The sequence below is a fragment of the Microcaecilia unicolor genome, chromosome 2, assembly GCF_901765095.1.
Source record: "Microcaecilia unicolor chromosome 2, aMicUni1.1, whole genome shotgun sequence".
In the NCBI taxonomy this organism is placed as follows: Eukaryota; Metazoa; Chordata; class Amphibia; order Gymnophiona; family Siphonopidae; genus Microcaecilia; species Microcaecilia unicolor.
Genome location: NC_044032.1, coordinates 584558604 through 584846961, shown reverse-complemented (window position 1 = coordinate 584846961; position 288358 = coordinate 584558604). Strand labels below are relative to the sequence as shown.

Here is a 288358-nt window from a genome sequence, read left to right as displayed (position 1 = left end):
GTTGTCAAGTTATCCAGTTCAAAAGGGAGATTTTAGGCCAGTCCTAGCTTTCAGACAACCCTATCATGAAACATTATGGGGCCTGAAGCATAGATTTTAATGGGTAGAATCATACCGGCCAATTTTTTAAACCATTTAACTGGCCTGAAACAGTTCCTGGCTGGTTAAATGGTACTTAACTGCTATCCGTCAATATTCAGTGGGAGATAGCCAGCTATCTCCCACTCAATATTGCCAGTTAGTGCTTAGTGGATAACTGGTTATATTGTGCGGTATAACCAGCTCTCCACCGATACTCAGAGCATCACTGGCTAAGTTTGGTGGCCAAAATAGCTGGAATATCTTTGGCCGGTTTAAACTTAACTGGCTGGTGCTGAATATTGGCTTGGCTGGTTAAATTTAAACCTGCCAATAAATACCCAGATATTCAATACCCCTCACCGGAAATGACCCAGCATTGAATATCTGGGCTCAGCACAGAGCCCAATTAGACTATAATATCTCTTTCTCAAAAGAAAAACCTTATGCTGGGTATTCCCCTGTTGGATAAGAATAGACCAACTTTGTGCAAGCTGAAAAACTTTGTAACTGCCATGATTCTGAAAAATGGGGTACCCTCACATGTTTCACTGGGGCTGGGAGCCAAGGGGATCATTCCTGCCTTGACACTATACTACCAGCAATACCCCAGCAAATACCAGAGGTATCAACTCTCTTTTTTGTGTGTGTGTGTGTATGTGTGTGTGTGTGTGTGTGTGCATGTGTCAGGGGCATAGCTGCTATAGGGCCACGGGGGCCTGGGCTCCTGTAGATTTGGCCCTGGACCCCCCCTGCCGGTGACCCTCTCAACCCCCCCTCCCACCGCCAACCCGCCGCCTGCTACCTTTGCTGGTGGGGGACCCCAACCCCCGCCAGCCAAAGTTTTCTTCCTTCGTTTGGTTTCTCAGGGCTTCGTTCTGTTTCTGTGAGTCTGATGTCTTGCACGTTGTACGTGCAGGACATCAGACTGAGAAACCAAACGAAGGAAGAAGACTTCGGCTGACTGAGGTTGGGTCCCCCACCAGCAAAGGTAGGCGATGGCGATGGCGGGCGGAGGGTCGAGAGGGTCGTCGGCAGGAAGGGGTCAAAGTTGTTGTAGGTGTTGGCAATGGCGGGGGGAGGTGTCGGCAATGGCAGCGGGGGGGGGGGGGTGGCGGCGGGGGGGCTACAATGTGCCCCCTCACCTCAGTTCTGGACCCCCCTACCGCTGAAGTCTGGCTACACCCCTGGCGTTCCGGTGTGTATGTGTGTGTGTGCATGCATGTGTGTGTGTGTGTGTGTTGACACTGGTGCCAGGGGGATTGGAAGGGGTCAGAGGTAGGTTAGGTGATACTCTTACAGGCATGCAGGTTTTCATTGGGGATTCCCACATGATGGGGTGGGTATTGGAATTATTTGTCACAAGCAGGGTTTTTTTCTGTTTTTTTGTGTGGGCAGCAGCCATAGCCACTCTTAATTCACAAAATTGCCCCGAAACTAAAAATTATAAAAATAAAACCAATTAAAATGAAAATTTATAAAAACGAAACAAAAACTGCAAATGAAAAAAAAAACTAAATTATTTTGCCTGCACATCCTACTTCCTATCAAAAATGAGCCAGTGAACCTCAAAGCTAAGCTCCAATGGAACCTATTCCATAACTTTGGGCAAAGCAGAAAAAAATCACTGTCATGGCCTTATCAATCATACTTCTTGGAAATTAAGCACAGCCTGCAGTGCCTGCTGTGAAGATTTTAATACTCTGGAGAAAGAAGAGCTGACAAATAAATGAGACTAAACTGGAGAAGACACACGGTTTAAGAAAACTCAGCATTGAAACTTTATTGTTACTATTCTTACATCAGTCTAATTTTGTTTTCCAAGACCGATAATTATACTGGTGCTCTGCACTATACAGGCACCCAAATGAAGGTTGTAAGAACTCATGTCTTTTGAGATATGAGTAATTGGATAAATATTATGTCAAATTCATGCAAGAGTGTTCACAAATATACAGTAGTGCTATACAGTAGTGTTAAGTATTCAGGTACAATATGTCTCTGCCTTATCTAAAGGGGCAATTTGATAACTGGGAATCTCCAATTAGACACAGTAGGAACCTATTCTGTAATGGAACTTAGGCATTTAATTATAGTATACTAGTGTAATCATCAATGTGTCGTAAATTTAGGTGCATGCATTTATGCCAGTTATAGAGCTGGTGTAAGTGCATGTGCCTAAGTGCAACGGGAATACACATAACTTGCAGTTTTCAGTAGTCTGCCCATGCTGCACCCATGCTTTGCCCCTTTTGCAAATACATGCTATGTATGTTAAGCAGAATAGGACTTAGGTCCCATGCTAGCATTTATCAATTCTATAAAAGTCACCAAAAATTCCACTTGCAAATTTGGGTGTATGCCCAATTTGCACATGCAATTCAATTAAATAATGAGATAATTGGAAGGAGTCCTATCTTCTGGGGCAAGTGCATCTGGAGCCCTCCTGTTGTGTCATCTGTACAGGAGGAGAGGTGTAACCTCTCATCTTGATTATTGTAACCTGCTTCTAACCGGCCTCCCTCTTAGCCATCTCTCTCCTCTTCAATCAGTCCAAAACTCTGCTGCACGACTCATTTTCCGCCAAAGTCGCTATGCTCACATTAGCCCTCTCCTTAAATCACTTCACTGGCTCCCTATCCATTTCCACATTGAATTCAAACTTCTCTTATTGACCTATAAGTGCATTCACTCTGCCGCTCCCCAGTACCTCTCCACTGTTGTCTCTCCCTACGCCCCCCCTCGGGTACTCCGTTCTGTTGATAAATCTCTCTTATCTGTCCCCTTCTCCTCTACTGCTAATTCCAGACTCCGTTCCTTTTATCTTGCTGCACCTCACGCCTGGAATAAACTTCCTGAGTCTGTACGTCTAGCCCCCTCTTTGGCCATTTTCAAGTCCAAACTTAAAGCCCACCTCTTTATCACTGCTTTTGATCATTGTCACCAGGGTTGCGGTCTTCCCGCAACACTGGGCGGGTTTTCTGCGAGCAGCTGCGGAAAATTTTCGGCGGCTGCGGGGTGCGGGTTTGGGCTTATTTCCTGTGGCCGCTGTGCGCTTTTTTCCGGGGCTTCTATTGGTCCAATTTGGTCCAATAAAAGCTTTTCCAGGGCTTCTATTGGTCCAATTTGGTCCAATAGAAGCTTTTCAGGGGCGTGGTTGACATCCGGGGTGGGGTTAACGACGTCAGGGGTGACGTCAGGGGGGGGGTTAATGACATGGAAGGCGGGGCTGGTGATGTGAGGGGCAGGGTTGGTGATGTGAGGGGCAGGGTTGGTGATGTGGGAGGCGGGGTTGGTGACGTGGGAGGCGGGGTTTGACTTTGGGCGTTTTTTGGGCGGGTTTAGGGCTGATTTTGGGCTGGGAAAATTTTTCCCATCTGGCAACCCTGCTTTTGATTCCTAACCACTGCTCACTTGCCCTGTCCTTTTATCCTCACCTCTTTATTCCCTTACCCTTAATTGTTCTGTCTGTCTGTCTGCCTGCCTTATCTAGATTGTAAGCTCTTTGAGCAGGGACTGTCTTTTTTTGTGTATGATGTACAGCACTGCGTATGCCTTGTAACGCTATAGAAATGATAAGTAGTAGTAGTAGGTTCTGGTGCCACTCCTCTATATGGCACTGAGGCAGCCTACTCTCATGACATCATCAGGGATCCTTCTCTGCGCTACAAGGACAGACGCCCTTGCTGCATCTGACTGCAGTGTGTGGCCAAAGAGGCATGGCCTGCCCCTTGGAGAACCTAGGAGCTATGAAGTTTAGTCATTTTAAAATATTAATATGGGGAAGTGTAAAGAGTCTGTGAGGATGAAGGTATCAAAGGACGCTGCTGGATCTCAGGTACTGTCCCCAACTGAGGTTTCACTCAGTCTTCCAGAAAGAACTCCATCCCTTCCATCTTTTGCATTGGCTGGGGTTTCCCATAAGGTTCCCTGATCTTCTGTGAAGCCTAATGAGGGAGCCACTTTTGATTTACTGACTCTGTTATTTGGTAAGATACCTGATAAGATTACAGTGGCTATCCCTCATGTGGAGGCTTCTTCACAGGAGTTCTGCCATGGAAGTGACATTAAAGGATTTATGGACTTTATAGTCCCATATGGAAAAAATGTCAGTCAGTTATATCTCAGACTGTTCTCTTCCATGAGCAAGTGGTGGATAAGTTAGAAAATGTTGATTCTAATTTAGAAGTCTTGGATAAGCAAGTCTATGGTTTTCAACGTCTGGTTTCCACATTGCAGGTCATTTCAGCATCTTTCTTAAAAGATTTTCATAGGATACATTCAAAGTTAGAAAGGGTGGAAAATTCTCAAAGGGCCTGCAATTTGCGATTTCTAAACTTTCCTTCAATTTATTTGTTATCTCCAGAGATATTATTTCAGAAATATCTCAAGATTGGGATTTACTAATTCAGAAATTTTTCAAGTAAGCAATTGTTATTATTTACATTTGAAGAAAAGACTCAGCTTGATCAACAAGAAGCAGATCAATTAGAAGCTTCAAGTGTAAATCTCATGGCTTTTTTGTAAGATACTCAGGACCTTATCTCTTCAAGGGCAACACTTTTGGTTACATTTGTTAATGGAAATGATACGTTTCTTGTGTTGAAGAGTTATTTTCCTAAGAAATATGAAAAGTTTTGTGATGAAAAGATACATATTTTTCTGGACGTCTCCAGAGCTATGCAGCTGAGACATAGGGTTTTTTTTTTAAGCCTGAAGCCTCAGGTGGTTGGATTTCCCTAAAACACCCTTGTAGATGTTTAATCACTTACCAAGGGCTGTGTTTACTAAGCCACGCTGTAGGTGTGCTAACGTTTTAGCACACACTAATGCTAGAGACACCCATGATGTCTCTAGCGTTAGCACACTACAACATGACTTAGGAAACAAAGGCCCAAGTGAAGAAGTTCATTGTTTGGGAATCTATGAAATTAGAGAGTTTCCTTAAAGGTCATGAGAAATGATTGTATGGAGTTATTAGGATAAAGCCATTGTTTGATTTTGTTCCTTGAATTTGATAAGATATATTTTTTGTAGTTTCTCCTTTCTTGATATGGGCTAGAGGGTAATACTTTGGATAATGAACATCATGGAATCCTGGGCAACGACATTCAAGTTAAAACTCAATAGAGATAAAACCCAATGTCTCATTCTCTTGTCCCAATACAATAATGTTCCCCCTCGGTAATTAACGCACAGGGTTCATCCCTCCCAATCTCAGACCACTTGAAAATCTTAGGCATAACAATTGACCGCAACCTAATGCTAGAAAGCCAAGCTAAGAACACGACCAAGAAAATGTTCCACACTATGTGGAAGCTCAGATGCATAAAACCTTACTTTCCCAGGGATTCATTCCGCAACATGATCCAAACCATGGTGCTAACCCATGTAGACTACTGCAATAGTATTTACGTAGGCTGCAAAGCTTAAATAATAAGAAAACTACAGACAGCACAAAACACGGCTCCCAGACTCATCTTCGGAAAAACACGCTTCAAAAGTGCGAAACCCCTCCTAAGAAGCTTACATTGGCTTCCTTATTTTATGTGTATTGAAATGTAATTTGAAAATTCTTAATTCAAAAAATAGATAACAAGCTAATTAGCACCAATAATTGGCTTTTTAGCAAGCAATTATTGGCAATAATTAGATTTAATTGGAATATGCGTGTGTAAATTTAGGAAGGCATCCATGCCTACATTTTACACATGAGTAAAAATGAGATCACTGAAATGGGAGAGTCATGGGTGGAATGGGGCGTTCCTAGCATCTACGTGTGTTGTTATAGTATAACGGGGGACATACGCCTAATTTAGGTGCATGTGTTTGCACTACGTTTCAGTTGATGCAAATAGCCACCTCTAATGTTAGATGCAATTCCTGGGCGTAAATGCTAACCTATAAACCACACCTAACTTTAAGAATCACTTATATAATAGTGCTTTTTTTTTGGCGCTGGTTTTTTCAGTGTTATATATAGAATTCACCCCTATGTGTGTAAATGCTAATATTCTAAACATTTGTACTTGTAGGATGCATAAATGTGAGCACTGAAGTTATAGAATTGTCCTTCATTTAGGGTTGCTGAACTATTTCTTGTCTGGATGAAATTTTCAGAAGAGACAAATCAGATAAATATGTTGAATATTAGAAGTTTTACCCTTCTAGCAATTCAGCCCTATGAACTTTCTTCCCAAGAAACCAAGTATGTGTTTTGTCAACTGAGGCAGAAATTTATCTCTCTATTATGATTTCTTTGATGCAGGACTAAGAAAGTAGCCATGATGACATAACCTTCCCCCTCCCTGAAAAAGAAATAGCCTCCTGAATTTTCAGACAGGAAATGTGGGACATTTAGGCAAGCTGCATCTGGTACTTTTTTCTAGCTCTGTTACAGCATCTGACTTAGAATACCAGACCAATTAATGCTTCTAATCACCCCCAGATGCATGGGAGGAAAAAAGCATTCAAGGCAGAAGCTACTTCTCTGCCTGTCTCATTTGTTATATATCTACAGATGCAGAAAAGCCACAGGAATTAAATCTTATCCTAATTTTGTTTTACAAAATAAACTTTATTCATAAACATTATGCATTTTACAAAGCTATTAGTTACCATGTTATAAACACTTAAAACAGTTCAAACTACATTGCCATTCTTGAACTTGCATTGATACTTTGCAATTTAAATAAAGGGAATCATTATATAACTCTTTTATTTGGCTTTTTATGTAAGGTGTTTGCATGCTAAAGAGTTTAATGAAACGTGTGCAACCCCATTTTAGGTAGGTTCATGTATGGGTGAACAGTGACATGGAACTGAAAGCGTGCAGAAAATGTAAACATATTTTATAAGAGCAGGTCTGCAGATTCAGCTCTCATTTAAAATCAACAGAACTCCACCCCCAGAAAAACCTATGTAGGTGAGTTGGGAAATGTGCAGTTGTTGGAGGAGCTATTCTAGCACCTTAAACATCTAAGAAATAGATGAGGACATCACTAGGGTTTATTTTATTTATTTATTTATTTATTTATTGCATTTGTATCCCACATTTTCCCACCGTATGGCAGGTTCAATGAGGCTAAAAAGGTGGTTACAAAATTTAGATTTATAGAAGTCTAGTACATAATACAGAAGTACAATAAATGCTTAAGTTGATATATTAGCATATTGTGAGAGAGGTTAATATTATTGTTTTCGATTTCTGAACTTTTTGTGATGTAAGGTGGTGTGGGATTAGGCAGATCCGGGGGGGGGGGGGGGGGAGACTTCTTGAAAAGATGTGTTTACAGGTTTTTTTCTGAATTGTAGGTAGTTTTCTGTGAGTTTCAGGTCTTTGGGTAGTGAGTTCCAAAGTTGTGTGCCTATAAACGAGAGGCTGGCAGGATGTGAAGATTTGTATTTTATACCTTTGCAATTGGGGTAGTGAAGGGTTAGGTAGGTTCTTGCTGTTCTCGTCATGTTTCTTAATGGTAGATTGATAAATTCTGTCATGTAATCTGGTGTGAGTCCGTGGATGATTCTGTGGACTATTGTGCATATTTTGAATGTTATGTGAGTGTTAATAGGAAGCCAATGTAAGCTTCTAAGGATGGGTTTCACGCTTTTGAAGCGTGTTTTCCGAAGATGAGTCTGGCAGCCGTGTTTTGTGCTGTCTGTAGTTTTCTTATGATTTGATCTTTGCAGCCTACGTAAAAACTATTGCAGTAGTCTACATGGGTTAGCACATGGTTTGGATCATGTTGCGGAATGAATCCCTAGGAAAGTAAGGTTTTATACATTTGAGCTTCCACATAGTATGGAACATTTTCTTGGTCGTGTACTTATCTTGGCTTTCTAGTGTTAGGTTGCAGTCAATTGTTATGCCTAAGATTTTCAAGTGGTCTGAGATTGGGAGGGATGAACCCTGTGCATTAATTGCTGAGGGGGGAACATTATTGTATTGGGACGAGAGAATGAGACATTGGGTTTTATCTCTGCTGAGTTTTAACTTGAATGCCGTTGCCCAGGATTCCATGATGGTCATGCTGTTTATTATTTCCTTGGTGATTTTTGTGGGGTTCTGTTTGAAAGGAATATAGATGGTGATGTCATCTGCATAGAGAAGTGGATTGAAGCCTTGTTTGGATAGAGATTTAGCCAGTGGTGTCATAATTAGGTTGAATAATATAGGTGAGAGCGGTGATTCTTGTGGTACTCCACATTCCGCTTTCCAAGGTGGAGATATATCTGAGTTTGATTTGACTTGGTATGTTCTGGATGTCAGAAATCCCTTGATCCAGGAGAGTACTTTTCCTGTAATTCCTATCTTGTTGAGGATTCTTAGTAGTATGTGGTGGTCGGCCATATCGAATGCGCTTGATAGGTCAAATTGGAGTAGGAAGATGTTTTAACCCCTTACTATTTCCTGCTTGAATCTGGTCAGGAGTGTGGTTAGTATTGTTTCTGTACTGTGCTGAGGTCTGATGCCAGATTGAGATATCTACCCAGTTACAAAGTTAAATGAGGCCATCCAGCATCATGAGGAGATCTTATCTGGCCAGTGCATATTTAATCTGGGGTGCAAGCTCCTGCCAAAAAACTGTGACAAGACTTTCATTATTCCACTTCAGTTCAGAGGCCAAGGTGTGAAACTGAATGGCATAGTAGCCCATTGTTTGCAACCCTTGTTGTATTTTGAGAAGCTTGGAAGCTGCAGAAAAGACTCTCCCAGGTTCTTCAAAGACCCTCCAGAATTGCTCAAGGAATCAATTAAGATTGATAAATACTGGGTCACTCCGCTCCCAGAGTGGAGACACCCAAGCAAGAATAGAAGGGAAAGGGAAATGGGACTTGATATACTGCCTTTCTGAGGTTTTTACAACTACATTCAAAGTGGTCTACATATATTCAGGTACTTATTTTGTACCAGGGGCAATGGAGGGTTAAGTGACTTGCCCACAGTTACAGGGAGCTGCAGTGGGAATCGAACTCAGTTCCCCAGGATCAAAGTCCACTGCACTAACCACTAGGCTACTCCTCCAGATGATATAGGCCACTTGGGCCCTATCAGAAACAAAATTCCTAACCTGCAGTTCAAAAATTATCTGACTTTGGTTGAGAAACCCCCTACAGGTCTTAGGATTCCCGTCATACTGGTGAGGGGGCACAAGCTGAATTCCAGATATGGTAGACATAGCTACTGGGATAGTGCTGTCATCTGAAGGGGGAGGCACAGTGTCCTGGGATGCTGCAGGCATCTGAAGATGATCCATGCACAGCGTCAGATCCTGGACTGAGCCAGAGATTTGCTGGAGCTGGAGGGCCCGCTGCTGAAGCAACTGCTTGACTGGTAACTCACCCAAGCTCATATCCTTCACAATCTGTCACAAGTCTGGAAGGGTAAACCCTTGGACCTCCACTGGGCTCCCAACTCGGAGGACATTAAGGTCCCCATGGACCACAGGTGAGTCACTCCACAAGGAATAGAGACCAATGGGTGGCTCTGGAAAGAGCCCTTGGGGACAGGCTCAGCAGAACCGGAACCTGGGATGGCTGTGAAAAGAATCCTTGGGGGCAGGCCCAATGGAACCGGGACCTAGGATAGCTCTGAAAAAAAGCCTTTGGAGAACAGAACAAGAACAGAAAAAGGTAAGGCAAAAACTAGGGCAAGACAAGCTGGAGTTAAGGCAGGCAGATAGGAGTCATGGCAAGGTGGACTGGGGAGAGGGCAAGGTGAGCTGGAGATGAGGCAGGCAGGCTGGAGGCTAGGCTAGGTGGCCTGGAGATAAGGTAGGCAGGCTGGTAGGCAGGTTGGAGGCTATGCAAGGCAGGCTAGAGATAAGGCAGGCAGGCTGGAAATAAGGCAGGAAGGCTGAGGGCTAGGGAAGCAAGGCAGAACAGAGGCAAACAGAGGGCTAGGCTGAGCCAACACTGCAAAGACAGAGAAAGAAAAGGAAAAGGAACAGCTGTCTTAAATGGGACCGCGTGCTTGATGTCATCCATGTACACCCGTCCTGCCCCTGCACAGCGGATCATTTAACAGGATCTTCTGTCATGTGCATGCCTAGGAACACCAGCAGGGAAGAGCAGTGCACCAAAGATGAGGGCTGCAACACTGATGGCCCACGGTGCCGGACTGCGAACCTGACCCCGCTTCCTGCAGGTAAGTCAGGCGTGGGTGTGGGGCAGAGCCCGATGCCGTGACTTACAAGTAGAGGTGTTTTGTCCACAGTCTGTACTGGGGTTTCTGACTCCAATCACCATTCAAAGAATATCCCTATTGAGGCAACTGATGAACGGTATGTCCTACTTCCACCAGAAATGCAACAATCCTAACAAGTAAGTAAATTAATTAAAATAATACTTGATCATCTTGACTATTGTAATTTTATGTATGTCTACCTAAGAAAATAAAAGGGAAATTTCTGATTGCTAAAAATATTTAGGCAAGTCTGATAATTTGTAAGTCAATTTAATTTAATATAATACAAAGGTTTTATAACCAGACACTTTCAGCCACAAGCAGTGCAGTGTGGGGTACAATTACATTACAAAATAAAAAATAAATCCCTCCCACTCTTCTCTCCAAAATAGTCCACTCTACTACTTCCTACCCCTCCAAATTCCCACAACCCCACCCAAATATCTTTCTCCTCCATAAAACTATGAAATACTTTCCCTAATCACAAAGAAAATAATTCTGCACAGAACCAGATCTCAAGTTTGTTTGTTTATTTATTTATTTATTTATGGTTCATTTCTACCCCATATTTTCCCACAAATGCAGGCACAATGTGGCTTACATGAGTTACAAAAGGAGAGAAGTACAACACATTAATTTTACAAAAGAATAAGGGTAAAACGCTAGCAACAAGTAGGATGACTAAACAGCAGAATAACTAATGGAGTATGTTTTTTTCAAAAAGGAATGTTTTCAGCAACTTCTTGAAAAGATGGTGATCAGTTTGTGATTTTAGCTGCAAAGGCAGAGCACTCCAAATCTTCAGGCTGGAGTAGTGGAAGGTAGAGGCAAAAAGAAGCTTATATTTGACACCCCTACAAGATGGATAATGAAGTTGGAGATAGGAGCGAGCTGTGTTGATGGCGTTTCTTGGTGGGAGATCTATTAAATGAAGCATGTATTCCGGAGCTAATCCGTTAATTATTGTATGTGTTAGTGTGCAGATCTTGAAAGTGAATCGTTCTCTTACTGGTAGCCAGTGTAGATTGAGACGTAGAGGCTGCGCAGGAACCATGCGCGATTTTCCCAAGATGAGTCTCGCAGCAGTATTCTGGGCAGTCTGGAACTTTCTCAGTAGTTGCTATTGGCAGCCTGCATAAATCCCACTAAATCCCAAGCAATCCTAAACACTTTTCAAATCCTCAGGCAGTTTATTCCAAAATCCTGGCATTATCCCTGAAAAATATGACGGATGCTTCATGACCAGTCTAAACTACTTAACCGAAGGCAATGTTAAATTCCCTGATCCACTAGCCCAAAGCTGCTGCTGTGTTGTGTGATGTCTACAATAGGCGCTCAAATAACAAATCCCTATCCCCCAAATCACCTTAAAAGCCAGTCAATACACTTTAAATTGAATACAAACCTCCAACCATCACCCATGCAAAGCATAAAGCAAAGCTGTGACTTATCCCAAAGTTTTAATGGGCCACCATACACACAGTCACATTTTGAATCCACTGCAATTTCTTCAAATAGTCTTACAGTAGTCCAGGCAACTTAACACCATTGCCTGCACCACTGTATAGAAATACTGAGGTTTCAGAAAAGATCACAACTGCCGAGTAGCCTTCAGCTTCTGCTAAACTGCCTGTACCATCTGATGCCTAAAAGTCTAGTGTTAGAGACAAAGAAAGCAAAATTCCCAATGTCTTAACTTCCAAAACAAAAAACTGTAGAGATCTCATGCAGATGGACTCTCTTACCCACCCATAAAATTTCTGTTTTGGTGAGATAAGATGCAAATAAGTCACTTATTTACTGATTGCCTTGCACTGCCTTCCTATTGTTAAATTCAGTTTAAATTATTTTCCCTGACATTTAGACCCCCTCCTCCCCCCGAAGGATTTGGGTCCTTTTCATCTAATGGATAAGGTGGGGTGGTATGTCACTTTGTAATTGTTTTGTTGTAGCCAAGGAAACTAATTAGTGGTACTAGGAGTTAAGGAGTTTTGGGGGCCCTTTTTCTAAGCCGCATAGGTGTCTACGCATGCCCAACGTGCATCAATTTTGAGTTACCATGTGGCCCTTGCAGTAATTTCTTTTTTGTCCGATACGCGCACTGGAAAATATTTTTATTTTCTGGTGCACGGGCAGTAATCAGGCGGAAATCGGCATTTTACACATATAGACCATTACCGCCCGGTTACCGCATGAGACCTTACCACTAGGTCAATGGCTTACGGTAAGGTCTCAGACCCAAAATGGATGCGCAGCATTTTTCATTTTGCCACACGTCCATTTTTGGCAAAAATTTTAAAAAGGCATTTTTTACAGGTGCATTGAAAAATGATTCTGTGTGCGCCCAAAGCACGCATCTACACTACTGCAGGCCATTTTTCAGCATGCTTTTGTAAAAGGGCCCCTCTGAGAACTGAGACTTGCCTAAGAATTGGTACATGCATAGCTCCTCAACTGCTGAATTTACATCATTTGAGCCCCAAGGTGATGAATGATTATATGTTGTTTGATAAACATTGAGGGGGGGGGGGGTTAATTCTATAAAGTACTTTTTGCTCATAAAAGATGCAATAGCTAGCTTTTACCAGTATCTCTTGGTACTATGTGGCCTCCCTGGTGGTGTCTTCTCTACTACCTTTGCTGCCTCTTCAGTGCAGGTCAACATATTCTGTCAAAAGGCATATTTCTGGGTTTTTGTAACGCATGGTGTGCATCAGAGCAGGTTTTCAAATGAAGGCATTTGTTTTCCAGTTTTGCATGGTGGTAAATATTTATTAGCTGACTACATAAATTCCTGTAACTGAACATAGGCTTCTATTGCCATGTTCCAAAATAAAGAGCTCGGAATAAGATCATCAAGGGTATTCCATCTTCAAGGAGGTTAGTAGTAACTGAAACTATCTATTAATTTCAAGTTCACATCATTCAAATGCAAGAGAGGAAGGACTCAAAATAGATCTTATTTCTCCAGGCAGTTTATCCTTCATTTTCATGATCACCAAGTCTGCCTCTCATTTCCTCACTACATAATCTTGATTTCAAACCTGACTTTTTCATTTCCAATTTAGGCAGACTAGTTTACAGATAACATACTTCAACCGGGCACTTCATCAAGTACAGGAAGCATTTACATGAATGTCGTGCCTTCAGGGCTTGTGGTATTCCACTTTGTAGAGAACATCATTCATCATTAACATTTGTGCTGTCTGTTAATTATTCAAAAGAATCCTTCATGGAAATGGAGAGAGGAATTGTGAACACTGATAGCTGCCAGTCAGTTTTCAAAAAATGTTGTTGGCGAGCTGCATTTTCTTGAGTAGCATAGACTTGATAAACCATAATTTGTATGATTCCAGTGTTTATCACAAAAAGAGCTGGTCACTTCAAAACTGTTTTAGTTCTTATATCCATCAACAAATTTGCATATTAGGTTCTCATATTATTATTTTTATTTTTAAGGCAACTGCAAAACTACCAAAATTCACATCAACAGAGTTGATGGAGTCATGAAACAAAAAAATGTCCATGATCCAGTCATATTAGTAATTAGAAATACCATGTTATATAGTAATTGCATACCATGTTGGAGTAAATTTAGACAGCAGTTTTTGCATGTAAATTTTGTTTTATCTATAGAAAAAGGAATTTTGTAAAATTGTGTGACCACACATGCATGTAAAAAATAATTACACAGAAAGGGCTAGGTTCTATATATGTCGCCTAAAAATTCCATGCAGAAAAAATATGCCTAGGTGATTTTTTAAAGTACTCTTAAATTTTATAGAATAGGTTTACATTTCCACATGGTATATAGAATAACACCGTGTGCCAGTGGCGTACCAAGGGGGGGGGCGGTGGGGGCAGTCCATCCCAGGTGCACGCCGCAGGGGGGGGGGGGGTGCCGTGCGCCTGTCGGCTCTTCGTTTTCATGCTCCCTTTGCCCCGGAACAGATTACTTCCTGTTCTGGGGCAGAGGGAGCATGAAAACGAAGAGCCGGCAGGCGCGCGGCACCCCCCCCTAGCGGTGTGCACCCAGGGGGGTTCTTTCGCCGGGGGATCAGGGGTTCTTTCGCCGGGGGGTGTCGCGCTGTTCCGGGGGGGGGGGGGTGCTGCACCCAGGGGGCGGGGCGAATCTGCGATCCACCCCGGGTGTCAGCCCCCCTAGGAACGCCACTGCCATGTGCCTCTTCACGTGACCAAGTGTAGTCATGGCCATTTATGCAATGTTTTACTTGGAGTAAATCCCAATGCCTATATTAGGTGCAGAGCGGGTGTATTCTATAACAACACTCTAAGTTGCTGTAGCATTTTTAGCACATACTTATGATTAGGATGCGCTAAATGATAGAAATGCCTATAGGAATATATGGGTGTCTCTAGCGTTTAGCATGTCCTAATTATTAGCATGCACTAAAAACGCTAGCATGCCTTAGTAAAATAGCCCTATAGATTTTAGAAACGCCCACACCCCACTCATGGTCACACCCCTTTTTCAATTATGTCGGTTAGAATTTAGGTGCTTGTAAATCTTAATTAATGCTAATTAGTGCTGATAATTGCTTAACATCCAATTAACAGCGCTGATTAGCTTGTTAACCAAATAACTTACATGCATTGTTATAGAATACGCTTAAATTTCCATGTGAAAATTAAGGTGCCATATATAGAATCCTGGGGAAAATGTGCATCTACTTTTATGCAAACTGTACACAAACAATCCTAGGTGGCATAGTTTGGGTGGAGCGCAGTTGAAGTTCCGATGTGCACAAATATTTTATTTTTAAAAATGGATATATATGCTTGGGTGGGGAGTAATTCTAAAAGAAGCCATCTAGATTTAGTTGGCAAGAACGAGCATAAATGCCAGTATTCTAGACATTTAGGGCCCCTTTTATCAAGCATCACTAAAAGGGGCCCTGCGGTGGCATGAACATGTGGGTTTACTGCACGCTGAAGTCCCCTTTAACTGCCACCAGGTAAAAGTTATTTAAAAAAAAAAAAAGTAAATGGGCATGTGGTAAGTTAAACACTTGCTGGTGGCCATTTCCTGGGAGAGTCCTTACCACCTCCTACTAAATAAAAGTATTTTTTGAGTGCCAGAAATGGCACACAGCACTACCGCCAGGCTCCTGCGGTAGCCCAGTGGTAGGGCCATTTTGCTGCACACCAAGTAAAAGGTGCTGAAATACCAACTGAGTGTATTCTATAATCGGTGCCTAAATCTAGATCTGGCAGGAACTGAGACAAAGCTGGACTGGAGCTGAAGACTTGGCAGCACCTGAGGTAAGGTTGCACTGGAGCTGAAAACTTGGCAGGAGATGAGACAATGCTGGACTAGCGATCAGGCAGGCTGGGCTAGAGGGGAGGAAGGAAAACTGGGCAGGAGGCAAAGCAAGGCAAGGCTGGCTGGAGGCAAGGCGTAGAAGGCAAGGTAAGAGGCAAGGTGGGCAAGGCAAATCTTGAGGCATGGCAGGCTGGAAGTCAGGCAAGACAAAACAGGACTGGCAACAAGGCAAGGCTGGCTTGAGGCAAGGCAGGCTCAAGTCATGGAGACCCATCATAAAGGCAGTGCTGGAGAGACCAGAGCTGACTTAAGTAGGCTTAAGCCCATGTCATCCCTGGGCATCTTGGTGGGTTTCTCATCACAGACCCTTGAAAACTGGGGTTGTGGCGCATGCCTAAGAAAGGTGGTGCTGTCAGCCCATCACCATGATGAAGGAGCCAACGCCCCTGGGAAGACCATGGGGTCCGCTCCCTGTGCCCCCGGAAGCAGGAGGTAAGTCACATGGTGGTAGCTATGATAGTTGCTCATTTCATACTCGTCTCTTAATACTTAATATAATTGATCCATCAATACTGGCATGTTCTTCAGATACATAAGATTTTTCAAGAGACACCTATTAATAGTTTATACTAATGGAAAAAATTTAAGAACTATTGCTTAAATCTGATTTTTCTTCTAGTGATGCTTATACTGTTCAAACTGGTTTTGGTGTTACTTATTCTTAATTGGACAAACATGGATATATCTTTTATAAAGCTCATTATAACACAAACTGTGTTTATTTTATTACATATTTTATTTTGTTTCCTATGAAGCATATGTAGGAAGAATGTTGCACTCAATAGAACTCCAGCTGAATGAACTCTGTAGATAGCTTAATACAAAAACATCAGTACCACTGATGTCTCATTTTTTAGATTACAATCATAGCTTTTTGGACTGCGTTTATCAAGTTACAGATCACATTATATCCACTCTTTTGGGAGAAGACTGGGATAAACTTTTAAATTTTAAGGAACAATTATGGATTTTTAAATTAGACCCAGTACCCCAAAAGGTCTTAATATGAAGATTGATTGGTCTTAACTTACATAACTTGGGAGAGGTTTAAGACAATTGGATAGTCTAAACAAAGCTTGAACATTGGTTCTGTTCTGTTCCAGCTGCTGGTAAAAAGGACAATACCACAATTTTGTGAATGAACTGAAGAGTTTAAAGCTGAAGTAGAGTGGACCTTTTCTGAGTGGATTCTGAGAGAAGAGGACATTTCTCTGGGTAAGTGAACATTATTCTTCTCTATGCTTTGGTGACCTAAAGAATTGGATAGAAGAACTGTAGCTTTATTGATAAAAATGGTTTGAATTTCATAAAAAAAAAAGCAAATCTTATTTATGAACTTGTTTAAATAGTCTCAAAAATCTGTTCCCCGTAGATTTAAACTTAATTGTTACAGCTTAAAGTATTAAAAGATAGCCAGCAGATAACTGAGCAGGGTTTAAACTTTCTGCTATTGTTTTAAACTTAACTGTTACAACCTAGAGCAATAAGAGATAACCAGCAGAAGATAGCTGAGCAGGACCCTCCCAGTGTTGAAACTGATTTGCAGCTCTGGGAAAAGGTTTGAATGAAAGCAACAGCATAGGGAAGGGATGGGGGACACTATGCTTGCTGCTGCTGCTGGCAAGGCCAGGGAGACCTCATGGGAGGATAGGGAGGGAAAGGGAAGAGAAGGAAGAGAAGGGATAAGTGTGAGTCATCACATGGATATAGAAATTAAAGGGGAAAGTAAGGGACAACCTATAGGCAAATTTATATGGGACATGTGAAAGTGGTGCTTTTTCAAAAAAATTTTTGTTACATTTGTACCCTGTGCTTTCCCACTCATGGCAGGGTCAATATAGCTTACATGGGGCAATGGAAGGCTGTGACTTGCCCAGAGTCACAAGGAGCTGCCTGTGCCTTAAGTGGGAATTGAACTCAGTTCCTCAGGACCAAAGTCCACCACCCTAACCACTAAGCCACTCCTCCACACACAACAATTCCAGTTGTGTGTAAGGAGCTGCCTATGCCTGAAGTGGGAATTGAACTCAATTCCTCAGGACCAAAGTCCACCACCCTAACCACTAAGCCACTCCTCCACTTGGCCACGCCTCCACTCCTCCACACACAATTCCAGTTGTGTGTGGTATTATTTCTACATGTTGAAGTGCCTCCGATTATGCAGTGAAACCACAATTTTAACATAGTTCCAGGCCGAAATGAGCACTTTTTAAAAACTTATGCCTGCCAATGAGTGCTATAAAATTCTACATGTAATTTTTCCCCATAAATGTGTATTCCTCTTTGTAAATGAGGAATATACATGTAGATTTTTACCATTGCCCAACCTTTGAAATCTCTGCATGATATGAATCTCCATGAGTAAATTGTGGCTTCCTGGAATCAGTATTACTGTATGGGATATACATGTATAAATTCCAGAATTTTTATATGGATATGTTTCTAAAATAATTGTCAATATTTGTACAGGTGATAAAATTAATGGCAAAATTATGTTCACATTTAGAATTTCATTAGACAAATAATTTAAGCATGTAGTTGGATATCTACAAATCCTTATTGCCATATAGCATGATATCCATGGATTTTGTTTTCAAAATTAGACCAAAGAGAGAGAGAGAGAAGATTGTCTTCTCAATAACGACAAATGATGTTGAAAGAGCGAAGGAAGTAACTAATCTTTATTGCCTAGCAAACTAAAAATATTATAACAAAGGCTATTTCCAGGGTATAATTTTCTGTCATGGGCTTAGTATGGAAAGCTAATAAAATTGTTATTCATTTAAGTGACATGGTAGACTGCTGGTATCTGGAGTCTTTGTTTTAACTTGATTTTCCTTGTTATTGTTGCTTCTAAGATGGCACCAAAGAGGACGGGGAGAGTTCAGGCACTTCACTCCTCAACTTCCAAAGCAGGTTCTACTCAGCGCACTCTCAACACATATACGGTGCAACAGGCAGAGAGTGGTGGGAGCTGATTTCTCGTCATTCTCCCAGCCAGGGGATGGTCAGGCATCTTGGGAGATAAACTTAGTCTCAGTCTCCACCTGCAGATTCCCCCAGTTTGTGACCAGCCAAGCCCATGAGTCCTGAATCAGGAGAGGTGCCATTGGATGATGTGATTGTTCAGAACCTGGCTACAGTGGTAAATGCCCTGAGCAAGAAAAAAGGAGCCGGGAAAGCTACCTAGATTGAAGAGGGAGTCCTGACTCAGTCAAAGGGATCATCACAGCAGTAACTGACCTGTTTGGAGGTGTCTGCACCATCTGGTACTCTTCCTCTCCCTTGTCCCAGCCACTGGTGGTCATGCTTGACTCCTTGTGCGTGGTGTTGGTAAGATTGGATGCTTCTTTATTATTGTGTTTCACTGATCTTAAAACCTTATCTTTAGAACTTGGAGGTAAAGTACAAGTTACAGAGTCCAACTTTGAAGTCCAGAGGAGCAAGATGGAGGCCATATAGAAAGAGGTTAATGTTAATGCCACTTTAATTAAGATTAAACTGTATGTAATGGAAGGTTGGAACATTTTAAGAACTTGTCTAAATGGCTGAACCTTAGAGTATTAAATTTTCCTAAGCTGCAGCAGAATTAAAGTACTGCTGTCTTGTTCTGTGGGATTCTGCTGCCCAGGCCAGCCCTATTTTTGTCTCCACCGAGAAGCTATCCCATGCATCCACCACCATTAATTAATATGTTCTCAGGGCTGCTCAAGAGAACTTCAAGTAGTATATGACTGAAGTGTTAAAAATACCATCAGATTCCCTTTCCTCTATTGCAAAGCCTTACTATAATCCCAGCGGAGAACTTGCTGGGTAGCAAGGTAGAAGGATAGGAACATCTATATTCTCGAATACCAATCTGACAGCTTTTTTGGAATCCTTGGATCTCATTATGTTTGGGAAATCCACCTTGTTGATATTGTTGGTCTTTCAACAAGATCTGAATGTGCTAATATGTCTTTGCTTTCAAAATTCCCAGACTTTATTTTTGAGACATAGAATTTTGGTTTATCCAGACTTGGCAAAAGTGACAGAAGAATGTCATAAATTATTTTTAGCTAATCAAGAAAAGACATATAGCTTGAGAACAACTTTTTAACTCTGTTATCCTTGTAAATATTTGGTGAACTGTATGGGTGCAAATTATGGGCCCTGTTTATTAAGGTGTACTAGTGTTTTTAGCGCATGCTAAATGCTATTCCTATGGGTGTCTCTAGCGTTAGTGTGTGCTAATTTTTGTTTGTGAGTTTGGTTGCTGATTGATATCTTTGTATAACTCACTTTTCTGCAGCAATTATTTTGTGTGGGGAGCTTATGACTATTTGAAAATTGCAATAAAAATATTGCTATACATTGGAAAAATATGAAGTTCACACATATTTCAGAACTCCAACAGTCCAAGGATAGCACCACCATTATTCATTGATATGACAACAGTTATAAATTAAAGTTATGAAATAAAGAACAAAAATAGCTGAACCCTTTCTAAGAGCAGCCCATGTACAACAAACAGACAGAATAATCTTTTTCACCTTTACCCTTTCCCACAGATTATGCTTTGAACTCCATTAACTAGGCCTTCTGTTCTTCATCTTGCTAAAAACCTACATTGAATTTCAATAGACATCTATATATTTAATTTTGAGCATAAAAGTCTGTCCAAATTTAATTCAAAAATGATAAAGATGGACGATATTTCCCAGGAAAGTGCATCCTGGGCAATGTTACTTTTCCAGCTGCTGTTCAATGTGCAGTTGACTTAGGTCAAATCCCACAAGCAAGTTATGCTGGGTATAATTTAGTTTTGGTTTCCATTCTTAATAATAAGACAAGCTGCAGAATATCCCAGGGCAAAGATATGTTTTGCAATGTCTGCCATGTCTTATAGTTATGGGAAACATCATTTAATAATAGAGACATAAACGTATGATATAACAGACAAAGACCTTAAATTTCCTTGTTGGTACAATGTCATAGACCCCACTTGATTGTTGGCTTTCCCCTCACCTCTTTGCAATCAGAAATATCAATATGCTAATTAGACATTTCTGTTTACATATATGACTAGGTGTTGCAGATTTGCAGTTTAATGAAGGCTCTTGAATAAACTTGACAGGCTGAAGATAGGACCCGACGTGGTGAACTGGATTAGGAACTGGTTGATGAACAGACGCCAGAGGGTGGTGGTTAATGGAATTCGCTCGGATGAGGGAAAAGTGATTAGCGGAGTGCCTCAGGAATCGGTGCTGGGAATGATTCTGTTCAATATATTTGTGAGTGACATTGCCGAAGGATTAGAAGGTAAAGCAGTGGCGTAAGAAGGGGAGGCGGGAGGGGTGGTCCGCCCCGGGTGCACGCGCTCAGGGGGTGCCAGCCCCACTGGTTCCCTGCTCTCTCTGCCCCGGAACAGGTTACTTCCTGTTCCGGGGCAGAGAGAGCAGGGAACCAGCGGGGCCAACGCAGCTCCGAGTGACGTGCACTCGGGGCGGATCGGCCCTCCCGCAGGTAAGAATGCGGTCCGGGGGGATTGCGCTCTGGGGAGGAGTGCGCCGCAGAAGGGGGGGGCGTGCCGTGCTGCACCCGGGGGGGGGGGGGTGCGCAGCGGCGACCCCCCCCCCCGGGTGCCATTAGCCCTCGCTACGGCACTGAGGTAAAGTTAGCCTTTTTGCAGATGAAACTAAGATTTGTAACAGAGTGGATACCCCGAAGGGAGTGGGAAACATGAAAAAGGATCTGCAGAAGCTAGAAGAATGGTATAAGGTTTGGCAATTAAAATTCAATGCGAAGAAATGCAAAGTGATGCACTTAGGGAGTAGAAATCCATGGGAGATGTATGTGTTAGGCGGTGAGAGTCTGATATGTACAGACGGGAGAGGGATCTTGGGGTGATAGTATCTGAGGATCTGAAGGCGACGAAACAGTGTGACAAGGCGGTGACCGTAGCTAGAAGGTTGGTAGGCTGTATAGAGAGAGATGTGACCAGCAGAAGAAAAGAGGTTTTAATGCCCCTGTATAAGTCGTTGGTGAGGCCCCACCTGGCGTATTGTGTTTAGTTTTGGAGGCCGTATCTTGATAAGGATGTAAAAAGAATTGAAGCAGTGCAAAAAAAAAAGCTACAAGAATGGTATGGGGTTTTCGTTACAAGACGTATGAGGAGAGACTTGCTGAACTAAACATGTATACTCTGGAGGAAAGGAGAAACAGGGGTGATATGATACAGACGTTCAAATATTTGAAAGGTATTAATTCGCAAACGAACCTTTTCCAGAGATATTCTTTCTATCATTCATACATATATATTTCTTACCATTGTCTAAAAGGCATTCCTTTACTTCCAATGTTACAATTCACATCATTGCCCATAAAATATAGATTGCATTTGAAGAAGCTCTTTTTTTGTCATTCAGCTGCCTCACCATATGTTCTGTGCTTCATCTGGAATTCTCCCTTTTTCTTTAGAAATCTCTGTAGCACACACAAACAGTAACTTAATGGTAAAGCAGCTTTGCCAACTTATATAGGGCCTCTTTTACAAAGCTGCATTACTGATTCTCTGTGCGACAAATGAGAGAAAGACAATTCAGTTTCTATAGGAGTGGCCTAGTGTTCAGAGCACTGGTCTTGCAATCCAGAGGTGGCCAGTTCAAATCCCACTGCTGCTCCTTGTGGTCTTGGGCAAGTCACCTAACCCTCCATTGCCTCAGATAGAAACTTAGATTGTGAGCCCTCCTGGGACAGAGAAATATCCAGTGCATCTGAATATAACTCACCTTGAGCTACTACTGAAAAAATTGTGAGCAAAATCTAAATAAATATGGGTTTCCTCTCATTTGCTGTGCAGAAATCACTAGTGTGGCTTTGTAAAAGAAGCCCATAATCAGTTCTGGGATTTTCTTTTGCAACCCAGTAGCAGGTATTCATGGTACATTATAAATGCAGAGAGCTTCCTCTGACCCTTCGGCTCTTGAGAAAGCATGACATAGCTCTATACTTTTATTTTATATAATTTATAATTTCAAACCATTCATTGTTTCTTTCACCAGTTTGCAGGTAGCTATCACCAATATCTTGAACATCTCATTTGAGGTTCCAGTCAAATGAATTTGAAAAGCATTCAATTTTATTCTTAAAAACACCTTAAAGCAAGTATATTTGAAACTCAGACGTAGTGCCTTTCAACATCTTTTCAGGAAAGTTAAACGATGATTCTACTGTGTGGTACTTGAATAAAGTACCCCCTTTGTCAATAGCTAAGCCCGTTTAGCGCTTGATTTGCTAACTCTTTTTCCCATAGTTACAGAATGGGTGAAAAAAGCTTATTAGGTTAGGCCCTTTGAAAATTAACTTTTCTTTCCAAGAATTTCATGGCTCATATTCTCAGCAGGAATGTCCAAAGGAGGTGGATAATAGGTGTAGTTGCATAGTGATCAAAGTAATGAACTTGAGCCAAGAGACCAAATGTTCAGGCCCTGCTGCTGCAATACCAAACAGTGCAGGTTTTGTGGAAAAATAAGAATTTCTACTGGGGCTCCATGTGAATGACCCTGGTAGGAAATCTGAGTATAATTTGTCTACGTACTGCTTCACAAAAAAAAGCAGCCCATGAAGTCATTTTTACACACAGTCTTCCACAAAAGTCATTATGCTGTGCTGCTTTGTGTGGTTTTGCATTGCAACAGCTCATTTATGATGAATTTAAGTAAATTTTCATGCATAGAAGACAAATATTGATTGTATCTGTATATTGTTTATTTATTTAAACATTTTATATTCTGCACTATCCTACAACTCTAAGCAGATAATTTTATGTATGGCCACTGTTGCTTCTAAGCTGAGCAGGAGTCCTTGAATTGCATTGCTGCCAGTGGAGTGGGGTGCTTCAATATTGTGTTTAATTGCTAGGGAGACGTGGAGGGGCATAATCGAACAGGGCGCTCAAGTTTTCCTGGGGCTGTCCTCGCAGGATGTCCCCTGCGAAGGGGCGGGGTAACCTGTATTATGGAAAAAAGCTGAGCGGCCATCTTTCATTTCGATAATACGGTCGGGGACGCCCAAATCTCCACATTTAGGTCGACCTTAGAGATGGTTGTCCCTAGAGATGGTCATCCCCGATTTTTAGCGATAATGGAAACCGAGGACGCCCATCTCAGAAATGACCAAATCCAAGCCATTTGGTCATGGGAGGAGCCAGCATTCGTAGTGCACTGTCCCCCCTCACATGCCAGGACACCAGCCGGGCACCCTAGGGGGCACTGCAGTGGACTTCACAAATTGCTCCCAGGTGCATAGCTCCCTTACCTTGGGTGCTGAGTCCCTCAAACCACCCAAAAAACCCACTCCCCACTGTACACCACTACCATAGCCCTAAGGGGTGAAGGGGGGCACCTACATATGGGTACAGTGGGTTTGTGGTGGGTTTTGAAGGGCTCACATTTACCACCACAAGTGTAACACGTAGGGGGGGGGGGAATGGGCCTGGGTCCACCTGCCTGAAGTGCACTGCACCCACTAATACTGCTCCAGGGACCTGCATACTGCTGTCATGGAGCTGGGTATGATATTCGAGGTTGGCATAGTTTGAAAATCTGACTGGCTAGGCGTGTCCCGTGGCCTGGGTTGAGAACCCCTGGCTTAGAAGGAACAGTGTGTATGGTGCCTTGTTATAAGACACATTACAGCTTTCTAATTAAATATAAATATGTATTCTTATTCTCAAGAAATGCTGCTGTCCTAGCATTAAGGACACAATTATATAAAGAAGATGCCAACATTTAGGTACCAAGAACCCATGCAAATAACCAGAATATTGGCATATGTCAGTGGTTCCCAAACCTGTTCCTGAGGCCATCTCAGCCAGCCAGGGTTTCAGAATATCCACAATGAATATTCATGAGAGAGATTTGCATGCACTGCCTCCACATGTCTCTCATGAATATTCATTGTGGACATCCTGAAACCTTGACTTTCTGGGGTGGCTCCAGGACTAGGTTTGGGAACCACTGACCTGTGTGTACACATTTATATGTAAATGCCCATATACTGACTACGTGCTAGTGTATGAAATGACATCTAAATAAAATGTCATGTAGTTTAAAGGTAGGTATCTACAAGAGTGGAATCTGAGTGGACCATTGGTGGGGTGTACAGTTACATGTGTAAATTATAGAGAATACTGTGCCCGATATTTAAAAAAAAAATAAAATAGGCGGCTGTCCAGCGATATTCAGTGCCGGACAGCTGGCTTTCTGGCACTGAATATCACTGGTTAGTGACTTAAAGATAGCTGGTTATATCATGCGATATAACCAGCTATTCACTGATTTTTAAAGGCAGACCAGTCAAGTATGGCGGCCATATTTGGCCTTCACAATAGGTAGATTATCTTTGGCCGGTCTGACTTTAACTGGCCAGTGAGGAATATCAGCTTGGCCAGTTGAAGTTGGATCGGCCAAAGTTAAACTGGATATTCAATGCTGGTCACCGGAAATGACCAGGCATTAAATATCCATTTAGTGAGGACCACAGGAGACAGCCCAGCTATCTCCTGCTGTCTGAATATTAGGTGGATTATATTTACACATATTTATTATCAATCTAGGTTTGGACATTTAAACTAATCCTATAGCTGGTGTAAGCACTCATGTCTATATTACGTGTGTGTATTTGCTCTGCTCCACTAGAATTAAATAAAGGAAAGTAGGTGCTTACTTTTATAGAATAAGCTCCACATAAGCACCTTGTTGGTGCCTAAGTATACGCACACCCTTATAAAGTCGCCCTGAGGAGACAATTCCATAACAGGGCACCTCCAGTTACGTGCCCTGATAATACGCAATAGGAATACATTCTATAATATTACTACTACTACTACTGACTGAGATCAAAATGGAAGCGGTGCAAAGAAAAGCTACGAGGATGGTATGGGAGTTGCGTTCCAAGACGTATGAAGAGAGACTTGCTGACCTGAACATGTATACTCTGGAGGAAAGGAGGAACAGGGGTGATATGATACAGACGTTCAAATATATGAAAGGTATTAATCCGCAAACGAATATTTTCCGGAGATGGGAAGGCGGTAGAACGAGAGGACATGAAATGAGATTGAAGGGGGGCAGACTCAAGAAAGATGTCAGGAAGTATTTCTTCACGGAGAGGGTGGTGAATGCTTGGAATGCCCTCCCGCGGGAGGTGGTGGACATGAAAACGGTAACAGAATGCAAACATGCTTGGGATAGGCATAAAGGAATCCTGTGCAGAAGGAATGGATCCACAGAAGCTTAGCTGAAATTGGGTGGCGGGGGGAAGAGGGGTTGGTGGTTGAGAGGCTATGATAGGGGAGGGCAGACTTATACGGGGTCTGTGCCAGAGCCGGTGATGGGAGGCGGGACTGGTGGTTGGGAGGCGGGAAATACTGCTGGACAGACTTATACGGTCTGTGCCCTGAAAAAGACAGGTACAAATCAAGGTAAGGTATACACATATGAGTTTATCGTGGGCAGACTAGGTGGACTGTGCAGGTCTTTTTCTGCCGTCATCTACTATGTTACTATGTTACTATGAGTGGTTTCCTTCCAAAGCTGCTGCACTTTTAGTTCCCCTGAAGACGCCACTATGTTGGCGAAACATGGTCCATGTAGGGAACTTGGGAATTTGTTTTGTTTTGTTCATGGTTTTGATTGAAGATTTTTTGCACTATAAAAGTAATACATTGACCAGGAAGTTATATTAAGTGAATGATACACGCCAAGCAACAGCAACTACATCACATCTACTGCCTAAGCTAAGTAACAGCTTTATTTATATAAACAATTTGTTTTGAAGAAAGTTTTGAGCTACAATTTTATTAGGAGGAGGCAGGGCGTGCTATGATGTCTGCAAAGGTGTTATAACATCTCAATCCCTGAGTCTGTGTATACACACCAAAAAAACTGAGCACATATCATTTAATTTAATTTATTATTTTGGGTGTTTGGTTTGTTTTATTTTTGAGTCAATATAGTTTCTGGTTTACATATATTTGATACAAGAGAAACTGAACTTAAAGAATACTTAGTGTTTGAATTTTTATTACATAGTCATATTGTGTTAATAGCAGTAGGAGAGAGACATTAGAGTGCTTGGCTCCGTGAAGTCCTTGGTGCGGTTGTTGATGGTCACTCTCAGTCATGCAAGGTAGAAAAATCCAAAATAAGCGTTTAATTCCTTAAGCTTCGGGCGATATTCAAGGAGCTGTTCGCAAAGTTTTGCAGTAGCATTGTGAAGGTCTGATAGAAATTGAATTGTTAAGCCATCTTTTTGTAATTGGGACAGGGAGACGAACACGCTGCATAATGGCTACCATGTAATTATAGCAAAATACTCATTACTATGGGCCGTAGAGATTTTTTCTGAGGAGCATAGTGTGAGGGGACTCGATGAGCTTGCTCAGTTTCAAAGCAGTGATCAAACTGAAGATTTAATAGTGACGGTACGAATTCTTCCTTCGGCTGCTTCTGGTATACCTAATATTCTGATATTGTTTCTCCTCACACAATTGATGCTTGCTGTCTATGTTAAGGCCACGAGGTGCTTACTTTGTAGTTGCAGAAGCTTGATATTTGCTTCTGTTGCTTGTTGTTTATTCTCTAAAGTCTCTATGTGAGTTTTAAATTGAGATAGCTCCTATTTGATAGAGGAAATATCTTTTTAAATTTCAGTTAAGTCTTCTTTGTTGTGAATGAACATGTCTTTAAGAGCATTTACAGTATCTCTTCTAACAGTCATGGAGGCCGCATCCTCTGATTTATTGGAAGAATCCTATTTAGGTGAAGCAGCCTCCGTTCTGTGTTTTTTCTTGGCCTTGTTAGAAGCCATGATTTTGGATACGTTGACAGGATAGAAACTGTAATATTTAGATGATCTGATGATGGATGCCTTAAATTAATATCAGGTCAGTGGGAACACGATGGTTATGCTGCAATCACTCTCTGCACTCAGCAGCGCCACCCCACCCCCGTGAATGAGTTCTTTTGGTAGCAAGACCTGTTTTTTCCTTCTTATAACCCAGTTTTCTGGGCCACAGTTTAGGATACAGTTTTTTAGTACTGAGGAAAATCTTCTTAATAACATTGCCTTTTTAGACAGTCTCATTTCAACCGCAAATAAGAAACAAACATTAGTGCTTGAAAAACTCTCAGCATTCAAAGAAAAACAAAATATCTCTTGAACAACCAAGGCTTGACCCCTCACACAAGCCAAGGGTTCAAACCGCTAGCAGATTCTCCCCCCCCCCCCCCCCCCCCCCCCCCCCGCCCCACACACTTATAATGAAGTAGGCTGGAACTCCATTATGCACCCTTCCCAATTCTACTAGCATAGAAGCATTAAATAAATAAGAACAAAAACTCTTACTCAGAAGGTTAAGTGTTCATTGATACTTCCTTCTCCTCATCTGCCTCATGGTTAATAGGAATCAATTTCTCACATTCCATGAGCTCTCCACTTGCTTCCTCTGCCACAAGGAACTCCTCCACTTCCATGGGCTGGGCAAACTCATCCACCCCCAGGTGTTAGGAGTTATATTGCCTTCCCTCTTCTGAAAAAGCCTTCCCCTCATTGGGTAGTAGAACCAAGATCTTTTCTGAACTTTCCTTCCCTTTCTTTGACTGCCAGTCAACTTTTCCTTATCAGACCCAGTGTGCCCTCTGCTGGCTGCAAGTTTATTTCTACTTGATGTGCTGGGGCTATCATCATTCCATTGAGAAATAAAAGGGTAACGCGCCTGAGGAAGTAGTGCCCCTACCAAACATTTCCTTTTCCCCCTCACGCTGGATACATCCTCAGGAAGATATAAGAAGTTAACATGATGGCTAGGGATTGAAGGTTGGGATATAAAAGGGACCCATTGTTCTGAGTGATGAGGGTCAGAAATAATTCCAGTCTCTATGATTTCTGGTAAGCTGGTGTCAGAAGCAGGGGGAACCATATTTGCCTTAGCCAGTTCTGGGTGATGAGGATCATGGTTTCCTTGTCTTGCTTGAGTTTCTGGATAGTTTTTGCCATGAGAACCTTTCCTACAATCTAGGAGAAAGGTTAGCCTGCTATGTGATCCCAGTCTAGAGCAGTATTGTGGGACTTTGTGGAGCAGGTGAGTGGTAAAGAGGTCCACCAAGGGAGTGCTTCATTCTTGGAAGATCTCCTAGGCTACACCCACATTCAGTGATCACTCATAGGGTTGTATGACCTGACTTAATCGGTCTTCCAGACAATTGTTCTTCCTAACCAGTTAAGTGGCTCTAAGCACCATCCCATGGGCAGCAACCCCACACCACATTTTGACTGCTTCCTGACATAGGTGTGACCCATGCCTCCCTGCTTGTTGACATATTACATTACAAATGCTATTATGTTCCACAAATGTCATAAAGTTCTATGTGGATTCAAATTGAGAAAACCAAATAGTTAGACACTTTTCTCCATCTTGCTGTCTGTCCTCTGCTCCTACTAATTCCACACTCAGTGCGTCAGCCTTTAAGCTTTCTTATTTTATCCTCAAAGAAGTTGAAATAGATGAATTGATGCTTACATCTTGATCACTTGTTAATCCTATCTCTGCTCCAGACCAGGTGTAGATGCCTGAAAATGCTCTTACACTAGATGCCACATTATAAAATTACTCTCATGAAGGGCAATTCTATAAAAGGACATCTATTTGGTGCCTATTCTATAAAACAGTGATTCCCAAATCTGTCTTGGGGTAACCCCAGTTAGTCAGGTTTTCAGGATATCCACAATGAAAATGCATGAGACAGATTTGCATACCAAGGAGGCAGTGTATGCAAATCAATCTCATGAATATTCATTGTGGATATTCTGAAAACCTGACTGGCTGGAATCCTCCCAGGACAGGTTCGAGAATCACTGCTATATAAAAAAAAAGCAGGTACTTACTTTCCTTTATAAATACATAACTGGGTATACACTTGCAAATGTGTATAGGCATAAGCACCTACACTAGCATTAGAGCTCACTCCTAGGTTTGGGAAATTCATCCGTAACTTATTGTATTCAATAAATTTCATGTAGGTGAGTCCTGTTTACAGTCCGCTTAGACTCCATCCATATACACACTATCAAATATATGCATACTCTTACAGAATAGAGTGTAGCCAAAATATTGGCATGTATGCACACACATATTTAACTCATACAGTACCTCTATATCACACATATCAAAACCACTTACAGATAATCACTCACATATTTTCTGTCATACATGGATCAGATAACAGAGGTACCGTATAATCGAAATATTAACAAATTCAAATTTTATTTACAAAAAAATTCATCTTAAAATAAATTAAACTTGAAGCCTTGTGTGCAGGCATAAAGGATTTCAAGAGGTGTGATTCTTATGCAGTGTCTATTGTTGTTTCCTTAACATTAGGAACTGTTGAAAGCTGAGAATATCTGTGTTGTGAAAGGCAGGGAAACCTCCTTAGGTATCATTCTTCTTTCCTTCCTGTGCAATGATTCCCTATATATAATGCCTTAAATTGTCTAGGAAGAGTGGAGTGGTGACAACCTCCAGAGTGGTAAAAAGTAAGTATGTATTGCTGGATGGAATTTTTCTTCCTTGATATGCAGAGCTAATGATCAGGAAGTCAAGGTAAGGCAAAGTATTGTAAAGACAACAGACATTTTGATATTATTACATTTCTGAATACATGTGTTTATTTTTAGGTATGTGCTAGCAAACATTTTCATTTTGTTTGTTCCTGAGTAATTTATGTTTTGTTTTGTTTTATTTTTCATTTTGGAGCAATAGTATGCATTATTTCACAATAGTGAGCATTATTGCAAAACATTGTGCCCTTTTGCTCAAATAGTGTGAACTATTGATGACTGGAAAACTCCATAATTTCAGTGTTCTTTTCCTGTCAATTTTGGTTTTATACACAGAGAGATAAAGCGGGGTTCACACTCTCCACAGCAATCGAACACAACAGAAATGGGGTGGAGAGGGCCCAATGTCAAGAGATCAGTCACCACTTACAAGGGTAAGATGCTCAAAAAAACATTTATTAGGACCCAACACGGTCCATGTTTCGGCTATATCAGCCTTCCTCAGGGGTCAATCGATTGGGATTCAGCAATACATCGACTGAAGGAGCATTTAATAGTCAATTAGTAATGATCACAAAAACCTTAAAATCACAGCAGCAGCGGTACTCATAGGCTGCGGCCAGCACCGGGACTTTCTCTTTGAACCAAGGAGGCTAGATTGAGAACAGGAGATGGCATGACATCAAAAAGCTGAAGTGTAAATACAGAGAGTAGTAGAAAGGTGCTTTTATTGTAACCCCCTAATCTGAGCAGATGTTGAGATGTACTGGAACTTTTATGGTCTATACATAGCTTTGAAAAATAGTATATATGTAATGTAATGCAATGCAGAAGCAAGAAGTAGGAAGGGTAGGCTCTTCTCAAAGACCGGAGGAGACGTCTGGTGAAAATCAATTCTTTATTGCAAGAAAACAGAAATGACTCAACTCAATACAGCTGTGTTTTGGCGCTGCCACATGCCTTCCTCAGGAGTCTATACAACAAGGTATTTAAAACATATACAAAAAATCACAACCACCAAAGCCGTAAAAGAACATATCTCTGAAAGGAAAATATAAAAGAATTCAATACATACTGTATATAAAAAGGTGTTACATATAAATAAATAAACTAATCCATCTATTTCATACATATATAATAAGTTGTTACATATAAATAAATAAACAAACTAATCCATCTATTTCTGAGTTATATATGTATTGAAATCTTATATATTTTCCTTTCAGAGATATGTTCTTTTATGGCTTTGGTGATTGTGATTTTTTGTATATGTTTTAAATACCTTGTTGTATAGATTCCTGAGGAAGGTGCGTGGCAGTGCCGAAACACAGCTGTGTTGAGTTGAGTCATTTCTGTTTTCTTGCAATAAAGAATTGATTTTCACCAGACATCTCCTCCGGTCTTTGAGAAGAGCCTACCCTTCCTACTTCTTGCTTCTGCATCTTTTCACTTAGGAAACTAGTGTACCTCCACCCTCCTGGTGGTATCTTCTGTTTTGTAATGTAATGCAATGCAATGAGCAGACAGCAGTGGGTCTAAGGCTAGCCGACTGACAAGACTGAATCTTGGTTTTAATGGGGAAACAAAATGCAAGTGTTATTGTTATGTTATGTAGATATTTAAAGTATTAAGATTATCTTCCAAGTGATGCAGCAATAATAAAATCCATTTCTTCATCCATAGGCATGAAATCTCACTATTTATTCTGAAAGGGAGGGCTTGATTTCAAATGGAAAAGACTGGAGAAGAAGGGAAAAAGAAGCACGGGGGGGGGGGGGGGGGGGGGGGGGGGGGAGGGAAGGGTGGTGAAGGTTGGTGTCTGGTGCCACCTGTCCTGGAAGTGTTCATATTTACACAATTCTTAGTGGGTCTGTCCTTGAACAGCCACATAAAAAAAGTTTCCCGAAGGAGTCGAGCCATGGTTTTTATATATCTATTTGTCAAAATTAATAGATATATTTATGCCAATTCTTTCCTTTAAAAAACAGCTCTATATTTTGGGTGACTTGACCAGTAGGGAAGTTAGGAGTGTTTAATGGAGAGGGGGAAATAAAGAAATAGTACACATTAAAATTGTTTATAAATTATTGAAGATCAGTATATGGATAATATTGGGTAGGATGTGTTGCACATAATCTGTTTTATGCATGTACAAGGTATCTTATAAAATTATTCCATGGGTTATGCATGTAAAGACACACTCTTTTACCTAAGTGTAGGCATATTCAGGGACATAGACTTGGCAGAATGAAGGGAGGGTTGTTAAACTGAGGCATAGTTTATAAATTAAGAATAACAAATGTGTGAGAAAAAATTGTATCCCCAAACAGTAAAAGAATAAGTAATAAACCACTCACATACATATGTGCACACACAGATATTTTTTAATATCATATAAAAATATTTAAAATGTGTGCGTAACTTGGACGAGTACTACAGCAGTCTAGACATGACATTATGTTTCACTAGAATTAGAATTTTCAAAGTCATTTCTTGATTTTTTTCACTAGACAGTGATTTTGAATTTTTTGCTCTTCTTGAAATAACTAGTGAAAAATGACAATAGTGTCTGGACTATTGTAGTACTAATTTAAGTACACATTTGAAAAGTGTACTTAAATTATTATAAAAAGTTATAATATTGGATACTGGTATCTCTAAAGATATTGCTATAGAAATCTATATTTATTTTTTGTTACATTTGTACCCCATGCTTTCCCACTCATGGCAGGCTCAATGTGGCTTACATATTGTATACAGGTACTTATTTGTACCTGGGGCAATGGAGGGTTAAGTGACTTGCCCAGAGTCACAAGTTGCTGCCTGTGCCTGAAGTGGGAATTGAACTCAGTTCCTCAGGACCAGAGTCCACCACCCTAACCACTAAGCCACTCCTTCACTATATTGACTAATGATCTGATAATCTATATTTATATGATAGGGTGAGAAGATTACTTTGTGCATCAATTTTGAATAAAGTGGTATCTAGCCGTATTAGTACACCTTTAAAGGTAGTAAGTAGAGATAAAACAAAAAAATAAGATGATACCTTTTTTATTGGACTAACAATCCATGTTTCATTATCTTTCGAAGGCAAAACCTTCTTCAGAAATGAACAAATGATAGCAAAAATCAGAATAGACGTGAAACACAACAGCATTCCAATGACAGTATCACAGGGAAAGGTAGGGTGGAATTGGGGAGTGCGAAACAGGGAGAGATAGAATGTTGTCCTTCCAATAACACTAGATGAAATTCAACTATATTCAGATCTAGAAGAGTTCTTTAAGGAACTCCACTTGAAAGTATATTTCTACAAAAGAGAGATTCTCAACAGACCGGAATACAATTTTAAACAAAAGAATATGATGGACAAAACAATAAACTGGACAGCTGCATAGAAAGTTCTGGTCATTGGGTAAAATCACAACTCTCCATTAAACAAAAGAAAATTCTATACAACCTGCATTGCCTGAAAAGCTCAGCTTAACACAAGACTACCTCTGCTTCAGGAAGCAGTTGAAAACTTGACTCTTCAACCAAGCCTTTAATGGAAGAAGTAACTAACTTGTTAGTCTCATTCACACACACTCGGGCTGCACATACGGCAGTGGGACATGTTTATCCACTCCTATCCTAGCTGAGATAATATTTAACCATCTCTGTGACCTCACGTGCAACTTTCTTCAAATCAATCACCTTACTTTCTAATTCTTCCTACTTTCTTACTCATCTATATGTTACAACTTTGCCTTACCTCTCACTACCAATTAAAATGTTCTAGTACATATTGTGTTGTCATTGCAAGTAGTATACCATGCCATACACTTTGTATTGTTGTTCGAATATTTTTACTGCTCTAATTGTCTACTGATCATGTTTGATCTATTCTTACTGTACACCGCCTTGAGTGAATTCCTTCAAAAAGGCAGTAAATAAATCCTAATAAATGAATAAACCTCTCTCCACTAGAATGAACTGTCATAAAAAGCCTACAAAATAACCAAAACATTGTTATCAAACCTGCAGAAAAAGGAATATCTGCAGTGATTATGGACACATAAAAATTTATATAAGGCACAGGCAGCTCTCAGTCAATACATACTAGAGGAATCCACATAGGATTAATCTTATCACGACACTTGCAAAGCAAGTACAGCCACATCTAAAGAAACTTATACCAAACTATACTTCTGTGGGTACATTATATATGCTGCCTAAAATCTGTAAACCTGGAAACCCTCACAGATCAATCACAGAGAGGCCCTTTTACTAAAGATTTGCTATGTGGCAACCTGGAACTACCACTGGCTTAATGCAGCCTCTGGCGGTAGTTCTGCCTCAAGCACGTGCCATTTCCGGCACAATGACACTTTTTTACCGCAGCGCTATCCCAGCAGTAATTGGGCAGTGCTGACCACTACCTGGTTACTGTTGGGTTACCACAGGAGCCTTTACTGCCACCTCAATGGATGGTGGTAAGTGCTCCCAGCCGCATGGTCATGCGGTAAGAGTAGTCTTACTGCATGGCCATTTTTAAAGGAGTTTTTTACCTGTTGCAGGAAAAAGGGCCATGATGCAAGGGAAAAACAGCCCCCACTGCTACCGCAGGGCCCTTTTCCTCACAGCTTGGTAAAAGGACCCCAGAGGAAATATCTGGACTTACAGAGAGGATTCTTAAACCCTTAATGCACAAGACAAACAGCTTCATATGAAGACTTTCTGAACAAATTAAAAAACATGAAGCAGCTACCATCTGGTGCTCTTCTGGTCACAATGGATGTAGAATCACTATACAGCAACATTCTCCATGCAGATGCTATAGCTGATAAATTTCTAAAAACATCAGACACATTAGTAAAGTTTACACCTTTGCGAGCCTTGTGCTCTCAAAAATACCTGATACAGCTTTGTATTCTGTTAGTTTCACAACCACCAGAAATAGGGTGTTTTGTTATGCAGGCTCCTTTCTTTTGGAATTTGTTACCCATGGAATTTCATATTATTCCTAGATACACTGCATTTTGAACTGCTTTGAAGTCTTGTTATTCAAAGATAATTACGGCCTCTCGAAGGGTTGAATTTCTTTTAGTAAATAATTTTATGCTTTATCTTCTTGTTTAAGAAAATATTGTGATTATGTGATTTTTTTTGTTTGGATTTAGAGACTGTATCTATCTATCTATCTATCTATCTATCTATCTATCTATCTATCTATTTTTTTTAACTGTGAACTGCTTGAACACTTTATTGTACTAAGTGGTATATCAAATCAAAATCAAATCACCCTGGACTACCAATATAACTGGAAGGTATGACAAAATTAATCTAATTCATTCTAACTCACAATGACTTACAGTTCACTAACTCACTATCTTTAAATTGTGGGCACTGCAATAAGGGCACTGGCATGACAATCTAAAAACCTTTTCAATGCAGAACCTGAAAAGGCCAGAATACATATCAGGCTAAACCCCTAAAATACTACTGGTATACTGATGACATTTTTATGATTTGGACTGAGGGAGAAGTAACTATAAAACAATTTTACAATTCTTTCAATGCATACCATCCTTCAATTGAAATAAAAATTGACCACTCCACAGAAAAATCAACTTTCTAGACAAAACAATGGCTACATACAAACATGATTGGAGTGGAGGAGTGGCCTAGTGGTTAGGGTGGTGGACTTTGGTCCTGGGGAACTGGGTTCAATTCCCACTTCAGGCACAGGCAGCTCCTTGTGACTCTGGGCAAGTCACTTAACCCTCCATTGCCCCATGTAAGCCTGCATTGAGCCTGCCATGAGTGGGAAAGCGCGGGGTACAAATGTAATAAAAAAAAAATCTATTTACAGGAAACCAACTGACAGATGCAGCTACCTCCACAATTCTAGCTTCCACCCTTCACACTCAAAAAGGTCCGTTACACACAGCCAAGCTACACAATACCATTTTATATGCTCTAACCCAAAAGAGAGAATTAAACACCTCAAAATCCTGAATCATTCAAATAAAACAACCCCAAAATAATCTGCAAGAAGATTGCCTCTTCCAGTAAAACACCCAGGTAAGACCTATTGCAGTACAAAAAAAGGAAAACCACACAGAGAGTGCCCCTTATAGTGACATACAATCCAGAGCTGGGAAAACTGAGAAGAATCATAAAAGATCTACAGCCACTACTCTAGTGTGATGAATTACTGAAAAAGTCAGCCAGCCAGCACCACCTAATCGGAAGCAAAAACTAGTGAAAAGCAAATTTGCAATAGAAACTGAAACAGAAGAGAATGGTACACACCCTTGCAATATACCAAGCTGCAAACTGTGCCAGCTCATATTACAGGACCCCCACACCCTTCAAGTCACGCACATGGGAAAAACATTCACCATATCTTACACATGCTCATCTTCAAATGTAGTATATATCATTCAATGCAAACAATGTGAAGAAGGATGCTATGTTGGAGAGACAGGCCAGATGCTTAAGACAAGAATCATCTTGCACAGGCATTGCTAACCAGGTTGACACTCCTGTATGGCAGCACAGAGCACTGCATTGATGACTTAATTGGGAGAAAACTAAAAGGACATTTTAAAACAATTCAGGAATGTAAAACCTTTGAAATTAAAATGATGAAATATTTTGAAACCCATCAGACAGGACTTTAAGATATGGGTGTCCTATCACATTATATACCATATGATTATATTGCTTTGCCAACCTCTGATCACCAGTGCTTTTTTTGTAGAAAAAAAGGTGCCGGTATTCATTGTGGGCGGGGTCACCACATATGGCTCCACTCCTGTTATAGCCACACCCACATTAGCCACACCCCTTATACCTGCCATGGCACATATAAACAGAGATTGAAAATATTATAGTAGTATAGGAGAAAAAAATAATGTGATTTTTATTATAAATAATTTCTGTAAGCTGTTACAGGTCCAGTATCCCCAGTGGGATACTAGACCTGTAACGGCAGATGTAAATTCTCAAATTGGACATATTCCAGACACTAAAATGAAAATAAAATGATTTTTTTCTACCTTTGTTGTCTGGTGACTGTTTTTCTGATCATGCTAGCCCAGTATCTGATTCTGCTGCTATCTGTCCTCTTAACTCCGTTTCCATTTATTTCTTTACTTTCCACTTTTCTTCTTCATTTCTTGCCCTACATCCGTAAGTAAAAGCTGGGTCCTACTCCGCAGACTTGACTGTCCAGTGGATCCAGCTTCTGCCTATTTTCTTCATCCATGTGCAGTTTTTCTCCTCTCTTCCTTTTCCCTGATCTCATCTCCTTCCCCACTCTTCCCTCCCCTCCATCCATGTCCAGCAACCCTCCTCTCCCCCTGCCCCCCCTCCAGCCACCCAAGCCCAGTGATTCTCCTCTCTCCCCTGCCCTCCCCTGCCCATGTCCAGCATGCCTCCTCTCCCCCTGCCCTCCCCTCCATGTCCAGCGATTCTCTCTCCCCTCCATGCCCAGCATGTCGCCTCCCTCCCCTGCCCTGCCCTCATCCATGCCCAGCACTTCTCCTCTCTCCCCTGCCCTCCCCTGCCCATGTCCAGCATGTCTACTCTCCCCCTGCCCTCTCCTCCATACCCAGCATGTCGCCTCCCTCCCCTCATCCATGCCCAGCACTTCTCATCACTCCTCTGCCCTCCCCTCCTTGTCCAGTGATTCTCTCTCCCCTCCACTCCATGCCCAGCATGTCGCCTCCCTCCCCTCATCCATGCCCAGCACTTCTCCTCCATCCCCTACCCTCCCCTCAGCCATGCCCAGCACCTCATCGCTCCTCTGCCCTCCCCTCCTTGTCCAGCGATTCTCTCTCCCCTCCTCTCCATGCCCAGCATGTCGCCTCCCTCCCCTCATCCATGCCCAGCACTTCTCCTCTCTCTCCTGCCCTCCCCATGTCCAGCATGTTTCCTCTCCCCCTGCCCTCTCCTCCATGCCCAGCATGTCGCCTCCCTCCCCTCATCCATGCCCAGCACTTCTCATCGCTCCTCTGCCCAGCAATTCTCTCTCCCCTCCCCTCCATGCCCAGCATGTTGCCTCCCTCCCTCATCCATGCCCAGCACTTCTCCTCCATCCCCTGCCCTCCCCTCAGCCATGCCCAGCACTTTTCATCACTCCTCTGCCCTCCCCTCCTTGTCCAGTAATTCTCTATCCCCTCCTCTCCATGCCCAGCATGTCGCTTCCCTCCCCTCATCCATGCCCAGCACTTCTCCTCCATCCCCTGCCCTCGCCTCAGCCATGCCCAGCACTTCTCCTCTCTCCCCTGCCCTCTCCTCTGCAAGTCTGGCAATTCTCTCTCCCCTCCCCTCACCTACCCTCCATGTCCAGCACGTCGCCTCTCTCCACTGCCCTGCCCTCCCCTCTGCAAGTCGCGTGAACCGGTCCGGAAGTGAAGGCAGCAAGGCAGGCACGCAGCAGACAGCTTCCTCTCTTCTCGCGTTGCTTCCCTCTCAGCGCGTCCCACCCACAAAGGCGGGGCGCGCTAAAGGGAAGCGATGCAAGAGGAGAGGAACCTGTCTGCTGCATGCCTGCCTTGCTGCCTTCACTTCCGGACCAGTTCGCGTGACTTGCAGTGGAGAGAGGCGACGTGCTGATGGAGGGTAGGTGAGGGGAGGGGACGGAGAATCGCGACAGGTAATGTTATTAACGGAGCGCGGGGCAGGAACGGATGGTAGCGGGGCCTCACGAAAAAGGTGCCGGTACGCCGTACCGGCGCAAAAAAAGCACTGCTGATCACCCATCCATTTCATCCTGTTTCTCATCACCCATCCTTATCCCATCCCTATACCTTTGCTTGTGAGACTGTCATTTGAAAGCTTTTATGTTTCACTTATACATTCTGATATTTGCCATCATTTGCTCATTTCTGATCTGAAGAAGGTATTGCATTTGAAAGCTAAACAAAAAAGGCATTGTTAGTCCAATAAAAAAGTTACCATCTTATTTCCTTTTTTTTTCCCTTTACATTTATTACCTGGATTAATTTATAAATTATGCATCTATGCATGTACTTAATCCAGGTAAATCAATTCTTGAAAAATCCAATTCATTTTGTGGTCCATTTACTAAGGTCCGCTGAAAAATGGCCTGCGGTAGTATAGGTGTATGTTTTGGCATGTGCAGAATCATTTTTCAGTGCACCTGCAAAAAATGCCTTTTTAAAATTTTTGCCGAAAATGGACGTGTGGCAAAATGAAAATTGCCATGCGCCCCTTTTGGGTCTGAGACCATACTGCCAGCCATTAACCTAGTGGTAAAGTCTCACATGGTAACCGGATGGTAATGACCTACACTTATTCGAAAATAAAAAATATTTTTCATACGTGCATACAGCGCTGCGTAACCCTAGTAGCGCTTTAGAAATGTTAAGTAGTAGTAGTAGTATCGGACATGCGACAAAAATGAAATTACCGCAAGAGCCATACGGTAGCCATGCGGTAACTCCATTTTGGCATGTGTTGGGCGTATGTAGACACTTATGCTGCTTAGTATAAAGGTCCCTTAATTAGCAGGGGCACTCAATAACACAAACTCAAAACCCAGTGCTAATTCCCACTTATAATGCTAGCTGTGGAATAATGTGAACTCATGGAACCGATAGCTAGGATCTTGGTAGCAACTTTTTTTATATAGAGATCACAGCCTTTTGCCTTGCATAGCTCATCATTGGTCCATAATTCCTGCCAGAATCCAATTATTCCTACTGGCGCTTTAATTGTTTAATCACTATTTTCTTTAATCTCTGTTTTTTCATTGTATATAAAAACTAGATAAACTTCATAATTTGTTTCTCAAATGCTCACATGTTCAAATATTTAAAGTTAATTTATTTCAGTCATGTTGTATCATCGTCAGGACCCTAGCTGACATGGGCCATGTTTCACATTGCTGGTTCAGGTTATGGCCCTGAAAAAAAAACAATATAATTATCTTATATCCTATTAAAAATGGTATGTATTGTATAACAATAATGCACCTATACAAAAGGAACCTTTACCTGACTTGAGTGCAGTGGGAATTAGCACTGCGTTTTGAGTTTGTGTAACTGAGTACCCCGCTAATAAAATTAATTGAACTTTTCAAGAATTGTTTTATTAGATGGTATGGTCACAAATCTGAGGTATTCAGCTACACGGCAGGTCAGTTGGCAGCTATATTCCAGCGACCATCTCTACAGGAAGGGGCTTCTAGTACATTCAAGGCATCTTGGTATGAGTTGGAAGAGTTGCACAAATGTTTAGTTATGGCAGAACTCCATGGTAATATTCTAATTCCGGGGGATACTGCTTTTATGATTAAGTGTCATGCAAGGACTTATTGCTGCTTATAATTGAAACATCTAAAGTTGAAACTGAGTTAAAACTGGAGACTGAATCAGTCCTGAACTCTTTAAAGCAAATGGAGGTCATTGAATGGTTTGATATGCAACATAAAGAATTATTGTCCAAAGTACAATCTATTAAGGAGTCTGTATATCAAGTCAAAATTAAGAAATATAAATGGGATGAAAGGGACTACCAAACTAATTCTGTATACTATTGGATGAATAAAGAAAGCAGAAGACTGACACACAGTATTTAATAAGTTATAGGGAGAATCTGATTCAAATGATGATGACGTTGAAAGACCATCTACGAGACAAGCCCAGACTAGACGTATTCCACGTATTAACAAAGGTGGAAAGAAGAGCAAATCACAGCCAGCATGATTAATAGGTGAAGTTAAAGAGGCTATTAGATACAAAAGAACATCCTTCAAAGAATGGAAAAAGGATTTGAATGAAGTCAATAAGAAGCAACATAAGCAGTGTCAAACTAGATGCAAAGCATTGATGAAGAAAGCTAAAAGAGAATATAAAAAAAAACTTGACGTGGAAACAAAAACTCATAGTAACACCTTTTTCAGGTACAATAGAAGCAGAAAGCCTGTAAGGGAATATGTAGGACCATTAGATCATGAAGGAGCAAAAGCAGCATTCAGGGAGGACAAGGCCATAGCGGAGAAACTGAATGAATTCTTTGCTTCAGTCTTTACAGAAGAAGTAAGAGATTTTCTTGTACTGGAAATGGTTTTCAAGGGTGATGATGCAGAGGAACTGAAAGAAATCTCAGTGAACCTGGAAGATGTACTGAGCCAAACTGACAAATTAAAGAGTAGTAAATCACCTGGACTGGATGGCATACATCCATGGGTACTCAAAGAACTGAAGCATGAAATTGCTGAGCTGCTGTTAGTAATATGTAACCTGTCTTTAAAATTGTCTGTAGTACCTGAAGATTGGAGGGTGGCCAATGTGACATCGCTTTTATAAAGGGTTCCAGGGGTGATCTGGGAAATTACAGACTGGTAAGACTGATGTCAGTACCGTGTAAAATATTGGAAACTATTATAAAGAATAAAATTACAAAACACATAGACAAACGTGGTTTAATGGGACAGAGTCAGCGTGGGTTCAGCCAAGGGAAGTCTTGTCTCACCAATTTGCCTCATTTCTTTGAAGGTGTGAATAAGCATATGGATAAAGGTGAACCGGTTGATGTAGTGTATCTAGATTTTCAGAAAGCTTTTGATAAATTTTCTCATGAGAGACTCCTGAGAAAATTAAAGAGTCATGGGATAGGAAGCAATGTTCTGGTGTGGATTAGGAATTGGTTATTGGATAGAAAACAGAGGGTAAGGTTAAATTATTTCTCTCAATGGAGGAGGGTGAACAGTGGAGTGCCGCAGGGATCAATCAGTACTAGTACCGGTGCTATTTAACATACTTATAAATGATATGGAAATCGGAATGACTAGTGAGGTGATTAAATTTGCAGATGACACAAAACTATTCAAGGTTGTTAAAACACGCGAGGACTGTGAAATATTGCAGGGAGACCTTAGGAAATTGGAAGACTGAGCATCGAAATGGCAGATGAAATTTAATGTGCACAAATGCAAGGTGATGCACATTGGAAATAATAATCCAAATCATAGTTACCTGATGTTAGGGTCCAACTTGGGAGTCAGCAACCAAGAAAAAGATCTAGGTGTTGTTTTATTTATTATTTAGATTTTGCTCACACCTTTTTCAGTAGTAGCTCAAGGTGAGTTACATTCAGGCATACTGGATATTTCTCTGTCCCAGGAGGGCTCACAATCTAAGTTTGTACCTGAGACAATGGAGAGTTAAGTGACTTGCCCAAGATCACAAGGAGCAGCAGTGGGATTTGAACTGGACACATCTGGGTTTCAAGACCGGTGCTCTAACCACTAGGCCACTCCTACACTCCACACGGAAATCTTCTGCTCAATATGTGGTGGTGGCCAAAAAAGCAAACAGGATGCTAGAAATTATTAGAAAAGGGATGGTGAATAAAAACAAAAATACTATGCTTCTGTATCGCTCCTGGTGCAACCTCACCTTGAGTACTGCATTCAGGTCTGGTCACCATATCTCAAAAAGATATAATGGAATTAGAAAAGATTCAGAGAAGAGTAACCAAAATGATAAAGGGGATGGAACCTTTGTTCCAAAAGTACAGAGACTGGGGGACACTCAAGGAAGTTACATAGAAATACTTTTAAAACAAATAGGAGGAAGTATTTATTCACTCAACGAATAGTTACGCTCTGGAACTCTTTGCCGGAGGATATAGTAACAACAGTTAGCATATCTGGGTTTAAAAAAAGGTTTGGACAAGTTCCTGGAGGAAAAGTCCATAGTCTGTTATTGAGACAGACATGGGGAAGCAACTGCTTGCTCTGGGATTGGTAGCATGAAGTGTTGCCACAATTTGGGTTTCTGCCAGTACTTGTGACCTGGATTGGCCATTGTTGGAAACAGGATACTGGGCTAGATGGACCACTGGTCTGACCCAGTATGGCTACTCTTATGTTCTTATATTCTTTTTAACCATTTTCCTAATTTTATCATAGTCACCCTTTCGAAAATTAAATGCTGCTACAATAGATTTCTTTAGTGACTTAACTCTAGATATAAGCTCAGATTTGATCATATTTTGATCGTTGTTTCCCAGCGGATCTAACACCATTACCTCTCGTACCTTGCCTTGCATTCCACTAAGGACTAGATCTAAAATAGCTCCCCCTGTTGTTAATTATTACATCTAAGAATTTTACCTCCCTAGTGCTCCTTAATATAGCATTTATGCAGTCAATAATGGGGTAATTGAAATCACCAAAAGAAATGGCCAATTCTACAAAGATACTCTGTATCAGAAGGATTGCAAATATTTTACAAGTAGAGAAGAAAGACCTCAGTAAATGACAGGAGACACATCCATTTGTAAGGCAAGCCTTCGATATATAGGTGGCTCACTATAATCATCAGTCATAAAAAAAACCTCCACTATTATGTGTAGACAAAACAGTCCTTATAAAGCAAAAACACTCACTGATACAGAATATAACTTGAAAATTATGCTTATTAGCATGACCATCAGTTGCAAGCATACATAATATTCCACAGTACTTATCTTGGTGAAATCCAAAAGAATGTCACTTCAGTCCCAACAAGGGTTCCCTGTTTCGATACTCCAAGCTGCTTCAGGGGAAAATTCATTTAACAATCCAAGACAGTAAAAGGCTGCAACTATATAAACATATGTTCAATCCTCCAGCATAGGCACCGGCCACCCCTCCACTCAGGCTGCTGCTGCCAACCCGCACCCTTACTTTTCTGTGTCTGCTCCTCCCTCAGTCTGTTATTCTCCTGCTCCTGTGTGCTGGGACCTGGTTTATCACGTTAACTCAATCACCTGGGTCCAAGAAACAGACCAAGGGAGCAGAACCTTCTTTCTGCCTCCAGAAATCTTGCCAGCACCGGGTCCAGGGAATCTTGCCCCTCCGCCCTCCCCTCTTGGTGGCCCTGGTGCAACCACCCCTCTAATCTGATCCACTCTATCATTGTGATATAATTTGTACCCTAACAGTGTGTCCCATTGCTTGTCCTCCTTACAACAGGTCTCTGAGATGTCTATTATATCTACCTCTTCATTTAGTGCTATATAAGCCAACTCTCCCATCTTAGTTTTAGGCTTATAGCATTTGTATATAAACATTTCAAATTGTGTTTTTTTTTCTTAGCATTTACAAGCTGCTTTGAAGTTAACATGGATAATTTGCATCCTTTACTTTGTTCTCTCATTTCTTTAGTTTTTTTTTCCACCATTATTGAAACCTCTCTATTGGGATTCCCTAAATGTCCGGTTTCAATAGTATCCTTCAAGTATACTCCACATCGAACCATGCACTCCTGGGCAGCTGTAAGCAGCTGTGGGCTCCCCCCCCCCAATTTTAGTTTAAAATCTGTTCTAACTAAAAGCAGCTTTATTGGATCACCAAAATGGAAAGACCCGACATGGGCTGTGTTTCGGTGGATACAGCCGCTTGCCTCAGGGGTCACTATACACAACTGTATGCTCATCTCCTCTACCATTATGTTGTTTATCTCTGCTAGCAAGTCATTGTCACAAACATTTATATCCTCCTTCTAAATATATCTTTTAATGTTTTTACTATATTGTGATAGTGTTGCAGTTCACTTTTATTTACATATTTTATTTATGCCTTTTAAGATATTAAATGTCCAAACAAAAACCAGAGAGTGATACAGTGGATAAATATATATTATATATAGATAGAAGGTTGACCATGCATTATAGAACAAAAACCAACCAATAATTGAGTAGATTAGGAGATTCCTCAGAGTATTAACTCACCCAAGCGAGATTACATACAAATGATTTATATCGCTAAGGATGGTTGAACTTTTCAATCATAGGACATCTCCGTGGTTTTTTTATTTATATTTTTTGAAACCTCTATAACAAAACCACTCAATAGTGCTCCAAACTCAAAAATGATCTATAAATATGAGTGTGAAGGTCAATCACTTCTATCTATAGTTCCACTGAACCTCAATCTCAATTCTTTCCAAACAATAGTTGACCTAAAAAGGCCTAACAAAATATTAATTCAAAATGAGGCACTTATCTTCTTATATCCAGGAACTCTCCATCAAAATGAACAGGTAATTGTTATTATTTCATTATTAATGCATCTGTTACACTTGATCATAGATGTTGATTTATATTTTCCTTTTGCATACAGTTGTGTATAGTAACCCCTGAGGTAGATGGCTGCATTCACTGAAACATGGTCCATATGGTCTTTCCATTTTGGTGCTCCAATCAAACTGCTTTGAATTTCATCTCCCTGGTGGATTGTTATTGTGTCATCCTATACTCCTGCTTTGGTTTCTTTAATTGCTTACACCAGGGGCCAGACTCTGGTGGAGATATTAACATACAAGAAGATTGATTACTATACTCCAATAGATCTGTTGATGGAGGATGTTATAATGCCTTTGTATTGCTCCATGGTGCGACTGCATCTCAAATATTGTGTGCAATTCTGGTCACCAAATCGCAAAAAAGATACAATGGAATTAAAAAAAGGTACAGAGAAGGGTGAGGAAAATGATAAAGGGGATAGGATGACTTCCTTATGAGGAAAGGCTAAAATGGCTAGGGTTCTTCAGTTTGGAGAAAAGATGGCTGAGGGGAGATATGATAGAGGTCTATAAAATAATGAGTGGAGTGGAATGGGTAGATGTTAATCGCTTCTTTACTCTTTCTAAAAATACTAGGACTAGGGGGCACGCAATGAAGCTACAGTGTAGTACATTTAAAACAAATCGTAGAAAATATTTCTTCACTCAACATGTAATTAAATTCTGGAATTCTTTGCAGAGAATGTAGTAAAAACAGTTAGCTTAATGGGGTTTAAAAAAGGTTTGCATAGCTTCCTAAAAGTCCATAGGCTATTATTAAAATCGGCTTGGGGAAAATCCGGTGCTTATTTCTAGGATAAGCAGCATAAAATGTATTGTACTGTTTTGGGATTTTACCAGGTAATTGTAACCTGGATTGGCCACTGTTGGAAACAAGATGCTGGGCTTGACGGACCTTCAATCTGTCCCAATATGGTAATAGTTATCTGCGCTGTAATAATTGCCAGTGGTGCTAGAACACTATTGAGGGGGTCAGTTCATATACAGTGAAACCTCGGTTTTCGTTGACTTCGGATTTCGTCGTTTTCGGTTATCATCGATTTCTTTGGCAAAATTTTTGTCTCGGTTTTCGTCGGTCACCTCAGATTTCGTCGGCGTGCCCATGCTGCTAATCTTGCGTTCTCACATGTCGTTCTTCTGGGGCATTGTTTCTGGTTGTGGGATCACACTGCTTGTTGCCTCGGTTTTCGTCGATAATTTTTGGACGAATTATCGACGAAAACTGAGGTTTCACTGTATATCTAATTATCAAAGGACAATAATGGCTAGAACTAATTCCACTTGTGATACTTCTCATGCAGTTTATGCTATTAAATGTCCATGCAATGTTTTATACATAGGTCGATCATCAAGACCAATTAAGCTAAGGCTAATGGAATATAAATCATGTATTCACTATGGGGTCAAGATTGCCCCCTTGGTGTACACTGGTTAGAAAAGAAACATCTATTAATTGATATAGTTTGGAGAGTGATTGATAAAATAGACAAGTTGGGAGGGAGGGGATATTGAAGCCTTATTAAATTAGAAAGAGCAGAGGTGGATTTATTCATTAAATATTGTGTTTCCACGAGGGCTGAACTTGATGTTCTTAGATGACTTGTGCCCACTGCATTTTTATTTTGTGACCACTTTCAGGAAAAAAATGTCCAAGTGAAAAACTTAGAATATCAAGCCATTGGGATGTAGGAGGAGCCAGTATTCTTAGTAGACTGGCCACACAGAAATCCCAGCAGAGCAGTGGGCACCCTAGGGGGCACTGCATAGGACATCAGGTACACATCTCTCCGTTACTCCCTTATAATGTATGAGGAGCCCCCCCCCCCCCAAAAAAAAAACTTACTGTATCTAACTATACACCACTACAATAGCCCTTATGGCTGCAGCTGTCACCTATATCTGGGTATAGTAAGTTTTTGGTGGGTTTGGGGGGGGGGGGTTGATACTTTTCAGCACAAGCGTAACAGTTAAGAGTGGATTATGGGCCTGAGTCCCCTTGTCCACAGTGCACTGCACTGACCACTAGGCTATTTCAGGGACCTGTTGCTGTTCTAATAGGACTGGTCATAACATCTGAGGCTGTCATAGAGGCTGATATGTACTGTTTCTTTCAAATCTTTGGGGGGGGGGTGAAAGGGGGTCAGTGACCACTGGGGGAGTAAGGGAGGGTTACTCCTTTATTCCTTCAGTTGACAGCGCTGCGTAACCCTAGTAGTGCTCTAGAAATGTTAAGTAGTAGTAGTAGTTGTCATCTGGTTATTTATGGCACTTTTCTGTGGTTTAGTCATTATTAAAACAGGTCTAGACTAAACCATACAACTTTTAGCCCTGGACAATTTTGTTTTGTTTAATTATCGCAGAAAAATGACCAAATGTTAGAAATGCTCACATCCCACCCTTAACACATCCCTGACATGCCCCCTTGTGATTTGGATGCAGTGCCAATGGACTGGATAGAAAACAGTCTAAAATGGGTTACAAAAATAGTGATTTGGACGTTTTGGGAAGAAAAACATTCAAATGGTACTTTATGCCACTTTTTTAGACCTTTTTCTCTTTTGAAAATAAGCTCCATAGTGTTTTTAATAGGATATAAAAGAATAATATTGTATTTTCAAGAATGTGCCCTGAAGAAGCAACATGAAACATGACCCATGTCGGCTAGGGTCCAGATGATCATACAACATGACTGAAAAGTGAACTTTGGATATTTGAACATTTGAGAAACAAACTATGAAGGTTATCCAGTTTTTATATATAATGAAAAAACAAAGATGGACGATAAGTAGTGATTAAACAATGAAAATACCAGTAGGAATACTTAGATTCTAGCAGCAGTTATGGACCAATGATGAGCTATGTGAGTTGCAAGGCTATGGATCCCTGCATGAAAAAGTCACTGCCGAGGTCCTAGCTAATGGTTCCGTGATTGCACATTAATCAGAGCCTAGCATTATAAGTGGGTTTTGAATTTGTGTATTTCACCCAGGTATATTTACAACTGATCCCATGCAGGCATAAATATAAATGAGTCTATTTTAGCCATGAACGTGCCTGGCTTGTGAGGCTTTTATACAAAGACATACAGGCAACAATTCTATAAATTGGTGTCTCAGTTTAGGCACCCCAATGCCATGCAATTAGTGCCAACTCTATAACGGCATCTTGGCTCCAAGATTCCATTATAGAATACAGTTGGCATTGGCGTGCCCATATTTAGGTGTGTCCTCATGCCATGTCAAGGCAGGCATAGATAGGTGCATCAAGTGACGCATGTAATTTATATCATTCTGTGAACTACACACATAACTGGAAGACATGCTCATGGCCCTTCCATATGTACACCCCCTTAGGTAATATGGCACTTAGGCACTACCTTATAGAATAGTGCTTAGTCCAGGCACCTTTAAATGCATGTAAGTGGTGTGCACCTCTAGGCACCAGTTTACAGAATTGCCTTCATAGTACCTAGGCAACCTGTTATAAAATTACTTTCTACAAGCTCAATGTTAAGTAGCCCAGCCACTGTTTCTTTCCATTTATACCTTGGATTTTTGTCAGTTTTGAAATACCTTGGAGAAGTGCCAACTTTGAAAATGCACATATAATTCTAAATGGCCAATTATAAATGAAAAATTAAACCTATTTACCCATCAGCACATGGACATACAGTGGGGGAAATAAGTATTTGATCCCTTGCTGATTTTGTAAGTTTGCCCACTGACAAAGACATGAGCAGCCCATAATTGAAGGGTAGGTTATTGGTAACAGTGAGAGATAGCACATCACAAATTAAATCCGGAAAATCACATTGTGGAAAGTATATGAATTTATTTGCATTCTGCAGAGGGAAATAAGTATTTAATCCCTCTGGCAAACAAGACCTAATACTTGGTGGCAAAACCCTTGTTGGCAAGCACAGCGGTCAGACGTCTTCTGTAGTTGATGATGAGGTTTGCACACATGTCAGGAGGAATTTTGGTCCACTCCTCTTTGCAGATCATCTCTAAATCATTAAGAGTTCTGGGCTGTCGCTTGGCAACTCGCAGCTTCAGCTCCCTCCATAAGTTTTCAATGGGATTAAGGTCTGGTGACTGGCTAGGCCACTCCATGACCCTAATGTGCTTCTTCCTGAGCCACTCCTTTGTTGCCTTGGCTGTATGTTTTGGGTCATTGTCGTGCTGGAAGACCCAGCCACGACCCATTTTTAAGGCCCTGGCGGAGGGAAGGAGGTTGTCACTCAGAATTGTACGGTACATGGCCCCATCCATTCTCCCATTGATGCGGTGAAGTAGTCCTGTGCCCTTAGCAGAGAAACACCCCCAAAACATAACATTTCCACCTCCATGCTTGACAGTGGGGACGGTGTTCTTTGGGTCATAGGCAGCATTTCTCTTCCTCCAAACACGGCGAGTTGAGTTCATGCCAAAGAGCTCAATTTTTGTCTCATCTGACCACAGCACCTTCTCCCAATCACTCTCGGCATCATCCAGGTGTTCACTGGCAAACTTCAGACGGGCCGTCACATGTGCCTTCCAGAGCAGGGGGACCTTGCGGGCACTGCAGGATTGCAATCCGTTATGTCGTAATGTGTTACCAATGGTTTTCGTGGTGACAGTGGTCCCAGCTGCCTTGAGATCATTGACAAGTTCCCCCCTTGTAGTTGTAGGCTGATTTCTAACCTTCCTCATGATCAAGGATACCCCACGAGGTGAGATTTTGCGTGGAGCCCCAGATCTTTGTCGATTGACAGTCATTTTGTACTTCTTCCATTTTCTTACTATGGCACCAACAGTTGTCTCCTTCTCGCCCAGCGTCTTACTGATGGTTTTGTAGCCCATTCCAGCCTTGTGCAGGTGTATGATCTTGTCCCTGACATCCTTAGACAGCTCCTTGCTCTTGGCCATTTTGTAGAGGTTAGAGTCTGACTGATTCACTGAGTCTGTGGACAGGTGTCTTTCATACAGGTGACCATTGCCGACAGCTGTCTGTCATGCAGGTAACGAGTTGATTTGGAGCATCTACCTGGTCTGTAGGGGCCAGATCTCTTACTGGTTGGTGGGGGATCAAATACTTATTTCCCTCTGCAGAATGCAAATAAATTCATATACTTTCCACAATGTGATTTTCCGGATTTAATTTGTGATGTGCTACCTCTCACTGTTACCAATAACCTACCCTTCAATTATGGGCTGCTCATGTCTTTGTCAGTGGGCAAACTTACAAAATCAGCAAGGGATCAAATACTTATTTCCCCCACTGTATATCTTACATGTTCAGTGGCTGAATTTATTTCCCTTTTTGCATGCCCCATTTCTTTCGGATATATAATGTTGATCAGTTTGGGGTCTTTATACAAAGCCATGGTAAAACGTGGCCTGCGGTAGTGTGGGCACGTCTTTTTGGTGCACGTTGGGCCACTTTTTACCCTGGTTGGTAAAAGGCCATTTTTTAATGGGCTGGGAAATAGGCATGCTAGCACGCACATATTTACGGCTTGAGACCTTACCGCCAGCCATTGATCTAGCGGTAAGGGCTCACAAGCTACCTATGTGCCAACATGGCCGTAATGCTGATTACCTCCGGGAAAAATATTTTCTACCACAGGATTTGGCACATGCCAAACTTGGAATTACTGCCGGGCACACATGCTACCCCGGCGATAGTGCCGATTTGGCGAACATTAGCACTCCTGCAGCTTTCTAAAAGGGCCCCTTTGTGAATATAACAGTTATATGTAGAAAAACCACAAAGGATTATTTAAATAAAACCATTTATGCGGTCAACACCTCCGCTGACTGAATAAATGTTTTAAAATATCAATCTATATGTTTATAATAATCTACATACAAGACAAGAGGATTTATATCTAAAGCTACATAAGGAGATATTTAAATTGATTTTTGGGAAGAAATATCTTATTGTTAAGATGAGGAAGTTATAAATAGGTTCATGAGTATATAGGGTATACAGGTATGTTGGTGCAATTTCAGCTGGAATAGCTAATAAAAGTTGAACCCAATTAAAGGAAGTCTGTAAAATATATACCATAACACAGTCAGGACTCATATAGTTTTGAATAGGGCATTGTTGGACAAACAGAGAACTATAAATACCTTCCTTCCCTCCTTGATACAACAGGCATCTTTAATCCAGTGCAACTGACATCTCTCTGTTGATGTCTATGAAATGTCTTCTCCCCATACTTGTTATTACAGGCCTTATTTGATGTTTCTGCAATTCAGATATTTCTAAGTATCACGTACAAGTTTACCTAAAATTATATCCAATTTTTAAAAAATCAAATATTTCTTATGGATAAATAAATAAGTGAAACCATAGTGCATAGGGCCCACAGCCTACATTAGGATTCTTCAGTCATATTTTTGAGAATCACTGTTTGAACTGTTCTAAGTTCTCATCATTAACAGAAATACAGCAAGCTGTGGGCTGAAAGTTATTTACAAGATATAATACAATTTTCTTTTTATTTAAACATACTTTGCATTATATAAAAATAATGATCATGGTGAGCTTTACATTTGTTATTGCTATAAACAGGAATGCTGCACAATATTTTTAGTGGAAATAAATTATATAGTCATTAATAAAAAAAATCACGAAGAAAAACCTAGGCTGTTGGCAGAAAAGTCTTTAGAGAGTTTCTTTTGAAGATGAGCCGCAGGTAATTCTATACTTTTCTTCTGTATTTCTCAGGAAATACGCAAGACGCCTTTGTCTTTATCATCTATTTGAGTCTCTGGTGTACAAATAAATCCTGATGCTAGTAACAGTACTTTTTTTCCTTTCTGTTTTGGAAAAAATGCACATAAAGAGTCAATGGTGATTTCTTCTGATCACTAATTCAGTAGTGGTCTTTTCCAATATGTGGGTACACAACGGCAAACTTCTTCACTATAATACAATCCAGAGTCACAGCGTTTCGGTCGAACTGAGCAGGGTGGTCTGTAGCAGCTGAAAAGGAAAAAAAAAAGGACTCAGAACTGATAAAAAGTACAGATGTCTAGTAACAAATTAAAGAAACATACCTGAAGTCTAGAGTTTGGTACACAAACAACAAAGTCCTTAATCTATGATGAAGAAAAATTCTTGACTCATTGTGTTCATATGGGAGTAACCTTGCTGAAGTAGAATGAAATCACAAAACCTGAAACCCTTACTGGTGAATTAAAATATTGCTGTGCTTAAGGGGATGAGGGGTCCTTTTACTAAGGTTCACTGAAAAATGACTTGCGGTAGTGCAGGCGCGGGTTTTGGGCGCATGCCAATCCATTTTTCAGAGGGTGTGTAAAAAAGACTTTTTTAAACTTTTTGCTGAAATCGGACGTACAGCAAAATCAAAAGTGCTGAGACCTTACCGCCAGCCATTGACCTAGCGGTAAAGTCTCACACGGTAACTGGGTGGTAATGACCTACGCACGCCAAATGCCACTTGGCGCACGTAGCTGACGCGCGCCAGAAAAAGAAATGTTTTGGGACGCACGCCAAAAATGAAATCACCACATGGGCCACGCAGTAACTCCATTTTGGCGCATGTTGGGTGCACATAAACGCTTACACGGCTTAGTAAAAGTTCCCCTGAATGTAGTTATTTACTTAACTGCAGTAATCTGTCAATTTGAAGATTGTATAATAATTCCCTTATATTTAACTATTACAAATATTTATAGTTTATCAATCCAAAAAAGAACTCTTCCTCTTAGTATATTACATCTATTATAATTTTAAGAAATCAATAAAGTTATTAAGCTGAAAATAGATTACAGAATATTGAACACAAAGTTCACTACTACATTTTTAATATTTTGCATTTAAAAGAAAGATGATGATTTACCGTTAATGGCGCTTAACGCTTCCCATTCATAACCAAAAAGGGGGTGTGGTCATGGGCATTCCCAAATGTTAGGCACCATGTTACATACATAAGTACATACATAAGTACATAAGTAGTGCCATACTGGGAAAGACCAAAGGTCCATCTAGCCCAGCATCCTGTCACCGACAGTGGCCAATCCAGGTCAAGGGCACCTGGCACGCTCCCCAAACGTAAAAACATTCCAGACAAGTTATACCTAAAAATGCGGAATTTTTCCAAGTCCATTTAATAGCGGTCTATGGACTTGTCCTTTAGGAATCTATCTAACCCCTTTTTAAACTCCGTCAAGCTAACCGCCCGTACCACGTTCTCCGGCAATGAATTCCAGAGTCTAATTACACGTTGGGTGAAGAAAAATTTTCTCCGATTCGTTTTAAATTTACCACACTGTAGCTTCAACTCATGCCCTCTAGTCCTAGTATTTTTGGATAGCGTGAACAGTCGCTTCACATCCACCCGATCCATTCCACTCATTATTTTATACACTTCTATCATATCTCCCCTCAGCCGTCTCTTCTCCAAGCTGAAAAGCCCTAGCCTTCTCAGCCTCTCTTCATAGGAAAGTCGTCCCATCCCCACTATCATTTTCGTCGCCCTTCGCTGTACCTTTTCCAATTCTACTATATCTTTTTTGAGATACGGAGACCAGTACTGAACACAATACTCCAGGTGTACCTATCCATGTCTAACTTTGGATCATGCATGTTTCTATCAGGGGTAAGTCCGGCGCCTAGTTAGGAATGACCTGTGTGCTATGCTAGTATTCTATAAAGGTTTGGTGCCCTTCATGCAGATCTTCCTGGTGCCTAACTTTCGGCACCATGTACAGAATCCGGCCCTATATGTTTCTGCCTCTACCAAATGAGAGGTTCCTATGTTCTACATTCTCTAATTACTTTGGTGTTGCCATGTCACTTTTATTACCAGCAAGTAATGAGAATTTAGCAATGAGGTTTTTTTCAGTTAGAGTAGTATCAGTTAATACAATTGTATAAAAATATTAAGGAAAGGAGAAGGAAGAAAGCCAAGTTACTGTTTATGTGGACTCATCTAGCTTTGTGTTTTCAAAATAATGTTTGACACAATCAATTTCTATTACTAGGACACCGTTGTAGAAGTCATATTGACCCTGAAGAAAACAGAATATTTTACAGGTTCTGATACCTTTTAGTACCATCATAAGAACTGCCTAAATATGACACATGAAAATGGTTCTTAGAAGCATGTATATAAGAACACCTCTGGGTAGCTCTGTATCATAACCTGCATAAAATCTAGTTTTCCAATCATTTTTATATGATTTGGCTTTATAGTATGGCTATGTATGTAAATAAAATTAAGTCAAAATTAGAAGCAACAGAAAAAAACTCAACAGTCCAGCATTAAATAATTATAAACAATATTCTTTCTGTACCATCCCTAATTTGGAATTCCCTGTCACTAAGTACAGAGGAATCTTTTCCAAAATTCAAAGTTGATTTAAAAACATATCTCTTCCAGCAGGCTTTCACTGGTTACAGGACAGCCTAATGCTACTTGATCCAGAGGGAGGTGAACATTACCTGCAACTTTTCTTTTATGTTCTGCCACTCTTTATTCTCTTTTCCTATTAAAATATAATGGTGTCCCTTTCCTTATAGAATGTGTATTTTTGTAAACCACTCTGTTATGAAGTCAGGAAGGGTAGTATATCAAATCATAAGTGTGCGGAATGAGTTGTCATAGTCTATGTCAGCAGCTATTCATGTGGAATGGTATTTTAGAAAGGATGTCTAATTCAGAGTAAAGGTGTCCAGGTCAGTATGTTGCTGGTGGAGGATATACTGACATACAAACTGTTCTAAAAATACATGAGAAATGAACATCTATATTCTGATCATGTTCAGCATGAATATCCATTTTACAAACTGAAATATCCAAATCATGAACGGAAAAAAAACAAGGGACAGGGATGCATTGTGGCAGCATAGGAATGTTCATGTAGAATAGCCTGATTGTTAAAGCAGTGGGCTGCGAGCCAATGGACCTTGGTTCAAATCCCACTGCAGTTTTGAGGGATTTTTTTTTAAAATTGTAAGCGCTCCATGAATAGAAAAATACCTACTGTACCTGAATGTACACTGCTTCAACAGCCTTCGAGCTTAAATGGAAGTAATGTGCATTCAGTTACAGTAGGTATTTTTCTATCTTTGGAGGGTTCCAATTTAAAAAGAAAAAAAAAAACACAAAGAGATGTAGTGGGATTTAAACCAAGGACCCCTGGGCTCTTAGCTCACGGCTCTAACTATTAGGCTATTCACTCCACATGGATGCCTATGAAGCCATTTCATAATATGAACATTCCTGTAATCCTTGCCAGTTTCACATTCAGGGTATGCACCAACCACTGGAGGATTAAGGGGGTGACTTTCCTTAATCACTCCAATTGAGAGCTGCTGAATCTGAGCACCTTTCTGTAACCTGGACATGCCGGGTACTAGGTCTAAGTACCAATGTTTATCTTTTTGGACAGACATCCCTTCCCCATATGAAATCAGATTTGCATGTCCATATTTTGACCCCTCCTCAGCCACACCCAAATACCCAGACCACACCCCCTCGACATAAGGACCCAGTGAAAGCCATTTTTTACCCTTGGGAGTAAATAGCATGGAATCTTGCTACTTTTTGGGATTCTGCCATGTAACTTGGTAAATAAATCATTAAGGGGGTCTTTTATGTAGGCGCGTTGGTGTTTTTAGTGCATGTTAAAAATAGGTGCATGCTAATCGCTAAAGACGCTAATGTATTTCTATGTGCATCTTTAGCATTTAGCATGCCTATTTTTAACACACACTAAAAACGCCAGCGTGTCTACGTAAAAGATACCCTAAATGATGGTAAATTTCCTGATCAGTTAAAAATTGCAACTGTTAAATCTCTTTTGAAAAAAGAATGTTTAAATCCTTTGTGTATTGTAAATTATCCATCCATTTCAACTTTCCCTGCATTGGCAAAGATTATGGTGTTGAACCAGCTGATGCCTTTTGTTGATAGAGTTTTTATGTTGGACACCAATCAATCTGGTTTTTCAGAGCGGACATAATACTGAAACATTGTTACTATCAATGATCAATGTGTTTAGAAAGGGATTGATAGCAATATTCATTTGGTTTTGTGAATCTTGACATATTGTCAGCCATTGAAATGGTAAATTGTAATACTCATTTAAACCGGTTTAGGAATTTTGGTATGAGGGGTAAAGTGTTTGGTTTGTCTTTTATCTTCAAAATCATAAGATGGTGGTGAGGTGGAATGAGAATACATCAGAGGTTCATCAGTTAAAAATAGGAGCTCCTCATGGATCATGCTTTTTAACTTGTATATCAAACCACTGTGTGAGGTACTGAGACAGCTGGATGTAGAGTTTAAGATCTATGCTGATGTTCAATTTTTTTCTCAATATTGATTTTGTGATTAGATGTTTACAATTACAATACTGAATGAATGCTAATTACTACTACTACTACTACTAATAACATTTATATAGCACTACCAGACGCATGCAGCGCTGAACATTTGACATAGAGAGACAGTCTAATTAGATCAATTTCAAAAGGAAGTCTTGCGAGGCCACCACTTAAAGTCTTAGCATCTATTTTGAAGACGTGGAAGCAGCGGTAGACGGCAGGAAAGAGTGGGGTTCTTTCTTGCCCCACGGAGGCCACTAGATCACCAGGACTATAAGGTAGGCCCAGGAAGGGGAGGGGGTTGATACACGTGCTACACATGGATGGAAGGGAGAAGAGAGGAAGGCATGCTCCTTGTGGATGGGAGGGAGAGAAGGGGACAAGCTGCTCATGAATGGGAGGGAGAGAAGGGGACAAGGTGCTCATGGATGGGAGGGAGAGAAGGGGACAAGCTGCACATGGATGGGAGGGAGAGAAGGGGACAAGTTGCACATGGATGGGAGGGAGAGAAGGGGACAAGTTGCACATGGATGGGAGGGAGAGAAGGGGACAAGTTGCACATGGATGGGAAGGAGAGAAGGGGACAAGATGCTCATGGGCGACGAAGATGATTAAGGGGATGGGACGACTTTCCTATGAGGAAAGGCTAAAGCAGCTGGGGCTCTTCAGCTTGGAGAAAAGGCGGCTGAGGGGTGATATGATAGAGGTATATAAAAGAATGAGTGGAGTGGAGCGTCTGTTTACGCTTTCCAAACATACTAGGACAAGGGGGCATACGATGAAGCTGGAGTGCATTAAGTTTAAAACAAATTAAGAGGAAATTTTTCTTTACTCAGCGCGTAATTCGACTCTGGAATTCGTTGCCGGAGAATGTGGTTAAAGCGGTTAGCTTAGCAGAGTTTAAGAAAGGTTTGGATAGCTTCCTGAGGGAAAAGGCCATAAATGTTATAAATGGACGTAGGGAAAAATCCACTATTCCTGGGACAAGCAGTACAAAATGCTTTGCTCCGTGGATCTTGTTGGGTGATTGTGACCTGGATGGGCCACTATCGGAGACAGGGTGCTGGGCTAGATGGACCTTTGGTCTGTCCCAGTGTGGCGATGCTTATGTCTTATGGATGGGAGGGAGAAAAGGGAACAAGCTGCACGTGGATGGAAGGGAAGGTAGAGGAGCTACACATGGGGGGGGGGGGGGGAGGAAAGGGAAGGGAGAAGGGAAAAGGGGGAAATACAGCACATGGAGAGGAGAGGGGGACATGCTGTTCGTGGATGTACATGTTTTCTAATTTTGTATTTAGAAGACTACGGAAGAAAATGCATTTCTGTTACTTTTACCAGTATTTTCGCTACTTAAAGAATATAGCTTTCTTGTGTGTGTATGTGGGGGGGGGGGGGGGGGGGTCTCCAGATTTTGCCTGCATCTTTTTGTGCCTCCTATTTTGTATCAGTTGAAGTCTATCCATGTTCTGCATGTGTGACTGAGGTGAAGGATTCTGCTAGCACGTAGTGTTTGTGTTTCCAGCTTGTTCCAGTTTCCCAGTAGAGGATATATTGGTATATAGGGTGAGTAGCCTGATAGTAAATCATATGTCAGATTTAATGTCAATAAATTTATTGGGAAAGAGTTAGCAGATTGGGATGCAACTCCATTTGTTAAATCTTGGAGGTAATAAATACAAATAAATCAAAATGTAGAAAAGAAAATAAGATGATACCTTTTTTGTTGGACTAACAATATAGTTTTTGATTAGCTGTCGAAGGTAACCCTTCTTCATCAGACTGAAATAAGAAAATGTTGACAACTAACTAACTCACCTTGAGCTACTACTGAAAATGGTGTGAGCAAAATCTAAATAAATAAAATAAAATAACTAAATAAATAATGGGTATCATCTTATCTTCTTTTCTATTTTTTCATTTATTTCTATTTATTTACCTTTAAAAGTAAACAAACACAGCTACCACTCCACTTAATCTTGGATGAATAGCAAACAGAGACTGCCTACAAATACAAGATTGCAGCAAAAATCAACCAAAGCATTAAATGAAAATCAATTGGCTATATGGAATTTACAGTAAATATTGTATGTTTTAATATTATTTGTAAATTGGTTGCTGCCTAGACATATCCTTTATACTAATAAAATGTATAATACAGTTATGTACATATATACAGTTGTTTTTGTTTTTGAGAATGAGCCCTTTGTTAAGCATTTATCAACACACCACTACTTATGCTTAATGTTATGCTGGAATGAGATTAGATATAAATTGTTGATAGATGTAATATGTTTGTGTATGTTTACTTGTAACCTATGTAGGTGACAGGTGGGCTATAAATGTACTAAATAAATAATGTTATAACCAGGATATTGGGCTAGGTGGACCTTTGGTCTGACCCACTATGGCATTCTTTAATTCACAAACAAATCAATGTGAAAATACAGCTTACTCATGTTATTTTCTGATACCATCCAAGCATGCCCTAAGGGCAGTGGTTCCCAAACCTGGTCCTGGAGGCACCCCGGCCAGTCAGGTTTTCAGTATATCCACAATGAATATTCATGAGAGAAATCTGCACTGAGGTTCATAAATTATGCTAATAAATCTAGGCAAATGAAAGGCAGACCTAATTTTATAAGCATAACTTTTAAGCTCCTAAATTAAGAAAAATTTTCAGCTAAAAGCTTAGGGACTCTTTTACTAGGCTGCAGTAGGGCTAGCCTACCGCCGGAGTAGCTCAGGCGCCTAGCAGTAGTTCTGAAGTTGGCACACACATTTTCCCGCGGTAGAAAATAATTGAAAAATGCAATTTTAGAAAGCCAGGATTTACATTAGCTTTCGAAGGTAATAATTCTTCCTCTCTACGATTCTCTGTGTCTGTACACATGAACCTTGTTCTACCCTACAACATTACTGTATTTGTTCATACCGGAATTGGCGAATGCCTTTACGGTACTATGTAAGCCACATTGAGCCTGCAAATAGGTGGGAAAATGTGGGATACAAATGTAACAAATAAATAAATAAAATACATCTGAACTATGTGCATATAGCAAAGGCACATGGTTTGTGTAGGACTAGGGAGAGACTAAAAAATATTCATGTATTCTCCATTTTGGCAAGGGAATGTATATTTATGATCACAGAGATTCTCACTAGGATTTACAACTGCTTCTGGGCAATTTTTAAATTTATTTTTCAATTGGTTTTGTAAAAGTGATAGTTTTGGACAATGCTCTACAGGATTGATGAAGGGAGGTCAGTCTCCCTTATTCCCCATTGTATTTTTCCCCCCAAATCAATAATGCCAAATAATTGCAGCCTCTGCATTTAATTGGGAGCATTTAGTTATGAAGGCTTCCAAATTGGCAGTCGTGGAGGGGCATAATCGAATGGGGCGCCCAAGTGTTCCTGAGGACATCATCGCGAAGGGGCGGGGAAACACGTATTATCGAAACAAGATGGGCGTCCATCTTTCGTTTTGATAATACGGTCAGGGACGCCCAAATCTCAACATTTAGGTCGACCTTAGAGATGGTCGTCCCCGATTTTCGGCGATATTGGAAACCAAGGATGCCCATCTCAGAAACGACCAAATCCAAGCCAGGGACGCCCTTCTTTTTTCCATTATCGGCCGACGACGCCCATGTGGTAAGCACGCCCCAGTCCCGCCTTCGCTATGCTTCCAATATGCCCCCGGGAACTTTCTTTTCTTACATTTGTACCCCACGCTTTCCCACTCATAGCAGGTTTAATGCGGCTTACATATTATATACAGGTACTTATTTGTACCTGGGGCAATGGAGGGCTAAGTGACTTGCCCAGAGTCACAAGGAGCTGCCTGTGCCTGCAGTGGGAATCAAACCCAGTTCCCCAGGACCAAAGTCCACCACTCTAACCACTAGGCCACTCCTCCACTTTGGTCGTCCTCGCAATGGAAAGCAGTTGAGGACGCCCAAAATCGGCTTTCGATTATGCCGATTTGAGCGACCCTGTGAGAAGGACGCCCATCTTGCGATTTGTGTCGAAAGATGGGCGCCCTTCTCTTTCGAAAATAAGCCTGCTAGTATCAGTACTTACTTGTCTAGGTCTGAAATAGCAACTTACAAGTTTAAGCGCCGACACTTGGATGTGCATGCTATGGTGTTGTCTCCATTGATGTTTTAGACATTGATATATACTCCTGCTGCATATGGCCAGTACATAAACATGTATTCCTGCATATATTTTAGAAAAGGCTCTACGTTGGCAGATCCTTTTTTTTAAAATACCAGTGAAACTGCATAAAGCAGTAGGTACAACCCCAAAGAAGGGCATAGAGGGATGTAACCTGCACAGAGCAGGTACAACTACTGGGCAGACTATATGGGTATATCCTATTTATTTTTGAATTTCATTACTGAAATATGATTAATTTAATGGCAAAAATATGTTTTTCTCACCTGCATGTCTGGTGGTGAAACCTCTTTCCTTTTAAGAAGCATTTGTTTGTAGATTCTATACATTCACAGATACATTTTGCAGGATTCAATGGCTGGTGCTTGGGACAAGTTTTTTTGCACACACACTGACATTTGTCCTCATCAAATTCCTTATTTGGTCCACAGGAGCTGAGAAGTTTATTTCTGCACATACATTGGCATGACATTCTGTCCAGTTCCTTGTGAGGTCCACAACTTGAGGGCCTTAGTCCTCCTTTACAGACACACTGACAGGTTTCCTCATCTAGATCTTTGTTAGGTCCGCAAATATCATGGAATCCTTCTTCACTGTCTAGAGAACCAAACAAAACTAATCAGCAGACAGTACGTTTTCTTTCATTCCGTGTCATGTATATACTACGTCTCTTCGAAAGTTGCAAAGCAGTTTACAACACAGTCCTTATATAGACTTACAACACATTAATTAAAGATAATAACAAATTCAAACAAATACATTACTACAATTCATACTCTAAATATATGCATGCATATCATAATCAATTTAATTATAGGAAAAGCAATTTCAAATAACTAAGCTTTACAACATTTGCAAAAAGTAGGAATATCAACCAAACACCTTCAACTCGATGGATAACTTATTCCATAGAGATGGCACCTTATAACAGAATGCTTTTTAGTTAGTCATTTTTATGCAAACATCCCCTGATTTAACTAAGCAAACTTTTTTATTTTTTGCTAATAGCTTGTCATTGACAATTTTCTTAACAGCACAGTTACAACAGCCTTTTGTAAGCAAGGTTAAGAGAGCATATTAGAACATTCACTTTAGAGTTGGTAATTGTATACTTCAACATACTTCTAATAACACTTGGCAGAAAATACCAAGGAGTGCTTAAAAAGAAGTTAACTCATATTAAAAGAAAAAAAGAAAAAACCCAGTTATGACTGTGTAGGTTTTAAAATGGCTCTTTTTGTATTCAGTGAAATACAAGAAACTGCTTCTAATCCTATTAAATATAACTGTTCACCTGGATTTCCGGGATTAGAAGAAAAGCCAAAGTCTTGTTGTGTTAAGCATTTGCAAATGTGGCTGTTCCAGACATAGTTCCTTGGACAAGTCTTGTTTGCTACATGGCACCTAGGAATCAAATAATCAGTGGATTTGAATGACAATAGAACTTATTTGCAAGCTCTGAAAAACATATCTGCCTGGAAAGCACAACATTATATAGCATGAGGATCTTTTTGTACTTAGATGCACATGAGTTACTGAAGCACCAAAGCATGCAAATGATTAGCAGTTATCATAGGCTTGTCACGATGAATTTATTTTTGGCCCCATCCATATATTTCTGTGTATTGGGTAAAAAAAAAAAAAGGATGAGAGTTATAGAACTCAGACTATTACATTATTGCTGTACACCGCCTTGGGTGAATCTCTTCATAAATGTGGTTAATAAATTCCAATAAATAAATAAAGTGTGAAGATTCTGAAAATCTAAGAATACATAGGCAAGAAAAAGACTGTCTATATAAACCATAAATGATTCTGTGCAAAACTATGACATTTCTTGAAGACATCCTCAATACTGGTTGGGATTGGATTTAATTACTTGCTTTTATCAGACAAATTACAATCAGGTATGCACATTGGGGCTAATTTTATAAATTAATTTTCACACATGTAAGTCTTGGTCCCTTTGTTTGCCCTGTAACAAGTGGATTTTTTTGTTTTTTTTTACCAGGAAAAGGGCTCCAAAATCTCCTTTGGGTCTGAGGGAGTAAGCTGCGAGTTAGTAATTTTCCCTCTGCCTGGAAATCAGAGTGTTGAGGACTTGTGTGGACTTTCTGGTATACTGTCAGGCTTATTTTCGAAAGAGAAGGGCGCCCATCTTTTAGCACAAATCGGGAGATGGGCGTCCTTCTATCAGGGTTGCCCAAATCGGCATAATCAAAAGTCAATTTTGGGCGTCCCCAACTGCTTTCCGTCGCGGGGACGACCAAAGTTCCCGGGGACGTGTCGGAGACGTAGCAAAGGCAGGACTGGTAAGGGAAGGACTTCTTCCGTTCAGTTAGTGCATCAGTTAGTCCACTTCAGTGCCCCCTAGGGTGCCAGGTTGGTGTCCTGGCATGTCAGGGGGACCAGTGTACTACGAATGCTGGCTCCTCCCATGACCAAATGAGTTGGATTTGGTCGTTTCTGGGATGGGCGTCCTCGGTTTCCATTATGGCCGAAAACCGGGGACGACCATCTCAACATTTACCTCGACCATCTCTAAGGTCGACCTAAATGTTGAGATTTGGGCGTCCCCGACCGTATTATCGAAACAAAAGATGGACGCCCATAAGTACATAAGTACATAAGTAGTGCCATACTGGGAAAGACCAAAGGTCCATCTAGCCCAGCATCCTGTCACCGACAGTGGCCAATCCAGGTCAAGGGCACCTGGCACGCTCCCCAAACGTAAAAACATTCCAGACAAGTTATACCTAAAAATGCGGAATTTTTCCAAGTCCATTTAATAGCGGTCTATGGACTTGTCCTTTAGGAATCTATCTAACCCCTTTTTAAACTCCGTCAAGCTAACCGCCCGTACCATGTTCTCCGGCAACGAATTCCAGAGTCTAATTACACGTTGGGTGAAGAAAAATTTTCTCCGATTCGTTTTAAATTTACCACACTGTAGCTTCAACTCATGCCCTCTAGTCCTAGTATTTTTGGATGGCGTGAACAGTCGCTTCACATCCACCCGATCCATTCCACTCATTATTTTATACACTTCTATCATATCTCCCCTCAGCCGTCTCTTCTCCAAGCTAAAAAGCCCTAGCCTTCTCAGCCTCTCTTCATAGGAAAGTCGTCCCATCCCCACTATCATTTTCGTCGCCCTTCGCTGTACCTTTTCCAATTCTACTATATCTTTTTTGAGATACGGAGACCAGTACTGAACACAATACTCCAGGTGCGGTCGCACCATGGAGCGATACAACGGCATTATAACATCCGCACACCTGGACTCCATACCCTTCCTAATAACACCCAACATTCTATTCGCTTTCCTAGCCGCAGCAGCACACTGAGCAGAAGGTTTCAGCGTATCATCGACGACGACACCCAGATCCCTTTCTTGATCCGTAACTCCTAACGCGGAACCTTGCAAGACGTAGCTATAATTCGGGTTCCTCTTACCCACATGCATCACTTTGCACTTGTCAACATTGAACTTCATCTGCCACTTGCACGCCCAATCTCCCAGTCTCGCAAGGTCCTCCTGTAATCGTTCACATTCCTCCTGCGACTTGACGACCCTGAATAATTTTGTGTCATCGGCGAATTTAATTACCTCACTAGTTATTCCCATCTCTAGGTCATTTATAAATACATTAAAAAGCAACGGACCCAGCACAGACCCCTGCGGGACCCCACTAACTACCCTCCTCCACTGATAATACGGGTTTCCCTGCCCCTTCGCGGGGACGTCCTGCGAGGACGCCCTCAGGAAAACTTGGGCGCCCCGTTCGATTATGCCCCTCCATGTGATATATATTCAACAGCCTCAGCAACAGTGAATAAGATCTCATACACTTTAAATTATCTTAGACATAATATAAATCAAACATAGAATCTTTAATTTGGTGTACTTTCTTTCAAAACTGAACTGCAGATATAACAGAACCTATAGACTGTACAACTGATATTATTAAGGCACAGGATATATGTATAAATACCAGTGTATTTAGAAATGGTCTTGAAAGTTTTAACCCAGGCAGCAAATAGCTGACACTTTAGAGTTTTATCAGTGCTCCCTTGTACTTTGCACCTTTTCCTCCAGGTTTTTCCGTTCCTTTCCCCTGGGTAGTCTTGCTGTGCTGCCTGTTCTGGAACTGATCTGCTGATCATGTTTCCCCTCCCTATTTTCTGCCTGCTCCTGGCCTAGTCTGCTGACCATGTTTCCTCTTCCCATTTGCTTCCCGCACTGTCTCCGTTTTTCTTGTTTTGTAGTTCCTTTCCATTCTTCTGATTTTTAATTTTCTACAATGCCCAGATCTTGTGCCTAATAAAATTAAACAATCACTGCCAGGTAAGTGAAAGAACTGAAGAAGTCTGTTGGGGCTGATCTGGAGGGATGAGAGGACAGCATTATGCAGTTCAGGATACATACAAGTTATCTCAATAGTGAATACATTCAGCTCCTCAAAGAGAGGAAGGCATGGTCTCCTCAAGGCAGGAAAATGGGGGTGCACTGAGAGAGGCTCTTGAAAGACCCAAACTGTTGAGGCTGTTAAGGTAATGAGAAGTTCCTGGGTACGGTGAACTCCAACCCAGTCACTTGTGGGATGCTGGAGAAAAGAAGATGATCAGATCTCCTCTCTTTTGGAATGGACACCTATTCTACCCCATATAATAATGTCTCAACCTAAAGCTGTTACTAGTGACAGTTACATTAAAGTCTTGTATGTTACATCTTAGCTCTTAGTTTAAAGAGAATCCACAAAAAGTGGAGAACTCAATAAGTCCCACGAGGCGTAAAATGAAAATGTGTGATTGTTACAATATTATTTGTTTGGAAATTATTAAACTTTGTTTTTTTAAAAGATAATTTGGTTCCATTCTTTGGATAGCCTGGCTTATATTCCCACCTTTTTTTTTTCACATCTTAGCTCTTATCCACATTCCACTCTTCTCCTGCCTGCTTAAATTGCTTTGAATATTGATCCTTAATTTTTGTTCCAGGTTAAAGACAAAGAAAACACATAATTTTAAGTTCTTTGGAACTATTTCTTTCTGTTCCATGATTTTCAGGTTATTTACTTATATTACTGGTTAAAGAAACACACATTTTTAAAATGTCTATAGACCATTCTGATTAATATGTTCAGCTCAGCCTGATCTGATCATGTGATTATATTAACATAGATAACACAACTTTTACTTCACAGACTATTTTTACAAGTGGCAATTCATATAGCAGGAAAATAAATGAGTCCATTCATCCTTGGTGGTTTTAATATCCAGGTGGAAAATATCATCGGAAAATAAATTAGGTTTCTTGAATACCTAGCCACTATTGTGTATGTTTTTCAAAAACTTCAAAATGAATTCAGAACAACCTAAAAGGTGTGAGGTCAATATTCTAAAAAACGTATGTGATTTAATTTGGAATTCATCACTTCAATTGTCAGAATTGAAAATCCTGGGCTGTTTTCACTTATTTGATTGGTGGTGATGGTTCTTTTTTTTCGATGTTGTCATAAAAGATTTACATATTTAAAATATAATAAAAACATTTCTGGCCAAAAGTTATATGGATAAAAATGGGTTAGCTTCAATAGTTCCTGAAGTGGGGTGGGAAGAATGGGTTAAACTTGATTGCAAAGTATTGATATTTAGCTGCTATTAATTTCAGTTTACTGTAAGTAGGACTGCATAAAAGCTGTTTTAATTTAAACAGATCACTTATCTTTTACGTTTAGGACTTCATATTCTGTGGATTTCTTTAAATGAAAACAGTGACTGAAAATCCACTTTTTTTTTTAATGTGGAGACAGCCTTGCTGAGTACCAATCACTATATTCCCAGTATTTCAGAGGCATTGATCCAATGAGCTAAACTATACCTCTTTGAATAGTGACCTAACAGTTGTTATTTTATGGCACTAAGCAGTTCAATTTCAATAAGCAGATCTTTTATAGATTCACTTTTATCAGTGCAGAATCTTCCTGACTAGCAATTTAAATTGAGATTTTGTGAACTCTACCCAGAAGCAAAGTACAGCATGCACATTAATAAATGTAGCTCCCTACCAATAGGGGTGTATGTGTGTGTTTTGGGGGTGGGGGAGGAGTTGGTTTACCATTTCCTGCCAGTGAAGATAAGGCTAGATCTTCCTACCATTGTAGGGCAACACAGAAGTCTATTCTGGTTGATTTGTGGGGAAATGGAAAAAAAAATGTTTTCCTTGTTTTTTATGCAATGCACTTACTGACTTTGACATATTGGGGATCCTGAAGGGGCTATGCATAAGTTCAATATATATTATAATGCATAGGAGCAGACTCTGTGGGTGCTGTGGGTGCTTGAGCACCCCCAATATTGAGAAAATTCCTTGTATGTGTCCAGGGAGGGGTTATTTCCACTGGGCTTAGCACCCCCAATAATTTTGAAAAGTTGGCCTATTCTATAATGCAATGCAGGCAACCTAGATTTCATTATAATACTAGTAAAAAAAGGCCCGTTTCTGGAACGAATGAAACGGGCGCTAGCAAGGTTTTCATGGGAGTGTGTATGTTTGAGAGAGAGAGCCAGAGTGAATGTGCGGGTGTGTGACAGAGTGAGACTGTCTGTGTGACAGTGTGTGTGTGAGAATGAGAGTGTGTGGCAGGGCCCCCCTCCCCTGTTCCTAATGCCCCTCACCCCGTTCCCTCCCCTCCTTTTTCTCCTCCTTCCCACACTTTGGGTTCCTTAAGGCTTTCAAAAGTCTATGTACCCCAGTGGCCCTAACGCCCAGTATCCGGATACCCCACCGCTTTCCTCCTCACCCCTCCCCCAAGATGTAACAGTTTCACGTCCTTCATTTTTTTTTAAAGTGTCCTATCTACCCTGAGTTCAAATGCCCGGCATTCAGATTGTGTTCCTCTCGTAAATTTTCATTTCTTTCATTCATTCAGAACTTGCCCCCCCCCCCCCCCCCCCGAACACTTTCGGTTCCTTCAGTCTTTTAAAACTATCTACCCTGTGTCCTAATGGCCAGCATTCAGATTGTTTTCCTTTCCCAAATGTTCATGTCTTTCAGTGGTTCAGAACTCCCCCTCCCCCCATTTAACACTTTCAGTTCCTTCAGTCTTTTAAAACTCTCCTATCAACCCTGTGTCCTAATGGCCAGCACTCAGATTGTTTTGCTTTGCCAAATTGTCTGTCACTGATGTCACTGAGGTCAGTGCGTGCCTGCCTAGCAGACCACTTCCGGCAGGCACGGTCCCAAGCACATCCTGTTGGAGGTGAGAATTATTATATAGGATACTAACATAACACGATATTGCACGATAGTGCTTAGGCAGAATATTGGCATTTACACATGTATGTGCACATATAAGTACATATTTGCCATTATTCTAAATATTTATACACATCACACACATGTAAATGTGATTACCTGGTTTATAGAATTGCCTTCATTATCATAAGAATATAAGCGTTGTCATACCGGGACAGGTCCATCAAGCCCAGTATCCTGTTTCCAACAGTGGCCAATCCAGGTGACAACTACCTGGCAAGATCCCAAACAGTAAAACAGATTTTATGCTGCTTATCCTAGAAATATACACAACAAAAATTGAACAAAACTTGATATGTGATAATGTGTATCTAATTGGCTATAGAGGTTATCTCATATCTTTCTTGACGACTATGTGCATTGACAAATCATGTCGCTCACATGTCTGTGTATAGTTATAATCACAGAATACCTCCAGCCAACCAGTAGTAACACGTTGTGTTTGAATATTTAATTTAAATCGTACTACTGATTCAAAAAATAAACATTATTGCACATATGAAAGCAAATAATGCACAAAAGTAACTTAGCTTAGCTACAGGGATCCAAACTTTGTCTGTTGTCTTCTGTGACTGAAGCTCAACAACTAGCGTCTTAGACTAATGGAACCCTCATTGGCAACTCCAGTGTTGTGGTAAGCCCGACAGGACCCTGTTTCGCGGTGTCATGCTTTGTCGAGGGCAAAAACCTGTATAAAGTGGAGAATGCATTAAAATTACAATTAAAATTAAAATTAAAACCAAGGTTTTGCACAAGGTTGGTTTTAATTTTAATTTTAATTGTAATTTTAATGCATTCTCCACTTTATACAGGTTTTTGCCCTCGACAAAGCATGACACCGCGAAACAGGGTCCTGTCGGGCTTACCACAACACTGGAGTTGCCAATGAGGGTTCCATTAGTCTAAGACGCTAGTTGTTGAGCTTCAGTCACAGAAGACAACAGACAAAGTTTGGATCCCTGTAGCTAAGCTAAGTTACTTTTGTGCATTATTTGCTTTCATATGTGCAATAATGTTTATTTTTTGAATCAGTAGTACGATTTAAATTAAATATTCAAACACAACGTGTTACTACTGGTTGGCTGGAGGTATTCTGTGATTATAACTATACACAGACATGTGAGCGACATGATTTGTCAATGCACATAGTCGTCAAGAAAGATATGAGATAACCTCTATAGCCAATTAGATACACATTATCACATATCAAGTTTTGTTCAATTTTTGTTGTGTATATTTACAAGGTTTATCCAGGGAACAAAACAGAGCCATTTATTTTTGTATTTGTATCCTAGAAATAAGCAGTGGATTTTCCCAAGTCCATCTTAATAAAGGCTTATGGACTTTTCTTTTAGGAAATTATCCAAACCTTTTTTAAACCCTTTTTTGACCACATTCTCTGGTAATGAATTCCAGAGTTTAATTACACATTGAGTGAAGAAATATTTTCTATGGTTTGTTTTAAATTTACTACTGAAAATTATTCTGTGCACGCCCAAAACTCACGCCTACACTACCGGCCATTTTTCATCACACCTTAGTAAAAGGACCCCTCAGAATGTAAGCTCTCTGGGGCCAAGGATATACCCACTATAACAGAATAAAATTTGCCTTGAACTGCTATTGGAAAAAGTGTGATCTAAATTATCATGATCAAGGAGGTGGTTTTTATTTACTGAGCAATTTTCCCTCTATTTGGGTATTTTACTTATCTTTCCAGTTTCCTTTTATTCCTTCTGATAATTTTCTTTAATTCTTTTTGGATTATTGTGTTCTTGGAACGCCATACTGATTTATTGGCCTCAGGTTCTTTCCACTCTTTAAAACACCACTACCTGATATAGATTCACCATTCCATTTACTATATCGATCGGTCCCTGTGGCAAACTGTCCGAAATCATTTGCTGCGCTTCCTTGAGTTCAATGATTGTTTGCAGCTTTGGATGGAGCTTGAGATAAGCCTCCAACAATTGCTCCCCAGATAAAAGTCTACGTCACCGTGACGTCATTAACAGTAAGCTGGTACACTGCTTTTTTTCCCCAAATAATGGTAGTTTTATACAGTGCAAACATTTTTGAACACACAAAAATTGCTGTGTAGTCACGCTTAAAGGTCTGTAACTTCACTGTGTCTAAAGATAATCTCATTCCATTCTGCACATAAACATAGCAACAAACAAAGCTGTAAAATTTTACATTGAAATTCCAAGCAGTTGCTGGGAAAACAGCAAAAAACTCTAGGGGGTTACTTTTTTTTTTTTTTTTTACCTCACCCTATATTTCATAAAGATTGTTCAAACCTTTCAGTTCCTCCTTACGGTGTTCCTCCATTTTAATAAAGTTGATACCCTTGAAGTTCAGGGCTCTATCTTTTGTGTGTCCTCTCTCTGACTTTGCACTTACACTACGTAAACTATAAAAATTATTATTATTAAAAAGAGGGGTAGCTTTAGGTTATGATAATATGAACAAGATAGTTTTCAATTATCTTATATGTACAGTATATGCATTAGATAATCTTCTAAATTCTGAAACTTTGAAATATTTTTCAAAGTAAAGAACTATATCAGCTAACTTCTCTGTTACACTTCTTGTTTATCTTTTTATTAGCTGTGCCTGCTTCCTATGGTTTGATGTATTATTAATACTAACTTTTAAGTCCCATTGCTAGTTGCCACAAAGGAATGGCACTAGAGAAGGTGACTGCTTGATATGTTTAAGCCAGTGTCAGAGATGAAAAACAAGCCTATCAGTGTTTTTGGTACACAAACTGAATTAGGAAAAGTAAATCCTAATATTTGAGATGGGTATCAGTGTATGTAGTTTTGTTTCCATGGTCTCAAATAGCAACTTCACATATACAGTGTGGGCGTCTAGAAGCCTGAGAGAGATTATATTTATCCAACTCTCGTTTCAGTACTTCAGAACATTGGCAAATTTAACATCTATTTAAATTCTTACTCTGAGGTGCTTATAGAGTATTCAACATAAAAAGATTAACTGTCTACAAATATCTTCATTCTATAATATTTTGATTGCATGTTACTTAATTATAATACTCTTTAATAACAACTGTGTTTTACATATATAGGTTGTGGTTAGTTACAAGTAAATATTATACTGATATATAAGATAATATACAATGCCTTTTACTTACTACATAAAAATCTCAGGTGTCGGATCAAAGAAAAGTAAAAAAATGATAATGATAACCTCAATAGCTGCAGAAATATAATACAATTTTTACATCACATAACACTCAAAACCTACTAACTGCAGTTGCTGAAAATATCCCCCTTTTCTTATGCCATGTACATTTCTCCCTCCTAATGGGATACATATATATGAGTATAGTGAATCATTTGCCAGAAGAACAGATAGGTAATCTCTTCTACGGGCTCTTGGTGGTAATTTCAAATTTGGCATGCGCCCATAACGCCTGGATGAATGAATAATTTATTTCCTCCCATATGTGCCGTTTCCAGCGGTAATCGGTAGTCGGTGCGTGCCGACCGGTCACTGTGCGTGTAGTGAATAAGCCCTTACGCTAGATCAATGGGTGGCATTTAGGGCTCAGGCCAGTTATAGACGCGCGCTGGTTTCAGATTTACCGCAAGCCCTTTTCCCGTCACATTAAAAAAACAAACAAACCTTTTTTGTGGATGTGGTAAAAACTGGCCCAGTGTACACCTAATACACACACCTACACTACTGAAGTCCTCTTTTTTACTGTGGCTTAGTAAGAGGGCCCCTTAGCTAGCAAGAACAGTTGATTCTACAGTTTATTCAATGAATTAAAACAAGATTAAAGCTGCAATATAAAGTTTACATTCTCTGAGATCTTGAGAATCTAAATTGAATCTAAATTATATCTTGGTCTAATATATCTGATCACCTTCAATCTGAACTTGAGCAATCATGCCCACTTCTATCTGTTGAGCACAAATGTTATGCAAGTGGGTTGACTACTGACTTTGAAAAGTTTGAAAATACTGTGTAATATATGCGCTTTTATAACTGAAGACTCATTAAAAGAATGCATGAAAATGAAAATTTGAAAAAGTCATCTACTGGCAGTGAAGCATTCTTCATTCAGCCTTATAGAAAAATGGACTTATCCGTCACCCAGTGCCTGTTCCATTCTACTATTTAGAACAACCAATGGTACTGATAGTGACCATTCCAGGATCTTGCTACCCTACAATGGAAAAGGATTCTTGTTGTCATAAAAAAGCAAATCAACGTGTTTTCTTTATACTGTGTTAATTTTGAAAGCTTTCACAGATTCATTGTACCTGTTGATGAAAACAGGAAGAGAAATAGAACTTCTGACCATGTCTGACGAAAAGGATGAAATTAATGAGATTGCAATTACTGCTCATGTTCATGGAACTATTGTTGATGTTATGGTATCCTGACTCCTTGGCTGTTGATTCTATCTTAGTATTAAGTTTCCTCAAAAAATGGACATAGATTGATACTTCATCTTCAGTTTTTTTTTAATTTTTAAAAATAATCTCTTTAGGTCTGGCTCTAGGTCTCTTTTGTGAAGCATTTAACATAAACAAAATGGTAAGTCAGATAATTATGTGGATGAAATTTGGGGTACTCCAGTGTTGGGAAACATTCATGGGCACCTTTTCTGTATTCATTCAAAGGAAGCTCTAATTTTTTTTGGGGGAGGGGGGGAGAACTTCTTGTAAACATATTTTGTTGCATTTGCTTGTTAAACTATTAACCTTTATTTATTACAAAAAAACATGCAGTATTTTACTGAAATGTATAGCACAATGTTTTCAAGTGAAGTTCACAGAATCAGAATCAAAGAATGAACAAAAAGGTATTGTCTACTTACTGGGACTCAGTTGTTGGCAAGGAGCGTCTTATGATTGAATGAACTTGTCTGTAAACATCAAGCTTAGACATGCATCGGCAAGATGTATGATTGGCAACACTGATTGTAACTGTCTTATGTCCTTGAGACAGTGGCACTGTAATTTCAAACAACTATGAAAAGGATAGGGAAAGAATTAGATACAAATACAGTGAACAGCATAAATAACATCAAGAAAAAAGCACAGTAACACTGTACTTTTATTTCATTAACCTGTATTGGATGAAATACTAATATTTTATAACATAAATCTTAGTTTATAAATTATAGAAATTTAGGGGTCCATTTACTAAGTTGTGGTAAAAAGTGGCCTTAGCACACGCTCTTATGCATGTCATTCCAGTGTGCTAAGGCCATTTTTACTTGAACTGTAAAAATGTCTTTTTCCATTAATGGCCACTCACTAATGTTACATGGTCAATTTTCAAAATTACTGCAGGAGCACTTATAGCAACCAGTTCTGTAGGTGGTGTTATGTAGATGTGCTAACTAGTTAGTGCAGGAATGCCCATGATCTGCCTAATATGCCCCCTAATAGAAATGGAAAATTTTTTTAGCACATGGTTAGCACGTGCAGACTGCAAAGTTACCATAGGATGACTGAGCGCTTCCCGTGGTACTCCATTTTTTGCTACACTAGGCACGTGTTAGCGCCTAATGCAGCTTAGTAAAAGGTACAAGAAATGTGAAAATATACTTTACATGTATATGCATAGGTTATTAGGATGTAAGTCCTACTTAAGCAATAACCAGTTGGAAATTTAATGTTAGAATATTTCTGTACTGAAAATGTTATATATGGAATATGGGAAGTATATTCAGAGAACAAGTCTTCTAAACTACATTGCCATTCAAATTTTCCCCTCTGCCACTAGCACAATGCAGTCAAAGATAAGGAAAATTTCTTTGAAAATTTCAAATTTAAGGGCAATGTAATCTCCCTTCAAGCAACTGGTGCTGAATGGAAAGAAGAATCAAACATAAAAATAGGGAACAGCTTTTCTACCTCACATAACTATTCAGCCTGCAGTCCAGGAAGTAGGAACACATTGAAGGGGGTGGAAAAGGAAGGAAAAAGAGAATGGACGGGGGAGGGGGGGAGGTTTGAGGAAAGGAAGAATGAATCCTGTGGAAAAAAGAGAGAGAAAGACAAAGGGAAACAAACACAAGAGAGAGGGGGAAAAAGAGGAAGATCTGTGGAGTTGGAAAAATTGAGGTTACGGAGAGATGATAGAAAACAGTACTCTAAGGGAAGACAATATAAAGAAAAAAGGAATAAAAAAAAAAATAAGATGTAGAAGAAGAGGGAAACAGCTAAAGACTTAAGGGTCCTCTTACTAAGGAGCGTTAACCCCCGGATTCTATATAGCGCGCCTAGAGATCTGTGCCAAAATCGGTGGGGATTCTATAACAATGCGCATAACTTAACAAGCTGATGACTGCTGATAACAGCACTCAACAAGCAATAATGAGCAATAATTGGCACTGATTAGAATTTAGGTGCGCAAGTCGCTAAGCATATTCTATAACGATGTACGCCAAACTTCTAATGAGCGCAGGCAAAAAGGGGTGTGATTATGGGCGGGGAAGTGTGCATTTTGTGGGCATTCTGAAATGTATGTGCCTAGTTACAGAATACAGCCCAGTGTGGCTAAATCTACGTGCTGGAATTTATGAATTTTCATGGATGCGCATAGATTTAGGCGCTGAAATATCAACTAAGCGTATTTTATAAATCGGTGCCTAGATTATAGAATACGCTTAGTTGGCACCGATTTCAGCACCGATTTTTTAGGCACCATATATAGAATCTCCCCCTAAGCCCTTAACATGGGGTTAATGCGCAGAAACAGGCTACCCCACAATCACACTAAGGGACTTTGGGGTGGTTTGACTGCTTCCACATGTTACTGAATTTTTCAAAAATTTTCATTCAGGGGGCATGGCACGAGTAGAGAGTGTGCTATATTTACCACATGCCAACTGGCTAATTAACTTATCGCAGGCGAACTTAGCACCTCCTAAATAGGAGGTGATAAGTGCTCCCATGTTAACTCAGAGCAGCTACTGCATATTAATCCAAATGTTAATGCACAACTTCCAATAATAAATAGTGAGAACGTCCCCTTTTTGATGCAGCATTAGTTTTGAGTTTGACACATGCTAAAATCACGCATTATAGCATGTCAAGCCGAAACCATAATGTACTTTATTAAATGGGCCCCTTAGGTTAGAAAATTAGTTACTTAATATCTTTCTGTCAGTTTTTAACCCCTGTGCCGGGGCTGGTGGTTGGGAGGCGGGGAAAATGCTGGGCAGACTTATACGGTCTGTGCCAGAGCTGGTGGTGGGAGGCGGGGCTGGTGGTTGGGAGGTGGGGATAGTGCTGGGCAGACTTGTACGGTCTGTGCCCTGAAGAGGACAGGTACAAATCAAGGTAGGGTATACACAAAAAGTAGCACATATGAGTTTATCTTGTTGGGCAGACTGGATGGACCGTGCAGGTCTTTTTCTGCTGCCATCTACTATGTTACTATCCAGCTTATAATCGAAAGAGAAAAACGCCTATATTGCGACCCAAATCGGGAGATGGGCGTCTTTCTCCCGTGGGCGCCCATATCGCTATAATCGAAAGCCGATTTTGGGCGTTTCCAACTGTAATCCGTCACGGAAACGGGTAAAGTTGACGGGGGCGTGGTGGAGGCGTGGTGGAGGCGGAACTGGGGTGTGGTTATCATTCAAGGAGAGATGGGCATCTTTAGCTGATAATCGAAAAAAAAGGCGTTTTTACCACGATTTTGGGTCACTTTTTTGGACCCTTTTTTTTCATGAACAGGTCCCAAAAAAGTGCCCCAACTGACCAGATGACCACTGGAGGGAATCGGGGATGACCTCCCCGGACTCCCCCAGTGGTCACTAACCCCCTCCCACCAAAAAAAACCCACTTTAAAAATGTTTTTTCCACCCTCTATGCCAGCCTCAAATGCCGTACCCACCTCCATGACAGCAGAATGTGTTCTATCCTGTGACAGCCTTTCCCTGGCTCTGATGTGGCTCTCGGGTGAGTGTGACACCTTTTCTGTTATGCGCACTGCACAGTCACATCAGCAATGCATTGTGGTGGGTGTAGGGTATTGGGCTCCGTGATTCCACTAGCTTGTGGCAAATGCTCACGATGTTGGTAGTTGGTAGGCTCTACTCCCATGGTGCTTTTCCCCCTGCTTACTGGGTCAGAGTGTGCCCTGTTTTGTTTCCGGTAGTCCATGAGGTAGTGGCCATTTTTGTAAGCCAGTTTTAGATCCCTTTCACGTGTTAGCCACGTTATAGAACTTAGTTCTTACCTTGAATGTGGCTGAAAGAGGGCATTGTACAGCATTCTGCCAGCTCTGACCTACTGCTAATCTCAGTACCAGGGAGACTCGTTGCCAGTGGGGCACAACCTCTGATCTGCAGTTAACTGTGAGTAAACGTGCTTATTCCAATAAAGGACGTTTTCGGAGAGATTAGTCTTCAGGTGTTAACTAGTATGCCAATGTTATATAGCAGCAACAAGTCCTAGAGGCCTGCGTGTATGCAAGTCCCTGGAGCACTTTTAGTGGGTACCGCAGTGCACTTCAGCCAGGTGGACCCAGGCCCATCCCCCCCCCCCTACCTGTAACACTTGTGCTGGTAAATGGGAGGTCTGCAAAACCCACTGTACCCACATGTAGGTGCCCCCTTCACCCCTAAGAGCTATGGTAGTGTTGTACATTTGTGGGTAGTGGGTTTTGGGGGAGGGGGGTTGGGTGCTCAGCACCCGTGGTAAGGGCCCTATGCATGTGGAAGAGTTGTCTGAAGTTTACCGCACTGACCTCTAGGGTGCCCAGTTGGTGTCCTGGCATGTCAGGGGGGCAAATGTACTACGAATCGTGGTCCCTCCCATGACCAAATGGCTCGGATTAGGACGTTTTTGAGCTGGGCATTTTTAGTTTCCATTATCGCTAAAAAAAACAAACGCCCAGCTGAAAAACGTCCATTTTTTCGAAAATACGGTCTGTCCCGCCTCTTCACGTACCCGTTTTCGGACATAGACGCCCATGGAGATAGGCGTTTGCATTCGATTATGTCCCTCTATGTTACTATGTCTCAGGGAAGGGAGTAGGGGAGGACCAATTAAATTCCAACAAACTACAGAGTTGAATAAACATACATAAAGTAATGTTTAGTAAAAGACCAAAAAAAACAATGATGATAAAATGTTCTAAAACCAATAAAATAAACAGATTGCCCGGTTAAATTACATACAGAAAAAAGTTCGCAATACTCATGAAAATGTTGCCAGACGTGAGACAGATTTGTGTTTCAGTGATAAATGCCTGCCTCAGGAGTCAGAAGACCTAGCCAAAACTGTGCCTGACTTGTGTATAGGCAAATATTGTCAATGAATCAGAATGTGTTGAGCAAAAAGGCAGAACAATTTGCAAGCGCTTCAAGGGTTAACCAATACTGTCCTCTACCCTCCAACAGGAAAGAATAACCATATTGTAGATCAGACATGACCCTGTATTTTCATACCTGTCTTCACTGGAAAAGGTTATTTAGAGATTTAATATTTAAAGCCAGTAGTTGGCAAGTTTATTAAAAATGCCACCACAGCATTTTTAAAAATACAAATATTCAGTGCCTTTATATCTATCTATACACACTCAGCACTGCTGAATATACACATCCGCAAGTGAACAACAGTCACTAACCATAAAATGGCAATATTCATCCACTATGCGGAAAATTCTACAATTGAGAGCTTCCATGTAGGCACCTTGAGAATGCAGCTTGGCAGCCTATTCTATGATGATACCTAGCTGGCCAGGTTCCATTACAGAATATTAGCGTAACCAGGTATTGGTGTGCTTAACATTTATGGGTCCTCAGTTACACCAGCCATAGACCTGGCTATGTTTTACTTTATAACTACTATTCAGCAGGCCTAAACACATAGGTTATCAGTGTAGTAGATAAATATGACTGCTAAATGCTCCCAAGGGTCAAGGCATGCCTCTTTGGCCATGCCCTTTAGCTGCATGCTGCAAGGGTGCTGGCCTCTTGTAGAAACTCTAAGCCCTCTGTTGTCTGAAAGGTTTCTTCACTGTGTTTGATGGTATTGGCAGCCTCTGCTCCACAACCACAAAAGATGTCAACATAGGAGCTGGACTTCCACTTTCTCCTTAATGCCAACATGTAGTACAGGCACTGAACTGTGGGGTACCACAGGGATCCATACTGTCTCTCATTTTATTTAATATCTGCCTCAAGCCTCTGGCTGAGCTGCTTCGGTCGATTGACACACAATTCTATATCTATACTGATGTGCAACTACTCATGCCCACTGAACCAGATCTACTCACAACTTTGAATAAACGGACTGCCTGTCTAACTGGAACTCAGGAATGGGCTGAAAGCAGCAAACTGTGCATGAACCGAAGTAAAACAGAGATTCCTTGGGTACCTAACGCAAATGGACAAATACCTGGCTTCAGAGTACCTATTGGGAAGTATGAACTCACTCTAAAATCACAGGCCAGGAATCTTGGGATACTGCTGGACTCATCACTCTGACTGTGCAAATTCAAACAACTTTTAAAAATAAATTAAAACAACTTTAAAAAATTGTCACTATTACCTGAGGCAACTACAAAATCTTTCTTCATATATTGAAAAGACAAGTCTGACCACAATAGTCTGTGCAATGATAACATCACGACTAGACTACTGTATTTTTTCACGCAGAGAGTGGTGGATACTTGGAATGCCCTCCTGCGGGAAGTGGTGGAGATGAAAACGGTAATGGAATTCAAACATGCGTGGGAAAAACATAAAGGAATCCTGTTCAGAAGGAATGGATCCTCAGATTAGCCAAGATTGGGTGGCAGAGCCGGTGGTGGGAGGTGGGGCTGGTGGTTGGGAGGCAGGGCTAGTGCTGGGCAGACCTCTACGGTCTGTGCCCTGAAAATGGCAGATACAAATCAAGGTAAGGTATACACAAAAAGTAGCAAATATGAGTTTATCTTGTTGGGCAGACTGGATGGACCGTGCAGGTCTTTTTCTGCCGTCATCTACTATGTTACTATGTAAATCACAATGATGCCAGCTTCTTGTAGAAATGCTAAGGCCCCTGATGTCAGAAGGGTGTCCTCACTATGCCTGATGGTATTGGCAGCCTCTGCTCCACAATAAGGGCTCAATATACTCCACGTAAGATGTCAATATGGAAGTGGGACTCCCACCACCTCCTTAATACCCACAGGCAGCACCAGGTCCTGACAGATCATTTTCTAATCAAATTTTCTATTGAGGACTACTGAAAACAGATGGGTACAACCAAAGTTTGGAAGGAAATTTGAGACATGAGAAATCTGGCTGCTAAGAACTTCCCAGAGTCCTCTCCTACCCCCATGTGGATGAAAGATGATGACAATATCAGAACAGGTTGATATCAGGAGTGCATACTTAGTGATGGCATTAGAAAAAAAAAAAAGCCCCTCCAAAAAAAGCTCCTATGCCCTAAAGCATCAAGGACAAACTTGAAAGAAAATAGCAAAAATCTTACCTAGATGAAGAAAGGCTTATTTGTAAAAAAACACATTGCAAGGTACCACCAGACCTTATCTGTAGCCAAAAAGCAATGTTTTTCTCAACACATTTAACAAGCTGCTAATTCAACCAAGCAGCTATTTAAAAAATTACACAGCCTACCGTAAACCTCACAACAGAACCAGCCTTCCCAGTCACAACTAACCAGCAATGATTTTGCCACATATTTTGCCAACAAAATTGGTAAGTGATCCCGAGGCAATTTTTTAAAATGGCCACACACTAATACTAACATTAGTGCACAGCCATAAATGAAGAAAAAAACCCTCTTTGACGGCTGTGATAGTATAATGCAGGCAATTCAGTGACTTTTCTTAATAGGGACCCTAATGGCAGTTTTCAATGCTTTCTCTGTGCAGCATTCACAGTGCTATGATGGAAGGGTTTGTGAAGTTGATTAGTCCATGTAGTTTGCAGTACCTTGCAGAATCTTCAGTTTTTAGAGCAGGAGTGAAGTATTTACTGTATATTGATATCAGCAACCAAGTACATAGATTTAGTATGAAATGCCAATGAGGTCTCAGTCCTTCATGAGGACTGTACTTTTGAACAGCGTTGTAAGTGCTGTGAATGGTTCTCTTAGTGTGTAGGTGAGATTTCCAGTGCTATATAGGTGAAAGGACATAGACTTGGAAGGGTGGTCAATTCATAAAATGGCTTCCCAGTGGAATTGGTGAAAATGAAAACTGTATCTGAATTCAAGAAAGCTTGGGACAAGTACACAGGATCTCTAAGGGAGAGGAAGAAACAGTTGATGGCATGGATGGGCAGATTGGATAAGCCATATGGTCTTTGCCTTCATTTTTCTATGTTTCTATGTTACATAGTGATGTCATCAGGTAGCACCTGCATTGGGGGCTCAGAGGTCTTGTCATCTTTCTTGATGCTGGCCAAGGAAGGAGGTTCATACCATGCTTTTTCACATACCAATGTCAGTGCCCTCTACTGCTTTGTGCCATCTTTGCTGCCAGAGATGTCCTTCCACAAAAGCAGCATGCATACCCCTCTGTTTGGCAACATACATGCATCACAAACTGATCACAGAGGCCTCCAGGTCCATCCAGTCTACCCTCTTTATTAACCTTGTAAATGCCTCAGATGGTACTTCATCTTTGCTTTACTCTCTTCCATTCTAAACACACAAGATCCTCTGTGCTTCTCCCGTAACATTTGTTTTACAGGACCCTCACTAGTCCTGTATGTTCCTGCCCCCCAGGGCCATACCAAGTCAGAGTAGAGAAGTATATATCATCTTGTTACAGCATTCCTCTCCTGGGATGGCTGCAATGGTATGCCTGCCCCTATATACTGTAAGTCCGAGATCTTAGTGTGATTAGAAACTGTATGAAGTCAGATTCCTCACTGGAACCTGAGTGTGTGTTACAGCCCAGCCCTTGGACCTTATTTATGTTTTGTCTCTGGGAAATTTCTCCAAATGGGTTAGTTTTGCATATATCATGACAGGAATGAATCTCACATCTAAGCCAGGATATGTGGAGTATGATCTCAATCTCTCAGATTTAGTGGTAATGCTCACTGTAGAACTTGTACTGTGTCAAACAGAGCTTCTTCCTGGAATTTATAAGATGTAACATGTATAAGCAACTTATCCAGGTGTGTTTGGAAGTTCTTTTTGATCAAGCCTATGGCACCCAAAATGATGGAAAATATTTCTGTATCTTTCTGCCACATTTTCTTGGTCTCGGACTGCATTTCTTGGTACGTGAGGATCTTCCCTCTCACCATGCGATTTACCGAGTAATTGCTTGGAACCAATACTTCTAATCAATACCATTCTGTTGTTTTTTTCCTTTACCAATATGTCCAATTTTCAGGCATCCAGCTTTTTATCAGACGGGAAAGAGATACTCCAGATAATTATAACCTTTTTGTTTTCCACAGTTCTCTTAGAGGCATGATACCAATGCTTTTCCGGTACTCTGATGTAATGATTACAGAGTGAAGACTCCCTTGATTTTTATCCAGTGTGAAGTGAGTCTAACAGGACAGAGGTCTTACCTACCCCTCTGTCTGCTATTTATTAGGGGAGTGACGCTGAAGCTTGGCTCTCAATACTGACAGCTCCAAGGAGAGAGAAGCCCCAGTTAGCAACTGCACTACAAAGGAGGTACAATGGACATGATTATACCTGTTAGGATGAGGATCCCAGGGAAGAAGACTGTATGTATTGGACTTCAAAGAGGACAGGTTGACCAGAATCCAGGAGGTCTGTTACAAAAAGGGGATTACAGACACAGAGGAAGTAATTGGAGCTTTACAATGTTTGCTTCATGCTGAACAACCTCAAACTACAAACATTACCTCAGAGCTGTAATGTTTCAATAAAATCATTCACGCAGACGCCCCAACTTACACGCTAAACCTCGTGGACCTACCTCCCAGAAATGCCACAAGATCATCTCGCAAATTTCTCAACCTGCACTTCCCCAGCTGTAAAGGTCTAAAATACAAGCTGATGCACGCCACCTCCTTCTCTTACACAAGCACGCAGTTATGGAATGCATTACCCATAGACCTGAAAACAACTGACGAAATAACTATCTTTCGCAAATCACTAAAAACATATTTCTTCAACAAGGCCTAGAACGAGAACCCACAGCCACACTAATCCATTTCACCAACCCATTCAGCTATGAAAGCACACCTTCTATAAATACCCTTTTAAATCCCTTCCTCTCCTTTCTTCCCTTAATTAATCTCTACACAATACTAATTATACCTGATATACTGGATTAACTATGTTAACAATACTATGTAAGCCACATTGAGACTGTGCAAATAGGTGGGAAAATGTGGGCTACAAATGCAATAAATAAATAAATAAAAGAGTTGTATCACCCCATATCTGCCTCTGAGTTATCTTGGTGGAACTTCTACACCAGGGTCTTGAAAGGAAATCCCTTCTTTGCGAAGAGAACCTGCTCATTTGTATAAGAATAAGCATTCTGAGGGCATAGTAGGGAAAGGACTGTGAAGAAATAAGCATTTTGTAGGCGCCATAGGATATGACTCCAGCCATAGACCACCCCATCACTGGGATACCCCCTAACACAGAGATATATATCCACATTTTGAATAATTAAGGAATATTAAACCTGATATAGTAACATATTTCTCCAATTTATATATCTATGTAAAAATGATTAATACATCTAGCTCTGGTCACTAATAGAAAACAGAGTAAAACTTCTTATGACTTCTTGATAGCCAACCTCCAGCACGATGAAATTTCTATTTATAAATAGACAGATTAATCTTTTATTGAATTAGATTTTTTTAAAATACCAGTATAGTTAAAACTAAATTGGCACATCCATGATTTACAGTGCCAACTGCAGTTTCACTCAAGAAGGCTGAAATAATAATTAGTATTTTCCTGATTCTTTGCATCTTTAATCTGTTTCCTTTTAGTCCTTAGCATAAATCTAATTCAGTGAAGTCAACATCTGCAGCCAGGCACAGGGCATGTTGGCAGCTGCAGTTTCCAGATGTCAAACTCAAATTTATATTTTTAAAGAAGGAACATCTGTGGCTATGACTGCTTGCTAGTTTTGCTAATGGCTGTGGATCAGCATTTGAAGCTACCATTGATCAAACAGCTGATATGCTTTCTGGTATGCTGTGCTCACTTGACAGTATTTTTTTTTTCTTGTATCCATTCTTAAATTTGAGATATTGAGATCCCAGTTGCATATTAACATAGAAATCCAAGCATAAAAGAAGAGGATAAACTCTATGTAAGTCCAACAGGCAACACGGTGAAGTAGGGTAACACAACCAGCGTTCCAAATAAAATCCAAAAGAAGACAACGAGGATTGGAACAGAGGTCAATTTTTATTGAAGAATCAAACTACATCAGGACTTGACATGGAGCTGTGTTTTGGCATAAAAATGACTGCCTCAGCAGTCAAAAAAGCTACATAAAAACATGGAGCAATAAACATTCATTATTAATAATAGAAAAAGCAATATAAAATGTCAAAAAATACTCAAGTAAGAATACTAATGATTGACTTGTAAATAAAGTTCTTCCGTATACAGCAGTGTCAATTCTATAAAATATAAGAACTTGTGCTTTGTGATTATGTCACATACCCAACACCAACAAAATAAATGTCAAAATGTGAAACAAAATTTTCATTTTTATTATTTAAAAAATAGGAAAAAGGGACCTCAGAACCCGCTGCATGATCACATTGTCATATCAAAGTATGGTCATATTCTGTGTGTTATGAACCACATCAATCGGTCCAAAAACCTATTGCTTTTAATTTGAATCTTTATCACATACAGTATTTTCTTCTTTTTTATTATTGTAGTAAAACTTAGTCCATCTTCATTGTCAATAGTTTCTATAGACGATCCTTAAAACGCCAACATTTCATTAACATTAATATTTTTGGCAAAAAATTAAATCTTGTTTATGCTTTAAGCTGTACTTATCTCAATAAGATCAAGATCCTTTAAATCTTGAATTAACCCATTAGTGCCCAATGTTTCCATAATAAGCCATATGGGAACAAATTGATTTGTTCCAATATGGGAACATTGGGCACTAATGGGTTAAGCTGTACTTATTTTAGTCAGATGAATTCATCTGCCAGGAAACAAGGCAATCCCATAGAGCAGCCTAATTAAAAGAACATGAAATGGCTGCATGATTCAAAATAGAGATACTATGTAGCAGTGAAGCAAAGTCATTGGACCCTATAAAGTAATCAATCCATGAACAGGTTTGGTGAGTAGGAGAGTAGAAAGTAAAATCTTTTCTCTGAGGACATGAAGGCCTACAATTCTCACAGATGGGTAAGCACTGCCAGTCCAGAGATTGTAACAAGCATAAAAAATAGGTCTCTGAGTGTGAGACTGCTCCACCGAGCATGCGTGAGTGCCTTCCACCCACCGCGAGAGCACGGGACCAGCAGTTCTCTTTTTTTCCATGGTGAGGCGAGGACATGTTTGTTATCCACTCCTCACAGCTGGTTCAGATTTGGTCTTTTTGTGCCTTCCTTTTCTAATACCTCTTTCAGGGTTTATCTTATTTATTACTTCCCCATATTTTTTTTAGACTATTTTGACTTTTTGTTTTACTGCGCTCACTAGGCCACACATAAGGCCTGAGCTCCGGTCGGGTTTTTCTTTTTTCTCTTTTTTGGTGCTCATCCCTTTACTTTAGCACCATTGAGTCATTTCATTTGGCTGTGGCTGCTTTTCCTTTCATGTCATCGAAGGTTCCCAGTGGCTTCAAGCGATGCACTCGGTGCAACAGGCCCTCTCTGGCAAGGACATCCATTCTTGGTGTCTACAAATTCCTGGTCAAAGATAACTTCAGGATACTTTCCCTGGGCTCTCTGCTTTCCATGCTTCAGGAAAAGGATTGGCTATACTTTATGGACTTAAAGGATTCTTATACTTATGTCCTGATACTTCCAGCTCACAGGAAGTATCTTCAATTTCGGATGGGGACATGTCCACTTCCAGTATCTAGTGTTGCCTTTTGGCCTCTTGTGAGCTCTCAGGGTTTTCACCAAGTGTCTTGCAATAATCGCAGTGTCGCTATGCAGACTAGGAGTCCATGTCTGGCTGGTGGGAAAATTCAAACAGCCTGGCTGACAGACTGAGCAGGTCATGCAACCCGCACAGTGGTCCCCCCAGCATGTGCGTTGCCTGTGAGATTTCTGAGTGTGGGGCACCCCCTTGGTGGATCTTTTTGCCACTCAGTCCATCACAAAGTCCCTCAGTTCTGTTCCAGGCTTCAGGCCCATGACATAGTAAATGACAAAGGGGCTCATTTTCAAACCTATGGAACTTTGTAAGGCTAAGTGCTTTGAAAATACGCCTCATAGTAACATAGTAAATGACGGCAGATAAAGACCTGTACTGTCCATCCAGTCTGCCCAACAAGATAAAACTCATCATATATGGTATGTGATACTTTATAACCGAGTCTGATTTGTCCTTGCCATTCTCAGGGCACAGACTCTAAAGTCTGCCCAGCACTGTTCTTGTACTAAGTTCTGAAGCTAATGTTGAAACCCTTAAAATTTACACTCCAGAGCAGATTGGGGTGCGTCACCATGATGGCGGCGTAACTGGACGGATTGTGAGACGCTCCTACATGGCTCGGTGAATAACTTTTCTTTCTTGCAACTATGCCTGAGCAAAAGGGGATAATGAAGATACTGCTCCTCCTACCTCAACTTCATCTCCGATTCAGCCGAGTCTGGAACGTTTCTTCGCCAGCACCTCCCAAGTATCGAGGGGAGCGAGTCCCATAGTAGGGGCCATCCGGAGAAAGCGGAGCCCCTACGGGGAGATGAAACATCCCTCTCCCTCCGTCATCATCGTTGGTCCCTCCGTGTCCCAGCGCCGGCAGCCACCTAGAGGGAACTCAGAACGCCACCGGAAGAGTGATGGTGGAGATACCTAATGGGGGACAAGAGTTGCTGCAGAAGACGCTGAGAACCGAGGCCCAAGAAATTCCTGTGACCAATAGGGGAAAACCCGGAGGTTAATCTTGAGAAGATCTGGCTGATGTAAATTAAAATGGGCTCAACCTTGCAGAAATCTTCAGGTGAAGTAAATGCTCTTTATGTTAAATTTGAAGATTTAAAAAAATACAGTTGATTTAGTTAAACAAGAACTGGCCACACGAGTTACAAAATTATAAAATGATGTTGAACAATTACAAGAGTTTAAAGCTGTTGTAGCTAAACAAAATATGGATATTCGTAGAAAAATTGAGCAGGATAGAAAATTTCAATAGAAGACTGAATTTGCGCATTCTGAATTTCCCTAAACTCCCAGGGACTAGTCCACTTGAACTATTTAAAAGATACTTAATAGAAAATTTAAAAATACCACTTGAAGCTATTCCTCCAATAAATAAGATTTTCTATCTACCTATTAGCCCCAAAGGGGAAGAAGGAGAAATAAGAAATGCAGAAAATGTGAACTTTGACGTTAATAACATATCAGCTATACTGGAACAATCTCTAGACAATGTAACAGAGCAGGCAACAATTTAAGTCTCCTTTGTTTTGAACAAAATCTTAATTCTGTTTGAGACTCTACTTCAAAAATGCCAACTCTCACTTGGAGGTGAGAAAATATGGATATAACCCTGATGTGACAAAGATGACTCAATAGAAAAGAAAAGCTTCCCAATTACCGGTGTCGCCACCTAATCTCCGCTAAGATTCTGTGGATCCATTCCTTCTAAACAGGATTCCTTTGTGTTTATCCCATGCATGTTTGAATTCCATTACCGTTTTCATCTCCACCACCTCCCGAGGGAGGGCATTCCACATATCCACCACCCTCTCTGTGAAAAAATATTTCCTGATATAACTCCTGAGTCTGCCCCCCTTCAACCTCAATTCAAGTTCTCTAGTTCTACCCGCCTTACCATCTCTGAAAAAGGTTTGTTTGCGGATTAGCACCTTTCAAATATTTGAACGTCTGTATCATGTCACTACTGCCTCTCCTTTCCTCCAAGGTATACATGTTCAGGTCAGCAAGTCTACCATGGAGGAAAAGAGTAATGACAGACTAGCGTTGGATGCCATCCTTCATCATTGTAGGACAGGACTTCTGTATGTGTATCCTCCCATTCCTCTTGTGGGGAAGACTTTGCTGAAACTCAAGCAAGACCATAGGACCATGATTTTGACTGCTTCCTACTGGCCCTGGTGGATCTGGTTCCCTCTTCTTCTGAAGTTATACCTCTGAAGACCATTGAGATTGGAGTGTTTTCTGACCCTCCATCATGCAGATCAATGGATCTCTTCTGCATCCCAACCTCCGGTCTCTGGCCCTCATGGCCTGGATGTTGGGAGCTTAGAGTTTGCTTCCTTGCATCATTCCTGAGAGTGACTCCAGGGTCTTGCTGGATTCCCGAAAAGATTCCACTAAGAGACATTACTCTATCAATGGAGGAAGTTTTGCCGCCTAGTGTGAAGTCAAGGCCCTAGATCCTATTTTCTGCCTTATACAGACCTTGATTGAATACCTTCTGCTCCTCTCCAAGTCTGGTCTCAAGACCAACTCCATAAGGGTTCACCTCAGTGCAATTAGTGTTTATCATCAACGTGTAGAGGGTAAGCCCATCTCTGGACAGCCTTTAGTTAAGCGTTTCTCAACCGGTGTTTCATGGGAATCCCATGGGGATCTCCTCTAAGAGATATGAAGTTGCATCTTCCACTCATGCCCTGCACCCCCACCTGAACTGCCATATTCCACCTACGGCTCCCTGAGGTCCGCCAACTGTTTTTATTTCTTTCTTCCTCCTCCCGATGTTCTTCTAACCTTCACATTCAGTGCCAGCACTGCAGTGATCATGGAAGGATCACTCCTGGACGCTTTCTTTCGGCACTGCTCACTTCCTCTGATGCAACTTCCTGTCCCCGCGTAGGTGGGAGTTGAAGAAAAAAGCTTCAGAGACCGGCCTGCCCTGATCGCCGACACCGATGGGCTGGCAGTGAAGGAGAAAGTTGGAAGAGTGTTGGGGGGGGGGGGGAGGAAAGGCATAAAACAGTTGCTGGACCTCAGGGGGGGGAGCAGATAGAAGATGAATTTTCTCGGGGGGGGGGGGGGGGGTAGGCGTAGGTGGAAGATGATGGTTCTCAGGGGGTGGGCATGAGTGGAAGATGCTGGTTCAGTGAGGGGAGGGGGCGTGCGTAGAAGATGCCAGTTTGGGGGTGGGGCATGGGTGGAAGGTGCTGGCTCTGAGGGGGGCATACACGGGTTGAAGATGCCTGAACTTATGAGGGGGGGGGGGAGAGAGGAGAAAAAAGATGTTGCCATCAGCTAAGCAGAGCAGGGTGAGCAGGGAAACAAAGATGCCTTACCATGGAGCAGGCAAGGATGGAAAGAGAGGGAGGGGGAGGTGACCTGGAGAGAAAAGAAATTGGATAAGGTAGTGAGAGAGAGTGATAGAGGGAGGCTGGAGTAATGGAGGGAAGGAGACAGAGAGAGAGGAGAGAGAGAGAGAGAGAGAGAGAGAGATGCTGAGGGGGAGGGCAGGTGAGCAGAGGGTAGAGTAGGAAAGACACTGGACCCAAAAATGGAAACAGAAAAATTGAGAAAGTGCCTGGTCCTGGATCAGACGGAGAAAGCTGGACACTAGAAGGGGAAGGGACACAGGGGGAGGGTTGTGGACACAGTGGGAAGGTGCTGGAAAGACACAGAGGGATGGTGGTGGACATGGAGAGAGAAGACATGAACAAATGGAGAGCCTTGGAAGAGCAGAAGATGGGACTCAGGCTAGGAGAACAGAGCAGAAGATGACTGGGAATTGGGGATTAAGTTGGGGAGTGTTTGGAGGGCTATGGATGGGAGACATGGAGAGAGACTTTTTAGGTGATAGTGAGGATCTAGCAATTAGTAGGTAAGAGTGAGAGTGTGTTGATGGGTTTGGAGAATGAGTGAGGGTGTGAAATTGGGGGGGGGGGGGTAAGAAAGAGGGGATGAACTGCAAGGGAAGACTGAGACAGAATGTGAGTAACCTGATTGCGAGAGGATCAGAGGCATTGAAAAAAGATGACGGCCTTGAGGAGGGGTATCAGAGGAGGGGATGAGTCTCTGAAGGGGTTCAGTGTGGGTGGAAATTGGGTTAAAATGGTGAAAGGAGGCAATACAAGTGGGGGTAGAGAGTAAGAGATTAAAAGTATAGCATGGAGGCAAGAGAAGAACGGAGAGACAGAGTTGGTGCTGGGACTGGTGAGGGAATGATAACTAGTGCAGGGAAGTGAGGGCTGAGAGGGAATGTGTAGAGGATATACAGCAGACTGGATGGACTGTTCATGTCCTTATCTGCCATCATCCACTATGTTACTATGAAAATGAAGGACTAGGTAGAGAGACAAAGGGAGCAAGGGGAGTGATGGAGAGGGGTTTGAGAGGGAGATGGAAAAAGCCAGATGAGAGGCGAAAAGGAGGAGTCTAACAAGAGAGTGAGAGAAATAGAGAATTAGGGTAAAATCAAATAGGTAAGTAAAGGCAGAGAAGAGAAAAGTGAAAAATATATAGATCAGCAGCAAACAGATATAGAGAAGGAAAAAGAAGAAGACATGAGAGAAGAAATGTGAAATAATTTTGAAGAATGACACAAGGGGTCAAGGAAGGAGAGAGGTTCTGCATGAGGGAAAAGGAGGGAGAGGTGTGCCAGACAGGGAGGTCAGGGAAGAAAGAGATCCAATGAGGTAGGTGAAGAGGGGGTGCGGAAAGGGAAAGAGGCGCTGGACTTTGGGGGGGGGGGGGGGGGGGGAGAGGTTCCAGGACCTGCAGGGAAAGGAGGAGGAGGACAGACAGACAATACCACAGAGGAAAAATGAGTGAAATATTGCACATATAAAGAAAGGAAAAGGGGAGACCAGGCTGCACAGAAGGTAAGGGAAGAGGTGAGATATGCTGCACATAAGGGAAGAGGTAAGATATGCTGCACATAAAGGGAAAGGAAGAGGGGAGACATGCTGAACACAAAGTGAAGGAAAAACAAAATAGATTTGAGAAGGAGGCAGAGAAATTGATGAAAGCTGAATGCGAAAGATCAATGCTAAACCAGCATAGGGCAGGAGGTGAGAAAAGAAATTGCAAATGGAAAGGAGGCCCTGGAAACAAGAAAATGTAGATAGCCGGGTGGCTGGTGGACAGGAGGATCGCCTGATCAATTGTCTGCCTGGTGCGAAGGTGTCGACCTCATGCGTCACCTAGATAGGATTTTGATAGTGATGGGGAGGAGCCGGTTGTCATGGTACATATAGGTACCAATGACACAGGAAAATGTGGGAGAGAGGTTCTGGAAGCCAAATTTAGGCTCTTAGGTAGAAACCTCAATTACAGAATCTCTAGGGTAGCATTTTCTGAAGAGCTACCCGTTCCACGTGCAGGACCCAAAAGACTGGCAGAGCTCTGGAGTCTCAATGCATGATGAGGCTATGGTGCAGGGAGGAGGGTTTTAGATTTGTGAGGAACTGGGCAACGTTCTGGGGAAGGGTGGATCCTATTCCAGAAGGGTGGGCTCCACCTTGACTAGGGTGGGACTAGGCTGATGGCATCAGCATTTAAAAAGGAGATAGAGAAGCTTTTCAACTAGAAATTGGGGGAAGGCAGACAGTCGTTCAAAAGCGCATGGTTCGGGAAAAAAGGTGTCTTTCAAAGATATCACCAAAACAGGGAAGATAGGGTATCCCAATAGCAATTTGCAAAACAGACCATAGTAGATCAGGTGTCCTTAATAAAATCAGACAAAAGATTGCAAATTAACACTGTCAACGACTGAGCAAGATGTAAATAGGAACAACAAACATAGTTTGAAATGTCTATATGCAAATGCCAGAAGCCTAAGAAATAAGATGGGAGAGTTAGAATATATTGAACTAAATGAAAAATTAGATATAATAGGCATCTATGAGACCTTGTGGAAGGAGGATAACCAGTGGGACACTGTTATAACAGGGTACAAATTATATCGCAGTAATAGGGTGGATCGATTGGTGGAGGGGTAGCATTGTATGTTAAAGAGTGTCTTGAATCAAATATTGAAAATTCTGCAGGAAACAAAACACATCTTGGAATCCCTATGGACTGAAATTTCATGTGTAAGGGGAAAAGGATAATGATAGGAGTGCACTATCGCCCACCTGGCCAGGATGAACAGACGGATGTAGAAATGTTATCAGAAATTACGGAGGCTAACAAACTGGGCAACACAATAATAGTGGGTGATTTCAATTACCTGATATTGACTGGGTAATGTAACATCGGGGACACGCTAGGGAGGTAAAATTCCTTGACAAAATCAAGGGCTGCTTTATGGAGCAGCTGGTAAAGGAGCCAACAAGAGAAGGAAAAAATTCTAAACCTAGTCCTTAGTGGAGTGCGTGATCTGGAGGTAATGGTGCTGGGGCCAATTGATAACAGTGATCATAATGTGATCAGATTTAATATTGGTTCTGAGAGAAGAGGACATTTCTCTGCTAAGTGAACACTATTTTGCTTTGCGGTTTGGGAACTTAAAGATTGGGGTTTAAAGGAGGAATTGTAGGTTAGTGATAGGCAGAATAAAAATAAAAAACAGCAAACTGTATCAACTATCTCCATACTCTTTTCCCTTAGTTTAAAACTTGAACTTTATACCACAGCATTAACAGACAGCCTCTAGCAGGCACTGCAGGACCTAGTTTAGTCTTCATCCAGCCCACCCTCCCCAACACCCGCCCACCCCTAGCACAACACTTAGTTTACAGTCAGTTATTGTAATTAGGATAATTAGGATAACAAGCAAGGATGCTCTTACAGAGCCAGATTGAAGTGGAACAAACTATTCTTGATCCACTCAATCTGGCTTTCACCCCCTTCATTCACTGAACAGTGCTTGCTAAAGTCTCCAATGGTCTGTTTCTGGCCAGATCCAAAGGTCTCTATTCTATCCTCATCCTTCTCGATCTATCTGCTGCTTTTGACACTGTTACATAGTAACATAGTAGATGATGGCAGAAAAAAGACCTGCACGGTCCATCCAGTCTGCCCAACAAGATAAACTCATACGTGTATACCTTACCTTGATTTGTACCTGCCTTTTTCAGGGCACAGACCGTGCAAGTCTGCCCAGCAGTATTTCCCGCCTCCCAACCACCAGTCCCGCCTCCCATCTCCGGCTCTGGCACAGACCGTATAAGTCTGCCCTCCACTATCCTCGCCTCCCAACTACCAACCTCTCTTCCCCCACCTGCTCCGCCACCCCAATTTTGGCTAAGCTTCTGAGGATCCAGTCCTACTGCACAGGATTCCTTTATGCACATCCCACGCATGTTTGAATTCCGTTACCGTTTTCATCTCCACCACCTCCCGCGGGAGGGCATTCCAAGCATCCACCACCCTCTCCGTGAAAAAAATACTTCCTGACATCTTTTTTTGAGTCTGCCCCCCTTCAATCTCATTTCATGTCCTCTCGTCTAACCGCCTTCCCATCTCTGGAAAAGATTTTTTTGCGGATTAATACCTTTCAAGTATTTGAACGTCTGTATCATATCACCCCTGTTCCTTCTTTCCTCCAGGGTATACATGTTTCAGGTCAGCAAGTCTCTGCTCATACGTCTTGGAACGCAAATCCCATACCATTCTCGTAGCTTTTCTTGGCACCGCTTCCATGTTTTTATACATCCTTCGCGAGGTACGCCTCCAAAACTGAACACACTACTCCAGGTGGGGCCTCACCAACGACTTGTACAGCCTACTCCTTGATATGCTGTCCTCACTTGGATTTCAGGGCTCTGTTCTTTCCTGGTTTTCCTGGTTAGTGTATACTCTAGTGGATCCTCCTCTGCTTCTATCCCACTGTCAGTTGGTGTACCTCAGGGATCTGTCCTGGGACCTCTTCTTTTCTCCATCTATACTTCTTCCCTTGGTACTCTGATCTCATCCCATGGTTTTCATGGAGGAGTGGCCTAGTGGTTAGGGTGGTGGACTTTGGTCCTGAGGAACTGAGTTCGGATTCCCGGCACAGGCAGCTCCTTGTGACTCTGGGCAAATCACTTAACCCTCCCTTGCCCGCCACATGAGCCTGCCATGAGTGGGAAAGTGTGGGGTACAAATGTAACAAAAATTTAAAAAATCTTTACGCTGATGACTCCCAGATCGACCTCTCCACAGCTGAAATCCAGGCCAAAGTATCAGCCTGCCTGTCTGACATTGCGTGCATGGATGTCTCAGCGCCATCTGAAACTAAACATGACCAAGACTGAGCTTCTTATCTTCCCCCTAAACCACCTCTCCTCCACCCCCATTTCTGTGGATAACACTCTCATCCTTCCTGTCTCAATCAGCCCGTAACCTTGGGGTCATCTTTGACTCCTCCCTCTCCTTCTCTGCACATATTCAGCAGACTGCTAAAACTTTTCATTTCTTTCTCTATAATATCACCAAAATTCGCCCCGTCCCTTTCTGAGCACACTACCAGAACCCTCATCCACACTCTTATCACCTCTTGCTTAGACTATTGCAACTTGCTTCTGTGAGAGGGTAGGTGAAAGGGGATCTGTGAAGGCACGCAGAAGGGGGGGGGTGCAGGCAGCCGGGGAACCCCAACGGGGCAGACTTCATGTGCACAACACCCACATTCAGAAAGCTGCGCTACCGGAGGCAAGAGAGGTTGGCCGGGTTAAGGAAGAAGAGGAGGAACTACCAGTCCCAGAATCCCTCTCTTCCCCCACCCGGCTGTGCAAGAGTTAGGTGAGGAGATAGAAGATTGGGAATGGTGTCTGAGGAAGGGGATGAGGGCCAGCTGCAGAGGTTGGGGGCGGGGGAAGTTGAAGAGGAGGATAAAATGGAGGTTACTGAAGGACTAGGGGGGGAAACAGATGGAGATTGGAGCTCTGGCTCAAACCCGAAAAGCTGCTGTAAGATGGTGGCTAGCTGTGCCTTGGAGAGACTGGTGGAAGACCAGAGGAGAGAGACTGAGGCGCTGGGGGAGATCTCTACTAAAGAGGAAACAGGTGCAGTCCCTGGGAGAGAAAGAGGGCTGGGCACAATTGAAACCCCAGTCTGAACCAGGTGGGACTAAAGCTGTGTAGCTGTGCTGTAAGAAAGGCTGTGTAAACTGTTTCATACTGGAAAGGTCTGGGCCTGCAACCTACCAAGCTATTGTGTTTTCTTTCTGATAATGTACTGTTCCCTAAAAGAAGTAATATGGACTGTTTAAACCCTGAATGAGACTTTGGCAGCAAACCTTAACAACCTGGGAGTAAGGTGTTTTCCTTTTGTGTCTATGCTGAATGGAAGCAAGAAATAAAGTTTTTTTTTTCTATAAACGTTTTGCCTTGATTGAGCCTCTGTGGAAACAATAGAGAGAGGAGGAAGTCCTGCAAGCTCTCAGGGGGTCTGACGCTGAGTTCCCAGAACAGGCCAAGGTGGTGTGGAGCGAGGCAACAGTCGGGTGAAGAAGGAAGCTAAACAGGGTCGAGCCCAGCTGGGTCCTGGAAGGGGGACCCAGCTACACTTCTCACAGGTCTCCCACTTAGCCATCTCTCTCCTCTTCAATCTGTTCAAAATTCTGCTGCACGACTAATATTCCGGCCATTTTTCAGCGTACCTTAGTAAAAGGACACCTGAGAGAAAAGTTTGTAGTTTATTAAAAATTTACTATACCGCTCGAAACTGCCTTGTAGAGCTACGCAGTGTACAGGCTAAAAAGGAATATTACAGGAAATTACATTTGATATTAAAGAATGCATTAACATCACCAAATAAGCCATTAATTAGCTGGCTATTCTCATCCTCTCAAATAGATTTGAATTGTAGATTATGAAAACCTGAATGTACTTACAAGAAAACTCCTCTATGCCTAAAGGATTGTTTATAAGATTCAGTGTATGCAAAGATTGTACATTCTTCAAGCCAAAATAAGAATTTGCCTAAGAGAAATAGGTTATACCTATAGAGCTACTTTCATACACCACCAGGTTTACTTAAAAGCATCATCAGATCATCAGAGTGGAGGAGTGGCCTAGTGGTTAGGGTGGTGGACTTTGGTCCTGGGGAACTGAGGAACTGAGTTCGATTCCCACTTCAGGCACAGGCAGCTCCTTGTGACTCTGGGCAAGTCACTTAAAACCCTCCATTGCCCCATGTAAGCCGCTTTGAGCCTACATGAGTGGAAAGCGCGGGGTACAATGTAACAAAAAATAAATATGCAGAAGATATTGAAATACGAAAGTAAACATCCAGAATTTTCTTCATCGTTAATTTTGGACAAGCATTCTGACAATTAGAAGAAATGAGTGAGAATCCACTGGTAAAAAGAGGGAAGGGAGCAAAATAATTTGTAAACGAAGAGAAAAAACTCAATGAATTTAATCAGCAAACAAGGAAATACAAGTGGCAAATGCATAAATACAGTGAGATATGCATGAACCATTCACTGATCAAAACCAGCTATATAAATGGCTAAGAAGAGGTGAATTGAAACCTAAGGATGAATGATTAATAATTACTGCCCAGGACAGCAGATTATGGATGAGATGGTTCACAGCAAGCATAGAAAAAATCCTGGTACAAAAGCCATCTGTAGATTCTGCAAGAAAAAACTGGAAACAGCTACTCATCTTGTAGCTGGCTGTAAAGTTCTGATGATGGACAAAATCTATACAGAAAGGCACAATAAGGTGGCACATCTCATCCACTGTAAACATTGTATATATTACAATATTGTTGTACTAGAAAACCATAATCCTAAGAGAATTATGGAAAATGAGGAGAGTATGTTTATTTGAGGCACTCCAATTCCAACTGATAGAGTTTGATGCAAGAAAACCAGACATCACGGTAAAAGAGAACCCCCCCCCCCCCCCAGAATGGCATCAATCATAGAGGTGTTACTCCCAAGCATTTACTTTGTGAATCGGGTGAAGAGAGAGAAGACTCCTAGAAAAGCATCAAAAACCAAGAAAATGTAGCAGAGAGAGACAGAAATATTTCTCATTGCATTGGGAGTTACAGGCTTGATTAAGAAGAATTTGCAAGCTCCCCTGGATAGGTTGCCTATACAGGATACATTTTATGAACTCCAGAAACAAGCTCTTTGGCACAATACAAATACTATGATGAGTGTTAACAGCAAATTTGAGAAACTAAGTTCATACTTTGGCTTAGAAGTGAGATTCATTACTGTTGTGGTATGAATAAAACTAAGAAAACCCTCAAATTGGGAAGCAAAAGTAATATCCAAATTAAAAAAAAAAAAAATATATATATATATCTATATATTGCTGTGCTTCAGTGTACTGAGCACTATTCTGTATTATGAACTAAACAAATACTGGTTATTTGGCACATTGTTTTTTGTCTCTGAGTTGGAGTTTTTCCATTGCTCTTTTTCCAGTAGTTTTGGATTAGACCTATGATAGTATGGGCCTCCATAGAGGGATTTATTGAATTTATAAGGCCCTGTATCCTGTCCCTGGAGCTTTGAGGCCTCATTTGTTAGTTTTTTAACTTTACAGCATAGCGTTCACTACACTGAAGCAGAGCAAAATAGTTTTATACAACAAAATCAAAAAAATTAACACTTTTGGAGACATTGTTTTCAGGATATTAAACAAAGCTGAAAATGTGGAATCCTATGAAACCCCTGAAAATAAGAGCCTTCACTTGGAATCTTCCCCTTTACTAAACACCTTTTGGCTGTGACTACTCTTGATAGTAAAACTAATGGAAAGTTTAGTAACCAAACAACTCACCAATTACCTAAACAAATTCACAATACTACATGAATCACAGTCAGGATTTCGATCCAACCATAGTACTGAAACAGTGCTAACCACCCTCATAACCAAATTTAAACAACTAATTGCAACTGGAAACAATGTGCTACTCCTACAATTTGATATGTCAAGCGCGTTCGACATGGTCAGCCACCAAATACTCCCGAACATCCTAGACTACTTCGGGATTGGAGGAAACGTACTAAGATGGTTTAATGGCTTCTTAACAGCAAGAACCTATAAAGTGATTTCAAATTCAAAAATGTCAACAACATGGAAACCTGAATGTGGAGTACCACCACCAACCCTTTTTAACTTAATTTTTTTTGTTTTGTTACATTTGTACCCTGCGCTTTCCCACTCATGGCAGGCTCAATGCGGCTTACATGGGGCAATGGAGGGTTAAGTGACTTGCCCAGAGTCACAAGGAGCTGCCTGTGCCTGAAGTGGGAATCAAATTCAGTTCCTCAGTTCCCCAGGACCAAAGTCCACCACCCTAACCACTAGGCCACTCCTCCACTTGATGACACCTTTAGCCAAATCGCTATCCAGCCAAGGACTTAACCTGTACATCTATGCTGACGATGCCACGATATACATCCCGTTCAAACAAAACATAACCGAAATCACAACTGAAATCACACACAGCCTCCAAATAATGAACTCATGGGCGGACGCATTCCAACTAAAGCTAAACGCAGAAAAAACACAATGTCTCATCCTGTCCTCACAATACAACACAAACAAACAAACCCAATACCATAAACACCCCAGACTACACACTTCCGGTCTCAGATAGCCTGAAAATCCTGGGAGTCACAATTGACCGAAATCTCACACTTGAAGACCATGCGAAAAATACAGCAAAGAAAATGTTCTACTCAATGTGGAAACTTAAAAGAATCAAACCTTTCTTCCCAAGGGAAGTATTCCGCAGCCTAGTACAATCAATGGTGCTATGTCATCTAGACTACTGCAACGCCATTTATGCCGGATGTAAAGAACAAATCATTAAGAAGCTTCAAACCGCTCAAAACACAGCAGCCAGACTCATATTTGGGAAAGCGAAATACAAAAGCGCCAAACCCCTAAGAGAAAAACTACACTGGCTCCACTGAAAGAACGAAAGAATGAATTGAGTTCAAAGTTTGCACCCTGGTCCACAAAATCGTCTACGGGGAAGCCCCGACCTACACGTCAGACCTTATAGACTTGCCTATTAGGAACGCAAAAAGATCATCACGCACATTCCTCAATCTCCACTATCCTAACTGTAAGGGCTAAAATATAAATCCACATACGCGACCAGTTTTCATACATCTGCATGCAGCTATGGAGCGTACTTCCGAAGGCCATAAAAGCAACGCAAGAACTAACCATCTTCTGAAAGCTACTGAAAACAGATCTTTTCAAGAAGGCATACCATAAACATCCTTCATGCAATACCATAATGTAACTCTTCCTTACCATGTATGTATGCACATGGTATATATATATTCCATGATTTGTTCCATATATATCATGTTCCATGTATGTTACCATGTATGTATGCACCTAAACGCAATACCATTTGTAATTCTGTTAACCGGAAATGGCAACCGCCATTATGGCAAATGTAAGCCACATTGAGCCTGCAAATTGGTGGGAAAATGTGGGATACAAATAAATAAATAAATACTTAAAATAAAACTTAAGGGCCCTTTTACTAAGGAACGCTGAAAAATGGTCTGTGGTAGTGTAGACGTGTGTTTTGGGCGTGAGCAGAATCATTTTTCAGTTCACCTGTAAAAAATGCCTTTTAAAATTTTTGCCGACAATGGATGTGCGGCAAAATGAAAATTGCCGCGTGTCTATTTTAGGTCTGAGACCTTACTGCCAGCCATTGACCTAGTGGTAAGGTCTCACACAGTAATGGTTTATGTGCGTAAAATGTCGATTACCGCCTGCACGCCAGAAATCAAAAATATTTTCTAACACATAGTGGGCGTGCGTAAAAAATGAAATTACCGCTGGGTGGTAACTCAGAATTGCCATGCGTAGGGCAGGCAAAGGCGCTCATGCAGCTTAGTAGAAGGGCCCCTTAAACTGATTCCATATTGTTCCGGCCATGCCCCAAATTTTCAAACACTGCAATAACACATAATAATAATAATAATAATATTTGTAACCTGCTTTATCCCACAATTCAAGGTTCAGAGCGGGACAATAACCTTAAGAAATTGATTAACAATAAATTGGGATGATACAATGAGTGGAGGAGTAGCCTGTTAGTGCAGTGGCCTGAGAACCTGGAGAACTGGGTTCAATTCCCACTGCAGCTCCTTGTGACTCTGGGTAAGTCACTTACCCAGAGTAAACCGCTTTGATTGTAACCACAGAAAGGCGGTTTATCAAGTCCCATCCCCTAAATAAAATTATCACAACAAAAGTTTCCTGAACAAATATGATTTCATACGTATGATTTCATACGTTTCCTGAACTGAAGATAAGAACAAACGGATTTCCTGCGGTAATGAGTTCCAGACTGCCCATGAAAATTTCTTTATATATCAATTGGTCAAAGTCTCAAACTCTTTGACCAAATGATATATGTAAAGGAATTTTCATGGACAGTCTTATAATTTAAACTTGTCACAGATGGAAAACATAATAAAAGACAATCAGCATTATGATGATAGTTAGTAAAACTTAATAATGTGAATAAAAAAGATAAGCTCTCTGGAGCATGAACTTCTAGAGTTTTAAAGAAAAGCAGCAGCCATAATGACACTGGTATGTTTATCTAAATGACCATATAACAATTGAAATGGCAAGTAACACCATCTCAGTGCTACAATGCTGCCGGAAACCAATCTGTGTTCTATGTAAACTGTCTTGGTTGATCACAAAATCAATTAACTGATGCAATACACACTTCAACAACTTATCCTCCCTAGGCAAGTTGGAGATCAGACAATAGCTACAAACTTTAGTCACATCCAAAATTCTCTCTTCTAGACTGTAATAACCACAGTATGATTCAAACTTGCTAAGACGGCCCCTGCTATCAAGGAGTTGTGTTTGATAGCAAACCTTTCCTTGGCAATTCTTAAGCTCTAAGGGGCAGATGCTCAAAGCTCTGGTGCTGTACTGAACATGTCGAAACAGCGTAGAACAACTCCCTAATACTCAATGTTAATGAGATGCAAATATAGGCGTGCTCATAACGTTGAGCATCAGGGTGTTCGGTGGGAGGACTGTGCCTGGCGCATGTGCTCGAGTTGTATTTCAAGTACAGCTCTTGAGTATATGCCCAGTCAAACTGGGGAGGAGGCGCTTGCTCTCACCAGAAACACCATCCGTCTCGTTATGCCAATCTACGGAGAGGGAGGAAGAGGTTTCTCTCTCTCTTTTTTTGGGGGGGGGGTCTCTTGCTGCATTGTTGTTGTTGCTGTTCTACTCTGCTTCGAGCAGTGATTTCCCAGATTCCAGGTCACTGTATTATTTTAGTTTGTGGGTCAATATTTGGCAGAAGATTTTTGATGTGTTTGAAACGAAAGAAACAGACAGGTATATAACTATGACATTGTGCACATGGAAAACGAACTTCTCCTGCCTCTCACACACCCTAACACCAGATCCAAGCTGGCATAGGGTTTATAGCGGGAAGAGTGCCCTTGTTTGGCAAACTGCCAGCTGCGCATTGGGGAGGAATATGGAAAGACCTCAACAGTATATTTGTATGCTCATTGTACTGTGAACTGGCAAGCTTGTTCGTTCATGTGCTCATCGGTTCTGAGCATGTCATGCTAGCAAATGCGGGTGCTAGTCTGGCACTAATGGATTCTAGCGCCCACAGTTGCTTCTGAGAATCGGGGCCCAAGAATGGTATAGATCTGAATTCATCCCTCTGGTTTCAGCTGCCCCAGATACTGTATAATCTTATCAACAGCAATCATTGGAAACAATTCCCACTGACACTCTCACTGAACACAGAGAAGCACTAACGACTCATGCGAGCGGACCTACTACTTTCTGTTCAAAGAATTCAGCTTGAGCAGAAGCCATGGATCTAGGCCCAAAATCAATCACTACCCACAAACTAAACCTCTCATCATAGAAAATAATTCCTGTGGGCAACTGAATGTCTTGGTCAGATAGGAAGCTACAAATGCCTTCTGTTCCCTAAGAAACAAAGCATGACACTGAATCCTCACACATCTATAAAAGTGTATACAGTCATCCAAATAACCCTTAATTTACCTCCACTCAGCACTTCCCTATGCTCAGCTAAGACTTCAGATTTGACTTTCTTTCACTTTCCCTGTTCAAAACACACCATTTAATTATTTTTACACGTGTTTTCAAAGCCCTAGTGTAAATGCAACAGTTAATAATAGCAGTAAAAGCTTTGGAAGCAGTCTATCAGAAAATTGCCCTGCTGGTATGTTAAGTACTTATGGTTTTATTTTAGAAAGAATGCATTGCTGGCTGGCATACAACCTAGATATACATTGACAGAGATTTTTGAAAGGCACGTCAGTTAGTCTTTGGTATTCATTATAACATGACTTGCATTATAGAAAACAGAAAACTAATATATCAGTCTGGATGCATTTAAGAATTCTAATAAATATAGGGGAGGGGGACAAGGGGGAGGGACAGGGGAATCACGTTTGATGGGGACTTGGAATGTAAACGGGCTCAGTAATCAGGGGAAACGCAGTATGGTATTTAAGAACTTGAACAGACTGAAGTGGGATGTGACATTTTTGCAAGAAACGCATTTGAGACCGCGAGATGCCCATATGTTGTGCCGTAGGCCTTTTCGGGAAGTAATGGTTCATCAGGGAGTAGGAGCTAAACGGACTGGGGAAGTGGCTATTCTAATTAGGCAAAGTTGCAGGTTTGTTATACAACAGGAGTTTAGGGACTCAAGTGGAAGATGTGTGGCCCTAAGAGGAGCATTGCAAGCAAGGAACTTACACTGATTAATTTATATGCCCCAAATTCGGGTCAGAGGAGATTTTTTCAAACACTGTTAGGGGAGATCCAAGGATTTGTCAGGGGATATTTGGTGGTAGGTGGCGATTTTAGTGTTGCCCCCGATGCACGCCTAGACCATTCCACCTGGGGGGGGGGCAGCATAGTGGCCTTTGACGTACAGCACTATTACACTTTTTACGGGCCCTGGAGGTGGTAGATTGCAGCGTAATTATACCTTTTACTCCCATGCGGCACAGTCATATTTATTTATTTATTTAATTTATTTATTTATTGCATTTGTATCCCACATTTTCCCACCTATTTTCAGGCTCAATGTGGCTTACAGAGGTCTGTTATGGCATTGCCATTTCAGGGTGTCTGATACAATTGTTGATGCAAAGAGATTAAGGATGGAAAGAAGTACTAAGAAAGTAGATATAGAAAGATGACTTTCAGATTGGGGTGGTTTGGTGAGGTGGTATAGTTAAGCTATGGGTCCTCTTTGTAGGCTTTATTGAAGAGATATGTCTTCAGTGATTTACAAAAGTTGGATATTTCGTTGATTGTTTTCAGATCAGCTGGTAGTGCGTTCCACAACTGCGTACTCATGTAGGAGAAGGAGGTCGCGTATATAAGCTTGTATTTTAGTCCTTTACAGCTGGGGAAGCGTAGGTTAAGAAATTTTCGGGATGATCTTTTGGCATTTCTGGGAGGCAGGCCCACGAGGTTTAGCATGTAGGTCGGGGCGTCTCCGTGGATGATTTTGTGTACGATCATACAGATCTTAAACGTGGTCCGTTCCTTAAGTGGGAGCCAGTGGAGTTTCTCTCTTAAGGGTTTTGCACTTTCATATTTTGGTTTTCCAAATATGAGTCATATACTCGTAGAGATGGATTAAGGGTCCACTGAAATAGCTGGCATATGGCTGAGATTGGGACCATTCAAATTTCGGATCATGCTCCAATGTGGGTTAGGTTTACCGGGTTGGGCCACATCAAGCAGCAGGGCTATTGGAGACTCAATGACTCACTACTGGGGGATGAGAAAGTGCGGGAAGAGATTAAGCTCAACATACAAGAATTTCGCCAATTTAATGATAATGGGGAGGTAACGGATGGGGTATTATTGGATGCATTGAAGGTAGTGGTGAGGGGGTCCTGATCAAATGGGGGGCGTGAAAGAAAAGGGAAAAAGGGCAACAATCACTCGCCCTTCTCACTCGATTATTGCGCTTGGAAAACCAGCATAAAAGAAACCCTACGCAACAGATATGGGAGGATCTTAAAAAAGTGAGAGGGGAAATAGCGCAATTGCAGATGGTGGAAGTTGATTTTATGAGAACTAAGCTTAGGAAGCAATATTTTGAATTTGCTAATAAATCAAGTGCAATGCTGGCCCGCTATCTACGGGCTAGGAGAGTGAGGTCTCTTATTCAAAAGATGAGGGACAGCAGGGGGAGGTTGGTAATATGCTGACTCCAAAATTGCAAAATGTTTTCTGAACTATTATCAAGATTTATACAGCGCCCCTGATGATGAATCAGATGTGGAAATAGCCCACTATTTAGATTATATTCCATTAAAATGCCTGAATGAGTCAGAAAGAGCACAGCTAGGGGAGCCCATTAGATTAGAGGTGCAAAGGGTGATAAAAAGGTTCTCAAATGGTAAGGCTCCCGGGTTGGATGGATACTCAGCACGGTTTTACAAGTGCTTTGTGGAGGAGCTGGGGGACCTGTTGGTACGGGTGGGTAATGGAGCGCTGGTGGGCAATGGGTTACCATCGTCCATGTCTGAGGCTGGGGTGACAGTCCTGACTAAACCTGGGAAAGATCCCACTGTATGTGGATCATATAGACCTATCTCACTTTTGAATGTTGACACAAAGATTTTGGCTAACAACTTGGCTAACAGATTGGCTAGGGTATTGCCGGAGTTGATTCATATAGACCAATCCTGGTTTATCCCAAATAGACAGGTAGTGGATAACATTAGATATGGGAAGAGCAAAGATCTGTGCCCGGTACAGCCTTGTTGGCCTTTGACGCAGAAATGGCTTTTGATCGAGTTTGTTGGAAGTTCTTGCGAGAGGTGGTGCACCACATGGGCCTCGGAGATAACTTTGGTACTTGGTTGGCGGCCCCAAAAGCTTGCCTCAACATCAATGGGGGATACACACCTTTCTTTCCAATCGGTAGAGAGTAGGCAGGGATGCCCCTTGTCGCCCTTTTTATTTCCACTGTATATAGAGCTTTTAGCAGAACTGATACGTCACCATCCAGATATTCGGGGTATCACGGTTGGGGGGAGGGAACATCGCATTGCTCTTTTCATGGACGATGTGCTGCTCTATGTTGCAGACCCCGAACGGACGCTACCTACGGTGTTGAGGACTCTTCGGGAATTTGAGAGGTATGCCAGCTAAAGGGTCAATCTGGATGAAAGTGAATTGTTGGGGATCTCTTTAACTCACATGGAAGAAAGTAGATTGAGAGCAGCATTTGCTTTCAAATGGGCTTCGAATAGCATTCGGTACTTGGGAATCCAGATTCCCAGGGACCTGCGTACAGTTTATAGTTTAAACTATGGTAAGATAGTGGATCAAATTCAGGTGGAGCTATCCCGATGGAAGGGATTATGGCTTTCCTGTTGGGGGCGCATGGCTGTTGTGAAGATGAATGTGTTGCCTAGATTGTTATTTCTATTTCAATCACTGCCGGTGGCAGTCCTGAGATGGACACTTAAACAATTGAAGGGTTCCCTATCACAATTTATTTGGGGAGGCAGACACCCCCGCTTGGCAGGATGGGTTCTGTGGGGGGCTCCTGAACGGTGTGGGAGAGCAGTGCCCAATACTGAATGGTACTATTTTGCTGCTCAAATTCAGATGATTATGGATTGGGAGAGGGGGAAAAAAAGCCAGCTAGTCAGGTGGAGCAATCGTATTACCACCACTGACCACCGAGTTCTTGCTTATGGACTACTGAAGGAGTGGGATTGGTACTGGCTGGGATACAGAATCCACTTATAAGGCATCTGATGGGGTTGTGGGGAGAAGTGCGGAGGAGATGGGGACAGATCGACAAGATGTCCTTACTTGTATCATTGCGGTGGGAGCCAAAATTTGGAGCTGGGAGGGAGAATGCCACATTTGCGCGGTGGGAACAAATAGGTATATTGAGCTTTCGGGATGTTATGCAGGGGGGAAGGGTGAAGAGCTTTGAAACACTATGCTCCATGTATGGTCTCCCTGAGGGAGACACTTTTTCACATTTACAAATTCAGCACTTTGTAGGAACACTGGGTTGGAAGTGGGAGGACCCTCAAGAGATGGAAAGCCTGGAAAACTTGTGAATCTTGTTGAGGAGGGTGCCTAGACCAATTTCTATGATATATAAATATATTAGGGGATGGGATCCCAAGCCATTTAGCTTCTAGGGGGCGTGGGAAACAGATTTAAATTGTAAATTTACTGACCAAGACTGGGAAACAATTTGTGGAGAGGTTCAAAAAGCCTCAGTGTATGTATTAGTGCAGGAAAATGCCTGTAAGGTCCTTACCCAATGGTATCACACACCTGAGTGACTGAAGCGAATGTACCCTGGTACATTTGATATATGTTGGAGGTGCAGGTCTCAAACAGGTACATTCCTACACATATGGAGGACCTGCCCCCAGATAGTTCCTTTCTGGCAGAATGTTATGAAAGCATTAGTAGTTATGTTGGAAACATCTTTAGTGTGTAGTCCCTCAGTATGCCTCTTGGGTTTACACAATGAGAGGGATTCTTGGGATAAGGGTAAACTGAAGCATTGCGGGCTGGCAGCGGGCCAAGTGCCTTGTAGCACAACATTGGAAGAATGTGGACCCCCCAACTCTGGGAGATTGGAAATGGAAGTTGGGTCAGTTAATACAAATGGAACACCATACGGCATACCGCAGGGAAGGACATCTACGACACAAAAGGGGGTGGGTTTGATTTCAACAGTGTTTAGCGCACATCTGATAAGGTGGAGATACAGAGGAGAGATATGGGCTCTGAGGGAAAGGGAGGGGAGGGTGGGTGGGGAGGAGGGGGAGAGGGAGATTGTCCTAAAGAACCAAGGGGCATTCCCAAGATATAATGGAACAGGGTGTTGATTGGGGGATGGGAAAGGGGGAAATGCATAATGATAACACAAAGTTTATTTGGGCGGTATATGAAAATGCCAAATGGAACTTTGATAACAAGATTAATGTTGAGGAGCATGTACAAATGATATGTACTACATGATGTGATAACCCAGAAGCCATTTGCCCCTGCATGGGCAACGGTGAGAAAGTTGTTTTACTTTGTGTATGTTGGAAGTTGAAAATAGAATAAAACTTTAAAGTGGAAAAAAAAGAAAAGAAATCATAATAGGGAAAACAGAATTGGAATACTTCAAGGAGGGCAAATCTGAGTATAGTAAAATGCATAATGAGATAAAATCAACCTCTTCAGCTACCTGAGCAAAACTGCAACAGGAACCAGATTTTATTATGTTTTATAAGACATTTAGTACGAGAGGCCAAAACTGACTCATACTTATATACTGAGCTTTCAGAATTCCACTAGAATGATGAACTCAATTTACTGTTGTTTTCCATATAGGTACCACTGTAGATAGCACAATTGCCAAAAGGATATCCAAGACGTTTGCTTGCTCAGCAGAGAAAAAATGTGGGTAACCAAGAGGGGCATAATCGAATGGGGTGCCCAAGTTTTCCTGAGGACGTCCTTGCAGGATGTCCTGCGAAGGGGCGGGGAAACACGTATTATTGAAACAAGATGGGTGGCCATCTTTCGTTTCAATAATACGGTCGGGGACGCCCAAATCATAACATTTAGGTCTTCCTTAGAGATGGTCGTCCCCGATTTTAAGCGATAATGGAAACCGAGGACACCTATCTCAGAAACAACCAAATCCAAGACATTTGGTCGTGGGAGGAGCCAGCATTCATAGTGCACTGGTCCCCCTGACATGCCAAGACACCAACCAGGCACCCTAGGGGGCACTGCAGTGGACTTCAGAAAAAGCTCCCAGGTGCATAGCTCCCTTACCTTGTGTGCTGAGCCCCCCCACAACCCCCTCCCCACAACTGTACACCACTACCATAGCTCTTAGGGATGAAGGGGGGCACTTAGATGTGGGTACAGTAGGTTTGTGGTGGGTTTTGGAGGGCTCACATTTACCACCACAAGTATAACAGGTAGGGGGCAGATGGGCCTGGGTCCGCCTGCCTGAAGTGCACCGCAGTACCCACTAAAACTGCTCCAGGGACCTGCATACTGCTGTCATGGAGCTGGGTATGATATTTGAGGCTGGCATAGAGGCTGGAAAAAATATTTAAAAATTTCTTTTAGTGTGGGAGGGGGTTAGTGACCACTGGGGGAGTAAGGGAGGTCATCCCCGATACCCTCCGGTTGCCATCTGGTCATTTAGGGCACATTTTTGTGGCTTAGTCGTAAAAAAAAAAAAGGACCAAGTTGGCCAAGTGTTCCAGGGATGCCCTTCTTTTTTCCATTATTGGCCGAGGACGCCCATGTGTTAAGCACTCCCCAGTCCCGCCTTTGCTATGCTTCCGACATGCCCCCGTGAACTTTGGTCATCCCCGCGACGGAAAGCAGTTGAGGATGCCCAAAATTGGCTTTCAATTATGCCGATTTTGGCGACCCTGGGAGAAGGACACCCATCTCCCGATTTGTGTCAAAAGATGGGCACCCTTCTCTTTCGAAAATAAGCCTGATAGTGATCTAAAAATTACAATTGTGTAAGAGAGGGGTTTATGAATATGCAAAAATCAGACCAGTACTGTTTAAGATTAGGACAAGAGTACAAGAGATGGTCCCAAATCCCCTGGACAAGACCAACATCTATTAGATGAAAAGGAACTAATTCTGTGTTGGCATACAGGGGTCCACAAATCTCTATGCACAATAAAATACAATAGGCCCTGTTTACTAAGCCGTGCTGTAGGTGTGCTATCATTTTTAGCGCGCTCTAATGCTAGAGACACCAATAGGAATTTATGGGTGTCTCTAACGTTAGTGCACATTAAACACTAAAAATGCTAGTGCGCCTTAGTAAAACAGGGCCCAATGATTGTAATGTAGCAGCTGAAGCTAGGGGGTCAGTTAACAACCGACCAAAAAGTAACTATTGTTGATTTGTAAGTGTCATTGTGTACGTAAGTATTGCCATACTGGGAAAGACCAAAGGCCCATCGAGCCCAGCATCCTGTTTCCAACAGTGGCCAATCCAGGTCACAGATACCCGGTGTCAGACCTCCAAGGGGATTGTAATGGGGACAGAGACACTGAACTCTGGGGCACTAAAAATCTTATAAATTTTTAAAGCGACTTTGCCTAAATTCAGGGCCTCCAACAACACATATTGTATGTCTGGATTAACCTATAAAGAAGAACCAAGAGTATTAGTGGATATAATGTAAGTAATTTAACTGCAAATAATGAAAAAATTGTGATGTTCCAAGTGAAATTTAGAATGCAAGAGTGAAAAGGAGGCCACCTTGTTATTTCATAATACATCTTTCAACACAAAAATACCATATTTGATCCATGTGGTCCAATAAATAGGCTTATGATTTATGCAGAACAACAGATTATTCCAAAGAGGGGTCTCAAAAGACATATTAATGGAACAATTAAGCAGACCATCTACCATACAAATGCAGACAATGTCACAGTATTTTTGAAAATAAATGAAAAAGAACATTTTATAGATTAAAAGTGTATTTGAAAATTGATCTACATATTGCAGAGTGATAACATGGTTATGCATGGATTATAGAATTTTATAGATAATAAAAGGGACCAATGAGGATTTTTGGTGTTGGTAAAGAAAGGATTATTCCAAGTTGACCACCTTCTGATGGTCCATAAAAATAACTTTAGCAGTTGAGAGAACTTTGAATGATTTAAGTAATAGTGACATAAATCTCTCCACTACCAGAACATTGTAAAATACAAAATCTGAAAAAAAATCCTAACTTAAAAATACAACTGTACTACCATACAACTGTAGCACTAATGATTCAAACAACATAAAAACCCTACCTAAGAACAGGCAGCACTACAAATATTACACGGGGCCCTGGAACATTAATACACTTAGGGGCTCATTTTCAAACCATTTAGACTTACAAAGTTCCATAGATTACTATGAGGCATATTTTCAAAGCAATTAGACTTACAAAATTCCACAGTAACCTATGGAACTTTGTACGTCTAAGTGATTTGAAAATGAGCCTCCAAGTAACTTTGTGTCGCGTGCCCGCCCATGCGGGACGCGCTCTCGAGGTCCTTTGCATACCTTCAGGCTTCTTCCCCGGGAGCGCGGGGTTTGTGAGTCCTTTAAGGCAAAATCACCCTCCAGGTAGAGAGGAGACAAAACTGGACCGGAACTCCGGACTGGAGTTCTACACCGGAACACTCGGAACTGGAACGCACCGGACAGGTGCGCACTGGAGTGGGGCCCGCTGGACTGGACACACTGGAGTGGCCCCACTGGACAGGAACATACAGGAGTGAAACCCGCTGGACTGGAACACACTGGAACGGAACTGGAACATCCTGGACCTAGACTTCACCTACACTTGACTGCCTCCCCCTCGGGTTGAGCCCTCAGGTTCTGGCAGCCGGTAGGACTTACAGGAACAACAGGAAGGAAGGTCCAGGGGTGCCCCCTGGCACCTAGGCGAAGGCAAGGCAGAGAAAGTCCGTGTTCCGGCAGCAGGCAGAACAAGCAATGGTCAGGACAAGGAACAAGACTACGGCTGGAGCCTCAGTATCAAGGAGAACTGGCAACAGGTAGAACAAGGGCAGAAGCTCCAGAAGCAAAAGAAACACACACGGAAACCCAGCAGGTTAAACACAAGAAGACATAGTCAACTGTACAAGCTAGTAGGAAAGCTATACCCAGGCAACCAGACATACACAGGAACATACACAGAGCAAAAACTCAGGAGACTTAGAAAAGCTATACACCAGCTAACAATAAAGCTGTGCCCAAGCTAACAAGTCAAACACTGGAAACAGACACAGAGCAAACTCAGAAGACTTCGTAAAGCTACACACCAGCTAACAACAAAGCTGTGCCCAAGCTAACAAGTCATGCCCTGGAAACATACACAGAACAAACTCAGGAGACTTAGTAAAGCTATACACCAGCTAACAACAAAGCTGTGCCCAAGCTAACAAGTCATACACTGGAGACATACACAGAGCAAACTCAGAAGACTTAGTAAAGCTATACACCAGCTAACAACAAAGCTGTGCCCAAGCTAACAAGTCATACACAGGAAACAAACACAGAGAACTAGCAGAGCTAGACACAGAAGGGTAGGAAACCCAAAGAGCAATAAACACAGAAGGGCAGAAACCCTGCAGAGCTATAAACACAGAAGGGCTGGAAACCCACAAGCGATAAACACAGAAGGGCAGAAAACCCACAGAAGGGTAGGAGACCCACAGAGCAAATAACACAGAAGGGCTGGAAGCCCACAGAACAATAGACAAGGAAAGCAAACGGTGCTAACAGCACACTAACCTCGGGACCTAAGGCACTGCAGAGGAAATGGCAATGCAAAGGCCAGGACTGTAGTCTTCAGGTGACTAATAAAGCCCATCAACACCAGAGCCACAGGTGCAGCAATCACCTTGCAACCAAACAGAGGCTTGACACTCAGAGCAGGCATCCCATAGAAAGTAACAGCGGGAGCCATCTTGGATACTGGCAGAGACGAAGAGGCGGCAGCCATCTTGGAAGAGGCATAGCCCACACAGGTGAGGTTCAGTAGGGCAATCAGCACACAGAGCCAGAGAGAAACTAAGACAGAGACAGAGACAGAGACAAGCAGAAGCCAGCACAGCCACTGACTCCCTGAAACAGGGTAAGTATGAGGGTAGTCACGGCCATAGTCGTGACAGTACCTCCCCCTCAAGACCCCCCTCCCGGTCCCCACAGGGGATTCAGGTGTCCAAGGGTAAGTGTGGTGAAACCTCCTGATGGGCTTCAACACACCAACATGAATCACTGGACTGGCAGTAGCAAGCACAACTGGAACTTGAAAAGAGGAGTGGCCCTTGAAACCAGGAAGTCTTTTTGGGCAACCACTATGCTGGCTTAGAGTCTGAGATGCAGCATCTTGGCTGGAACTGGAACTCGGAGCAGGCTCAGCATCTTGGCTGGAACTGGAACTTGGAGCAGGTGTAGCATCTTGGCTGGAACTGGAACTCGGAGCAGGCTCAGCATCTTGGCTGGAACTGGAACTTGGAACAGGCTCAGCATCTTGGCTGGAACTGGAACTTGGAGCAGGTGCAGCATCTTGGCTGGAACCGGAACTCGGAGCAGGCTCAGCATCTTGGCTGGAACTGGAACTCGGAGCAGGCTCAGCATCTTGGCTGGAACTGGAACTTGGAGCAGGTGCAGCATCTTGGCTGGAACTGGAACTCGGAGCAGGCTCAGCATCTTGGCTGGAACTGGAACTCGGAGGAGATTCAGCTGCAAGGCTGGGCGCCCCCCTCTGGCCGGACTGGGACGTCTCTCTAACCTTAGCTGCAGGCAGCGTCTGCCGAGCAGGGTTCAAGAGGAGACGGCCCTGGGATCCCCAGAGCATGCTAGCAGGCTGAAATGCAGAAAATGGGTTTCTCCGGGCCCCAAGCCGTTGAACACATCTTCTCTCAGCTATTGCTTCGGACTGAACAGGAGCTGAACCGGGACTGGGACCCGGACTACAATCAGAGTCTTGACTGGAGCGGGAACTCTGGACAGGAGCTGAACCGGGACCGGGACCCGGACTGGTATCAGAAGCTTGACTGGCAGGGCCCCTCAAACTGGACTCAGGAGCTTGGCTGGGAGCGCCCCGCGAACTGGACTTTAACTGAGGCTTGACAGAACACACCCCTTGGACAGGGATTGGAGGCTCGATCTGAAGCGCCACTCGAACTGGCCTTCGGAGCGTGATAGGAGGTGCCCTCTGGACTGGAAGCGGAGGTGCCACCTGAACCACCCTGTGGACTGGCACCGGAGGCTTGATTAGAAGCCCCCCTCGCACTGGACTCAGTGGCTGGACTGGACCGGTCACTTGGACAAGAACTGGAGACTTGACCCGGAATGCCACTTGCATAGGCCTTGGAGACTCCATCGAAGGCTTCCCTCGGACTGGACTCGGAGACTTCAAAGGGCGTGCCACTTGAACGAGGACGGGAGGCTCGACCTGGAGCGCCACTTGCATAGGAATCTGAGGCTCCGTCAGAAGCATCCCTCGGACTGGACTCAGGGGTTTCAAAGGGCTTGCCACTTGAAGGAGGACAGGCGGCTCGGTCAGCTGTGCCACTCGAACAGGAATCGGAGGTTCAATTTGCAGCGTCCCTCGGACTGGACTCAGAGGCTTGACTGGGAGCGCTACCTGAACTGGAATCGGAGGCTCAGTATGAAGCACCCCCTGGACTGGATTCAGGGACCTAGGTGTCGGCCCTTCTTGGACTGGAATCAGAGACTTGGTACGCCGTCTCACTTGGCCGGACCTCATGGACCTGCATAGAACCGTCCCTCGGGCTGAACTCAGAAACTTAGCTGGCGGCTTCACTCGAACAGGATTCGAAGGCTCTGCTTGAAACCCTCCTCGGACTGGACTCAGCGCTGGTGGACTGTAATCCTGAATAGGAACTAACCCGCTATGGTACCGCAGGCTGCTCTGCTGAGGGGGCCTGAGCGGAGGAATTCCCCGGCGTCTTCTTTCGGCCTCAGCCTCCGGAGTATCCCGCAGAGCTGGCTCCTCCAGAAGTCTGAGGCGGTAATCCCAGAGCGAGATAGCAGGATTCATGTCAGAAACTGGGCTATGGCGGACCAGACGCCACCAGAGACGCTTTCTTTCAGCTGCTGCTTCAGGAGTATCCTTCAGGGCAGGATCAGACAAAAGTATTTCCCGGTAATCATGGAGCGTCAAAACAGGGTTCAGAGAAAAAATTGGGTTGTAGAAATCCACACCATAATCAGGAACTGCACTGGTGCTGGACCCTGGATTGTCCATAGGAAACGAAGCTGTGGACAGGTAGCCAACCTGGACGGCTGATCTTGCCGGACTCATGGCCTTTGCATTCTGTCGCGTGCCCGCCCATGCGGGACGCGCTCTCGAGGTCCTTTGCATACCTTCAGGCTTCTTCCCCGGGAGCGCGGGGTTTGTGAGTCCTTTAAGGCAAAATCACCCTCCAGGTAGAGAGGAGACAAAACTGGACCGGAACTCCGGACTGGAGTTCTACACCGGAACACTCGGAACTGGAACGCACCGGACAGGTGCGCACTGGAGTGGGGCCCGCTGGACTGGACACACTGGAGTGGCCCCACTGGACAGGAACATACAGGAGTGAAACCCGCTGGACTGGAACACACTGGAACGGAACTGGAACATCCTGGACCTAGACTTCACCTACACTTGACTGCCTCCCCCTCGGGTTGAGCCCTCAGGTTCTGGCAGCCGGTAGGACTTACAGGAACAACAGGAAGGAAGGTCCAGGGGTGCCCCCTGGCACCTAGGCGAAGGCAAGGCAGAGAAAGTCCGTGTTCCGGCAGCAGGCAGAACAAGCAATGGTCAGGACAAGGAACAAGACTACGGCTGGAGCCTCAGTATCAAGGAGAACTGGCAACAGGTAGAACAAGGGCAGAAGCTCCAGAAGCAAAAGAAACACACACGGAAACCCAGCAGGTTAAACACAAGAAGACATAGTCAACTGTACAAGCTAGTAGGAAAGCTATACCCAGGCAACCAGACATACACAGGAACATACACAGAGCAAAAACTCAGGAGACTTAGAAAAGCTATACACCAGCTAACAATAAAGCTGTGCCCAAGCTAACAAGTCAAACACTGGAAACAGACACAGAGCAAACTCAGAAGACTTCGTAAAGCTACACACCAGCTAACAACAAAGCTGTGCCCAAGCTAACAAGTCATGCCCTGGAAACATACACAGAACAAACTCAGGAGACTTAGTAAAGCTATACACCAGCTAACAACAAAGCTGTGCCCAAGCTAACAAGTCATACACTGGAGACATACACAGAGCAAACTCAGAAGACTTAGTAAAGCTATACACCAGCTAACAACAAAGCTGTGCCCAAGCTAACAAGTCATACACAGGAAACAAACACAGAGAACTAGCAGAGCTAGACACAGAAGGGTAGGAAACCCAAAGAGCAATAAACACAGAAGGGCAGAAACCCTGCAGAGCTATAAACACAGAAGGGCTGGAAACCCACAAGCGATAAACACAGAAGGGCAGAAAACCCACAGAAGGGTAGGAGACCCACAGAGCAAATAACACAGAAGGGCTGGAAGCCCACAGAACAATAGACAAGGAAAGCAAACGGTGCTAACAGCACACTAACCTCGGGACCTAAGGCACTGCAGAGGAAATGGCAATGCAAAGGCCAGGACTGTAGTCTTCAGGTGACTAATAAAGCCCATCAACACCAGAGCCACAGGTGCAGCAATCACCTTGCAACCAAACAGAGGCTTGACACTCAGAGCAGGCATCCCATAGAAAGTAACAGCGGGAGCCATCTTGGATACTGGCAGAGACGAAGAGGCGGCAGCCATCTTGGAAGAGGCATAGCCCACACAGGTGAGGTTCAGTAGGGCAATCAGCACACAGAGCCAGAGAGAAACTAAGACAGAGACAGAGACAGAGACAAGCAGAAGCCAGCACAGCCACTGACTCCCTGAAACAGGGTAAGTATGAGGGTAGTCACGGCCATAGTCGTGACACTTTGCAAGTCTAAGTGCTTTGAAAATACACCTCTATGTCAATTTGCAAGTCTAATTGCTTTGAAAATACGCCTTCTACTACTGGTGAAATGAAACAAGTGAGACTGCTACAGAGTTCAACAAAGAAATTACGTGCAAACAGAATACCACAACTCAGTCACACGCAAAACAAACTTTCACCAAATACAGAACAACGGATCACAAATTAGAAATAGAAAGATAAAAATTGAGCTAGGAACCCCAAGACGTTTAACTAGGAATGAGCTACAACATAGGAGAAATAAAAACAAAATGTATTTCCTCTTATACTGAACAAAATACAAAGATATCTATTTCTCAAAGCTAACATATTCAACCTAATAAGTTCAAAACAAAATACTTCTTTTATACCTTGTTGTCTGGGCATTTATGTTTCCAAGCATGCTGGTACCAGTTTCTCTTCTGCTTTCCTGTCTGTCTTAGGCTCTGTTTCCAGTAGGTGTTGTCCATTTGTTCTTTCTCTATTTTCCTCCTTTCTTCTTCCATTTCCTCACTTCTTCTACCTCTGAAATATTTTCTCTTTCTCTCTTTTCTGTCTGCCCACTCAAATTTCACCCTCTCAGTCTTCCACCTATATTTCATTTACCTATCAACTTTCCATCTCCTTCTCTCACCTCATACTTTTCCTGCCTCACTCCTTCCCTGGCCTCCTATTCTGTTTCAACTACTTTCCATTACTACACTTCTACCCTCTGTACTCACCATCCCCCTTCTCACTCATCTCCTTAACAACCCCAATAGATTCTCCCACGTGGTTCCACCATGCCAAGCATCTCCCCCTTCCTCCCCTCATACCCTTGTAGCCCTGCATCTCCTCTCTCTTTTTCCACCATCATCTCCCTGTCCTCTCTCTTCCCCTCCACACCTATGATCTAGCAATTCCCTGTCCCCTCCTGCTTCTCCTCTGCTACTACTATTTAACATTTCTATAGCACTTCAAGGCATACCCTATGGTGAAGCAACTCCATGTACTCTTCCCCCTCAAAAAAGTGCAACTTCAGTGTTCAGCAGGGCAATGCTCATAGGGGATAGTGATGGCAGGAAACTCAGCCTGGTAGCAGGAGATGCAGCTACATAAATCCCAATGAAAGCGTGCTACATGTAGTTTACTGCCAACACTGGATGTGGATGTCTGTACATGCTTTCCAAAAATACTAGGACTAGGGGTCATGCGATGAAACTACAGCGTAGTACATTTAAAACAAATAGGAGAAACATTTTCTTCACCCAACACATAATTAAACTCTGGAATTCGTTGCCGGAGAACGTGGTGAAGGCAGTTAGCTTAGCAGGGTTTAAAAAGGGGCTAGACGGTTTCCTAAAGGACAAGTCCATAAACCACTACTAAATGGACTTGGGAAAAATCCACAATTCCAGGAATAACATGTATAGAATGTTTGTATGTTTGGGAAGCTCACCAGGTGCCCTTGGCCTGGATTGGCTGCTGTCGTGGACAGGATGCTGGGCTAGATGGACCCTTGGTCTTTTCCCAGTGTGGCATTACTTATGTACTTATGTACACAACCTGAGAAGCATGGCATTGGGGTTTGTGTAGCCACATTGTCCTTGGGTCCAACATCTCTCTCCCTTTCTTCCCTCCATCCCCCACAGTCCAAGATCTCTATTCATATTCTTTCTCCCTCCCTCTCTAACTCTTTCCACAGTCTGACATCTTCACATCTTCCCTACTTTCCCTTCATAGTCTGGCATCTCCCGCCACTCTCCTCAACAGGTCCAGCATCTCTACTCTCCCCCACCTTATTCCCTTTAAGTTCAGCACCTCTCCCTCTCAGCCTCCCCCCATGAGTCCAGTACCTTCCAGCTTCTTCCCTCAACCTCCCCACAAGTCCAGCATCTTCCCTTTTCTTCCCTCAGACCTCTTGCTCTTCTCCCCTCAGCCACCCCCCTCTGTGAGTTCAGCATTTCTTCCTCTTCTTCCCTCAGCCCTCCAGACCTTTTGCTCTTCTTCCCACAGACCTCTCCCTCCCACCAGCATGTGCAGGGCTTCTCTCTTCATCCTCCCCCACCCTGGTCCGAAGTGTCAGCAGCAGCAGCCAGCACATGCTGCCCGAGCCAAGCCACAGCTTTCCTTCTGACACAATATCCTTTTTATGGAGGGCGGGGCGAGGCAGAGGAAAAGCTCCAGATTGTCTCAGGCAGCATATGCTGGCTGCCACTGCAAGCAAAGAAATGAGGTTTGTTGGACTGGAGCAGGATAGGATGAGGGAGAAGTGCTGCTTATGCAGATGGGAGGGAGGGAGCTGAGGGAAGAGCAAGATGTCTGAGAGAGAAGTTGGACCACAGCAGGAGGGAAGGGAAAGGAAGAGAGAGACTGTGTTACAAATGAAAAAAAAAAAAGAAAGTCTGTATGTGTGCCGGCCCTGTGATACAGCAGTTGAGAATCGCTGCTGTAGTGTAATGCTCAGTCTAGTCCTAGATGCTAACACGAAGCAACAATTTTGATTTAAACTCAATTAATCTCTTAACTTAGCAAGGCAAAGCAACAAAAACAGCATTGTTTTGTTTAGAAATGACTCACATTTTAGGTTGAGAAATAGCTTTGGAATACTTAAGAATTTTAGCAGTAATGAACTGACCTTTAAATTAGAATGTATACAGAAACATTCCTCCCCGAGCACATGGTTTCCATTTAAACCAGCTAATGATCCCAGCTTAAATCCATGCCCAATTTTTGAGAAGTACTCTGATGTATACTGAAAGAAGCAATACATTGTCCTACATATTTGCAATTTCTTGTCAACCTTTAAAGATTTTAAATTGTTCTTCATTTATTTACTGGTCAATATTCAACAGGCAGAGAGGTCTGACCACTGACAGCTGAATTATGTCCAAATATTCAGTGTCAGCGCCTCTCTGGGTATCAGCACTGAATATTCAGGTACTCAGGGCCTCCCAGAAGTTACCTGGGTATCACCAATATTAAGAGAGAATACGCAAATAGCTACCTAGTTAACTCTGGATAGCCTTTACACTGTCGTTAACTGGATAGTTATCCGGGTACCACTGCTGAATAATGATAGAACCTGGGTAACTTCTGCTTCACCTCAGTACTAAGCAGATAGTGCTTTGATGGTCTGCCAAGATATTGAGCATCAGTATCTCGTTATATGCCACTGGGTCAGCACTAGTTAACTGAATGGAAATCCTCTTCTACCCAGTTAAGAAGCTCAGAACATTGACCCCTTAATTTTTTTTGGCATGTTTCACTGGAGCTATGGCACTGTTGAGGGTGAGTGAGTCTATCAGTCTGTTCGTCCATCTGGTCTCATGAAGTTTTGATTGCAGAAGCACGTATGCTTCATTTGCTAACATACAGTTAATGTGTTTTTTAAAAAAAATGATTTATCACACATTTATTATGATTTAACACACAATTGTCCTTTTTTTCACTATCATGGCAATTCTATAACTTGGTGCCAGAAGTTAGGTGCCTAAATGAAGCACATTGGGTGCTAATTCTATAAAGACTTTTAGACGCTCAGATTCCATTATAGAATACTAGTGTACGTCAGCGTCTATGTTTCTACATTTAGGTGCGCACACTTATGTCATGTCAACAGCTGGCATAAATATATGCACCTAAATGTGACATTTACATACCTAAGAGCCAGATTCAGTAAATGGCACTCAAAATTAGACTCAGGAAACTCAAGCACCCTTTATAGGACAGAGCTTAGTGCCAAATTCCGTACCCAACTTTGGGCACAAGGACTTACACCTGGGGAAACCTGGTGTAAATCCTGGCATACAAGTTGGGCAAGCAACCCAGGAATTCTAGAACATTGCGCCTACATTTTTGGAACACCCTTGTGCATGGCCACACCACCTTTGGGGGGCACACAGCGTTGTAGACTAGTGCATAGGCAGATCTGTATGTAAGTCCAAATTAGTGCCAATTAACACCAATAATTGTTAAATGGCTCGTTAACTGATTAGTTTGCATGTGGATCTCAGGATTACATCCAAATTTGGACAACCTTTACAAAATCCAAGGTTAAGTGAGTTACATGTGTCATTTATAGAATGTTCAAAAACAAAACAGTAGAAGATATCCAAAGTTCAAAATAAAAAGTCTTTTTATTCTTAAAACACAATGAAGATATCCTCTCAATGCAATCTTCACATACAGGATACACCTTTTCACGGACGCTGTTGGTTACGATTTATATATTTATGTGTTTCTGAGAGAATAAGCTTACAATATTGTGATGTGCATCACTCTGACAGGTCCCCTGACAAAGGCATACATGCCGAAGCACGGCCTGTGTTGGGATTTCTTGTCAAGTGTGTCCTGTATACTGCATATGAAGATTGCATTGAGAGAATATCTTCATTGTGTTTTAAGAATAAAAAGACTTTTTATATTGGTCTCTGGGTATCTTCCACTCTCTCTTTTTTTTTTTTAATGGCTGCTTGCCTGTGGTAGGTTTTTTTCATTTATAGAATGTGTAGAAATGCTAGTATTCTATAAATTTAAGAGTGCAAATGACACTTACATTTAAGCACCATTATAGAATAATGGGGCATGTATTTAATTTGAATTAATGCATCTTAAGCAATTAATGCATCTTAAACAATTAATGCAGTTTAGACCTGGTTGTACTTTTAAGAAGTTTAATAATGGCTAGAGAAGGTAGGTAATCTGGGCAAAAACCATTCACAACCTTAAACACCAAAGAACCTTATTCATTTGAGCAGGGAGTGTCCTTCTTTGTTAAACTGTACAGCGCTGCGTAACCCTAGTAGCGCTCTAGAAATGTTAAGTAGTAGTAGTATTTAAGGTGTTGTTTTCTGAAAGAAATAGGTCATGTTCAACAAGAGGGGTGTAAAACGTACAATATATATAGGAGGGATAAGTAGTGACTATCCTCCTGACAACCAGAGCACACATTAAGATAAAACAACAGTGCGTCCAATATGGTCAACCATACTGTAATACGACCCCTTCCCATGATCTTAATTCTCCAAATCATAACCTTTCCAGCCTACTAAAATCCCCCCACCCCAGCCCCCAAAATAACAACTGCATGGATAAAACAAATCAAGCTACTATTATATAATTACACAGCCAACCTATTAAGAATGCCACTTCTCACTCTATAGGCAGTGATTGAATGTCACCCTCCAAATGGTCAAAAACAATTTTTGTCTTTTAAGGGATAAGTGGGCATCTCTACCTCACAATATCATAAGTTGGAACAGCTTATTTCTCCAATGCCAATAAGACAGCAAGTCTTTTCTCACCCAGCATTGCACAATAGAGTGTTTGACAAGAATACAGATTTTAGCCAGTAACAATTGCTCACCTTTAAGTAAGGTACCACACTCTGAACGTTTCTCAAACAACAACCCAAGTGGTGAAATGATAAGACTTTTCCCCAGCAAATACAACAAATATCTGATTATTTGAGACCAAAAGTGTTGTACCCTAGGACAACTCCAGAGTGCATGAGCCAAGGTGTCCTCCTTTGTGCCACATTTGAGATAGGTCGGGGTCTAGGGAAGAAATATGTCCCATTCAAAATGCTTGTTTGTTAAGCTCGGGTCAATGTGTGAAAGTGGCATTCTCCTACACTAGCCCAACAAGTGAAAGAGGAAGTCCTGCTGAAAAAATTCTGCATTAGTTATGCTTATGCCCAGGTCATGATTCCAATGCCTAAGTGTCTCTAAATAGTTCTTTGGGGGTAAGAGGACAGAAATTTGCCTGTGTAGCATAAAGATGGATTGGTGTTCCATAGTCTCCACCTGGAAAAACTCCCTAAGCTTCCCAAATATCCTGCTAGTAAAATTGTCTACTCTCAGGGAGGCCATATAATGTTCCAATTGTTTGTATGCAAACTGTATGTTCCATGCTCCCTCCACCCCCTGTACGTACCATTTAAGATCATGAAGACCCGGCCCCCCACTCCTCCAGGGACCATATAATTTATCCGCTTCCCTCAGCTAAATTTAACTAACAATCTATTAAGCACCTTAAGATCTTTACGGAGAAAAAGAATAGGCCATGTCTGAGGAACATAAAGCCACTTTGGAAAGATAGTCATCTTAAATAAATTAATTTGTCCACTAATCAAAAGGGGCAGGGCTTTCCAGCTCTCCAACCTATGCCTCGTAAAGTTTTGAAGCTCTGGAACATTGGTATTATAAAATTGTCAGGGTCTGCTGAAAGTTGAACTCCGAGATAATGAAAGCGGGCTTCCACCAAACTGCAAAGAAACTAGTCCTCCAAGGCAGCAATCAGAGAAGCGTCTGTAAGCAGAGCCTCCGATTTGTGTTTGTTTAATTTAAAGCCCGAGAAATCACCAAATTCCTCCATTGATTCAAAAAAGGGTCGGGAGGGAGCATATCGGATCCACCAAACGCACCAAGAGATCGTCTGCAAATGCAGAGACCTTAAATTCAAGAGGACCCAAACGTACCCCCCCCCCCCGAATTTCTGGGTTGACCCTAATCTCCCTAATAAGTGGGGCAATGGATAGCAAATGGCAGGTCCCTTGCCCAATCGGGAAGGACCCGCTGTAAACCCAGTTCACCATCACAAAAGCCCTTGGAGAGTGGCAAAGGGTCTGAACTGCATCAAGAACTTCCCAAAAAACCGTAGCCCTCAAGAACACCATACTTTTGCTAAGAGTCTGGCCTCACAGCAAAGGGGAGAGATGGGTCTATAACAGTGTTTCCCAACTTCTTCAAGCCAAGTACCCCCTAAGTCTAACAAGTATCAATCGAGTACCCCCGACCATTGATCGGTCCGATCAGCAGAGATTTTGAAATTGACATTTTACTATTTTTACTTGCAGTGGTCAGGTCTTGCCGCATCTGAGTAAGTTCCACTTACTCAGACATGGCAAGACACGAACAACTGCAACAATCCTGACACCAACAGTGGAAGTGTAAAAGAACTAACATATCTCCTTCCAACCCCAGAGAAAGATCAAGAGGGGCTTGGCAGCCAGGGCTGTGGAGTCACCAACAGTAGTACAAATTTGTAACATTATCAATAAAATCTTGGCCTAATTGGTGTTTTTCTCAATATTTACACATTTGATACCATAGTGTTCTCCTCAGAAATTTTTGGCAGCCAGGGGGCATGAAGGAGTACTGCCCTACAATGGCAAAAAGAAGGAAGTGTATTTTTACCGAAACACTTGCTTCCTTTTGCCACTACAGGGCAGAGTAGCTGGGTTGGAGCAGAGGAATGCTTACATATCCAAAGACCATTGGTCTGACACAGTATAGTAGTTCTTACAAATTAAATGTAAACATTCACTGTATCCACAAAAATCCAACCTCCCCCCCAAAAACAGGTAGGACATTTCTCCTTGGAAGTCACCATACTAAAAGGATCAACTGCAAAGGTAAGGACACTAAATCAGGCATGGATGTTATTCAAAAATACCATCTTGGAAGCCCAGTCCAGATGCATTCCACATATTTGCAAAGGTGGAAAGAAGAGAAAACGTCAGTCAACATGGTTAAAAGATGAAGTACAAGACGCCATTACAGCCAAAAGACTGTCCTTCAAAGAATGGAAAAAGGACCCAAATGAGGAAAATAAGCAACATAAGTAATGGCAAGTCAGATGCAAAGGATTAATAAAGAAGGCTAAAAGAGAATATAAAGAGAAACTTGCTGCAGAGGGTAAAACTCCCAGTAACAATTTTTTCAGGTACATCAGAAGCAGGAAGACTGCGAGGGAATCCATGGGACCATTAGATCACATGGAGAAAAAGGGGCGCTCAGGGAGGACACGGTCATAGCGGAGATACTGAATGAATTCTTTGCTTCTGTCTTTATGGAAGAAGATATAAGAGATCTACCTGTACCGGAAATGGTTTTCAAGGGTGATGATGCGGAGGATTTGAAAGAAATCTCAGTGAACCTGGAAGATGGAAATTGACAAATTAAAGAGTAGTAAATCACCTGGACCAGATGGCATACATTCAAGGGTACTCAAAGAACTCAAGCATGAAATTGCTGATCTGTTGTTAGTAATATGTAACCTGTCATTAAAATCGTACATAGTACCTGAAGATTGGAAGGTGGCCAATATGACGCCGATTTTTAAAAAGGGTTCAAGGGGTAATCCAGGAAATTATAGACCGGTAAGCTGGATAAAATAGTGGAAACTATTATAAAGAATAAAATTATAGAACACGTAGACAAACAAGGTTTAATGGGAGAGAGTCAGCATAGGTTCAGCCGAGGGATGCCTTGCCTCACCAATTTGATTCATTTATTTGAAGGTATGAATAAACATGTGGATAAAGGTGAGCCGGTTGATGTAGTGTATGTAGATTTTCAAAATGCTTTTATAAAGTTCCTCATGAGAGACTCCTAAGAAAATTAGAGTCATGGGATAGGAGGCAAGGTTCTGGTGTGGATTAAGAATTGGTTATTGGACAGAAAACCGAGGGTAGGGTTAAATGGTCATGTCTCTCAATGGAGGAGAGTGAACAGTGGAGTCTAGATGGGGTGTCATCTTGAACCGAGGAAGGGAACCCTCCAGCCTCCCCTACTGCTGAAAGAGGGGGATGACCCCTCCATCATCCAATTGGCCTCCGGCAGTTCATGAGGGAGAGCCTGGAGTCTCTCCCAAACGAGGCACCCACCAGATGCAATGACCACCAGGAAAGATCTTGAAGGAAAGCCTGGCCTCCCTAGGGGAAGACAAGAATTTTTGTCTGCTGTCAACTGTAATCACTAATTTGGCAGGAAACTATATACCCTCTCTGTACCCTTTGTCTTGGAGTTCTTTCTTAAAGGACAAGAGCTCTTTGTATCTCCTTAGGGTCTCTATGCTGAGGTCCAGGAAGATTCAGATATCCAGGCCTTCAAATTTGCAGGATCTGATCTGCCGCACCTTTCTAAGCACCAGTTCAGTTTCTTGGCACTGCAACAATTTAACTACCAGCACTCTAGGTGACATATTTATATCTGTCTTAGGTCTCAATTCCCTGTGCACTCTATCAATCTCATAGAGTGGCTGGACAGCCGCATCTGGGAAGCACTGGCTAAGAATGGATTATACAAATCCAATAGTGTCACTGCCCTCGTGGCCCTCTGGTATTCCCACTGTCCTCAAATTTGCTCTCCGGCTACGGTTTTCTTGGTCTTCTAGCTTGTCAGAGAATTACTAGAAATAAGTAGTAATAGTAATAGAGAACTCATTACTACCACGGAGTGTCGCATACTGACAGGTAGTTAAGTGGATATCGAGAAAAACACAATGTTTCAGATTTGATGCTACTTTTAAGTTAATTTATTCTCAAACAGGAAAGCAGTTTAGAAGCCCAGAGGGACATGTAGCACACAAAACGAAGCATGAGGAAACTTTAGCTCTATATAAACATTAACTATTTACACATTAGATACACTCTAGATAGAGATATATGCATCCATACATAAAGGACAGGAAAGACAGAGGGAGAAAATGACAGAGAAGGATATGACAGATGTGACATTATTGGTAACACACATTTGAACACCTTTCTTTCTGCAGAGCCCTCTATGCTTCTACTAAGGGAAAATGTTTGTCAATTTTATAAGTAAAGGTTTCCTAAATGTGATGTAATGTGAAGTACCAGCACTTTCTCAAAGGGGGGGGGGGGGGGGGGGGGCAGGGAACACAGATCATAAAGATGAATCCAGGAGTCATGAAAAACTCAGAACTGGAGAGCAACAGGGAAGGCGGTAAGGTGCTCTACAGCCCATGGACTAGGGAGGAATCTATGTTTATTCAAGGTTACCTAAGAAGGTTGGAGGGTTTCCAAGAGGGACTCATGAGTCTGATGTGGTCTGGTGGTTAGGTATTCAATGACAATGTAAACACAGAAGAACACATTCTTCGCAAGCTCAAAGCTTGAGACCAAACCAATGTTGTAACTCAAGGAGACTTGACACGGCCACGTTTCGGCCAACTGGCTTGCCTCAGGATTCTTTATGTTAATTGATGAGTCCAAACAAATGTTGTAACGTGAGTTCGGCCAACCGAGTTACAACAATGATTTGGAATCAATTAAAGTGGACTTTTTACACATTATCTAAGACCTTATTCTTGTGTCATCTTCGCTGTGCTCCTTGTGGTCAGGTATTCCAAACACCCTAGACTTGTCTGTCTGGAGATGAAGGACACCAGCCAGGTATTTTCTGATTTTCTGTCTGTTGAAAAAGAGGATTCAAGTTGTTTCCAAGAAGGGCTCTACTGAGAAAGTTGTCTAAGAGAAGCCCAAGAAATCTTAGAATTTCTGCACCTTACTCTGGAGGCTTGAGAAGTTATACTGTCCATAGTTTAACCTTTTCTATCCTTGACATTATATTTTGGTGGAGATTGGGTTGTGTAAAGGTTCATATGGTTTCATCTATAGTATGGACCTTTTCTTGTACCATTTGTACTGATTTTGCCTCAGTAAAGTTTGTGTTTCTCTTTTAAAACAATATACAGCATGTGGTGTTTTTCTTTGTGAGATCTCCTTGGGCCTCATAACATGGCTGCTCCACATCCAAGAATCCATATTCTGGACATTCCAGCAAGTGTCTCTAATCTTCAGTCTTCAAAGATGTTCCCTTGGGTTTGTAGGGAACAGCTGCAACAGAGTTACATTCCAGGAAACAGACTCCTTGGGAACAAAGATCTTTGCTGTAATTTGCTTTCCTAGTTTAGCCAAATATCACTGTAGACCATTGGAGGCTTGAGGCTGAAAAACAGAGTCCTCAAAACTTTTTTTTTTCAGTTGATCAATTGTTTTGGCTTGCGTATAGAGCTGATGGCTGTCACCCTTGAGATCTGACCTCTTCACCTGGCATGTATTGTTTCTCCAACTTCTTCCATTTGCACTGACAAGTAACCTCCATATGCCAGGTTTAGTGGTATGTATATCTCTTGAAAGTCAGTAGGAGGAGTCAGAGGAAAAGAAAATTATGCATGCCCAGGTTATTATGCTTATGTTAATTTAATGTATCTTTGTTAAATAGCATGCTCATGTTATTCAGTCAGTGCATTTTTGGGTTTCCATGCATGACCATGCTATTTCTGACATTTCTACTTTGCGTATTACTTAAGCAACTTTTTAATGTACCTGTTATATTTTACTTTGTGATCTCATTCTAAAGGTCAAAGATTTATTGCCCAGGTTCTTATACAACCAATCTTAATACTCTTCTGTAAATATTATACATGGCTATTTTTAAAAAATAGGTGTTGAAATTGTCAAATTTGTACAAAGCAGATTAAGATATTTCTGTGAATAAAAACAGAATAAAAATGAAAACAGAAACTTACCGTTTTGCTGAGGTAAGCAGAGCTGGTGTTAACACACTGCAGTCCCTCACTATTGCAGCAGCCCCCACATCTGTAGACGGATACACATGGGGGTTTAAAGAAGGTGTTTGTTGCTGCTCCAAACTCTTTTCCAACATCTATACACACCTCACGTGGCACGCATTGAGTTTTTCTCCACTCAATCTCAATACCTGCCGAGTTATAGGGAATTTCACATGTTACAATGGAAGTCCAAAAACAGGATAGGAGGATCTCAATTATTTTTAGAAACAGATCAGATGCATTTATGTGTTTTAAGATGCTTCCACTAATGACACAGAACAAATATTCAAAACAAATGGGAAATAATTTATCAAGAACTCTGTTTCCATTCAGTGTCACTGGGGAACAGCTTTGCTAAAGCTGGACTATGATATGAAAATTAATTGCCAATGCTCTATAAAGCCTGTTTATGACTCCAGATATACAACAATCAGTGTTTGATCTGAAATAGATGGTAACAAAAAGCTGTTAAGTTCATGTTTTATGAAAGAAAAATAAATAAAACGGAAAGAAGGTTTTTAAATAAATACCAGACTATTCGGCTCCTCCTAAGTAATAGTTTGCTAACCTAAGGGGTCTTTCACAAAAGATTAGCTCGAGTTATCTGCAGCAGAGTCCCATTTTATTCCTATGGGCCCTGCTGCAGATAACTCAAGCTAATCTTTAGTAAAAGATCTCCCTATTGTTTTTTAAGTAGTAAGTTTATAGATATTATTGTTATGGGCATTATTCTCAGTTAATTGATTTTTGCAGGAATTGTAGGTATACTTTCTAGCAGAATTAGTATGCTAGAATACAGTTTAAGTTTAAGATATTAAAATCAATATCATTTAAATTATAATTATTCCTATTTTACATTTTTTTAACTTTAAAAACATATTGCTTTGGAGAATTGAAAATATTACAAAGTTTTAAAGGAAACTAGGGCTGTATTTCTGAAGTAGGCATGTTGTTTTAAATTCTTTAATTTGTAATTTATCAATTTCTATTTCTTAACTTTTAATTACTTTTAATTCTTTAATTTATTTAGGGCTACATTTTGATTAAAATTTGTAATCGTGATTAAAGGTTTGTTATTTATTTATTTATTTTCCCCACTGCTGCTCCTTGTGACTCTGGGCAATGGAGGGTTAAGTGACTTGCCCAGTCACAAGGAACTGCAGTGGGGTGGGGGTGATACCTTTAATTATGCTATTAATTGTGATCAAAATTTTAATCAAAATGCTGCCCTATAATGTGTTTCTTCTTTGTTTAATATATTTTACTCAGAGCTATATTTTTGGGAAGTATTTTATGCAAAATAATTAAAAAAAAAAAAAATATATATATATATATACACACACACACACACAGAAATAAGGGGACATGTTTAAGATTGTCTGCTGTAGGGGTGAAGTCTGCCGGTACATTATACCTGTGGACTTGCCACCAAGTTTCATACAGAAATCAAACCCTATGGGATGAATTGGCAAAACTTATTTCAGACTAGTACAGGCTAGCTGAAACTGTGTGGGTGCGTGTAGGGGGGGAGCAGTCTGTGGGGAAGGTGTATGCATGGAGATGGTGTGTTTGTAGGGAGGTTGAGAGCACGTGGACAGTCAGGGGTGTATATATTGTAGATATGGAGGCAAGATTGTGTGGGGGCAGAGTATGTACAAGTTGTGTGTGTGAGGGGTGAGGCCAAGGGGGGGGGGGGGGGTATGTCAGGAGATAATATATGTAGGGTGGGTGCAATATATGTGTCTGGGGATGGAACATATGTGTTTCTATGAGAATCTGGGTTGCGTGAGGGAGTGTGTGGGGAGGGGGCTTGGGTATGTGTGTCTGTATAGGTTGTGGATGTATATGTGTAAGGTGGATGGTTTGTATTTGGGGGTGGGATGTATGATGGGAGACTGTGTGTGTGTGTGTGTGTGGGGGGGGTGTATATGTACATGTAGAGATGGGGTGGATTTTGTGTGTGAATAAAAAATTATATCTTACGTGATGATTTTCTTTCTTTTAGTCACAGCAGATGAATCCAGAGACGTGTGGGTTGTGTCCATCTTCCAGCAGGTGGAGATAGAGAGCACTGATTTGAACTGTGCCTTATGGGATGGAATACTTCCTGGTCATTCAAAATATGTCATATCAAAGCAGTAGGAAACAAAGAACAACACTCCTTCCTCAGAGAATGTCAAAATCCAATTCCAAATTCGTGCAAACTGCACCTATCTATAGAGAAATAGACAAATCAAACACCAAGAACGCAGCAAAAATTTCTTCAAGACAAGGCTTCCGAGAGCCATCATAACAGAGATCAAGGTGGGACTCTGGATTCATCTGCTGTGTCTAAAGGAAATAAAATAATCAGGTAAGATATTTTTCGTTCCTTAGCATCAGCCGCAGATGAATCCAGAGACAAGTAGGATGTAGCAAAGCAGTACCTAAACAGGATGGGAAGCTGAAGCATCTGCTTGCGCAGCAACATTCAACCAATAGTGCCCGACAAACGTATGAACCTAAGACCAAGTTGCTGCCTGACAGATCTCCTCCACTGCAACCACGCGTGCTTCTTCCCAAGAGGTTGCTGTAGCCCAAGTAGAATGAGCCCGAAGGTGCACTGGAGGAGAATGACCAGCTAGAAGATATGCCGAAGAAATGGCCTCCTTCACCCAGCACACAATGGTCGCCTTGGATGCTGTCTCCCCTTTGCAAGGGCCTGAAAAAAGGACAAACAGATGATCCAAACGACGAAAGTCATTGGTTGCAGCTAAATATTGCAACAGAACCCACTTAACGTCCAAGAGGCGTAGAAGCTGGAAATCCAAGGGAAACTGATTCTCAGCAAAAGTAGGTAGAAACAATGGCTGGTTAAGGTGAAATGAAGAAACCACCTTTGGCAGAAATGAAGGAACTGTCCGCATGGTCACTCCCGCATCTGTAAAGCAGAGGAACAGATCTCTGCAAAAGAATGCTTGTAATTCTGAGTCTACAAGCACCCAACTCATAGCCCCAACCAGTTAATAGGCCACAGCGCCTCGGCTGCTGACCAGAGTCCCTATGCATACTGAGAGTGGCAGTGCACCCCCCCAACCAAGAAGATTGGCATCTGTCATGACCACCATCCATTCCGGGGTCACCAATCTCGGTCAGCCCATCTCGACACACTGGACTCCTTCAACCACCAGGCTAGACTGTGACAGCATTCAGCTGCCACGGAAGATGGTGCTGATAGTCTTCGGAGACCGATGACCACCAACTCAACAGAGACTACTGTAGAGGTCTCATGTGAGCCCGTGACAAAAGTACGACCTCCAGTATGGCCGCCATTGACCCCATCACCTGGACATAATCCCAGACTCGGGGGGGGGGGGGCAGGCTGCATCAAGAGTCAGATTTGTTACTGCAATTTAAGTTGTCTGCGGTCCGTCAAGAACACCCTGCCGCATGCAGTGTCAAAAAGAACTCTGAGATACTCCAGCGTCTGAGAGGGAACATGGTGACACTTGTAAAAACTGATGATCCATCCCAGCGACTGGAGAAGAAATACCACCCTGGTGGTGACCTGAAACCTCTCTTCTGGTGACGAAGCCCGGATGAGCCAAACGTCGAGGAAGGGATGGATTTTGATCCCCTCCTTCCACAGGGCCACCACCACTACTAGCATCACCTTGGAAAAGGTGAGTGGCGCTGTGGCTAATCCGAACGACAGTGCTTGGAACTGGAAATCCTGTCCCAGAATGGCAAAGCGTAGGAAACAATGATGTGGAGACCAAATTGGAATAAGCAAATAAGCCTCCTTGAGATCCAGGGCCATGAGAAACCCCCCCAGCTTCACTGCCGCTATGACCAACCTCAGAGTCTCCATGCAGAAATGTCTGATCTGCAGAAATCTGTTAACCCCTCTCAAATCTAGTACTCAAGTACTTGACGAAAGGAATCTTTCTTGGGGACGACAAAGTAGATGGAGTAGCAACCATGTCCTTGTTCTTCAACAGGAACAGGAATTATAGCCCCTATCCGCTCTTATGTTTATCAAGTGGACCGTACAGTTACCTGTTCGGGTCCTGCTGAACATGGGTACACTACAAAAAAATCTGCAACGGGAGAGGAGAATTCTAATTTGTAATCATCTTGAACAAGTTCTAAGACCCACTGGTCTGTAGTAAGCGTTGCCCACTCCTGAAAAAATTGAGACAGCCGTTCCCCCATCTGCCACAAACCATGGTGGAAGCAGCGCTTAACGAGATCCACCGCCAAGAAAACATCCCTACAGCAATGTCAAGATGCAAATCACCACTTCCTCTGAAAATGACTGAGGTACTTGCTCTCCAAATTAATGCTGCAGTGTCCCAGACTAGATTTCACTCTCCTGCAATAGCCTACCAGAGCCCTAGAGGGATGGTAACCCACAACAGACACAACGTCTTTTTTTTTGTTTGTTTCTGTGATGAAGAAGAAATAGTGGGAAATGGGCTAGAGAGGAAATAAGGGTGGAAGAGAGACCTGGAGCAACCAGGTGTGCTCCCTAAAACCTGGTCACCCCTAAGTTCTACTCAACTAACAGGAGCTGCAAGCAGAAGCCAGAAGCTTCTGGAAAGCTGTCTGTCTGCCTGCTGGAGATAGAGAATACTGAATAGCCAGGAAGCATTCCATCCCATAAGGTACAGTTCAAATCAGTGCTCTCTATCTCCACCTACTGGTAGACAGACACAACCCACACGTTTCTGGATTCATCTGCTGATGATGCTAAGGAATGGAGGTAAGGTGTGTCTTTATGAGGGATGAGGTGTATGTCTGGGGGGGGGGGGGAGTGTATATATATATATATATATATATATATATATATATATATACATACACACGTGTGTCTAAAAATGAAGTCTGTATGTGTTGGGTGTGCATTTGTATGTGAGATAGTGCGTGTATATGTCTAGGGTTGGAGTATGTGCCTTTGGGGAGAAAGGGTGTGTGTGGGGATGGGTTATGTGTGGTAAGGAACATGTATCTTGGAATATGGTGGTGCATAGGAAGGGCCTATGATGTGGGAGTGGGGTTTGTGTCCATGTGCCCATATGTATCTAGGGCAGGGGTCTCAACCAAGTCTGTGGGGAAACACCCAGCCAGTTAGGTTTTCAGGATACGCACAATGAAAATACATGAGAAATCACTACCTCCAGAGTATGCAGATCTATCTCATGGATATTCATTGTGGATATCATGAATATCTTGACTGGCTGGGTGTGTCACGAGGACTGAGATTTGAGATTGGAGGTGATAAACGTGTTGGGGCCAATTGCATGTGTATCTGTGTGTATTCTGAAGTTATGAGTATTTTTGCGATCCGGTATGTATGTGGGGGGTACATGGATGGTATGTATATGGGTGTATATGGGGTGTTTCTATGGGAGGTGAGGTGTATGTCTAGGGTTTCTGTGTGTTTCTAAGGGCGAAGGATATGTATGTGTTAAGAGTTGAAGGGTGTGTATGTATGTGTGGTATGGGGGAGGAATATAAAGTACAGATGGGGATGAGGTGCATGTTTGTGTATATGGGTGATTGAATCTAATGTCCAAGGTGGGGTGTATGGGAGTAGGGTGCATGCATAAATGCAGAGGTGTCTATGGGGGCTGTGTGTGCATTTATCTGAAGGTGAAGGCTTGTATGTATATGTCTAGGGGCAAAAACTGCATTTAAGGGGATGGAGAGTAAATGTGAAAACGTGTCTGGGGGCATGGCATAAGATTTGGATAGGACAGGAAGATAATGGGTTTCTCTCTCTCTCTCTTTGGTGGTGCAGTGCACAGGTGGAGTGTGGGTTTGTGTGTGAGGGTGCATGTAGGGGACTGGTGCTGTTTGCCAGTGGTGTGTGACTGGGAGTGGGGCATGTGTTGTGGGGGTGAGGCATGTGTCTAAGGTGTGTGTGTATCTAGAGGCAAAGCAGGTTGTGTGCCTGGGGTGAAGGGGTGTGTGGAGAAGTATAGGGCTGTGCATTTGTGTGGGCTGGGGGCAAGGTGTGTGGTGAGTCTGTGTGTATATTTGGGGGGGGGGGGAGTATATGTATGGAGGGCTGTGTGCATTTGGGGGCAAGTGAGTGGTTGTGTGTAGGGTGTGTGTGACTGGTCCACAGGAAGTGTGTGAGTGAATGTGTCAAGGGGTGGGGTATAAATTGAGGAAATAAGAGTGTGTGCATGTGTCTTGGAGTGGACAGTATATATATCTTGCCATCAAGAGTATATGTGTGTATTTGAATGGTGTGCATCTTAGGGAGCATGAGCTGATAGTAGGGCTATGCACTGATATAATGTGTATTAACTAATGTACATATAATCAACTTATATGCATTAAACAGTTCTAAAATCAATAAAACATATGTGAAATGGATTGAAAAACACACATAGAAATGGGCAAAAAAAATGCCAAATGATGTTTGGTTAGCCTTGAGACTTGTAGGCCTGGATACAGCATTAGTAGTTTGGGATAAGGGGGTAGGGTTCTATCTGTGGAGAGATGATTCTTATTTATGGCATTTTATCCCACATTAAACATGAATTAGATTGGAACCTAGGATAATTTAATTTTTTTTTTCGTGGAGTAATGCATTGCCCCCACCCAGGCTCTCTCCCTGGCTATAGCTAGCTCTACAATTTTATTTTATTTTTATTTATTGTATTTGTATCCCACATTTTCCCACCTCTTTGCAGGCTCAATGTAGCTTACAATGTATCGTTCTTGGTGGTAATAGATTAGAAAGTAATCACTTATTGTTACATAGAGATGTGGAATAACATATTAGAAGTTTAAAGCAAGCAGATATTATAAAAGTATTTGCTTATTGTTAAAATAGGGATTTTGAGTTATATAGTAGAAGTTTAAAGCAAGCAGATATTATAAAAATAGTTCTGAGTAAAGGCGTGGGAGATGTATACATTTCTATTTGTTATTCTGTGTGGTATGCCTTTTTAAAAAGATGGGTATTCAGTGATGTTCGAAAGTTTGTTAGTTCGTACATCCTTCTCAGGTTATGCGGCAGTGCATTCCATAGCTTGGCACTCAAGTAGGTGAAGTTTGCTGCATGCGTAAGTTTGTATTTTAGACCTTTGCAGCTTGGGAGATGAAGATTGAGGAATGTGCGGGCTGATCTTTTGGCGTTCCTTGTCAGTAAGTCTATCAAGTCTGACATATAGGCTGGGGCGTCTCCATGGATGATTTTATGAACTAGTGTACAAATCTTGAACGTGATGCGTTCTTTGAGTGGGAGCCAGTGTAGCTTTGCTCGTAGTGGTTTAGCACTTTCATATTTTGCTTTTACGAATATAAGTCTGGCTGCGGTGTTCTGGGCTGTCTGAAGTTTCTTGATGGTTTGCTCTTTACAGCCAGTGTATATTGCATTACAGTAGTCTAGGTGACTGAGCACCATTGATTGTACCAAGTTACGGAAGACTGTCATTGGGAAGAACTGTTTTACTCTTTTTAATTTCCACATTGAGTGGAACATCTTCTTGGTTGTGTTATTCGTATGATTCTCAAGTGTTAAGTGACGATCAATAGTCACTCCAAGGATTTTTAGGGTGTCCGAGATAGGGAGAGTCAGATTTGGTGTGTTTATGGTGGTGAATTTGCTCGTATTGTGTTGAGAGGTGAGTACTAAGCATTGGGTTTTTTTCTGCATTAAGTTTGAGCTTGTATGCATCGGCCCATGAGTGCATGATGTACAGACTTTGGTTAATATCGCTGGAGATTTCCTGCAAATCTTGTTTGAATGGGATGTAAATCGTTACGTCGTCTGCGTATATGTATGGGTTGAGGTGTTGTTTGGATAGTAGTTTAGCCAAGGGTATCATCATTAAGTTGAATAGAGTCGGCGAGAGGGGGGATTCCCTGTGGAACTCCGCATTCAGGTGTCCATGTGGCAGATGTAGTCGAGTTGGATGTCACTTGGTACGATCTTGTGGTTAGGAATCCTTTGAACCAATTAAGAACATTGCCTCTGATTCCGAAGTATTCAAGGAGATGTATTAGAATACTGTGATCAACCATATCGAAAGCACTGGACATGTCGAATTGTAGAAGTAGTATGCTTTGCCAGTAGCGATCGGTTGTCTAAATTTGGACACGAGAGTAACTAGTACTGTTTCAGTGCTGTGGTTAGCACGAAAACCTGACTGGGAATCATGGAGTATTGAGAACTTATTTAAGTAGTCAGTAAGTTGTTTGGTTACCATCCCCTCCGTTAGTTTGGTTATTAGGGGGATGGATGCTACTGGTCTGTAGTTAATTATTTCATTAGCATTTTTCTTTGTGTCTTTGGGTATGGGGGTGAGTAGAATATTTCCTTTCTCCTTTGGGAAGAGACCATTTTGTAGTATGTAGTTCAGATGTTCCGTGAGGTCTGTTATGAATAGTTGAGGAGCGAATGTTATGAGGTTGTTGGGGCATATGTCTAATTTACAGTGAGATTTAGCAAATCTCTTGAGCATTTGGGAGATGCTGCCTTCTGATAGTGTCTCGAAGTTTGTCCAGGTTCTGTCCGCAGGGTATACTCCAGGGTCTGGGTCTAGGCAGTCGAGGATTGTAGTGTAGTCGGTGGTGCTACTAGGTATCTGAAGTCGTAGTTTTACAATTTTCTCGTTGAAGTATTTCACGAGGCTGTCTGCTGTTGGAGCCTCTGTACTGTTAGGTGTGACTGGTGTGGTGTCTAGTAATTTATTCACTAGTTGGAAGAGTTTATGTGTGTCTTTGTAGTTTGGTCCGATTATGGTTTTGTAGTATGTTCTTTTAGTTTGTCCAGTCCTCGTATGTGGAGTTGTTTTTTTGTTTGTTCCATGCTCGTTCTAGCCTTCTAACTTGTGTTTTAAGTTTTTTCAGGTCTTCGTTGAAACATGGTAGTGAGTTCTTTCCGTGTGAGGTTCTGGTTTGGATCTGAGCTATGTCGTCTAGCATGTGTTTGCATCTTTTGTCCCATTCTTGGAGGAATTGGTGTGTATCAGTCTTTATAGTCCATTCATTATCGTAGATCTGTTGCCAAAATGTTGCTGGGTCTATTCTTCCTCTTGTGGTGTAGGTTTTTCATATTTGTTTATTGGGTGAATCTTTCTTTCGCCATTGGAGGCGGAGTTTTGCTTTGTAGTGGTCAGACCACGGTGTAGGTGTCCATTTTGTATCAGTTAGTACAAGGTTTAAATCGGGGTCGAATTTGAGGGGGGGCGTGAGGGCGGGACACAGGGAGGGAGGCCCGAAGGGAGGCAATCTGCAGACTGCCGCTGCTGCGCTTCTTTCACATGGAACGAGGTTGAGGTGAGGCGCTATGATTTGAATTCAGGGGGGCCTGGCCCGGTGGTGGACGGAGGGCGGTGGGTGGAGGGGCCGTGGCAACGATGACGACGATTTCAGGAGGGCCCCGGGCGTGGCCTTGCCCGGGGCCTGGCCCAGTCTCTCTGCGGCCCTGTATGTAGTCAGTTCTTTATGCTGACCTTCAAAATAGTGTTTTCTAAGGGAAAACAACTGTGGCCAAATCATCCATACACACCCAGTTTTACTGCTGCTAAGCCCAAATTTTCCTGAGGACATCCTCGCTGGACGCCCCTGCGAAGGGGCGGGGAAACCTGTATTATTGAAACAAGATGGGTGTCCATCTTTTGTTAACATAATACGGTCGGGGACGCCATAATCGCGAAATTTAGGTCATCCTTAGAGATGGTTGTCCCCGATTTTCGGCGATAATGGAAACTGAGGACGCCCATCTCAGAAACGACCAAATCCAAGCCCTTTGGCCGTGGGAGGAGCCAGCATTCGTAGTGCACTAGCCCCCCTGATATGCCAAGACACCAACCGGGTACCCTAAGGGGCACTGCAGTGGACTTCATAAATTGCTCCCAGGTGTACAGCTTCCTTACCTTGTGTACTCAGCCCCCCCAAAACCCACTCCCCACAACTGTACACCACTACACCACTACCATAGCCCTTACGGGTGAAGGGGGGCACCTATATGTGGGTACAGTGGGTTTGTGATGGGTTTTGAAGGGCTCACATTTACCACCACAAGTGTAACAGGTGGGGGGGATGGGCCTGGGTCCGCCTGCCTGAAGTGCACTGCACCCACTAAAACTGCTCCAGGGACCTGCATACTGCTGTCATGGAGCTAGGTATAATATTTGAGGCTGGCATAGAGGCTGTAAAAATATATATTTTTAATTTTTTTGGAGTGTGGGAGGGGGTTAGTGACTACTGGGGGAGTAAGGGGAGGTCATCCCCGAATTCCTCCAGTGGTCATTTAGGGCACATTTTTGTGGCTTGGTCGCAAGAAAAAAATAAACAGGTAAAGTCGCCCAAGTGTTTGTCATGGACGCCCTTCTTTTTTCCATTATCGGTCGAAGATGCCCATGTGTTAGGCACGCCCCAGTTCCGTCTTCGCTACGCCTTCAACACACCCCGGGGAACTTTGGTCGTCCCCGCGACTGAAAGCAGTTGAGGATGCCCAAAATCGGCTTTTGATTATGCCGATTTGGGCGACCCTGTGAGAAGGACGCCCATCTTCGGATTTGTGTTGAAAGATGGGAACCCTTTTCTTTTGAAAATAAGCCTGATAGTAACATAGTAGATGACTGCAGATAAAGATCTGTACAGTCCAGCCAATCTGTCCAGTAAGATAAATTCATAGCATAAGATATGATGCGATACTACATATGCATATTTGATCTTGATTTGTACTTGCCATTTTCAGGGCACAGACCGTAGAAGTCTGCCTGGCACTGGCATTGTTCTCCAACTACTGAAGCTGTCATTGAAGCCTCACTCCAATGCTTCCAAATCTGTCCTGCCACGTTCAGGGCACAGACTGTAGAAGTCTGCCTGGCACTGATTTTGCTTCCCAATTACTGGAGTTGACATTTAATCACCACTAAGTTTGTTTGGTTCCATTCTTTCCATACAGGATTCCGTTGTGGTTATCCCACACATTTTTGAATTCCATCTTTTTTCAGCACATGACAGTGATGAGTGCTAGCTGCTACTTGTCTGAGGTCTTTTTTCCTCCGTCTTTTATAATTCATAATTTATGCTTATGATACATGCTAACAGGCACTTACAAATTTTAAAGAAGTGCCCAATGGCCAGGGCTTTAGACGAGGAGTTAAGGGAGTTCTTTCATAATAAGGTTCACAAGATTAAACTTGAATTCTCAACCAGGTCACCTTCATCTCTCCTTCCCTTAGTCCATTCTCTCAACACTCCAACCCCTGCCTCCTTTTCTTCCTTTTCTGAAATCACTGAAGAGGAAACTACACATCTTCTTTCCTCCTTAAAACTAACTACCTGTTCCTCTGATCCTATTCCCACCCATCTACTTAACACTATCTCTCCTACTGTCATCCCGTTTATCTGTCATATCCTGAATCTTTCACTGTCCACTGCGACTGTTCCTGATGCCTTCAAACATGTCGTAGTCACACCACTCCTTAAAAAACCTTAATTGGACCCTACCTGTCCTTCCAACTATCACCCCATCTCCCTCCTTCCTTACCTATCCAAGATACTTGAACGTGCTGTTCACCGCCGTTGCCTTGACTTTCTCTCATCTCAAGCTATTCCTGATCCACTTCAATCTGGCTTTCGCCCCCCTTCATTCAACTGAAACAACGCTTGCTAAAGTCTCCAATGCTCTGTTCCTAGCCAGATCCAAAGGTCTCTATTCTATCCTCATCCTTCTCAATCTATCTGCTGCTTTTGAAACTGTTGATCACAGCCTGCTCCTTGATACGCTGTCCTCACTTGGATTTCAGGGCTCTGTTCTTTCCTGGTTCTCTTCTTATCTCTCCCAGCATACCTTTAGTGTATACTCTAGTGGATCCTCTTCTACTTCTATCCCACTGTCAGTTGGTGTAACCTCAGGGATCTGTGCTGGGACCTCTTCTCTTCTCCATCTATACTTCTTCCCTTGGTACTCTGATCTCATCCCATGGTTTTCAGTATCATCTTTACGCTGATGACTCCCAGATCTACCTCTATTAGATTGTAAGCTCTTTGAGCAGGGACTGTCTTTCTTCTATGTTTGTGCAGTGCTGCGTATGCCTTGTAGCGCTATAGAAATGCTAAATAGTAGTAGTAGTAGCCGAAATCCAGGCCAAAGTATCAGCCTGCCTGTCTGACATTGCTGCCTGGATGTCTCAGCGCCATCTGAAACTAAACATGACCAAGACTGAGCTTCTTATCTTTCCCCCTAAACCAACCTCTCCTCCTCCCCCATTCTCTATTTCTGTGGATAACACTCTCATCCTTCCTGTCTCATCAGCTCGTAACCTTGGGGTCATCTTCGACTCCTCCCTCTCCTTCTCTGCACATATTCAACATACTGTTAAAACCTGTCGTTTCTTTCTCTATAATATCAGCAAAATTCGCCCTTTCCTTTCTGAGCACACTACCAGAACCCTCATTCACGCTCTTATCACCTCTCGCTTAGACTATTGCAACTTGCTTCTCACAGGTCTCCCACTTAGCCATCTCTCTCCTCTTCAATCTGTTCAAAATTCTGCTGCACGACTAATATTCCGCCAGGGTCATTATGCTCATATTAGCCCTCTCCTCAAGTCACTTCACTGGCTTCCTATCCGTTTCGGCAATACAGTTCAAACTCCTCTTATTGACCTATAAGTGCATTCACTCTGCAGCTCCTCAGTACCTCTCCACTCTCATCTCTCCCTACATTCCTCCCCGGGAACTCCATTCACTAGGTAAATCTCTCTTATCTGCACCCTTCTCCTCCACCGCTAACTCAAGACTCTGTTCCTTTTATCTTGCTGCACCATATGCCTGGAATAGACTTACTGAGCTGGTACGTCAAGCTCCATTTCTGGCCGTCTTCAAATCTAAGCTAAAAGCCCACCTTTTTGATGCTGCTTTTAACTCCTAACCCTTATTCACTTGTTCAGAACCCTTATTTTATCATCCTCACCTTAATATTCCCTTATCTCTTGTTTATTCTGTTTATCTGTCCTAATTAGATTGTAAGCTCTGTCGAGCAGGGACTGTTTCTTCATGTTCAAGTGTACAGCGCTGTGTACGTTTAGTAGCGCTATAGAAATGATAAGTAACATAGTAGATGACGGCAGAAAAAGACCTGCACGGTCCATCCAGTCTGCCCAACAAGATAACTCATATGTGCTACTCCTTGTGTATACCCTACTTTGATTTGTACCTGTGCTCTTCAGGGCACAGACCGTATAAGTCTGCCCAGCACTATCCCCGCCTCCCAACCACCAGCCCTGCCTCCCAACCACCGGCTCTGGCACAGACCGTACAAGTCTGCCCAGCACTATCCCCGCCTCCCAACCACCAGTCCCGCTTCCCACCAACGGCTCTGGCACAGACCGTATAAGTCTTCCCAGCACTATCCCTGCCTCCCTACCACCAGCCCCGCCTCCCGATCTTGACTAAGCTCCTGAGGATCCCTTCCTTCGGCACAGGATTCCTTTATGCTTATCCCACGCATGTTTGAATTCCGTTACTGTTTTCATTTCCATCACCTCCCGCAGGAGGGCATTCCAAACATCCACCACTCTCTCCATGAAAAAATACTTCCTGACATTTTTCTTGAGTCTGCCCCCCTTCAATCTCATTTCATGTCCTCTCGTTCTACCATCTTCCCATCTCCGGAAAAGATTTGTTTGCGGATTAATACCTTTCAAATATTTTAATGTCTGTATCATATCACCCCTGTTTCTCCTTTCCTCCAGAGTATACATGTTTAGCTCAGCAAGTCTCTCCTCATACATCTTGTAACGCAAATCCCATACCATTCTCGTAGCATTTCTTTGCACCGCTTCAATTCTTTTTACATCCTTAACAAGATATGGCCTCCAAAACTGAACACAATACTCCAGGTGGAGCCTCACCAACGACTTATACAGGGGCATCAACACCCCCTTCCTTCTGTTGGTCACACCTCTCTCTATACAGCCTAACAACCTTCTAGCTACGGCCACCGCCTTGTCACACTGTTTTGTCGCCTTCAAATCCTCAGATACTATCACCCCAAGATCCCTCTCTCCGCCCGTACCTATCAGACTCTCCCCGCCTAACACATACGTCTCCCGTGGATTTCTATTCCCTAAGTGCATCACTTTGCATTTCTTCGCATTGAATTTTAATTGCCAAACCTTAGACCATTCTTCTAGCTTCCTCAAAGTAGTAGTAGTAGTAGTAGTAGTTAATTCTCTGTTGTTTATTTCTGCCTCCAAAATGAAAACAAATTAAAATGTCAACCTCACTAAATCAGTGGCACGTACAGATAAAAATTTGTAAAATGAGGCTACACATAAAATTGGTCTTATAATAAAATATGCCACTATGTAAAAAATATACTGCTATCAAAAAGCAGTGAACCTCAGCAGTTCCTATTCCCACAAACATTTACAAAAAAAATAAAATGTACTGTAAATTGTGAATTATAAAATATGGACAAAAAAAGTCCTCAGACTTAAGTAGCTGCTAGCACATCAAATGCTGCCAAAAGCATGATTATATGTCGCGTTCTCGAGGGCCTTGGCATTCTGTCAGGTCCTCGAGGCAGGACTGGAGTTCGTGAGCCCTTGGGCCATTGCTGAGGAGTGGCAGCGGCAGGCAAGACCACCTCGGGACTGGAAACATAGAAGAGCAGTACTGAAACTCTGGACTGGAGTAGTACAAGGCAGGCAGCTAGAACAGATGAGACAGGAACAGCTTCACCTGCACCTAGCCACCGTTCCTTCGGAGTTGAGCTCCGAAGTGCAGGCGGCCGGCAGGACTTGCAGGATAAGGCAGGAACTGAAGATCCAGAGGACCCACCCTGGGTCTGGGATACACGAGGGCAACAGGGCATGGAACTAGACTCAGACAGTGTGCTGATGCAAAGCCACTAGCAAGACCCAGAAGACAGACCAAGGAACACAAGGCGTACAGAAGCTAGCAGGAGCAAGGACTAGGGCAGCAACACACTAGGCAGAACGGGGATCCGGGAACCCCACAGGGTAAACCCTCTAGCTAGGTGGAGACAGGAAACAGGAATAATCACCCAGGAAAACACACTAGCCAGACAGATACAGGATTCAGGATATACCTCAGGATATACAAGCAGGGTAGGCACACAGGCTAGGCAAGGCAGGGTTCAGGGTAAAGAGAGCAAACCAGGAATAACAGGCCAAGGGTCTTGGGCAGGCAGCACAGCAAACAGAGTAACCAGGAAGAACAGGCCAAGGGTCTGAAGCCACAGCCGTTCCACACACTGACTGGGGAACCCACAAAGGCTGAGGCTTCACATACAGAGAACAAACCCGGACAAAGGCTTCACCCCAACACAGGGTAAGCCTGGAGCAGAGGCTTCACCCCAAACACAGGGTAAGCCAGGAACAGAGGCTCCACCCCAAACACAGGGTAAGCCAGGAAGGACCCGCAGTCCACAGACAGACAGTGGCAGGGAAGACCCCCCACGGAAGGACAACAGAGACACAGACACAGAAAGAAACTGGGCTGGAACCCAGAGAGAGGCTAAGCAGTAGTGCAGCAGACACTTACTAACCTGACCTAAGAGCATAACACTTATGCAAAAGGCCCTGACTGCCAGCACAGCACTTCCTTATGAAGGCTCTCACTGATGAGTCACCAGCAGTAGGACAGAAGCAGGAAGTACACTGACCCCAAAGAGAGGCTTGACACACATAGGAAGTGAGCCCACAGGAAAGACAAGCAGGAGCCATCTTGGAAGCTGGCACAGAGCCGGTGGCAGCCATCTTAGATGCTGGCTTCCTAGAGAGGCATAGCCCACACAGGTGAGGTCTAGTGAAGCAATCAGCACAGAGACTAGAGACAAGACAAACACAGACAGAAGCCAGCAGAGCTGCTGACCCCCAGAAAGAAGGTAAGGCTGAGGGTGGTCACGGCCACAGACGTGACATTATAGGTAAAAAAAACAACAACCAAAACTGCATCTTATTATCAGTGAAAGCCACAAAGGGTTAACAGATATAATAAATATAATATATGTACACACATATCATACACCATCTACAACCTAAATTTTGGGCTATACAAGAAAAAACAACACATTTTCTTTCCTTGATCCACAGATAGCTCAAAGCTCTCCTGCAAGTACTGTACAAGTCCACAAATCCAGATTGCTTGGGGACTGGGTCGGTCTGGATTTTCAGATTGTCTGGATTCTCAGGCAGTACTTTTAAAATTCAAATTTAAGAAAGAATAAAGAAGAGATGAACAGGCAAATTTTGTTGATTTATTCATTAACAAATACAGAATGCTTCATCTGCATGTCTCTCTCCCCCATCCAGAATCACCCCATCTCTATCTCTCTCCCCCCCCAACCAGCATCTACTACTACTACTAAGCATTTCTATAGCACTGCCAGGGTTACGCAGCGCTGTACAAGTTTAACATGGGGAAGGACCGTCCCTGCTCAAAAGAGCTTACAATCTAAATGTTACAAACTATGTAGTCAGTGTAGGTATCATGAGTGGGGCAGGTGGTTATGCGCCAAAAGCAAGGGAGAAGAGATGGGCTTTGAGTAAGGACTTGAAGATGGGCAGGGAGGGCGCATGACGTATGGGCTCGGGAAGGCTGTTCCAGGCATATGGTTATGCGAGGCAGAAGGGGCGGAGTCTGGAGTTAGCGGTGGTGGAGAAGGGTACAGATAGGAGTGATTTGTCCTGACAGCGGAGGTTACGGGCGGGAACATACGGGGAGAGGAGGGTAGAGAGGTACTGGGGGGCTGCAGATCGAGTGCATTTGAAGGTTAAAAGGAGAAGCTTGAACTGTATACGGTAGTGGATCGGGAGCCAGTGAAGTGACTTGAGGAGAGGGGTGATATGAGAGTATCGGTTCACGCGGTAGATAAGACGTGCGGCAGAATTTTGGACAGATTGAAGGGGGGATAGATGGTTAAGCGGGAGGTCAGTGAGAAGAAGGTTGCAATAGTCAAGACGAGAGGTGACGAGCGAGTGGACGAGGGTTCGGGTGGTCTGTTCAGAGAGGAATGGGCGAGTTTTGCTAATATTATAGAGGAAGAAGCGACAGGTCTTAGCTGTCTGCTGGATATGGGCAGAGGAGAGGGAGGAGTCGAAGATGACTCCGAGATTGCGGGCTGAAGCGACGGGGAGGATGAGGGCGTTGTCAACAGAGACGGAAAGTGGGGGAAGAGGCGAAGAGGGTTTGGGTGGAAAGACAAGGAGCTCAGTCTTTGCCATGTTCAGTTTCAGATGCCGGTTGGACATCCCAGCGATGTCGGGAGCATCTCTCTCCCTCTATGCCTCTCTTCCCCATCCAGCATCTCTTTCTCATCCAGCATTTCTCTCTCTCTCCATGTCTCTCTTCCCCATCAAGTATCACCTCATCTCTGTCTCTTCAGGTAAGAAAATGCCAGAGCTCAAAGGAGGGGGCCCAGTCCCCCCAAGACCTGTTAGGGTGACTACGCCCTCCCTCCTCACCTTGCATGGTCTGGCATCTCTCCCTCCCCTCCCAGCCCTGCCCGCAGCTCTCTCTCACTCCCACTTCCCAGTGTACCTTTTCAGACATAAGCAAATCTTCCATGCTGCAGCACCAGTGGCAGACTTAATCACAGGCTGCCTCTGGTCTGCACCAGGCCTTTCCCCTATGACTTGTTCCACCCCTTTTGAAGCAACTTCCTGTTTTCGAAAGTACAGGACAAAAAGTGGTGTGCAGCATTTGTAGTCTAGATTATTTGGTGGTCTGAATTTCTGGCATTGGGGTTTTTGGACCTGTACTGTAAGTCACTCTAGTCCAGGATTCAACAACTAACACTTAAACACAAGGCACAAGTATGTCCTAGCTTACATTTGTAGGATTACATAAAAAGTCATTGATCCCTTCACCTCAGAAAAGGTGGATAATTTAAAAAGGTAAAAGTAAAGGGAATGGGGTTTGATATACCATCTTTCTGTGATTACAATCAGTTTGCATATTATATACAGGTATATTATTTTGTTCCTGGGGCAAGGGAGGGTTGCCCAGATTCACAAGGAGTGGCAGAGGGAATCGAACCCGGCCACTCTACTAACCACTAGGCTATTCCTCAATGTAGCTCACACCTAACCCAGTCTTCAGGACTGGGCTCTCAGCCCTCTAGTTACTATGAATGCCAATTAAGGCCAATTCTAGACAGTTAAATACTATAAAAATAAAAGCAACAACAGAAGAATGACATGGAAAAGAAAGGAGAGGAGAACTGAAAAAGTGTAAACAAGAAAAAACAGAGATAAGCCTAACATTCACGACGCTGAAAATCAGGGCCCCTTAATAAGCTGCAAGGCCTTAGGAAAAAAAAAATCTTTTTTAAATTTAGGAAGGTATGTTTCCAATCCTTGATGGGTAGGTAAAGCATTCTATAGAATTGAGGTGAGGTAAGGAAAAGTCAAATGATGCATGATTTCCAAGTAAATCTTGGTAGGTGATGTTATTCCAGCGACCCCAAAGTGGAAGGTTTGTGTTTCTCTGCTGCACTCCGCCCCGTTTTGTAATGTCATTCCATTGACTCCAAAGGGGAAGGTTTCTGTTTCTAGTGATCTGTTAGTTTTCTATATAATCAACTTGGCTGCAGAGTTTGTGCCGCCACAGGGCATACCAAAGCAGCACATACAAGGAACATGCTTTTGTTTCTTGGACAAGTTCCTTGGGGCAACTCTTGGGACTAATCCTCGCTATTCATCTACCCCCAACTACCGTCTTTTTCTGGGAATAGTTTTGGGTCTTTTTCTTCTCTTGACTTCCCACATGGGACCCTCTTCTATCCCTATTTTTTGGGGTCACAGTCTCCAACGTGCTAGTGATCTTGTTACTTGTGACTATCCCCCTTTCAAATTCCTTTTCTCAAGTTTCACCATACCCTTCTCTGTTCTGACGCTGTCTGTGGTTCCTCCTTTGAAGCCTCCCTTTTTAATTCACATTCCTTAAATAGTGAGGCCACTGCTCTTTCTGATCTTTCATTCATCCACTGCTAAGATTTTTTGCCTGACAGAAACCTGGCTGAGATCTGGAGAGGTCTCCTTGTTATTTCCCCCACCTAATTTTTCAATGCTTTACCGGTGCAGAACTCTATACAGATGACCTACCTTATCTGGAGCTCATTCTGTTGCAACTGGGCCTTCAGACACTGTTGCACATTCTTCTGCTTTATTTTCTGCCTGTTTTTTCTTCTACACAATGGGACAGTCTTCTTCAGACACTCTCCAAAGTGTCTGTGGACTACCCCGACCTTATTATTATGGGGGATTTCAATTTCCATGTTAATGCTCCCACTAGATACTACGATAAATTATGTCTCTCACTTCTTGAGGACCTTAGCCTTACTCAGTGTGTACCATTCCTGACTTATACAGCTGACAACACTCTAGATCATGTTCTCAACAGACTGTTGCATGATTCTATTGCATTCTTTCATTGTAATAGTTTTACATTCCTGTGGGCTGATCATTTTCAGATTACTTTTTTCTGTCCAATTTAACAACTTTGTCTCTACTCCCCAACCCCCTGTCAACTTTACACTACCCTCCGGGAGGTTTTCTTGTCTGGGTCCTCTTCAATTTCCTTCTTTTCTTTCACTGTTCTCTCTGGATTTTGGTGATTTGTCTTTAGAGGATCAGGCTGCCCTGTGGAACTCTACTCTCTCAAATTGCCTAGGCAACCTCCAGCTGCCCTACAGTTTATAGTTCCTGTTTCACTGGCAAGCACTGGTTTCGTGCAGGTTTCTGTCTTTTAAAGTGACAAACATGTGCCGAGAGACTATGGCAGAAATCCAAATCGGTAACAGCTTAGCCCAGTAAACATTGTTATAATTTTTATCATGCTTTTATTAAATTAGTAAAAAAGGAACTAATTCTCCTCCATAATTCTTTCTTCGGTGAATAGGCTTCAGAAACTTTACTCCATTATAATAGACCTTACTGTTCCCCATTTGATTTCATGTGACCCCCGCTGCCCTGGTACACTTTTTCATAGCAAAAGTCTAACCCTTCAATCTCACTTATCTGACATGCAGAACCTACCTACTTTAGCTACCACTACTCCCCCTCCTAACTTATCTCACTCATCTCAGTTAGATGACCCTTTGCATCTCCATCAAACTCAGGTATACATATAAAGTATCACATATCAAGTATAATGAGTTTATCTTGTTGGGAAGACTGGATGGACCATACAGGTCTTTATCTGCTTTCACTTACTATGTGCACCACTGGGATTCATGCAACCTGCCTACATTAACTAATGTTGTTCGCCTCACATATGATTTGAATCCAATCCCCTCTCGCTGGCTTATTTGACTCATCACAGTCTTCTCTCTGTGCTGTTACTCATCACTAGGAATAGCCTTTAAATGAGTTCCTTCTAATCTCTGTGGAAGCATGCAATTATTTGTCCTCTCATTAAAAAGTCCTCCTTGGTTATCTCTGGCACTTCCAGCTATCACCTTATTTCCAATTTATCTTTCATCTCTAAGATCACAGAGCTACTTGTGTTTCAACAGTTCACGGATTTTGTAGAGAAACATTATCTTTTGCACCCTTGTCAATCAGGGTTTCACAATGGTCATAGCTGTGAGACCATTCTCCCTGCACTCCTAAATACTTTCCGTTCTGCTATTGATCAAGGTGGTATCTCTGTCTTAGTCTCTCTGGATCTCATAGCGACTTTTGATACAGTTGACCTATCTTGTCTTCTCTCTAGGCTGTCTAATTTGGGAATAACGGGCTGTTTTTCACTGGTTCTCTTCTTTTCTGTGCTCATGTAAATTCTCTGACTCTTAACAAAAGAACATAAGAATAGCCATACTGGGTCAGACCAATGGTCCATCTAGCCCATTATCCTGTTTCCAACAATGGCCGAGCCAGGTCACAAATACTTTGAAGAAACCCAAATAGTGGCAACATTCCATGTTACCAATCTCAGGGGAAGCAGTAGCTTCCCCATGTCTGTCTCAACAGCAGACTATGGAGTTTACCTCCAGGAACCTGTCCTAACCTTTTTTAAACCTAGATACGCTAAGGGAAAATTAGGTTCTTACCTTGATAATTTTCTTTCCTTTAGTCACAGCAGATGAATCCATTAACTGATGGGTTGTATCTGCCTACCAGCAGGTGGAGATAGAGAACACTGAAAGCACATGGTGTTCCTGGACGCCCCACTCCTGCCTTCAGTATATGAAACTTCCAAAGCAGAGTGAATAAAAAAGGCAATATAACATAACTTTCCTCACAGAGAACAAACGCCCCAGAACCGGGGCAATAACCAAACAAAGCAGGGACGTTATCAACCTCCTGCAATAAAAACAGCATGTAGAAACTCTGATAGCTTGTCTTCAAGTACTCTTGATGAGGCACAATGTCTGTACGCAACATCTGTACAAAAACTAAAGTCAGTCAGGGAGGGATCATGGATTCATCTGCTGTGACTAAAGGAAAGAAAATTATCAAGGTAAGAACCTAATTTTCCCTTCCTTGTCATCAGCAGCAGATGAATCCATTAACTGATGTAATGTTTACTCCCTAAGTAGGGTGGGAATAGGCAACTCCGTGAGCAAGCACTTATGCTCCAAAATGCGCATCCTGCCGCGCTGCCACATCCAGCCTGTAATGCCACATGAAAGAGAGATGAGAAGCCCAGGTAGCCGCACAACAGATCTCCTGAAGAGAAAAAAAACACCTGTTTCAGCACACGAAGAGGACATTGCCCTCATAGAGTGCGCTGTAAACGCTTCAGGCGGCGACCACCCTGAAAGCAGATAAGCTGAAAAAATGAGTTCCTTAAGCCAAGTGACCTTAGACGCTGGAAACCCCCGTCAGGGACCTGCCAACAGAACAAATAAATGATCAGAATTCCTAAACTGATTTGACATCTGCAGATACTGCCACAGAACCCTGCGGACATCAAAAAGGCACGCAATTGCCCAAAGGAGTCCGGAAACTCCTCCTTAGAGAAGGAAGGAAGGAAGATGGGCTGGCTGAGGTGAAAAGCTGAAACCACCTTAGGCAGAAAAAAAAGGCACCGTACGAACAGTTACCCCAGATTCCGGGAACTGCAGAAAAGGATCCCGACAGGAAAGAGCCTGAAGCTCAGACACTCTTCTAGCCGACGTCATTGCCACTAAAAAAAAAACTGTCTTGAGAGTCACATCCTTCTCAGAAGCCCGTTTAAGAGGCTCAAATGGAGATCGCTGGAGTGCCTTCAACACGAGCCCCAGGTTCCAAGCAGGACAAGGCGACTGCAAAGGAGGACGGAGACGAAGCGCCCCTCTGAAAGGACGGAGACGAAGCGCCCCTCTGAGAAAACGGAGAATATCCGGATGAGCTGCAAGGGACAATCCGGAGACTTTCCCCCCGGAAGCAGGCCAATGCTGCCACTTGAACTCGAAGGGAATTGTAGGCCAGGCCCTTTTGTAGCCCGTCCTGCAAAAAGTCCAGCAAGAGCGAGACTGTTGCCAGAGTCGGCGAGATAGACTTTGGCGTAACCCATCAGTTAATGGATTCATCTGCTGTTGATGACAAGGAACTGCTGTTACTACATCCTCTGGCAAAAAAATATTTCATCCTATTTGTTTTACAAGTTTTTCCATGTAACTTACTTGAGTTTCCCTTAATCGTTGTACTTTTGGAATGAGTAAAAAAAATGATTCACTTCTACTCATTTTTCACTACTCAGGATTTTGTAGACCTCAATCATATTTCCCTTCATCTGTCTCTTTTCCAAGCTGAAGAGCCCTAAGCTCTTTAGCTTTTCCTCAATGAAGAGTTCCATTCCCTTAATCATTTTGGTCACCCTTCACTGAACCTTTTCTAATTCGCCTATATCTTTTTTGAAATATGGCAACCAGAACTGAATGCAATACTCAAGGTGAGGTTGAACCATGGAACGTTACAGAGGAATTACAGTATTTTCAGTCTTATTTCCCATCCCCTTCCTAATAATTCCTAGCATCCTGTTTGCTTTTTTCATGCCACCGCACACTGGGTAGAAGATTTCAGCTTATTATCTACAATGACAACTAGATCTTTTTCTTGGGTATTAACCCCCACTAGCATCAGGTAACAATGAATCAGATTAGTCTTTGCAAAGTGCATCATTTTGCATTTGTGCACATTAAATTTCATTTGCTAGGATTCTATTTCTGAACAATTTCCTATCCTCTGTGGGGTTCCCCAGGGCTTGGTTTTGGCTCCCCTGTTATTTAATTTATTTCTCAGTCCTCTTGCAATGCTAGTCCAGGATCTTGGCTTGCACACTTTTTATTACGCTGATGGTATTATGATTGTTTTCCCCACCAATTCTGTTTCTCCTGACCTTACCAAACTTCATGCATTATCTTTAGTTTCCCAATAGCTGGACAACAATCATCTTATTTTTAACTGCTCTAAAACTCTAATCACCTGGGTCATGAGTGAGACGATCACTTCTTTACTCACTCCTCAGATCAATGGTATTTTCTTCCAAAAATACCTTATAGACCAAGAATTGTCTTTCAAGGAGCAAATTGTGTCTTTGACTAAGACTGCCTTTTATCATCTTCGTCAATTGTGCATTATTCAATCACTGTTAGATGAAGCCTCTCAGGAAGCTTTTCTTTACAGATTCATTACTTCCAGGTTTAATTACTGCAACATTATTTAATCTGGTCTTCCCTTAGCATCTCTGCACCGCTTAGAAACAGTTCAAAACACTGCACTCCGAATTCTTATTCATTCCATGCACCTATGATCATATAACTTCACACCTTATTCAATATCACTGGCTCCCTATAGTTTGTTAAATAAATTTTTAAACTCAAGCATTTGGGGGCTTAGGGGTTTGGATGAGCTGGTTGAACCTCTATCTGCAATAAGCTTAGCATTAGGTCTTTGTCTTCTCTTTGTATTTGCTTGGAATGTATATATAGCACTTTCCCATTTTAATTGGAGTTCTTTTATTGTAAACCTCTGTGACCTGTGAAAGCCAAATGGAATAGTAAGTTGTAATAAACAAACGTCTGAAAATACCTAAGAATGTAGAATTACAATATACTTTGTTCATCTGAGAGAAAAGAGGTGAACCAATTTAGGACACATACATTAATACCTAATTCAGACAACCTAAAGATAAGAATAGATTGGTCAATGGGATCAAAAGCTGAACTCTAGTCCAACAGGATTACCACTGCAATTTGCCAGAATGCAACTGTAGTCTAAAATTATTTGTGAGGCCTACTAGAGTTGTGTCTGTGCTATTCAGTTCCTTAAAACCCTACTATCTTGGCTGCAAAACATCATTTTTTTTTGTCACAAAAGGCAAAGGTTGGTCTAGGACTACTTTTTCCAAGGTCTTTGAGATAAAGGTCAACTTTGATACTTGCCAATAGTGAGCAGGGATAAAAAGGTCAACCTTAGGCTTCTTGATTATGGGTGAATAATGGCCCCCTTACAAGGATTAGGGAAATGGTCAGATGACAAACTTTTACAGACCATTCCCAAAATAACCAGAATTAGACATGGCAGTGAGTTCTTATTAAGGTGGTGTAGGAGAAAATAAGAAGAGGATGTTGACAATTTTATAGATAAAATGAGTTCTGCTTTGAATATAAGAACAGACATACTGGGTCAGACCAAAGGTCCATTTAGCCCAGTATCCTGCTTCCAGCAATGGTCACTTCAGGTCACAAGTACCTGACAGAATCCAAATAGTAGCAAGATTCATCCTATTGATCCCAGTGGCTTTTCCATGTCTATCTCAACAGCAAACTATGGACTTTTCCTCCAGGAACTTGTCCAAACCTTTTTTAAACCCAGATACACTAACCTCTGATATCACATCATCTGGCAACGAGTTCCAGAGCTTAACTATTCATTGAGTGAAAAAATATTTCCTCCTGTTCGTTCTAAAAGCAGTACCATGTAACTTCCTTGAGTGTCCCCTAGCCTTTGTACTTTTCCAAAAAGTGAAAACAATCGATTTACGTGTACCTGTTCTACACCACTAGTATTTTGTAGACTTCACTAACATCCTCCCTCAGATGTCTATTTTCCAAGCTAAAGAGTCCTAACCTCTTCAGCTTTTCTTCATATAAGAGGAGTTCCATTCCCTTAATCATTTTGGTCACCCTTCTTTGAACATTTTCTAATTCTGCTTTATCTTTTTGTAAGATATGGTGACCAGAATTGCACACAATACTGAAGGTGTGGAGTGAATAAAGAGTGGGAAGTTAAACCCTCCCAGGTACTGAAGCCTCCTGGCGCAAAACTGGTGTTGAAATTTTTTATTGTCATTTGTTCAGTAGAACCTGAGTGTGACTGTTTCCTTGCAACTGTTTAAATGCTCCATGGCTCAAAGGTAGATTTTCCAGGTTCCTGCATAAGCAATCTGCCAGTTAAAAAATTAGTCAGAGACTTCTGCCTTATCAGCCCCTTGCTAGAGTCCAGGGGGTCATTTGGGCTTTGGCTGGTGATTGGTGGTTAATTAAGGAACTGTAGGATGACCCACATCTTTCTGCTGGGGAGCAGAAACCTAGAAATTATGGTACCTTCAAATAATCTGCTAATCACTAGCAGGCCCAGGGGTTTTTTTTTTGAGGGGGTACTTGTCTGCTAAAATTGGCCCATGGTCCCCACGTTTTAATGAAAGAGCTCTGCCTCTACACAACAATTCTGCCTTGTCATAGATTCTGTGACTGTTTGCAAGGGGCCTGGCTATTGTGGAATGGATCCCTCAGTGATCACCCCACCCCTGAAGAGTGGCCTGGCATTTGAGTACCGGCACCTTTTTCGGTAGAAAAAAATGCACTGAACAGGCCAATCCTCCTAGTAGTGCTTCACCAGCAAGAAGATTCATGGGTCTCCCTCTCTACTGTCTCCTTATAAATGCAGGGGTTGGTGAGTTTCTGTCAGTTTCCTTCTTCCTCTTTTGAAATAATGAGTGGAGTGAAAAGGGTAGATGTGAAGCATCTGTTTACTCTTTCCAAAAATACTAGGACTAGGGGGCATTCAATGAAGCTACAAAGTATTAAATGTAAAACAAATTGGAGAAACGTTTTCTTCACTCAACGTGTAATTAAACTCTGGAATTCGTTGCCAGAGAATATGGTAAAGGCGGTTAGCTTAGCAGGGTTTAAAAAAGGTTTGGACGGCTTCATAAAGGGAAAGTCCATAGACCATTATTAAAATGGACTTAGGGAAAATCCACTGCTTATTTCTCACTGCTTATTTCTGGATAATCAACATAAAATGTTTTGTACTTTTTTGGGATCTTGCCAGGTATTTGTGACCTGGATTGGGCACTGTTGGAAACAGGATGCTGGGCTTGATGGACCTTTGGTCTGTCCCAGTATGGCAATACTTATATACTTATGAGAGGATATGACTTTGTCCCAATGTGTCACCCATATTTGTGAGTAGGTGGCCTGCTGTCCTCGGAGAACACCAGCTACAGGTAAGTGTGTATGTATTTATTGGATTTTGCTCACACCTTTTTCAGTGGTGGCTCAAACTGAGTTACATTCAGGTACACTAGGTATTTAGTTTCTTTGTTTTATGTTTTTGTTCCAGATCTAAAGTATTGGTAAATATAATTTTATATCCAGGACAAACAAATTATATATATCCTATAGAACCACAACTCAAAATATTAGGAATTATTCTTGATAAACATCTATCTCTTGAAAACCAGATTTCAGCAGTCACAGCAAATAGTTTCAAAACTTTATGGAAACTGAGAGGACTGGAGACTATTTTCCAGACATTCTGTCTAATAGTACAATCTTTAATATTACCCCAACTAGATTATTGCAACGCAGCATATGTAGTATGTAAAGAAAGCATGCTGAAATCACTGCAGACTGTTCAAAACACAGCAGCAAGTCGAAATACGACAGAGTAACCCCACTGCTTATCATGCTACACTGGCTCCCAATAAAGGCCAGACTATTCTTTAAAACTGGAATGTTAATTTTCAAAATACTGTTTGGTATGTCTCTTGATTACATGTTAGACTTTATCGAACTGTCCCCAAGAAATTGTGTCCAGGAACCAGAGGTTACTTATTGCTCCATCTACCCAAATGCAGAAACATAACCTACAAATCCATGTATACAGCTAGTTTTAGCTATCTGGGCTCCAAATGGTGGAATTCAATTCCCCAGGTCATAAAGAAGCACCACCAACTATCTCCATTTCAGGAAAGAATGAGATTATGGTGTCAGAATTAGAGGATACTGCCCCTCTTTGGATAAAAAAAATGAAGTCAAGAATAGAAAGTCATGGTCTGATGAGGAGATTGGAGTCTGGAGATGAGAACTGAAGAAAATAGAGCAAAGGTAGAGAAAACATGAGTTTGGGGAGATGAGAGAGCTTGACTGAAGACAAATTTATACTGTCTGACAGTTGAAAGAGAGATGTTTTGGCAAGAAAATCAATTTGGATATTCAGATGAAGAAACTTCAAAATTGTGAATATCTTAAAACTAGTATATATATAGTGAAACTGAGAAGAGTGCTGAGTGTTTTGAAGGCTACTAGCTGTCCATTTGTGGTGAAAACTGTCTTAGTTTAAGTTCTGGGCTGACTGTAGAAAATTCTTTGACTATTTTGTGATTCAGGAGTTTTTCCTCTGCTCAAGAAGAGAGGTTTAGACCCTACCTTGGAAGCAACCTATCACCCTGTGTCCAAGATAACGTTTTGGGCACAAGTGGTGGAAAGAGTGGTGTTGAATCCAGTGCAGGATTTCTTAGAAAGTACTGGGTGATTTGATCGGTCTCAGGCTGGATTTAGGATAGGCCACAGCAAGATGGTGCTGGTAGCAATGGTGGATCCAGCGTTTAAAATATTTGGATAGGGGTGGAGCTGGGACTCCTACCAAAATGGACCTAGGATCACCTCATATATCTTAAGATAGCATCCAGTAGTTATAGCAAGAGATTTTACTAGGTGATCAATCCAGGAATACTTTAGGTATTTCCGTCCAAATATCACCAGTGATGATAGAATCCTATTAAATGGGGGCCTTTGTGGACCCAAGATGAATTTTTAGTTTCACAGGAAAAGATTTATCTTTACTCTCATGTATATAATACCTTTTTCCACATTGATTCATCTTGATTTCAATAACCTCCTTCCTTAGATGCAAGAAACCAGAATAAATACATACAGTGGGGGAAATAAGTATTTGATCCCTTGCTGATTTTGTAAGTTTGCCCACTGACAAGGACATGAGCAGCCCATAATTGAAGGGTAGGTTATTGGTAACAGTGAGAGATAGCACATCACAAATTAAATCCGGAAAATCACATTGTGGAAAGTATATGAATTTATTTGCATTCTGCAGAGGGAAATAAGTATTTAATCCCTCTGGCAAACAAGACCTAATACTTGGTGGCAAAACCCTTGTTGGCAAGCACAGCGGTCAGACGTCTTCTGTAGTTGATGATGAGGTTTGCACACATGTCAGGAGGAATTTTGGTCCACTCCTCTTTGCAGATCATCTCTAAATCTTAAGAGTTCTGGGCTGTCGCTTGGCAACTCGCAGCTTCAGCTCCCTCCATAAGTTTCAATGGATTAAGGTCTGGTGACTGGCTAGGCCACTCCATGACCCTAATGTGCTTCTTCCTGAGCCACTCCTTTGTTGCCTTGGCTGTATGTTTTGGGTCATTGTCGTGCTGGAAGACCCAGCCACGACCCATTTTTAAGGCCCTGGCGGAGGGAAGGAGGTTGTCACTCAGAATTGTACGGTACATGGCCCCATCCATTCTCCCATTGATGCGGTGAAGTAGTCCTGTGCCCTTAGCAGAGAAACACCCCCAAAACATAACATTTCCACCTCCATGCTTGACAGTGGGGACGGTGTTCTTTGGGTCATAGGCTGCATTTCTCTTCCTCCAAACACGGCGAGTTGAGTTCATGCCAAAGAGCTCAATTTTTGTCTCATCTGACCACAGCACCTTCTCCCAATCACTCTCGGCATCATCCAGGTGTTCAATGGCAAACTTCAGACGGGCCGTCACATGTGCCTTCCGGAGCAGGGGGACCTTGCGGGCACTGCAGGATTGCAATCCGTTATGTCGTAATGTGTTACCAATGGTTTTCGTGGTGACAGTGGTCCCAGCTGCCTTGAGATCATTGACAAGTTCCCCCCTTGTAGTTGTAGGCTGATTTCTAACCTTCCTCATGATCAAGGATACCCCACGAGGTGAGATTTTGCGTGGAGCCCCAGATCTTTGTCGATTGACAGTCATTTTGTACTTCTTCCATTTTCTTACTATGGCACCAACAGTTGTCTCCTTCTCGCCCAGCGTCTTACTGATGGTTTTGTAGCCCATTCCAGCCTTGTGCAGGTGTATGATCTTGTCCCTGACATCCTTAGACAGCTCCTTGCTCTTGGCCATTTTGTAGAGGTTAGAGTCTGACTGATTCACTGAGTCTGTGGACAGGTGTCTTTCATACAGGTGACCATTGCCGACAGCTGTCTGTCATGCAGGTAACGAGTTGATTTGGAGCATCTACCTGGTCTGTAGGGGCTAGATCTCTTACTGGTTGGTGGGGGATCAAATACTTATTCCCTCTGCAGAATGCAAATAAATTCATATACTTTCCACAATGTGATTTTCCGGATTTAATTTGTGATGTGCTATCTCTCACTGTTACCAATAACCTACCCTTCAATTATGGGCTGCTCATGTCTTTGTCAGTGGGCAAACTTACAAAATCAGCAAGGGATCAAATACTTATTTCCCCCACTGTACTGGTCTTGGACCACGCAGGACTCTCCCTAATGTTAACCATGATAGATAAGAATAGTCACACAATTATGTGATGTAACAATATTTATTACAAAAAGAAGTTTCCAGGAGATACATAACCAAGGTCATTCAGGAATACAATACATTCAATGATCCGATGCCACTGACATTACACATTAAGGAGGCAATTTTATAACCTAGGTGCTAACATTTACATGCACGTTACATGCATAAATGTAACATGTACAATATATGCTATAAATCAAATAGATAGGACAAAGACTTGATGTGCAAGGACCTTAAGGCATATCCAAAACTGCTCCCAGCACCTTACGCAATTCAATATCACTACTTTGCAAACATATCATTTAAATAATATGGATCTTCAGATATAACAATACAGGTACTGCTGAATCAACTTATCTTAAGCAGTTGAGTGTGAATCGTCTTTGATCCAAAATGATTTTCCAATAATTTTTGTTTGAATACATTGCAGTAAAAATAGAGCTACTTAGCTTCAAAAACAGTCAGAACCTCTGCTGACATGGCCAGGCTTTGTTTTTCTTCTTCATGGAAGAAGTTCAAATATCCCCTTACTGTAACTTCCATAGTATGTATTTGCAAGGGTGGTGTACAAATGAGCAGAGCATGGATGGGACACAGACAGGGCTCCCACTTATATGCATGACTTACAGATCACAGTAAGTTACACACATCCTTGACTTGTAAATGTCTAAATGTTAGGTGCATTGATATTGGATTATGCTATTATTCTATAAAGAAACCTAGGCACCTAGGTTCCTTTATAGAATAGACTCCTACTGCATGCACTTGGGGCGCATGATGGAGGCCCTTAGTTATAAAATTGCCCTCCAGATGGAATGCCCTTTAGGCCACTTTATGGAGGACAATTATTAGCTATGCCATACCTCAGAACAAACAATGTATCTCATTCAGGTAGAAAGGGATATAATGCAGCTGAAGAAGGCATTGTATAGAGAGTACAACATTAATGCAAATTGGTTACAGGCTGAAAAATTCAAATCAACTTTATTCTGAGTCAGAGAGCCCAACATCATCTTTATAGGCATAAGCATACTATTATCCAACTAATAATAACATGCAATGGATTCTTGCCTCTTTTCTGAGGCAAGAGGAACAGAAAGGAAGTGCACTTTATCTAAGTGTCTAGTGGTCAGATTCTAACCTGTATAAAGAAATTGTGGAGCAGTTTTATCATTTTTACTTACAGCTGCATAGGTCCAAAGGGGGTGGAATGAAGGATAAATGCAAAGTCCTTCTGTGATTTTTGTGGGATTCTGTCCTCTCTTTGGAAGACAGCTCTGCACTAGAAGCCCCCGCAACAGTGGAGGAGATCAATGCTGCTATAAAGTTATTAAAAGGCCATAACATATCTTGGATAGACAGTCTTACAGCAGAGTTTTGTTTTAAATCTTTTGTCACACAGTTGACTCCCAAATAATGGAAGTGTATACTGAATTCCACTAAAGGAGAAAATAGTGGGAACCTTTGATTATCATTCCAAAGCTGGGTAAATATCACAAGAGGTAGAAAAATACCATAACATCTCACTCATAAATACAGACAGTAAGAGCTAAGCTAAAATCTTGGCGAAACCACCTTGATACCATACTACATAAGCTAATACACCCTGATCAGGCTGGATTTGTCTTGGGGAGATATTCATCTGACCACATCAGGCTCTGCTTTCATCTTATATAAGATGCCAATAGATGAGAACCTCAGCCTACTCTGTGTCATTAGATACAGAAAAGGCCTTTGATTATGTAGCATGGCCATACTATTTCATGCACCAGCATAGTTTGGCTATGTAGAGAAATTTCTTATGACCCTATAAGGTGGACAAGAATGAACAGTTGGTCCCATAGCCCTATATAAGAGGTGCTAGGGATTTAGCAAAAGAACAAGTTAAAGAATTCCAAGCCAGATCACTCAATAGGAGAGGAGCTGATACTCATACCTGGAAACAAAGAAACAACCCATTGGGTGGGGGGGGGGGGGGAACTCTAGAATAATTCAGCCTGGGGGTGTTAACCAGGAGTTACTCAGGGGGTGAAGGATAGGCACTCAAGGATCTTGAAGGAGGCTACAGGTGGGGCTAAAGAGGCCAGATATAGAGAAGGAAGTCTCTGAGCCCATGGAGTCGAAAGCTTCTAGACCCGATCAGAAGAATCCTGGCAAGCCCTGGGAAGTGGAAGAGGTGGAGAGCAATATTCCCTCTCAGCTGTGCAGGAGTTTTCCAACCTCATTTCTGCCAGCGTATGTATGTGTGTGTGTGTGTGTGGTGGGTGGGGGGGGGGGGGGGGGTACTGCTTCAATATTGTGTTTTCAATCAGTAGGAGAAGGTAGGTCCACTGGAATCATGTAGAACTTGTCTGTCACTTGCTATTGAAAAGGTGATATTGAAATAGAACTGCTACTGGCAGGAATATAGGTAGAGAATTCCCACACAAATTAGAGGGAACATTGCGGAAGAGTCATTTGCCGGAAGGAAACACCTTATAAACACTGCAAAGGAAGCCTCAGATGAAGTTAAGTCCTTACTAAAGTTTTTTTGTCTTTTTTCAATAAGCACAGAAAGTCAAGTGAGCTACATGTTTTTCTTTTGGGCAGAGTGGTCAAACCAGTGTGCAAACTAATACTGCAGGGGAGGAGAATGCCCCAGTCCTTGGAATGCAATAAGAAACCATGGCTGTTGTCAATTTGTGTTGAACAGACTTATGAGTTAATGGGAGCAAGAGATTATTGGATTATTTTATGCTGTTCTTTTTCAGATGGACTGATTTCCAGGACTACATATATTAATGACTATTTCATCTACTCCATACTGGTGGGAAAAGAATATGATCTATGTGGTTTTATAGTTTGTTTGCTTGAACTTAACAGAACATTATACGGGCAACTTTCCACTTAAGCATAGGCCATGTTCCTAGACAGTGCTATTTGATGACAGCCTATATAAAGTAATTTAAAACAATTGTCATGATAATTAATTTCCTATAGGCAAGATTTAAGCAATTCTTATCTAACATAGAAAGTTCAAGCCTTGACTTAAAGGAGGTCCTGCACAAGAGAAGCATTCAAGCCATGATCTAAGAGAGTTCGATATCAAAGGGAGCATCCTAATCATGACAATATCGTTGCTATAGAGTCACTAACAGCTTGATTATAAGTAGATAATATTTGATCTCCAAGCATATGTTTAAACAGTAGCAACTGGCAGGGATTTTCTCTGTCTCCTCTGCTTTTCATCATTGAACTTGAACCTCTGGCAACTGCCTATGACAAGTTGTTGATATTCAAGAATTCTTTGCAAGTACTGTATGCACACAGATGATATGCCCTTATGTATACTAAATCCAGAAAATGTGCTACCCAAACTGTTGTCCCTTATTCAGCAGGCTTGGGGTCTATTAGGATGCAAAATCAACTGGATAAAATATGAGATCTTAACATTAAACGTCTACTGTAATAAAGGGACTCTTCACTTAATTGACCTTTAAATGGGCTACAACATCTAATTACTAACAGAGTTTGAGCAGATAGTCATGGCTAATAAACATCAAGTGTTAGTGCATGTTCATGAGGTAGAGTTAACTATATCGCTGTAAGGGATGTATGGAAACTGTTAAGATGACTATTACTGCGGTAAGGTGCTACTGGATGAGAATGGCACTGATCTCCCCTAATCTGTATAAAGAATTGGACCAAATAATAATGAGACTCGCTGGATTTTGGTACATAGACAAGACTCTCAAAAGCACAGGATGGAGTTAAATCTCTCCAATTTATTTTTATATCATTATGCTTTCATACTATGACAAATGATGTACTGGATCACTCAGAGCACATGCAACACATACTCGGTTAGTACTAGAGCAAATATAGATATTGTTAGATGTTATTGGTATGCAGCTGCTGCCAGTGTTAAAGGTGAACCAGATCCACTTTCGACTCATTGGCATTCTTAGATAGTTTGATGGGCACTAAGAGTTAGGGATTTTAATTCATTCTTTATGGTTGATAGGATTTATGTATGCTGATAATGTGATTCCAAGTAGAGAGGATATACAGAGGAGGAAGTGAACAGGAATCTGGACAAGATAGTATGGTGATTTAGTGCTGCATAGGTCAAAGACTGAGGCGCTGAGGTTTTACAGGGTCCAACAACCTGCTGCCTCTTCTGAGACAGAAATTGAAGGGAGAAGAATTGCAGGGAGAAGGTGTGCGACTTGGATATTAATTTGGAAGAATTGGGGGATTTGGAATCTCAGGTTTCGAGTGTGGTTTGAGGCTGCTTCTGCAAATTGTAAGAGGTTTGAAAATTAAGATTTCTGGTACAAGAACATTTTAAGGTGTTGGTACAGGTCTCTGTACTTCCATTGTTGGGTTATTGTTATGTTTAGTATGTGGAGCTACCAGGTAGAGTGGCTGGGTGCCTACAGATGGTGCAGAATATGGCAGAAACACTAATCTAAACATACAAGAGAAGACAGACTGCCAGACAACTGCTGACTAGGCTGAATTGGCTACTGATTAAGCAATGTCCTTGGAGAACTGATATTACATAATGTTGTGACCTACTAGGATGGTAAAACATTCATGCGGCTCTCTGTGTATAATTATTGCCCACACCCTGCTGTACTCCATCCTAAAGTGGATAATGGGGAGTACAAAGTCACATGAGAGATTCCTGTAATTCTATGGCTGAAAGCAGGGGCTGCATTAACCTCTGTGACATTATTGTGCAGGATATCTATCTGTCTATCTATATTCTGGTACCTCTGAAGCAACTGAAGCAATATGTTTCAAATGGATTATCTTCCATATACTTCTTAATTTCATACACTGAAGTCTTTAATTTAAAGCATGCTTTTTTTTTTTTTCCTGTACTTACTTTTAAGATATCTGATTATAATGCACTGCTGCAAATCTGACAGTGCTCTCTGTTCTTGGTTCAAAGCTGGGCCACTCTCTGTTATTTTGCAATCCCCCTTTCCTCAACTGACATTTGAACATTTTCCAGTATTCAGGGTAAAGTACTGTCATGAGTTCATCCACACTGGATACAGACCGCAATTGTTCCTCTAGCTCCTTGTTTGCCTGATCCTGTAAAAGAAATATAAATACAAAAAACAAACGTGTAACTAATTATCTTTGGCAGGCACACATTTTGCTGTGTGAAAGGTGAGTCAGTCAGATTAAAGACTACTATGTACATACACAAAAAAAAATGCCTTCACAACTTTTCATGTTAAGACAAATGGGTCTTCACTGTGTATGCATTCACATTAATATACCGTATAATACCCAGAATATGATGGTAGCTTCTAGATTGCTACTGGCCATCTGAGTCCCACCTATCCTGGGTTTTACCCAGGGATACAAAGAGCCCATGTTCAAAAACCTGACAAATGTATCTGAATCATGAGGTCTGAATGTCCTGCTTTATGCAGTTATACCTTCTTATACAACTTCACTAAAGTGGATTTTATTTATTTTATTTATTGCATTTGTATCCCACATTTTCCCACCTATTTGCAGGCTCAATGTGGCTTACATGATTATGTTAACATTGTCATATCAGGATATCAGATACAGTAGAATTGTGCATAGTATAAGTAAGGGAGGATAGAAGAAGGAAGGGAGTGATTAGGGTAGTTGTAGAGGGTGGGCTTTCATAACTGATTGGGTTGGTGAGGTATATTAGTGAGGCTTCCGGTTATTGGATCTCATTGTAGGCTTTGTTAAAGAGGTATGTCTTCAGAGATTTGCGAAAGATAGTTATTTCGTTGATTGTTTTCAAGTTTGTAGGTAGTACATTCCATAACTGCGTGCTCATGTAGGAGAAGGTTGTGGCATGCATCAGCTTGCATTTTAGTCCTTTACAGCTTGGGAAGTGCAGGTTGAGGAATTTGCGGGATGATCTTGTGGTGTTTCTGGTAGGTAGGTCTACAAGGTTGAGCATATAGGTTGGGGCGTCTGCGTGAATGATTTTGTGTACCATCATGCATTACTGGATTATTACTGGATGTATTACTGGATTGGACTTTTGATTGGACTAGCATCCTAATATACTAATTGTCTCCAGTAAGTTCAGTACGCAGTTGCTTGCACTGTTGTTGGGATTGTCTCCAAGAAATTCAGTACGCAATTGCTTGAACTGTTGTTGGCTGTGGTTGCAGAGAAACAAGGGCCCCAGTTCTTGCCAAACTTCATATGACACCCGTGCAATATTGTCTAAGCTGTAGGGTCACCTTTCTGACACCCAAAGTTTTTTTAAATACACAGTACCCCCCTTCCTAAAAACTGGCTAGCACTTTACTTTCCTACAATAAAAGATCAGATGAATGTCACTCTCTTCTGGGATATTTCCCCAATTCATTGAAGCAGGCTCAAGTGCCCCAATTATAAAAATGGGAAGATCTGGATTTGGAGAATGTGACTAACTATGGGACAGTGTCTAAATTGACCATAATGGCTAAGATTCTGTAATGAGAACATAAGAATTGCCATACTGAGTCAAACTAAAGGTCATTCCGTCCAATATCCTGTTTGTAACAGTGGCCAATCTACTGTAGGTCACAATATATAGCAGAATTCCAAAACGTAGCAAGATTCTTGCAATATATGTTCCTAGATGTTTGGTCTTGTTCCTCTTATTGTTATCCACTTTGAACTACATTTGGTAATAGCGGACTATAAGCTCTGTAACTTTTAAAAACTGGTTAAAAGATAGAAAAGAGAGTAGGTTTAAATGGCCAGTATTCTCAATGGAGAAGAGTAGCTATTGGGGTTCCCCAGGGGGTCTGTGCTGAGACCGCTAGTTTTTTATATATATATATATATATATATATATATATATATATAGATAGATAGATAGATAGATAGATAGATAGATAGATAGATAGATAGATAGATAGATAGATAGATAGGAATAACTAGTGAGGTAATTACATTTGCTGACGACACAAAGTTATTCAAAGTTGTTAAATCGCAAGAGGATTGTGAAAAATTACACAAGGACTTTATGTGACAGGGAGACTGGGCATCTAAATGGCAGATGACGGATAATGAGCAAGTGCAAAGTGATGCATGTGGGAAAGAGGAACCCGAACTATAGCTATGTAATGCAAGGCTCCACATTAGGAGTAACCTACCAGGAAAGGGATGTAGGTGTCATGGCTGATGATAGGTTGAAACCCTCTGCTCAGTGTGCGGCGGTGGCTAAGAAAGCAAACAGAATGTTAGGTATTATTAGGAAAGGAATGGAAAACAAAATGCGGATGTTATAATGCCTTTGTATCGCTCTATGGTGGCAACCGCACCTCGAATATTGTGTGCAATTCTGGTCACCGTATCTCAAAAAAGATATAGTGGAATTAGAAAAGGTACAGAGAAGGGCGACAAAAATTATAAAGGGGATGGGGATGTCTTCCCTATGAGGAAAGGCTAAAGTGGCTAAGGCTCTTCACTTGGAGAAAAGATGGCTGAGGGGAAATAAGATAGAGGTCTATAAATAATGAGCGGAGGGGAATGGGTAGACGTGAATCGCTTTGTTTACTCTTTCCAAAAATACTAGGACTAGGTGGCATGCAATGAAGCTACAAGGTAGTAAAATTTAAAATGAATTGGAGAAATATTTCTTCACTCACATGTAATTAAATTCTGGAATTCTTTGTCAGAGAATGTAGAAAAAGCATTTAGTTAGCAGGATTCAGAAAAATGTTTGGACAAGTTCCTAAAAGAGAAGACCATAGTCCATTATTAAGATGGACTTAAAAAAACCCCACTGCTTATTTCTAGGATATAACAAAATATTTAAACACACATGAATACAAGTGTATTGCTTCTTCAGCTTATTGAGAGTGGAGTAGTCTCATATAGTTATAGTCTGTATATTTTGCAATGCCAAACATTTTCACAATGAAACACCTTCTAACAACCTATTTACACAATGTTGTAGTAAGGGCAAAGTACAACTTCCAGAAATTAGGTACAATGAATTAATACAACAACTTCTCTCCAGGAACATGAGGTCCATTAATAGTGCCTTAGCTTTTGCCTCCACGGGAGCTAACATTGCATCACCACCCGGATATGGACCTTATTGTTTTCAAATTAATGGTACTGTTTACCATAGAACAGCACTACATCCTCAAAATGACAATCAAAGACAATTTGCTCAATTATATATTCTTGACCTGATGAAACAGCCATTCAGAGACTACGAATCTCAACAAATGCACACATCAACCATATATTAATGAGACAATTAAGCGATTTTATGGCACGGGAAAATCCATTTGCAGACACATGCAAGATGCTGTATGAAGTAGAAAATGAATGCATATGTGAAGCACAACGAAGAAGAATAGAACCTCCAACAGTTTCAATGGCCATTGTTCAAGATCGCAAAAACGATTCAAGACGATACAGTGCTCCTAGAGCCAATGAGGTGGCTTTCATTTTTCAAAATACAGATTGGGAACCTCCCTTACATAGAGATCTGATAATACATTGCCAAACAAGGCCAAATGAACAAAACTGAGATAATCAGTGTGTTGGACCCCAATCTAGAACCAATGGTATATCCATTACTCTTTCTATATGGAGGGATACATATTCCTTTGTCTAAACAACCAAAATGTATAATGCACCTCCGTCGCAAACCAAACAACCCAAGACTAAGAGTTACACAAATGCAGTACTATGGGTACCGTTTGGCAATAAGAGACGCAACAATATTTTGTGGATGCATATATTAAAACAGAGGCAAACAGACTTAATTATATTGGACAAAATCAAAAACTGTTGAAAAATACTCTGGGTTAACGGACCACCTTGCAAGTGAACCTGCAAATGGAGGATTTACACCTGGCCAGGCATTTATTTTAGCATCATCATTTGCTGGCAGCCCAAGAAATATGCATCAAAATTTTCAGGATGCAATGGCAATAGTTTGCAAATATGGCAAGCCAGATCTGGTCATTACTATGACCTGCAACCCAAGATGGGGAAGAAATTACTCAATCTAAAAAAAAGGTCAGGCACCAGAGTTTCAACCTGACTTAATGGCAAAGGTGTTTCATTTAAAACTAAAGAGTTACTACACGAATATGAAAAAAAACATATACTTGGTGTCCCGCTTGCAAAAATTCATGTCATTGAATTCAAAAGCGTGGTTTACCTCACGCTCATATATTAATTATCATGAAAGAAGAACACAAGCCGAAAAGAAAGGAAATAATTGACAAAATCGTATGTGTTGAAATTTCTGAAATAATCAACTTTCCACGTCTCCATGCAACAGTTGCAACATATGATACATGGCCCATGCAGTGACCATAACTTAAATGATCTCTGCATGCTTTATGGGAAGTGTTCTAAACATTCCAAAATGAAACCACTGAGAACTGTGACGGATATCCTAAATACCGCAGGAAGGGATAACGGCGTCGGTACACTCATAAATGGAAAATTCATTAATAACAGTTGGGTAGTCCCTTATAACCCTTACTTACTTTTAAAAGTACAATTCCCATATAAATGTGGAAGTATGTGCATCTATTAAAAGTGTCAGGTACCTCTTTAAATATGTCTATAAAGGACATGATTGTGCCAATGTGGTTATTACAGAGCACCAAACTTTACAACATGATGAAATTAAAACGTTTACTGACTCTAGATATGTTAGTGCTCCTGAAGCTGCACGGTTTTGAAATGCATCACCAATCACTACTATCCAGAGATTGGAAGTACACTTACTAGATCAACAAAGCATTGTTTTTCACCCAATGAAGTTGAGGCTGCAGTACAAAGAGCCCAGAACCAGGGACACCACTTTAACAGCGTGGTTTAAACTTAATATAGAAGACAATCCTCCAAAGACCATTTTGTATGTAGATATTCCTATGTACTATACTTTCGACAAAAGAGAACAAAAGTGGAAACGTAGAAAAGCAGGACATGACAAAAACAATGGGGAGAATGTATGCAGTTCATTTTTCAGCGGACCCTGAGCGTTACTGTTTAAGGCTAATTCTACTAAACAAACAGGGGCTAAGTCCTTTGAAGATTTAAAAACAGTTGCATGTGTTCTTTATAATGCATTTCAAAATGCAGCCCAGAAAATGGGGCTCATTGATGATGAAGCTCTGTGGGAGAACACCGTAGACGATGCACTCACATGCAGCATGCCACAATAAAATCAGACACCTTTTTGTATACATTGTGTTTTGCCGTACCATTAAATGCTTTACAAATTTTCCAAAAATACAAACTTAATATGACACAAGATTTTCAACACAACCATGGTTGCAAAGGTGATTGCTCGATTTGTGAACAACTGTGCCGTCAGAAAATCCAAGCTGTTCTGACTACACATGGCAAAAAACCTGAACACTTTGGTTTACCAACAGTCATCCACAGAATAGAGAAGATCCTAAACTTGCATTCAATGATGGAGATGAAAGGCAGAAAGCTGAACAAATGGTAGAAAAACTAAATAATGAGCAAAGGGAAGCATTTCATACTATACTTTCTGCCTGCAATACAAAAAACATAACCCACACGTGCTTCTTCCTAGACGGTCCTGCAGGAAGTGGAAAAACTTATACGTATAATACTACCCTGAGCTCCATCCAGGGAGATGGAGGAATTGCACTACCTATTGCTTCTACAAGAATTGCTGCAAATCTTCTTCCAGGAGGATGAATTTATCATTCACAGTTTAAGTTACCTGTTCCTCTACTGGAAACGTCAAATCAAGTATCAGATTAACATGAAATGATGCTTCCATCATTAGAGATGCTAAAATCCTTATTTGGGATGAGTCAGAAACCATTTGGCGGGAAAGTTCTTCTCCTTGGTGGAAATTTCTGACAAACTCTACCAGTGGTACCACACGGTGATCATGCTCACATTATTGAAGCCAGCATTAAGTTAAATAAACTACGGAAAAAAACTGAAATACTAAAATTAAACAACAATGTCCACTCTGTAGACTCAGATTACAACAACTGGCTTATTACTTTAGCAGACGGAAATCTTCCATGTCCAGACGGTTTCAAAGATATTATCAAAATCCCACAGAAACAAATTTGTGGCGGCGTTAATGCCGTTTTTGGAGAAAAAATACCGCAGATACAGTTTACAACTTTGCTAAAAAGGCTATTCTTTGCCCAAAAAATGCACATGTTGACAAGATGACTGAGGCTGTTCTAAATATTTTAGAAGGTGAGACAATCACTTATTTAAGTTTGGACTCCATTCATGACTCCAATGATGAGGAACATCAGTTATATCCTGTAGAATTCCTTCATGAACAAACTCCAACTGGCATGCCTTGCCATAAACTGCAGTTAAAAATTGAAGCCATAATTATCCTACTCAGGAATTTAAATACCAAGCGAGGTTTATGTAACGGAACTCGCTTAATAGTGAAAGACTTGAAAACTAACCTCATTATTAGTCAAGTAATCACTGGGTCAACTGCAGGGAGTACTGTTTTTATCCCACATATTGAACTAACACCATCTAACACTGACCTGCCATTTACATTACATCGAAAACAATTTCCTGTGAAATTGGCTTTTGTAATGACAATTAACAAGTTACAAGGACAAACATTTGAAAAAGTTGGCATTTTCCTTCCAGAACCAGTGTTTACACATGGGCAACTGTATGTAGCATTTTCAAGAGTTTGAAACTCTTCTGATGCAATTGTAAAAGTCATAGATGGTCCTGAACAAGGAAAGCTTTTCCCTCCATGTAAAAAAGTTTTCACTAAAAATATTGTTTATAAAGACATTTTGCAAATGTAAACAAGGATTATATTTCTAATAAAATTTTTTAAATTTCTGCGTACTCTTTAGCTTTTTGGAAATATACTATAAATAAAAATTAAAGCAAAACACAAAGATTTAAAAAAAAAAAAAAAGAAAACAATCCACATGTCATACTCCTGGACCATATTACTCATTATACACCCTTCCCAATTATTCTTTATCATCACAGCACATTCTTCCAAACAGTTCCCATAAAAGATAATCGCCATTAGATGATAACCTTGCTGGCACCCATTTCATTGGTTTGAGAAACGGGCCTTTTATATATATATATATATATATATATATATATATATATACTTAAGGAAATGTCAGATTCTTTATATTGCTGAATTGCTGTTATCAATCTTTGGGAGGAAGTAGTTTCCCCAAGATAATGGGACAAATGGTTTGGAATCCATTATTGAGAAGAAAGAGCATCATTTTTCAATCTACTCTATCAAACTGGGCTATGACTCAGGGACTGCCACAGGAATCCCACCTTTCCCCCATTTTATTCAATCTATACTTTGTCCCTTCAGAAGAATGTTAAATTCTTTTGGGCTGATACACTACTCTGATGTGGATGATTTTTTTGATACCCCCCATGTGAAATACAGGAAATATAACTATATGAGTAACATCTTTAATTGTATCTAAGCATGGATGCAAAATAATGGATTAAAAATTAACTCCATGAAAATTAACATCCTTTTCAAAGGCAGCTGAAATATCAAATTACCTCAGGTTAATTCAATTTTGGCAGACTAAAATCTTAGGAGTGATAGCCAATCTAAACTAACAATGGAAATTTATGTTGGTATGATAGTAAGGAAGGTGTTTTAAGGATTATTTGGAGGATCAGAGCATTCTTAGAACCTAAATATCTAGCACGGATTATACAGACTATGGTTTTGTCCTACCTAGATTAGTGTAACACTGTTCTCTTGATTATGTTGGATAAACAACTTCATAGGCTACAGGTTTTACAAAATATAGTAGCCAAATTGGTATTAGGGGGAATGAGGTAAATTGTTATACCTCATATTTGGCAGAATTGCATTAACTTCCAGGGAGGGCAAAGGTCACTTTTTAATTATTGCTGTTTATTTTTTTTTTTTTTGGGGGGGGGGGGGGGGGGAACAAACAGCAGAGGTGACCAAAACAAAAGAAGTCCACACCAAAGGTGCTGCAAATTTTTTTTATTGATCTTCAACAGACTCAAATTGTGTTCCGGCCACAATGGGCCTGAGGTCAGAAGACCTAACAGTGATCTGTATATCAACCCACTATGCCTTATATCATTAAACCGATAAGAACTGTCAGTGAACACAAAACTACTCAAAGAATCCACAGGAAACCTCAAAGTCTCTGGATCTAGAATTAATGTAAACAGGTTCCGCCTCTTTTGCAGCACCTTTGGTGTGGACCTTCTTTTGTTTTAGTCATCTCTGCTGTTTGCTTTTTCCAGTGTGTTACCTGTGGAGGGTAGTAGTTCTTTTTTTTTTCTATTTATTTTTATGATCACATATGGTTTGGCACCTAAATATTCAAATCATTTGGGGGTATTTTTACTAAGGTACACTAAAAAATTACTGTGCCCTAAGTGCCATGCAGCCCACAGATATATAATGGGTGGCACAGCATTTAGTGCATGCTAATCGTTAGCACGTTATAAGGGGGTCTTTTACAAAGGTGTGCTAGCATTTTTAGCGCATGCTAATGATTAGCACATGCTAAATGCTCGAGATGCCAATAGGTTATTAGAATGGCAAAATTAGTGCACGGCCATTAGTTCAAAAATGAAGGAATCGGCCATTTTCTGGCTGTGGTAAAATGACCTTAGTGCACGTGAAAGACCCGCATAAGGGCATGCTACTTAAGGCCACTTTTTTAACATAGCTCAGTAAAAGGACCCATTAGTTTGGGTGAGAAATTATTCTGAGAGCTTCATTCACTATAGAATTATATTAAACTAATAAAAAAGGCCCGTTTCTGTTAGAAATGAAACGGACGCTAGCAAGGTTATATTGATTAGTTGATTTTTGTTAACCAAATAGTTCATATTAAAGTATTGTAATGAGATGGAGTAATAGTGAAGGGTGTTTGTGTGAGTGACAGTGTGTGTAAGACAGAGAGACAGACTGTGTGAGTCCGATAGTGAGTGTGTGTGAGAGTGAGACAGAGGGATTGAAAGAGTGTGTCTGTGTGGTGTGTGATAGAGACTGTGTGTTTGTGTGACAGAGAGATACAGAGAGTGTGTGTGTGGAACTGATTTCATGCCCCCCTTCCTTCCCTTGCTCTAATTCCGTCTGTTGTGAGAGAGTGTGTGTGCTGGACCACAGGGGCGGTCATAGAGACAGTGTTTGTGTGTGTGTGTGTGTGTGTGTGTGTGTAAGACAGAGAGACAGACTGTGTGAGTCCGAGAGTGTGTGTGAGAGTGAGACAGAGGGATTGAAAGTGTGTGTGTGATGGAGACTGTGTGTTTGTGTGTCTGAGAGATACAGAGAGTGTGTGTGGTGAAGTGATTTCCATGACCCTCTCCTTCCCTTGCTCTCCTTATGACTGTGTTGCAGGCCCCGCCCCGCCCCCTCCCTCTTAGGTCCTACTTGAAGACAGGAATTATTGTATTAGCGATGGTGCCCTCCCTGCTTACCTTTGTTCTGTGTTTGTGTGCGTTGGCCAGCACAGGGTTAACTGTGGAGGGAGGGTGTTCCATCGCGTGCGTTTTTTTTCGCGAACGGCAGCTGAATTGTAAAGGAGGGAGTCTGTTCAGCGCTTCACTGATGGCGCCGGTTTTTCTCTTTTCTTCTCGTCCGTGCCAGCTGAGCGGTTTCTTTGCAGGGAGGCTTTTTGTTCCGCTGTTCAGCGCGTCTGTGCCGGTAGTCTCGAGCGTGTTCAGTTTGGGTTTTGGCGGGCAACTATTTTCGTGAGCTAGTTGTTGTGTGTGTGTGTGTGGGGGGGGGGGGGGGGGAAACAGGATCAGCTGAGAGTTTTTTTCCCCCTGGTTTGACGGCATAATGGGTGCAGTGACGTCAGCTGAGGCTTCGGAGACCCAGAAAGTTACGGACACAGGCAGCCAGGTTTTAGAACGTTGGAGGTGAGAATTATTATATAGGACTAGTAAAAAAGGCCCGTTTCTCAAAGAAATGAAACGGGCGCTAGCAAGGTTTTCCTCGGAGTGTGTATGTTTTACAAAGCTGCAGTAAGACTTGGCCTTAGCGCACTCCTACACACATCTTCCCATGTACTAAGGCCACTTTTACCATGCCCATAAACCTCCCCCCACCTTATTTTCTATTAATTTCATTTATGACCATGCACTAATCTTATACTGGCCATTTTTTTTTTTAATAATGGACATTTTTGAAAGTTACCTTGTGAGCACTTACCACCACCTATTTAGGAGGCGGTAAGGGCTCCTGTGTTAACCATGCACTAACCAATTAGTGCATGGTAAGTACTCGAATTAACCGGTTAATGTAGAATGCCATTTTCCACCCATGACATGCTCCCTAAAAAAAAATTATTAATGCACGGTTAGCACATGAACATGCCAAAACTACAGCAGGATGCTTTAGTGCATCCTGTGGAAAGCATTTTGCTGCGTTAAATGTATGTTAGCAAAAGGACCCCTAAGTGTACCTGAATGTAACTCACCTTGAGCTACTACTGAAAAAGGTATGAGCAAAATCCCAATACATAAATAAGCAAGCAAGCAAGCAGTGTAAGTTTAAAAGCTCAGTTTTTTTTTTTAATATCAGGTCCTGAGTTTTTAGATAACTACTACTGAGTCAAATTTTAAAGTCTAATACTCAAATGCTTTACAGTAGGGTTTCCCAAACAGCACCCTGGATAGATTCAGCCTTATAAAGTTCATTTTTTAATGGCCCATCATACCTTTCCTCCCACCAAAAACCTGAAGGTGGACTGTGCAGATAATTTTCATTTTTTTCAAGTGTACCTGCAGTAGTTATGGTGTCAGAAAGACTGATAAAGACTACTAGGCCCCACCAGCAGTAGCAAAATGGCAGCAATGACAGAAAGATTGATGAGATTACCCAGGCTCTGCCAGAAAGGATGAGGGAGGCACATAGCAGTGGTGACAGAAAGACTGGCAGGTTTTCCCAGACCCTGTTATCAGAAGAAGAATAACAGCTGCTAGTAGTGAGGCCAGTCTCTGCCACCAGAAGATTCAGATGAGGCACTAAAATGAGGGAGAAGGGTGAGTGAGTGAAGAGGGAAGGAGAGTTAAGTGGAGATAAGGGAAGGTAAGGAGTGAAAGTATGTAAAAGGACATGTAAGGGAAAGGAAGGATGAAAAGACAAAGGGAATGGAAAGGATGAAAGGGTATCAGAGCAACAGAGAAGAGAGGAGAGTGAAAGGAAATGAGGGGAGAGAAGGAAAAGAGTGAATTTACTGTGCACATAACCCCTCCTGCACCTCAACTGGGAAATACAGGAAAAGGGGAAGACAGGGGCAGGATTCATGCTCATGTAGTTGGGTTGCCAACTTCCTAGACATGTAGAAATATTAATTTGTATATGCTATCAACTACAGCACAGGGAATCCCACATTCTGCCTTCTCAGTTGTCACTATCTCAGATTATCAAAATAAACAGATATATCCCTTCTCCTCTTGGTGAACTCAGAGAGAAAACCCCCTCCCCACCTTCTTGGTGATCTGAAATGTCCTATGTGGCCCTTTATTAGAACATTTAAGGAACCTTGCTACAGACCATACAACAGCAGATATATGTGTTTATATTAGTGACCTATCCAGACTTTTTTTTTTGAGGGGGTGGGGGGGGGGGTTATTTTTATAAAAGGATACCTATGCTGAAAGTCCAAGAAGGAGCCTGCTTATCCCTATTTCAGAAAGGCAGCATAGGTGCTTATGTGCCTTTATAGAAACACGCATCCAGAACCGTCCCCAATAGCACACATTCACACACATCAGATTATATCTGTTCCAAAGATAGCATAAATTTATTTGTATATTTGTTGTTTAAAACATGCACTTACGTTGCCTGGGAACGCCTAGCTGCAGATTGCATAAAAGTACTGTAGGTGCACCCGTGCTTACCTTTATGCATGTGTATTCCTGCACTGTTTTATGAGACCTGTTAAATAGTGAAACTATGGAACATTAGTTGTTTTAAAAGAAAGCAATAAAGTAATTCCAAATACATAACTATGTTTCTCCAGTGACCACACAAAATCTCAGTAATCCCCAGTATTCAGACTTCTGAAATTCAAAAAGAAATGCGTTCTACGTGCCAGGTGTATTCTCTCATTTGACCTGGCTTTCCTCCAAACATCTGTAATGCTTACTTTCTAAAACTAATGTTCACAGAAAATTAACATCCCAAAGGTTCAAACCTTTGACTTAAATGAGGATTATAGACTATTCTTTACCTGTTCTTTTCCAAATTCTAAAGGTCAAAATATTTAGTGCTTGATAGAACTAATGACAAATAATTGATGGTGTAGCACCCAAAAATATCAGTTAATACATGCACAGTGTTTGGAATGATTACAGTTTTCATTACATCTTAGTTAAAATAATATTGTTAAAATAAGGATCAACAAAATGTTATAGGTGATGCCTTTTTATTGAATTACCTTAGGGGTCATTTGCTAGCAGCTAATGCATGCTAAAGTTGTCAACATACAACATACATTGCACAGCCCATTGCATAAAATAGGCCAATGGAAAATTACCATGCATTACTAGTGTTAATGTGCGATAAGCTCTGCCCCTATAGAGACGACCACTAGGGGAGGGGGAGGTGCCATTTTATAGTCAAAGTAGTGAGGGACAGGAGCAAGTGGGCTTTGCTGCTATCCTGATAATTCATTGGACCACCAGGAATGGTCATATAGGCTCAGGGGGGCCTAATGGGAACTTGGAAAGGGGGTGTGAGTAGGAGGTTAAGTACAGGGAGTGGGGCTTGTTATATTGGGTGGGGTCTAGGTGGGGATCAGAACTTTTTGGAGGGGTTATGAGGGAGGGGTGCTGGCTACTTCCTAGAAGCTACGTGGGTGACAGCTGATATTCAGTGCCAGCACCCACATAGCTAAGTGACTAAAATTAGATCAGCCTTACATAAGAACATAAGAATAGCTAGTCCACTATCCTGATTCCAACAGTGGCCAATCCAGGTCACAAGTACCTGAGAGAATCCCAAAGAGTAGCAAGATTCTATGCTACTGTTCCCAGGGATAAGTAGTGGCTTCCCCAAAGTCTATCTTAATAGCAGATTATGGACAATTTCCTCCAGGAACTTGCCCAAAACCTTTTTTAACCAACATACGCTAACTGCTGCTACCAACTCTGCTGGTAATAAGTTCCAGGGTTTTATGAAGTGATAAAATATTTTTCAATTCATTTTAAGGGCCCTGTTTACTAAGGCACATTCTCATTTTTAACGCACCTACAATTAGTGCGCGCACTAACCGTGTAGGCACCTATAGGGATACTGTAGGCGTGCACAGGGTTAACACTTGTGCATGGTTAACGTGCATTAAAGACGCCAATGCGCCTATAGCGTGGCTTAGTAAACAGTGCCCTAAAAGTCTACAAGATTTAACTCGCTGGAATATGAAACATTTTCAATAAAAATAAAGTAAAAAAAATATTGCCATGTAACTTAATGGAGTGTCCACTAGTCTTTGTACTTTTTGAAAGAGTAAACAATTCATGTTTACCTATTCTCCTCCGCTCAGGATTTTGTAAATCTTTATCATATCTCCCCCACCCAGCCATCTCGTTACCAAGCAAAACAGCCCTAACCTCTTAAGTATTTCGTCATTTAAGAGCTCCATCCCCTTAATCATTTAGAATGCCTTTCTTTCTATCTTTTCTAATTCCGTTATACCTTTTTCGAGATACACTGACCTGAACTGCACACAATATTCAAGGTGAGGTCACTTCCTCCAAGTGCACCACCTGTTCCTCGGATCCCATTCCCACCAATCTGCTTACCAACATCTCTCCTACAGTTATCCCCTCAATCTGTCACATCCTCAACCTCTCTCTCTCCACTGCTACTGTCCCTGACACCTTCAAGCACGCAGTAGTCACACCACTTCTCAAAAAACCATCACTTGACCCCACCTGTCCCTCCAACTACCGCCCCATCTCTCTTCTACCCTTCCTCTCCAAATTACTTGAACGTGCTGTCCACAGCCGTTGCTTTGACTTCCTCTCCTCTCAGGCTGTCCTCGACCCGCTTCAATCTGGCTTTCGCCCACTACACTCGACAGAAACAGCACTCTCTAAAGTCTGCAATGACCTGTTCCTCGCCAAATCCAAAGGCCATTACTCCATCCTCATCCTCCTCGACCTATCCGCCGCCTTTGACACCGTCAATCATAATTTACTTCTTGACATACTGTCCTCATTTGGGTTCCAGGGCTCCGTCCTCTCCTGGTTCTCCTCGTATCTTTCCCAACGCACCTTCAGAGTATCTTCTAATGGCTCCTCTTCCACCCCCATCCCGCTCTCTGTTGGGGTTCCCCAAGGATCTGTCCTTGGACCGCTTCTCTTCTCGATATACACCTCTTCCCTTGGCTCGTTGATCTCATGTCATGGTTTCCAGTACCATCTCTATGCCGATGACACCCAGCTTTACCTCTCCACTCCCGACATCACAGTTGAAACCCAGGCCAAAGTTTCAGCCTGCCTTTCCGACATCGCTGCCTGGATGTCCAACCGGCATCTGAAACTGAACATGGCAAAGACTGAGCTCCTTATCTTTCCACCCAAACCCTCTTCTCCTCTTCCCCCACTTTCCGTCTCTGTTGACAACACCCTCATCCTCCCCGTCTCTTCAGCACGCAATCTCGGAGTCAGCTTCGATTCCTCCCTCTCCTTCTCTGCCCATATCCAACAGACAGCTAAGACCTGTCGCTTCTTCCTCTATAATATTAGCAAAATTCGCCCTTTCCTCTCTGAACAGACCACCCGCACCCTCGTCCACTCGCTCGTTACCTCTCGTCTTGACTATTGCAACCTTCTCCTCGCTGGCCTCCCGCTTAGCCACCTATCCCCCCTTCAATCTGTCCAAAATTCCGCCGCACGTCTTATCTACCGCGTGAACCGATACTCTCATATCACCCCCCTCCTCAAGTCGCTTCACTGGCTCCCATCCACTACCGTATACAGTTCAAGCTTCTTCTATTGACCTTCAAGTGCACTCAATCTGCTGCCCCCCATTACCTCTCTACCCTCCTCTCCCCGTATGTTCCCACCCGTAACCTCCGCTCTCAGGACAAATCACTCCTATCTGTACCCTTCTCCACCACCGCTAACTCCAGACTCCGCCCCTTCTGCCTCGCAGCACCTTATGCCTGGAACAGACTTCCTGAGCCCATACGCCATGCGCCCTCCCTGCCCATCTTCAAGTCCTTACTCAAGGCCCATCTCTTCTCCCTTGCTTTTGGCGCCTAACCACCTTCCCCATTCCTGTTACCTACACTGACTACGTAGTCTGTTACCGTTAGATTGTAAGATCTCTTGAGCAGGGACTGTCCCTCCCCGTGTTTAAACTTGTACAGCGCTGCGTAACCCTGGCAGCGCTATAGAAATGCTAAGTAGTAGTAGTAGTAGTGTGGAGAGATACAGAGGCATTGTAATATTCTTTTACTTATTTTCTAGCCCTTTCCTAACAATTCTTAGCATTTTGTTTAACTTTTTGGCTGCCACCGCCTCACACTGAGCAGATGATTTCAACCTATTGTCCATGATGACACTTGGATTTGATGCCCAATCTTCCAAATTTAATCTTTCTAAGCTTCTCCTGCAATTTTTGCAATTTTACAACGTTGAATAGTCATCTGCAAATTTAGTCACCTAACTCATTCCATTTCTAGATAATTTATACATATGTTAAATAGTATCAGTTCCAGTACATATCCCTGGGGAACTCCACTACTCATCTTCCTTCATTGAGCAAAATTACCACTTAACCCTACCCTCTGTTTTCATCTACTACATACTTCCCAAGGAGAAATTAGGCATTCATTGAATTTTTTTCCATAGTCTTTCTCACTATTCCAGAACCTGTGGAACAGTTGTGTCTATCAACCAGCAGGTGGAGGCAGAGAAATGAAAACTGAGCTGAAGTATATCTCTCTTGCTATCCAGTCCAGCTCAGTAGTATTTAAGTAGACAAGCAGTAAGGAGAAACTCAGAATAAACACAACAACCTTAAACAACTCACTAACATAAGACTAACTAGATAAGCAAACATGTGTGGACCTCTATCATCTCTGGACAATTTGTAGAAAACAAGAGATATGCAGGAAACACCATGCAAGGTGACAGTCGTTATTTGACCTACTATTCTTCACTGACTAAACATCTCAGAAACCTCAGGCAAGCCTTTAGAATAGTGGGAATGACTAATGGAAAGAAAATTATCAGGTCAGAAATAATTTCTCCTTCCATTACATACCTTTCCACTATTCGAGAACCTGTGGGAAGTTCAAAAGCAATCCCTAGAATGGTTGGGATCCTGGCGCTACCTCCCTGACCAAAACCCTCAAACTGGCTTTCGAGCATGCCGCAGAATCCACCCTGTAGTGCTTGGCAAAGGAATGCAGCATTGACCATGTTGTTGCCTTGAAAATATCCACCGGGAAGAGTAAGGTAGTTTCCACCTACGATGTCGTAAGCCTTGCAGAATGAACCCGCTGATAGTCTACTTCAGCCATCTAGCAACTGTGGCTTGGAAGCCTTGACGCCAAGCCTCTGTTTACTAAAAAGCAAAAACAGTCCATCCAATTTCAGAAATTCATTTGTGTCTTTCAGATATCTAATGAGGACTCTATGCACATTGAGAAGCTTCAAGGAAGAATATTAGCTCTCTGCGAAAAGACGGAAGCTCCAAGGATTGGTTGAGAAAAAATGCTGATACCACTTTCGGAAGAAAGGAATGAACCATGCACAGGTAGACCCCTGCCTCCAAACAGCATAGAAAGGGATCCAGAAAAGAGAAAGCCTGAACCTCTGAAACTCTACATGACGAGATGCAACAGCCACCAAGAATGCTGTCTTTAGCATAAAATATTTCAAGGAGGCCATCTGGAGGGGCTCAAAATGAGGTTTCTGAAGAGCTTGAAGGACATGGCATATGAAAGAGAGGCCACAAGGGGCCAGCTCCCTGCAAGAATTGAATGATATCTGTGTGACCCACAAGAGATGTCTCCTGTAGTCGGCTCCTGGAACAGGCAAAAACCATAACCTGAACTTTTCGAAAACCCAATGCTAATCCCTTTTGAAGACCTATCTGGAGAAATGACAATCTGAGCAAAGAAGGAGAAAGTCCAGGCTCAAAACACCAGCCCTTGAACGTCCTCCACACCCTCGAATACACTATGAATGTAGAGCATTTCTGAGCCTGAAGCAATGACCAAGTCAAAATAACTTTTCCGTTTCTACCGAATTCTTTCAATGGCTAAACCATAAGACTAAAAGGGCACAGATCCTTCATGAGCACTAGACCTTCAGTAGGTCGTGTACCTGCATTAGACAGCGAGGACCCCTGTCCAGAAGTCAAATCAGGTCCACATACCACATGCCTCTGTGGCCAATCCAGGATGAGAATTATTCGACCCAGGTGAAATTTGATTCATTTCAACTCTTCCCCATCAAGCCTGGTTCTTTCCAATGGCTGAAGAACATGGGCACTTTAGCATTCCTTTTCATAACAATCAATTCCAGAACCCATCAGTTCACTATCAGCTGAAAACCATGGCTGGATAGTTCCCATTCTCCCGGGTCCAAGGAGTGCCTGCTGAGAAAGTCTGCTTCCACATTCAAGAACCCAGATATGTGAGCTGCTGACAAGAGGAGAAAATTTTTCTCCATCCAACTCATGAGGGAGGCTGCCTCCATCACCACTGGATGGCTATGGGTTCCACCTTGCCTACTGATATAAGCCACTGCCATCGCATTGGAGAGAAACTCGGACAGGGGCCCCCACCAGAAAGAGAGTGAAATTACTTAAGGCATTCCACACTGCCCTGATCTCCAAGTGATTTATTGATCACTGTGTCTTCTGTTCCATCCACATACCCTGGGAAATATGGAACTTGTAATGAGCTCCCCAAACCAACTTGCTGGTGTCCATTGTCATCACCTCTCATTGTGTTATCAGAAAGGGGGTTCCGACGGTCAAATTCTTGGGTGATAACCACCACTGAATATCTGGCAACCAGTGTCGAAGGAAGATGAAGGTTGTACTTCTGTGACACCGGAGACCAAAGGCTGAGAACAGATTCCTGTAACAGCCACATATGAGCCCTTGTCCATGGCGCCATTTCCATCATTGTCGTCACTGATCCCAGAACCTGGATGTAGTTCCATAATTTGGGTCAGCTTTGATCTCCTATGCTCTGTGAGGAAGATTTCTCCCATGCTGTGTCAAGTAGAACACCCAGATAATCCAACATCTGCAATAGAGTTAGTGTGCTCTTCTGAAAATTGATCACCCAACCCAACTGCAGAAAAGGAACAACACCCATCACCGCTACATTATATGAATAGGATGACAGACAATGAGTCAGTCATCAAGATATGAGTGAACTCTGATTCCCTGGTGCTGAAGGAAAGCAGCCACCACCACCATAATTTTCATAAACATTCTTGGAGCAGTGGCAAGACTAAAGGGCAAAGCACTGAACTGGAAGTGACAACCCAGCACTACAAAACGTAGTAATCTCTGATGCAAGTACTCCTCTTTGAGATCAAGGGTGGTGGGAAATTCTTCCACTTGAACCAAGGCTACGATGGCTCTTAGTGTCTTCATGTGAAAGTGGGACACTTGGAGGCAGCAGTTTAGACCTTTGAGATTTAAGACTGGACGAAAGGTGCATTCCTTCTTTGGGACAATGAAGTAGATGAAGTTATCTGCCTTGTCCCTGTTAGGCCTGCGGAATAGAAACAATGTCATGGAGCACCAGCAAGCAATCTATGGTGGCCTGAACCTCAACCTTTCTTTTTGACAAGAAGACTGCAAGAAGAGACAAGTGACCGGGTGGGAAAACTCCAAATTGTAACTACAAATATCAAGAACTCACTGGTTTGACATGATTTTGGTCCAGTCCGTCCAAAATTCCTGAAGACGTTGTCCTACCAGAGTTACAGAGTGGACCAGTCTTGCATCATTACGAAACTCTGGAGGCATTGGGCACTCTAATTGACTGAAAGGAGAACTTTCTGTCTGCATGAAAGGAAGACTGGCATACCTAAAAGCGGGATGACCAAAGGCTTTTGGATTTTCATCCAGCAACCACTGTAGCTTAGTTTCCCTCAGTTATTTCATCAAGTTACTGAGATCTTCCCCAAATGGCCAGTGCCCCAAAAGGGCAGCATAACTAGATGTAACTGATGTTGCACCTGCTGCCCTATACCACACCCAGAGCTGGCCGATGTGCTACAACAGCGAATGACATACAGCGAGCCATAACCTGTAGAGTGTCATAAATAGCATCCTCCAAGTAGGCCAACCCCGTTCCAAAAGGGTGTTATGGCACCCGCATTGTGTTGCTGACTGCTGATTCTAATTCTGGCATGCTTTTGCAATGAATGAACTGCAAACTGCTGCAGGAAGACCCAAAGAAGCCACTTCAAAGACTAGCTTTAGGAAGGTCTTTTAAGGCGATCTCCCTTCCATCAGCAAGGTGGTCTTCTTAATCACTGCCGTAACCATAGAGTCCACTCTGGAAAGCTGCAATTTATCTATTTCCTCTGGCACTAACAGCTAGAGGTAAGACATGGCTCTGCCCACTCTCAGCTCCGCATCTGGTGAGACCCATTCTGCTGTAATCAGGTCCTGAATGTCTGAATGCATCGAGAAGGCCTTAGAAGGACCTCTAAGCCCCTTCATGACCTACAAAGATGGAACTATTGACGCCAAAGCAGGTGGTTTCTCAATGGAAATTACCACCAGTGCCTCAGAAATAAGAGTACAAAGCTCCTCTTTATGAAACAACCTCAGTTATGAGGAAATGAGGCAATGTTCTTTTGTGGATTAGGAATTGGTTATTGGACAGAAAACAGAGGAAAGGGTAAAATGGCCATTTCTCTCAATGGAGAAGGGTGACTAGTGGAGCACCACAAGGATCATTACTGGGACTAGTGCTACTTAACATATTTATAAATGATATAGAAATCGGAATGACGGTGAGGTGATTAAATTTGCAGATGACACAACACTATTTGAGGTTGTTAAAACAAATGTGGACTGTGAAAAGTTGCAGGAAGACCTCAGAAAATTGGAAAACTGGGCATCCAAATGCAGATGAAATTTAATGTGGACAAATGCAAAGTGATGTACATTGGGAAGAATAATCCAAATCATAGTTACCTGATGCCAAAGTCCATCCACTTTGAGGATCAGCACCCAAGAAAAAGATCTAGGTGTTGTTGTGGACAATACACTGCTCAGTGTGCAGAGGTGTCAAAACAGTAAACAGGATGCTAGGAATTATTAGGAAAGGGATGGTAAATAAGACCGAGAATACTATAATGCCTCTGTATCACTCCACGTGCGACCTCACCTTGAGTATTGCATTCAGCTCTGGTTGCCTTATCTCAAAAAAGATATAGCCGAACACAAAATGATAAAGGGGATGGAACTCCTCTCACATGAGGAAAGGCTAAAGAGGTCCTAGGGCTCTTCAGCTTGGAAAAGAGACAGCTGAGGTGAGATACGATTGAAATCTACAGAATCCTGAGTGGTAGAATGTGTAGAAGTGAATCGATTTTTTACTCTTTCAAAAAGTGCAAAGACTAGGGGACATACAATGAAATTATACGGAAATACTTTTAAAACAAATAGAAGGATACTGGGCTAGATGGACCATTGGTCTGACCCAATATGGCTATTCTTATGTGCTTTCAGATCATCTTCCTCCTCTAACAACTCCTTCAGTGATGACTCCTCTAAATAGACTGAGGCCACATCAGACAAGGAGGGAGAAGCAGGGAGCCTCATCTGCCCATTTCTGGAGGTCTAAATGAGATCTCCTAGGAACTGGAGGGGCAATGGGGTGAGAAACTGAAGCACCTTGCAGCAGATCTGACTGTCCTTGCTTCAGTAAATAGACATGGTGTAAGAGCAATATAAACTCCGGAGAAAACAAAGATCCTGATGCAGCTGAATGCCCCGAGTCTGTAAAATGGCAACTGTGCTCCTCGTATGATCATTTAGCAAGTTAAATGGCCTAACTTTATTTTGACTAAAAATACATGCAAAAAACTATGCTGGCAAATCCACAACTCATTCTGAATAGTTTATATAATTTTATAAAGAATGTTTTGCACATATATGTGCTTAAAATGCTGTTTATAAAATTACCCTCCATGTAAAAGTATGGGTGGTGACAAGATCACATGCACATTCAGGTAACTTGACTGAAGGTGTGTTTGGGGGCAGATTATAGTAGGGCATGAGCAGAACTGCAAGAGGCGGATCAGCGGGGGAATGCAGAAAAACCCTTAAGTTGTACTACAGAGCAGTACTATAGAGTCATGCTGTATGAACATCTGGAAATTGTATTAGGTGGCAAGAGCTTTTAAAGAAGGAAAAACTACCAGGGTCAATCATGGAATGAGGTGGTTGGCACCTCTTATGGCACTAAGAGGCCAACCGGATTGAAAATTCAGAACGCAAAATGTAGTTCACAAAGAGCTGACTGGTCCAGTTCCAAAAACAGAGGTAGGGATATAGACATGCATTCCTGCTGTAAGGATAGAAATTCCCTAGATCCAAAAAGGATAAATTCCCATGGGCAGAGAAATCGGATACCTCCTGAGAGTAAAACAACTAAGTAGTTGTTGTTGGGTTTGTTTGTTTGTTTTTTTTTTCTTTACAACAATGCAGGGAAACTCTGTATGACAGACATCAGACAGCTGGAGGCTGAAACCTTGCAGCGCATAACTGAAAACTGAGCCAAAAAGCCAGCTTCCAGTGTTTGGTAAGGATCCTTCGAAGTACAAGAGGGCTCAAAGGGTGCTGACACCAGCACTGACAAAAGCAAGTTTAGATCCCATTGAGGGACTATGGACTGGGGAGGGGGCCTGAGAAACTTAACGTCCCTAAGGAAACGCAGGGCAGCAGGAGATGATGACAAGGCTGCACCCTTAACCAGACCCTGAAAACAGGCTAGTGCCACAAAGGAAGCCAGTCTGACCCTTTGTTGAAACCATCTTGAAGAAAGTCTAATATCTGCAGCATGAATGCACCCAATGAAGAATAACGTCATACTTAAATATACACTAACGATGTTGAAAAGTCAGAGTTCTCTGAAAAAAAAAATTAACAACCCCCCCCCCCCTCAGCCCCATAGAGCTCCTCCAATTTCGCCTGGACAAAAACAGCAGGCATCCCGGAACCCTTCCCTGTTAGAAGGCTCTCTGTAGAGACCTCTAGGCTTATCTTCTGGCATTAACATCAAACTTTTCTCCAAAAAGCATAGAATCACAAAAAGGCAAGGAACAGAGTTTAGATTTAGAGGCCACATCAGCAGCCCAACCCTGCAACCAGAGGATCTATGGGCTGCTATGACCAGGGACATGTTCTTCACCAAGGCCCTCAACAGATCACACATAGCATCCACCAGAAAAGATGAACCCATTTACGACCTCCACAGTCATTTCCTGTTGACTGGAACCCGGTTCATCAAGCACGCATTCAATCCACTAAAAACAAGCTCTGGCCATCAGACCTCCACATACAGACACCTGCAATGCCAGAGCCAAGAGGTCAAAACTACGTTGGAGCAGGGTCTCCATCTTATGATTCTGCAGATCTCTAAGGGCAGCACACCCCATCTACTGGAATGGTTGTCTTCTTTGTCACCGCAGTGACCAAAGCACCAACTGTAGGGGTTCAGAAAATGTCTCTATCTCCCTAGACCTTGAAATTAGACAGGACTAACTCCAAAGCGTGAGCTAAACAGCTCATTAAAAGAGGACTACACCTGAAGCCAGCAAAGCTGCTGCAGCTTAGCAAAATCAAAGCTAGAAAAAGTTTCCCATGCAAATGCAGAAAACAGAGCACTGAAAATAGAGCACTGAAGAGCAAATAATAATAATAATAATAATAAAAGCTGAGACAAAATGCACTACGGAAAAAGAGAAACTGAGGGGCATTGAAGCAACCTGGAACTAACGCTGACCCCACATGGCTGTCGGTGGTAGTTCCAGCTTGAGCGTGCACCATTTCCAGCATGCCAGAAAATATTCCCAAATTTCTAGTACGGCGCTAAACCCAGCTGCTGAGAGAGCATCTATCGCACCTCAGTGGGTAGCGGTAAAGGCTTCCCCCTGCATGGCAACAAGGTAAGAATAATCTTACTGCATGACCATTTTTTTTTGCGGGGGGGTTATCCTCTGAAGTAAAAAGGGCCCAGGAGTGTGGGAAAAATGGCCCCCACTGCTACCGCAGGGCCCTTTTTACCACAGCTTGGTAAAAGGACCCCTGAGACAGCTCTAGGAGAAAATTGTGCCACAAGGAAAAGGCCTCTTTTTTCCGAATGAGGGAAGAACAGGCATAGAGCAAGAAAGCTGTCCACCATAATGCAATCATCCAAATAAACTACAAATCAGGTACAGGATTGAAGAAAGAATGGATAATCTAGCTCCAAGTGAAGAAAAATAAAACAATACTTATTTGAACAGACTTGATAGCACATCTATTCACCCAAATGACATAATAAAGGTTATTTTCCTCCTCAGCAGTGCTGTACCAAGCAGATATGACGTGTGAGATGATGGTGGTGGTGGTGGTGGTGGTGGGGGGGGGGGGGGGGGTAGAGACTCAGCGCCACCAAGTGTCACACCAGCTCCAGCATAATTTTTGTCATCGATCCCCTGCTCAACTCACACCCATTTACTTACTGGGACAGGAGCTGGCTGAAAGGCACTAAGTGGAGCTGACAGACCACCAACCATCCGCTTAGAAACAGAGAACACAATGAACATTCCTTATGGAATGAAGTACTTGGAACTAATTTTATTTTCTGTCTGCACCCCACTGGTAGATGGACATAACCCACTTGTCTGGACTGGTCTTGTATGGATGAAAAGGAAATTGGCTTTCTTTCAACTACACCAGCTACATTACCTTTGCTTTTTCTTTTAATTGCTCTACTTCTGCTACAGTTATCCAGACTTGTATTACTTCCTCCCTGGCTTATTGCAACTCGTTTTACACTTAGATTCCAAATAGACTAAACAAATGCCTGCAGCTCCATCTAAAATGCTACTGCTGCAGCTTGAATGCTAGAGAATGCAAACAAATTTTGGCAGGATCATTCCTATTTCACCAAGTCAAATTCAAGCCTTTTACTTCTGGCAAATCTACCTCAACTGTCATCTAAACTTGTATATACTCTGTCCGCTTTCACTGACATCTGCCTAGCCTTCCTGATACTAAAGGAAAAGCACTTCACAAGCACAAGAAACAGAACGTTCTTGGATTCAGCCACTTATCAGGCTTGCATCGAATGTGTAGGGAAATTACTAAATTGCCCTCAGACTAGATATGGGAATATGGCTTACCTTTCAAAAACTGCACTCCTCTGCATCTAATAAATCAGTTTGATATGCAACAGTCAACCTGATTATTCTGTACTTGTCATTCTTTCCTTTTCTTCCTCAACCCGTTATATATTGCACCTGATGCAGGTGCTACTACCTCACAAATTACTTTATCACTGTTAGCCAAATTCACACAGAGCAATTTCCCTTCAGTCATCTACAGAATCTCACCCTGTGATTTCTCCCAGCTTCTTACTTACTGAGATGCAACCCATTTCACAACATAGACATTGATGTGCTAAGAAAGGGCCATCTATGTGCCTGATTTCTTTTTCATCCATATTTTGGATTTTTTTTTTTTCTAAAATGGATATTTCTACTGCACATACCAGGCCATGAATGTCTATTCCACCATGTATTTTAAAACAGGCTTCATGTTGGCAGATCCTATTCTAAAATATTAGTACAACATCCTGAATTGGACATCTAATTTCCAATTTAAACATCCTAACATGTCATTCAATATTTTCAGTGACGTCTCACCAACATCCTATACAGAGGAATTACTATTTTCATTTATTGGTTGTCCAAAGCCTATTTTTATCAGTATTGGACTATACTAATGCTATTTATGCTGTCCAAAAGGTCTTCTGAGGAAGATGCACACTATCCAGAATATAGCTGCATGCTTAATTTGTTCTGCACACAAATATGATAGAGTAACTCCATTATTGCAAGCCCTCCACTAGTTACTGGTAGAGGCTCAAATTCAGTTTAAAGGTTTGCACAACCGTATATAGGATTCTTTATGGATTTACCCCAGTCTATCTGTTTAGTTCTGTCCAAAAGACTAATAAAGATAGAGGTCTTCGAGATAACTCACTTCTTCATCTTCTTCATTACCCTAATCCAATTAGATTAAAAATAGGACTATTTTTTATGCTAGTTTTATGTATCAGGCTTCACTACTATGGAATTTGCTTCCTTTATAATTGAGAAAAATTCAGAATGTCTTTGACTAAGAAAGCTTGAAAAGCACTTTCAAGAAATTGAAAGTGCTGTTAAACATTTTATTATTCTAGCTTAGTTTTAGCTGATTAGATGTTAACTCACAGGAATTGCCTGTCTGTTGCTTGGTGTGATCTGCACTAAACTCCATGATGCAGAATATAAGAAATAGTAAAAAAAAAATGTATATATATATATATATATACACATACACACACACATATTTATTATATCTCTCCATATGCACACTAGTATCCCTCTGGTTCTGGCTACCACCTTATCATAATTGTTTGGTTACCTTTAGATCATTAGATATGATGCTAAGGCTCTTCTCTTTGGTAGTGCACATTAGTATCTCTCCTTCCCCCATCATGTAACAGAACAAGGGCCCTGTTTACTAAGGTGCACTAGCGTTTTTAGCGCATGCTAACGCTAGAGAGACACCTATAGGAATATATGGGTGTCTCTAGTTTTATTTTTTCTAAGGTGCGCTGAAAAATGGCCTGCGTAATGTAGCTGTGTATTTTGGGCACCCACAGATGTTTCAGAACACCTAGAAAAAATGCCTTTAAAAATATTTTGCCAAAAATGGATGTGCGGCAAAATGAAAATTGCCAAGCGTCCACTTTGGGTCTGAGACCTTACTGCCAGCCATTGACCTAGCGGTAAAGTCTCATTTGGTAATCTGGCGGTAATGACCTGTGCGCGTCCAATACGCATGTCCGAAAATAAAATTTTTTCATACAAGCGTATTGGACATGTGCAAAAAATAAAATTACCACAAAAGCCACGCGGTAGTCGGGTGGTAACTCCATTTTGGCGCAAGTTGGGCATGTGTAAACACGCGGCTTAGTAAAAGGGCCCCTAAGCGCACTTAATTTTAACATGCGTTAAAAATGCTAGTACACCTATTGCGTGGCTTAGTAAACAGGGGCCCAACTGTTTTTCTGCTTTTTATTATTATTATTTTGCATAAAATGTTAATGGCCGGTCATTTAGCCACTCCTCAGGTATTTAATCTGTTTACTCCTACAGAGGTGTTCACTCTGATGCAGGTCTTGCCATAAGCAAAAAAGGTGAAATTTTCTGCTAATTCCTCCATACTATTACTCACAAAGACACTGAACAGAACTGGCCCTAGGACTGAACCCTAACACCCTAATCAGCTTTCTCTCCTCACAATCAATTTTATTTACAACTATTCACTATTGTCTACCCCTCAAACTCTAGGTTTACAAATAAAATAGGCTATGCACTACTTCCTTATATCTTCATACAAAAGTGCTTGGCACTGGGGAACAACATCATCAAAATACAGAACTAACAGGGGCCACAGATCTGGACATTAACACTTACATGCTCTTCCTCTCCTTTCCACAGGTCCAAGTAATGAGGCCAGCCAGACTGTTATGCCATCCTCTGGAGCTGAGTTCGAGGACATGCTGGAGATGGAATCCTCCTCAATGATGGAGCTGAAGGAAGAAGAGGAGGAAGCTGAGGAGCATGACCTGGATATCTTCAGTCTGCACTTCACTGAGACACAGCAGCACATGTAGGACAAGAGTTCAGAAACCACTCTGTGTTTGATTCATCCAGTAGCCTGCCTGTTGCAATTCTTCACAACCCTTTTTTGGAAAGACCACCATCACCACCTTGGGAACCTCAGACAAATCCCTTGCTGCCCCTTCAGGACTAGTTCCTCAAAGAATAGACGTAAATAATGCTGCTGAGTGATCTCAACAGAGACAAGCTTTAAAAAAAAATGTTTTTGAAAATATTCCTGGCATTTGAACCTAAATGTCTCTGAACAGCCTGTAAGGAGAAAATATAGTTTCCTTGATGCTTGAACTAGGCACTGTACTGAAGAAAAGTAAGATGCCAGTGTCCCTTTCCGGTCACTCCACCAAACCTATATGGACCCTTTTCTCATAATTCCAAGGCGCTGGGATCCCTGAATCAAAGGTGGCTGGGATGGGTCTGCAACTCTAAGATATCCTTATGTGTACTAGTTGGGAATCCTGACTGTGCTGCATTTCTTTAAGCTACTAATGATTCTCTTTTATGGACTTAACTCCCTGGATTACCTACCATGAATTCTCTAAGAACCTGTCCTTTAAGAATGATCATACCACATCCATCTGCCAATTGTTTTTTGTACATATTTTTGCTTTGCTTTGAACACTAGCCAGGAAGGTGTTGTTACAGCCAGGAAGGTGTTGTTACAAGATGAAGTAATAAGTAAGCCAAAGCAATAAATGTGAAATAAAATATTGTGAAAAGCTATGACCCTCATTTTCCAAGCCCTATTTGTGTTTCAGATATGGATAAACTAGCACTTAATTTATCTTACATAAATGTCTAGTCCCCATTTTATGAAGCCAGGATATGCACGTCTCAAACCCAAGTGCATGCAAATGAAAAGGGGGCGTGGACTAGATGTGTTTTGGGAGGAGAGTAAGATGTTTAGTTTCCATTTCAGAAAGGGACTAAAAGTGTATGTCTTATACAATCAAAGTCAGGAGTTACCTCTGATACAAAGCCTTCTTAGGATTTGGTAAAAAGCTGCTATTGAACAACAGTCCACTGAAGGAAATGGGGAGGGGCAGGTTTGCCCACTTAATTCCCCAGTGTTTTTTGTCTTCCATCCCCAAATCCAAACTGGTCACTGTGACAGCTTCGGGATGATAACCAGGTATATTTTTTAGGATAATGATATCCAGTTATGTCGATCTTATATGTTTATTTTTCTAAAATGGATGTTTATGCTGCACACACCCGGCGCTTAAACATCCATTTCTTCTGTATTTTAGAACAGGCTCTACGTTGGCAGATTGTGTTCTAAAATATAAGTGAAACTTGAGACACACTGATCTGACAGTCTCAATTCCTAGTTCTGTGACCTATCTAAAATGGCACTGCACATATTCTCAAATTGCTCTTGGGATTTAGGGGTAGGAAACATCAACATCAATTGGCCTCATAAACACTTCAATAACCATAGATTTGAAAAATCATGGCTTGCTGTTAGTAAGCCAAATGTTCCCCTCCCCTCCCCCCCACCACATATTTGAAGAGTGTGTGCAAAAACTTGATAAGTCCGCTTTAGGGACAAACAGATTTTCTTACTTATTTTTTCATAGAGCGGTTCATTATCTACTGATTTATTTATTTTTACTAAAACCATGATCCTCTTATTAAGTTGTCAAAAACTATGAAAAAGGCTGGAATACAAGATCATAAGCTCAAAGTTAACGAGGCAAAAATCAATCACTTATGTGTAAATCATTCAAAAGAATACTTTTAAATTATTTTTTGGAAGACCTCAGCAGAAGGTTAAGATGAGCATTATTTTTTACTCCATCTAGAACAATTCTCCAAAGTTGTCAAGTCTTCTTTTCTAAAATTTTGAATTCTTCATTTCTTTGGAAATAATTTAAAGTGATGCAGTATTTTTTTGGTTTAAAGCATATATTAAAGTTCAGAACTTATCTTAGTTTTGTCAGCTACGAGGGTATAGTCTGGTGCGACATGAGTGATGTTTCGCCATCCAGCTATATCAAGGATCTACCCCCCCCCCCCCCCCCCCATGTGTCCCTGACACCGTCCTTGCTGATATTGTTGGACCAGAATATATCCCCGGAGCTGACAAAAAATAATTGTAGCTGGTGGAAACAGCACTAATAAAGGCTATATTTTCTGCTCCTTTTTCTACCATGTTCTATAAATACAGTAATATATGGCCAAATTTCAGTGCGGATATCCTGTTTACTGATGGGTTCATCTTAACTGTTGTTGTAATCTGCCTTGGGAAGCCTGGTGTTATAAAGATTGGAAGTAAAATTAAACCTTCCTTTTAGGCAAACAGAATCACATCTTCACCTCATCTCATTAGTACAAATGGATTATTCTGTTTTGAGCATTTTTCAGGGACAAGTGTTTTTCATAAATCAAAATAATAAAAATATTTTCTTAAACACAACTATATGGGCTATAAGCCCTTAATGCTGTCCATTGGTTTGTCTTGTACTGTGCCAAAACCTGCTGCCACCTCCCCCCCCCCCCCCAAATGCAGTTGCTGCCGTCACCGCCATCTCCCTCCCACATACCACAACTACACTGTTCTACCTTGCAGGACCCGCCCACCCTGGTGGTGCAGTGGCCTCTGCGGCAGCAGGGGCAGGAAAAATATCCCCCCTCTTTCCTGCCGCTACTCTGTCTCTTGTTTGCTCTTCTGCGCTGCAAGCAGCACCGCTGTGTTGAAAAAATGGCTGCCGAGACTTCCGCCAGAAGCCTCACAGCCATTTTTAAAATGTGGCGCAGAAGAGCAAACAAGAGAGGGAGTAGTGGCAGTGGGCAGGTTGTGACAGATTGCAAAGGCCATGACCTTAGGCAATTCATCCACCTTGCAACTGCTCTAGCAGCTGGTCCTTCAGAACTGCAAAATTAGCATTCTCACATGTGGGTGACATTTCCTGACGAAGCCCTAGTGTGGATGCTACCTAGCTTTCCTCTACCTTTAAGACACCTTTGGTAGGCCCACATCATGCATGCATAAGTGCCTTTCTACCAGCTCGCTTCAAAGTGGGACCCTCAGTTTGATCAAAAAGTATAAAGAATGAAACTAAGAGTATGTGAGGGTATGTGAGAATACTGGTCTTGCTGTCCTCATTGAACACCTGCCACAGTTGACTAACTTTGCTTTTTCTGAAGACAAGCAGGACTTAGTTTCTCACATGTGGGGATCCATAGCTACTAGGCACACAGAAAACAACAAACAATGGTTAATAAGGATTTGCAATGATAAGGCCAACCACAACTGGTAACACTAACAAAATAACAGGCCTGTTGTGAAGGTGCAGCCTGGAACAAAAAAGAATGGACCTAGGAGGATGGAATTGGATTCAAAACACCAAACAAATTATGCAGAACTGTCTAACCAAACCGGCTGTTGTATCAGGTATGCTGCTCAAGGCAGCAATGAGATGTGAATGTGTGGACAGAAGACTACATTGCAGCTCTGCAAATTTCCTCAATGGAAGCTGATCTCAAGTGGGCTACTGACACAGCTATGGCTCAGACAGCATGACCCTCTAGAGTCAGCCCAGTCTGGGCACATCCACAAGGTTCCCCATAGCCTAACACCACTAGGCACCTCACAAGTGGAGGTAGGCCACAGGAGTGATGTGTTGTGGAAGCTATGTGACCAATCAACCTCAACATCTGCCAAGCTGTGATCTGCTGGTTGCGCTGAGCATGAGTGGTGATGGCAACAAGGGCATTTGTCCATGCAGGAGACAGGTAGGCCACAGCCTGTACAATGTCTATAAGGGCTTCAATGTACTCCAATTGCTGTACTGGGAGCTGATGGGACTTGAGGTAGTTGCTATAAAACTCTAATAGCTCTAGCACCTGAATAGTTCTCTGCATTGACACTTGGATGTCTGCACACATATTTCAGCTAAACATAGCTAAAACACAGGTTTTACTTTTACCTAGGGCTGGAAATAGGGATTTTCCTAGTTATGAACTGGATGATTGTGCTACTCTAATTTTGACCAAGATTCGTTATCTAGGGGTGCTACTAGACTCTTAGTTAACTATGAGAAGTCATTTGAACTATATTATTAAAACAGTTGTGTGTTTTTGATTTTGCTTTTTTTTTAACTGAGACTCCTTCAGAAGTTGATGATGATGATGGCAGATATTTGTAGACCACCCTATCCCTAAAATTAGGTTCAGAGTGGGTTCACAACAAGATAAGGATGCACTAAACCAGAAAGTACAATAACTGACAATGAGATTAACTATAATATCACAATAAGAATTTTGAAAACAAATATGTTTTTAGCTGTTTACGGAAAAGCACGTATGAAGAAACTAATCTTATTTCAACTTGATTTATTATAAAAAAGCTTTTCAATTTAACACCTCTGAAGGAGGGAAATTGCAAGACAAGAGACGTACAAGTTTGCTGGCACCCAGGAACATCCAGAAGGGATATCAATAATTTATTTATTTGGATTTTGTTCACATCTTTTCAGTAGTAGCTCAAGATGAGTTACATGCAGGTACACTGGCTATTTCCCTGTCCCTGGAGGGCTCATAATCTAAGGGCCTTGCTTACGAAGCCACGCTGTAGGCACACACGCTTTTTAGCACGCACTAAAAATTAGTGCATGCTAATGCTAGAGACACCCATTATATTCCTAAGGGTGTTTCTAGCATTAGTGCGTGCTAATTTTTAGCGTGCACTAAGAAGTGTGCACGCCTACAGCACGGCTTAGTAAAAAGGGTCCCAAATTTGTACCTGAGGTAATGGAGGGTTAAGTGACTTGTCCAAGATCACAAGGAACAGCAGTGGGATTTGAACCGCACAACTCTGGATATCAAGAGCAGTGCTCTAACCACTAGGTCACTCCTCCATGTTATATCAGTCAAACTAAAACCCTCTAAAATGTAAAAAACAAAGCAACAGATCTTTAAAATTATTTGTGGGTTCACCAGAAGCCAGTCCAGTCAAACAACAATGGAGACGCAGGATCAAATTTAGTTCTATGAAAAATAAATCTGGCTGCTGTATTCTGGATCAGCTATAATTTTTGCCTTTCAGTGATAGCAATACACAAAGAATTACAGTAATCTGTAACAAAACTAAGAATTGTACCAATACTTAGAAATGATTAGAAATAAAATAAAAACGGACTAATTGAAGACTGAGAAATGTTGGATCTGAGCATTCATAGTGAAAGCGGAGTCCAAAATAACCCCTAAGGCTCTTGAGGTTTTGTTTATTGTCAGTTGAGGACCATAAGAAAAAGAAATATTCACATAGTAACATAGTAAATGATGGCAGAAAAAGACCTGTACAGTCCATCCAGTCTGCCCAACAAGATAAACTCATTTTACATGGTATGTGATACTTTATATGTATGCCCGAGTTTGATTTGTCCTTGCCTCTCTCAGGGCACAGACTGTAGAAGTCTGCCCAGTACTGTTCCTGTACTAAGTTCTGAAGCTAACATCAAAGCCCCTTAAAATTTACACTCCAGCCCATCCCTATCTATTCAGTCACGATCAGGGCGTAGACCATAGAAGTCTGCCCAGCTCCCGTTTTGTTTCCAATTACCGGTGTTGCCACCCAATCTCCGCTAAGATTCCACGGAACCATTACTTCTAAACAGGATTCCTTTGTGTTTATCCCACGCATGTTTGAATTCCATTACCGTTTTCATCTCCACCACCTTCCGTGGGAGGGCATTCCACATATCCACCACCCTCTCCGTGAAAAAATACTTCCTGACATTAGTCCTGAGTCTGCCCCCCTTCAACCTCAATTCATGACCTCTACTTCTACCGCCTTCCCGCCTCCAGAAAAGGTTCATTTGCGGATTAATACCTTTCAAATATTTGAACGTCTGTATCATATCACCCCTGTTTCTCCTTTCCTCCAATGTATACATGTTCAGATCAGCAAGTCTCGCCTCGCACGATTTGCAACGCAAATCCCATACCATTTTCGTAGCTTTTCTTTGCACTGCTTCCAGTCTTTTTATATATTTAGCAAGATGTGGCCTGCAAAACTGAACACAGTACTCCAAGTGGGGCCTCACCAACGACTTGTAGAGGGGCATCAACACCTCCTTTCTTCTGCTGGTTATGCCCCTCTCTACGCAGCCTAGCACCCTTCTGGCCATGGCAGTCGCCTTGCCGCATTGTTTCTTCACCTTCAGATCCTCCGACACCAACACCCCAAGGTCTCTCTCCTGAGTCGAGCTTACTAATCTCTCCCCTCCTATCCGGTCTCTCTCTTTTGGGTTTCCGCACCCCAAGTGCATCACTCTACACTTCTTGGCATTAAATTTTAACTCCTAAATGGTGTTCCAGAAACCAAAATATGTTATCACTATTTACTACCACTATTACTTTGTGTTATATGATATAATTTATTTATTTGTAGCATTTGTATCCCACATTTTCCCACCAATTTGCAGGCTCAATGTGGCTTACATTTACCGTAATGGCGGTTGCCATTTCCAGGTAACAGAATTACAAATGGTATTGTGTTAAAGTGCATACATACATGGTAACATATATGGAACATAGCATATATGGATCAAATCATGATATATATATATATATATACAGTGGTGGAAATAAGTATTTGATCCCTTGCTGATTTTGTAAGTTTGCCCACTGACAAAGACATGAGCAGCCCATAATTGAAGGGTAGGTTATTGGTAACAGTGAGAGATAGCACATCACAAATTAAATCCGGAAAATCACATTGTGGAAAGTATATGAATTTATTTGCATTCTGCAGAGGGAAATAAGTATTTGATCCCCCACCAACCAGTAAGAGATCTGGCCCCTACAGACCAGGTAGATGCTCCAAATCAACTCGTTACCTACATGACAGACAGCTGTTGGCAATGGTCACCTGTATGAAAGACACCTGTCCACAGACTCAGTGAATCAGTCAGACTCTAACCTCTACAAAATGGCCAAGAGCAAGGAGCTGTCTAAGGATGTCAGGGACAAGATCATACACCTGCACAAGGCTGGAATGGGCTACAAAACCATCAGTAAGACGCTGGGCGAGAAGGAGACAACTGTTGGTGCCATAGTAAGAAAATGGAAGAAGTACAAAATGACTGTCAATCGACAAAGATCTGGGGCTCCACGCAAAATCTCACCTCGTGGGGTATCCTTGATCATGAGGAAGGTTAGAAATCAGCCTACAACTACAAGGGGGGAACTTGTCAATGATCTCAAGGCAGCTGGGACCACTGTCACCACGAAAACCATTGGTAATACATTACGACATAACGGATTGCAATCCTGCAGTGCCCGCAAGGTCCCCCTGCTCCGGAAGGCACATGTGACGGCCCGTCTGAAGTTTGCCAGTGAACACCTGGATGATGCCGAGAGTGATTGGGAGAAGGTGCTGTGGTCAGATGAGACAAAAATTGAGCTCTTTGGCATGAACTCAACTCGCCGTGTTTGGAGGAAGAGAAATGCTGCCTATGACCCAAAGAACACCGTCCCCACTGTCAAGCATGGAGGTGGAAATGTTATGTTTTGGGGGTGTTTCTCTGCTAAGGGCACAGGACTACTTCACCGCATCAATGGGAGAATGGATGGGGCCATGTACCGTACAATTCTGAGTGACAACCTCCTTCCCTCCGCCAGGGCCTTAAAAATGGGTCGTGGCTGGGTCTTCCAGCACGACAATGACCCAAAACATACAGCCAAGGCAACAAAGGAGTGGCTCAGGAAGAAGCACATTAGGGTCATGGAGTGGCCTAGCCAGTCACCAGACCTTAATCCCATTGAAAACTTATGGAGGGAGCTGAAGCTGCGAGTTGCCAAGCGACAGCCCAGAACTCTTAATGATTTAGAGATGATCTGCAAAGAGGAGTGGACCAAAATTCCTCCTGACATGTGTGCAAACCTCATCATCAACTACAGAAGACGTCTGACTGCTGTGCTTGCCAACAAGGGTTTTGCCACCAAGTATTAGGTCTTGTTTGCCAGAGGGATTAAATACTTATTTCCCTCTGCAGAATGCAAATAAATTCATATACTTTCCACAATGTGATTTTCCGGATTTAATTTGTGATGTGCTATCTCTCACTGCTACCAATAACCTACCCTTCAATTATGGGCTGCTCATGTCTTTGTCAGTGGGCAAACTTACAAAATCAGCAAGGGATCAAATACTTATTTCCACCACTGTATATATATAGAGATATATAGATATATATCTATATATAGATATATATATATATATATATATATATATATATATATATATATATATATATATATATCATGTGCATACATACATGGTAGAGAAGAGTATATTATGCTCTTGCATAAAGGTTCCTGAGTAATAAATTGGATTATAACATATATTAGGTCAACGTCTATAGAGAGACCCTATTCAACATAAGGTTAAAATGGTAGTGCCCCTATTCAACATAAGGTTAAAATGGTAGTGCTTGATCATTAAAGAGGTTAAACAGTCATGTGGTAAGAGTTCAGTTATGTATAGATCGTGTATAGTGTCATTATTTAGTATTTAAGATGGATGTTTATGGTATGCCTTCTTGAAAAGATCTGTTTTCAGTAGTCTTCGGAAGATGGTTAGGTCTTGCGTTGTTTTTATGGCCTTCGGGAGTGTGTTCCATAGCTGCGTGCAGATGTATGAAAAACTGGTCGCGTATGTGGTTTTATATTTTAGCCCTTTACAATTAGGATAATGCTCAGTGTCCTGTGCAACTGTTTTAAGCCAACAGACAGCTTATACCATCGCACCAGCATCCATCCATCATCGCACTACAGGTCCCTTCCTACCTTTCTGTATGTGCTTTGTTTTCTATAATGTACCCTCACCCTACGTTGCACCTCCTAGGGTTTACACAATCAGAGCAGATTACTTATCTTGTTGGTCCCTGTGTTGATCCACTCCGGATGTCGGGTATGCTAGTGATCTAGACAGCTGTCCAAACTTCCTTTTTTTTATAATTTTGCTCGTTCAGTGCTCCCCTAGCCCTAGCTTCTCGTTCTCAACATGCCTGCATGTTTCGCTCAACAGCATCGTCAGGAGAACGAATATCACAACCTACAATAAATCAAATTAAATTTGCTCACTACTATATCAAAAATGTACTCTATTAGCTTCATAATTTAACAAATTTAACTTGCAGTTCTTGGAGACTCTAAGGTGATGATCAATCAACAATCCCACACCGGTCTGGCGAAAACACGCTGGTGCATGCACATTCTCATTATATAGGCACGCCTCCTTGACAGATTCTTACACATGTAAGCCTTGTTCAATCTATTAGGATGTGTGGTCTGCCATTTAAAGATATATTGTGCCTCCTTCCTTAAGAGGCTAGAAACTATGTTCCCCCTTGCCGTTGGTTGAGTTGAAATAATACTACAAATCGGAGGTCTATCTCTTGATGTCCTGCCTGTTCCCAGTCAGTTCCTGCCTCAACTACCAGGGAAGGTTCCTCCACCTATGTCGAGGGAGTTCAGGCTTGGGTAGCAGTCAACACCAGAGCTGCATGTGGCATCGGTGTCAGAGGCCACACTGAAGGCTGAGGGCCAAGCAAGGCCACAATGGGAGGCAGGGTAGGTGCATATATCCCCAATGCAGATGCACACTGTTGTAAAATGCCATACATAAGCTCAGGGAGAAGGCCCGGATGTGCTCATCGAGGGCTGACATCGGTAGAGGTTGGGGTGCCAGCTCAGGTGCAGGCTGCAGAACCACTGGGGTCGATGTGGGAGTTGGGTCTTCAGGGAGATAGATGCATCTGCACCTCCTGCATGGAGAGGGAATCAGTCTTCCCAGCACCAATGCTTCTTGGGTGCCGAATCCTTCAACGCCTCAGAGCTCCCAGCACCATGTGTTGAGGGCGATCGATGCCGAAGCTTCTTAGCCTTCGCCTGAAGCTTGCCATCGAGGCTCCTTGGTGCCGAGGATGACATCGGATCCACATGTTGCCTTGGGGTTGGGTCTGACAACGGATGGTCCTGGGGGACCTGCACAGCAGAAGGCCTCAAGGCAAGTGGAGACCCAATTGATGTCACTGATCCTGGTGTCTAAAGTTCTAGTAGAAGTCATGCTTTCCGACTTTCCCGATGCCGGTGCGATGCTTGACGTTGATGTCAAAGAACCAGACTTGGCTCCAAAAATCTTCTCTTGTTAAGCATTTCTGGAAACCCAAGTCCTCTTCTTCATATGAAGGCAGAGAACACAGTTAGCCGGGCTATGGTCGGGCCCAAGACACTGAAAATACCAAGAATGGGTGTCTTTCCCAGAAATCATCCAATTGCACCGGGTACAGTGCTTCAAGCCACTGGAAACCTTTGTGGACATGGAACGAAAAATAAACTTCCTCGGTTAAATTAAACGAAGTAACGGTGCCTGAAAAAGAGGCATGGCACGGCAAAAATGAAGGGAAAATTTCCAGCTGAAATCAAGGCCTAAAAGCGGCCGAATGACAACAAAAAAGGAAGTAAACTTAAAACCGGGCAAAATAAACTAGAAACTAAAGGAAAATGTAAAAAAAAAAAAAGGGGGAGGCAGGGTTCTACAAATGGTGTTATCCTGTTTACAAATATCAGCCTGACCAGCTAGTTTTTGTAAACTTATCCTGTTTACAATGGGAACACAATAAAGGATGGAAAAAAATCACCAAAATGCACAAAAAAGTTCTTTGGAACGAGAGAAAGTAAGGAGAAGGTAAAAAAAAACAAACAAACACCCTCTCCTCACCATGGTAGAAAAAGAACTGAGGAGCCTGTGATCTCGTGGAGGGCAGGAAGGCACTCACGCATGCGCAGTGGAGCGTGTCTCACACTCCCCAAAGCTGTACTTATGTCCCGGACCGGGTGACACGGGTCAGCATCACCCACTTGTGAGAAGCTATAAGCCTGCTTGTCCTCGGAGAAATATTTATCCAGTGACCAGAGATTTTGTGTTGGCTTAAACAACCTAAGAAGCAGATACAACCTAAGAAGCAGATAAAGTGTCAGAGGCCTCATTCTTAATGGCTTTGAAAACAAGGGTCAATCGTATCCTCATTTCTATTGGAAGCCAATGAAGAAATATCAACATTGAAGATATATGATTACATTTTGAAGTGCAGAAATTAAACATGCAACAGAAGTTTGGGCAATCATCAGAAATTTCAAAGCATACGATCGAAGCCCGATAACCAATACATTGCAATAGTCAAAGTGTGGAAGAACAAAACTCTGCAAAATTGTAAGAAAATTCTTGGAAGACAGTAAATCATAGTTTGAAGACAGTTTTAGTGATATTTGTAAGTGGCCTCATAAGGACAAAGAACCTAAATACTGAATTTCAGAAAGTATAGGAATTGGGCATCTATCTAGCAAAAAAAAACAAAACAAAACTAGAAGGGCAACAGATTTAGTTTGTGATAAAAAAAAGAACTTGAGGCTTAGCACATATTAATAATTGTAACTGCATATATACTTATGTATACACATCTTTTTACATCCTGAAGGAATTATCTATAAATGTCAGGAACTCCAAACCACAAAAGATGTAAATAATCACAAATAAGATTTTATTACAAAACAATTATCAAAAACAGTGGTAAACACTTCAGGAAGCAGGTGAAAGCTTGGCTCTTCAACCAGGACTTTACTGGAAGTAGTAACTAGTTAGTCTCATTCACACACACAAGGAGTGACATGGGCTGCACATACTGCAGCAGGCCATGTTTACCAACTCCTACCCTAGCTGAGATAATATTTAACCATCTCTCTGATCTCATATGCAACTTTCTTTAAACTAGTCACCTTATTTTCTAACTCTTCTTACTCTCTTACCTATGTCCCAACTTTGCTTATACTCTACATCGTCAATTAAAATGTTCTATTACGTATTGTTGACATTATAGGGGTTGTTTACCAAAGCTTATCTCAAGTTATCTGCAGCAGGGCCCATAAGAATAAAACAGGCCCTGCTGCAGATAACTCGAGATAAGCTTTAGTAAACAACCCCTATACTATGCCATACTTTGTACTGTTATTTGAACATTTTTACTGTTGTAATTGTCTATTGCTCATGTTTGATTTATTCTTTATTGTTCACCACCTTGAGTGAATTCTTTCAAAAAGGCAGTAAATAAATCCTAATAAATAAATAAATAGATAAATAAATAAATAAATAAATATCAAACGTACATTATTAGCAACAAAAGCAGTGCATTCAGAAAAAATTCAGAGAATAAAAATTGTCACACCAATTTTTTTAATGTGAATAATTAATACATTAAAGAAGACACAGAAGAAAATGGGTGAAAAGTGTCAATATATGAAGCAACCTCTGTTGTCTGAACTAATAGTCAATTCAAGCTAGATGATACAAAAAAAAAAAAGGATAATTTTCAAAAATGTCCATATACTTGTAGCTTAACTGGCAAAGTTTTGGCCAGCCAAGTTTAGCTGATATAAAGCCAAATCTAATTATAGCTGTATTATCCCGCCAGCTAAAATATGACAGGCTAGAATTAGACTAAAAGGGCCCTGTTTACTAAGGCGTACTAGTGTTATTAGTGCGTGTTAAATGCTAGAGACACCATATATTCCTGTGGGTGCCTCTAGCATTAGCGTGCGATAAAAAGGCCAGCGCACCCTTAGTGCAGCTTAGTAAACAGAATCCTAAGGCTGCTAAACATGGTAAATTGGCACTAGTTGATAAAGCTATGTCAAAGCAACAACTTCCTTACCCCCTTCCCTTCACACACACACACACCCCAACCAATTATCATCTTTTCTTTCAAATGGAGTTAAAAAGTGTGATGAGGAGGCTCCCAAAAAGAAAAAAAAACATGGAAAAAGTGAGACCAAGGGGAAAAACCAAAGCTAGAAAGATAGGATGAATACAGTTACCCCCCCCCCCCCCCCCCCCCCCCCCACACACACAAAAAAAAAAAGGAAAAAAAAGTGCTCCACTGTTGAGCCAAGAAAAGACCCAAGTTTACTTCCTCATTGTTCAGGTCTCAGAATTGCTCTGAGCAATTCTGGACAATGAGCAAGAAAGAGGTAAGCTTGTATTTGTGTCCAGCATAGCGATAGGGAGGTTTTTTTTTTCTTTTGTTTTGAAAGAGGATAAGGTGTCGAGTTCAATGGAAGTGGGGGAGGAAAAATGGGGGATAGGTGGTTATTTATTTACAAACGTAGGTCAAAGGAGATCATCTTTGAATTGGTACACACTCTTGATTTGGGGAGGGGGGAGGATCCACCATAATTGCTTAATAAACTGACAGGAGAGAGGGAAGCAAGAGGGAAGATCTACAACAACAGATCTTTAAACTCTGAGAGAAGGGAAAGCTGTTCCACCCCAGTGCAATATGACGGTACTCATTGTATGCCTGATTCGATCTAGCTTGCTGATGGAGAAAAATTGTGAGTGAATAGGTGCACTTTCAGCTGCATAATAATGATGGGGCAGGCCCAATGTTTGGGAAGAGAAACTGCAGGCCTAATCACCTGCAAGTACTTTGTAGATGCGCATTGTATTACCCAAAGAATACACAAACATTGTAAAAAGGCTGTATTTATTCAAGAGGTAAAACTTCCTATATCTGTAAAAGGTTACAAGAAATAGTTCATTGCACGAAACATCAACATTTATTTCACAATCCTTGCAATGACTTTTACAGAAAAGGGAAAAAAAGCAAAGTTATCAACTGTGACAGCTTAAGCAACCAAACAATAAAAACAAAGACCACAATTTTGCATATAACATTTTATACTGAAAAAATAATCCTAGAAAACTCCCCAGACATGTCAGGGGCTAGGGTACATCAAATATTGTACACTGAGTTTAAGAAAACAAAGATTACTGTGGTAGGCACTGTTTCTTCTCCAAAAGTCTGGCTTGTATTGTGTAGAAGGAAAATGGACAGAGAGACACTGCAATCACTTCTGTCTGTTTGGTGATGATTCACAGGATCCAGAACCTTTTCCCCAAAATGAGAGCTAGGTTTCTTCTCCTTATTCTTCACAGGCTAAGAAGGATTTGGGGAGTTAGAAGCCAATGTATGGGGGTACAGAGCCCCTCAATTACTTGATGCTGGCTGTTCACAAATTCTGGTCCCATACTTAGGATCTTCCCCACCAGGGCTGTGATGCTGTCTCTTATTTAACTAAAGAACTGGTTTCATTTTCACCACAGGGGCTCTCTCACCTTCATTTTCAGCAGTTGGAATTTGCACTTGGGTGCGTCCTATTTTCCAGTGATTACCTTTTCCGATGAACTGATCCTTGTTGAGGAGATGAAGGGCAATCTGCTGAGGCAGGACAAGCAAAAGAGAGTCTGATGTTCTATGATAATCTTCTGGATCTTCACTAGCTGGAGGTTCCTCCTGCTTATCCTACTTCAGTTGTAAGCTGTGAGCTAGTTTCTCCTGTTCTTCACTTTCATGTTCTACTGTGGCTCCATCTTCTTTTCTTCCTCTATCACCTTCAGTGAGGGAAAATCTGAAAATAGCTGGCCTTCTACCTACAAGCTGCTAAGTATTTAGGACGCTTTTGAGACATCTGCTTTTTGGTTTTCCTGTAGCAGCTCGTAGCTCATTCTTTTCTTCCTACTCTCCTCTGTTCCCTCTGGAATCTCCTCTCTAATTGAAGAGGGGATGTACTGGGATTCAGCTGGTAGAGAGAAGCCTCAGTTCTCTGAAGCCATTTAAATGTATCTATAAAAGGAAGAAAGGGATATAGAGTATAATGAAATCAAGGGCAGATAAACTGAAACCCTGTAGTGTTTTCTCTCCTAAACCCCTCTTATAGCTAGAAAACCATAGTGCTGGTAGCTTGAGACAGACCCAAGCCTCATGTGTGTAACATGGAAGAATGTAGAATCAGATGATGACAGCAGATAATACCCACTAAGTTTCTCTAGGTTTGGCCAGTTTCATCCTGGTAGCAATGCCATACACTCCGGTTAACATTTGGCTTTCCCCTCAAAATTAAAAATAATAGGGATTCCTCTGTGCTTATTCCATACGTTCTTTGAATACCATTATTGTTTGTTTCTACTATCCTTCCCAGGGAAGTCATTCTATGCATCACTACAATTTCAGTGAACAATATATTTTCAGATGTTACTCCTGAGTTAGACCCTTTTTCTAGAATATACTTTCCCATGAAAGGCATTAGCCTTTATTTCTATGTTATACCTTTGAGGTGTGTTTGAATTTCTCTTTGAATAAGTAGTAAGCTAATCAACGTCGGTAGCTTTGGCTGGTTGGTGGTGTTAGGATCCCTGCAAAACAATCAACCTGTTGTGGTCCCGATTATATTCCTCAGCCAATCCTTCTTTGCAGACAAGCAAATGGAAGGTGGTGACCCACTTCCATTCTGGAAACTGTTCTTTTTAGTATGGTATGGTGATCTTCTTCCCTATCACATTTTAGGATGTAAGTGGCCTTTGGGGTGACCTCCTGACCAAGTAATATATTGTAGTGTTCTAGCACCATCTCCATTAACATCTTGTTCTTTTCGTGGGAAAACAGGCTCCACATACCCTGGCTTAAGAGTGAGATTAATTATTGTCATGGTATGTGCAAAACTGCCCACTTCGAGGCACTGCCCCTGGAAAACTTCATATTGTGAGCTGGCCTGGTAGTTTAGTGGCGGTGCTGTATATTATCATATTTAAAGTCCTTGATTCAATCTGTGGGTCAGGTGTGTTGATCCCCACATCACCTAGGACTGGGGATGCTGCAGAGACAACAGTCTCTAGGGGGAAGAAGTCATGGTCATCAAGATTGAACAACCTGGAAGTCAAATTCAGAGACCAGATGCAGGTCATCATTACTATGACCGCCTTGTATAAAGAGAGAAAAGTTGCAAATGAAAGCTCATAGTTTTAGAATAGCAGTCCTGGTTCTGATTGAGCTAGAAGCCTAAAGTAAAAGGAAAAATCATAGAGTGAATAAAAACCCTTTCACACTGCAGATGTGAGTTCTTGCTGTGGACCACTGGGATCTGTCTCTAATACTTGTCTTCTCCCCTCCACCCCATTTTCATGCCAAGTCACTCTCACATAGTCTCTCACTAACATATACACCATCTTTGCTGTAACATATCAACAGAAATCTCTTTATTTGTATAAGTTGCTTCATTGTATTATACATATAGTATATGGAAGCGAGGAAGGGCTAGATTGGATGAGAGTAGATAAGGTATAGCTTGCTTAATTTAAATGATATAATTGATAGGAATTTTATTCATAATCTGATCTGAACTTCACTGCATAACTTGACCTGGTGAATTCATAATTAATTTTGAGTAACAACACCCCCCCCCCCCCCAAAAAAAAAAAAAAAAAAAACAACAAAAACCATAAAACAGCATTGACCTGTGCATAAGTTGAGGTTAAAATTGAGGAGTCATCTCCCTTCTGTTTCCTACCCCCAGGTGTCCAGCATCTCTCCTTCCATTTCCCCCCTTCCACTATGTCCAATATCTTTCCTTTCCCATAAGTGTCCAGCATCTTTTCCCTTCCCCTCCATTTTCCACCATGTCCAACTTCTTCCATTCCCTATTCTCCCTCTCCTCCTAGCTGCCCAGCATCTCTCTTCCCTAACCTAATCCCTCCATGTTTAGTATCTTACCCCCCCCCCCTCAAGACCCCTTCTCTTCCCCCAAGGAGGTCGGAATGGCAGACACTTAAGTGTTGCTGTGCTGTCTCCAATCTTCCCCTTGAGGAAATCAGGCAGTAGCATATATGCCGAGGCATCTGTTCTCTCTCTCTGAGATTTGGCTCCATATAGAAGGAAAGAACAGATGCATCAGCAAGTTTGCTACCACCAGATTCATCAAAGGGGAGTAGAGTGTAAGAAAGGAAAGATGACCCTCAGAACTTTACTCAAACATATGTTATTTACTTAATTTTCAGCTTAAAGTTTGTACGACTCATGCATAAGATGAACAAGATTTTTACGCAAACCTTTTTTGGGCACAATTATATATGGTAATTACATGGTAACGAGCATATGCACTAGTGCTTTCAAACCAAGTCCCGAAGGCACATCTAATCAATCTGAATTTCAGAATGTCCACAATGAATATGCACGAGTAATGTTCTGAATATATTGGGAACCCAGTGTATGCATGTAAATACCATGCATATTCATTGTGGTAATCCAGAAAACTAGATCACTTAGGTGTGCCTCCTAGACTGGTTTTAGAAAAAATGTAATACAAAAATAAACACTAAGGGGTATGTTTGCTAAGGCGTGTTAGCGTTTTTAACGCGCCTGTAAATTTAAGGCACGTTAAACACTAACATGCCTATACATTTCTATGGGTGTGTTAACGTTTAATGTACGTACACCATTTACACTTGTTAAAAATGCTACCGCACCCATAGTACCGCCTTGTAAACATAGCCCTAAGAGTGGTGGCAGTCACACTCCTTCATTCCCATAGACAGTAAAGACAAGAAGTAACTCAGTAAAACAGACGTACAGGGTGAGGCAAAAAAGCACAAGCCCATAGAAGATTTTTGCTGTATTCTCAGCAACTGCTTGGAATTTCAACATGAAATTTTGCAGTTTTATTTGCTGTTACTATCTACGTTTATGTACGGAGTGGAATGACATTATCTTTAAACAGACTTTTTAGCGTGACTACCTAGCGATGTTTGCACTGTAAAACTACCATTATATGAAAAAAACAAAAACAACAGGGTACCGGCTTACTGTTAATGACACAGTCTTCTGTCTGGGGAGCAAGGTTGGAGGCCTAACACAAGTTCCAACCAAAGCCACAAAGAATCTCCAAACTCAAGGAAGAGCTGCAGATGATCTGGGACAGCCTGCCACAGGGACCAATCGACAAGGCTGTTAAGAACTTCCCAAAGCGACTAAAGGCCTGTATTAAAGCTGGGGGTAGAAACTTTGAGCATGCATAATGACTGAGAAATTCTGACACACTGTATTTTTTAGTTGTATTGTTAGTTGAATGGCATTAATTGCATTGTTAATTGTATCATTAGTTGAATGATGTTATTTTACTGTATTTTAGCTCGACAATTAATTTGTAAAACTTGCTAGGTAGTAATGCTAAAATGTCAGTAACATTAACATAGCTTAAGATAATTAAATGTTATTTAATAGTAATAAGTAAATATGATATGTAAAATTTCTCACTGAAATTCAAAGCAGTTGCCGAGAAAACGGCAAAAAGCTCTAGGGGGGTTACTTTTTTTTTTTGCCTCACCCTGTATATGGTCCATTCAGTCTGCCCAGCAAAGCAAAACACTGAGCAGAACCAGCATGGAAAAGTGGGGTGAAATCACAAATCCAATCAATATTCAAAGTGAATTAAGCAGATGAGAGAGGCTGCTGCCCATCTAAATTGTGCTGTGAAAGGCTGACTGCCGATATTCAGCAGTACATAACCAGTCAGTGCCATCGAATACCAGCTCTGGCCACTTTTGCAGTGGGCTGGGGAGGAGCTGGCAGCTATGCAGGTGCTGACAATAATCAGAGCCAATGCCCACATAGCTAAGCAATCAAATAGGACTGCACTCCTAACTTCAATCACTTATCTTTATGAGTGCCTGCATTAAATATCTGACAGCATCCATGTAGCTTTGGGAAGCAGTCAGTGTTCTTTGATGTGAACCTCTCCACCTCCCAATTCCGACAACCTCCCTGAACTTCCACCTAAGACCAGACCCTTCCCCCCATCTATTCAGGGCCTAACAACATCCCTGGTAATCCACTGGGGGGTCTTCTGGAGTTGCTGCTTGTCTTAAAATGGCTGCTGCATGCTTCAGCGGTAGTAGTGCAAGACTACCACGAGCTCACAGCAGCCACTTTAAGACAAGCATCCACTAGAGACAGGCCCCCAACCAGACCTCCATGAACATTGGTAGGCCCCAAAGTGGGGGAGTTGGTCTCTGCGGAGGGGGGGGGGGGGGGGGTAAAAGAAAATAGAGCAATACATGCAGGTCCTTGGATGGTATTCGGCCAAGGACCACATAAGTGCAAGTGGCCAGCAGCAGTCTGATCAGACCTGGATATTCAATGCCAGTGCCCAGAAAAGGCCCGGCATTGAATATACTGGTCTAACTTAGCCAGTGACAGTTGGCATTTAAAAACACGCTGATCACTGCTGGTTGAATATTAACCAGAAAGATTTATTCTTGGGTGACACAGCAAGGCCATATTTCAGCAGAAATGACATCAGGGGTCAAATATCTAAAACAAATACATACAAAAATGACACAAAAACAAAATTACACAAACAGAATAATATAAACATAATTATAAAAATTAAAATTAAATAAAGCACGCACACCACGGCTGTGTTGGGTTGTCTATCAAACCTTTGTAATTTCACAACACTTCACCAGGCTGGTTCCACTCTGCGTTTTGCTGTGTTGGGGACTGCAGGATTTGTTCCTTTGTTTGTTTGCCCATCCAGTCTGTCCAACAAGGTGTCCATGGGTTTTACATGCCATGCCACAGCTAAAAAATATATGCAGTACTTAGTGGTATGAACAATGAACAAAAGTATCATACCTTGTAGCAGGTGTAGACAATTATTTGAACAGCTAAATCCTCCAGCTCCTAGACAGGGGTCTGATGACTCTTTACATAAATGACCACCCAAACAAGGCACTCAAGAACACGGATGACCTCTGCCATCATACCCCTTGATGCTGCTGTGGAATTGGCCCAGATCAGCTAATAAAGTATGGGTGCACACTTACACCCTGTTTACAAAAATGGCCCACCATTAGCTTGGAAAAGGTATGAAGCCACCGCTAGAGCGAAGGGAAGAGCCCTGAAGTGGAAGTGGTTGCCCAGAAAACAAAACTTAGAAAACGCTTGTGAGACTCTCAAATAGTAATGTGGAGATAAGCCTCTGACAGGTACGAGGAGGTGAAGAACTCACCCGGTCTTACCTAGGGATCACTGAATGGGGAGTCTCCATTAGGAAATGCAGGACCCTGAGGGACATATTGATCCCTCTGAGGTCTTGAAGGAGCTGCCTTTCTTCAGTTGCACAAAACAAATGGAATATCGCCCACAATCTGTTTCCTGCAGAAGGTTCTGGTTCCACCTCTCTGAGCTGCAAAAGTCTTAAATGTGAACCAAATGGCTGCTCTTTTAGGGTCTGCACCTTCAGAAAGATGTCAGAAACATGCTTTGAGAATTGTAAGGCATGACTGTGAAGCGCCACCTCAAGGGCCCACTGATCTGAGGTAATGTGGGCCCACACATGGTGAAACAAGATGAATCTGTTCCCAACAAGCAATACCACAGAGCCCAGCAAATCCTCACTGAGAACTTTTACCAGCAATGGCAGAAGTGGAAAGACCTACCTCCTGTGGCCACTGAGCTCCCTGAAAGGGCACTCCTTACTGAGATCTTTGAGTCTTTCAAAGGCTACCTGCTAAGAGAGTTCCACTACCCCCCCTCCAATTCCTGATGCATGTCCTGGCCCTGGAGGACTGAGGGTTGTCCCAAGGACAATCTTCTGGGAGGCACTGAGCTCTGGCTCCTCCCAGATCCTTCTTGCTATTGTTTGAGCCATCCAATTATCAGATCAGAGGTTAGATTCCCAGATGGAAATCTAGGTGTGTTCCTTTATAGCACAATCCCCATTTTAAGAGAAACAATAAAGTGATCCATTGGCCATAGTGGCAGCTGAAAGGATCATAAGACAGTTCGTAGAGCATAAACTCCTAGGCTTCGAGGTTCTGGTCAAGAATTGGATGTTCTCTTTAACCAGTACTTTAACTGAATACAACTGCAACATAGTATATTGCAGTCTTCACTTGACTATAAACATCGTGTACCTGAGGTGGAGACTCTGCAATCACTTGAAGTCGGTCATACTAACTCTGCATTCTGTAAAGAAACACTCTTTTAGGATTACTCTTGGCTTGGCAAAAGTGTGGGACAAAGATGTAGAGGAGGAAAACATGTCCATCCTCTGGAAATATAATGGAAGTCAGGTCAATAAGCCAACCTAATACAGAAACCAATACTGATACCAACCAAGTTATATAGGGCCAGGTTACAAGAAACCAATATTTGCTGGCATTACCAAAAAGACACAAGGAGTCTTGATTCATATGAACCTGGGGAACTGAGTTCAATTCCCACTGCAACTCCTTGTGACTCTGGGCAAGTCACTTAACCCGAATATATGTAAACCGCTTTGAATGTAGTTGCAAAAACCTCAGAAAGGCGGTATATCAAGTCCCATTTCCCTTTCCCCTTAACTGGCCGTAATCGGGCAGTGCTTCTCTGTTCCCTTGTGACTACTTCAAATCTCCCACTCCCATCCTTAATCCTGCAGGTTGTCACCTGGGACAGGAGGGGCTGGATGAAGAAGGAAGCAGAATACATTTCTCTGTTGGGCACTAACTAATAGAGTCGTAGCAGCCATGTATACTGTGAATAAGGACAATATAGAATAGAACTAGCAGTTGTCAATTTTCCATACTATTAACCATCATTTACTTGAATTTATGTTATTAGCATTACTATGAATATTTTCCATTGTTTTTTTCTCCTTTCAATCAGTTAATATACTATTTTGCCAACACATGTACTTGTTTTGCTTCCTCAACCTGAATCTGAAAAGGCTTCGGTAGAGTAGAAACAGAACAGCACCACAGGAGGAGGGGTTTGGGAGAGACAGAGAGGAAAGCACTCAAACAGCATTTCTCTTTCATGCCTCCTGCTGGCAGGAGGGAGGATTGGAAGACTGGAAGATCATCATGACATAACAGTGTTATGATTTGTTGCAGGGATTGGAGGTACTGTGGGGGTGCAGGGCACTGGATGATTGCCCCCATTTCCCTATCCCTTTACAATGATAAACATGACATGAGTGCCAGCTGCTTTCTTTCTAGAAAAAATACATTATGTAAACACACTTCACCTTCTGTCATTGTTTATAACATTCCTTACACTGCTGAGAAACTTTCTTTCCTTCCAAGTGCTTAAGAACCACTGGCTATACAATCCGTCTACACAGAAATAACTCACACAAAAGTAATTTACTTAAGTTAAGTTACACATATTATAAGAAATTGCCAAACACTAACAAAAAAAATCCTTTCCATAGTGAATGTACAGAACAGTCTTTCAAAGAAACCACTGAACTTTAACACCAACAAACATTTTATATAACAAAAGGGTTTTCCCAACATTTTACCTACAGTATTAATTAAAAGACCACCTGCACGGTCTTATTACCCATGTTAAAAACTTAAATTATAAACCGTCTACAAAATAAAATCAGCAGAGAACAAAGAATAAATCATTGTAACTGCAGCTTTCAACTCACTCAGGTACCCATTTTATACAATTACTACTTGAAAGATAATTTGACAAATGCAGTATCAACTTACATTGAAAGATTTGACTGTGGTGAAGCTACCTTTGGATTTCCAAGGGAAAGACTCAAAATTCTTGAAGTCAAACTCATGAATACTGTTTATGTTTATTAAAATACTTGATATACCACAATTACCAAAAGGAAGAACATAGCGGTTTACATTAAAACCAAATACAATTAACATATAAGCAGTGAAAGGAACACCACATAATACCACATAAAAAAAAAGATAAGATAAAAGTAGAGTCCATACAGATAAAATACAAATATACAATAGAATAATACACCAGGTTAACAAGTCATAGGAGTCTCTGTGGTTTGTGGCTAATGTACCTCTAATGGACTACCAAAAATGCAGTGGAAAAATAGGTTTTCAACAAAGCTTTAAACTTGGCAGGTTGTTCTAGAGCTTAGGGACAGCAAAGCTAATTTGTCGAGTTAAATGAGTAGGGGCCACTCTCTTGTTCAGACTCAGCGTGATATCCCTGATGTATACACCGTACACTTCCTAATAATAATAATTTATTCTTGTGTGCCAAAACTGGTTCAACACAGATCACAAAACATAAGAAGCCAGAACAATCCAGGAGTACAGTAACAATTACATAGTAGTTGAATATTACATAGTATGTTACCTACAATATTACATATCACAATTATTTCACAGAAAAAAAGTTTAAACCTTCATACATTATTAAAAAAAAACATTGTTGCTGTATAACAAATCCTTGGAATAAAAATAATTCAGATAAATTCTTTCCAAAGGAACTCATATAAATATTGAATAGGACAGGAAACAAAGGGGAGCCCTGAGACTCCATCCTATCATTTTTTTTAAACTTTATTTTTATTAAATTTATAAATATACTCCAAGCAAAATACTTATACAGAAAATCAGTCATCATAAAGTGTAACAATCCAAGGCAAGAATAAAAAAAAGTAGAAATACAATCATATTATGATAATCAAACCAGTGCACTATAAAGGAAAGAGGACAAGAGATAACTGAAACAAGAAAAAATTAGATATAACTAATTGCCAAAAGAATATGCCTTGGAGGAAAGAAATTCCACATTTCTATCACCAAGAATAGACCAACCACAATTGAGGTTCCTCTATCCTTGTAGGAGAACACTGACCACAATTCTATCACTTAGAAATAATGTTAATTGAGACAGATAAGTATGAGATTGATATTTTACTATACACTTACAAGGAAACTTCAGAAAAAAAACCAACCCTCTCAGGGCCAGAATCCTGGGACACATCAAGAGAAACTGCCCTGCAAATCGATCAAACCTCTGCCTTCAAAACCCACCAGAAACCCACTGTACCCACATGTAGGTGCCTCCTTCACCCCTTAGGGCTATGGTAGTGTTGTACAGTTGTGGGGTTTGGGGGGCACTCAGCACACAAGGTAAGGGAGCTATGAACCTGGGAGCAATTTCTGAAGTCCAGTGCAGTGCCCCCTAGGGTGCCCGGTTGGTTGCTGGTGGGGACCAGTGCACTACAAATGCTGGCTCCTCCCACGACCAAATGGCTTGGATTTGGTCGTTTCTGAGATGGGCGTCCTGGGTTTCTATTATCGCCGAAAATTGGGGGCGACAATCTCTAAGGTCGACCTAAATTTCGCGATTTGGGTCTCCCCGACCATATTATTGAAACGAAAGATGGACGACCATCTTGTTTCGATAATATGGGTTTCCCCGGTCCTGCGAGGACATCCTCAGGAAAACTTGGGCGCCCCTTTCGATTATGCCCCTCCATATACTTCTTAAACTCTCGTGGTAGCAACCCATGAGTAGTAGTCTGTTTGCAATCAGAATAAGCCACTGAATAGTGGTGGATCAACCAGCAAAAATGATGGACAGCTATCTAAAACATCCCTTGTCCCTTACCCTACCTAGTTCACTTTGTTAGTTTCTTCCCTCCTACTTACTTCTTAATGCTTGCCTAAGCTGTTAAGTTTGTATTCTTATTTATTACTCTGTAAGCCACATTGCGCCTGCATGAGTGGGAAAATGTGGGATATAAGTATCAAATAAATAAAATAAAATAAAATAAACTACAGAATGAAGATGATATCTGCATTAAAGGTGTTATCTGATTTGAACTATTGGGTGAAAAATCTTCCCACAGTGTCAGGAGTCCCTGAGGAGGAAATCATCCTTCTGCTGTGATCCCTGAAGGGCAGCTTCAACATTCGGGAGCATAGCCTGCCTAATTTCTCAGTCTTATCCCAAACTAGATAATTCTTTGAAGGAGAAGAACATTTGGATAAGAAGGCATTGGATAAGAAGTTAACGTCAGATTAACAATTATAACAATTTGTTTTTTTTTTTTTTGTTTATAAGTTTCAAACTAATTCCAAGCAAATTAATACTTGAACATCAAAGTGATAATAGAAGAAAAAAGTTTTTAAAAATTTTTCTGATCAATTGAGCAATGGCCAATCAAATTAGAAAAACATTTTTTTTGCATTGATTAGAGACATCTTATATGATTTAATTGAATATATTTAGTTTAGGCTTGCTATTTGCCTAAACTAAGGCCCTATATTACTGCTGGATGTCTCAGCGGCCATTCTGAGAGACCTGATCATTGAGGTGGGAGCAAGTAGGCATTGCTCCCACCCCACTACAGAGAACCCTGATGAGCCCAAGGAATAGATCAGAGATTGCTGCATCTTAGCATCTTTGACCCTCGGGGGGAGAGAGATAACATAGTAACATAGTAGATGATGGCAGATAAAAGCTTGTATGGTCCATCCAGTTTGCCCAACAAGATAAGCATATGGTGAGTGGTTGCCCAGATATCATGGGGAGGGGATTACCAACAGGACCTAATATTGGGAGAGTTGTGAACTAAGAGAAGACTTACTTCACAGGGGGTTACGTTGCTGTATCAGGCTGGTTATGGATGCAGGGGAGGTGGGAAAGGATGTCTTAGGAACACCACCAATGCCCTTCTATGGCAGCTTGACTCCTAGCGATAGTACTGCAAGACTACTGCTAGGGATCACTTGCACCTTTTTGAATCCAGCTCCAGCAGGGGCGGCAGTGACTGGGGATTACTTCTGCCTGGAATGCCTTGGGTAGGTCTGGGTACCCATGGGGGACAGCAGAGTATCTTTGAAGGGGAAGGGGCGGGGATGGAGAGAGTAGTATCATTTTTTCACTTTCGAACCCTTTAAGATGATGTCTAAGAGCAGCATGTTAGCAAGGTTGATTGTAAGCTGTGTTATTCATGTACTGGAGGAGTTACTAACCTCAGCTGAGATACCACAGGTTAGTGACTCCGGTGGTAAACTAAGGTGCAGTAAGACAGACTTGATGGTAAACTAAGGTGCAGTAAGAGACAAACTTTTACCATACCTTAGTAATTATGCCTCTTAGTCTATACTATTGAGAAGCAGACCAAATGAAAAAAAGGAACTTTATTGCTTACTGGAAATATACTTTGGACTAAGTTGTGCAAAGTGGTAATATATTAGCAGTGAAAATTTCTGATTAGAAGTCTACGGTGAAGCATCCACTTAATGTTGTAAATAAAGCATATAAACTGTACACCAGTGTTCAGACTCATCTAGGTAAAATGGAAGACATTCAAGAACCAGAGAACTGAGAGAGTGGCCAACCTGCAACAGTAAGCAACACAATACTGCAGACAAACAACTACTCCAGTACCAGTTAAACGTTTCCACAAATTATTTGCAGTGATCTGTGAGTTCTGTTTAGCAGATCTACCCAATTCTCTGGCAGTTCTATTGAGACTTTGCTTTGTCTTCTAGATCTTGCCTCAACTTCTGCAGTTCCACGCAACTCATTTGGTAACTGTTTCTGACAGCTGGAATTCCTAGCTAGAATCATTCAGATATTTTTTTTTTATACCTTATCAGCGTGAACTATCTTCATTCTCAAATGCTTAGCGGAGCTCAAGGTTGTTGAAAGTAGACAGAAAAACAAATCAGAAGCAGAGAGACAGTTCAGATTATTTGTATAACCATGAAACTGTCTTCACCTGATTAGTTGAAGGCCTAACAAGTCATTAAGGAGCCAATTCTATAAGTAGGCACCTCCTTTTGGACACTCCAAAGCTGTTTGGGCACCCAGATCACTTTATAGAATACTAGATTAGCTCAGCATTGGTATGCCTTACCTTTTGGCACCTGCAACTACATGAGCCATAGACCTGGTGTAACTGAGGGAACCTAAATGTGTCAAGGAAGCATATAACCTACAGTATTCTATAAGTTGCACATGTAAGTGGCGGCCCCTCCTATACATATCCCATGTGAAAGCCCCCTTGGCATTTATGCATTATGCCATTTACATGTGCCCTTTACAGGTGTACTTAGCGAACTGCACTGTTGATTTGCTACCGCTTACACATATACATGTCAGTTTTCTGTACATTGACCCAGCCAAGGTGCCTCACGGGGGGGGGGGGGGGGGGTAATTATGTAACTGGACACCCACAATTAGGTGCCCCAGGCCAAACAGTAGATGCCTGTTCTACAATGGAAACTAAACAACTAGCTTTTGCTACAGAATACAAGTGTAATCCAGTATCAGTGCACCCAACATATAGGTGCTCACACTTATAACAGCCAAAGGGTTATATCCTGCCCATGTTCCACCCTTATGTCTGCCCCCCACCACCACTTGTGACTATCCACTATATAAGTTACATGGGTATTTGCAGAATAACGCTTAGGCAGATTGACGGTTGCATGTGTTATGTACACACAAACATGCACATGTGTCATTCTGTAATAAAACACCCAATACAGGTGTACGTGAAAGCATCCCGTTTAAAGAATTGACTTTCACACTTTTTTGGCATTATTAACAATTTTGAAAAAGCTGTAGTAATGTATCAGCTAGAAGTGTATTCAAATATTTGCACTTGCCACATTCCCTTTTATTATTTTTAATCTGTTAAAATCAGCAAATGCATAGTAACCATGCATTAATCTTTGTAGAAAGATGTGATGTTTAACTTTGCACCACATGCCAGCTTCCGTTCACTTAGAGATTCACTGAAACATACAATTTGACCAGAGGTGCCTACATTTTTGCAACCATAATGTAGAAATACAAAAGTTTCTATTAACTCACTTTAAACATTTCAATGTATTTGGGAGGTAAACAAACCCATTTTAGAAATACATATAATCATTATAATTGTTGTTTCAGCTTTGTGTTTTCTCTGACATTTCAGCACACTTCATAGCTGGCAAACCAAATATCCACTTTTACATATCTGAAAACAATGGAAATCTGCAAAACTATTTGCATTGCACATACAGAAAGAATATCAGTTTGTTTGTTGAGCAATTTTGTTTTTCAGTTGAACAAATAAGAGTGAAAAATGTACTCTGTCTAAAGCTGCCCTCTGTTAAGCTAAACTGCACCATCTTTCTGTTTTAGAGCACTGGCCTTCCATATGCAAGACATTTATAAGCATACGGTAATATATCTATCAATTCAAAGGTCATGAAGGTAAAAAGTCTTTTGTTCTATTACACAAAAAGTGTATTCTGTGTTGTAGAGTGATTAAAAATCAAGAAGTTCAAAAAAGCAGATTTTTGATTTAGGTCGTTACTTCTACTCCGGTTATTTTGTGTCAATCACTTTGCATTACAATGTATCTATATTGGCAAGAGCAGAAGAATAGTGAATTACCTAGAAAAACAAAAGATACACGTTTTGAGGTAAAATTGATGAGAAATGTTTTTGGGGCTGAGGCTGATGTTATTTTACAAAAAAGGTTGGACAGGGCAGTGTTTCTTTAGAGAGTTGGAATCAAGACTGTGTATCAATTTTGGAGACAATGGGCCCCGTGAAAGCTATGCTCAGTGTGCTGCGGTGGCTAAGAAAGCAAATAGAATGTTAGGTATTATTAAGAATGGAATGGAAAACAAAAATAAGGATGTTATAATGCCTTTGTATCGCTCCATGGTGCGACCGCACATCGAATATTGTGTTCAATTCTGGTCGCCGCATCTCAAAAAAGATATAGTGGAATTAGAAAAGGTGCAGAGAAGGGCGATGAAATAATAAAGGGTATGGGACGACTTTCCTATGAGGAAAGGCTAAAGCGGCTAGGGCTCTTCAGCTTGGAGAAAAGGCGGCTAAGGGGAGATATGATAGAGGTCTATAAAATAATGAGTGGAGTTGAACGGGTAGATGTGAAGCGTCTGTTTATGCTTTCCAAAAGTACTAGGACTAGGGGGCATGTGATGAAGCTAAAATGTAGTAAATTTAAAACGAATCGGAGAAAATTTTTCTTCACTCAACGTGTAATTAAACTCTGGAATTTGTTGCCAGAGAATGAGGTAAAGGTGGTTAGCTTAGCAGAGTTTAACAAAGGTTTGGACAGCTTCCTAAAGGAAAAGTCCATAGACCATTATTAAATGGACTAGGGGAAAATCCACTATTTCTGAGATAAGCAATATAAAATGTTTTGTACTTTTTGGGGATTTTGCCAGGTATTTGTGACCTGGATTGGCCACTGTTGGAAACAGGATGCTGGGCTTGTTGGACCTTTGTGTCATGATTGCGGCCGTGACCTCTCCCAGATGTATCTTATTTCTGGTGGTCAGCTTCTTAGCTGGCTTCTGTTTCTGCTATCTGTCCTTTCTGAGCTAGCCCTGTCTCTCTGTGCTGGCTGCTCGCAGCATGACTCTAATTGCTTTACTATACTGCAGCTGTGGGGGTTGCCTGAGTTAGCTCTAGCTCCGTTTCAGTATGCTGTCTGCCTGTGTGGTGACATCATCAGGCAGGGTCTTGATAAGGAAGGTTTGTTCTTCCCTTCAGGCCTTTTGCAACGTTTGTTTCTCCTTTAGGTAGGGGTGGTGCAGTGTGCACTTCTGACATTGTGTCTAGCTTCCCTGCTTGTGTTTGCTGAAGGTCACGGTTAGTGCTTAGTGTTGAGGAACACTTTCTGCTTTGTTGGCTTCCCCTTTTGGTGCTTAGGAAGCACCTTGTTAGTTTTGTGTTTAGCTTGTTAGAGTAGTGCTTAGGAAGCACCTTGGTTGTTTATGTGTTTAGCTTCCCTGCTTCCCTTTGGGTGCTGTTAGAAGCACTGCTGGTTTTTGGTGCTGTTAGAAGCACTTCAGTTTTGCTGTTAGAAGTACTTCTGGTTTTGGTGCTGTTAGAGGCACTTCAGTTTTGCTGTTAGAAGTATTTCTGTAGCTTGGTGCTTAGTAGCACCTAGGTTAGTTTAGTGCTGTGGAGCACTGTTGTAGCTTGGTGCTTAGGGGCACCTGTGTTAGCTTATGTGTTTAGCTTTCCTGCTTTTCCCTTGTGGCTCCCCTGCTTTCCCTTTTGAAGCACTTCTGTTGGTTTGGTGCTTAGGAAGCACCTTTAGTAGTTTAGTGCTGTGGGACACTGCTGTAGTTCAGTACATAGGTGCACTGTGGTTAGGAGCACTTCTGTTGGTTTATTGTTAGGAGCACCCCTGTTAGTTTAGTATCTAGGAGCACTTCTGTTTCCAGCTTGTTCTAGTCCTGGTCCCGGGGTTATCCTGTATCCGGTAAGTCCTTCCGGCCACTCGAACCCAGGGGCTCAACTCTTGGGGGGCAGTGGCTAAGTGCAGGTGAAGCTGTATGGACCAGTCCAGTGTGTGTTCCGGTCCAGTGTGTTCTGGTCCAGTGCGGACCGGTCCGGGGTCCTCCAGTCCAGGGGTTCCAGTCCATGTGTTCCGGCTCGCTGGGCGGTGCCTGCAGTCCTTGCTGGTGCCGGTGTGCTTGCCCAGTGTTGGTTGGTGGGTTTTGCCTGCTGCTGTCGCTCCTCGTCAGCAGCCCAAGGGCTCACGTTTGCTCCTGAGCCCAGCCCCACGGGCTCTGAACCTGAGAACCTGACACTTTGGTCTTTCCCAGTATGGCAATACTTATGTACTAAATGATACAGTTTTTCCCTACAAAGCATAAACCCACTGTGAAAACTATGAGTACAGTGAAAACTATGGTTACATAAATTTTATTGTGCTTATTGTCCCATGCCCTTTTAATTTGGAAGTGCTGAGAATACACACTAGATGGTAAGCAATTTTTGCTTCTTGAAATTGGTTAACCAGATGCAGGAATTTACTTTTTCTGTTGCGTGACTATGCATATTAAAAAGCAATTTCAGCTTTACTTATTCCACTGCTTCTCTCCTTTTGTGAATGCATAATGGTTCAGGGCCAGTTTTTCCACATGTGACATTTGTCATTTGCCATTATTGGCAAGCTAAACAAAAAACATGAGAAAATTCCATATGTTTGAGATACTCAAGCCTTGCATAAAGTCATGCTTATAGAACAGAAATGTGTTGTACACTGCTAGCAGAATGGAAAAAAAAGAGACTCGTGAACTAAAACATTTCAGAAAAGTAAGCACAAAGCAGCAATGTGTTATCTTCCAGGATTTTGCACATTTTCCCCATAGTATCCTTCATATGTTTATATATTTCAAACCATGATGGCAGTTTTTATAAAGTATACACCACATGTAATAAGCATGCATTACATGAAGAAATGGTCTCTTATAAAATTGCAAGTGGTTTGATGCACTTAAAATGTAAGCACATCTAAAGATAGTACCTATTTTTATTTGATCCGCACACAGGATTTCCGAAGGAAATAGTTTGGGGGCAGTACGGTTTGAGTTGAGGTGTACTTATATATATTTCATAAAATGTGAGCATGTACAGTAAACACGTACTCATGCTTTTTTCATCTTCAGAGCAAGTGTAAATTTGTTTGCCTCTGGAGGTGGTTCTGGGTGCCTATTTTATGCATCTACGGTATGCTGTTTTTATAAAATAAGTTTTAAATAGGCACCTTTTCTCAACATTGATAAAAGTGTCCTTTTAGAACATTACCCCCTTTAGGTACATCATGCATCAAAGGCTTATGGGGAGGAATAGTTAACAGAATTTGGTCAGATAACTGCAGCTATCTTGGTACATTCCCTTAAAATTGTCCTTCCATCAGCAGCCAAAAATAATCTGTGTAAGACTAAGTGGACTGGATGACCTCGGGCCTCGATTTCACTGTTAGTACCTACTTGCAAACTGATCTGAAGCTACCTAAAGTTAATATTGAACTTGTTTGTTATAGGAACAGTGCCACTAGAGGAGATCAATGAACAATCTTGTTTATTCAGCAAATGAATACATCCAAAAAATGACATGGTCACTTCAAGACCAATGCTAGGGGGTGGCAAACAGGACAACTGTCCTGAACACTCATGCCATGAGGGGGAAGTGGGTTTTTGGGCCTTCTGCCTACTTAATGTCTAAAGTCAGCTCTGAGCCACATTAGTCCAAATTTATTATTTTTATATTAACTTTTCAAAATAAAATTTACAAATTCATTAACTGAATAAAAAGCACATTTTAGCAATACATACTGAAGAAATTAAAATCAAAAGAAAAATATAATGCTATATAGTCCACAAATAAGGGAGAGAGAACCAAACACAAATCTATCCCAGAAGCATGGGACAATTACAAAGGTATTTCAGGCATAATGGTATAAAGGTATCAAGAAGAAAAAAAAAAAAGAGAAAGAAAATAATTTTAAATTACGTAGCCGATTCCTCTAGATACTTAACCATTCTCTCCAGAAACATGAAGTTCCAACTTCTTTGCATTAAACAAAAAATGTGATCTGGCTCAAAAAAGTATATTTCACATTGGAAATTATAATCAGGCATTTACAGGGAAAAAATTTACCACCAACTGTCAAAACATTTTACCAAAAAAGGAGAACAAATTATTTCCTATGCTCCTGCATGGCCTTTGCCAGGTCAGGAAATATCCATATTTTCTGTTAAAGAAATAAATCTTGCCTGTGACAGATATATACCCTCAAAACATGGTGACAATTGTGGTGAAACACAGGTGAATTTTCGAAAGAGAAGGGCACCCATCTTCTGACACAAATCGGAAGATGGGCATCCTTCTCACAAGGTCACCCAAATTGGCATAATCGAAAGCCTATTTTGGGAGTCCTCAACTGCTTTCCGTCGCGGGGACAACCAAAGTTCACGGGGGCATGTCAGCTGTGTAGCGAAAGCGGGACTGGGGCGTGCTTAGGAGATGGGCATCCTCAGCCGATAAAGGAAAAAAGAAGGGCATCCCTGAAGAACACTTGGGCAACTTTACTTGGTCCATTTTTTTCACGACCAAGCATCAAAAAGGTGCCCGAACTGACTAGATGACCACTCCAGTGGTCACTACCCCTCCCACCCTCAAAAAATACTTTTTTGCCAGCCTCTATGCCAGCCTCAAATGCCATACTCAGGTCCATCGCAGCAGTATGCAGGTACCTGGAGCAGTTGTAGTGGGTGCAGTGTACTTCAGGCAGGCGGACCCAGGCCCATCTTCCCCCTACCTGTTACACTTGTGGTGGTAAATGTGAGCCCTCCAAAACCCACCAGAAACCCACTGTACCCACATGTAGGTGCCCCCTTCATCCCTAAGGGCTATGGTAGTGGTGTACAGTTGTGGGGAGTGGGGTTTGGGGGGCACTCAGCACACAAGGGGGGGGGGGGTTAGCACCCAAGGTAAGGGAGCTATGCACCTGGGACCTTTTTCTTAAGTCCACTGCAGTGCCCCCTAGGGTGCCCGGTTGGTGTCCTGGCATGTGAGGGGGACCAGTGCACTACAAATGCTGGCTCCTCCCATGACCAAATGGCTTGGACTTGGTTGTTTTTGGGCGACCTAAATTTCATGATTTGGGCATCCCCGACCGTATTATCGAAACGAAAGATAGACGCCCATCTTATTTCGATAATATGGGTTGCCCCGCCCCTTTACAGGGCCGTCCTACGAGGACGCCCTCATGAAAACTTGGGTGCTCCGTTCAATTATGCCCCTCAAAGGTTACTAAAAGTGTTGCTCGATCAATAATATCTGTATGAGATCACTCCAAAATCATGTTAAGTCCAGACTATCCTGAGCTATGTCCTTCAAAGCTATAGGAGCTTCTGCTGATTCCCCTCCAGGTTTTGATGAAACTGACTAAGATGTAATATAACATATTTTTGTTACTGGAGGGATAGCATCTTTAGGAATCTTCAAATGCCCCTCCAAATATTTCTTAAACATTTGGCCTGGTATAAAAATTGGCTGTTTAAGAAAATTTTAAATTTATTAAATTTTATTAGATTTTAAGTGTAACAAACATCCAAATTCAATACAAAATACAATGTTTTATCATTTCCATTCCATAAGAGAAACTATATGATAACAAACATTTAACTGGATAAAAATTAAATAATGTTGTAGTTCAAAAGCTTGAATTGAGTGAATACATTACAAGTATACAGATAAATAAGATTATATACACTTTAATGGAAGTTATATGAAAATGAATAGTAATTTGGAAGGGACAAAAACCAAATAGAAAACTAGGAGGAGAGGGGGGGAAAGGGGGGGGGGGGGGATGGATTTAGATATTATGCTCAGGTGGCTATTTAGTTGGATTTGATTCCAAAAATTGTTGCAGAGCTAACCAAATTTTATGATTAGATATCTGAAAATTACCTGTATTGGCTGTACAATATTTATGAATTTGTAAGACATTATTCCACCAAAAATGTATATTAAGTTGTGAATTATCCTTCTAATTGGATAGTACATATTTAAGGGTAATTGCTATCAATCTGTCAAAAAGTTTAGATTTCTAAACATCTAAAGAATGATCTAATGTCCTTTTAGGAGTCATAATTTCAGTAAAATTAAATATGGATGAAATAATTTGCCATACTTTGGTCCAAAATAAATTGGTACAATGGCATTCAAAGATTAAATGGAGAAGAGTACCTTGATGTCCATTACATGACCAACATAAGTTATTTTTTCACAGACCTGCAACCTTCATTTTTTGAGGAGTCCATAAGACTCTATGATGAAGAAAATTGTTGTTTAAGAAAACGTTAAAAAAACAAACCCCCATAAATTAGGAGCATAAGAACTTAAGCATTACCATACTGGGAAAGACCAAAGGTCTGCTTAAAAAAAAAAAGTTTGGTAGGTCTTACTTTTGGGGGGATGTCTTATATTTTAAATTTGCAGGAAAACCCCGGTAGGTCCTATTTTCGGGGAAACACGGTATGTAAGAAGCATCTCTAGTAATCTGGCTTGTTCATTTTCAACAATAGCTGAACAGATGTTCTAGGGCCCACTGTATACTTATAATGCAGCATTTCTGTAGGTATGGTTATGTACGCTTTGGAAGTTATGCCAGAATTGTAGTTTTGCGCTAGGTCCCGAGTTTAGCAATATTTAAGTTTGCTTGTTTTTTTTAAAATTATTATTAATGGTATGACTGTTGCTCTGTGTGTATTCAACTTTCCTGTTAACATGATGGCATTCTTTTTTTTTAATTTTAGCTTTGACCTGAACCCAGAAAAGGAGGGTTAGCAACGATAAATGGTATCATGACACTGTGCTTGCAATAAATTCACAGGTTCACTTAGAATAACATGCTTGATTTGTGAATACTGAAGTGGCATTTTTTTTTTTCTTTCATTCACTCAGTGGTCTTCATCCCTCAAACTCCCTTCAGTAGCTACGCAAGGAAATATTACAACATATCTGAGCCCCAGATTTCAAGACGAGCAAGGCTCATTCATGTGCTTCAGGCCTATGCTTGCTTCACTTGCCGCACAGCCATTTCTTGAAAAAAAAAATATATATATAAAGACCTGCTTTTTACCCACTGTGGTAAAAGGGGGCCTCAGCGCACATCAAAAACACACTCCGACACCAGCACAGGCGCCCTTTTGCTGCAGCTTCGTAAAAGGATCCAAGTGCTTCCGCGTTAACTGGGAGCACGTACTGCACTTTAATGTGAATGTTAATACATGATCTAAAATGAAAAAACAGGGAATATCCCCATTAAGTGCCGCATTAGTTTTGCTCTTAGCACACCTTAATTTTCTGTGTTAAAGCATGTTAAAAGCAAAATCTAATAAATCAGAAAACACCAATAGAGCAGTGGAATTCAAATCAAATCTTCCAAAAAATACAAAGAGCAGGGGACACTCAATAAAGTTACATGGAAATACTTTTAAAACAAATTGAAGGAAATATTTTTTCACTCAATGAATAGTTAAGCTCTGGAACTCTTTGCAAGAGGATGTAATAACAGCTATTAGCATATCTGAGTTCAAAACAGGGTTGGACACGTTCTTGGAGGAAAAGTCCATAGTCTGCTATTGAGACAGACATGGGGAAGCCACTGTTTGCCATGGGACTGGTAGCATGGAATGTTACTATTATTAGGGTTTCTGTCAGTACTTGTGACCTGGATTGGCCATTGTTGGAAACAGGATTCTGGGCTAGATGAATCATTGGTCTGACCCAATACAGCTCTTCTTATGTTCTTATCAACAAGATAAAAAGTAAACCCCACTATATTTGTGTTCAGAATTAGACTTCACTTGACAAAACAATTACTGAGGTGACTGGAAGGAAAAAAACTTCAGATGTACACAGGTTCTATATATGTTTTCATAGGCTCATAAAAACCTTCCAGATTACGTGAACAAACTGAGGGCCCTGTTTACTAAGCAACGTTAAAGGTGTGTTAACAATTTTAATGCGCGTTAACCATGTACGTGCCTACAATATTCCTATAGGCACCTACATGTTTAGCGCACGTGCACTAAAAACACTAATGCACCTTATTAAACAGGGCCCTGTGTTTTACTACTACTACTACTACTATTTAGCATTTCTATAGCGCTACAAGGCATACGCAGCGCTGCACAAACATAGAAGACAGTCCCTGCTCAAAGAGCTTACAATCTAATAGACAAAAAATAAAGTAAGCAAATCAAATCAATTAATGTGTACAGGAAGGAGGAGAGGAGGGTATCACTAAAACACACCAGCTTAAACAGTGTTCAAACTCCAAACTTGAAAAATTACTGTATTTTATATTGTCATTACTACTTAGCGTCAACTGGCTCAGAAGAAAGCAGGTCCGAAAAAGCAACACGTCAATCGATCTGCAAACTCCAAGATGACATCAAAAACAAGCGGATCAGATGGACAGTAAAACAAATCTTTATTAGTAACATGCAAACCAAGAATGCCTGACACTGACCATGTTTCCATGCAAGGGCTGAATCAGGGGCTAAAAGAACATAAATATATTAATAGAAATAATATTAAATAACAGTAATAAATAATAATACAACCTTGAACCATAAAACATAATACTGTGTGACAAATTTAAAAAAAACCAAGAAAATAAAATATCTTTAACTGTACCAGCTACAGCAGCAAAGGTCACACATGTAAAAATAAATACCATCAACTTGTTTAAAGGGTAACACTTCACTGAACTGTACTTAACAGCTGAATGTCATTAGCCTACCCTGAGTAGCCTTGACTTTTTTAAAGAATTGTGATCAGGAGGAATGGATTACCCAATGTACATGTTTTTTTTGTTTCTCACTAAAAGAAATTAGTGCAAACCAAAGACTTTAAACTACTTTAGTTAAAGGGAGAAAAAGACCTCATCTGGCCAAACGCTGTGACTTTTTTTTGATTCAGGCTCATAAATGTCTTCACAAACTGGCCACTTTGTAATCATAGGTCAAAAACTCCAAATATAATATTGCCCATACAACATTTTGTTCTCATTTTCTACCACCTTTTAAACTTCTTAATAATATGCAATACTACTCAAAACAACATGTCAAACTTTAAGACAATATTATATCTCAAAATTTGCAGCACTCATCTTTTAAAACTCAATCGCAAGACACTGCTCTGTCACAAAATTTGCAGCTCCATGACTGTTGGTTTTCACTGTTCATGTGCTTCATCAATTGAAAATGCAGTAGAGTTCCAGTTTTGAAGTTACCTCATGGTGTGGTCTGGATTGTTGGGTGAATGGACTGTCTGATGCTTAGTTCCCCCCTTAGCTCCAGCCCTGTTCCAACAAATAAATTTTGTGTGCCCTTCTTCCCATCATCCCAAGCAGTGACTAGGCAGCTGCCTAGCTTATCTATAAAACCAAGGGGGCTTACACATAGCACTCTCTGAACAAGCTGACAAGCCATTTGAGATCTAGCCAAGAATACTTTTTAACTGTACCATCATGTGCTGTCTGTAAAGCTTGCCAGAATTACATCAAACATTTTCATTTTGGCAGATCCAACATGTTGGAAACCACTACTTTTTGAGTTATGTATGGTGTTTAATTGTAGGTTTGTTGGGTTTCTTTTTTTTTTTTTTTAATTAGCTTTTCAGTGCTTTGCAAACATGGCAGTTTATTTCCTGTCGAGACAATATTTTGCTTGCATTAACTGTAAGGTGCAGTCCCTGCCCATTTCTCCAACTGCTCTCTGCCCCATTCATATTAGCAGTTAACACATATAAATTACTACACCTTAACTGCTAGCACTTTTGGACTGGCAATCAAAAACTTGCCTAGATCCTTTTGAAACCCATATATGATAACTTTTTCCACTATATTTTCTGGAAACAAATTCAACAGTTTATGAGCAGAGTGGAAAAAAAAAATATATATTTTAATTGCTACTCATTAGATTCATACTGTCGATACGATGGGTATAAGGGAAATCCACGTTTATTTTTTGGCCCACCCTCACGCCATCCAAAACACACCCAGACCACACGCCTTTACCAGATGCATGTTTTTCAGTTTGAGATGTGTATATCCCGGCTTTGTAATATCAGGATTTAGAATTTTACGTATATAAATATCTAAATGTCGGTTTATACATGCCTAAAACCTGAATAGCACTTTTAAAATAAGCACCATAACCATTCAGCTGTATCTAGTAAGCTTCCACTGAATACAACAGGAACCCCGCTCACTTCTGCCCCTAGCAGCTCTATTATAAAAATGGCCACCGCGATGTCTAGCGGTACTCTCACGGTACATTTGGTAACATTCTGGTGTATAGCACAGATACCAAGATGCATTTTAATAATTTATTTAACATAGTAATACAAGATGTGGGCATGTCTGCTAATAAAATTAAAATGAGAGATGCAATGTATCCTTTAAAAAATGCTTTAAAACATCCTTTGACTTCTGCAGTCTAATCTGTTTCTTTAATCACTATGAGGTCCTTTTACGAAGCGATGGTAAGCCTAACACAGGCTTACCGCTCACTAAAAGGGAATTACCGGCAGGTTACCACAGCAGCGGTACTTCTCTCCCCCAACATGCACCATTTCAGCGCTGCAAAAATATTTCAATTTTTGTAGTGCTGGTGTGTACCCAGCGATAATTGGGTTCCCGCGGCAGCAGGGGTGTGCTGGTAAATTTTTAACAACAGGCTCTTTCTCCAGACGTAGCCAGCTCTGTATTTGGAAGGGCCAGGGGTGGCCGGGGGGGGGGGGGGGGAGCAACACTTGCCTCTCTCTCCTCCCTCCCTTCGTGCGGGCACGCTAGGCATACCTTTGTTGGCAGCCAATAAATGGACTGCCACCACTCCCAACGTCTTGCTCTGAGCAGCATGCTGGAACTTCTCTCACATGCTCGAGAAGTCCCAGCCTGCTGCCCAGAGCTGGAAACAAGGAGCGGGGAGCAGCAGTAATCTATTTACTTGGCTGGCAGGGCTCAGCATCCCCACCAGCAAAGTAAAAGATAATTCAGCAGGGGCCCAAGCCCACATTTTGGGAGCCAGTTCTTAAAGTAGCCATGGAGGGCCCTACTTTAACAACCGGCTCCCAAAATTCTTAAAAACTTAACAACCGGCTCTTGAGAGCCTGTGAGAGCCTGCTCCAGCACACCACTGCGCGGCAGCCATTATTCCCAACTCAATGGGTGCCGGTAAGTGCTCCTCCCCCCACCCGAAATGGCTGCATGGCAAGTGCTTCACTTGCCACCCAGCCATTTTTTGGAAAAAAAAAAAAAAACAGCTTCATAAAAGCACCCCTACGTGTACATTAATATTCACTTCTAATCATCTTAATAACTTTAAAATCTCTCAACAGGAAGGCACTGATATGGCAATCATCTTGAAAACTTCATTTGCAGATGTTTCTCTATAACATATTTTTAAGTCACGTGCTTACTACAAACATTAAACCCTAGGATCCTTGGAAGCATGAGCAGTTTAAAGGTTGAAGGATTCTGGCCTGCATAATTCTCATATTAAAAAAGTGCCCTAAAGTTATATTATGGTTTTCAAGTGTTCCAAAATTCAGATCTGGTACTGGAAGAGTATCAGCTAAGAGTTTCAAAGCCCTTAATGCTAAGCAAGTGTCAAGCAACGCTGGTACAAGTCACTCTGGTAGACCAGAGCTCAACAAAGTTTCTTAGGATCTAGGAGACAGTCCAAAAATCTAGGAACCAGACTTGGAACAACTTGAATTTTTATTAATTTCACACACATTTATAATTTGCAGGTTCATAATGTGTTCAAGATGATGCACAGCGAGTTATTTAACACAATAGCAGAGAAGGAGCAGACAGGAGGCAACTGCTCTCCCCTTTGCCCACCCACAGCCTATTTGGAATGGCAATGGGAAGCCAAAGCTTCAGTACTAAGGGTGGGTGGAACACTGCACTCACCCACTTATCTCCAAAAGCTGAAGCCTTAGCCTCTCTCCATTACCCACCTGCCCCCAGAAGCTGCAATTTTAACTCCTCCTCACTGCTAGTACCATCTACTCCCAGCAAACACAGCAACTCTTCATCACCTACCTAGCAAGCCCAGCAGCAGTGTTGGCTCACACCCCCATCCACAGCAGTGGAAAAGGTGCAGCAAAGGGCGACTAAAATGATAGCGGGGATGGGACGACTTCCCTATGAAGAAAGATTAAGGAGGCTAGGGCTATTCAGCTTGGAGAAGAGACGGCTGAGGGGAGACATGATAGAGGTATATAAAATAATGAGTGGAGTGGAACAGGTGGATGTGAAGCGTCTGTTCACGCTTTCCAAAAATACTAGGACTAGGGGGCATGCGATGAAACTACAGTGTAGTAAATTTAAAACAAATCGGAGAAAATTTTTCTTCACCCAACGTATAATTAAACTCTGGAATTCGTTGCCGGAGAAAGTGGTGAAGGCGGTTAGATTAGCAGAGTTTAAAAAGGGGTTGGACGGTTTCCTAAAGGACAAGTCCATAAATCGCTACTAAATGGACTTGGAAAAAATCCACAATTCCAGGAATAACATGTATAGAATGTTTGTGCGCTTGGGAAGCTTGCCCGGTGCCCTTGCCTGGATTGGCCGCTGTCATGGACAGGATGCTGGGCTCGATGGACCCTTGGTCTTTTCCCAGTATGGCATTACTTATGTACTTATCTCTCCCTCTACTCCCCAAAACAATAGCTTCTCTGAATCCCCACTCCTTCCCAACAACAACAACAAAACAAACAATTCTTAAAAATATATTTAAATTTAGACTACCAATAGGACTGCTGGAGAATCATCCCCTCATCAACAATGCTCCTTAAGGGCTGCTTCTGTGGTTGGTAGCACTCCAAATATCCTTCTGGTCAAGGTGGCTCCAAGTGGGCTGCCTCTCCGGGGTGGATACCCCCCAAATTTCTCTCTGCCTCCCTACCCCCACAGAGTCATTCCTCTTGTCAGTGATGGCATATGATTGTGGTAAACGTAGCTGTTCAGGCTGGCCTGAGCGGGTCTCTCTCTTTTCACTGTACAATACCTATTTTCACACAAATAAAGGATCCCATTCCCTAATCAGCAATTGGGTATCTGGGTAGCTCAGCTTCACCAAAGGGCCCCAAACCTCTCACTCTCTTGAACCAAGTGATTCAAATTTTACTTTCCGTACTGAGTGGCAGAAGAGGAGGCTGTGGCATGACGCCACTCTGCTTTCATTCTGCTTCTATTCACTGCCGGCTGCGGACTTGCAGTGGGTAGACACCTACCCTGATCCATGTCCTTCCTGTCTCTTACCCCAAATCCCTTGCCACATCTACTGTTATACCCTTCCCGCTCCCTGCTCCTCTACAACCAATGTCCACACTCGGCTTGCCATCTCTGAAGAACAAAGTGACACATATATATACATTCTATGATTATTTCATAAACCCAGTCTGATGTTGTGACAAACATAAATTAAAGTTTTGAAGTACCTCAGTAAGGCCAATACACAATCTCTCCACTGCAAAACACTAAGCAAAAACTCATCTGAAAACACACTCAGAACCCTACTGTACCATAACAACACAAACTCCCAGGATTCAAAAAGCAACACCTTATGCATGACAAGGCAGCACTGTAAATTATTATTTATTGCATTTGTGTCCCACATTTTCTCACCTCTTTGCAGGCTCAATGTGGCTTACAAGACATCATGAATGGTGGAGATACAATAGAAAACAGACATTTAGTGTTACAGAAGGATATTGGACAACATGCTATTGATATAGCATGATAATAGTGCAACAATAATGATAATAGTGTAATATTACACGTGCCTAAAATACCAATACATCATCTAGTGAGAAAACAGAAAGGGTCAGCAACAAATCTCTACACAAAAACAACATGCTAACATAACACCGCACCTTGCTCACACATGCAAAACAGACAGATGCTCAACAAATCCTATATAATAAAACACACCTCCAACATTCTGAAGCTGACTGCATGGCTGAGGCATTCCTGCTCTCTGTATCCATCTCCTGAATTGACATCACGTACTTCCGGGTTCGTCACAAGCAGAAGTGACCAACCACACGAGGTTTCTCAGCTTCAGAATGTTGGAGGTGTTTTATTAAATAGGATTGGTCAGTTCCTTGAAGCACAGACAGAGCTCAACGTCCTGCACAGTAACGCTCAGACACCAGAGAGAGAGGGGGGGGGGGGGGCCTGACACCAGAGAGAGGGAGGGAGGGGGGCCTGACACCAGAGGGGGAGGGAGGTATCTCTGTCACACACACACTCTTCTGCACTCTCTCGCTCTCTCTCACAGTCAATGTCTTTCTCTCTCTCACACACTGTCTCTCACACACTTTATGTCTCACACTGTATCACATTCACTCTCTCTGTGTCACACACTCTCTTGGTCTCATACACTCAGTCTCACAGAAAGTCTGTGTCTCACACACACTCTCTCTCTTGCACACACTGTATCTGTGTAAAACACACTCTCTTTCTCTCACACTGTGTCTCACGTACGCACTTGCACACACTCTCATTCTCACACACACACTCGCACCCAGACTCACTATCTCTCTCACACACACATTCGCACATTCACTCTCTCTCACACACACACAGTCACTCTCACATACACTCTCTCAAACATACACACTCTGAGGAAAACCTTGCTAGCGCCCATTTCATTTGTGTCAGAAACGGGCCTTTTTTACTAGTATGAAAGAAACCACAAACCAGTAATAGCGATACACAGAAAAAAAAAAAAAAGAACTGGGAACTCTAAGGAGTCAGGCTCTGCATACACAGCAATGCTAGAGAAAAAGAAACAGAAATACAAGATATCGGAGATGCACAATGCCCAAAAAGACATGGTTCAATTGATAAATTCAAACTACAATATTTTTTCCTACCTTTGTCTGAGCACTTTATTTTTCCATTCAATTTGGTCCATGTCTCTTCTGCTTGTCTCTGTTTTTCCTGTCTTTCCAGGGTTCCCTATCTATTTGACATTTCTTTTATTTATTTATTTGCTGCACTTGTATCCCACATTTTCCCACCTATTTGCAGGCTCAATGTGGCTTACAAAATGTCTAACAGTACTCCTGTTCTATATAAATTACAAAATCTCGGTCTCACATTGGGGAAGGGGAACTTTGGAGTATACCAACTATGTGGGTTTAATTTACCTATCCCTGGAAGTCTCACACTTACCTGAAGCATTCTTTGGCTGCCTTTAATTTAAAGGTTTGACTGTGTGCAGGAGGATCACAGAAGATTTGTGTGACTTTGCAATTCCCGCCGCTCCCCCCTGCATTGAAATAACAGCTTCCCGCCATCCTCCGCCCCTGCCGCCCCCCCTGAGGTCGCCGCCGCCGCTCCCCCCTCCACCTGCCCCCCTCCGTCTGCCACCGGGTCGGACCTCACAACACCTCTCACCTCCTTGTGAAGGCGCTGCAGCAAGCAACAGCTGATCGCTTCCCTTCGGACTTCCCTCCTTTCCTCCCTGGCTCGCCCTCGTCTGACTTAAGTTCTAAAGTTTGTTCTAATGTTTTAGTTCATGTGATGTTTATTGTAGAGAAATACAATACCAAGACTTCCATGGATGCTTTATAGTGATTCATTGTAAAAGATCTGAGCAATCTCTTACATATTTCCTTTGATAAATCAAATAACTATAAGATCATGTCCTTTAAACACACTCATACATTACTCAACTAGGGAAAAGGTATTAAGGAGGTCATTCTGCTTATTCTCGTGTAATTTAATTCAAACTCCAAAATAAAAGCAAGTTAAAATTGTAGCCTCATTACTTATTTGCAGCACTTTCATGTGTAGGTTTGTAAAATAGAGTGGCTACACATGGAAGTTGTGCCACTTATACATGAAAGTTGCAAAAATGCCACTTCTATGTGTAAGTGCCAACACCTCCACATCAAAGTGCTGGGTTCATGCTGTTAATGATTTTTTTCAACATGCACATTTGTAAAATAGCAGTTCTGTTGAATGTGCTGGCAAATACACATACATTCCTGGAGATTATTTGACAAAAACCTCTGCATTTGGTAAAATACTATGGGTCTTTTACACACCCCAACTTTGATGAGTGAATTCCCTTCTTCATGCCTTCAAAGCATGTTAAACTAAATGTATGCTACCAAAGTCTTCCTTATACATGATCCTCCCCATTTTCAATTTAGTCAGAATTGCCCTATATTGTGCTACGATTCCAAGTGTCTTCATTCACAAATACTCAGAATAATTTTTCTTTATTTTATAACCCTTCATCTAACTCAACTATGGCAGTAATGACCCCTGCGTCACAACAGGCGCAGAAAACACCCTGCTTACCACAATATCATTCAACACAGCAAGGAAATGACAGTGGGAATGGTGAAAAACCAGACCAACAACCCATGGGCTGATAGAGAATGTTAAACCCCAGATGGAAATGCTTAAGTTTTTAGTGAAGCCTTAAAAAGTAATGTAACTAGACTCTGCTTGGGTGACTGCAAGCAACTTTTGCCCTGACTGGGTATCTCTCTAACTAATGTGTAGTTCAATTGCAAAATGATTGGAGTAGTGCCAAGTAGCGAGAAAGGTTATGCTGCCCCCAACCCTCTCCCCATAGAGGTTACCAGGAACTTTGCCTAAGGTCAGCCAATAGACCTAGGATTTATGTTCCCCCACTCCCACTGCCCAAATCAGAAGCATTCTTGGAATTTAACACTAACTCATTTTCCTGCAGCCACACTTTTATAGCTTCCAGGCAATTATTTAATCAAGTAGCCATCAGAGGTGGATCATCCCCAGAAGGTCATATGCATATGCAAAAAACTATGATGTCAAACCCATGAACTATGCCCCAATAAGCCACAAAAAGATATTAAAAACCAGAAGGGGACAAGTATAGCAGATAAACCACCATCAACTATACCTTGACAACAATGGCCATCTTCCCCTCTTGCACAATTTACTGAAAGGATTTTTTGGGAGGATCTGTTTGTTTCAGCAGATGGAGGTAGGTATTCCTACATACAGTACAAAGAGCATGGAATCAAAGCAAAATTAAAATGACCTTCGTATTTTAAAACAGGGCAGAGAGGTGGAAGCTGCACAGAGCAGTAGGTAAAACTGGTGACAATTAGTGCAAATTGTCATATATCTAGTAGCTCACCCACACTCAAAGCTGTACAAATTTGCCAGTGAATAGTCATCCACATCTTTTACAGATGAGGGCAGAGTGTGAAGGAAATGGCATTTTATAACCTCTGGATTGGACGGAGCAGGGGGTGTGGACAGTTGGATAAGTGGCTTAATTGTGGGACTACTGCTTTAACAGCAGTCTCAGTTAAGCAAAAAAATGGCTTCATACAGAAACTTCTACAGTCTGTATATTGCTTTGTTTTTGTTACATTTGTACCCCGCGCTTTCCCACTCATGGCAGGCTCAATGCGGCTTATATGGGGCAATGGAAGGTTAAGTGACTTGCCCGTCCACATTTATTACTTAATTCTGGAAAAGAACAGAAAGTTAACAGCTTTCAGATATTGCAACAGTATTTCACTGACCAGTCCACCCCGTAATTAGGCATAGTATAGTGATGGATGTAATAGCATGTCATTTTATGTGTTGACTTCACATTACATTGTATGATTAAGCTATGCTGTGGCCAAATAGCTGGGATTATTTTCGAAAGAGAAGGATGCCATTTTTCGACACAAATCGGAAGATGGACGTCCTTACAGAAACGTCCAAATCGGAAACCCGATTTTGGATGTCTCCAACTGCAGTCCTTCACAAAGCCATCCAAATTTCAAGGGGGCGTGTCGGAGGCGTAGTGAAGGCGGGACTAAGGGAGGACGTCCCTAACACTTGGACGTTTTCACCCGGACGTGTTTGTTTTTTACGAATAAGGCACAAAAAGGTGCCCAAAATGACCAGATGAGCACCAAAGAGAATCGGGGATGACCTCTCGTTACTCCCCCAATGGTCACTAACCACCTCCCACCCTCAAAAAGCATCTTTAAAAATATGTCGTGCTAGCCTGACATGTCATATTCGGGTCCATGTCAGCGCATGCAGGTCCCAGGAGCAGTTTTAGTGGGTACTGCAGTTCACTTAAGACAGGCGGACCCAAGCCCATACCCCCCCTAATTGTTACATTTGTGGAGGAAACAGCGAGCTCTCCAAAACCCATCACAAACCCACTGTACCCATATATAGGTGCCCCCCTTCACCCGTAAGGGCTATGGTAGTTGTGTACAGTTGTGGATAGTGGGTTTTGGGGGGATTTAGGGGGCTCAGCATACAAGGTAAGGGAGCTATGTTCCTGGGAGCATTTTATGAAGTCCACTGCAGTGCCCCCTAGGGTGCCCGGTTGGTGTCCTGGCATGTCAGAGGGACCAGTGCACTACAAACGCTGGCTCCTCCCACGACCAAATGGCTTGCATTTGGACCAGTGCACTACAAACGCTGGCTCCTCCCATGACCAAATGGCTTGCATTTGGACGTTTTTGACATGGATGTCTGGTTTCGAAAATCGTCAAAAGTCAGACGTCCATGTCTAGGGACGTCCAAATTGGACGTCTCTGACAGTATTTTTGAAGCGAAAGATGGACGCCCATCTTTTTTCAAAAATACAGTTTTCCCCACCCCTGGATTTGGACGTTTTACAAAGACGTCCAAATCGCAACTTGGACGTTTCTTTCGAAAATGCCCCTCCATGTAATTAAACCTATTCCCACTGCAGCTCCTTGTGACTCTGGGCAAGTCACTTAATCCTCCACTGCCCCAGGTACAAATAAGTACCTGTATATACTACTAATAATCATTTCTACAGCGCTACTACACATACACAGCGCTGCACACATTATACGCAGGTACTTTATCTGTCCCTAGACGGCTCACAATCTAAGTTTTAGTATACTTGTAGACCGCTTTGAATGTAATTACAAAAAACACAGAAAACTGGTATATCAAGTCCCATTTCCCTTTCCCCTAGAGATGTGATTTAATTAGTGATAAAGTGGCTTATCTTCACCTTCAGAATCTTATGATCAGCGGGGGAAAAAGACCCATTCTAGGGTAAAGCACTGAGGACAGAATAGCAGTGGGTGGTCAACAAAGTTGGTAGTTGGTCTGATGTCAAGTTACCATGTTAATCCGCTGATACATACTCAGTTCAAGCACAGAGAAGGAAAGCATAGCTATATAGTTAGGGCCCACTCTGCAGATGATTAGACAGTGGCTTAGCTAGTGCAATATCAGGAACTTTTATTTATTTTCAAAGGTGAACATAAGAAAAGCAGGGTCAATTAAAGTTCTCCTTTAATTGTCCTGCCTGCCTTATTTTGAGAATTCTCCATTTGCAGTAGTAGAACAAAGTCTATTTGGGGTTCTTGCTTTAATTCTAAGGCCTGTTTACTTATCTAAAAAGGGTAATATGTGGTACTCTGCATACGACTGGTAGCGCTATAGAAATGATTTATAGTAGTTAGAGTAGTACTCTGATGTTCTTTCTCTCTCAGGTTTAGAGATACAAACTGTTTTACCTATCTTATAAATAATTTTCACTTCCTTTTTACAGTATAAAATATTCACTGTAAAGATAACAGATATGAAAAAAGTTTATTTATAGCTGGTCTTCTACTTTAACAGATGTCCTGAATGTAGTCTACAAATCATGTGTGGCCTCCTAAGATAACTCATAAGTAACACTACAACTAAATCATAACACACAAAGTAGTACCTTCTAGTACTGATAAAATTATGGTTTGTTTCATGCTTTATTACTACTAGAGTACTTTTTTGGCATGCATGCTCGATTTACAACAAATATAGATTAATATTTCTCCTTTTATAAGCAGATCCATAATAAATGTCCTTCATGAAGCACACTTTTTACGGTGTGAATACATTATAGTCTAGTGCTATTGATAGTGTGACTGTGAAAGGGGAGTTTTAAAAAGTATACCTGGAAATATGCATATAGAAGTTTCTTTATAGCAAGACAGAAAGGTGATACCATAGTAGAGGGAAGCAAAATAGTAGAACATGACTAACTAGATAGCAAGTAAGAGAGCATGCCAATTATAGTTAAAGTTAAGACTGTCAATATTCAGCACGGCCTTATTTAGTTAAAGATAACCAAATAAATTATTTGTTTTTATTTTTAAATCAGATATTCAAAGAGATATCTGATTAAGTTGGTGTCACTGAGTATCACAAGTTAAGGATAATCAGATAACTTAACCAGGTAATTGAGAAGTGCTAGTTATGTGATCTGACAACCAACCAACTTCAACAGACAGCACTCCATATTAGTGCTAAGGTTTTAAGCCACCCCTGATATGCTTCCAACTCCTCCTTATAGTAACTAGTCAACATTTGGTGAATAGTAAGTTATCTGGCCAAAGGTTAACCAGTCACCAGTGCAGAAAATTCAAATGTGAAAATCTGTCTAACTTCTAAAATTAACTGGATGAATCTTTTGAGTATCAATTTTGTGATTGTTACAAGATCAATCTTTTCTTCCCCAAGGGAAGGTCAACAAGACTTTTAGCTAAAAACATTCACAATATAGAGGAAGAACTATTAATAGGCAATTTCAATATGCCAGATGTTGATTGGGATATCTCTAATGCCGTGTTGTCTACAAGTAGGGAAATCCTAGATTCTCTACAGGAAAAATTGTTCTAGCAGTTGGTAATGAAATCCACACATGATGGGGCCTTACTGGACCTAATGCTTATTAATGTGAAGAATGGTTCTGTTATCATCTAGCATCCAGTGATACCCAGATGGTGTGGTTCAATATTAAGATACATTTGGAGAGGGTTTTACTACAGGTAGGTCTTGTCTGATTAACTTCTTTGACTGGGTGACCAGAGAGCTGGATCGAGGGACAGTGAACGACAGTTTAATAATTTAAGAAAATTTGACATACCACCCTATTTAAACAAGTCAGAGTGGTTTTACAATAATATAAATATAAGAACAGAAAAAAATGCTATAAAATTATAGGACAGGAAAGATTCACTCAAAGGTAACACTCACCCCTCTCCCATGCCAGGTTACCCTCATGCATTGCTTTCATTCTAGCTGACTGGTTCAAAAGTTTTATATTGTTTAAAACAAACATCCCCATGTACATCCACTGGAAGCTGATTCCATAATGCTGGCGTACGCCCCCCCCCCCCCCCCCCCCCCAAAAAAAAAAAAAAAGAATTTTCATGTGGAGGTCAAATGAGCCCTAGCAGATGCAGGGGGTTTTAACAGAGATGTATTAGCAAACCTTAAATCTCTAACTGGAGAATAAGGAGAAATCAAAGATGCCAAATATGAAGGAGTCCCCTGATAAATGTGTCAAAGACAAGATTCTGTACAAAAGCTTATCTTCAACTGGAAGAGGGGAGTAACATGCTTTCACCACTTCATACCCCTTAATAGTCTAATCCCAGCATTCTGCAAGACCCATAAATGCTTCAGAAAATAAAAATATCACTATACACAAAATTACCCTAATCCAGTTTTGAGATAAGATATGAATGTGAGAGAAAATGTAAAGCCACTTCATCAACACATGGCCAAATTACTCAGAACATCTGCAATACATACACATCTACAACGAACCACCTGTGACACTTGCTGCTCAAATCACAAACCTGAGTCTGAAATGACTCTCAGGTACCAAAAAAAAGTCACAAAACTGCACCCAGTCTTCCAAACACTTTGGCATTTTTGAGTACTGGGCAAACCACTGTCTGTTTCCAAGGGTATGGAACAATCCCTTCTTCCAAATTCCTATAGACTAAATCCCAAACATTATAGGCAACATTATAGGCCTATTCAATTAAGAAAGGGGGACCGGATCCAAGGACATTCCAGCCTTCCAACACCACAGACAATGGAGAAAGCCATCCCTAAATGGAATAAAAAAAATGTTTTCCATTTCTTGGACCCTATCCACTGAACACCCCCAATATCAACAAGGCCCAACAATTCTGGTGTGGAGTAATTGATACTGCATCTCACACTGCCTCTTCCTGAGAAGTAACAGAGCATAACATATTACTTTTCTGAAGAAACATAGTAACCTAGTAAATAACGGCAGATAAAGACCTGTACGGTCCATCCAATCTGCCCAACAAGATAGACTCATTTACATGGTATGTGATGTATACCCAAGTTTGATTTGTCCTTGCCTTTCTGAGGGCACAGACTGTAGAAGTCTACTCAGCACTGTTCTTGTACTAAGTTATGAAGCTAACATCGAAGCCCCTAACAATTTATACTCCAGACCATCCCTATCTATTCAGTCACGATCAGGGCGTAGACCGTAGAAATCTTCCCAGATTCCATTTTGTTTCCCAATTACTGGCATCAGCACCCAATCTCCGCTAAGATTCCACGGAACCATTCCTTCTAAACAGGATTACTTTGTGTTTATCCCACGCATGTTTGAATTCCATTACTGTTTTCATCTCTACCACCTCCCGCTGGAGGGCATTCCACATATCCACTACCCTCTCCGTGAAAAAATACTTCCTGACATTAGTCCCAAGTCTTCCCCCCTTCAACCTGAAATCATGTCCTCTAGTTCTACTGCTTTCCCGTCTCCGAAAAAGGTTCATTTGCAGATTAATACCTTTCAAATATTTGAACGCCTGTATCATGTCATCTGTTTCTCCTTTCCTCCAATGTATAAATGTTCAGGTGTTCAGGTCAGCAAGTCTCTCCTCGTACGGTTTGCAACGCAAATCCCATACCATTTTTGTAGCTTTTCTTTACACCGCTTCCAGTCGTTTTACATCTTTAGCAAGATATGGCCTCCAAAACTGAACACAATATTCCAAGTGGGGCACTTTGACAAGCATCCACAATCTCCCTTCTTGTTTCCGATTCTGCAGACAATCCACGTCAGGCAAACAAATCTCCCCTTTCCTACCAATCTTTTGAATATCTTCTACCAGATCCTTGTCTAACTTCTCCATTTGCACAGGAGGTCTGTAGGTAACCCCTGTGTGGATACAGGTTCCATCTTCTCTTTCCAAGATGATCCATAAATAGAGGCTCTTTTTCTGTGCGAACCATGGCAAAATAGATCCACTGGATTCCCCTCTATAAGGCCTTGAGTACAGCTGTAGCTTCACTTCTTTTGCTGTTACTTTGGAAGCATTTCTAAACTGAAAATACTTCCCTCCTTTAACCAGATAACAGTAACCCAGTCTTATCTAGATTGTTCCTGTCACTAATGGGCACTTTTTTCTTTAAGTTTAGCAGGTGTTAAATGCTGCTCATCCTATTTTATGCTTATGGGCCTAGTGGCACTAAATGCATGCTCAGTTCTAGTAAAAGGGCCCCTAAGAAACATACTGTTATTTCTTCTCCTCTGCATCCATAGACTTTGCAACAAGTTTTATGTGCATAACTTTTCCTCTGAAATGTCCAGCATGTACAAAGCATCCATACACTTTTGCTCCCACTTTATATTCAGGAAGATTTTCAAAAGAATATAATGTGAGCAGACTTAAAAAAAAAAATACTTTCTTATACCACATAAAACATGCTCCTAGGGGCAGAGCAAGCTTTGCACCAAAGACCCAGAAATTACAAAAGAAAAGCGTGGCCTTAAAAAAGAGTGGGAGCGAACAAATAAAGTGGATAACCAGAGGAGGAAGGTGAGACGGATACTAAATCTGAAAGAAAAAAAAAATACCCTGACTTTCATAATTTATTTTAACTCTTTTCACATATACATCTTTCATCTCAAACTATGCAATCCCAGGGTTGTGGGACCATCAGAAAACACTATATATATATATAGGATACTGGGCTAGATGGACCATTGCTCTGACCCAGTATGGCTACTCTTAAGTTGTTATGTAAAAATGTCACAATCCTATATATATATATATATATAGGATTGTGACATTTTTACATAACAACTTAAGAGTAGCCATACTGGGTCAGAGCAATGGTCCATCTAGCCCAGTATCCTGTTTTCCAAATAGCGGCCAAGCCAGGTCACAACTACCTGGCAGAAATCCAAATCGTGGCAACACTCCATACTACAAATCCCAGAGCAAGCAGTTGCTTCCCATGTCTGTCTCAATAGTAGACTATTTTATTTATTTATTTATTTAACACATTTATACCCCACATTTTCCCACTTAGTTGCAGGCTCAATGTGGCTTACATAATACCATAGAGGCAGGCTCCAGTTCGGTAAAATACAAATACACAAATAGCAGTAAACCTATAAATAACATGAGTATAAGGTAACGAAGGTATGATAAAAAGTCCAATATGGTCCATAGCTTTGCTGTATCACAGGAAGTAGAAAATTAAGTTGGGACTGAGGGGTAGGCCTTCTTAAACAAGGTGGTTTTCAGTGACTTCTTGAAGTTAAGATGGGTATGAATTGATTTCACGTTTTTAGGCAGTGCGTTCCACAGTTGTGTACTTATGTAAGAGAAGCTGGATGCATAAGCTGATTTGTATCTAAGACCATTGGACTATGGACTTTTCCTCCAGGAATTTGTCCAAACCTTTTTTAAACCCAAAAAAGCTGACCACTGTTACCACCTCCTCCGGCAAAGAGTTCCACAGCTTAACTATTTGTTGAGTGAAAAAATATTTCCTCCTATTTGTTTTAACTACATTATTTAACTACATAATTATTTGTTTTCAACTACATTATTCAGGATGACCCAGCACCTGATTACCTACTGTGCAGCATAACAGGACACAAAGTAGGGTGCACATGTTTCACTTATCCTTACACCATATATACACCGCCAATTACAGGTCATACAGGTTGCCGGATTTGCAAGTAAAAGCACATGCATACTATCACTTTAAAAATTGTCCCAGGAAAGGTACCCAAATTTGCATCTCTTAACTTTTGCAGATACCTTTTTCTTAGTAAAAATACATGCATACTTTTTACAATTATGCGAAATGGCGCTCAGTTCAAATGCTTACGCACATGTAGCGGGAGGGGAATTTTATAAAAGCTTGTTTCTGGAGAACCAGAGGAAGGCATGTGCCTGCAGTGCCTGCCAATCAGTGAAGGAGATAATGGTGACCAATTGCAGCCTCTGGTGATACACACGGCCTTGCTGACATCTTTAAAGGCTGCTTGAAGAGCCCTATTCATTCGACAATGTGGCCTAGAGCTACAGTTTAAATTGCTATGAGGAAAACCAGGAGAAAAAGGAAGGGAAAAAGCTGAAACCTTTAAGTTCAGCTGTGCTATCAGGACCCATGAATAAAGGTTTAGTAAAAGGGCCCCATTATTAGTTATAGGAAAAAAAAACTGGATATCGTCAGCATACATTCTATATGCTAACCCTAAATTCTGAAAAACTTCACCTAATGATGACATATAAACATTAAAAAGAATTGCTGACAATGCAAATCCCTGTGGTACACCACGATTTGCCCAGTATCTTCCTGAAACATGAAAAAATGAAACATTGGGGTTTTTTTTACTAAGGCACGCTAGTGTTTTTACTGCGTGCTAAAAATGCTAGCGCGCCTTAGTAAAAGACCCCATTGTCATCTATCCCTAATCGCTATTCATCTACCAATAATTCTACACTATGATTTTGTCTGAAACCATATTGAAAAGTATTCAGTACTTGCCTATTACCCACAAACTCCTGCAACTGTTTTAAAACTTCTTTTCTATTACTTTTGTCAAAAATGGCAACACTGAAGTTTGTCTATAACTTCCGGGTTGTTCCAAATCAAAGGTTTCACAGGGGCAAACTTTAGACTCTCAATTAAACTTCCTTCAAATAGAGATTTATTCACAACTTTCCCTAAATCAGAGCTAACCATATCTGTCAAAGACTGAATTAAACTCAAAGAACAGGAATCATAATACAAACAAGTAGGAATAAGATGTTTCACATTATCAATAATCTCAGAATCATTCACTGGTGAGAATTTTCTCCAAAAATCACTTGACACTAATACTTTATTGTTATCTTCTAATGGTTTCTGCTTAGCATCCTTAGCATAAAGCTTACTGCATAACCAATCACCATAAATTTGAGATAACTTCTTGATACTCACACCTTCGACTTTACCATTAATTAAGAAATTCACAGTATTAAACACTTCTTTTGGTTTGTTCAAGCCAATTTTTCTTTCCTTGATAGTATTAATTTTTTTTTTGCTCACAGAAAAATTATACTCAGTTAATTTAAACACATAAGACTCATGATCATCTAAGTCTCAAATTTTCTTCCACATTCGTTCTGCCTTTCTTACTCCACTTCATATCTCTTTCAATGCTGGCATGGCATATACCACCTATCCCTAACATTAGTTTCTTTTAATAAAACCACAGTGATGGCCGATCCCAATTCTTCTGATCCACCCCCTATTCAGCACCTCCTGATCTGATCCCACCAATCTGATTCCCCTGTCCAAATCAGAAATCCCATAATATTCCTCCCACCCAAATCAAAGCTCCCAATGCTCCTTCTACACACCTGACCCTTTGAGAACCCCTGGGTTTAGTAGGACAGGGTGGAAACAGAAGGGGTAAGTCCATGGGGTTCTGATTTGGGTAGGAGGAGCATCAGAGGGGTGCTGATTTCTGTGTGTGGAACAAGGGATGCGGTAGTCAGGGATGAGTGGGCCCATACTGCAGGCTATAAGGGAAGCGGTATGAGTGTACACTAAAAAGAGGATTGTTTATGTTGATATCTGCCTTAAATGGCAGAACAAAATACAAAAAGATAACAATAACTCTATTGGATAAGAAGAAATATCCTACTAGCAAATCATGATCTATGGTTGGCAGCTGTAATATATTCTTGCAGTATGGACACATCCATGTAACTTAGGTGCCTAAAACTAAGGGACCAAAATTTTAGATGTGTCTAGTGTTTAGATGTCTAGCAATGGATATCAGTGCTGAGAATTTAATTTTGTCTCCATTCTTTCACACCTCTCTCATAAGTTTAGGCACTTACTCTAGACAAGTTTCAGAGCCAAAATTGGGTGCCTAAATTTTTTTGAAAGTTCAGATCAAGCTGTTTGGCAGTAATGGAAATATAATTTGCAATATTAGAGATGGATGACATGAAGGGGCATTTTCAATATGAGGTCTAAATCTAATTTTGGATGTTTTGCAAAAAAAAGTTCAAAAATCCAGTAGTGAATATGGCCTATTTAAACCAGAAAAACGTCCAAACTTTTTTTTTTTTTAATGGCCATTTGCTAGATGTTTCTGTGTTCAATGCAGTTATCTTTTAAGACCATAAAAAAAGTCCAAGGGAAAAACACACAAAAACAAGTCATTGGGATATATTGGGAGAATGAGAAGCAGTATTATTAGGAGACTGCCCACACAGACATCCCACATCACATAGAAGATCCCAGGTACACATCTCACTATTATCCATTTATATTGTAAGGAGAGCCCTCCAAAACCGACCAAAAACTTACTGTACCCAACTGTACATCACTTTAATAGCCCTTATGCCTGCAGATGTCACCTTAGTAGGTATTTAGTGTTTTTTGAGTGCTCACACATTCTACCACAAGCATACCAGTTAGAGTGGGATATGGGCCTGGGTCCCCTTATCAACAGTGCACTGACCACTAGGCTTCTCTTAGGACCTGCTTGTTGATCTAACAGGAATGTCCATCATATGTTAAGCTGTCATAGAGCCTGATATGTACTGTTACATGTTAGGGAGCTGGGAGAGGGTCAGTGACCACTGGGGGAGTAAGGGGGGTTATGTGTTAATTCCTCCAGTGGTCATTTAGGGCACATTTTGGTCACTTAGTGGTACTTGCAGTCTAGCCAAAAATGTCTTAATTTTGGCCCTAGATGTTTTCATTTTGTTCAATTATTGCAGAAAAACATCTCTCTTTTAGTACCACCCAAAAAAACACCCCAACATACTCCCTTGAAATTTGGACAAACTGTGGAGCAAAACTGCTAAAATCGGGGTGTCGAAATCGTAACTTGGATGGTTTTGAGAGAAAAATGTCCTTCTGCCACCTTATGACATTTTTTGAGCATTTTGTTTTGTTTTGAAAATGTGCCCTGATATATTCATAGAAAGAGAACAATATTTCTGTCAACTGAAAAATGTCTCTTTAAACTCTTTTCAATGCACTTCTATATCGATCATGTCATAGATTCAAAGGATTATTGCCTATTTGGTCCTAAGAAAGACAGGATACATAACAGAAGTTGTGCTTTTATTGGAGAACCAAAACCAAAGCATGCATAGATATTATTGCACAGTAGCAGTTTTTACAAAATCTACCCTCATCCACTTGACTGGGTGAGTGTGTTTTATAAGTTGGTGAGACAACTACAAGAACAGGAGGTAGCAGCATATTCAGCTCCAAGGAGGGACTCAGAGTAGAAGGTGGCAAAATGGGGAAAAAAAGAACATGTATTCAGCCCTGAGAAGCCAAAACAGTGCTGCAGCGATGTGAAAGCTGCAGCAAAAGAAGAGATTTAGAAAGCAAAAAAAGCCACAGGGATTAATAGCAGGGACAGAAAAGGGAAAAGGAAAATGAGGTGTAGGAGGGAGAAGGGAGAGAGAGCATGCAAGAGAAGGAGGAGAGAACTGCACTTGGCTGGGGTGGGAGAAGAAAAGAGAATATGAGCACTGCACAGAGATAGAATAAGCAGAGAGAACTCGCCAAGAAAGGAATGCAGTCGCCATGCATTTGTGTTCCCTACCTCTGCTCAACCCAAAATAAATTAATAGGGAGCGAGACTGAAGGATACTGCAAGTGCATTTTCCCCTGTTAAGTAAGAAAAAAAATTTATCACACATGGCTACAACAAAAGTCCATCGAGTCCAGCACCCTGTCTCCAATAGTGGCTAGTCTAGTTCAAAGTACCTAGCATGATCCCAGGATCTATGTTGCTCAGAGATAAACAGAGCCTTTCCCAAGACTAATAAAGGTTTATGGATTTTTTTCCCTCCAGGAACTAGTCTAAACCCTTTTTAAACACAATTCTGCTCATCTCATAACAGCTTAATGATGTGTTGAGTGAAAACATACTTTGTTATTTGTTTTAAATATTTTACCTATTAGTTTCATGAAGTGTCCTTTAGTCATGGTACTATTTGAAAGTAAACACAATGGATCACTATTTACTCATTCTGCTTCGCTCATGATTTTACAGACCTTTATCATATTTCCCCTCAGTTTTCTCTTTTCCAAGCTGAACAGCCCTAATTTGTTTAACCTTTCTTGATAGTGGAGACATTACACATGCTCTATCATTTCACCTGCCCTTTTCTGTACCTTTTCTAGTTCCGTTAAATCTTCTGTCTTGGGGTAGACCTGCGCACAGTACTGTATGTATGGCTGTTCCTTGGCATTGTAATATTCTCTGTTTATTCTCTTGTCCATGTTTTTATAATTTGTTTTTCTTTGCACATACCACACTGATGGCTTCTAGCAATAATATTTTATTTGCTGTTTTGACCATCGTCACACACTGAGCTGAGAATGTTGATGTACTGTCCACAATAAGATCCAATGTACAGTGAGAAATAAAAAATCTTTTTAATAAAATAGAAACCTTTTTCATGCTTACTAGTCTAATATTAGACCATATTCTGTCTACCAGAATTTGATGAAGATTTTTTTTACCATACTTTAAACAGTCGATTTGATTTTTACTACTTAATTTAAAAAACAATCTGCAAGAATTTTAGCTTTAGGCAATTTAAGAGTATCCTTGTCAGTAGAAGTAAGTTCACTAACTTTTGTACGCTTATGAACTATTCAAAATAGTTTTTTTTTACCCAAGTAATATCTACATATCAGATCTGAATAATAAAATTTTTCGATCCATTAAATTGATTTATATATTTCAACGGCCCCTTTCCATACGGCTTTTTTTCAACTGACGTGACGTTCAGTAGCCTTACAGCAGAGCAGCACACGAATGCCTCAGCCAGACAGCCACGCAGTCAGCTTCAGAATGTTGGAGGTGCGTTTTATTAGATAGGATGTTCCCTTTGGATATTAGATTAAGAGGATTATATTACTTTCAGAAGCACTTAAAATGAGAATGTTTGATATAGATTCTATCATTGCTGTTTTGTATGATGATCACTAATTTGTTATGAAAGCTTTTTTGAGTTATCATGTACATTTTTAATGACTATTAATTTTTATTGTCTAAATATATGTTTTATTGTCTATTCACATTTCTATTGTTTTGTACATCTTTTATAATCCCCAGTGAACCATTATTAAGTGGGCTATAAGTGCCTGAAATAAAATAAACCTCAAAAGTTAACTGCACAAACCCTTTAAATATCGATTCTCTTTTAACCTTAACTCGTGGTTTGGGTGCAATAATCTTTTACTCTCAGAATAATTTTATAACACATTACCTAGTTTGAGAGGGCAAAAACTATCTGTACCTAACCTAAGGACACATAGGCTAGAGATACCCATTTACCTTTATTTAATATTTTATTTTAATGTAATTAATACACAGGGGTATGTTTACTAAGGCATGTTAGCGTTTTTAATGCTCCTTTAAAGTTAAGGTGCGTTAAACGCTAACAAGCCAATACATTCATATAGGCACTTTAGCATTTAACGCGCGTTAAAAATGCTAACGCACCTATAGAGAGCCTTTGTAAACAAAGGCATTAGTGTGTTAACTATTTTAATTCAGTACATCATCCATTAAAATAAATATGTATAAACATGCGTTTTGGTTTTGATGTCCATGTTGTTATATATTTGTTTTTCTTTTCTATATTGCTTCCAGCAATATAAACTAACTGCTTAGATTAGATGCACACTGTCAATATCCACAGGCAATGTGGAATGAAACAGAAAAAAATATTCTCAGTTAAGATATATAAAATGCACAAAAGTGAAAGAGTAAACTATTCAAGGGAGGTGTGCACAGTGACAGGCTTAAAGTGCTGACAATCTAAACATGATTGGTTTTGCTAAAAGCAATTACTTTTTACAAGTGTATGATGATTAATTACTATAGGGAGTCCAGGGGAATAGGATCATTTTGACCTGGCAGAGGCCAGAGAAGAGGTCTGTTCCCTCTGATAATCCTAGTAGAGAAGAAAAAAGAAGATAATCTTGGCAAATCTACTAACTCCTGTATTTGTGCAATCACTTACGTTTTTGTCACTGAAGTCCCAAGTACTTCAGCCAAACCATATCCCAAAGACAGACAAAAATACATTTTAAAATTATTCATTTTTTTTTTTTTACATTTGTTTAATACAGACAACAGAAAATGGTTACCTACATGTAAATGGCTACAACAAGTTACACATCATCATTTCTTCCCATGAGTAATTTGTTTTATTCAACAACATACTGTTTAAAACTCACCATAATATATATGAACGATTTTAAAAAAACATTTCTTAGGCTAGGTCTTCCCTCCCCACCCCTTTTACAAAGCAGGGCTAGCGACTGCCGCACAGCAATGTCGACATTTTGAATGGGCTGTGTCAGCATTAACACACGGCTTTGTTAAGGGGGAGGGGGTTATTTGACGGATATGATACTGGAAATAAAAGTGCCCAGCAGAACCTTGTGAGTATAATGTTATGGACGCTGTTTTAACTTCCTCTTTATTGCATTCACTGCTGAAAGAGCAAATACAGATGGGACTCACTTGATGAGAATTATTGGTTGAAGAACAACTTGTTCCCATTAAAGTTGCTGTTTTCTTTAGGAGAAAGTGGAAAGTGGATGTCATAAATTAAAGAGGAGGTACATTTAAATCCATTTCACTAACTAAACAAATACAATTTATACTATAGAAATAATCATGGAAAATAAAATGCAAACTGTCTTTTTTCATAATTATTTAACCACATAGGGGTCCTTTTACTAAGCTGTAGTAAAAAGGGCCCTGTGCTAGTGGAAGGGGGGGGGGGGGGGGGCTTTTTTGCCATGCTCTGATGCCCCTTTTACTGCAAAAAAAAAAAAAAAAAAAAAAGACATGGCCATGCAGTAAGAGTGTTCTTACCATGTGGCCATATGGGGGGAGTACTTACCACCACCAACTGAGGTGGCAGCAAGGCCACTCACACTAACCTAGCAGTAACTGGGTAGCATGCAGCGTTACCTGATTACCAACCGGGTAACCTCCTGCGGAAATATTTTTTTTTTATATATCAGTTAGCACTGGAAACGCTATGCACTGGGGGTTTAACTACTGCAGGTGCCTGCGTTGGGCCAGTGGTAGCTCCAGATTGGCATGTGGTAAGGCCATTTAGTAAAAGGGCCCCATAGAGGCCTATTTACTAAATGGCATTAAGATTTTGTGCTTAACTTGTATTAAGTTAAAAGTTTCCATGGAAACTGTAGGGGGCACTTCCTGGCACTTGGGAGTAGACAGCCACACCACTAATATGAGCCATTTGTTATTACCATGCATTAAAGTGCAGCCACTAATACAGAAAGAAGTTAACTACAACTCTTGTGCATTATCTGCCACTTTAGCAATTAATGCATGTTGATACCTATGTAAACTGCAAGAGGCACATTCCTCCACCCCACCTCCAACACAAAATTCTGCATTAGGTGTTTAACATGGCAACTGCAATGTGTAAACTGTTTTCACAGCATTTAAGGAGGCAGTTCTATAAACTGGTGCCTACAGTTATGTGCCATTTACATGTATCACTGCTAAGAAAACTGGCAGTTTCTTAAGTGTGCTGCCATTCAATAAATGTATACATAACTAGTCTGATGCAAAATGAAAAGATTCATTCATGAACCCAGATACAGTACAAATTGCTTTTTGATAAATAATTCAAAATTTCTCATTTACTTCAGGTTTCAAGTTTTGAGGCCCCCCAGCACCATCCAACTGGTATCAAACAAGATCCTGGCTGCACTGCATTGACACAACTATAGACATATAGAACTCCCCCACCCTCTAGATGTAGTATTGGTTGCCTCAGGTCCAATTATAAATGGCTTGCCACCATCAAGATCGCCGAGTCAGCCTGCTGTTCTGCATTCTGATTGAGGAGAAACAGCACCAATCCCCACAGCAATTCTTTTTCAGAGACCAGGGTAAGGGTAGGTAAGGTTTTACCCCTACTGTTTGGTCCTATGAGTCCTGATGCAGCTCAGCACATGGAGCAAAGGCCCACAGATTGAAGTGCTGGGCCAACAAGGAGGAACTACAAATCCTCAACTAGTGGTTTGACCATGGCTCAGACCCTGAGAGGGAATGCCCCGTGAGACTTCAACTGCAGAGCCAAGGGTCATATCCTGAGGCATGGAGAGACTGGCCAAACACAGACAAAAAAAAAAAAAAGAGAGATCCTGTTTCACTAGGCTACCTGTACCAAATGCTGGAGGCAAAGAAATACTACAATGTTCCTGGCTGCACCACTCCTTATATCAGTGATGTCATCAGACTCTTCAAGTATCTGTCCCCATTTGCTAGTAAGAATGGATTGGTCTAGCACAGGGGTTCTTGACCCAGTCCTCGGGACACACCCAGCCAGTCAGGTTTTCAGGTTACCCACAATCAACGTTCCCTATAAGGACCGGCCAGATGCGTGCAAATTTTTTTTTCATGAGAGCGACAATTTTTAAAAACCAACAATTTTTGAGCACTAGTATTAGCACTTTTTTTTTTAACTTGTTTAGATCGGGTTGTTTAAAGATTTAGGGCCCTGTTTACTAAGGTGCGCTAGCATTTTTATTGCATGATAAAAATTAGCACACAATGTATAGACACCCATAAGAATATTATGGGTGCCTACATGGTTAGTGTGTGCTGCTTAGCGCACACTAAAAAGGCTAACACGCCAATAGGGTGGCTTAGTAAACAGGGCCCTTAGATTTATAATTTAATTTTGTTTGAAAGTGGGGTCTGCATTTTTCTGTTAGGCAAGTCTACGCCCACCATTCTGCCATATCTGCCGCCCATCTTCCCACCTGTGACATTATTCATACAAGGACTATCTCCTTCTAAAAAAGAAAAAAAAAAAAGGAAACTAACACCTCATCCTCACCAAATAGTCCTTAAAATCCCCACCCCTTTTACCCCCTTATCCGAACCCTCTACCCACTGTTGCCCCACAATTAGGGACTATTAGGTAGTAGTGCCCTCCCTCCAACCCCCCCCCCCCCCCCCCAATCCAATCTCCCTATACCATAAATAGAAAAGAAAAGAAACTCCCGTGTATCGTGCAAGGCAAGACATTGAGGGGAAGACAGGCAAGACTTGTAGGGCTCAAGGCAGGAATCAAGAAAGCAATACTGAAGTCAGACAAGACATTGAGGGGAAGGCAGTGTCTAGTACTTCCTACTGCCAGTCTTTAATACAAGTTCCTTAGTGCGTGCGTACCCGGAAGCTGGCATCGACCAACACTGAAAGAGCTGCAGAGACACAGTGACTACAAATATAGAACCCATTATTGAATAGCTATAAAGATTATTTTTCCCTCAATGCATCATTTTATACTTCTCTACATTAAATTTCTTCTGCTGTATAAATACTTAGTCTTCTGGTCTCAAAGTTCTCCTGCAACTCCTCCTCCCATCTTAGCTTTTCTTGTATGTTTTTCTCTCTTTTTCTTGTTGTATTTTGTGCACTGCTCTAGGAGGTTTTAGTTAAGCCAGAAAGACAGTCTATAAATATTTTTATACAATAAATAAATGCCTGAGGCTTAGATAATCAAACTGAAAAGAGTAGTTACTAACCTGTGGTAAAATGTGATACTAACATGCAGAAAAATGAACATAGAAAACTAACTGAAGAGATACCCAACAATTGGGGAAAATATCCAAACAAGTGAAAAGAACTGAAAAATATTGTCCTCTTCACATTATAATTACCAGTTTGTAATCAAGATTCCACGTGACATATGACCTCAGCCAAACGGGACGCGAGACCTGTCATCAGTGAAATAAAGCCTTACAGGACCATATGGCGTAATTAAGTTCTAAACTAGAGAAAATTCATCTTATTATTTTAATCTAGCCATACATCTAGTTTTGAACCAAAATTCCAGGCACTCATTTTGAGGTACATATTTGCTGAGTTGCAGATTATGCCTGGACAAAGCTCTCTTGTATTTTGTTTACATTGGCTTTCCAGATTTCATCCAATGAAATTGCACAGAAGAGAAGCTTAATGGTTGAAAAGTTCCATGCTGGTTTAATCTCTCAAACAGATTATGATCAAATACCGTATCCCTGCTCTACAACTTCAGTACAATGAACAGTTAACTAACTGCATCTCATAGAAAACCAGGGCTAAAAAGTAAAGAGTAAAAAGTAAAGGTTCTAAACATTTCAGTAATTCTTCCCTGAGAGGCACTGGAATTGTATAGAAAATACCTCTGTATTTGATAGTGCAAATTGCTATATCCACAAGTTACATAGAGGCATATTTTCATACCCTATAGACTTACAAAGCTACAGTGGGGGAAATAAGTATTTGATCCCTTGCTGATTTTGTAAGTTTGCCCACTGACAAAGACATGAGCAGCCCATAATTGAAGGGTAGGTTATTGGTAACAGTGAGAGATAGCACATCACAAATTAAATCCGGAAAATCACATTGTGGAAAGTATATGAATTTATTTGCATTCTGCAGAGGGAAATAAGTATTTGATCCCCCACCAACCAGTAAGAGATCTGGCCCCTACAGACCAGGTAGATGCTCCAAATCAACTCGTTACCTGCATGACAGACAGCTGTCGGCAATGGTCACCTGTATGAAAGACACCTGTCCACAGACTCAGTGAATCAGTCAGACTCTAACCTCTACAAAATGGCCAAGAGCAAGGAGCTGTCTAAGGATGTCAGGGACAAGATCATACACCTGCACAAGGCTGGAATGGGCTACAAAACCATCAGTAAGACGCTGGGCGAGAAGGAGACAACTGTTGGTGCCATAGTAAGAAAATGGAACAAGTACAAAATGACTGTCAATCGACAAAGATCTGGGGCTCCACGCAAAATCTCACCTCGTGGGGTATCCTTGATCATGAGGAAGGTTAGAAATCAGCCTACAACTACAAGGGGGGAACTTGTCAATGATCTCAAGGCAGCTGGGACCACTGTCACCACGAAAACCATTGGTAACACATTACGACATAACGGATTGCAATCCTGCAGTGCCCGCAAGGTCCCCCTGCTCCGGAAGGCACATGTGACGGCCCGTCTGAAGTTTGCCAGTGAACACCTGGATGATGCCGAGAGTGATTGGGAGAAGGTGCTGTGGTCAGATGAGACAAAAATTGAGCTCTTTGGCATGAACTCAACTCGCCGTGTTTGGAGGAAGAGAAATGCTGCCTATGACCCAAAGAACACCGTCCCCACTGTCAAGCATGGAGGTGGAAATGTTATGTTTTGGGGGTGTTTCTCTGCTAAGGGCACAGGACTACTTCACCGCATCAATGGGAGAATGGATGGGGCCATGTACCGTACAATTCTGAGTGACAACCTCCTTCCCTCCGCCAGGGCCTTAAAAATGGGTCGTGGCTGGGTCTTCCAGCACGACAATGACCCAAAACATACAGCCAAGGCAACAAAGGAGTGGCTCAGGAAGAAGCACATTAGGGTCATGGAGTGGCCTAGCCAGTCACCAGACCTTAATCCCATTGAAAACTTATGGAGGGAGCTGAAGCTGCGAGTTGCCAAGCGACAGCCCAGAACTCTTAATGATTTAGAGATGATCTGCAAAGAGGAGTGGACCAAAATTCCTCCTGACATGTGTGCAAACCTCATCATCAACTACAGAAGACGTCTGACCGCTGTGCTTGCCAACAAGGGTTTTGCCACCAAGTATTAGGTCTTGTTTGCCAGAGGGATTAAATACTTATTTCCCTCTGCAGAATGCAAATAAATTCATATACTTTCCACAATGTGATTTTCCGGATTTAATTTGTGATGTGCTATCTCTCACTGTTACCAATAACCTACCCTTCAATTATGGGCTGCTCATGTCTTTGTCAGTGGGCAAACTTACAAAATCAGCAAGGGATCAAATACTTATTTCCCCCACTGTATATAGAAACCTATGGAACTTTGTAAATCTAAGTACTTTGAAAATGAGCCCCTTAGGATACTACAATCCCTTGAGCCAGTCCTGCATTAGATAGGACATTGAGATTGCCTATTTTTAAATGATTTTCTACTGGGGATGCCACATCCTTTAAATGGTGAGTACTGCAGAAAACTTTCACAGCAAAAGTAACAATAAAGTTTGAGTTTGACAATCCAAAAGCTTGAACAGAGTAAGCTAGGTTTAAGTTATATTAAAAGGGAACAAGTATCATGGAAGGGTATTAGTGAGAAAATGTTTCTCCATATACATACTTAACTGCTGTCCTCAAGGCAGATTCCCAGCTTCAGAACATCATGCCTATTCCCCTACCTCCAACTTCCATCTTTCCAAGTATATCCTCTTCCTTATTACCTCCTGTCACTAATAGCTATTTTAATTTCCAGGTACCAAATTTAAAAGCCCAGAGAAAAATGTCTGACCTATTTTACCATTCAACACCCATTAGGTCAGTGAAGATACAACTTTAATTTAATAAAGTGAACTATGAATGTTCATGAAAGATGCATGAATGATGCAGTAACTAAGGGTGAAGCCCTGATGATCTGGACCACTGCATGCAAGTTTCAAACTTGCACTAATTTAATAATTCTTTTGTATGACATTAGGACGAAACAGTACTTCTGCATGCTATTTCTCTTACTCCATTATTGTCTGAGCAGCAGTCTCTAGAGAAAACACTGGCACTTATTTTATAAATTCCTTGCAACATGGTTCCCAAAAGCAGCTGTAAAAAATATAAATTTGTTTAATTTTCTGGCATAGCAAACAGGAGAAATGTTAGCAGCTGTTATAAAGATGTTATCAACGGCACATGTTACATATTGAAGCAAAACAGTTTGAGAACCTGTATGATTTTAACAGCATGATTTTCATCAGTGACTTTCACATACAAATAACTATATATCCACAAATATTCAACCAATGACTCCCCAACCCCCATGGATCTAAAAAAAAAAGGATATTCAGATCAATGTGCAGTATACATTAATTTATTCAGTGTTAATGGGCTAGGCTACCAGATACTTTCCATATATGTGCTTAGCTAAAGCTTCTTTTGTGACCAAAACGTTATGCTGAAAAACTTTTGGGTGCTGTCAGCTTTCTACTTTCCTTCTGAGCTACTAATCAATATTACTAATCAATATTACTCAACTGAAGTCAAGAGGAATGTACTCTTGCCTATTTCCTAGTTTCCCACCTATCTGTCCATTCCATGTTGCTTTTCACTCATCCTTTCCCCACCCCCAACTCTTCCATTCAACCCGTTTCTCTTCCCTCACTCTTCAATTCACCTCCTTTTTTTCAGTTTCCTCTTTTTTCTAACTATATTATTTCTCAGATGAAACCTACTATCTTTTCTTCCTCCTCTTCAAGTCCCACAATGTTTCTTCTTTTATGCCTTACATCGGGGCTACTCAAACAGTGGAACGTGTCCAGACTCCAGAACCCTCCTGTGCGGACCACTAGGGGTGCTAATTCTTTTCCTCTGATGCCATTGCACCTAACTTTCCAGTGCTTATGTTCAGGGCTGCCGAGAGACTGGGCCACGCCCTGGGCAATGCCGCCCCCAGGGTCCCCCCCCCCCGAGGTTGCCGCCGCCGCTCCCCCCTCCAGCCCCCCCCAAGGTCACCACCGCTCCCCCCCCCCAAGATCACCGCAGCCACTGCTCCCCCTCCACCCCCCCCCCGAGGTCACCGCCGACGCCGCCACTCCTCCCTCTACCCCCCTCCGTCCATCGCGGAAGTTACGTCAGATGAGGGCAAGACACAGGGAGGGAAGGAGGGCCGAAGGGAGGTGATCTGCTGCCTGCAGCGCTGCTTTCACAGAGGTGAGACTGCGATTTCAATGCAGGGGGCAGACGGTCGACGACGGAGGGCAGACGGTCAATGACGGAGGGCGGGTGGGGGCCCGGGGAATTTTGTCCCCCCTGCCCCCTCTCTCGGCGGCTATGCTTATGTTACTTCTTAATTTCTTCATTTGGATCCTTTTGTCATTCTTTGAAGGATGTTTTTTTGGCTCTAATAGCCCCTTTAACTTCACCTTTTAACCATGCTGGCTGTAGTTTGCTCTTCTTTCTACCTTTGCAAGTACATCAAATGCATCTGGTTGGGCTTTCAAGATGGTATTATTAAACAACGCCCATGCCTAATTTAAAGTCCTAACCTTTGCAGCCAATCCTTTTAGCTTGTTTTTAACTAATTTCCTCATTTTATCATAGTCACCATTTTGAAAATTAAATGCTGTTACAGTACATTTCCTTTGTGACTTCAGATATTAGCTCAAATTTGATCATGTTATGGTCACTGTGGAAGAGAGGAATATTAGGTTGTTACATAAATGACCAAAGGACCCTTTCACTGAAGTGCAATAAGCAGTTAACATAGGAATTAGCGCTCACTACTTCTTAGTGCATGTCCACACAATGTATCAACTTGACACAAGAAGACCCTTTTTAAAAATCAATTCCACCTGGTGCATTCTATATCCAGGTCAGGATGTACACATTTCTGGTAGTATTTTAGAAAAAGATCTGCTGATATTGAGGGTTTTCTATAATAAATGCAGAAGTGAAAGCGTACAAGTCTGCAAGTTCAATGGCAGTAGCCATTTTACAAAGATATGCATTGAAATATTGAACGATCAACACACGTATAGGTGGTATTTCTCAACTTACATGAGTATGCCTGCTATTTTGCAATCCTACACATGCCATTAATTGCCAACAGAGGCTGCAATAATTATTGATTTTCCATTTGGAGGCGTACATAAGCAAGGGAAAATTAGGTTCTTACCATGATAATTTTCTTTCCTTTAGTCATAGCAGATGCAGCCATTACAGATGGGTTGTGTCCATCAACCAGCAGAGGGAGATAGAGAGCACACTTTTTTTCAGTGCCTCATACCAGCTTGCTCCACTGCCTCTCTTCAGTATTTGAAGCTTCCAAAGAAGTATGGCAAACCGCAATGGGAATAACATAAGCTTTCCTCACAGCGAATGATGGCCCTACAACAAAGGGCATTAACTCAGAATGGAGGGAATAAACTCATCCTCCCGGAGCGAATAAACTCATCCTCCAAAACATGAAACTGGAGGGAATTAAGTCATCCTCCTTTAATTGAACAAGAATCCTGAAGACTGTTTTCTGACTTTCTCCCAAGGACGGAATCTCCAGGAAACACGAACAGAACCTGAAATAGATTTACAGCAGATAGCATCAGACAGGGAGGGATCATGGCTGCATCTGTTATGACTAAAGGAAAGAAAATTATCACGGTAAGAACCTAAATTTCCCTTCCTTGTCATCAAGCAGATGCAGCCATTACAGATGGGATGTATCAAAGCAATCCCTAGATAGGGTGGGAACAAGCCACACCAAGCGCCAGCAGCACTTGCGCTCCAAAATATGCGTCCCTCCTGGCAGCCACATCCAGCCTGTAATGTCGGGCAAAAGAGAGCTTAGAAGCCCATGTTGCTGCACTACAAATCTCTTGAAGAGAGAGTGCTCCAGTTTCAGCCCAAGAAGAGGAAATTCCTCTAGTGGAATGCGCCTTAAAGGCATCAGGCGGAGGCCGGCCGGCAAGCAAATAAGCTAAAAAGATAGATTCTTTAAGCCAGCGGGCAATAGTGGCTTTAGACGCTGGAGACCCTCTGCGAGGACCTGATAGCAAAACAAACAGATGATCAGAGGTCCTGAAAGAGTTAGTAACTCGCAGATACTGCAGCAGAGTCCTGCGCACGTCCAACAGGTGCAATTGCCCAAAAGATTCTGGAAACTCCTCCTCGACAAAGGAGGGCAAGAAAATAGGTTGGTTTAGGTGAAATGCTGAAACCACCTTAGGCAAGAAGGAAGGCACGGTCCGAACCGTGACCCCGGACTCTGAAAACTGCAGAAAAGGGTCTCTACAGGACAGCGCCTGGAGCTCTGACACCCGTCTCGCCGAAGTAATGGCCACTAACAAGACGGCCTTCAGTGTCAAATCTTTCTCTGAAGCACGCCGAAGCGGTTCAAAGGGAGCACCCTGAAGGGCCTTCAGCACTAGCCCCAGGTTCCAAGCTGGACAAGGTGCACGCACGGGAGGACGGAGCCGAAGCACCCCTCTAAGAAACCGTGCCACATCCGGATGAGCAGCTAAAGACACGCCTTTAACCTTGACACGCAGGGGGGCCAATGCTGCCACTTGCACCCGCAGGGAATTATAGGCCAAGCCTTTTTGTACACCATCCTGCAAAAAGTCCAGAATCGGCAAGACAGGAGCCCGCAGGGGTGTGATCTCTTTGGAAGCACACCAGACTTCAAACTGGTGCCAAATCCTAGCATAAGCCACAGAAGTGGAACGCTTGCGGGCTTGCAGGAGAGTGGTAATTACTTTATTGGAATAGCCTCTGCCTCTCAATTGCGCCCTCTCAATCGCCAGGCCATAAGACCAAATCGGCCGGCGTCCTCCATGGTCACCGGACCCTGTGACAACAGGTTGGGAACCAGAGGTAACTGAAGGGGATCCTCCACGAGCATCTGTCGGAGGTCCGCATACCAAGGCCTCCTGGGCCAATCCGGGGCGACGAGAACCACTTCTCCTGGATGCAGCCGAATCCGCAGGAGCACTCGCCCTATCAAGGGCCACGGAGGGAACACATACAGTAGGCCCGGAGGCCAGGGTTGAGCCAAGGCATCCAACACCGCCGCGCGAGGATCTCTCCGTCTGCTGCAGAAGCAAGGGACTTTGGCATTGGAGCTTGTCGCCATTAGATCCATCACGGGCTTGCCCCACTTGGCACATATCTTCAGGAACACTTCGTCTGCAAGTTCCCACTCCGCTGGATCGATCTGATGCCTGCTTAGATAATTGGCTTGCACGTTGCTCTGACCTGCAATGTGAGCTGCTGACAGAAACTGTAGATGCAGCTCGGCCCAGTTGCAAATTTGTTCGGCCTGCGCGGCTAGAGCTCTGCACTGAGTGCCGCCTTGTCGATTTATGTAGGCCACTGCTGTCGTGTTGTCCGACATCACTCTGACAGCCAATCCTTCCAGGGTCACTTGAAAGGCCAGAAGCGCCTGAAACACCGCTTTTAACTCTAGGCGGTTGATGGACCACTCCGACTCCTCGGGTGTCCATAGACCCTGGGCATGCTTCCCCTTGCAATGTGCGCCCCAGCCTTTCAGACTGGCATCTGTCACCACTAGGCACCAATCGGGGAGCGCCAGCGGCATTCCTCGCCGCAGAATGCTGTATGAGAGCCACCACTCCATGCTGAGTCGGGCCACAGGGAGCCAAGAAAGTCTGCATTGGTAATCCTGAGATACTGGAGACCATCTTTGGAGTAAAGCATACTGTAGAGGTCTCAGGTGCGCTCTCGCCCAGGGCACCAGTTCCATGGTGGCCGTCATCGATCCAAGCAGCTGGACAATGTCCCAAGCTCGCGGGCGGGGTATCCTCAGGAGCAGACAGACCTGATTCTGAAGCTTGCACCACCTTTGCTCGGGTAGGTACACATACCCCGAGGCTGTGTCGAACCTGGCCCCCAAATATTCTAGAGATTGCGAGGGGGTCAGGTGACTTTTGGCCATACAGGGGCGTCGAATTCTATTCTGAAACCGTCTCTGATCAGGTCCAAGACCCACTGATCTGAGGAAATGTTGGCCCACTCCTCGGCAAAGAGGGAAAGACGTCCTCCGATGACAGGACTCGAGGAGAGGGCCGGAGCACCATCATTGAGAGGGTCACCCCTGAACTCCAGGCCTTGAGCCAGTGGCTGTGGAATGTTTGTCCGAGCGAAAGGAGTTCCTCTGCTGAAAACGGGCACGAGAAGTGAACCCAGAAGAACGCCCCGGGCGGTACCTTCGAGCTTCACGGAAGCGAGGTCTGTAAGAGGAGTGGACCGCCGCACCCTTAGAGGAAGGCCGAGGCCTATCTTCGGGCAAGCGCTAGGGTTTAGCCTCACCCAGGCCCTTCACAATTTTCTACAACTCCTCACCAAACAGGAGAAGGCCTTGAATGGGCAACTTCACCAACCTTTGCTTAGAGGCCATGTCCGCCACCCAATGCCGTAGCCAAAGAAGACGGTGAGCCGCCACTGCTACTGCCATGTGTTTAGCCGAAGCTCTGACAATATCATAAAGGGCGTCAGCAAGAAAGGACAAGGCCGACTCCATCCGTGGAGCCACATCTGAAAAGGGCTCCGCTCCATCACCGGGCTGTTCCACTGCCTGTTGCAACCAAGCCAGGCAGGCTCTAGCAGCATAACAACTGCATGCAGACGCCCGAATAGTGAGACCTGCAATTTCAAATGACCGTTTAAGTGCTGATTCCAGACTACGGTCTTGAATATCCTTCAGGGCAACACCTCCTTCAACAGGGAGGGTAGTTCTCTTCGTCACAGCTGTGACTAGGGCATCCACTTTAGGCATAGCAAAGCGACCCATATCCTCCTCACTCAGAGGGTATAATTGCCCCATAGCCCTGGTAACTTTCAAAGGTCCCTCGGGGTCAGCCCATTGAGCCGAAATAAGCTCTTGGATGGAGTCATGCAAAGGAAAGGCTCGAGCAGGCTTTTTGGTACTAGCCATCCTAGGATTCACAGAGGAGGCTGTGCCACTGGCAGGGTCCTCAATAGAGAGAGCCTGCAGGGCATCAGAAATAAGTGCTGGCAGCTCATCACAGTGGAAAATCCTCATCGCGGAGGGATCGTCCAGATCCTGAGTCACTTCTGCACCAGACTCTGGCTCCTCAGACCATGAAGGCCTGCCAGAGTCCTCCGAATCCTCGCAGCCCAACCACGGGGGGGAAAAAGGAGGTGCAGCACTCTCTGAAGGGGAATGAGCCCTTCTGCGCTTCATATTCTGCCAATTATCAGGGAATAACGCCTCAGAGGGCATACCCAGACTAGAATCCACCGGGGGGGGGGGGGGGGGGGGGCATTAGAAGAGGCCCGTGCTGGGCTTTGTGGGAGAGCTCTTTTAAGCATGTATGCTTTATACATTAATAAGACAAAATCAGGGGAGAAAAACTCACCATGGGCACCCGGATCTCTGCCGGGGCTAGTAGCTCCCATATCAGCCTCACTCCGAGGCCTCCCTCCGGGCTCAGGACTCTCCGTCTCAGCGGAGGTCGCGCCATGTGGTAAATTCAAAATGGCGCCCGCTGCCAGCTCAGAGCGCGAAGAATCGTCGCTCGCCATGCTTGGGCCAGCTCTAACGTCTGTACAGCACGATTTACAGAGCCCCGCTGCTGATCTTCGCTTGCCATACTTGGAACAGCGCTTTACTGTCTCCGCTGCCATCGCCGAAAACGGCGGTAAAATTCAAAATGGCGGTTCGCGGCAAAATCGCCCCGATCGCCGGCCCACCCCGGAGGAGTCAGAAAACACTCTTACCTCACTGGACCGAGTATCACAGCTCCGGTCTCACAGAAAAAGGCAAGGAAAAACCTCTGTTCCAGCGTCTAAGCGCGACGCAACTTTTTTTTTTTTTAAATGCTGTGAGGAAAGCAGAGGTAAATAGAACTCCGGAGGCTCAGGTGAGTGGGAAAGGCAGGGAAAGGGCAAACCTATGTACCTGCATCCACTGTTGGTGGGGAAGGACAGGGAAAGCTAAGCAATGTGTCCACATCCACGGAGGTATGGGTAAGGCAGGGAAAGGGCGAACCTATGTGCCTATAAAGTGAAGCTGCTATAGCCTCCAACACCCCTGCTAACAACTGGCAAAAGCACAGGAGCAACCTCCAGGCAGATTTTAGATGGAGCTCAAAGAAGCTGCAGCCACTCTGCTAGGGGAGATAGAGAATACTGAAGAGAGGCAGTGGAGCAAGCTGGTATGAGGCACTGAAAAAAAGTGTGCTCTCTATCTCCCTCTGCTTGTTGATGGACACAACCCATCTGTAATGGCTGCATCTGCTTGATGACAAGGAATGGTGAATTAAGAGGGTGCACTCTCTTAATCCCTCCTGTAAAGTGCTGGCCCAAATGAGCACTTTTGACAAACCTATATGCAGAAAGGAGCACCTGTAAATTTCAACAATGAAATATTGGGTCATATATATGCATTCGCTTTATGAAATGAGAATACACATGTAGACGTTTGACCAGTCCAAAACCACACCCTCTTGATATTTATACGTGGGAAAGATTTACATGTGCAAATACCAGCATTTACATGTGTAAATCATGAATTTAAAAAGTCGATATTTACATGTATAAATCATTACCAGGGCTTCAAAAATAAGGGCCTCAGTGCACTAATTTCCATTTTAACAGACAAATGCAGAATGGGGCTGAGAAACGGAGAGAACCATGTGCTGTTATTGCAGTAGATAACACAGTACTTTTTTGACGCCACCTCAATAGGTAATTGCAAAACCATACTACACCTCAGTAAAAGATTCTCTAAGACTTAAAAGGTTAACTTGACTGTTGTACATGAATAGCGCTATACATGAGGTTTATGGTGCTGTTAAAAAAATTGTCTTATAGTGTTAAACTGTCTGCTTTTCTGGTAAAATGACACTTCAAAAGTACAAATCTAACTATGGTGGGGGAGTAAAGAAATGAAAGGGACCAAGAACAAAAACCTTTTAGAATCCAACTGCTTTAGTTGTACCACAGAAATGCAGTATATCAAATCCACTAGCCTATACCTAATATCTCTATACTAGTTTCAAAACAGCACTGCTGCCTCTGCTACAGTGTTTGTGGCCTTCCCACCCTTCCCTTCAACCACCAATCCCTTTCTCTGCTTTTCCTATATAGATAGATTCTTCTCAAATTGAATTTTTGCCAATTCAACCAAATTACAGTGTTCTCAGTCTTCAATTTACCTATTAACCTACTTTGCTATATAAGTGGTTCTTGCTGTTTTGTTCTCTCAATCCCCCCCCCCCCCCCCCCTCCACACACAGACACACACCTACTTTGGTGGCAAAGACAAAAGACAACCAAGTGAAGACTGGAAGCTACCTGTCAGTTTCTCATAAAACTAAGAAACTCTCTCACTCACTCCAGTGGCTGCCTGTTTTCTTAAACTAATTTCTAAGACACCTTCATTCTTACAGCTCTACTCAATGAAGAGTTGCCCCTTCCTCAACCTGTTACAGCTATAGTCCCAACTTTAGGTCTTCCCTATCCTGCCACTTTAACTCAGAGCCTCTTATTTGTTTTTATTCTGTGTTTTCTCTGATAAAACTCCAAGGAACAGGGAAGACCCATTGCTTTTACAGAAACCTCTGTTTGAGGCATTGTGCAAAATAAGAGAAGGGCTAGGACTAATTTCCAATCAATTGCAACAAATATTCTTGACTAATATTCTTGACTAATTTTATTCTTCTACATTATCGGAATGAGAAAGGTTTTTTTCTTAATATTGTTTACAAAGGTGTGCTAGCATTTTTTGTGCGCACTAACCATGAAGATGCCCATAACATTCCTATCGGTGTCTACATGGTTAGTGTACACTAATTTTTAGTGTGCACTAAGGGCCTTGTTTACTAAGCTGTGTTATAGGCACATTAGCATTTTTAACGCATGTTAACCACGTACTCGCCTACAATATACCTATAGGCGCCTACAAGGTTAGCGTGCACACTAATTGTAGATGTGTTAAAAACGCTAACATGCCTTAGTAAACGAGGCCCTAAACATTTTAACAACCCTTTGTAAACAGGGCCCTAAGTATTTTTAAAGAAAATTTTCAAATAACCATTTACCTTAGTGTTCCAAGGAGAAAAATTTTATAATTGTACTTCTTTCTTATTTGAAGTGAAACACCACAATAGATTAAAGCTAAATTAATAATTTTAGGATTTTTTTTAAAGTAAAATCTGTCATGACTACCACTACTACTACTATTTAACATTTCTAAAGTGCTACCAGGGTTGTGCAGTGCTGTACAATTAACAAAGAAGGACAGTCCCTGCTCAAAGGAGCTTACAATCTAAAGGACAAAAAGTGCAGTCAATCAAGATTGAGGCAGTCTAGATTTCCTGGATAGAGGTACAATGGTTAGGTGCCGAAAGCGACATTGAAGAGGTGGACCTTGAAATCGAATCAAACAGTTAAACTAAATAAGACTTTTTAATGATTTCTTTCTTTTGACTGCAATAGGATATAAAGCAGATTCACTGGATATCAGCAATGAACCCGATCAAGTAGAAAAGAGAACACACAAGGAGGCGTATTTTCAAAGCACTTGGACTTACAAAGTTCCATAGGTTACTATAGAAGTCTAAATGCTTTCAAAAATACGCCTCAAGGTGTATTTTAAAACTTCATACCAGTTACAATAAACTATTTTATACATATTATTAAGTCTGTACCTGGGGAGGACAATTTTCAAAATTGATTTATCTCACTGAATAGGTATTTATTTGAATAGATTGGCCTGGCTGAAAACTATCCATCCTAGTAGCAAATAAAGAATACGTAGACTTTCATATTGAATATAAGCTAAACCCAAAATGGAATCAGGTAACAGTATAATAATAGGTAATTTCAATTACTCCAGTATTGACTGGATAAATGTTACATCAGGGAGCACCAGGGAAATACAATTCCTAGATGTAATAAATGACTGCTTCTTGGAACAATTGGTCCAGGAACCAAGAAGATAGTAAACAAAGTAGATGATGGCAGAAAAAGACATGCACGGTCCATCCAGTCTGAAGATAAATTCATATGTGCTACTTTTTTATTTGTACTGTCCTCTTCAGTGCACAGACCGTATAAGTCTGGCCAGCCCTATCCCCGCCTCCCAACCACCAGCTCTGGCACAGACCCTATAAATCTGCCCAGCACTATCCCCGCCTCCCAACTACCAGTCCCGCCTCCCACCACCAGCTCTGGCACAGAAGAGAGGGTTTCACTGAATCCCTAAATGAGCAGAAACTCATGAAGCCTCTATATAGTTCAAAGTTAAACAATGTGGAGAAGGGCTCTAAATCTGTCCTCCTATGTTATAAATCAGGAAAATTCTAGAGACTGATCCTAATCTCATTATTTGCCTAACACAGTATAATGAAAGCTGGGCCTTCCTATCACTGGGCAAAAACTGCACCCTGTTAGGATTCTGGGGGGAACTTTTCAAGGCCCCTTAATAATGCTGCTGTGAGTTCTTGACAGTTTTTGAAGCTGATTCCAGCACAAGGTGTGGTGCTGAGGGAGTTCAGAGGGGCACTGGAGGACTAGTAGGGAGCTGCCTCTCTTCATGACTAGCTAGGTTTTATACAATTTCATGTAATTTTCATTTAGCAATGTTTATGACAGTTGAAATTGCTAGGTGGAAATGTTCACAGATTTTTATACCCTTCCTGTGCTTTGTAAGAGTGAATTATCTTCATTTTCAAATGCTCAAGATAGCTGTTTAAAAGAGTCCCTGCTTCTTGAAAGTTGACAGAAAAACAAACAAATCACAAGCTGAGTGGTTAGAAGGAAGGGTCAAAGTATTTGTTCAACTATAGCATTGTCTTCACTTAATTGAAGAGGTAATGAGTCACAAATGGGATCATTTTAACAGCCTTGTGTTAGAAGTATTTACATGGTTTGTGATGCCCAGATTCAAAAGAGGCATGTCTCAGGCAGGCTAAAAATTGTACCTGTAGTTTCCATTTTACAATGGAAATACACATATATTTTGAAAAACTCTGCTGGCTTTTGCACCTCCAAGGCCTGCATAAGCTTTTACAAAGCCCTTATTTCAGCCAGGGCTTGACATGAGTGATTAAGGGGACAACTATACTTAACACAACCCCCCCCCCCCCCCCAATACTTTGTATACGCTTTAAATTATGAAAATATACCTTTCAGGGTTTGAGTTCCTAATTGGCTACAATTACAAATATAAATTGTCTGGATTAAGACTTTATACGTATACAGCACCTTTTTAAGAAAAGTCGTAGAAGTAAGAATTGAGATGTACAGCTCAATGCATCAGGTTTCACCAATATTTTAGAACAGAATCAATCACATACAGCCTGTTCTAAATACAGAGAAATAGATATTCATGCATCAGCAGTGGCGTAGCAAGGGCGGGGTGGTGGGGGCGGTCCGGCCCAGGTGTCAGCAGGTGGGGGGTGCTCCGCTCCCGCTGCTCCCACCCTGTCCTGCCTTTAAAATTTTTTTTCAAAGCGCCGGAGTGGCAGGCAGCGCCTCGCGTCTGCCCTGCTAGTAAAAAGCTCCTCGACGTCGTCGGGTCTTCCCACATTGAGTCCCGCCCTCCTCTGAGGTAATTTCCTATTACCGCGAGGGCGGGCAGGACTCAATGTAGGAAGGCCCGACGATGATGTCGAGGAGCTTTTTACTAGCAGGGCAGACGCAAGGCGCTGCCTACCACTCTGGCGCTTCAAAAAACATTTTTTTAAGGCAGGACAGGGTGGGAGCAGGCGAACGGAGCTGGTAGGTGTGTCGGGTCGGGTGGGAGGGGGGACTCAGGGGTGCTCAAAGGGGTGAAGGGGGTTGGGGAGGGTGGGGGAGCCCAGATGGGTGCCCTGAAGGGAGAAGGGGATTGGGGAGGGTGGGGACAGACCCTAGATGGATGGGAGAGGGAGGGCAGATGGATTGAAGGGGCAGAGAGAAAGGGCAGATGGTGGGTGGAAGGGGGAGAGAGAAAGAGGGCAGACTGGGGCAAATGGTGGATGGAAGGGACAGAGATAGAGGGCAGATGTGGATGGAAGGGAGGGAGATAGGGAGAGAGAGAGAGAGAGAGAGAGGGCAGATGTTGATGGAAGGAGGAGAGAGATGGCAGACTGGGGCAGATGGTGGATGGAAGGGGCAGAAATATAGGGCAGATGTAGATGGAAGGGAGAGAGAGGGCAGACACTGGATGGCAGAGAGAGAGAGCGAAGACAGATGCTGGATGGAAGGAAGACAGTAAAAAGAAGATGAGGAAAGCAGAAACCAGAGACAACAAACTGTAAATATATATTTTTATTATTTTGCTTTAGGATATAGTATTGTAGCTGTGTTAATGTTTATAAATAGAACATGTAAATAAGGTAATCTTTTTATTGGACTAATTTTAATACATTTTGTCTTAACTTTCAGAGAACAAAACCCCCTTCCTCAGGTCAGGATAGGATACTGTAACAGCACTATACTGTATTGACCTGAGGAAGGAGATTTTGGCCTCTGGAAGCTAAATGTATTAGTCCAATAAAATAGTATTATTTTATTTTCTGTATTTGTTTTATTTCTATTTGTTAATTTGTAAAGTGGTGATTGGTAGTTGTTAGTTTTTTTTCAAATTTACATCTGCTGTCTTTATATTTTGCACAGTACTAGGGGACATTTTCTGTTTCTGTGGTGTTGCATTGTATGCAGAGTCTGGCATTGGGGGTCAGTTTAATTTTTGTCTAAATAGAAAGTTTATGATTACTTATTCTATAGTGGATTAGGTTGTATCTGTGTTTGTGAAAAAGACATGGCTTTCAATTGGCATTGACTGTGCAGGATCGACGATCTGTACTATTCTGTCTGGTTTCGTTTTACAATAGGTGATTGATGTTCTAGTGCTCACTGTAGTGTTTAAGATGCTTTCCTTTTCCTTGTGTGACTCGTAGAAATGACTGCTTATGGTATGGTAGAATTGCTCTATAGGTCCTGAGTGTTTTGTATTCTCGGTATGCCTAGTACTGGATTTGGGGGGGGGGGGGGGGGGGGTTTAAAAAATGACCGGCCCCGTGTGTCAACTACCCTAGCTACGCCACTGTGCATCAGTGCATGCAGCATAAAGATGCATTTTAGAAAAATTAATGTATATATCGACTATTTTCAAGCTGGCACATAACTGGTTACCTTTGCAGTCTTAGAAACATAATCATTTATTAGGAGTTAAACACAGATCTGTCCTACAACCTATTCTATAACATGCGTGCCTAAATTTCATAGCGCACAACTCCAAAGGGGGCGTGGCTATGGGATGAACATGGATGAGTCAATGGTGTTCCCAGGATTTAAGCATGTGTATATAGAATACTTGAATTTGCGTGCCTAACAGTAGTTCACTGTGAGCACTTACACCAGCCTTTGGCAGGCATTTATTTATTTTGTAGCAATTGTATCCCACATTTTCCCACCTATTTGCAGGCTCAATGTGGCTTACATTTGCCTTAGTGGTGTTTGCCATTTCCGGTTTACAGAGTTGCACATGGTTTTACAGTCAGTGCGTACATATATGGTATAAGAATACATTATGATCTTGCGTAGGTGTCAACATTAGGGTAAAAGTGATAGTGTTTGGCAATGAGGTTAGTCAGCATTGTGTGGTTACATAGTAATCGATATTAGATTAGAAGTGGGATTGTTTATTAAAAGCATTGAGGTTATTCAATCATGTGATGAATGTTCATGCCCAAATTTAGATGTGAAATGCATGCTAAGCTAATCTATATATATTAAGAAGATGCGTGTGTTTGTTTGTTTGTCCGTGTCCGAACTCCTCCGGCCCCCAAAGAGCTACGGCCACCAAACCTGGCATGCAGATTCTACCCGCTGTTGCCGAGGTTATTGTGTAGTTTGAAGCAATTCGGTTCACGGGGGCACTCAGGGGAGGGGAGCAATATCTTCATCTATTAATTGAATAGACTGCAGGTCGGAAAGTTCTTCCTTGCTGTTGCGTGTGTGTGTGTGTGTGTCAGTGGCGTAGCCAGACTGCCAATTTTGGGTGGGCCTGAACCCAAAGTGGGTGGGCACAAAATTTTCTCTCTACTCCCCTCCCCCAGCAAAATGTAGTCACACTCAGATACATTTGTCACACAGGGTAAAGTGCTGCTTTTCAGTGCATCAGATTTCAGACAATTTATTTAATAGCCTAATCTTTTCAGTGAGCTTTCAGAGGCCAAAACCTCCTGCCTCAGGTCAGTATAATGCTGTTATGGTATCCTCTCCACCCCTAAGGAAGGAAGTATTGGTCTCTGAAACTTTATTAACACCATATTACTTTATCCTAAATTAAAAATACAATTATTTTCTTTACCTTTGTTGTATGGCCATTTACTTTTTCTCATTGTGTTGCTCCCAGTCTCTAGATTCTGCTTTCCTTCGTTTTCGTTTAACTCTTCTGCTAGGGTTTTCTGGCCATTTGTCATTTTTCCCTCCTTTTTCTTTGCTTTCTTCAATATTTTTCTCTCTCTCTCTCTCTCCAGATTTAATTCATTCTTACTATCCATTCTTTAATTTCCTTCATCTACTTATGGCTTTTCATCTTTTTCTCACCCTTGTTCTCCCCATGCCCCTTCCTCTTATTCTCCAGTCTTTCACTACTCTCGTTTTTCATCCAGCAGCTCTCTTCTTTCTCTCCCCATCCTTCCAGTCTCCCCTCTCTCTCCCCATCCTTCCAGTAGTCTCCCCTCTTTCTTTCTGCATCCTTCCATCCAGTGTCACCTCTTTCTCCCTACCCTTCCATCCAGCGTCTTCCCTCTTTCCCTCCCCATCCTTCCACCCATCTACCCTCTCTCCTGATCCTTCCATCTAATGTTTCTCTCTCCCTCCTTCTAACCAGTGTCTATCTCTCTACCCTTTTCTGCTCAGGGCCCCTTCTCTCTCCACATCCTTCCAGTCTCTCCCCTTTCTCTCTGCATCCTTTCATCCATCTCCCCTCTTTCTCTCCCTATCCATCCGTTTTCCTTCTTTCTCTGCCATCCTTCCATCCGTTTTCCCTCTCTCTGCCATCCATCCATCTGTTTTCCCTCTTTCTCTCCCCATCCTGCCATCTGTTTTCCCTCTTTCTCTCCCCATCCTTCCGTTTTCCCTCTCTCTCTGCCATCCTTCCGTCTGTTTTCCCTCTCTCTCTGCCATCCTTCCGTCTGTTTTCCCTCTCTCTCTAACATCCTTCCGTCTGTTTTCCCTCTCTCTCTGCCATCCTTCCGTCTGTTTTCCCTCTCTCTCTAACATCCTTCCGTCTGTTTCCCCTCTTTCTCTCCCAATCCTTCCGTTTTCCCTCTCTCTGCCATCCTTCCATCTGTATTCCCTCTTTCTCTACCCATCCTTCCGTTTTCCCTCTTTCTCTGCCATCCTTCCGTCTGTTTTCCCTCTTTCTCTCCCGATCCTTCCGTTTTCCCTCTTTCTCTGCCATCCTTTCATCTGTATTCCCTCTTTCTCTCCCCATCCTTCCGTTTTCCCTCTTTCTCTGCCATCCTTCCATCTGTATTCCCTCTTTCTCTCCCCATCCTTCTGTTTTCCCTCTTTCTCTCCCCATCCTTCCGTTTTCCCTCTCTCTGCCATCCTCCTATCTGTTTTCCCTCTTTCTCGCCCCATCCTTCCGTTTTCCCTCTTTCTCTGCCATCCTCCTGTTTTCCCTCTTTCTCACCCCATCCTTCCGTTTTCCATCTTTCTCTGCCATCCCTCCTATCTGTTTTCCCTCTTTCTCTCCCCATCCTTCTGTTTTCCCTCTTTCTCCCCAGTCCCCATCGTGCCATCCGTTTTCCCTCTCCCGATTCAGGCCCACCCGATTCAGGCCCGCCAGCTCCAGCTACAAAAAGAAGAAGCGCTCAGCTGATTGAGCTGAGCGCCGCCACCAACGCTAACGATGAGAAAAAATGTTTTTTTTAAAAAGTGCGGCACCGCAGGCAGTCTCGAAGCATTGGCTGCTGGCTCTGCAGGCTCCTCCCGTCTCTTACGTCACTGCCCCTGCTTCGCTCCAGGGGCAGTGACGTAAGAGACGGGAGGAGCCTGCAGAGCCAGCAGCCAATGCTTCGAGGCTGCCTGCGGTGCCGCGCTTTTTTTTTTTTTTACATTTTTTCTCGTTGTTAACGTTGGCGACGGCGCTCAGCTAAGTCAGCTGAGCGCTTCTTCTTTTTGTAGCGCCGTCCCTGCTGCTCAACAGGAAAAGCAGCAGCGGCCGGCAATGGGAGCAATGGGAGTGGGCGGGCCAGAGCTGAAATTGGGTGGGCCTGGGCCCACCCGTAGCTACGCCCCTGGTGTGTGTGTGTGTGTGTTCCTCAAAAAAGGCGAGAAACTGAATTTCAATATGCATTTGAAAAGAAGGCGATGTTTTGGCAGGTAAACAGTGAGGCACTTGCTAAATTGAAAGAAACAAACTAATCAAGAAAGTCAACCTAAACAAATTAATCAGAAAAGAAAAGTTAGTGCTAGGTATTATTTATTTATTTAGATTTTGCTGACACCTTTTTCAGTAGTAGCTCAAGGTGAGTTACATTCAGATACACTGGATACTTTTCTGTCCCAGGAGGGCTCACAATCTAAGTTTGCACCTGAGGCAATGGAGGGTTAAGTGACTTGCCCAAGATCACAAGGAGCAGCAGCGGGATTTGAACCGGCCACCTCTGGATTGCAAGACCGGTGCTCTAACCACTAGGCCACTCATCCACTCCAGTCTCCACATTTTCTGATTTAAGGGAGTATTAAACAATGTCAATGTCATTCTTTCTTACACACCCCTCAGCAAAACACCGCAGTCATGCTCAGCCATTCTCACACACACCCATTCACACTCACTCATTCTAATACACCACTCAGCAAAACACCAGACTCATAATCACCCATTCTTGCACACACCTCAGCAAATCAACTCCAATCACACACCCCAGAATAGCACCCCCCCCACTGACATTCACCCGTTCTCACACACCCGTCAGAAAAACACCCCCAATTACACTCACCCATTCTCACACCCCCATCAGCAAAACACCCTCACTCACACACCTCCTAGCAGAAAACCCCCACTCAAACCCTCTTCACCAGTACACCCCATTCACACTCATTCATTCTCACACTAACCCCTCAGCAGTACCCCCCCCCCACACACACACTCACAGATTCTCATCCCCCTCAGTACCACACCCCCATTCTCACATCAAAATCCAAGAAATGCTACCAAGTGAAACTAAAGAGTATTTGTCCACTGACACAATGCAAGATACTAATGCCAATGTAAATTATCCGGCTGAATTTCTAAATTCACTGCATCTACCAGGAATGCCACCACATCAACTACACTTAAAAATTGGTTTGCCAATCATACTGCTATGAAATCTAAATGCTCCAAAGCTATGCAATGGCGCCCATTTAGCTCTTAAAACTCTAATGCCACACGTTATTGAAGCTATAATCTTGACAGGTTGTGCCAAAGGACAATACATTTTTATACCTAAAATTCTTCTTATTCAATCTATCAGATACAGTTCAAAAGACTGCAGTTTCTGGTTCAACTAGCCTTTGCAATGTCAATAAATAAGGCTAAAGGTCAAACGTTAAAAGTCCTAGGTGTCAATTTACAAAATCCATGTTTTTCACATGGCCAATTATATGTCGCTTGGCTCAAATAAGTCTTTATACATATATGCTCCAAATGGAAAAAACCAAAAATGTTTATCGTAATGTACTTGAATGAGAACGTATTACAAATTATATTAAACAGATTTAATATTTATCTACTCCTGCGTGTTCCATTTCTGTTTGTACAAACAACCATCATAAACAAGTTAAAGATACATACTTATACAGTGTTATTACACACAAATAAACCTTGCTTTTCTCAATTACAAAGTACTAACTTATCGCTGAGCAACGCCAACTGGGACAGCTAGTATTCAATAAAAGATGCTCCACACACAGATCCCTTTACAGAATATCATCAGCACGGATCATTCATGCGCCTAACTCTGGGTGCCATTTATCAAATCTAACCCTTAGTCCCCTTCTGAAATGAGGACTAAATGTATTAATTTCTCATGCCCTTATCCTGCCCAGAACACGCCTCCTTGCAATAGGTACAAATTTGGGTTGAGGCGTGCATATTCCAGCTTTGTAAAATAGTGGCTTAAATGTTTATGCGAGATAAATGTTTACCATTAAGTGCTGGTTTATGCAAATCTCAAAACACAAATAGGGCTTGTAAAATGAGGGCCATAATTGTGACACCTATGTGTAAGTAACAAAAATTGTCATTTCTACGAATTCCAGAGTTTAATTACACGTTGAGTGAAAAAACATTTTCTCCCATTCGTTTTCAATTTACTACTTTGTAGCTTCATTGCGTGCCACTGAGTCCTAGTATTTTTCTAAACAGTAAACAAGCAATTCATGTATATCCATTCCATTCCACTCATTATTTTATAGACCTCAATCATATCTCCCATCAGCCATCTCTTCTCCAAGCTGAAGAGCCATAGCCACTTTAGCCTTTCCTCTTAGAGAAGTTGTCCCATCACCTTTATCATTTTTGTTGCCCTCTTCTAATTCCACTATATCTGTTTTGAGATGCGGTGACCAGAATTGCACACAATATTTGAGTTGCAGTCGCACCATGGAGCAATACAAAGCCATTATAATGTCCTCATGTTTGTTTTCCATTCCTTTCCTAATAATACTTAACATTCTATTTGTTTTTTTAGCCACCGCCGCACACTGAGAAGAGGGTTTCAACACATCATCAATGATGACACCTAGATCCCTTTACTGGTCGGTAGCTCCTAATGTGGAACCTTGCATTATGCATGTTTGGGTTCCTCTTTCCCACATGCATCACTTTGCACTTGCTCACATTAAACGTCATCTGCCATTTGGATGCCCTGTCTCCCAGTCTCGTAAGGTTATCTTGTAATTTTTCACAATCCTCTTGCGATTTAACAACTTTGAATAACTGTGTTGTCAGCAAATTTAATTACCTCACTAGTTATTCCCGTATCTAGATCATTCATATATGTTAAAAAGCAGCAGTCCCAACACAGACCCCGGAACCCCACTATCTATACTTCCTTGAGAAATCTGATCATTTAACCCTACTCTCTGTTTTGTATCCTTTAACCAGTTTTTAATCCACAATAGAACACTACCTCCTATCCCATGACTTTCCAATTTCCTCTGGAGGCTTTCATGAGGTACTTTGTCAAATGCCTTTTGAAAATCCAGATACACAATATCAACTGGCTCACCTTTATCCATGTTTCTTCTTCAAAAAAATTCAGTAGATTGGTAAAGCAAGATTTCTCTTCACTAAATCTATACTGGCTTTGCCTCACTAATCCATGCTTTTGAACATGCTCTGTATGTATTCTGTATATAGAGACTCTTTATAACAGTCTCTACCATTTTGCCCAGCACCGGCATCAGGCTCACCAGTCTGTAATTTCCCAGACCACCTCTGGAACCCTTTTTAATAAATCGGCGTTAAACACTGGCCACCCTCCAATCTTCCAGTACCATGCTTGACTTTAAACATAAATTACATATTACTAACAATAGAAGGGCAGATGAAAGAAAAGGGGGGAGATGCGGACACTCGGAGAGCAGATGCTGAACTCAAGGGTAGGATAGGGACAGGGAGACAGAAGGGAGATACTAGACAGGTCTAATAAGACTGCAGACTGACTCAAGGATGGTGGACATGGAGAGTGAAAAAATGTCAGATGGACAGGAGACCATACAAAGAAAGAAGAAACAGAGAAAAACAGGAAAGAGACACCGGGACCAATACATTGTTCAAAGGTTATATTTCTTTTGTTGTCTGTACATACAGAGTCTGATTTGAGGTTCCAATTCAATTTTTTTTGTACTGATGTGTGGTCCTTTGTTTTACATTCGATGAGAGTCTGTTGGGTAATTTGTGCTTGCGACCAAGGTGAAGAATTCTGCTAGCATGCCATTTCTGTGTAGAGATCTGCAGCAGAACTGTTTTTTATCTTTTCCCCTCCCCACTAGGCAGCCTATTGAAATTCTAGGGACTGGTATAATATTGATAGTGCTGCAATTTCATGGATACGTTTATTATTCTTTGTCCTGGGAGTTAGTACTGTTATTGTATTTGAGTGTGTTTATGCATGTTTGTACGTAGTTTTTTGCAAAGAAGGAATGTGTGGGTCTAACTGAGATTGCATCAAAAAATTAATATACTTTTAGTTTGCTATAATATGACACAGGGTTTTAGAATATGTTGCAGAATCTGTTGTGTGTTGAGGTGGTTGTCTTATAGCAGACTTCTGTCTGATCAGGTTTAAATGATAAGACTATCTCTTGAAGGGTTTGTGTATTTTATTTGTTACATTTGTACCCCACATTTTCCCACCTATTTGCAGGCTCAATGTGGCTTACATAGCACCGTAAGGCATTCACCAGTCGGTTGATAACAAATATAAGGTTATATTGTGGTCGACTGAAGTAGGTGTGTATCAGGCACCATGAGGGTCGAAGGGAATGAAGATTGTAAGTACGATCATTGGTTATGTTGTGTTGCTTGGTGTGAGGATTTACGTTGGATCAGTGGGGTATGTGGATTAATGTTCATAAGTGCTTGAAATAATCGAGTTTAAAATATGTAACATGCCACGATACAGAATAAAAGTAGCCAGCACCCCTTCCTCAGGCAGCAATCCCTTCACACTGTACCAAATTTCTACCCAAATACACCAGGAGAAAATTATTGGCTTTCGATCACACTCTTTAGGATGGGCCACCCTTGGCATCTCTGCACTCTAGTCCAGCATTTTTCCTCCCCTCCCTTCTGCTCCAGACACTTCCCCCACCCCACCCTCTTTGCTTCCAGCAAAAAATAAGCAAGCAGTATAGGTGTGGAACTGCTGTCTAGGCTGCAAAGTTGATGGCTCTGCTGATCCTGCCTCTTCTGTCATGGACTTCCTATTTTTAAAGTGCAGAATCAACAGACAGCGTAACCTAGACAACATGACCTAGACAGCGGCTCTGCACCTTTATACTGCTCTTGTTTCAGCAGGCAGCTGCTTGGCTGGCCCTGTTGGGGCCATCCATAAAAGTTTGCCCAGGGCCCCAAAGGTGTTTTCAAGCGGCCTTAGGCGTAACTGTGCATGAGTAAATTTAGTCGCGTGGATGGGCACTCAGCACAGTCTATAAACTGCACTGAAATTTAGGCATATTCTATAACTATGCCTAAATTTAGGCATACCTTATAGAATAAGCCTAGGAGTATTTTTTTGGCGCCAATATTTTAGGCGTGATTATATAGAATTTAGCCCTATATATACATTTCTTCCAGAAAGGAAATCTTGGATTCATCACATCAACTGGTGGTCACTGAACATCCACTGGGCTGAAGGAGAAACATTACCATTAAAACCCACAGAGCTCCTGAGGAGACCACTACATCTCAGAGGCACCTAAATTGGAAAAATATGTTACAGAGCTTCAGAGCCTTTTATCCATCAACACCATAATTAAGTGAATGCTGAAATGAACTGCCCTGCCTACCCACTATAGCAAGATTTAGGAAATAAAGGAGAGCCGGACTTTCCCTGAGACTTGCAGTTAGGAGTGCATAGCCTCAGAGATACTGTAAGTATGTTGACTGCTACTTATTGCATCAGGTATTTTGACTCTGCCTCTGCCACATTGCTATTATTTTGCCTGAAGAGTTGGTTTAGAGCAACTGTCTTTAGAGTGGATTGAGTTATGGTAGAATGCTGAGCAAAGACAATAAAGTCGTTTATGGCCTCCTGAAGAATTCTATCCTGGTCCTAACCAATGACTATTGTTTATATGCAAGGGTTACTCTGATTCTGAGTACACTCTAGGCATCTGCTTACAGAACACCAACCCCAGGCTACATAGGACCTGTCATATTGAGACATTGCAGAATAGTTGGAACAGCTGTGCACTCCAAGGAGTTGGCGTCCTCTAGAGGGTTTATTATACAGTAGTTTCTCTGGTCACTGTTATAAATTATTGCAGTACTGTTTGCTTTTGTTCTATTTACAAAATATGATCTTGCAATAATAATAGAAAAAAATCCAAGTACTACGACTGAGCAAAGACATTGCAATATACCGTGAAAGTGACCACCTATTTTTCAATTAAATATATTTAAGCAAGTATTATTTCCAAAGTTTTAATCCTGATTAACAGTCATGTGTATGCATGCATATTTTCAATCCTTCCTCATTTTCTTTGCAGGACTGTATATTAGTCTGTTCTAATGGCAAAACAAGTGGCATATGACAACTGAAAAAAACACATAACCTCCAGTTTATGGCTGAGTCTAACATATCATTTTTTTTTCTTCCTCATAAAAATAAATTACTAGAGTAAATTTACTTCTTTACTGCTCCTGTGAGAAGTACATAAGTTATAATATTCTTACTTTTCAGTTGAAATTACAGTGGAAGAGTAGCTTATACAACTCAAAATGTTTTCACTTCTCATTAAACTCTTACAGCTAATATAATTTTGTGTATATTTTTCATGCAGTTAGCATAACAGGTTGAAGTAAAATAGTAAACCTCAAAAAACAGAAACAGTTGTATGTCCAGGCCTACAAAATCTTTGATGCAGGAATCTTTATTAAAAAAAACGTACAGTGTTCTTATGAAAGTAATTTGCTACAAAGTCTCTAGACACGTTAAAAATGAAATTCACCATCCCTATGCCAGCTACTTAAAGATCAACTACCATTAACACAGTTCTTTCCCCCAAGGAGAAGTCCATTTTTTTAAAATAAATTCATCATAACTTCAATTAACTGCATAGTATAGAATGGAACAATTCTAGAAATGTGTACCTCAGTCTAGGTAACCCACTGACAAGCACTTAGCACTAATTCCATAACAGCATCTTGGTGCCAAGATGCCACTAAAGAATACTAGCGCAAGGTCAGCACTGGTGTGCCCATGTTTAGGCACCTCCTAAATATGACAAAGAATAAATTTTAAAGTCTACACTCTGATTCATAAGATCATATATGAAGAATCCCCTAACTACATGAATAACCTCATCAACCTCCCAACCAGAAACAGATCATTGTCTTCTTGTACTTACCTCAATTTACACCTTCCCAACTGCAAAGGTATTTATTTATTTATTTATTGCATTTGTATCCTACATTTCCCACCTATTTGCAGGCTCAATGTGTATTAAATGCAAGACCTCCTATGAATCCAGTTTCTCCTTTTTGGGCAGCCAGCTTTGGAACGTTCTGCCAAGATCCACCCGAACAATCAACGACCATCTACCATTCAGAAAATGTTGAAGACCCATCTCTTCAAGAAAGCTTACCCTAATGACCCAACTTAACTTTTTAAGCCCACCCATGATTCCTGCCCTGACGATTATTATACCTTTGACCATGTCTCACAATCTCTTTATGCTCATTCCTCAATCTCTTCCTCTCCATCCTTCCTACTCCTTACCCCTCCCATTCTCTTCTCCTTTTGCTCATCCTATCTTTGTTTACCTCTCCATGCTCAATTTACATATCCTCAAAACCCCACTACTACTATGTTTACTACAACTTGTAACATTCTCCTTCAAGACTTTGTAATTCTATTTACTATGTAAGCCACATTGAACTTGCTATGTGTGGGAAAGCGCGGGGTACAAATGTAATTAATAATAATAATAAGTCACACAAATGGCAGGAGTAAGTTGGCACACCTAGGTGCCCCAAATGATAAGTTTCTAGAATACTAGAAACTATGCGCAACTAGGAGACACACCCATGGCCTGCCCATGCTCCGACCACACATACACCCCCCTTACAGTTAAGCACTTTGGCACTTAGGCCCCTATTCCATAAGGTAGTGCCTATGAGCACTAGGCTTTATCTGTCCATTAATGATGTCTTTGATGAATCACTTTATAGAATTGCCCCAATTGTTTATCTTACAGATCAATTCTTACAGCATTTAGTTCACTTATAAGATCTAAGGGGAATAAATATAGATTGCTATAGCTTGTAATGTTTTATTATCCAAACTCTAAACTGGATCTTACTGTGTTTTACAAACACTTCAGACGCATGCAGCTTACAGCCAGTTCAGTTAGGAAAAGTCTATCTACCAGCTCTTAAAACCTGATGCACATGAAAGAACAAGTCAGTGGGGGATGCTAGATTTAGATTTATGAAGTTAAGAAGCTCTTCTGGCTTACAGTTCAGAACTAAACCACGCCTCTTTCCAAAGAATTTTAATCATACCAGGAATGGATCCTTGTTACAATGATATAATTAGTGCTTTTCCCTTAAAGGTGCAAACTGCTGATTTAGAGAAACAGACTGACAGCATGCAAATAAAAAATAAAACACACTTGCAACATTAGCATATTAAGAGCATTGCTTGGCAATATGGGATATTCTCTTTCAGTACTATTATCATATCTTTTGAAAAAGATTATAAGAAGTTTACTGGGCTAAAATGCTTTTCTATTTCATTTGGAACTGTATCTCATGATACATGTGAAGCATTTAACTTACACCAGGAGTACAAAGATAACATTTTGGAAAATATCACATTAAATTGTCTTATCTCCATATGGAAAAATACTTCAAAATATAAGATAAGTGGCTCTAATTTTACATTAATTCTCAAAGTGCCCTCTTTACTAAGGTGCATTAGTGCCTATAGGGATATTGTAGGCACGTAAATGGTTAACACGCGTCAAAAATATTAATGTGCCTATAAACGGGGCCCATAATACATTTCTACATTCACTCCACATTATAAGTTTATATAATTTACCTATAATTCAAAGGATTTTAAGTTTATTTATTTAACACTTAGGGCCCTGTTTACTAAGAAGCACTAAAGTTTTTAGCTTTTCGCCTAAAATTAGCATGTGCTCAATGCTAGAGACACCTATATATTCCTATGGTGTCTTTAATGTTTAGCGTACACTAAAAACGCTAGCATGCTGCTTAATAAACAGGGCCCTTAGGGGCTCTTTTACTAAAGCTTAGTGTGTACTAACAGACACTAAGGCATATTTTCAAAGCACTTAGCCTTCCAAAGTTCCATAGAAACCTATGGAACTTTGGAAGGCTAAGTGCTTTGAAAATATGCCTCACTGTGTGCTAAATGCTGCACATCTTATTTTATACCTATGTACCACACGGCACAAAGGGGCCCTTTTACTAAAGGGTGGTAGGACTACTGAACGGGTAGCGTATGGCAAAAAAGCACCGCTATGGGACGCATTGAGGCATCCCATGGTATTGTTGTGATCCGTGTGCGCCAATCCCCCACGCTACAAAATATAAATTAATTTTCCAGCACAGGGAGCAGGGAATAGGCATGCCCTGCGGTAATCAGGCAGTGCACGGCCATCGCTATGCGCTGCCTGATTATTATAAGATTAGTGCATGAGCCCTTACTGCCAACTAAATAAGTTTGGGAGGCATTGTCTTTATCCCAGGGACCACCAAATGCACTGCCTGACTACTTCTTAACCAAGCGCAAAGCAATTCTAGACTGGTGCATAGGTAACCAGGAACTAAAAGCCAGGGCCAGCAACTAAACACGTATCCTGATTTTCACTGGCAACCAGTGCAAGATCTTCAATATAGGGAAAGCTGGCCTCTTTAGACATCTCATTATAATCTGTGCCACTGCATACTGAATCACTAAGTTAGCCCTTATATACAACATATGTTTAAAGCAAATAATCCTAACTAGAATTTATCAGTATTGTGAAGAATGCATAAATAATTTTCTGCTTTGTGATTATAGAAAAATAAATACTCCTGAGCACAACTAGAAGTATATAAGGAGGGCTGCAATTGAAGGACACAGCACAGGCAGTGTTCTGAAAGTTCATAAAGAATGTCCGTAGAGTCCTCAGGTACCGGCCAAAGGAATGAAACCTGGCTCACAGTTTTTTAAACTCTGTGCTGCATCCACTTCACTATATTGCCAGTCACACACAATAACACGATAAATCTTGTTTATCTAGGGGCCTATCTATTAAGAAGGTTTCCCACAGACGCGCAATGGAAAAAAAAAAACCTTCTTGCTATATCAGACCCCTGCCTACAGATATATCTCTATATAAAAGAAGTATCATCCAATTTTCCAATTCATATAGGTTTGAAATAACTACAGTGCATTTGTGCTTTCAAACGATTTTTTTTTTTATAAATGTGTGAAATCCAAATTGAATGCATCTGATGTACTTTTGAGAAAATTAATATCTTAAATGCATGTCTTCAATACTATTCTCATACATTTTTTCTTGAAATGACTTACAATAAATATTTTCTCTTTTCACACAGAATCATTCAATAGAGCGTCAGGCAATCAGTCCTGTTTCCCTCATTCTCTGTATAGCTCCTTCCCACCCATCCACCACACTTTTACTTTCTTTCCAAACCCCTTGGAAAGAGAACTGATTGCTGTTCTCTAGAATGCAACAACAAAATTTAAAAAATGGACTACCTAAAGACAGGAACACTACATAAATCTTAAATACACAATACATAGCAAGAATTATCTTTGAAAAATGCATTGCCTTGCATGTCTATTCTAATTCAAAATCAATATAATTTTACACAGTGGTGAGTTATGGTTAAGCAGTCTATAAAAATACTGGTTTTATGCCAAACATCTAAAATGCATAAATCTAAGGCACGTTAGCATTTGTAACGCACCTACAAATAGCACGCACGCTAAATGTGTAGGCACCTATAGAGATACTGTAGGTGCATACACAGTTAATGCGCATATATGGTTAATGTATGTTAAAGACGCTAACACGCCTATAATGCGGCTTAGTAAACAGGGCCCTTAGGGGCCCTTTCACAAAGGCGCACTGAAAAATGGCCTGCGGTAGTGTATACGCGTGTTTTGGGCTTGCACAGAATCATTTTTCAGCGCAACTGTAAAAAATGCCTTTTTTAAATTTTTGCTGAAAATGGATGTGCAAAATTGTTGCACGTCCATTTTGGGTCTGAGACCTTACCGCCAGCCATTGACCTAGCGGTTTGCTATATTTCATTATTGCATTAAGGTTTAATTAAATTAGATACACTGCATATCCACAGATGGTTTACAATAAAAATCATTTAAAATAAATAAACCATTACTAATTAATCACATTTTTTGTTATACTCCATATCCAATACATATTCTGATTATGCCTTAATTATATTCTTATCAGCTGCCACCTGCAAAACATTTATGGTCAAAAGAGTCTCTGTACTCAAATGCCCCTTGCATCTCTACTTTTGTTCTTCTTCCTCTACCCCATATCCCTCTTCACCTGACTGCTCTTTGCTGTTCCATTCCTTCTTTCTGGCCCCATCTATTCCCAAGGTCCCTTCAGCTATTCTTCCCATCACTCATTTTTCATACCTCCCTCTTATATCCTGCCATCCATTTCCCCCACTCCTCCCCTTCCAGCCTGATTGCAACACATGTACATTAACTCATGATTACACATTTTAGGAAGTCCCAGTCATCTAATCAACAAGAGAGGCAGGCAGGCATGCATCAGGGTGTACATACACACACACCCAGGCTACCACCAACAGAGAGAAATCTTAAGAGTGCTAAGTACATTCTGTATACAGATGGTTAAGAAATGATGCTGATGGGGAGAAAATCAACTGTTCCTATTTACCACAGCATTAGGGAAATAGAAAAACAACTATGCATGTTTAAATACAATTAATGAAAAGTTTGACAGTTTTACCATGGTATGAGACACACAAATTTTCAGAAAAACATTTTTTTTAACATGAGTATAGTCAGGACTGTGGAGGGAGGGAGGGAGGCAGGCAGGCAGGTCTTGTGTGCAAAAAGGCTTAAAATGGTAAAAAAAAAAAAAAGAGAGAGAGGGGGTAGACAGATGCTTACAATTTGGCTTTTTTTGGGGGGGGGGGGGGCAAAAGAGAGGAGCTGCTCAGTATTAGGTTAGATTAAACTCCGCTCACCTGAAACAAGAGCATAAGAAAGTTAGTAGCTCCTCCTGTAGTGTCTCAGGTTTATTTTTTAACATCCCACAGCTTAGATAAAGCCTTCCCCTCTCCCTACCTCTGATGAGTAAAACTATCATCAGTGAACTAAAAGCAAATAAATCTTGTATAGAGGACAGCACATGTAGTCCAGGTTTCAGAGCTGGTGCTAGTCATAAACAGACCAGGCAATTGTTTAAGAATCTGAGCAGCTCAAGAGAATCCCTGGACTGGCCAAACTATTATTTTTATTACGTTTAACTTCAGCACAGTTTATTATTTTAACCTGCAGGCCTCCACTTCTCCCTCCCTACCATCTTCCCTTGACCTCTGCTTCTCCCTCCACAGTATCTTAACTTCTTCCACCCTCACTCCCTTCCTATGAGCTTCTGCTCATTTACCTCCCATTCTCACCACCACATACTTGATTCTTATTCCTCAAAGCTCCTGCAACTAAGGCACTACTATAGGGGCAGACAGTGCACATTTCTGACCTTGTAGTGGCCTTGCTCCACTCCTCTCTCATGAACATCCTACCTACAAAGAAAATATGTGGAGGGCCACTCTGATAACTCACAAATGTATGGTCACCTTCAGCATGATGCTGCACAGGTAAAAGAGGTGGAAAAAATGTAAATGGTGTCAAGGGGGTAGATAAGTGAGCGTCTGGGAAGGTGCAGATGTCTGCAGGGAATGGAACTGGGGGAGGAGCAGAGGTCTGAGGGAAGAGTTGGGGTTTTCAAAAATGAAGACCAGAATCCTGTACAGAGGTATACAGGCCCATGGTTGGGTGGGAAAGTTTGAAATTTGAGGTACTAGAAGAGTGAGAAACAGAAGCTTGCAAAGGAGTGGATTTAGAGGAGTGGGGGGGGGGGGGGGGGGAGGTCCTTTGGGAGGTGGGATGGATGTTCAGAAGATAGGGTGGAAGTCCACAGAATGAGGTGGAAGACCACAGGGGCACATTAAACAGGAAAAATAAGCAGAGGTCCACAAGCACAAGAGGGGATGGGATGAAGTTCCATGTAGAAACAAAAGGATTTTTTTTCTTTTAGAGAGAGCGAGGGAGGAAGGGAGGGGGGGGGGGGGGGGAGCAAAATATTGATCCTAGAGTCCAAAGTCTGATGAATGTGAAAACAGGCAAGACCATTGTATACATGCACACTTTAAGTGCTCAAATTGAACATGCAGTTGTAAAGACGAATTGAATTCATTTGGGCTAAAATACAGATGACACGACAGCTAATCATAAATGGATTACTACTATAACTATATTACACACTACTTCATGTTACACCTCTTGTAAACTCTCTCGGCAAAATGACTAGCAGTTTGTGAAAAGAGATATCAGACATGGGGGAGAAATGGAACAAATATCACGTGTTTTTTCCAAAACACTTCAGCTTTAAGTCATTATTGAACAGCAACTGCAGATCATTCACTTCCCCCAACAGCCCGTTAAAGCGACTATGTCCCTACAGCTACTGTGTCAAAAGTCTGCGCTCCCATTCCCAAATATTCAAAGAACTTTATTATCATTGGTAGGAAATTAAACAATATTTTTCTTGCACTTTTTAAAGTTTGCATTCAAATTTACAAGTATATATATTTTATATTACTTACCCTTGACTCCACCAAATCTGGATCGTCGTAATATCCCTGTCCCGATTCATAAGCGCTGTGCCTCTGGAGTAATACTGCATAAAGAAAAACCACAGCTACCTCCAGCAAGTGCATTTTTAAACGGCTGGATTCTATATAGATGGGAACCTGTGGTTTATACTGAGTGCCTTTGCTTTTCCAACAACGAGCCAGTAAATCCCTTGACGAAGAAGAGGACGTTGAAAGACTGTAGCCGCTTTGGAGCACAAGTTATCTACAGTGGGTCAAGTAACCCAAAATGCGAAACAAAATCCTAGACCTGGGAAAAAGTGACATCCGATCCAGTCACTCAAGAGAGGAAGGCAAAGCGTAGCCCAAGCTACAAACTCCAGAGAAAAAGAGGTGGAACTTTTCTTCTTCTTCTTTCCCTTTTTCATGAGAATAAAAGAAAGAAAAAGAGGAAGTGGAGAGGTTGCGGCGAGCCAACCCCGATGCCTCCTGGCATGGCTGTGGCTGCGGAAATGTCAGCGGTGGGGAGAGCGCGCGGCGGCGCGTGCGAATGTAAAGCCAGGCAGGAATGGTAGGTTGAAAGCAGTGTGTAGGACTGAGATTGTAAGCCCGCCAGCGAGAGCTAGAGGGAGGCGGGGAAGAGAAGTGAGAGCAGCACCACCTCCACCTCATCCCCACTCCCCCATGTCCCTTCCCTCAGGCTTGAGAGTGCTGCCTGGCCAACACTGTTGGCAGTTGGGCAGGTTTCCCACCAAAACTGGGGCTATTGTTGAAGGCCAGCGATGGAAATTTTTTGGTGTTGATGGTGGATTGCGGGTTTTTTGGGCTACTTTCTTTCAGTGTGTGCGGTTTTTTAAATAGTATTCCTCCTGGTATTCTGGCTGTCTTTCCGTGCATTCCAAGCCTCATTCTAGAGGTCTAGTAGCTCTGTATTCCAAACCTCATTCTGGTGCTTCAATAGCCTCTCTGTTGTTGATTCCAAGCCTCATTCTGGCCTTCCTACCATTCTGCGCTGCTGAAAGTGCTGATGATCCCTTGTGGCGAATGCGATGCCACATGCTTTACAATAACACGCTCCGGTACTGAAAACCAAGTGCTGCAGTTCCATAGGTAGATGGGCTTCGCTAGAGCCTGATTTACGACTCTGCAGAGTGCAAATATTTGGGAAGCCAAGTTCAGGTGTATTTATTATATAAAACTTTTAGAGTTAATAGACAAGCAAATAAAAATCCCCTTCACACAACTTTAACCAATGCCCTCCTCCCCGCCTCCCGTGACGATTGAACCTCCGGGCGCACAGACAGTCGGCCCAGCCGCTCTGTCTCCTGTGGTTTGTGCTAGTGTTACTAGGTAACCCAGAGTTTACAAAATTCTCTGCTGCACGCGGGAGGGAGCGCAACGATTGGAATACGAATTCCCCTACGATAAATAATTTATCCAACTTTTATTTGCCATTCCTGTTCGCCATGTTTTCCCTGCGTATCGCAGACACGCAATAAAAAACTACATCATAGGGCACGCACTGCCGGACAAAGATCTATGAGGTAAAAGGGAATTTCACACGACATAACCCTGACGCAAGGCGCAACCGGGAACGGATCTTCCCAGTATCCAGTCTGTTCCCTAACTAAACATAGCATCAGAGAATCATTCTTGGGCACAGTGTTATACACACACCAAACATTGAATTATTATTTAAACTGTATAGGTTCCCTAATTACCACTGAATTAGCAACGGGTTCTCCCTTAAAAATATGTTCTACTTAATATTACAGACATTTTAAAAATCTTTTTAATTTGTATAAGATTATTAAATGCAGTACTTAGTTCATCCAGTTAATAACAGTTGTTATGGGAATCGGGTGTTGTAACTGCAGAAGAGAAAGTACATAAGTAATGCCACACTGGGAAAAGACCAAGGGTCCATCGAGCCCAGCATCCTGTCCACCACAGCGGCCAATCCAGGCCAAGGGCACCTGGCAAGCTTCCCAAACATACAAACATTCAATACATGTTATTCATTTTCTACATGGATGAATCTTTAAAAGCTAAAACATATTTAGCAGAATACATGCAAAAGGATTTTTTTTTTTTTTGGGGGGGGGGAGGCTTGTTTGCAGGAGATTTAGGGGCCCTTTTTCAAAAGAGTCGGTGTGCGGCAACAGTTCCCACCCCCATCACATACCACATGCTTACTTGGTGGTAATTGGTGCTGCCCGGGAGCCTGTATGGGTGGCGATGCGACAAGTGGTTCTCTTATCGCATGGCCATTTCTTTACCAGCAAAAAAGACAGCCTTTACCAGCTGCAGTAAAAGGGTCCTCAACACACGTCAAAAACACACACTTTTACCGCAGCTTAGTAAAAGGACCCCTTAGAGCCTCTTTTATTAAACTGCGCTAGCAATTCCCAGTGCCGGCAAATGAGAGGAAGCCCTTTAGTTCCTATGGGTTTCCTCTCATTTGCCATGCAGGAATTGCTCGTAATCCTGGTTTTGCAAGGGGTTTATGTTATCCTATCCCCCAATGGGGTCAGGTGGAAGGATGTTAAAACCCATTATTGTATAGGTTCTTGATCTCTGCCTAGAAGCTATGAACTAAGATCTTATCTAATTTATTTTATATTTACATTATGCATTTCCTTTCTTCCATATGCTGAAGGTGATTCACACCATTCAAATGGTTTTATAAATACAGTAATAATATATAATAACCCAGTTCTAACAAGATCTTACACTTGCATTTTAATAAAAAAAGAAGCAGATAATTCTTTGAGTTCTCCACAGTTTCAGTGGCATTATTGTCCCTGCCCCAATTTTTTTTCCAATCTGGTTTCCCCTTCTGTCACCTTCCCTCTCTTGCCCCCTCTTCCTTCTCTCTTTTTTTCCTTCCCTTCCCCCTTCTTCTCCTACCCTTCTATTCCCATCTATTAAATGTTATTATTTTTATTCCTTTGACTAGTCACTCTGAATAGAATGTATTTTGTTTTATTATAACACTTCTTTCATACCTTGCATTGGCTGAGAACATGCAATTTATGTACTTGAGTTATGTTCCTACTACATATCAACATGTTTAACGCTGAAACGATTAAACTTCACATCATGTAAAAAATTGGGCTTATTTTTTAGCTTGTTTTTGAACTGATATTGTTTGTTTTGGGCGTGGTTTTTTAAGTAAAATGCACGTGTTTTTCCACGACTACCTGGCAACACTGACTTTCAGTGCTGGACATGCAGCCTATGTTTCTTAATGCCACAAAATACAGCTGCTTTGTAATTTTACAGGCTCTACACTTTCATGCAGTTATTTGGCACAGTGAAGGAACCGGTAAAGTGACAGTTTTCCTCAGTGAGCCCTGGGATGTACTTTAGGCTGTTCTAATCCATAACCATAGCATTTTTCTTGGGCAGTCTGTCAGTAGGACCCCTCAGTGACTGTCTATTAGACACACCGTGGGAAAATCTCTTTATAAAGAGTCGTCTGTTTATACTTTGTTTTGCTCTTTCAATGAGGTATGATAGGCATGCAATTTAAACCAGAGTATAGAACATCACTATGATAAAACCTCGTGAACCAAAATCTTCTTAATGCAGTAATCAAACAAGAAAAAAATGACTTACAGTTCAGATGTGCTGGACAATAGTTTTGCCTTGCAAATTGGAAGTCTTGTTCTCAATGAGCTGTCTCTCCCTACAAGAGGGAAGCTGGGAGGAATTCAGCAAAACGCTGAGTAGTAATGCTGTTTATACTTTTATTCTGGTGAAATCTTAACATCACAGTAGCTTGAAGGGGGTCATACACAAAGTACAACATAGGCAGATTCAGTTCACAGAGGAGAATACTGCAAACTAACTCTTACAGACCCAATGGAGAGAGAAGAGAGAGGGCAACTAGTCCAGCATGCACAGAAGAACAAGGCAAGCCAATAGGAAGAGTCCTATAAGACACAGGGAGCTGGGACATGTACTCAGGAAGAACCTGTTATGAGAACTACAAGATTATAGGGATTTGTAGTTCAAGGGCACAACCTTATATTAAAGTTGCAGGCAATGAATCTGTTTCCAGCAATGCTTAACATCTCTATATATATGTTTCAAAGTTTTTATTGATGATGCCACAGATTAATACAGTTCTTTGATTAAATACATAACAGTTTTAACTTTGTCAGTCATATGTACATTAATCCGCGGTCATTATCATCAAATTGATTTACAGTTTTCTTCCCAATTCCCCCCTCCCCCCCCTTAATACTGTCTTTAACCTATTCCTTATATCAAAATAGAGTAATAAACATCAATAAACATTGTCCACTATCTGCACTTTCCAAGAATAATAACTTGTATTTGCGTTGCGGTTAACCCCTTATCTAATATCTCCCTCCCTTCCATCCCCTTCCCCCCTCCCCCCTTTATCATGAAATATTCCACCTTCACTTCATGAGCCATTCAATTGCTTCACCCACTCACCCTTGTGTTACAGTGTTGGTTAAGGTGCTCTGCCTTATGTTGTGTTATTGAACTCTATTTGCCATTATCCTCTCCCACCTTTATGATAACATCTCTATATATAAAAGACACCACCAACGTTATAAATGAAGCCTCCAGCCGGAAGTGTGAAGGGGGAGAGATATCCAGTTTCCCCATGAGTATCTGCCCCGCCCTCGCTCTCTCTGTAACACAAACAGTGAAGGAAAACACAGCAAAGCACGAAATCAAATCGCTCTCTCTGTAACAGTGAAGGACTCAGAGAGGGGAGGGGAGAGAGGGCAGAAGCCCTCACTATCTCTGTAACATAAACACAGCACAGCAGGAAACTTAACACTGAAGGACTCAACTCCGAGGGGGGAGGGGACAGAGAGGACAGACAGCACAGGGGAAGGGAGAGAGGGCAGGGACACACACACTCCCACATGCACACAGAAGAAAACCTTGCTAGCCCCCGTTTCATTTGCATCAGAAACGGGGCTTTTTTCCTAGTATATTCATAAACAACAGCCTGCCTCAGTTCAAATGGGTGCAGACACTCCCCGCCTGTTATCAGTAAATACCACTATTTAATTCCTCAAAATATAAAGCATTATGAGCATGCAAAGTCCAGTAATAATTCTGGATCTTGAAGGTTGACAACTCCTTGCTTGCCTCAAGTTTTCTGTTGTTCTGGGGACTTCTCTCGTACGGTCTAGAGACAGACAACACAAACAAC

The 288358-nt window shown here is 41.8% G+C and overlaps 1 protein-coding gene across 1 annotated transcript; it reads right to left on the bottom strand.

Annotated features, from left to right (window-relative positions):
• Positions 1-51287: 51287 nt before the first annotated feature.
• On the bottom strand, positions 51288-284004 carry VEGFC (vascular endothelial growth factor C). Its single transcript, XM_030191521.1, is given in 8 exon segments — positions 51288-52279; positions 61096-61426; positions 62124-62233; positions 73006-73157; positions 126070-126260; positions 154912-154919; positions 160778-160989; positions 283168-284004. Coding segments are annotated over 8 exon segments (1233 nt in total). The 5' UTR covers positions 283282-284004; the 3' UTR covers positions 51288-52164.
• Positions 284005-288358: the final 4354 nt, after the last annotated feature.